The 236,543-nt window shown below is 41.2% G+C and overlaps 15 protein-coding genes and 1 non-coding gene across 26 annotated transcripts; 7 read left to right on the top strand and 9 right to left on the bottom strand.

Moving 5' to 3' along the window:
• Nucleotides 1-28,228: 28,228 nt before the first annotated feature.
• Nucleotides 28,229-35,166, bottom strand: LOC118775335 (aristaless-related homeobox protein-like). The gene is made up of 5 exons (XM_036525210.1): nt 34,904-35,166; nt 33,822-34,362; nt 32,409-32,454; nt 30,723-31,027; nt 28,229-28,580 (listed from the first exon to the last, which is right to left on the bottom strand). Exons 1-5 carry the CDS (start codon nt 35,085-35,087, stop codon nt 28,340-28,342), a joined length of 1,317 nt encoding a protein of 438 aa, XP_036381103.1. The 5' UTR covers nt 35,088-35,166; the 3' UTR covers nt 28,229-28,339.
• A 4,468-nt stretch (nt 35,167-39,634) lies between these two features.
• Nucleotides 39,635-44,428, top strand: ccdc82 (coiled-coil domain containing 82). The gene is made up of 7 exons (XM_036525194.1): nt 39,635-40,529; nt 40,999-41,224; nt 41,733-41,825; nt 42,412-42,536; nt 43,048-43,218; nt 43,484-43,684; nt 44,273-44,428. The coding sequence occupies exons 1-7, from the start codon at nt 39,969-39,971 to the stop codon at nt 44,336-44,338; spliced, it is 1,443 nt and encodes a 480-aa protein (XP_036381087.1). The 5' UTR covers nt 39,635-39,968; the 3' UTR covers nt 44,339-44,428.
• Nucleotides 44,429-45,860: 1,432 nt separating this feature from the next.
• Nucleotides 45,861-45,932, top strand: trnac-gca. Its single transcript has one exon. It is a non-coding gene; the product is annotated as a tRNA-Cys (tRNA).
• Nucleotides 45,933-48,648: 2,716 nt separating this feature from the next.
• poglut3 (protein O-glucosyltransferase 3) lies at nt 48,649-53,963 on the bottom strand. The gene is made up of 8 exons (XM_036525136.1): nt 53,653-53,963; nt 51,892-52,089; nt 51,399-51,682; nt 50,806-51,022; nt 50,198-50,394; nt 49,806-50,000; nt 49,585-49,689; nt 48,649-48,890 (listed from the first exon to the last, which is right to left on the bottom strand). Exons 1-8 carry the CDS (start codon nt 53,891-53,893, stop codon nt 48,747-48,749), a joined length of 1,581 nt encoding a protein of 526 aa, XP_036381029.1. The 5' UTR covers nt 53,894-53,963; the 3' UTR covers nt 48,649-48,746.
• Nucleotides 53,964-67,957: 13,994 nt separating this feature from the next.
• On the bottom strand, nt 67,958-82,450 carry tmprss15 (transmembrane serine protease 15). Its single transcript, XM_036523810.1, has 26 exons — nt 82,330-82,450; nt 81,802-81,926; nt 81,446-81,513; nt 80,981-81,132; nt 80,480-80,629; nt 80,082-80,201; nt 79,426-79,534; nt 78,854-78,963; nt 78,492-78,629; nt 78,083-78,232; nt 77,726-77,831; nt 77,434-77,581; nt 76,701-76,845; nt 75,986-76,075; nt 75,579-75,704; nt 75,202-75,345; nt 74,943-75,053; nt 73,779-73,911; nt 73,405-73,500; nt 73,167-73,216; nt 72,727-72,979; nt 72,126-72,307; nt 71,354-71,449; nt 71,000-71,139; nt 70,590-70,740; nt 67,958-67,989 (listed from the first exon to the last, which is right to left on the bottom strand). The coding sequence occupies exons 1-26, from the start codon at nt 82,448-82,450 to the stop codon at nt 67,958-67,960; spliced, it is 3,246 nt and encodes a 1,081-aa protein (XP_036379703.1).
• Nucleotides 82,451-83,863: 1,413 nt separating this feature from the next.
• On the bottom strand, nt 83,864-88,587 carry rbm11 (RNA binding motif protein 11). The gene is made up of 5 exons (XM_036525835.1): nt 88,432-88,587; nt 87,634-87,796; nt 86,761-86,818; nt 85,930-86,026; nt 83,864-84,704 (listed from the first exon to the last, which is right to left on the bottom strand). The coding sequence occupies exons 1-5, from the start codon at nt 88,540-88,542 to the stop codon at nt 84,288-84,290; spliced, it is 846 nt and encodes a 281-aa protein (XP_036381728.1). The 5' UTR covers nt 88,543-88,587; the 3' UTR covers nt 83,864-84,287.
• A 1,723-nt stretch (nt 88,588-90,310) lies between these two features.
• Nucleotides 90,311-101,091, top strand: lipia (lipase, member Ia). The gene is made up of 11 exons (XM_036523019.1): nt 90,311-90,461; nt 92,551-92,603; nt 93,017-93,393; nt 93,818-93,926; nt 94,554-94,655; nt 96,482-96,571; nt 97,096-97,263; nt 97,830-97,919; nt 98,958-99,066; nt 99,369-99,542; nt 100,090-101,091. The coding sequence occupies exons 2-11, from the start codon at nt 92,552-92,554 to the stop codon at nt 100,175-100,177; spliced, it is 1,359 nt and encodes a 452-aa protein (XP_036378912.1). The 5' UTR covers nt 90,311-90,461; nt 92,551; the 3' UTR covers nt 100,178-101,091.
• Nucleotides 101,092-103,575: 2,484 nt separating this feature from the next.
• LOC118775032 (MAP7 domain-containing protein 2-like) lies at nt 103,576-132,109 on the bottom strand. 4 transcript variants are annotated; one of them, XM_036524713.1, is made up of 19 exons: nt 131,670-132,109; nt 122,324-122,431; nt 120,862-120,969; nt 120,500-120,577; nt 119,707-119,870; nt 116,416-116,518; nt 115,431-115,520; nt 113,058-113,168; nt 110,699-110,832; nt 110,264-110,379; nt 109,473-109,960; nt 109,079-109,229; nt 108,766-108,946; nt 108,484-108,588; nt 107,687-107,737; nt 107,281-107,359; nt 105,839-106,064; nt 105,402-105,664; nt 103,576-105,303 (listed from the first exon to the last, which is right to left on the bottom strand). In XM_036524713.1, the coding sequence occupies exons 1-18, from the start codon at nt 131,710-131,712 to the stop codon at nt 105,406-105,408; spliced, it is 2,595 nt and encodes an 864-aa protein (XP_036380606.1). In that variant the 5' UTR covers nt 131,713-132,109; the 3' UTR covers nt 103,576-105,303; nt 105,402-105,405. The 4 variants fall into 4 exon arrangements, with proteins under 4 accessions (XP_036380606.1, XP_036380607.1, XP_036380608.1 ...); XM_036524714.1 differs by having other exon boundaries at nt 120,871-120,969; XM_036524715.1 differs by lacking the exon at nt 113,058-113,168.
• Nucleotides 132,110-133,042: 933 nt separating this feature from the next.
• On the bottom strand, nt 133,043-141,040 carry LOC118774971 (eukaryotic translation initiation factor 1A, X-chromosomal). Its single transcript, XM_036524617.1, has 7 exons — nt 140,891-141,040; nt 139,238-139,321; nt 138,822-138,925; nt 138,287-138,337; nt 137,425-137,506; nt 136,795-136,886; nt 133,043-135,098 (listed from the first exon to the last, which is right to left on the bottom strand). Exons 1-7 carry the CDS (start codon nt 140,904-140,906, stop codon nt 135,093-135,095), a joined length of 435 nt encoding a protein of 144 aa, XP_036380510.1. The 5' UTR covers nt 140,907-141,040; the 3' UTR covers nt 133,043-135,092.
• A 2,222-nt stretch (nt 141,041-143,262) lies between these two features.
• On the top strand, nt 143,263-149,741 carry LOC118775056 (zinc finger protein 850-like). Its single transcript, XM_036524757.1, has 4 exons — nt 143,263-143,652; nt 144,351-146,734; nt 147,121-148,200; nt 148,995-149,741. Exons 2-4 carry the CDS (start codon nt 144,407-144,409, stop codon nt 149,712-149,714), a joined length of 4,128 nt encoding a protein of 1,375 aa, XP_036380650.1. The 5' UTR covers nt 143,263-143,652; nt 144,351-144,406; the 3' UTR covers nt 149,715-149,741.
• Nucleotides 149,742-154,184: 4,443 nt separating this feature from the next.
• Nucleotides 154,185-179,263, bottom strand: LOC118774277 (ribosomal protein S6 kinase alpha-3). The gene is made up of 22 exons (XM_036523503.1): nt 178,907-179,263; nt 175,397-175,441; nt 168,136-168,252; nt 165,513-165,594; nt 164,990-165,070; nt 163,804-163,883; nt 163,572-163,678; nt 162,272-162,309; nt 161,840-161,982; nt 161,633-161,703; nt 160,766-160,854; nt 160,063-160,127; nt 159,769-159,871; nt 159,448-159,572; nt 158,415-158,540; nt 158,110-158,199; nt 157,826-157,984; nt 156,909-157,070; nt 156,005-156,081; nt 155,523-155,640; nt 155,020-155,160; nt 154,185-154,532 (listed from the first exon to the last, which is right to left on the bottom strand). The coding sequence occupies exons 1-22, from the start codon at nt 178,967-178,969 to the stop codon at nt 154,410-154,412; spliced, it is 2,205 nt and encodes a 734-aa protein (XP_036379396.1). The 5' UTR covers nt 178,970-179,263; the 3' UTR covers nt 154,185-154,409.
• A 2,185-nt stretch (nt 179,264-181,448) lies between these two features.
• Nucleotides 181,449-192,134, bottom strand: LOC118774656 (pyruvate dehydrogenase E1 component subunit alpha, mitochondrial-like). Of its 4 annotated transcripts, XM_036524045.1 has the most exons (13): nt 191,986-192,134; nt 190,682-190,702; nt 186,827-187,996; nt 186,176-186,244; nt 185,746-185,919; nt 185,527-185,653; nt 185,339-185,430; nt 185,118-185,210; nt 184,870-185,025; nt 184,596-184,667; nt 183,984-184,051; nt 183,461-183,569; nt 181,449-182,923 (listed from the first exon to the last, which is right to left on the bottom strand). In XM_036524045.1, exons 1-13 carry the CDS (start codon nt 192,040-192,042, stop codon nt 182,759-182,761), a joined length of 2,373 nt encoding a protein of 790 aa, XP_036379938.1. In that variant the 5' UTR covers nt 192,043-192,134; the 3' UTR covers nt 181,449-182,758. The 4 variants fall into 4 exon arrangements, with proteins under 4 accessions (XP_036379938.1, XP_036379940.1, XP_036379939.1 ...); XM_036524047.1 differs by lacking the exon at nt 186,827-187,996; XM_036524046.1 differs by lacking the exon at nt 190,682-190,702.
• Nucleotides 192,135-192,945: 811 nt separating this feature from the next.
• Nucleotides 192,946-198,254, top strand: LOC118774272 (peroxiredoxin-4-like). Its single transcript, XM_036523494.1, has 7 exons — nt 192,946-193,180; nt 194,681-194,798; nt 195,095-195,211; nt 195,766-195,888; nt 196,716-196,846; nt 197,952-197,986; nt 198,095-198,254. The coding sequence occupies exons 1-7, from the start codon at nt 192,976-192,978 to the stop codon at nt 198,143-198,145; spliced, it is 780 nt and encodes a 259-aa protein (XP_036379387.1). The 5' UTR covers nt 192,946-192,975; the 3' UTR covers nt 198,146-198,254.
• Nucleotides 198,255-202,024: 3,770 nt separating this feature from the next.
• Nucleotides 202,025-206,484, top strand: LOC118774766 (diamine acetyltransferase 1-like). 3 transcript variants are annotated; one of them, XM_036524246.1, is made up of 7 exons: nt 202,025-202,495; nt 202,938-202,989; nt 203,076-203,159; nt 204,409-204,510; nt 204,656-204,696; nt 204,949-205,153; nt 206,365-206,484. In XM_036524246.1, the coding sequence occupies exons 1-6, from the start codon at nt 202,430-202,432 to the stop codon at nt 205,117-205,119; spliced, it is 516 nt and encodes a 171-aa protein (XP_036380139.1). In that variant the 5' UTR covers nt 202,025-202,429; the 3' UTR covers nt 205,120-205,153; nt 206,365-206,484. The 3 variants fall into 3 exon arrangements, with proteins under 3 accessions (XP_036380139.1, XP_036380138.1, XP_036380137.1); XM_036524245.1 differs by having other exon boundaries at nt 206,362-206,484; XM_036524244.1 differs by lacking the exon at nt 206,365-206,484 and having other exon boundaries at nt 204,949-205,330.
• A 6,104-nt stretch (nt 206,485-212,588) lies between these two features.
• Nucleotides 212,589-215,276, top strand: LOC118775239 (diamine acetyltransferase 1-like). Its single transcript, XM_036525055.1, has 6 exons — nt 212,589-212,858; nt 213,162-213,213; nt 213,311-213,394; nt 214,389-214,490; nt 214,646-214,686; nt 214,955-215,276. The coding sequence occupies exons 1-6, from the start codon at nt 212,793-212,795 to the stop codon at nt 215,120-215,122; spliced, it is 513 nt and encodes a 170-aa protein (XP_036380948.1). The 5' UTR covers nt 212,589-212,792; the 3' UTR covers nt 215,123-215,276.
• Nucleotides 215,277-217,891: 2,615 nt separating this feature from the next.
• On the bottom strand, nt 217,892-229,550 carry apooa (apolipoprotein O, a). 3 transcript variants are annotated; one of them, XM_036524289.1, is made up of 10 exons: nt 229,480-229,550; nt 226,423-226,524; nt 226,171-226,290; nt 224,139-224,171; nt 222,463-222,517; nt 221,715-221,810; nt 220,673-220,764; nt 219,887-219,985; nt 219,508-219,585; nt 217,892-218,490 (listed from the first exon to the last, which is right to left on the bottom strand). In XM_036524289.1, exons 1-9 carry the CDS (start codon nt 229,486-229,488, stop codon nt 219,532-219,534), a joined length of 660 nt encoding a protein of 219 aa, XP_036380182.1. In that variant the 5' UTR covers nt 229,489-229,550; the 3' UTR covers nt 217,892-218,490; nt 219,508-219,531. The 3 variants fall into 3 exon arrangements, with proteins under 3 accessions (XP_036380182.1, XP_036380181.1, XP_036380183.1); XM_036524288.1 differs by having other exon boundaries at nt 219,516-219,585; XM_036524290.1 differs by lacking the exon at nt 224,139-224,171 and having other exon boundaries at nt 219,516-219,585.
• Nucleotides 229,551-236,543: the final 6,993 nt, after the last annotated feature.

Raw genomic sequence — 236,543 nt, 5'->3', positions numbered from 1 at the left:
TACAGATTTAATTACAGATTTACTTTTTAAACTGAAGGATTATGACAACTATACAAGAAATTAGATTTATATTTTTAATATTCTATCACTTCCCTCGGAGAGGAGGCTGATACGAGACTTGAACCATAAAGCTCACCCAACTCTATGTCAGACAATTTTGCCTCTGCACCCCATGGAGAATGTTTGCACAAACCTGCTATAATTTGTCCTGCACTGTACCAGTTACATTTCATACAAAAGACAAAGACAAAGATATTTCTCTGGAATGTCTCCATTGTGCACACAGCCTCCCAATACATTTTTTAACTTTAGATATTTGACAAAAAAATCACATGACTGTGCTGCATGAATTAAAACAACAAAATTAAGATATCAAAATAACATGGATATAGCAAATGTACTGGTGATTTCTGCCTAGTCCATGTTCTGCTGTTGGTTGTACATAGTGTGTGAGGGTTTGCAGGAGTGGATGATGAGGTGGCCAACTGAGTCTAAGACAAACTGAGGAAGTAAGGTGGTATTTTACTGCAAATTTGCTGCGGCCAGTATTCAGTGATATGTCAGCTTCTAAGATTAAAACTTGAACGCAGTGAGTTGTTTGATGATGAAAGGACTGGGGTAATTAGGTCGAAGCTTTGAGTAGATGTTCTGGTTGCCCTGCTTCTTTCATCACATTTCTTTGATAAGAAACTCTCTTTTTTAAGGTCAGACAAACCATTTTTCTTTTCCATGATCTAAGGAATGGGTGGCCAGTCTAACCCAAAGTAGGTGCTATAATTTAAGTGTCATCATCAATGGGCTATATAGTAAATATGTTCTGTTCATTTATTTTACTGAGAACTGTAAAATGTCCTTGTTAAATCCATGTGTTCATTTGTATTTGAACTGTTGTATTTTACAATGGAAAAGGGAATTTGTGCCCATTTATTCTGTAGAGCATTTATGAAGTCAGGCACTGATGTTGGACGAGAAGGCCTGGCTCGCAATCTCCGTTCCAGTTCATCCCAAAGGTGCTGGATGGGGTTGAGGTCAGGGCTCTGTGCGGGCCAGTCAAGTTCTTCCACACCCAACTCATCAAACCATGTCTTTATAGTCCTTGCTTTGTGCACTGGGGCACAGTCATGTTAGAATAGAAAAGGGCCTTCCCCAAACTGTTGCCACAAAGTTGGAAGCATAGCATTGTCCAAAATGCCTTGGTATGCTGAAGCATTAAGATTGCCCTTCACTGGAGATAAGGGGCCTAGCCCAAACCCTGAAAAACAGGTGTGGCCAAATACTTTTGTCCATATAGTGTATGTTTATGAATAAATGTAAAATGTAAATGTAATGTTTTCTTTTCCTTCACAATTACTTCAAGAGACACACATAAAACTCTACAGGGCTGCAATTTGCCCATCCCTGACCTATGGAATACAGTGCACATCATATCTTGGTCCAGGTAAGATGACATATTGTCAGCTGATCACATCTCTATGGTACAATGAATTCGATTTGTGTATGTACTGGCCAGTGCATAAATCTATGACAGACTGGAAATATACTGTTCAATGGTGACCAGAGACATTATATGAAGAATGTTCAATCCCAGCAGGCATTTGATGATCTAGTAACTTTGGTTTTAGTTTTGGCTATATTTTGGTTGTGACCAAAGAAGACTAGATGCCACATTATCTGAATGCCACATTCACATGTTCAGAATTCTTAGGATGACAGATTGAGAAGTCTTTGTCTCACCATGGGTATATCTGGTTGGTAACTAAAAGGCAACTAACATTTTGCAATCAGCATTAAATTGTTGACAACGTTGTATTTGACAACGTAACCAAAGCTTTTATATTATAATAATAATAATATAAATTATATTACCGACAGGGCAAGGCAAACTGTCATGTCACTTTCCATACAAGGTAATTATAATTCTCATTTCCTTCCTGGTATCAGTTGAATTATTCACCATGTTGTCTATTCATTCATTTAAATGCTTGATTTGATGCATTCTTTGAATCACCTTGGAGTCCCAATTAACCATAATATTCACATTTGAAAGAAACTTTTATCTAACGTGTTAACAGATAGTATAACAGTATTCTTAGTAATTATTTAACAATTTTCTTTGCGGTATATTTTGGATGCACAGTATCTTTGTTCCGATGCCTGTCCCGGAACGTCTTAGATGGAGTCTACACAGCAATGCATTTTCCATTCTTCATTCATTCTTGTTTGCATGTTTGAACAGCAATTTATGCAGATCTAGATGTTATGTTATGCTGTAAGTCAATATGAAAAAGTCATGTTTTTCAACCAATTTGTAAATTAGAAGAAATATGCAAATGTATCATTAATCATGATAATTTGAATATGATATGCAAATTGGCATAAATTATATGGCTTTATTCAAATTCCACACAAACACTAAATTCACAAGGAGTTACATTTCTGTCAGCATTATCTATCCTGTGGAGGTATCTGATTGAATTGAGCTATTTATGAATGGCTAAATTCTATTTTGATTTATACGTTTTAGCTTGCAGTCTGGATAAAAAGGTATTTTCATTGTTTATGAACTAATAGACAGTTCTTCCACATTGTGTAACTGTAGCTCTAAAATATTTGGCACAACATTTAATCATTGTAGACTATGTTATACTAATCTTGTGGCTGGATAAGTGGCTTTGGGCAGGGTGCAGTTTGTAGTTTTAGATTCTACCTAAAATATTCTGTTTGCCAAAGTCTGAAATTATTTTAATTACTTTGATTTAATTCAAAGTGTTTTTGATTCAGTGCTGGGGCAGAGGATGACATCATATGACTTTTCAACTGAAAGTAACACCACCCTCTTTTGCTGCAAGAGTGAAGACAGCATCACACATTAGCATTAATGTCTAGTTAGTTAACCTTTAACTTCACGGGTAAACTGAATTGAGCCTGCATGAAGTTGACTGGCCCCATGAAAAAACCCCTTAGCTTTGTTTTTCTAAGTTTAAAGTGGAAGGGGGGTTAGTATTACAGGCATTGTTGGGGGGGAGGGGGTTGATAGTCTATGTCTTTATTTTCATTGGTTTGTGTGGCAGACAGTGTTTGTAGAACTGTAGTTTTTGTAGCTGTCTCTTGTAGTGGTTTGAGTGAAGTTGTAACATCTTGTGGCCTGGAGCCACATTGGCTGAGACAATGGCAGCTCCTAACTTCTGGTCCCTCCCTGCCAGCTCTCCCTGTGTGTCCAGCTCTGTCACCCAGCCAGTGGACGGAGGGTAAAATTGAACCCATTATCTGCTCAGTAAATCAGTCCTGTGAGAAAATGACAGCAATGCCTGCACTCATAACTCACCCGGAACTTTTTGCAGGACAGCCTGGAGGGGTTGGGATGAAAGAGGAGCTGGGTAAATATTGTGTCACACTGCACTCCATCGCGCCCCCCACATTATCTGCTCACAGTTGTTCAAATCATGAAGGTCACTTCTAAATTTCCAGGAATAAGACATAACTGTCCCTCCATACCTTCTTTCCAGGAGGGGGAGGGTCATGTGCAGCATTGTGGCAAGAGCACACATCAGCATTTAGAGGAGGATTTGTTCCAGATATCATTTGACTTAATAAATAGCTGTAATGGATGTAATGGCATCTGTGCTGTTTCAGAGCAGCGCTGAATAGGAACACTCCTCACTGTTTTGCTTCAGTGTGTAGTCATAGGGGGGTTTCAAGGTGATTCACACTGGTGTGTTGACCAGGTAGGTCACTGTTCATTTTCAAGGATAAAAGTAGCTGTGTATTCCTTTATAAGTTCCAACTGAGGCTCTTTCTGACAGTCCACCCCAGCCCTTGACTCTTGACCCCTGACATCTTCTGTTGGTATTCACTTCAGTGCATAGATTCACAGGCTGCAGACTGCAGGCTGCTAAGTCTACTGACTTAGTCAAAAATGACTTGATAGGATTGATTAGTAAAGTAACAAAGCACACATGGCCATGGAAAAAACTGGATAGTGGCAATGCTGCAGATAGGAAAGAAGAAGGTGGAGTGTGTGTGTGTCTTTTTATGTAAATGTGTGTAGTATTTGTATGCATGTATATGAGCACTTAAATGTCTATCCCCCCCCCCCCCCCCCCCAACAATGAAGAAAATTCATAATGACAGCAATCATTTAGTCAGACAGGGATTGTTCATCAGAGATTATTACGTGGTGACTGGCAAACAGTTACAGGTGAAAAGTAATTGTGACTTTGTCTTTCATGTTATATATACTGTAGATAAAATAAGGAAAAAAACTTGTTTGTGAATATGTCAATTAATTCTAAGTTATCATGCCATTATCATTTCATATTTTATCATATATTCAGAATGCAGATTCACTTTGTAGGGCAGCACTGTTACAGTAATTGTAAGAAAGACAATAGTTGTCTAAGAAAGACAATACAGTAGCTGTCAGTGATTGTCAGTCTCTGGTAAGGTTAATGATTTTAGAGGCTGGCTGAACACCTCTGATATTTAGGCAATGTGGTGGCCTGGGTTCTTGCCTGCGATATGAGATGGGCAGATTAAGCGGGTGTCCTTCAGGGGGGCCCGCACATTGAGGGGGTGGGTGGAATGGGCGAGTGGGGCGAGCTGGCTAAACTTGTTTTATATTTATTTGCTTTGGACCCAGAGGGAATGCAAGTGTTATTGATACAGTGGGTGATGGGAGCGTAATGGGTAGGGGTGAGGGATAAAGCAGCGAGGGTATTGATTTAAGGGATCACCATGCCCAGAATGCCAGCCTCGCTGCCGAGATGATTTCAGGCGGTTATATTAAATAAGAGAGGGATTTATGGGGATTTTTTTTTACTCGGTTCCATGACTGCAGTGATATGGAATCCACCAGCCTGCTGGGTTTAATAGCTGCTGCTTAACATGACTCCTGTTTGAGACTGAGGATGGCGGAGATGCTGCTTTGAATGTTTTGTCATATATCACCCTGACAGTGTGGAGAAGCGCTCTGGCTATTCTGGGCAGAGGACTGTCATGTGTGAAACACTTTCAGCAGGGACACTTATAAACAATTGTCACCGGCCTCTTTCTTTTCTGCGTGGCGTCTGTAGGTTGGGAATGACTTGAATATTTGAGTGATCTCTCACAGAGAAATGGAAACCAGGGAATCTATCTCAAAGGCTTTGGATTCTCCAGAGGGTAACATTTCATTGAGGGAAGCAATGATCTCCTTGTTGCATTTAATAGAAGTCCATCAGTTGAGTGTGTACGTCAGCTATTGTTCATTTATAAAAACAACATGCTAATACAAGAAGGTTATGAGTTCAAAGTCATTCTGAAGCCTTTACAACTGGCACCTGCTTCTTACAGGGGGTGAGCGGTGTTTCAGTCACCCACCCCCAATAGTACTGAGCAATTAAAAGAAATAAACAAAGCAATGCCTACAGCTGCTTAGCCATTGGTCATTTATATCTGAGATAAGACAAAGGTGCTTCCACGGAAAATTGACAGTGTGAGATTTTGTTGGTCAACACTAAATACGATTGTAGGAGCCCAGGCCAGTCAAGTGGAAGCAGGCATGTTTATCCTGTAGGAAATATCATAGCTAGAGTCTTTTTCAGTGCTTATATATAGCTATCTTGTTTCACTTATCACCAGTTGTTAACATTAGAAACTTCAGAAAACTAGTAAGTTGTGAAATTTGTCAGTAGAAATGGAAGCCTCAGTGTTACTTAACATTAGAACAATGCATGTAACACTGTGTTTTTAATGCAGTAGCACTCACTAAGGTACTGATCCTTTACCATAAAACATTAGCTGTCACTAATGTACTGAGCACTGTCCTTAAAACAATAGCCTTCACTAATGTGCTCAGCACTGTTGTTAATGCAATAGCACTCACTAAGGTACAGACCATTTGCCATAATACTTCAGCTCTCACTACTTTTCTGAGCACTGTTCTGAATGCTGCAGCTTTCCTTATTGCACTGAGTACTATTCTTAATACTTTAGCTGTTACAAATATGCATAACCCTTACTAATGCACTACACAGTCATACATTGTACATGATGACATGACACAGGATATTAATTGTAGTGTTATGTAATGAGGGAGGGAGAGACATGGGTGATTTCTCTAGTTCTGTTTGTCAGTGACAATCTGCTACATCTACAGGAGCTAATTCAGCTGTGTCCAATAAAATTTAGTCAGAAAGTGTGATACAGTATGGAAGTATTGATGTTTTAAAGAATGTCTGCCAGAGTTGTCCATTTATATAGGTACCAGGGGAAGTGTTTTTCTGTAACACATAACCACATGACCTGTTTTCTTTTGTGCATCAGGTTGTGACAACTTGGTCTATATATGGTCAGGATCAACATCTGCCCTAACAGTTAAGAGATAATGTGCTAATCTGATGTTTTGTTTTAAGGTAGAGTAACAATTCTGCTTATTTCTAAGTTTTACTTTACTATTGCAAAGCTCCATAAACTTGTTTTTATTTGATTTATACCTTCTAAACCTTTATAGTGCTGGTTTAAAGCCAGGTGTGGTTAGTATCATTCCAGGATAGCCAGCTGATAAATTTCAGGACCAGCTGGTTGAGAAGACTTTAAACAGAGATATGAATGGGGAGTAAGCTACAGTATCTGGCTAGCTTTTGTGGAGGGTTGATAGTACATTCATCAAAGTGTCCATTAAATGCACCCACGCACCTGGCTGTTTTTGTACTTGCACCAAGAATGGCTACTATTCTATACAAAGTTCTGTGAAGGCCAATCATGTCAGAGATTTCCCTAACAGCTAAACTATACTGAAACATGGCAGGGGCCACATCGGCTCAGGCCTGGTATTGCTGGGTGTGCCTTTTCACCTGGTCTCAGCATGTCGTTTCAGTGTTGTCTCAGCTGCTTTGAGACCTTGCTGTGCAGCTACACCCTCTTGTCTCTTTGGTCCGTAAACTAGCAGGACACATGTATTTCTATAGATAGCACCCTCAGTACTTTAAACTCTAAACTTCAGAGTGCTATTTGTGCTGTGTCCTATACTTTGGATTTTTATGTTGGTGCTACAGTACATTAGATACACGTTGCTTCATAGATCTGGGTAGCATTCAGGTACAAGCTATAGCTAATCTGTTGGCTGGCAGGTTATGGGCTGAAGCCAATAATCTTACATACAGATTGTATCAGTAGCTTTCTTGATATAATTCTAGCAATAATGATTATAAATAAATATGCCATTGCTTATGATCTTATTGACAGTGTGGCCTGCTATAATAGACTATGCAAATTAGCCTGGGCAAAGCAAAATGAAGCCTGGGGATACCCACTACATACATGTGAATGCCTTACAGTGTATCATTTCATGCCATCTCTCCAAAGTCCCTTGCTGCTCAGCCTTGTTTTAAGAGCTGAAAGTAAAATGTTGACAGCTGGGGACTGTCCAAATCCATAAAAAGCTGGTAAAGTCTCATCAACCCTCCTGTCCTTGTTGTCGCTGTCTTAGATCAACATCGCAACATGGCAGACTCCCCCAGAAAAAGGCTTGATTCTGATATTCAAGAAGTCAAATTTGTGAAGCTAGCCAATGCCTCTCACATAATGAAAGAGGAGTAAAACTTACAAAAATCAAATAATTTGTTTGAAAACACAACAAACCAACAGAAAATCATCTTGCACCAAGCCATAGAAAACTACTGAAAAAAATCTCCCTAGCTCTCCAGCCACACCCCTGTATGCACTATACAAATGTATTTTGCTTTCTTGTTTTCTTTGGTTAGGTCATTTATTCCCTTTCTCCACAGCAAGTCGTGTTATGTTTGTTATTTTGGCCTTGCCCACCCCTGAAGTTTTGCGTTAATAAAAGAACCCTGGCTTTATTTGCGGTGTCTGTGTTCTGGACTGGAGACAGGAAAGCGGGTGTCCACACGTTTTATTTTATGTTGCACCTCACCCTAGACGGGGTCATTACACAGGGCCATTAACAGTTGCTGGTTCATACACACAATAACACAGACAATGACAAACCAGTTTTGCATTTTGAAGTTGATAACTACAGATGTCAGTTGATGAAATGGAAAATGCAGAACAGAGGAAACGCACTATTAAATGTAACAATTAGTACAACAAGCAATTAAGCAATTAAACATCAGACAATCAACAATTCTGGGGGACAGGTGAAGGCTGTCACGCACAAAACTGAAACTTTACCCTGTGTCCCAATCTGAGTTAACAAGGGAGACTGTATACTTTCTGCAACATGCCATTAGTATGTACTTGAGAAGGCAGGGGAAAGGAGTTATTTGTGAGCACATTTGGAACACACTCCGCCATCATTGTTCCAGCACCATACCATACCAACTACACAGCAACTGAATGCCACTGTCATAAAATTCACAAATATCCTGGTGTACCCTGGGGTCTGAGTTGAAAAGAATCCTGGGATATTCAACCAGCATGAAAGGTACACTCAGTCAAAGGACAAGAAAAAGTTGTTTTTCCAGATTGGTGCACATTCAACTATGTGACTGCACCATACTGAGTGGAAGTGCTTAGGACAAGAGAGCAAAAATGCAGATCAGGATGCAGTTGTGGTAAACTAGCAAAGACAGAAGAACACACACTATGCACCAAAACAGCAGGGGGCAGTGACATGGTTTTTCATTTCAGAGCTCAAATACTAAAGATGAAAGTTTCATGAGACATACAGACAATTATATGGCCACCAAATTGTCAGGAATTATTACAATTGTGCAATGTATTTCAATAGCTAGCCAAGGCCCAGTTAAAGAATAGATTGTAGCCAGATATTTTTTAAAAATAGTGTGACTCGTGAGTGAATAATGTGACTAGTGTGAATAGTGAGTCCACATTTAACCATGTGTTGGGATGTAAAATAATCTCAGTATAAATGCTGTAAATCTGTTATGGATACAGAACATACTATGGTTAGTCAGCTCAGTGAAAAATCATTTCTTCTGTAAGGCATACAATGATGTTGATGATACAACAGATGTTTTCGATATTTACCATGGAGAACAGTCAGCACAATATTTCAATCACTGCAGTCTTTCTTATGTCCCACAACTGTTGTTTAGGGAGTACGTGCACAGTTACAGTGTGGCTCATCCCACATGGCAATAGAAGTGGGCGGGACGCTCCAATGGAAGGGGATAGGACGAGATAGTCAGAGGATGACCTTCTGCTGTCCTTTGTTTTCATTGACTTGGAATGTGTCAATCAGAATGCATTTAAAGACAGGCTCCTGTCATACTGCAGCACTGCTGCCCAGTGCCCCCTCCCAACAGCATTCCTGGACCATGGTCAAACTGCTTGTCTTTCATCAGGGTTGTTCCCCAGCTGTCTGGCCTGTCAAAACTTTGTTCTACGCCTAGAGGTCAAAGGTTAATAAACATTGCGACCAACTTGACACCGATTGAGGTGAGAGAGATGGCCAGGAATCTAATTAGGCAAGCAGGACAATTAACTTGTTGCCCAATGCCCTCTCTTTGGGAAAAGTGTCCGCATTTCTGCCAATCCATCTTTATCTTCCTCTAAATCAAACTTGTCCTCTGACAGTCGAAAAGATTTCTGACTGTGTGGAGAGGTAGTAAATGGCTGCTGAATTAGTTGCAGTGGGAATTCCAATGGCTCGTATTGGATTGGCGCTCTGTATTTCCTGCAGGATCAAGGGGCTCTTTCATCAGGTGAGATTCATCAGGTTGCTCAGATTCATCTTTTTAAGTGGTTTATATCAAATGATTGCAATGTGTTCAAGGAATTTAAAACTCTCTGACACAGTTACACAGTGTGTGGAAATTTCTGAAAGTCCTCATAGTTATGAATCCTTAATAGCCAGGTTGTGACCTAAACTGTCTGTGTATACATACAACAGGACTAGTCCAGTGACTAAGCATATTGTACACTAACATTAAGTGAGGGGTGTTTTACACAGTGTTTGGTTACTATGCATACCAACAACAATGCCAAATGACTGGTAATTGGTCTAAATTACCCAAACAGGAACCTGCAGAGGTCCCAACACTCTAGTTGATCTGTCAAACTTATGCTGCAGCCCTTCTAATTAACAGGCAGGAAAAGAGGTTCACTCTCTCTCACACTTGTGGTTTTTATCGGATTTGTTAATCAACACCCCCAGAGCCCAACGTCAGAGCCTCAATCCCCCAGCCCTAACCTTGCCTTGCAATTCCTAGCTCTTGCAACCCCCCACCCCACCCCCAACCCCAACTCTCCCAACCATGTCTCCCTTATCCTCCATTCTTTATTGGGGTGGGATTTGGGGGGGGGGGTCTGACCTTGCCAGGGTTAGCTAATAGAGTGAGAGGGCTGGTCTGTAATTACTCAAATATGACCCCTTCCCCCAATGAGAAATGTGGCACCTCATAAAGAGGCTCTGTAAGTCATGCCTGAGTTTGTATGAGATGAGCCTGTGGTGCAGAAATAGCTCCAGTGTGTCCTTGTCCCTGGAGGTGGAGGAGGAGGAGGAGGTGGGGGAGCTCGGGTGGTTCAGTCAATTGCTGTTGACAAGACACTGCGCGGCTTGTCTCAGTTTGCAGAGGCCCCAGATTAACACCATTATTCCTGCCTGACATGGTCCACCTGTCCGTATCCCTCTCCTCCAGAGGTCAGCCGTGACCGTGCCCACACCCCGCTCAACAGGGCTCCAGGCTGCACACGTGCCACCCTGGGTGGGGTGGGGTGACAGACACTGGGACTGCCTTGATTTATTTAGCCAGGTTATAGCCACTACTGGCTTTCCTTATGTCTGACTGTCCACACAGCAGAACCGTGAAAACCAGAGAGATGGGCATCATGATAGACAGAAACAAGGCTGTCAGTCAATGCATCCTTAGAAACTAATGTTAAGTCAGTCCTGGCAAGATGAAATGAAACAGGATAGGCAGTGTCAGCCACTGGCCTCCAGTTGGCTTAGCGCAGTACCCAGATGACGAGGGCAGTTTGTCCTGATGTTTATTGGCAATCGCATTTTGCCAAATTTCCACAGCATAGAAATGCCCCTCCATGTAATGCATTCATAGCCTGGCTGAGAGCCCCTGATGCTCTGGTGAGGAGACCCTGGCTCACTGCTAGCTGGTATACTGCTACAGTACTATATTGACCAGAGTAAAGCAGGATCTGTTTATCTAAAATATCTCTCTCTTCTCCTTCTTCTATCCTCTCTCTCCCTCTTTTTCTCCATCTCTCTCTCTTTGCTTATAGCTGTGGCTCAAGCTCAGTAGGGTACAGGAGAATGTGCTGGGAGAGGAGGAGGGTTTGCGTCCACCACACAAACCCTCCTGATTAACACTCATTAGCTGTTATTATGACTCCGCCCCCGTGTGCAATTCAAGTTCCTTTTGAATGCAGTTAATAGCCCTCTTAGCCAATTATCCTTCATTTTAAAAGAAATAACAAAGCCTTTTTTCTGCACCTAAGTGTTGTATTACTGACTAGATTCAGTAATTAGTGTGTTTTTATGGTAAGAGGGAAGGCTATTGCAGCAGCTGTAGTGCCTGCTGAAGGTCCTGTTGGAACTGTGACATCTGCAAAACAGGCTTGGGGATCAGATGACATCTCTTCCCAAATCCATCTCCACCAGAAATCCTCCTTTAAACTGCCTTTTCCAGAAACTGTCTTCACTTGAAACAGTCACAACCTAAAACCATCTCTCTGGTTAATGCATATATTGAATTGTCAAAAATTAAATGGTGTGAAGGGAATCAGTACTGTCAATACATAGCACTGTTGATGTTACTTATGCTACAATAATACTATACTCCAGAAGAAAACAGTTACACATGCAGACACAAACACACACACAATTGGTTGTGATTTTGTGAAAGTGATTGGGAAGGGCATTTGAGGAGCTTGCACATCCTCACCCCACCCCAACCACCACTCACCACCTGTCAAATGGACCACCCCCACATAGGTGACCTTTGCCATGTCTTAATGAGCAATACACAGATACTTTGGGCTTCTGTTATCCAATTAAGGGAATGGTTTACAAAGCAGTGGAGATGAGAAATGTCAGGTTCTTCAGTCCTATTAGGCAATTGCCAACAACTTTTGAAAATGACCAAATCCCAGCCTTGACTCCACCCTGAGTTCTCCCTGATTTTTCTCTTTTGCCTCCAGTTTGTTGGTTAAATTAGAGGGCCTTATTACCTCACTGTCATATGGGTTACCATGGTAATATGGGAATTGACAAAGAGAGGCAAAAAAAAAAAATCCAGATTTTGAATTTAAGGTCAAATAGCTGAATAGAAAGCTTTGAGTAACTGGTGGATTTACAGGGTAGACATCTCTGAACCAATTCCTTACCAGTTGCAGCTTGGTGGGGGTGCAACTGTTCATGATGGTAAGCACAGAGAAGTGAGAGACTGCTGTCTGGGGCTTTCCTGTGAAATGTGATGGCTGCAGACACTTGAGGAGCAGCTGGCCCTGGGAGTGTTCTGTCCTCTAGTGGAATTTCTGTGTTGTGGTTTGAATAGATGGTTTGTTCAGAGTAACACTAGCCATAATCCCACCAAAACATTTATTCCAATAAATCATTTAATACTGTTTTGAAAAAAGGTTCCTTGTTTTCCTTTGATTGTGCACACACGCTATGAAGTTTTGCTCCTCTTACTTTGGGAGTTATGTTAACAACTAATTTCTCAACGAAGCTAGAGAAATGAACCTGTTGTCACAGTTAGCAGGATAACTACTCATACAGTTATGTGCATATAAATCAGTGCCTAAACCTCTCAACACAAAAGAAATGGCATGTTTCTCGGCCCAAGTCCTAAGGCAGGTTTGGAAAAAGAAACTTTCAAACTTATTGTATTCCCATTTTGAAATACAAGACAAGTAGAATGCAATTACACATTGCACAAACGTCACACGGACCCAGGCAGAAGTCACAAATACCTCTGCCTCATCTTGAATGTGTACACATAGAAGCAGTAAGTGGACAATAATGATGTAGCAGAATTGGATGCATGGGAACCTAGTGGAGTGTTTTAAGGAAAAGGCTGGTTAGCGCTAGGGTTAGGGTTCTATTGCATCACTGGGTTGTAATGGGTTATCCAGAGTAAATGTGAGAAAGGTCAAAAACATTACCACATATACAAGTAAAATAAATGGCATCAATGCCAAAGATTTACCTTTCATCTACCGATCAACAGTGTTTGTAAAACCAGCAATGATTTACAAAGAGAAAACCAATCCTTTAAATTGGTCCATAATGACAAGTCTGGCTAGATAACCCCATCAAAGAACTGCATCAAATGACACAGGGTTTCATTTCAGAAGCTTCTGTAATCATTTAGGTTTGGTGTAGCTAGGTAACTGTTCAGCCCATATTGTAGCTTTTTATTCCAGGTTTCCAAGACAGTGTTGCGTCTTTTTTTCAGTAAAGCATTTGACTGCTACATTATTAAATCTGAGTAATCATTGTATTTACCAGCAACAGTTTTTCATACTGTACCCCTTTATGTTGTTAGTTTGTATATTATCCTAGATGATTTATGCTATTTTATTTCACCATCAATGTGAACATATCACTGATTGGTATTTTCTCTTCCATGGCACAGTTCTATACATTGACAATATTTGTTGTATATGTGCAGTGTTTCATCCCAATGAAGCATTTTTTAAATCTGAGAAGAGAATTTTTCCAAAGGTGAAACATTGATGAAAGTATTCTTTTTTTCTTATTCTTCTTACTTTCAATCATCATTATTAAATAGTTCTGTAGATGGATTCACATGTCACCACAAATACTATGGTTGTACAAGTCGTACAAATACTGCTGAATCTTCTACTCGCTCTACTAGGGTGACAGGCAGTGTCATCTGAGACATCCCAGATACAAGGGCTTTATGGTGCCTCTGAAAGTCCTTTGAGGAGTATTAAAAATGTTTTTCAATATGCTTTATAATTAGTGGTTGTTAGTGGCTGGAAGTACTGTTTTGAGTAGGTGTGTATATCACAGTAGCTACAGTAATGAGCATGTTAGCATGTTGGGTGTTGGAGTCTATCCTTGTGCCATGTTCAGATATGCACAGAGTCTGAAACAAAACATTAACTTCTATATAAATAGACTCAGTGCTATTGGCATAATCCTATGGGTGTCAACAGTTGTCGTCATGCATGTTTACAATGTCTCTGTACCTATTTAAAATTCAGTAAATGTGTAGTGTGAGTGTGTACAGCAAATGTGAGTATGTGGAGATGTATCTGTCACCCTTGTGCCTGAGTTATACAAGCCACTTAATGGTGGAACTGAGTTAGTCTGGCTATTCTAATTGATTTATGGGTCACTAGCATAATCCTCTTCACCTGTTATTCAAAACAGAACATGGAGGAAAAAAACGAATCAATTTGTGTTACTTCTGGTGGTTAGGTGGAGAAAATTGCCCTGCATGTTTCAGTGGATCTGGCAGTCTTTCATTATTGCAGCAGTCAACCTACAGGAAACTGCTAAAGTAAAGGAAACACCAACGTAAAGTGTCTTAATAGGGTGTTGGGCTACCATGAGGCACCACAGCAACTTCAATGCACTTCGCCTGGAACTCTACTGGGCTGCAGGTGCCATTCTTTTACATAAAATTCCATCATTTGCTGTTTTGTTGATGATAGTGGAAAACACTGCGTAGACAAATGCATGGACATCACAATCATGGATGTGCTTTCAACCACAGCTGTTCTTATAGCTATGGTAGCCAAAATATTGTGCAGCTGAGCCAGCTTGGCATTTTTAGAAGTGACCCTAAGCATAATGTAATGTTAATCAATTAATTAACTCAGAAACCACACCTGTGATACACTTTGTATCCCTCATTTACTCAAGTATTTCCTTTATTTGGCAGCTGCCAGTAGCTTGTGCACAGCTAATATCTCTGTGGAAGCAAATAGGCCCCTTATACATCAAACAATACAGAGGTAGGTCCCTTATACATCAAATGAATGCCAGCTTATGATTTGCCAGCAGATTTGATGCTTTGTTGGATGGCAGTAGAAATCTAAGCCTTTCTGCTTCAGATGCTGCCTGCAGGTCCACATTAGAATGGATTTGTCCCAGACAGTCCTGGTGTGGTGTTCACTGGGAAACCCAGGATATGCTGTTGCACATTGGAGTGCATAAACAGCTGGTTTCATTCCTTGTTCTGTCTGAAATATGATAACGGTTATTATTCTTATTTACTTATATGATGCCCTGGTCCAGGGCAATTTGCAGTAATATTCTCTAATAATTAACACCCTCCCCCGATTAAATTGAGGTTTTTTCTCTCTCTATCCACTGTCCCCCATCCAGCCCTCCTCTGCCTATCTCTGCCAGGTTGAAGCGCAAATGACAATTTACCACTTGCTGTATGTAAGTCTACTTTCCCTCACGGGTCACCATTTTACTCTGCCTGTTCCTGCCTCATCCCAAGCTTCACTGACAGTGCTACATTCCCACATGTCCTCCATGAACAGAGAGGTATTGACCACTGTGAAATCCAGATTGTATGGAAAAATAATGCCACTCAATGTGATTGATTGGTCATTTGTATCAGCTATATTCAGATGCAAGCAATATTTTCAGTACATTTAATTTTATTCTCCCCTTTTCTGTCCCTTTTTTTCCTTTCTTTCAACTCCCCCCCCCCTAATTCTCTCTCTTTCTCATTCTCTCCTTGCTGTTATTGATGTATGGTCAGGCACCCATTAGGGCTTCCTTTTTCCCCTCCAATGGAAATTGCAGGACGTTCATTTTCACACAAATTACACCACTGGCAGGTATCTCTATTTACTGCATTATAACGGGAGCAATCAGGGATAATTGAGTGTCTTTCAGAGGGAGACCGATGCATTCACTTCAATTCAAAGCCGTTCCACTTATTGCCTAATCGCTTTTTAAACACTGAATTTCTGGAACAAAAATTCTTGCTATAATTTTGCTTAAGTGTATTTAGAAATCACAGTCCTTTGAGCAATGATAATTGAAATCAAATCCTTTTCATGGGAGGTGACATTTCTACATTTCCTCAATTGAAATTAATTTCAAAAATTGAGCATGAATAGTTTCAAATAGCACCAATTATACCTTTCAATGGAAAGATATTATGTGCACAAAAAAGTGAGGATAGCAGCTAGGGCTTCAGTTAAATGTCTTTGTTTCTTCCTGTGTTTGCCTTGTAAAGATTTACATATATTGACTCGTGATGTGACCTTGTGTTGCGGATAAGCTTCCTTTTTCATTTTAGCCTATTAAGATTAAATCAGATTGATACATTTTTGTTAACTGTCATAAAGAGTATTTACATTTTCTTTTTTCCTGCAGCTGTAGAGAGCACTGCAAATGATGGTGATGCTTTCCTCCACTGCAAAGCAGAACTGTTCCCACAGATTACAAATACCAGGTGATATATATACAGCCTCAGATAAACTGAATGTCTACAATGATATGTAGTTTTGTGTAGCCTTTGTTTTAATAAGCTGGAAATTCAACTCATTTATATAGGCAACACAATGTATACATTTACCATTGGAGTGGCTGAATGTCATGTTGGGCTGTAGTGATTGGTTGTAATGATGGGATGCAGTAATTGACTATGTTTACTGGCCATAGTGATGGGCTGTGGTAATGGGATGTAGTAATTGGATAAAATGGCTGGCTGTAGTGATTTGCTGTGTTCTAACTCATACGCTAGCATGTACTGTGGTGTAGTATGCACTCTCACTCTAAATCTTTTACCATGTATCAGTAAGTATACAACTGTACTCATTTAGTTACTTATTCCTCTTCCTCCCAATGGTTTCTGTAACATGATTTATTTATATGGAGTGGGGTTGTTATCACCACGCTCAACCCCTAACCTGGAGGGCCAAGTGTTGAATTTTGTCTGGTCTGTCACCTGCCAGGTATGGTTAGAGATATAGCTTAAAGAACCCCTTAAGCACACAAGCCTTTTCACCACGAACAAGGTAATATCACATGGGGAAGATGCAGGTATACTGTGTTAGGTTAAGCTCACTCCAAATACTGACACTGGTTGTTATATTTTTTTCTTTGATTTGGCAAGCACTGCGTCATTACCTACGCACAGCAGGGCAATCCCTCCCTCATCAGTAAGTTTAAAAGACCACCTGACAGGAAAGGGAGGAGATAGGAGGTGGTGGCAAAAGAAGAAAAGGTGGTAGAAGTTGGTTTGGCGTGGTGGCTGTTTTAGGGCAATTGTGTTCTTTCATTGGGAAAAAGCTTTCCTGCAGACAGGTTGTGTTTTGGTGTCATTTGGCACTTTTTGAATGGGGTTGCTCCTCGCAGTCTGGCTAAGTATATAGCCGCAAAATTGTATACCATCTTTTTGGGTGCATAAAGCAGGCTTTTGAAGGAACACCTGCCCTTCTTCTACCTGTGGATGTGTCACGTTTATTTTGCCTCATCATATGGCACATTGTGTGTGGGTTTTTTTTTCTCCTTTTTGTGTTTTTACAACATTAAAAATAATTGAACAAAGAAGACAGAGCAACGGTTCCGGCCAGGAGGCCTGGAAGCAGCACTGAACCACCCGTCATCAGTCATCTTCCTCCCAACCGGTAAGAGGGAGGACTGCCTTGACAGACGTGCCGTGTTTTGTTTTCTTTTCTTGACCCATCTTGTTCAGGTTAGACCTACACCTTACATGCACCCACAACACACACACTAGGTTAGGGCCCAAACCTTCAGATAAACGGTCTAGCTCCAATTTTTTCCCAGTCTAGGTTTGGGGTATAGCTAGACAGGGGGTACGCCAGGCATACACTGTGCCTGTGGGGTTTTTGGGCTTGTAACAACTGTGTGCATCAATTTTGTATGCACTTTTGCATCATAATCCTATGTTAAGAAACTTTGACCACAGCTACCTTAGCCAGGCTAGTTAACTAGTTACAATATAGTGCTCCTGTAATATATACTGCCAGTTAACTTACACATTAGTACATCAAATGATCTATGATTTATGATTTATGATCAAATGATCAATGTCAGTTACGAGTTGAAAACAAATATATTTAATAAATACTACTACCTTCTTATTTTTGTTTACTGACTTGGCACTACCCTTTAAATTATCCAATTTCTCATTTTAAAGCTCCAGCTTTAAACGCTCCAGCTCTTTTATTTTGCAATAAATACTGAGATAGGAAATGTGAAACACTTTCTGGATAGTGTGCAGCCTATGCGCCCTTATTTTTTGGCAATTGTAGTATGACATTCAGGTACTCTAAGGCATACTACACTGTCCGCACTATCATGTGTGTATGTACTTGAAGGGCACACAAATTATACATAACATTGTAATGTATGATCTGGGGCACAGCCATTGACTGTGCTGCTTGGCCCATAGTGATGGGCTGTAATGACAGGCTATAGTAACACACTGCAGAGATTGGCTGTAGTGATTGGTTATGGTCACTGACTGTAGTGACTGGCCATAATGATGAGTTGCAGTTATCGGCCACAGTGTTATAGTGGACCAAGGAAGGACTCGTTTAAAAATACCCCATTTGCTGTTTGACTCTTGCCATCCACTTCTCCTTTAGTCTCTCCTGCCGGATAAACAAGGTAACTACATGTCCAAGGCACAGCTAATATAAGAATCTAAGACGAGGACCCTCAGAAAGAACTGACTGAGGAGAGGCCATGTCAGTAGACAAGAATGTGATTAAGCTGTCGTGCAAACAAGGCAATTTTGGGTGTGACTCAGTCTTGCTCTCTGCCTCTGCCTTTTGCTCTTTCATTGTGTATGAGGAGAAATCACTGTGTTTTACACAAATGTTCTCACGATAGTCTGTGCCCCACTGCCGATGCCCATTGCAAAAATATTTTTCAAAGGTGCAATCGGTTGGCAGCAGGGGGATCATCTAGGCCACCACCACAGTGGTAGGGACTAGAGGGGTTGGTCCTCAGCATAAGTAATTTCACAGCTGGTTTACTTCAGAGTCACTCAGGCCAATAATGCTGCAAATGTTTTGCACAAAGTGAAATGGATGTCACTCTTGTGGCAAAGATGAGCACTGAATGCTGAAGAGGGAGAGTGCAAGCTAGCAGTGTGAGCTCCAGTACATCCAGCTCCAGGGAAGCCTTACTCCTCCAAGCAACCCCCACTCTCTTAATTTGTTTATCTGTTTGCTCCAGTGGAGCCACAAAGCTGCCAGGCATAGTGCGTGGGTCAGGCTAAGTCAGAGCAGGGAGCAATCCATCAGACAGATTCTTCATACTGTTCCTAGATCAGTCATAGGTCATAGGAGTTATATGTGTGTCCATGGTGTCCAATGTCTTTTTCTTTTACTGCTATCCCAAATTCTGAGATCTGTTTGCCTCATTTAATGACTGATATAGTTATGACAGTTACATTATTGCATTCTGAGCTAAAACATTTTAATAGAGAGATAGTGGGTAAACATCTACAACCCTTCTGCCCCACAGCAGTGTGAGTTTTGGACTGTGCAGTGTCACTCACCTGGCGTGAGCTTTCCCATTTATGCCAGGTCATTCACGCTTTATGCTCCAGCACCACCTGACCACCATACTTGAGCTTACACCACAGAGGGATGAGGTGAGGGGGAGAGGGCTAGGGATGTCAGGACATGGGGGGGTGTCCATTTTGTCTCAGTAATATCCAAAAGGAGCTACAGCCCTAGTAGCTTCAATAAACCCCCCCCCCCCCCCAAACCCTAACCCCCCTTGCTCTGAACGTTTAGTGCCATATCTGGCTGATTGCTTTGTCTGTCTCTGATGAGCAAGGAAAAGGTTTTAAAGGGGGTATTGTGATCACCCAGCAGCGCTGTTCAGAGCCATTCTTCTCCCACACAGCCTCTGATTCTGTTATTGTTGCCAGGAGAGGCACAGAGAGACTGAACAGGTGGGGCCACATAGGGGGTGGGAGGTGAGGGGGCACTGGAGAGGAACAGGTGGAGATCAGTTGATTTTGTGTTGTGGGGCTGAGGAGAGTATTATGTCCTGGTTAAATCCAAAAGAGTTCAAAATTTACTGTAAGGCCTGTTAGCTCATGGTCAAGCAAGTCACACCGCTCTCTCTCCAGCCCCCATATAAGCTCCCCACTCTGTCTCTCTTGCCAACACACCCTCACACACACAACACACACACACACACTGAAGGCAGGAGGGGGTGAAGAGATTAATAAAGGCTGGAAATCATGTTGTGTCTGCAGCTGTTTGAATGGAAGTGGAGAGGGAGGGAGAGGTGATTGATATGCAGAGAACAGAGCTCTCATCTACATGTGAACCACAGCCCCCTCTGTTTGATTGCTGGCTGCAGAGTTCAATGTGGACATCATTTCAAACACAGTGTGAGGCTCACAGAATGCAAAAAAAAGAAAATTACATTTCTTGTATGAACTGATGAATAGCTCCTTATGAGGATTTTTCTCATTCCCCCTATGCAATATTTTCTTGCTCTCTCTGTCTGTCTGATGTATATAATAAGTAGCGCAGGGCTGACCTGGTGGACTAATTGCTTGTAGATGGCTCTCAGACATTTGTGTGACGTAATCTGACAATCAGTCACAATGGGGGACAGCGCTCCCATCTCTTGTTTGTACGACCACAGCCTGAAAAAAACATTTCTGTAGCTACATTGGCTGCTAACTGGTCCACATAGTGAGACCCTAAATTCAAGGCCTCACTTTCACTGAGGATACTGATCTTTGCCAGGTGTGTGTGCTGTCATGCCAGTGAAAACACTCCTCCCTCTGCTTCCTGTCTTATATGGACTGTTTCTCTGCTCTTACTCTTGTCTTGTCTTGTCTCCTCTCTCTTCAGCCTTTTTCTGTCTCTACCACAGTTTATCTCACTTGGTGAGTGTGGGCACACTGTAAAGCAATTTTTCCAGATTGATGACATAAAGATTGTGTTTTATCTGCTCTATGAAACTAAGGGCTGGCTCTTCTGTGTCCTTTTCAGGATGAAGTGCAGCACCTTTCCCTTGCTCAAATACCCCAGTCACACCAACCCCCTCCCCCAGAGCCCTGGGCCAAAGGAACTTCATTGGTTCAATCACGAAATTACTTATTCATTCTCTGCAATTACACACACAAAGAGCATTTCTGAGCTCAGAGTGATGATTAAATTAACAGCTATTGCAGCTGCCTGATAACATCTAATAGAATATTCATAAGCCTCAGAGTGGAATGCAGAATCTCCATTAACTTCATCATGCTCACTTAATTACATGCTTGTTATTGTATTTACACCTTGTTAGTTTTCACTGGAGCTGATACACTGATCGGGCAAGGTATGTTTAACTGCTGCCTGAGGCCTGCGTAGCATCTGTCCGCGACTCTTTTCCTCATTCTCTTTCTTTCATTCATTTTCCTTCTGTTGTTATTCTGGCTGTCTTTAATCTTATTTCAGTCACTCTATTTCTCTATTTTGCTCTATTTCTTTGCTTTACTTTCCCCTCCACATCTCATCCATTGCTTTCATCCATCTCTCCTGATTTAAAGTGTGACCCCTGCTGGGGAGTGGGGGTTAACCCAATACAAATTTTAATGCTCCTTCACCACCCGGAACATGTTAAGTTGGGAACAGCTGGACTGGAAAAGAATGATTTCATTTCATCTTTCAGAAATGATGACATCACGTTTTTAGCCCTTGTTCTGCGGGCAACAGCACAATCAAGTTTTCCGCTCAGAGGTGAAAATGTAATTCTTTATAATGTAGAGTGAGACAGGCAGAGTTGGAGCCAAGTTGGAGTCCAGTCTCACTTCATGACCCTTAGTTACAGAAATCTCTTCTTGTCACCTCGGATGCTGTTCTAATTCTGTGTAAAAATAATGTGTACATTATTTTACTTGCATCATACATTTCACAGCCACAATCATTTTGTAAAATAAGGGCTCATGCCAAATCAAATAATATGTATTTTGGAAAGTTGTAAATAAAGAAAACCATTTTTATTATTTTTATGATTATTTTGGTTTATATACTTTTCTGGTATGATGTATATGTTTTGCTAACAGGTGAATCTGTGGGCTGTCTCTATTAGTCTTAAGCCCCTTTCGCAGTAACAAAAGTAGCAATTAGCCAACAATGAAATCAGAGCATTGCTGAAGAATCCCTGTTCACACTACTGTCAGATTCCAGCAGAAAAACAAATGTCATGTGTCACTTTGTTTTTGTATTGCAGATGTGACACCTTATGCTCTTGCTGTTGCTCTGCAAAAATATCTGACAAACACCAGAATGAATTTCTTATGCCAACAGAGTCTGTTTCAAATGTAAATCAAAATGATTGCATACTTACTGGCAGTAAAGCACACAGACAGTAGGGAAATAGATTCTTTGTTTGGAGCTTCTTGATTGGCTAATCAGAATGGTTGGCAAAATGCATTGCTTTTCTTGGATCTTTTCATTCCACATTGAAGACTGAATTTTAGCATTTTCATGATTATCACACACAGTGGAGGTCCACTTAAGTCAGTCCTCATGGTGAACAAAATTACTTTCCAAGTATTTGCTGCAACACTTTAGGCCTGCTCAACTCAGCCCATAACCACACAAACTTTGGTTGTTTCGGCCCATTATGCAGTCCAAATGTCTGCTCACTCTGGCCATTAGTGCAGATCTGCGGATCTTTACATTGTCAGACAAAACATCTGACAGATTAAAATCAGCCTTCTAAATTAAAGTTAGCCTCCTAAAGCCTTCTAAATTTGTTTCTTGTTGTCACTGTACTATGTAGTTAGGGAGTTAATCTGGAAAAAAATGGAAGCACACTTTTTAGGTCACGATCTTTCGGGCTATGTTTACTTTTCTCATCAGTTTTCAAATTGCCACAGACAAAATTACCATGCAAATTATACTGTTGATTAAACAGATTGCTGTATTATTGCTTAGTCATCGAGCATATCTAAATCTTAATTACACTGATATATTTATAAAGTGATAATTTCATGTTTCATTTCATGTGTATAGAGTGAGAGGTTTATGTTTAGAAGAACGACTGAAGGAAACAAAGAGTGGCTGTGATGTAGGGGTGTAGAGTGAAGAACAGTAGCTGTCGAGAGATCTTTGGTAGCTAACTAGAATGCTGTCTAGGATTTCTAGAAAGCTTAAGCCTAGCCTGCTAGCTAAGGAAAGAGAATTCAACATCTATAACAGTACAGTCCTAGCCAGTGATAGTTTAACTATTTTAACTAGTGATAGTTTAACTAACTAAACAGTTTTTTGTTTAGTTAGTTGTATCCCAGACACTTCATTAATGTGGGAAAAGTGTCAACTTATGTAAATGATCATTGATCATTGGACTGTTGTACACTTTTTAATAGAATTTAATAGAATATTTTAATTCAGACAATATATTTAAGTATATGAGAAGTGTTGCAATATGTTCATATATATTTCATCTTATCATATGAACTTTCCCGATCAATATTGATAATGGTAATGTAATATTCCAACTGTATTACTGTGTTTACTTTTGTTTCCAATGGACAGTGACTTTGACATTGACATGGATAAAACAACAAACAGAGGAGTGGAAGATGCAATAAAACTTTAGAGGAAGGAAACAAATCAATGAAGAAACTGGTAAATCACAGATTTGAAGAATTAATGTTAAGTGGTGTTCTTCTCAAGTAAGCAGGAACTCAATATGCAAATTATAGCACATGAGCTGAACAGTATCAATCTAGTTCAACAGGAATGGATGGTCTACAAGGTGTAGATTAATTCACTGACTTTGGGAATAAAATCTGTAAGGATACAGATAAATCCTAGGAAACAAGGGAAAGGTTAACAAAAAGACAAGTCTTTAGCACCCTGAAGAAGATACAGAGTTCAAAAGTATAACACAGAGAGAAAGTTTTCAAAGCTCATGTAAGAATTTCTTCCAGGGTTTAGGGCCTGAAGTAATATTCACCACCTGAGACTGTTTTCTACATGCTAATTGACATCTGGTCTGATGATTCTGCCTGGAATTCCTCAAACTCCAGGCAGCTCACACTGGCCAACAGAGGGTGTGTTAAAGCCGCAGTGTTCAACGGCAAACGGGTTTTGCATTAATTTAGCCACTAAGCTAATAAATAGGAATCGTTTTGTTATGCTAAGCTTTATTGCCTTTCTTTTCATTCAGAATGGTGGTGTTGAGCAAAGCAGGGGACAAGGCATTCTTTGATGGGAGAATTAGTGCCCTATTCTATCTCTATTATTCATTGCACAGTGGAAGATGTAAGCACCCGAGGGTGTCAAAGGAGACCCGGCCCTTTTATAAAGTGCCCCCCTTGTTTTTCTGAATGGCTAGCTATGGGATGATAAACCGCTTAATACACTGAACTAATTGGATGAGAGCAAAAGAACCGGGGAATTAAGGCCAGCCGAATGACTACAGCGCCAGAAGCCCGTTATTCAGCCTTTTTCACCGGACTTTTTACTCCAACGGCTCCGTGAAGAGGCTTACGATTTTTAGGCGTGTTGTAAAGCTGTTGCGTCCGGAGGAATGGTTAAAACTCGACACACCTATGACTGTCATGAATTTAAATTCAGGCATCTCTCCCTACTACTCTGTTAGAAAGGGAAAGTCTTGATTTAATATACTTTACCATCGAACGTACAATGCTATAATTATGACGAATACTATATGTTTATTATCTGTTGAGTATGAGCGGAAATTTTATTATTTTTTTAATCATTTTGAAAGTATGATGTTTTCTACAATTGTATGTGGACATTGGGCGTTATCTAAGTGAGTCTCGCTAACGTGTTAAATGCACCGCGACCGCGATGAATACAAAAGTAACTGAGCCCAAGTCTGCGGTGGCCTTTCAGTTCCAGCTCGCTTCCCACAAGAAAAAAGGCTTGTGTTTTGAGGTATGGAGACCCCTGCGCTGCCAGCCACCTGCCGTATTGTTGCAAGCACTCACAAATATTCGGAACAAATTGGGTTCCTATACACTAATACTTCCCGATATGATAAAACTATTGTGCAACCCACCTCCCACTAGGATAACAAATTTAGTTCATTTGCTTAATTTAGCGTTAAGATGACATTATGAGTTTGTCATGCGTACCGTGTCAGTGTTGTATGGATTTTAATGTTGGAGCCAATGCGTCCTTACGACATAGTATTCACGGTTAACAGTAAGTTGTATGGTGGGAAGAGGGAAGCCTCGTAACCCAAGTTGCTGGTTCGATCATTGGTGTTGTACCCTTGGGCAAGGCTGTAATCCAAATTTCTTCCGGAAAGATCCACCTGGTAAAATGGTAACATGGGAAAAAAGGTAAATTATGTGATTCGCTCTACTTAGCTTCTGCTAAGAAAAAACATAGCAGCCCTTTTCCAAATCGCTTTACTTTCCCCTCCGTTTGGTTTTGTTTGTTTGCAGCGGTAGCAGACTAACATGGGATTAGTGAGTAAAATCAGTGAGATGAAAGCTTTACACTAGAGCCAGGAATGAAGAGGAAAATTAATCCAAAGTAATTTCACGCGATCTGCTTCAGGACCATGGACGGGTCAAACCGGGGAAAACGACCTTGTTGAAAGGGACGCATTGATTGGGATAATGGCAGTGCCTTTCGTGCGAGATCCAGCGGGACGGATTTCGGAATTAAATCAGGAACCAAAGAGAAAGGGATAGTGACTAGTGTTCCTTCGTTAATGAGAAAAGACGAGCCTTACCCAAGTTGGCATCACAGATGTTAAAACCAATTTCTCATCGTTGAAAGCGTGTTTTGTTAGCAGTCGTATATAATGGCCATTATGATTTAAATCCCCCAGACCTTTCCTTTTTCCAGTTTAAACCGTGAAGGTTGTTTCCTAAAGATGGTGATTGAATGAAAGTGAAATTATAGTTGCGCTCCTGCTTCTCAGCGGAATTACGCAAACTTAAATGATATAATATTAAATTTCACGTGTATAACAAATGTAGACTCTCCAAAAGATTATTTTGCCGGTTAAGACCTTTTTATTTCATATTATTGATAACGTACTATCGAAATCTTGATCATCTCTGCTGACACTTCTTGCTCTCCGGAGAAAATACCTAACACTCAGCGAACGGGGCCACTAGATACGGACTTTAGCGCTCTTGTGAAGACAATAGCATTGTGGTAGGTGCGGATCGCTCTGAACTCCTTCTTATTCATTAGTAAAGCCAGGAACCTGAGCAATCCACTACAATTTCGACTAAATATTTAATTTAATGATTATTACTTTGTGCAAATATTGTGTGCTTAATTATAATTGTCTCTGTATACTCAGAGAATACATGATAATGACAATAAGCTACACACTCACCTCTTAGGTCATCCCAGCCACGCAGTATCGCCTGGCTCCGTATTTCCCCAAGCCTACCCCCTTATCGGGGTGCTGTTGACTTTATTGTCGTTGATATTGACCCCTCCTCTGTCAGCGCACTCGCCATCAAGCAAAAAACTGAACCGAAACCCAGCCCCTTAGACGAAAACTAATACATTGTCTTTATGAAAAGAAACCATACCAAGCACGTACGCACACACACACACGCATACCAGTAAACTGTACAACCTAAGCATGTAGATTATCTTAAAACAGTGTAAATGAATTCAATTCCAATTTGTTCAGTAGATGTCGATCCACTGATAATTGCTGTATTTGTGTTTTACTGTATTAGTACTGCTCTATTGTTAATAAAGCAGAATGGACTGAAAGAGAGAGAGATGACAAAAAAGCAAGAAAGAGCATGCAGGTAAGAAATGAGCCACAGGTGTTTGATTCAATTTCCGTGTGACTTACCAGCAGAATCTTTTCTTTTTCTCTTTTATCCTTGTTATTGAAAAGACTGGTATTGTTGTTATGGTTACTTTACACAGTCATCCCCATTTACACTCATGCCCCTTATTAAACAGGAACAAAATAAGTATACAAACTTCTTATTTCAGAAAAACTTAATGCAATACATACACATTTCTATTTAATTAGTGTATGAATAAAGGGTTTGAATAAATATGGAGAGCACTATATACAAAAGGAACCCACCCCCCCCCCCCCCCCCCCCCACAAATGTGCCAGAGCCTCATGAAAGACCACAAGAAGAGTCTTTTCAGAGTAATCCAAGACAGAGGAGGATTTACAAAATACTGATCACAGGGATGCAATCATTGTGTTTTCTGGAATAAAATCCATTATATGTAAACAATGACATTTCTGTGGGAAAACGCTTAAATGCTTAAGTAAAAAAATTAAGCAGAAAAAATGTAACATATATTTTTCTGTCATATCATGTTTCTGGTCATATTTAATCAGGGGTATGAATTTATATCAAGGACACTGTGTATACTACCAATATATGAATATTCATACCATTGCAATAAGTAGTAATCACCATAAATTTTCATTATTGTGAACTTTTCAGACATTACCCACATTATTATTTGTTCATGTTTAACTGTCATCTCTGCTTTAGTGATGTCACTCTTACATCTTAATAAAGTACCTTATTAATGAAATTGAATTCCAAGTAGCAAATGTTTCATGTAGTCTAAAGTAAACCACGTGTTCAAGAAGTTAATTTCTCATATTTATTTTTTGACCACTTTTCTATCTCCTGCAAGACCAGGAAATGAAATCCTCACATTTTCAAAAATATGATTTTCTGTGATTTTCAAACCCTCACTGTTTTTTTTTCCCCTCACTGACTCTGCTATTAAATAAAGGTGACACATAAATAATATTATATATTTTGAACATGAGAAACATCTATACTGTAAATCACAAAGAATCAATATGTGAAGTGCAACTTCTTAAAAACAGTTTCAAATAAGCAAGGCTCTATTTGGCAAATGCTTCCATTTTCTCAAATTTTACAGCACTATATACTAAAGTACTTTCCATGGTTCAAAGAGTAAAAGAACTAAAACAGAGTCAGTGGTGCTCTGTCTCTTTGGCATACTGACCATGATTATAGAATTATATTGATGTAGATGTATTCATTTAATACACACAGTTTACCCCCTTCAGCTTCTACCTGACTCATCCCACTTTTATCTATACATCCATTCAGCTGAACTGAGTAATCACACCTCCATTATGGTTTGCTTGGAAGGGCCAGTTTTGCAACAGTGGCAGGATGCCTGGCCTCAGAACCGAGTCTATGGCCATGGCAGGAGGTGGGGAATATTTGCATGTCAGAGGGACACAGAGGTGCAGAGGGAGAACACCAGAGAAGGAATACTTTGGGGACCAAGTGAGAAAATGGTGAGGCATGATGAGTGCTAGATGAAACTGCTCGGTGGAGGTGGGACTGGAGGAGAAATTTTTAAGGAACACTAGATTATGATTGACTCAAGCTTTTCAGTTGCCAGTCCTCTTCAGCTTTGGTCATGCTCATTGCCTCTGGGAGGGAAGGGGTTAGCACACCTCCTTCCCAGACCCATTGGGGGGTAGGATGTTGAGTTGGGTAATCTGGGCAGAATGTTCTTTCGCTTTGAGCCTCAGAGCCGCGATGCTTGAGGCCCGGCGATCAGCAGATGTGGAGGAGGGGTCCAGCAAGGCGGGTGCTTGGATTGGACCCTCCGCTAGAGGGGCAGACTGTCGCAGGAGCACGGCCGCTGTGGAAGCACTGGTTAGGGGTCCCATGCTGGAGAACAGTCTGAAGAGATGTAGAGAGAGATTGAAAGAGGGATGACAAAAGGAAAGGAGAACCAGGGGAAAGGGAAGAAGGGTGTAATGACAGAGAGTGAGGGAGGGAGGGGGGGAAGAGGGAGGATGAGACAGAAACAGGGGGAAGCATGAAAGAAGAAGGGAGAATCAATGAGCAGTTATTAAGACAGGACTGGACAGAGAGCAGTTGATAAATTGCCACTGATTGGCTATGCTGGAATTTTCTAAAATCCTGACCACAAACCAACCATCAACAACATATGGAAATGACTGACTACAAACAAATCGGTCACTGAACATAGAAAGTACTGGCCACAAGCAAACTAGTTACTACATCAACCAGTTACCCCATATACATCCTATACAATATTTTTGAAACATGCAATGGTCAACAAGGCATCAGGATACAAAGGGCAACAGCTGTTAACTGCTGTTTGGTGGCCCAGGCTATACAGTAACTTTTCTCTTTATGAAGCTCACTGTATTGACCATATAGATCATAATTTGTTTGCTTTGGAGATTGCTTGTGATTACAGCTGTAATCACAGAGCAAAGGAGTTCCACCACACCAGGGAAGCAACCACCATTCAAAGGCACTATTAAGAGCATACTGTAAAATTCATTTCATTGCAAAAGTGTAGTAGGCTGAACATATTTACTTCATAAATGCTTCAGTAAGTTGGAATGTCAGCCACTACATGCTCAGATGGTTCATTAACTCAGATGGGTGAAGAAACAGAGGAAACTGTGGCAAAGTCTGAAATGAGAGAGGAAATATGGCTGGTACTGGCAACCACAAATGGTACAAGCAATGAGTTTAAGATACCCACGCTCAGCTACACTAAATAATTAACTCTAGCAATCACAGGTCACAGGACCATTCATCTGTGCAGATAGGGAGAGACAGAAGTTGTGCAAATTAAGGTGCAGGTTTGAGCCATCTGCAAAAATTGGAGTGGAGTAGTGGAGGTCTAACAGAGATGGACAGCATGTTTGGAAAGGGCAGGGTGTTAAGTAGCAGCTGGGAAATGACTGGTGGTGGGGCATAAGCTTCTGCTCTCAGTCCTGAGTGGGAATGAAAAAATGTCAAGGGAAAGACTTAAGCTGAATTACTTAAGGATTTGATCAGTGTAGGCAGTAGTGTTTTCTTTCAGATATACGGCATGTCTGGGATGTGTCCATTGACCTCTTGGTGACAAAGTTGAGTTTGTGCACCTCTATATAATCTAGTCAGTCATAGACACCTGGGCAATGTCTGTCTCCTACATTGAGACCACAGATTTCATCGAGTGATACAGACACTGTAGATGACAACATTGGTAATGTCTTTTACTGTATATCACAGCATCAGCAGTGCTGCAAGGGCACAAGAGCAGTGTTCCACCCGGGAATCAACACTAACGTTCAGGTTACAAGCCCCATTCCTCATATTTGTGCCAAGACCACAATGATTACCAAAACCATAATGTTCATCAAGATCACAGCATTCGATCAATACTTCAGTCTTATCCGGGATCATAATATTCAGTGGGACATCAGCAGTCATAAACACAGGGACTGGTGAGATTACAAGGTTCGCAAAGACTGATTTACTCAAAAAGGCCACATTGAAACTTGCACACAGAGACAATCATATCCCGCCAGACCACAACATTCACTAAGACTGCAACATCCAAGGCAACTGCAGCATTTATATCACCATAACCAAAACACCAAGACCTCAATGTTGGGGTGGTCTCTGTTGACTGTTACAAACAGTGCACAATGGACACCCCTGACCCCATAACTACTGGACAGGTGTGCTGTTCCAAGTACACACTTATGAACACAGCTGTGCGTTTGACACTGAGGCATGTTCAAATGTGGTTAGTAGCATCCTGTTTGTAAGGCTTTTCATGCCACTTTATCAGATGCATTTTGTGCTCACACCTTATAAGTTGCCCTGGATAGGAGGGTCGACAAAATTATGAAATGTAAATGTTATACATAATGGGTATATTGAAGGCTTTGGCCAGGATGAGGTGACCAAACTTTCATCTAACTCCAGATAATTCTAAGATGTAATGTAGACAGTGATACAAAATCAGTAAATTGTGGACAGACCCTGTCAATACCTTGACTTCATCCTCACCTGCTGAAGTTGGGGCTCATGAAGGCAGGATGTCTGAACATGGCTGCACCCAGAAAGCTGCCAAGTCCAAGAGGGGTAGTGGAGCCAGGGGGGGACGATGGGAGAGCCTGGAGGGAGGCAGCAGCAGCAGTCCAGGCAGACTCCAGGGCAGGATGGGGGTGGGAGGGACATGGGCCACCTTCCAGATAGTGGTTTAGTGGGTGAGCTGCTATCAGAGGGCTGGGAAATGGCAGAACAGGGGGATGTGTCTGCACCCCTGCCTTCTCACGCTTCCTCCACTTAGCCCTTCGGTTCTGGAACCAGACCTGTGAGGCACAGATAGAAAAAGAGAGGGGGTCACACCAGGGATCCACAGATCAGCCGACACCACTGCAACGTGCTTGATTAAGCGGTGTACAATGCAGATAACTTCTGTGTCAAACTGAACATAAAACCTTTGACAAATTATTCAGCTGATCTGACTGTAGATAGGCCCTTTCACAGCCATTTAAATATAGCATACAGCTGTGTTTTTTCTTTTTTTCTTTGGATTTTTCAGATTTGTGCATGCATGGACATGCATGCATAAAATATGGCTTTCTATGCAAGGTAAATTATTTTATGCATGTGAACATTTAACACATGTAGATGTGTACAGGTGGAAAAAATTGCCTCAATTAGCAGTCTCCAGTTCACTTTAAATTAGTCCAAAAAAGGAGAAAATCAATGCTGCACTAACATAACCCTTTCCTTCATGGCCTGCTATTCTGTTTGCTAATTAAACACTGTTTGGTTCTGCCAAAAAACAGGGGGAGGAGAGCAATTAAGAATCAAGTTTAAAGAATGTTGGAACAGTGAATGGGAACAGCTCCCAAAAATAATTGCTAATAATTAATACACCAAGTCTCACAGTTTGTGGCTGTGATGTGTCAAATTAAACATGGAATTTATTAGGATTTACTGCCCTGTTGGTAGTGCCAGTTAAGTGATTTCCTCACCACCATCCCCAGACAAATGCTGGTAATAAGAATGCCCTGTTGGCTGTTGGATCTGGTGCTTCTTCCGGCTCGGGTTATGAGACTTGTTTGAAAATGCAAGCTGAATGTTGGGGAGGGCACAATGACCTTTAAGGGCTTGCTCAAAATGCAAGGCATCAGATCAATGCAGGGCACAATCAGAAAATGTGAAATCAAATACTATTATCTCAACCCCCCTTCTCCTGTGCACCTGTGATGAAAAATCAAAAACCATTTTACTCTGAAACCACTCTTTCTGTTCTCACGCTGGGAGCTTTTATGAATCACAAGAGCGTAATTACGGCATGACATACAGGCAAGCATGAAGTAATTTTCAATTAGTTTCAGATCATTTAAAAATGATAAAATATCACTTATACTTTGCCAAATGCTGAATTTTGTTCAATACCTGGTGATATGAGAAATAAATAAAACTAACTTAATTTCTGTGCTGTTTTTTGAATGGGTAATAGCAATATATTTCTAACACACAGGCCAATTGTCATTATTATTATTATTATTGTTATTATTATTATTATTATTAGTGTTATTATTTGTTTCTTTTTTTATAATCTACTGTTTTATATAATCTCCATTTATATTATATGCCTACGACTTAAATGACATAGCCTAAATGTTTAAGAATATCTAAACCAAATAAAAAGGAATAATTCACGTCTAGCACACTTACTTGTACTCGTGCTTCTGTGAGGTCTAATTGCATCGCCAGCTCTTCTCTAAAATGCAGAGATCAAGATAGAAACAAGCGTTAACATTAATAATGGAACGCCTGTTTACTGTTTCAATGCCTGAATAAATCACATTATAATAGATCACACTCAACACATTTTATTTCGAAGCAAATGTTCCCAGATTCCCAGGATGAAGGGCCTTTTGTTCAACGATCAAGCTTTAAACAGCTCTTAAATTGCTCTTGTTCCCAGTCTTCGTGTGATTACACAATAGGAAACATACACGCATATGAAACGATTAAACATATTTGGTAGGCCTAGGCAGAATTCGCAACAGGGAGTATAACAATACAAAATAATAAACATCTCATTCACCCGAATTTTCAAAAAAAATTCTGGCAAGTGTACAGTATACGACGTTTCATTTGTGGGCTATTTGCCGCGGCCACAGCCACCTGTCCGATTCAAACGGAAATGAAAGGTTGTCATATTAGTGAGAATACGACGAATTTATAGTTGACATTCCATCATCTTCAAGAGCCCTTAGGCGAATATACTTAAATATCAACCCAATTTACAATCTTAAAAATTCTGTTTTTGTATTAACATCATGGATTATTCGAGATCTCTTAAAGTCTACATATTCCAGATCATAGATTTAAAAGACATGGTATTTTGTGAGTATAAGATTCAAAATGAATTGTTAGAATTTTAAAAGCGCAGGACCATAAGCAGAGAAATCATGTCCGACCCTGAATTTTTCACGTGAGTAGCAACTCTTAATAATAGTGTGTCTGTTTTCAAAAAATGTCCTTGATGTCATGCACTACGACAACCAAAAAAAAAATAACCAAGGAAAATAGGTGTTTAAACATCGAACCCCTAAATTCTGTTATTATGCTGTTATTGCAGAGCCACGAGCTCCACCCGTACTCTTCCCATAAGATGAGCATGGACTTGCATCTGCGCATGATGCAGTGTGATGATTACAGAACTGCATTTGCAGGCGCATGGTTAAAGGGCCAATTTTCTGTTGGCCTCACTTTTGTACCATTGAGCAAGATATTTAACCCGAATTTGTTTATGTCTAATTCTGACAGTGATCTGGGATACATAGAATTTGTAGGCAAGCTTTTAGACGGCTAGCTTTCACGGAGTGTGAGTAAATTCTACGATAAACTGCATGATGTCGGTATGAGGGGATTATGATGACGTTTTAGGCCTACATTGTTAGAATTACTTACTAATTAATAGGGTGCTGGGTGCAATAGTGGGCCCACGGACCTGAAACACAATATTGCTTCTAAAGTAAACAATGTTGGAACTAGGAGCAGGGAGGCCCCCGATGCTTCAGGCTGACGTTCTCTGGGCTTTACTAGTTGCCTAATACCACACAGATGAGATCACTTTACCTGGTGAACACGTCTGGATAGTGTGTCTTCTGGAAAGCCCTTTCGAGCTCCTCCAGCTGGTAACTGGTGAAAGTAGTTCTGTATCTTCTCTGTTTGCGTTTTAGCATCCCCTCCTCCGAGTCACTGCACAAGCTGTCCTCTCCATCTTTTAAATCCCCATTGACATGTAGTCCTTCTTCAGTCTTCAGAGTCAGATCCGCTTCCCTACACACCTCCTTTTTCATTGCGTCGACCTCGACCTTCAGTTCGCCTAGTTCTATGCGTTTCTCTGATTCGCGCTCAGGGCTCTTGTCTCCCGCGTTCTGGGTGAAAGAGGCGTTCTCCCTATAGGATTTACTGCGGCTGATACTTACCTGTGGCGCCTGGGTAATTTTAATGCTTTCAGGGGTTTTGTCAGGTGGCCTCCTCCGATCTACTTTGCCACCAAACTCGTGAAAGCTCCTGTCGGCGTCCAAAAACTTCCCTTCGTGGCTGTACAGCCGGCGCAGTTTAGGTGGTAGGTGCATCTCCGAGCCAAAACAAAAGCTATCTTTAGCAGAGGCTGCCAACAGAAACCCAGGGAAACTTGTGTAATTGTTGTCATTATCCGAGACTTTTACAATGTTGATGAATCCGTATAGAAATATGTTGTTTTTCTATATATAGTTAGTATACAACCTTAATAAATCCAAAATATTTGCAGTATATATAAGTATTGTTAGTATTTTACTTTTTTTACATATTTTTTCCCTGATGTTTAACATACATTTGAAATTAAAAAAAAAATTGAATTAGCGGGATGGATGTTTGTGTGCAAATAGCACTGCCTGTGATTATTGTCTTAAAGATGACACCAATAAGTGAACTAACCCAGAGGAAATTAAATTAAATTATATATTTATATATATACTACATGGATTAAACGATAGATCGTTAAGATTTCTCTTCCCTCCTATAGCTTGAGCACTGTTGCACTATTACCTCTAAATGAATACAATTACGCATGGGGACATGGCATTGTTGTCCATGAAACCGTTACTCTTTTTAGACATTTGGCTGTCAAAGTTTTGGTTGTTTTATATCAAAAGATAAACGTTTCTTACCTTCAGAAGTTACGTTGTGCTCCGTTTTGCTGGGCAGTGTTGGAAAACTTTGTGTCCCTGACAACCTCTCTTTACACGGGTTCCTCCTTCCCAAAATACTGTCTATACAGTAAGAGGAGAGCAAAGTTGGCGTTTTACTTTTACATTCGGACCCGTCAGATGTGTTCACACATTGACTGCTCATTTTGATCCCTTTTCCGATTTTTCCGATGTGTGAATACGTTTCTCTTGATATTTCGACACTCCGCTTCCCACCTCTCTCATCTCGCAGCCGGACAATAACGGCATATGTACAGAGTAGGAATAGCTTCGGAATCCGCTGCATCCACGTGTTCCAACTCCTCTGATTGGTTCCCTGACGGGAGAATAGGTCCCTATCTTTCCTATTCCTTTAGTCCTCGGCCTGAAACCAGTGAAGCCTGGAGATGGACAATCAACACGAGCAAAACTTTGGAAAAATACTTTTTCCTCGCAAAATCTTCAAAATAAAATGTAATTCAACTGCCATATATGGAGTGTCAATAGACATCGTGCGTATAATTGAGAGAAAAGAACTTGGCTATACCTGCCTTCAGAATGTTCTTCAGTTTAACCGTAATTGTATAGAATGAAAAATATACAATAAAAATGTAAATTGGTGAAATCTTCAGTGCAAAATTGCTGCCATTACCGCAATGAATTAATGAAATATGTATTTGTATGTAAATATTTGAGCATATGTAATGCATTCGATGATATTAAAATAAATTATATTGTAATGATAAATAAAACAGTGCAGCCTTCTTTCAATCTTGGATTTGTGAAACATGGTTTTACCTCCAACGTGTAAAACGGTCAGGGGTCTGGTTCGCACAGGTCTGGTAGTATGGTCTCGTACCTAAAACTAAAATCCTAAAACGGATTAATTGAATTAAATTAGATTTAAAGGGTAGGATAATAATAAACAGCATTTGTCTTATTATGTGATATACTTCAATGGGTCCATAAGCCACGTGTTTTTGCCTGCCTCTCTGTCATTTTTTTTTTTTTGGGGGGGGGGGGGGGGGGGGTGATCCACTGTGGAAATTGAGAAAAGTTTAGATGTCTTAAGTGTTTTACAAACAGTTGGTGAGGTGATGGCGTGAGGTGAGATGTCGTTCGGAGCGGTCATTTTCCCTTGCAAATTGACAGAGGAGAAAGGAGACGAGGGGGAATATACTGCGACTGTCATTTTAAATACACTATTTGACCTGCAGTGAACAAAATCTAAAAAGTGGAAATTGCAACAATTTTATTTATCTCATATATTTAGGTAATCCCATCTGCTCCGCCATATAACTCAGCACACTGCACAGCACGTTGCTTTAAATATTACCGCCCTCTTCAGATCTTGAAGTGTTTTTTGAAACGAATCAGATATGAGGAAATGTCTTACTGAAGGTCGCGTAGCTTTCCCAAGTAACAGGACAAACACGTGTAAATTACATACATGAATAATAAGATATACATTTCTATATTTTACACCCTTTCTAAGAACCAAGTCTATTTTTTAAAAAAGCAACAATCGCTTGTTTCTGTGATCTCCCTTGAAATCAGAAATTGTGTAGGCTAGGTATATTGTGAGGGGTCATTTCATAAATTAGCTATAGGTTTGAAAACGTTAAGTTTTTACAGTTCCATACTCCAGATTCATTACAAACGTTTTTCATAAAATGTATCAACTTGCTTCGTGTTACCAAATTATTTCTCACCCATCAATTTAGCTTTCTGGAGTAAATGTCAGTTCGACAGAGCCACGCACATTTTCCAATCAGATGTACACAGAACGACCCTGGATTTCGCTAAACCTGGCTGCGCTTCGTGCTCAATTACTGCTAAATAACATTAATACCAACATGTCTAAAACATCTTCTGATGAAAGGCAACATTTGTAGCCTACCTAAAATATTTTAGTTTTAGTTTTCTTATCCCACATGTTGTCTTTTAGCTATGTAGCCCGTTGTTCTGTTTGTTTGGTTAATTAGAGAATTATGAATCTGACTGTTGATACATATTTCTCACGTTGGATTCAGTTGTAATTTTTTGTTATTAATGTTATTAAATGCATCTGTCAGAAGATGCACATTGTTTCTGTTATTTAGGCCTACATGCTTCTTTAAAAAGCCTACACATCAACCCAGCTGTTGCGTACTAATGGTAAATTAAAACAGGCTTCTCCGGTTTCAAGGAGTCAATTGTGTGGTTGAACACATCAGACACACCCGTTCACCACAGATTAACAAACACCCACTGAAATGACCATCACATTGTGTTGCATATGGATTTTTTCAGAGAAGAAGTGTATAACCAATTTGTCTATTGAACCGTTATTCGACAGTCCTTAAGGGTTGGTAGGCTATACGTTAAAGTTTGCGGTCGAGATATCCCGTCGTAATAGGTTTTCTGAAACTGTTCTGAAGCTAACTTGAGGACCAGATAGCCTAGTCATTTTATGTCATTAGCAGACCTGATGAGCACAGCTGGGGTCAATTCCATTTGAATTCAGTCAATTCAGGAAATGAATTTAAATTTAGTGAATTAATCGAAAATTTCCCATCATTTTCCATTAAGATTTTTCAGTTAATCGAATCTTCTGATATGGCTGAATCGAAATGATCCAAGTAGTGGATGATTTTTACGTAGTATTGACATTTCGGAAATATTTCTGCCATATTACGCTTAGATAGAAGGCTAATATTAATATTGATGGACTTTATGTCTACACATATCTCTTAATGTTTACGTGCACGTACTGTAGGCTATTTGTCAATGCACTGCAATTACATTGGCAAAATGTATGGATAAGAAAATTATTCAAAGGATAGGCTATATGTTTTTCAGAAAGGGAAATTCTTTTATTTTATTTCTCATTTCACTTGTTTTATTTCTTAATGATGAGGACACAATCCTCAATTACAGTTGTGGTGAGCTCTCACCGGGCTACTGCTTTTTCCACTTAGTTCCGGCTTGTCTCGATGATTGGATTCGTTTAGTCCGCCATCTACTGGCTTTGATGTGAAGGTACAGATCTGTGCATTTCAAAGTAATACTCTGAGAATGTCTAGCTATCGGACATACAGTTCACGAAGTTGAAAACACGAGAAATGTCTGCAATGATTTAAAGCGTCTCAGAGTAACATTAGGTGTGACATTTGTGACGCTGATTTTTTGAAAAACCCATATGATATTTCCTGATATCATTAATATTAGTAGCAAGAGCAGTTGTAGTGGTGTAGCGTCCTTGCATATGGACGGCGTAGTACAACAATAAAACAAGACATCATACGGACGGGAATTGTCACCATTTTAACTTTTTTCATTCCATGTGCAACACTATGGAGCCCCGGAGCACCCAACAATTGAAACTGGTCTGTAGACATCTTTTTGTCCCACCAACACAACAGTGTATTTAGGAAGTGAGGTTAATCCCTGAACAAGTGCATTCAGATCCTGCAGAGCAACACTCACACCAGTTCTATCCCCTCTTGTGGTCACCTCATGTCCTCCTAGGCTACGCCCTCATATTGGTTCTGTCAGTTATCTCCCTCATGCCTTTCTCCACCATGCTGCTAAGCTGAAGCTGGATGGCATGATAAATAGGTGGTTTTAAACCTATTGGCGACAGTCTTAGAAAGTGTAACAACCTGTTATTTTAATGACTCCATTGTATAGTATGACTCATTTCTGCAAGTAGCACTATAATATCATATAACTTTTAAACTCATACTACTGGAAAACAAATATTACATTATATTTTGCACTGCTGCCATCTAGTATTTCTCTTGGAGCGACGTAGGTTGGTTTGGTTGGATAATATGAAGATGGTATCTATCATCTATCAATTACTACATTTCAATCTGTAGCAGAACATGCGTAACCCATGCATTATGTTATGACATCTGAATTTCTCAGCACGCCGCTGAAAACCCCGTCTGAAACGAATGTGAAAGTTGTATTTTCCTATGTCTCCCCCGTGGTGGCACTGCAGTATCTATGCAGCACAGTTTTGAAACCCACGTGCTTTTTTGTGGGAGGCGGGGAAGACAGAAGACCCAAGAGGCGAAAGCTGCAGAGTAAGCGGACATCTCTGATGGTCTCATGTGATTACAGAAGAACGCAGAATCCGCAGTCTCTGGTGTGTAAGATGCCACATACACACACCAAACCAAACCAGTTATACTGGACTTTGACTTAAAATTATCATAAATAACGAACATGAAGTTACAGCATGACACAAATAAATATATCAGAGTTGTAGACTATGTGTGCAAATGAAGCTTTATCGTCACATTTTAAACTGCAGAGAATATGTATGTATATATTCAAATCATGTTACCCTGAGGTAAGGCGTACCAAGCAGATATCTTGAAATCATCATTGATTATTTACAGCAACGCATTGGTGAATCTCTGAGAAATGTCTACTGTATTTTTTTTTCTTGATTAATATTTATTTTATACCTCAATGAAAAAAACAGCAGCATGTATAAAATTAACAGTAAGCTTGTTCCACTGTCATCGTCTCATCGTCTTACACTTCATTCCATTCGATGAATATTACGCGCTACCTGGTGGTACATTATATTATATAGTATAGTAGTATAGTACATCATATTCGATTGTGACACCCCCGCCCCCCCCCCCCCCCCCCCCCCCCCGCACAATGACGCAATAATCGTGTCTCTAATTTGTTGCATGTCTCACTTTAGAAAAGCAGGAGAGAGTATACAATTGATTGCGATCGCAGTCTTCTGTACACGCTTGTAGATGCGCTGGTGTGATTCGAACGTCTCGGGAAGCTTACGTCATGTCGTCGGAAGTGTCCGCATAGTATCACATAAACAGAGCAGGGCGCGAAGTTGCTAGCCAGGTAAGAGCCAAGACGACCCAACGCTGTACTTTGCGATACTTTGGTTTACTGCTAACTGCAGTTTCCCGCACGCTTTCTTTTTTGAGTATTTACCTGGCGGATTTAAGTAAATTAAGTAGCTAGCTTATTTTAAAGGTTTAGGTTTAGGTTTATCAAGTGTGTGCAGTTAGCCTCTACAATGACAAGTGCAAGCACCAGTAGAATTTATGAGACGCGGCGACGTTCAAAAAATCAAACATCTCAAGGTTCCCGTGTCGACTGGAGGAGGACCCGAGCTAAGTCTCTTAACTATCTGGACGACAGTGAGGAGACGGACGCGAGCACCCCAAGCACAAGCTCCGAGAGTGATACGGGGGATGAGGCAGGGGAGGAAGCCACTCTCAACGATGCACATGAGCACACACCCACCAGAGAAGGCAGTGACGCCGAGGAGGCCTGTGCAGTGTCACGGACCAGGCGAAAGAGAAGTTCCACGACCATTCTCACTGAAAGCTCCAGCGACTCTGACAGCGACGTGGGGGGCCGACCAGCGAGGAAACTGTTGCCCAAAAAACGCCAAAACGTCCAACGCACATTGACCGACTCAGAGACAGAGGCCGCGGCAGAAAAGGTCGAGGAAGATGAAGCTGCTAAAGCGAAAGAAACTGCTGCGAAGAGGAGAGAGCGACGGAACAAGCTGTTAGAACTCTCAAAGAGGAGGCGATCCCGGACTTCCACCTCCAGACGCAGAACATTAGAGGTAATTAGTGGTTTGGAAGATCACTGATGGAACAGGTCTTCCTTGCGAGGTTAGGACATAAACAGGAGAAACCCTAGGTGGAGTGTTGTAACGTATGTACTTGATTAGCTGTTTAAACACCATTACGTTGCATTTGCCTAGCAGAAGCTTCACCCAAGCAAATTGTACAGCTTCCAAATGATTCTACGTTATCCATTTATATAGCTGAATATTTATTGAGATATGTCGGCTGACTTGCATTCTCCCAGGGTACAACAGCAGTATCCCACCTGAGAGTTGAACCAGCAACCTCTGTCTTATGAGCCGTGCTTATGTACCATTATGTAGTCTAGCCACATTCATTCACACTTTATTATTGACATTACATTGGTGTTAATGACATTACATTGATGAAGACAGTTGTTGATCATCATACAAAAATACATTGGCATTATTGACCTTGTCTTATTTTTGGCTTTTTGATTTGTAGGTTTCAGGCCAGGGGGAGAATAGCTGCGATGATGATGGCGGTGGTGATGATGATGACGATGATAGTGATTCTCCAGATCAGTTGGCACAGCACAGCAGTGAGGAGGAAGAGGAAGACAAAGACAGCCTCAAAGATTTTATTGTGGAGAGCGATGAGAATGAAGAAGAGGGTGACTCCTTGGACCAGAGCAAGAAGGGGTTGTTCCTCTCTCATCATCTTCCACAGTGTGAGTTTTGACATCCCCCAACACCTCCCAGGGAACACACATCTCCTCACACACATACACACACACACACACACACAGTACAACATAGGAAAACATACACACAAACACCTCCCACAGGAAAAAAAATCATCTTTCAGATTGACTGCACAACACGGAAAAAACAGTGTTCACACACTGTATAACCAGGCTTGCCACTTATTTTTTTGTCATCTAATCTGTAGTTATTCTGTGTAGAGGAAATAAAAGACAATTCTTATTTACATATCTTATCTGTCTTATCATGTCTTATCTGCCTGTTTACCTGGATCTAACTAATTTGTGTATTTATAGGAAAGTAATAATGTTCTTTAGGAAGGAGTATGATCTGAATAAATGGTGGGATTTTGGGTCAGTGTGAGAATCACAGCTGCTGTTTGTGTGTGTGCCTGTGTGTCTGTTTGTTCATGCATGCACTGCTGATTGTATAATGTATATCTGTGTACCCCTCTCTTCTTCCCTCTCTCCTCAGTTGTCACAGGGTCCCAGCTCCAACACTTCCAGGTGGTGGTAAAGGCCCTACTGATAAATACTCTGGATGAGAACTTTCTCAAGTCTTTGTATGGTGAGACCCATACACATTCACAACAGCAGCCAGGGGTGAGGTCAGAGTAAGTGACATGTTAAGGTCAGAGAAGCTAGGTTTCAGATAGAATTTTAGGTTTTTTCAAAGGGGTAAGTCTTGTGACAAAAATAAATCTCTGTACATTATAAGTAATTCAAAAAATTTGTAATGTAGGTTTTTAACTTGCAGTTGGCTACAAGGAATAGATGCAGCTATTGGATGAATATATGGGTGAGAAATGTTATCAGGAGTATCATCAGGTTGTAATGTGGCAGGAAATGAAGGAGCAGAAGCAGAAGATTATAAGAATGAGCATGCAAATTTTTATGGTTGTGTTCATTGTGACAGATGGCGTAACTGCTGCCCTATGATAGTAATGTTATTGCCAATAAATGAGAATTTTACACCCAAGAAAATTTAGTAAACAGTCCTCTCCTATTCAAACGTTTTTCCTTCAGCAAAGAGGACATTCACAGCATGGCTCCCTTACAGGAGCAAGAGTGTTAGGCACAGGTGAGTACTGAGCAGTGCCTTTAACAGTGACTTCTGTCCATCTCTCCTTTCAAACTTGCCTCTTCATGACCAGATGGCAGTCGGACAAAGAAGTATGCCCTGGAGATGAAGTCATCCCTGTACTACCTAGACCAGCGGTACATTCTTCCACGGTTGGAGAACCTGAAACAGAGGAGCCGCTGGAGTGACCGCTACAAGGTCAGGACGCCTCCACTTCAGAAAATGATTTGTTTTCCACAGCTCCATTGATCCTCTCTTGAGTAAAAACCAGGAAAAGTGTTTCTTAGATATATAATCATATATTGATCCACCTTGTAAGGGGCATTTACTTATTGTGTTCTTTTATATTTAATGGAATATTCACTTGGGTGTAATTGATAAATACTTGGCCCATTTTGCTTCTTCCAGGAAATTTAAAATTTGTGTCAGTCCCACACTCAGTACCCTTGTATATGTTGAATTATAACAGTGAAATAACACAAAATTAATCAGAAAGCAACACTACACATCCTTTTGTCAAATCAAGCATTCATTCTGTAATTTTAGAGAAAAGGGACCCTAGGTACACTTGTACCTCTTATTGGTGGTTTCTGAGTGTTGAGTGTAAGCTGGCAGATGTGTTAAGTGGTGTGTGGGCAGTAATAAAACTTGTTGAGACCTGGCGCTTGTGAGTTTATGTGTATTTATGTTTTTGCGGGGGTGGCTGCAGGAGCGTGTAGAGTGTTACCCTAAAGTGCGGATTGTGGCAACGGGGATTCGGGGACAATGCTGTCAGGCCTGCCAGCTTCAGAGACACAGTCGCTTCACCGTGCGTCTCTCTGGGCAGCTCTACGATGAAAAGACCCTGCAACAGGATGAGTTCATGCCTGACGACACACAGGTATGAAGGCGGGACACATAGGACTTATATGGGGCTGTATGCGAATAACATGAGTCTTCATTCTAATAATGTATTGTGATCAGTGTACATTTTCATGACACAAGTATTTGCAACAACATTTAAAAACATAAAGAAATTAGCTGATCTTACTGTGTGGCATCATTGTTCCTCCTTTTTTCTGGAGGATGGTGGTGTCAGTCATCCTGATTGGTCTGTGGAGATGGGTGGTATACATGGTCCTGATTGTTGTGCTCTGCCACTTCAGGCCTTTCTAGTTGGAACAGTCTGTGCCAATCGCACCGAGGTGTACCACCAGTTGAAGCACTTCAAGTACCACCTGCTCTGCCGCTGCAGGGCAGTAGTAAAGGAGGAAGAGGAGGGGCAAGATGAGAAAGGGGAGGAGCCAGTGAAGGACACCGTCAGTAGGGTGTTTACCAAACTGCAGGAGCGAGGCTGGATCACAAAGGTGTCTACTTCTACTCACAAACCCATTTCTTTCCACTTGCTGCCTTCCTACTGACTACAGTGCTATTCTGTTGAGAGGAGGGGAGCACATGACTTAAATTTCCCATGTCTTGAAACTTATTTTATCAAGTAGCCTGTTCTACCAAGGTTGTGCAGTTAGGTTTTTTTTAATTATTGTGTCCTTGTCCTTCCTTTGCCTGGGATGGTAGTTTGTTTTTTGCCTCTTTTTAACTTAAAAAAAAAATCCCCTGAAGTGGGAGACTGAATGCCATGTTTCAAGTGAAAGTGGTTGGAAGCCACACTACTGAAAATATTTGTTCAGAGTTCTGTACAGGGGACTATGGATCTTGCTAAAATGAAAGTTGTAGCAGTGGGCTTCAGATTGTAGAACTGTGACTGCTTGAAATCACTTTGGTACCTTGAAGTCACCGCCTGGCACGTGCTGATAACACAAGTCTTTACAAATGTGTGTTAAAGGATACCAATGTTAGCTGACCAGTTCAGATCTGTATATGCATTGTCTTATGTGGTCTCAACCTTTCAGATAAACTGGCTCCAGTAAATGCTGATTACTGTTCTCTTTCTTCAGGAATATGAAGCATTTCAGGACTATCTGAACGATGCAGATTATTTCCAGGAAGAAAAGCTGGACTGAATAGCACATCCCCTTACCTGTCAGAAGTAGGGGATACTGTTGGGTTCATTTTCATACCTTATGTTTCTGTTTTATGCAAGTTAGAAAGGAATCATGGCAAATGGTAATTAGATCATGTTCATTTTCAAACTGATGTATGAATAAGACCATTCACACATTTGTTTGCTAATTTATTTAGCACTTTTACTATTGAATTCGTAAGGTTAAGTACTGCTTTTCAGAATGTAAAAATACCATTCTGTCTGTTTTGTACAGCAAATTGCTTAATTTTATATGTCTTTATTACTTCAACTGATTTAAAATGGTTGATTTTTGTATTTTTGTCTCTATTACCCAAACAAGTGTTAATGTTGGGGTTGACTTTACTAGCTTTGAATCATTTTCAGACCTATAATTCTCAGATATCCATTCCACACCAATAGTCAATGTGTACCACATCTCCAGCAACTTTGTCCATAAGGAAAATAAACATCATTGACATCATTGGTGGTTTTTTTTTTTTTTTTTTTAGCTAGCCTATCACGGTTATCATAGTAAAGATGAAAACTTAAATAAATTCCTCATGTTAGCCAAAAACAAGTTGTCAGACGCTGAACATAGTAGCCTAGCCTAGCCAGCTGTTTGTTAAAACATTTTTGTGTCATTGTGCAGTACTGTGCACCGTAAGTAATCGAGGTAAAGTCACTGGACAAGTCAATGACGTCATATAAATTGCGCGCGCAATGGAAGCCCGCTGTTGGAGGGAATTTCAAAATGAAAACAGTACCATGACTTATGCGCAGTAGTAACTTGTTTTGCTTGGGAAATTAACACATCGTTCGATGACTTAATGTTATATGTAATAAGGTTTAGTTTCCACTTTAATATATTCTCACGTTATTTTTAAGGGACACCTTAAGGAATGTACTCTTGTCTCTCGTGTTTTAAAATCGAAGCAATTAAAAATTACTGTATAATGTCTCCAAAAGGTAGGTTCCCATATTTGATAAAAAAATATTTTTTGTAATTTTGCAAACATTTTGCAACAATTCACTGGAAGGGCCAGGTTTTGGATTGCGCTGCAGAATTCTCGCTAGCATATACCTTAGTGCGAGTCAGCAACATCAGGTAGGATACTCAAATGTTTTTTTTTCACGCCACACGACGACTAACACAAACAAACCCTAAAATGATATTAACCCGTACAGTATTTTACTATGGCTTGTTCAGCTAACGCTAGCTAGATTACTGAATGCTCACTAAATCCAAACTAAAAGCGACTCTCCTAGAAACTCTCCAAATATCTTTCGTAGATTTTCGAGAAGAGGGCCGATTTAGGTAACGGTGCGTAGCTACACTATCAACTACAACATTGCTGATACTAATCTTCATTTTTTCACACTGCATTCATCGAATCCCCGTGGTGTCACAAAGAAATCAGATTTATTTAATGAATACCCCCAGTCTCGCCCGACATTAAATTTGAAGCAAATCATCGTATAGTATAGTATATATAGTTGTCGTGTGTACTAGTGAACCAATTGGGGGTATAGCTCAGTGGTAGAGCATTTGACTGCAGATCAAGAGGTCCCCGGTTCAAATCCGGGTGCCCCCTCTTTTGATATGTTTCTTGTTTTAAGATTATATATATACATTTAAGTGTAGAAATAAACGACTGGAACGTGAAGGCTGACATTCCGATGGAAGTATCTGAAGCAGGAAACTTGAATGAAGGTAACTGGTTAGAACGGGTGGTATGGCAGGGACATGCATAAAATGAATGTAATATTATGTTTCGCCAGAAGAGGGGGCGATTAAACAGATCGTGACTGGATAGTTGGTTCTCAGTCGCACTGTATTAAAAGGAATTTATGTTCCACACGTACAATGAAAAAGATAACGTTGGCATTTACAGAAAATATGCAAGTTTTACCCCTTGACTCATTTTCAGTGAAATGGTTCATCATATCTTACCTTAGACTTGTAGACCACACATATTGCTTGCATGTTTGCTGTACATTGATTTTTTTTCTCTGAACTTTTTCAGGCCATTTAAACATTTGTAGTGGATGGGGGGCAGGGGGTTGGCAAGGACAATAAGTTTTTATGGTGTTTTTGTGTCAGCCACTATTTTGGATTTCTAGAAGATGCCTGACCATGTAGTGAAGCTGGTGTTTGATTTGAAACGGTTTCCCTGGACAACAGTATGAGCTTGTACCCAAAAGGTTGTCAGTACAATTCCCTGGAGGGACACTGTTGCTGTACCTTTGGGAGAGACATTGATAACTTTAAACCTGTAACCTATGTAAGCTGCTATGAATAAGAACGTCTGCTAAGCAACATTAATTTATTCTTCAGCCAGTTTATAGTTTCTGAACAGTGTTGTTTGCTCCTTGTTAAGCGGTGAGGATCTCACCGTGTCCCTGAGACTCATAGGTTCAAGGTGTTTGAGGCAAATGGGTGAGTGTAAGTGCAGTTTTCTGAAAACTGGATCCATCACACCGGAAAAACAGGTCTGCTCTTCCGCTTAATGAGTCATTTCTTAGTGATCTTCCAGAGCAGAATTGTGGCATAGCGTTGAGGGAAATGTTCTTGCAGTGATGGCATCTTTTGACACGTCTTTAAGCTCCTTTTCTAAGGTGCAGTGTCCCTTTCAGTATCACATTGACAGTATCACTTCCACACCATCAGTGTACATACAATGGTAAAAAAGACTTTATTTATCAGATACTTTTTGGGAAATAAATATTTCAAATACACACTTGGATTTATTAAGAAACTACAATACAACAGACATGTTTACACATTTAGATACTGTACCAAATACAAATGATATACATCCAGGTGTCTTGTAAACATTTAGAGTAAGACCTAATGTTTCAAAAAGTTGTTGCATAATATGTACCTGTGGAATACAGCACTGAAAATACAGCAAAAGTAACAAATTACATACAAGCATCAAGTGGCATAGTGGTCAGCTTAGCAAATAAATTTTCATTGTGTAATTTCGATCCAAATGGATACATCTGTGACCAAGTTTAAAATATACATACAACTAACATTTACTTTATATGGCAATTCATGCTGGTTTATGCAGTGAAATTAAAGTTTAAATATGCATATTTGTTCTCTCTGATCTGTCAAAAGACAAAAAGCTCACCAGCAAATCAAGAAAAAAAAAAAAAAATCAATCAAGTTGCTTATTTCCTAGAATGGCATAATGAGGGCTCCACTGTACTCGGCCAATATTCATCAAGGCAACACCAAATTTTTAGACTGCCAAAACAGAGAGATGAAAACAACCTTTTGATCTCAACATTGTGGTAATATTGTCTTCTACTGAAATTCAAATGATAGGGACTGTTCAGCTCTGCACTTGTGGTTATAGAGAACTTACTTCAAAAAGTGAAATGATACAATACCAACTTGTGTTATTTCTCTTTGGTCAAATAGGAAATTAACTGAATGAAACAACTGTACCGTAAATGCTGGCTCACAAAATAGAACATCTTAGAGTAACGATCAGTGTAGTTCTAGTCCTCAAATTCTTTAAAAAAAATAAATGCTGATTTCTATTGGTTTAACTGTTGGAAAATGTAAACGTTCAAAGTACACAACAAGAAAAGCCACAAACATATGAAATAAAACAGTACAAAAACATGTAAACCTTAAGAATTCAGTCACCCTTCCACGATTAGCCCACACAAGCCTCTATCTAACCAGTCACATGTTAGAGCAGAGCAAGCAGTACAGTCTCTTCAGAGATCACAAATGCAAGCACAGTCAACAAGGACCACTGCCTTAACTTCTAGATTTGAAGGCAATGCTATGTCTAATAAAGGCATAGATATCTCTCATTCTGTAGCTCTTTACTTCTCAAATCTCCTCTTATTCCTTTGCAGAGAAGCATGCTGGAGCTGCTTATTCAGGTTAGTTTTGCATTTTACAGTAATATTGCTTTTGTGAAGTTCACAAAAGAATTAAAGAAAACTCAACTATATGAACTCATCTGTCTGAATGGTTCCAGAAGACAGGAAATGTATGGTTTGGAGAAGAGAAAAACAAACCATCAGCCATTTTGGCTTCCATTCATCATCATACAGCCACTGTCTTAAGGTGGGTTGGATAGTTGCACTGGTAGCCTAACATGTTGCACCACTCCAGGGGAGTGATACATGCTCAAGCATACCTCTGCATCACGGACACTCAGAAAAACACACAGTGCAGTTCACACTAAGCACATGTCCTGCAGTTTGTGGGCGTTTTCACAAATGCTTAATTAGCAGTTACACTCAGCCCAAGTTATAACACAGCACACAACAGAGGGCAAAAACCCTGTGGAAGACAGTCAACAGAACTCCCCCCATGACAACCATGGTGGTCCCTTCAATCACAGTCAGTTTCCTAGAAACACGTTGCCAACTTTGTATCAGAGCTCATCCTTCTTCAGAGTGGGTCCATCCCTTTGCATCTCCCGCTCGCACTTGCAGAGGGCAGTGTGGTCAGAGGGCTGGGGCACTAGCTCCATATCCTTGTGCACTGTGGGCCGGCTGGTCTGACGCTCAGCATACATCTGCAGATGGACAGAGCAGCAAATAGGCTGTAACCGATGTTCATGTCCATGTTCATGACACCAGCCCCTCCCCACACACTGTTCATGACTCTCTTCATGCTTATCATTATGTTCTATGGAGTCGGATATACCTGGTGTGTGTCAATCTAAAGTTAATATCAGGTTCATTGAAAATGAATTCTGACCCAACGTAATTACAGCAGGATGCTAAGTATATTAAATATACACTATAATATATATATATATATATAAATATATTAAATATGTATTAAACAGCATAATCTCAACACTGACAAACCCTGTCAGGTTCTTCTCTAGTATGTGGAATCATTGGCGTTTTAGTCTATGTGTAAATATATGATATTTTGAATTATGTCTGTTTTTTTTTCCCTCTTTGTATTTGTTTGTTTTTTGTTTGTTTTATTGTTGTTTTTTGTGCTAGCTTTGATGATGATGATGATATTTTAAGTTAAGATAACACTTTATTGACCCCCAGGCGGGGAAAGAGGAAAGACCGAGTGTCAGTGAGGTGTCACCTTTGAAGTGTGGGCTTCAATGTGTCGTTACACAAGGAGCAGTCCATTTGTGTGGAAGTCATAGATGATGAATACAGCACAGCACAGCACCTGTAGCACTGTGCTGAAGTAATTGTACAGTGGTGTGGAGGTCGTAGGTGGTGAATATAGCACAGTACCTGCAGCACAGTGTAGTAGTAACAGTACAGTCTTGTGGGCTGAAGTAACTCTCTGGCCATTGCCTGTCCTTCTCTGGCTATCGCTTGTGCCTCAGCATCATTTTTCTGTGAACAACGAGACAAATAAATGCACTCATAAGCCGGTTAGCTACACTGATGGACAGACGACAAGTACTAAGATCTGTCGAAATGATTTAGACCAGCGTTAAGGTCTCTCTCACCTTGGCCCATTTGATCTTGTCTATGAGGTCAGACAGACTCCTCTTTACCGGTACGTAGTGTCTACCTGGCTGCAGGTGGGCATAGAAGTGCTCATAATAAGGGGAAACTTGCTTCAGAACCACGCTGTCTCCCAGCATCAGATAAGGAAACCTGTAAGCTGCCACAGTACCATCCACATTCACCTGGTACTTGTACTGGAAAAAGAAAGGGAAAGAGAAGAGGAGAGGCAGAAAGATGAATAAGCGTGTAAGTGTCAAAAGAATTTTGATGTGGTCTGGTGTCATGTCTTAAGTGTCATCAAAACAACTTCTATTAAGTCTTTGATCCACCATTCTGCAGAGGATTACTTGATTTGGAGTTAATGACAGAATCCAGTTTTGGGCTGCTGCACCTTGAAGAAATTGAAGAAGCCGACAAGGGGTGCCTTGCCCAGCTCCTTTTCCTTCTCTCGAAAGAAGAAGTATCCAGTGATCCCTGCGTCCAACAGCTCTGGGTTTTTTCTGGACAGGGTGACTAGATGCAGGCGTTCCTCACGGCTGTCCCGGCCTCGGAAAAAAGCCTGCTCTGTCTTGTTAACCCATGGGGGACCTGCGAAAGAGAGTGAGTGTCAGCAGGTAGTTGCAAGGCTTGTTCATCCACAGCTGCATTACATCAGAGTCCCAAGATTGACATACTGGTGTTGTTGTACTTCACCACAAAAAGCAAGCAACCGCTTTCTCAGGGCCTGACTCACCCTCAGAATCTGAATCTACCACAGCTATATTTGTTTAAAATATTTTAATATTTAAATATATATATATATATATATTTAAAATATTATAATATGCTGACAAGTCAGCAAATACAACAAAGTGGTGACTTTACTCAAGAACCTTGTACATAATGGCTCTACACCAGCCCTAACATATCCATAATGTCTTGGTAATACTGCATGAAAATAACAGACAAATCCCATGCAAAAGTGCAGTGCTGCTGTCTAGCACCGCCTGCTGATCACACCTGTATTTCCCTGGACTGACAGCAGGTCATTGGAGACGCCCCTCAGTGTCTCCAGTGTGGAGTGAGTGATGTCATAAGTGGGAAGGATGATGTCACGTGTGTCTGTAGAGCCACACCAGGAGATGATTGGAACAGGTCCAGGGGTGTCGTTCACCTTCCGTGTCTCCATTGGCCAGTCTCCAACATTGATGTAGAACTCAATATCAGGCAGTCTCACCTGATGGGGGAATGTGGGGGTTCAGAATCTGCAACACTGATCTGGCTATATGGAATTATTTCACTCATTTGTCCCCTACTGTTTTGTAATCTAAACTGGAAATTTTGCAAATTATAAAGCAAAGATAAAGAATGCACTCAAAATAGAGAAGCCCAAGCTTATGGACTAAACTGCACTGTAAAACCCCCACACTACAGGCACCCCGCCACCTCCATTTTATAGGCCAGCTTATTGAAAGTAAACGAAGTACTATTTTGTTTCAAGAAGGAAACTTCCTTTCTTAGAATTGTTTGCACAGGAAATCAGCTATCAGACTGCCAGCAGACTTTTTTCCTGTTAGTGCTAATCAGCGCTCTACCACATCCCTCAAACTCACCTTCCTGGCCAGAGAGAGCAGCATCTCGTCTGAGAACATTTTGAAGTCTGTGTACTTGCCAAGGGCACGGCGGTAGATCTGGTTATTGAGGATGGTGTAGTGAATGAGGCCTCCTCTCTGGGCAAAGCGCCGGGGGACTTCTTGTAGTAGGCGCTGCAGGTCAATGGATGGGAAGGAGCTAAAGTCCTTCAGGATCTGGGGTTCTTGGGTGGGACAAGCCATGGTGTTCAGCCAGGCGGATGGGTCGGCTTCTGGACAGTCACAGTACTCGTGGTAGACTGGGCCTATAGAGGCAAAGAAGACTACTTTTTTAATTTCTCATTTTATCACATCATCCCACTACTGTGGGTCACTCCTCTGGAGTTTTACTTTATATTTATTTAGTTTACTTGTTGTTCTGTAACATCCAAGTACACATTTTACCTTCCTGTAATTTCATTTTAGTTCTACTCCTAGATGTACTACCAAGCTGTCATGGGCCTTGCGGTGTTACCTTTGAGGATATAGGGAGACTGGCCAACAGGCTGATCCTTATGAAATACTTCCACCTTGAGCCCCTTGGGGGCGCTGCCATACAGGCGGTACCTCATGAGGAAGGAGCCATCAGCACGGTCCAGGGGTTGAGGGACATGGATGCGGATGTGTTCTCCTGGAGTCAGCGACGATATCCGCACCCGGAATGAGTCTTTACCTAGATGTTGACAATAGGAGAAGAAGAGTCTTTATCTGAATCACAACCCAAAGGTAATTAACACAAGATAACCACACACCTGTATGGCTCATCACAGCAGTAATAAAAACACGAATCAAATACAGAATAAAAATAGCCAAAAAAGATTTGCTTTAAGTAATTAGATCTCAGATACTGGAAAGCATCTGTTCCCTTTCTTCCAATGTTGTGATGGAACCAGGCTGACTCAATGTGTTTTTTTTCCCCATCATCTTTCTGGCCAAAATAAGAAGACCCAGAACTAACCAAGTCAACTGTCCTCCAATGTATATGGTAATGGTCTGGTTACAGGATGTTTTATGTCAATATTCTCTTGCATGTAGCAACCTAAGCAACTAAAAAAAATGTAATAACTTCCGATCTGCCCAGTAACACGAGTGTTTTTTCAAGCATGCATTCCTGTCTTCTCCAATTATATAGGTACGTGATCCACACAGCTAACTTAGAAATTATTGCAGACAATGATGGCAGATCTCTCTCTGATACTATCTCTCTCTCTCAACTATATATTTATAAACTACACCACTCTAACAATGACTAAAGGATGTTGACCAACTTCTACTTTTTAATGTTTGTGAAAAAGCAAAGTGAAAGTGACAGCTTGACTGCTGTGTCAATAAGAATTTCTACACAGTGCGGTTATATTTTGCGGAAATACACATTCATACATGTGCAACACAAAAGTGTGAGCACAAATGCACACGCAGTTACCCTGGCCATTTGGGACGTGACCCCATGAGGTCAATGTGCCTTGTGGGGTTATACCCAATCGGTTTGCGCCAAGAAACACACAGGCACAAAACCAGAATGGAGGACAGAAAGACACAGTGCACATGGCACCATTCCTAATAGGGATCCTAACATTAAAAACCATGAAGGATGTAGTTCTGCAACTGGAGAGTAACTCAGCCCTGCTGGGATGCAGTTAAAAATAATTAGGTCAAGTACTTGGAGTTGCTCACTGAAGCATAGTATGGGCACTTGTTGAGTGCTGTATGGCCTCCATGGTTGAGTGCTGCATGGCATTTTCCTCTGTTTTATATAGAGTGTGATGTCATTTCTGAACTCAACATGCCCAAACCCTTTGGCAAATAAAAAAGATTTGATAATTGGATCAAAATTACACCCTCCCAACCATAAACTAGACATGGACTCATTCATCTCATCATGAACGTAACTGCGTTGACTGCCAAGAAAGAATTTAGGCTTGCTAATGATTACGATTTATACAGAAATGAGTTAGGCAAGAATAACTTTATAGTATTTGTCATTTTGCTTAGAAAAAAACAATACATTGTCTATCCGCAGGGGGGCAGGTTGCATAACATTCAACAGTTGCTCAAGCAGACATTGCCTTTGTGTTACAACATTTTTAAGTTTTGCATTTTGGAAAAAAGGACATTTTACTATGTTCCAGCATTTGCTTCCAGTTCGTTAAGAATTTCACTTGTTTTCACTTTGCCATTATATCCTTTCTACCCCAATACTGAGGCGATGCCTACAAAAGACGTCAAAGGCACTTACCTGGAGAGTAGGTGAAGTTTTTTCCCGCTGAGTTCACAGCCTGTATGTAGAAGTATCGAACAGGCAAGACAACTTCGGGGTCGAGTCCCGAACCCCATACAAGGCATTGATCGGGATTCAGTTTATCAGACTCACAAAAAGTATAGTCTGTGCGGCAAAGTAAAATTAAAACAACACAGAGAACGGTACGCAAACTCTGCATCTGACTAAGTAAGTCAAGGCATTTGTTTTTAGGAATCATTTTCAAGTAGCACCAGTTTCACAGTATGTAATAAATTATTAACGCATGTTCGTTGATTTGCGTGTTCCAATTCTCATCTCGGTTTCACTGAAAATGTGCAGAGTTGGGGGGGGGGGGGGGTCATCTTTGATTTGTCCGAGTATGATTGGACGACGAACCAACCAATCTGCAAGAGACCCCTGTGGACGTTTACGTCTCAGATTAAATTTAGTTGATTAAAATAAAATAGTTACCAAAGCATATTGGTCAGCATACGACAGTTTTGCTATTAAAAAGACTTCTCAGTCTGTAATGCGGAATTTCAAATCACCGGGTGTATCGTGAAAATAATCCCGATATTATCCAGTGAGGGAGCGCTTTGGTTCCGCCTATGAAATCAAGTGGACGCTTTACACACACACATACTCTCTCTCTCTCTCTTTCTCTCTCGCTCTCTCTCTCTCTCTCTCTGTCCTCTGAAACTAGAAGTTTAATAGATTTATGCAACAAGGTGTTTGCTCTGATTAACAGTGAATAAATGATGGTCGTTTTTATTTTTATATACATATATTGTATACTTTATTGTAAAATTGCATTTGAACATCAGGTTAAGTAACATATTCATACAATTACATGCTCCCATCCTTTACTTGCTACATTTTGTTTTAGAAAATCTACAAATTTAGCTAGGATATTTGAGTGGGGTTCCAGTGGTCTATTTACAGCAACAGTAGATACTTCACACGGCCTCTTCCACAGCTGAAGACTCACATCATCCTCGTATTTATAGCAGTTAACATAAGGTTTCAACATATTGTTCAAACCTTTGAGCAATATACCAGCACTGTTGTGTCATTTTACTGAACATTCCACAGAGGGAGCAAGACGTTATTTTCCATCTGAGAGTGTGATTTTTAGATGTTAAGAGAAAAGACCCTATGTACAAAGCTATCCAAATAGTTCAATTGAATTGGGGTTTTACTTGTCTAGTAGCATCAGTAGTAGTATCAGTAGCAAAGATATTCACTGGAACCAATTCCAATAATTATCAACTGTTCAGCAGGACAGGGATCCTTTTTAGAGGGGGGAGGATGATGTTTCTGTGTGGAAGACAATCTGTCTTTGGATCCTACTGGTCAGACACCCACATATGGCAGTAACATTGCCTTTTTGGCACTGAAGGAGATGCCAGCTGACCATCCCTGACGCATGTGGTTCTGTTCAAATATCTTGGCACTGCAGATATCTCTGAAAAGCTGCTGCTGGGGGAGAATGAGGAGCAGCTATCCAGGAAGTGCAGGTGCCTGTCAGTGCGAACCAGTCTTGCGCTGGAGCTTCTCCTGTAAGTGTTGCATCTCCTGAGTGCCAGCAGCATGGCACTGGGCGTCGACCTAGAGCTCAGAAGAGAAAGCTCTCTTGGGTCAGTGAATGTAAAGTCTCTCTGTTGGTCAGTGATTGTAGTCTCCATCCGTGAGTCAGTCACTGTTGACTGATCCAGTTGGTGAGTGAACGAATGCTCTATTAGTGGATCACTGTCTGTGATTGTAGATTCTGTCAGTGACTCAGTGACTTTAACTACATTGGCAGCTGAGTCAGTGAATGAAGGCTCTCTCAGTGGCTCGGTGATTGTGGACTCCCTCAGTGGGTCAGTGACTGTGACCGTGGAGTCTCTAATTGGGTCGGTGCATGTGTTCCTAGATTTTCTCAGTGTCTCAACGATGGCAGATTCCCTCAGTGGATCAGTGACTGTAAATTGGTCCCTAAGTGTCCCTACAGAATCTGTGGGTGAGTCAGACATTGTAGACTCTTTCAGCTGGTCAGTGACCAAAACAAGTGGGGATTGGTCACTGTCTGTGATTATGGGTTCTTTCAGCTGGTCATTAGTTTTGATTGTACATTCCCTCAGTGGGTCAGTGACTGTGATTGTGGAGTCTTTCACAGGGTCAGTAACTGTGTCAACAGACCTTCTCAATAAATCAGTAAACATAGGCTTTCTGTGGAAGTCAGTGAACATACGTTCCCTCACTGAATCTATGACTGTAGATGCTCTCAGTGGGCCAGAGACTGCAGTCTCTTTCGATGAGTCAGTAACTATTGGTTGTCTCAGTGGGTCAGTGAAAGTAGACTTTTTAAGTGGATCATAGAGTTTGACTAAAGATTCTCTCAGTGAGTCAGATACTGTAGACACTTTCAGTTTGTCAATGACTGAAAATTCTGGGAGTGGTTCTGCAATTGTAGGTTCTCTCAGTGGGTTAATAGATTTAACTGTTGACTGTTTTATTGGGTCAGTGGCTATAAGCTGTCTTAATGAGTGAGTGAATGTAGAATCTCTCTGTGGGTCAGCAATGGTGGATGATCCCTGTAGGTCAATGATTGTAGACTTTCTTAGTGGGTCCAGTGGCTCAGCTACTGCAGATTCTCTCAGAGGTTCAGTGATTGTAGACTCCCTAAGTTGGTTAGTAACTGTGACTATAGAATCTTTCAGTGAGTCAATGACTGTAGACTCTCTCAGCTGGTCAATGACTTTGATTGTAAACTTTTTCAGTGGGTTGGTATCTGTAGACTGTGTCACTGAGTCAGAGACCGTACATACTGTCAGTGGGTCAGTGACTGTAGACTCTCTGAGTGAGTCTGAGACTATAGACTCTGTCAATGAGTTAGCAACTATAGACTGTCTCTGTAGGTCAGTGATTATGGTTTCTCTTAGTGACTCAGTGATCTCTATTTGTGGTTCAGTGACAATAGATTCTGTCAGTGAGTCAGTGGCTGTTGTCTCTTCCAAAGAGTCAATCACCGTAGACTCTCTCAATTGATCAGTGACTGTGACCATATCAGGATAATTGTCTGTGATTGTGGTCTCTCTGAGTTGATCAATGAATTTGACTGTAATTTTTGTCAGTGGGTCAATGACTGTGGACCGTCTCAGCAAGTCAGGGACAGTACATTCCTTCAGTGGGCCAGTAAATGTGTTTCCAGACTCTGTCAGTGAGTGAGTGAATGTAGACATCCTCACTGGGTCAGTAATTGCTGTTTTCCTCAATGAGCTAGTGACTGTAGTTTCTCTCAGTGGATCGGTGATAGTGTCTGTTGAGTCTCTAAGTGGGTCAGTAAATGTAAGTATAGACTCTTTAATTGAGTCGGTGACTGTAGACATCTTCAGTGGATCAGTGACTGGAGACTCTGTCAGGGATTCAGTTACTATAGAATGTCTCTGTGGATCATTGACTACAGATTTGTCAAGTTGGTCAGTAAGTGTGACAAGAGATTCTGTTAATGAGTCGTTAGCTATCAGTGCATCAGTGACTACAGATTCTGTCTGCAGATCAGCAACTGCAGACTCTCTGCATGAGTCACTGTCTGCAAAATTCTGTTTAAGATCAGTGACTGTAGTCTTTCTAAATTGGTCACTCTGTGTGACTAAAGATTCTGCCATTGTTTCAGTTACTGCTGGTTTTCTCAGTTGTTCAGTGACTGAAATCTGTGGCAGTGAGTCACTGTCTGTAATTGTAGACTCTCTTTGTTCATCAGTTATTTTGATCATAAGTTCTTTCAATGAGACTGAGACTGTGACTGTGGAGTCTCTCTGTGGGTCAGTAAATGTGATTCTAGATTCTGTCTGTGAGCCAGTGTCTGAAGACTCTCTGTGTAGGTGAGTGACTACAGACTCAGTTACAGTGTCAATTACTTTTGGCTCTCTCAGTTTATCAGTGACTGTAAGCTCTTTCACTGGGATGGTGATCAAAGACTTTCTCAGTGAGTCAGTGTCTGTAGCCTTTTTTAGTGAGTCAGTGACTGTAGAATCTGTCAGCGGGTCAGGGACTGTGAACTGTCTAAGTTGGTCAGTAAGGGTGACTACAGATTCTGTCAGTGCCTCAGTCCCTGTTGGCACTCTTGGTTGGTCACTGACTGAAAACTGTGGAAATGAGTCACTGTCTGTGATTGTAGACTCTCTCAGTTCGTCAGTTACTTTGACTATGAGTTCTTTTGGTGAGACAGAAACTATGACCTTGGAGTCTCTCAGTGGGTCTGTAAATGTGATTCTAGAGTCTGTCTGTGAGTCAGCGTCTGAAGATTCTTTGTGTGGGTGAGTGACTACAGATTCTGTAAGAGTGCCAGTTATTTTTGTCTTTTTCAGTTTGTCAATAACTGTAAACTCTCTTGGTGGGTCATCAGATTCGACTATATATTCCTTCTGGGGTTCAGTGACTGAAGACTCTTTCAGTAGGTCAGAGTTCAGTGAATCTCTTTGTGAGTCAGTGATTGTAGTCTCTCTCAAGGAGTCAGCAACTGTAGATTCTTTCTGTGAATGACTGACTATTGATTCTTCCAGAAATTCAGTGGCTGTAGACTCTGTCAGTGGATCAGTGGCTGTGGACTCCCTCATCTGGTCAGTAAGTGTGACTAAAGGTTCTGTCAGTGCATCAGTCACTGTTGGCACCCTCAGCTGGTCACTGACTGAAAACTGTGAGAATGAGTCGCTGTCTGTGATTGTAGAATCTCCTAGTTGGTCGGTTTCTTTGATTATACATTCTTTCAATGGTTCAGAAGCTGTGATTGTGGAGTCCCTCAGTGGGTCAGTAAATGCGAATCTAGATTCTGCCTGTGAATCAGTGACTGAAGAGTCTCTCACTGGGTCAGTGACTACAGGTTCTGTTAGTGTGTTGATTATTTTGGGCTCTCTCAGTTTGTTAGTGTCTGTAAAGTTTGTGAGTGGCTCGCTGTCAGTAACTGAAGAGTCTCTTGGTGAGTCAGTGATTGTAGTCTCTCTCAAGGAGTCAGCAACTGTAGATTCTTTCTGTGAATGACTGACTATTGATTCTTCCAGAAATTCAGTGGCTGTAGACTCTGTCAGTGGATCAGTGGCTGTGGACTCCCTCATCTGGTCAGTAAGTGTGACTAAAGGTTCTGTCAGTGCATCAGTCACTGTTGGCACCCTCAGCTGGTCACTGACTGAAAACTGTGAGAATGAGTCGCTGTCTGTGATTGTAGAATCTCCTAGTTGGTCGGTTTCTTTGATTATACATTCTTTCAATGGTTCAGAAGCTGTGATTGTGGAGTCCCTCAGTGGGTCAGTAAATGCGATTCTAGATTCTGCCTGTGAGTCGGTGACTGAAGAGTCTCTCACTGGGTCAGTGACTACAGGTTCTGTTAGTGTGTTGATTATTTTGGGCTCTCTCAGTTTGTCAGTGGCTGTAAAGTTTGTGAGTGGCTCGCTGTCAGTAACTGAAGACTCTCTTGGTGAGTCAGTGATTGTAGTCTCTCTCAAGGAGTCAGCAACTGTAGATTCTTTCTGTGAATGACTGACTATTGATTCTTCCAGAAATTCAGTGGCTGTAGACTCTGTCAGTGGATCAGTGGCTGTGGACTCCCTCATCTGGTCAGTAAGTGTGACTAAAGGTTCTGTCAGTGCATCAGTCACCGTTGGCACCCTCAGCTGGTCACTGACTGAAAACTGTGAGAATGAGTCGCTGTCTGTGATTGTAGAATCTCCTAGTTGGTCGGTTTCTTTGATTATACATTCTTTCAATGGTTCAGAAGCTGTGATTGTGGAGTCCCTCAGTGGGTCAGTAAATGCGATTCTAGATTCTGCCTGTGAGTCGGTGACTGGAGACTCTCTCACTGGGTCAGTGACTACAGGTTCTGTTAGTGTGTTGATTACTTTTGGCTCTCTCAGTTTGTAAGTGTCTGTAAAGTCTGTGAGTGGCTCACTGTCAGTAACTGTAGACTTTCTTGGTGATTCAGTTATTGTAGTCTCTCTCAAGGAGTCAGCAACTGTGGATTCTTTCTGTGAATGACTGACTATTGATTCTTCCAGAAATTCAGTGGCTGTAGACTCTGTCAGTGGATCAGTGACTGTGGACTCCCTCAGCTGGTCACTGACAGAAAACTTTGAGAATGAGTCACTGTCTATGATTGCAGTGTCAGTAACTGTAGCCTCTCTTGGTGAGTCAGTGATTGTATTATCTCTTGGTAACTCAGTACCTGGAGATTCTCCCTGGGGATGAATGAGAATTGATTCTGTCTGTAAGTCACTGACTGTAGACTCTGTCAGTAGGTCAGTGACTGTAGACTGTCTTGGTTGGTCAGTAACTGTAGATTCAGTTAGTGGGTCAGTGATTGCAGACTTTCTAAGCGGCTCTGCAGTGTACTGTGTTGAGTCCACATCTGTTTTTACGTCTGGCGTAGGTATAGAACACAAAATATTGGTTACCACTGGAAATGGGCCCCCTTTTTCACTAAAAGGAAGTGATGTACTCTCCTCTTCCTCCTTTGGAAGCGCTTCAGCTGACTTCGGTCCTGGTTCGGTCTCTGGAATGCCAGCCTCTCCATTGTTTTCCACGCTGGTGCATCTGCTATCTGGGACACCTAAAATTGAACGGGAGAAAGCTCAGCCTCAGCACAAAGTAATCCAGGTCTGATGAAGACACACACAGATGGTGCAGTCTACTACTATTAACTATTTTAAAACTTATTCAGTATGACTCTTTGTGTGAGTTGTGGTCCCAGTGCAAACTGAATTGAAAAAAGTTACATAAATCTGGACAGTGAGTATTTCTTAAAATGACAAGGATCTCCTTTAAGAAAGGAAACAAATAACACAAACTAGCACACTAGTATTTGCACTTGAATTTGTTGTCTTCAAAGAGTTGTGTGTGTGTGTGTGTGTGTGTGTGTGTGTGTGTGTGTGTGTGTGTGTGTGTGTGCGCGTATGTGTGTGTGTGTGTTGGGGGGGACTTGAATGGTAAATTCATATGTAAAGCAATGCAAATGTCCTGTCACAAAGAGATCACCTGTGCATTCTTTTTCCTCTGAATGAGTGCTGGATTGACTAGCTTCCTCTCTCAAGGGAGGCTGTGGAGGAACACACAGTCCTGTTCTTTCTTCGCTGAGGTTGGACTCACCATTCACCTGCTAAGGAAGAAACTGATTGATGAAGCAGATTCTGCTTTTGCTAAATACCTTACCAAATAGCAAAACTAAATACCTTAGCTAAGTGCATACAAATGAGACAATATGTGCTGTGTGCTGGTGTCATTCTGACACTTCACCATGCAAATAGTCTTGTTTTTATCCTACATTCAGGCAACATTAGTCAGGAGATGTGCATTTACAGACTATATCAGCTCACATAAAACCTCATGTATGCAAAACGTCATTTTGCATACATGAGTTACAGAGTTACAGAGAAAAAAAATCCAGCCAAACTGCTTTACTCTGAAAAAACAAAGACATAATTTGTGGGGTAGTAGAAGGTCAGTGATATTTATTAATCCATACAAAGACAGCATGGACCTGAAAATTGAAAGTCCTTCTGCTCAAATATCAAGTTCTACAGTGGCAGTGAGATTATCTTTCTGCGACGTGGGCTTGGTTCAAAATTTGCACTACCACATATTTCTGTGTATTGTAATGCAAATGGACCAATGTTTTGACAAACCAGGTCTCCATAACACTGCATGGCACCATCCACAAACAGGTGAAAAACTGAGAATATATGGGGCGATTTCTTGCACTGGTACATACAGTATGTGGTGCATCTTATAAAATTTCTATGGTCCATTTCTTATTTAGGTCAAATGAGTAGAGCACACATCAACAAACACTACACAGCGTATGGACAAATATTAACATTTTGAGGTACAGTATATTGACATTGAAAGAGTCAGGACAAATATGTACTGGACATCTGCCCTCTATTCAAAGTCACGCTAAGGTCTCAAGATGTTTGACATCAGACCCTTTCCTCTTTGCTTGCTAGTGACCTCATCAAAATACCTCACTCAATACATCTGATACTATGTTTGGCACTATGTTAGCCACTGATGCTTGTTCATATGTGTGTAGTGGTGTCCTGTTGGTGCAACTTTTCATGTTACCTCATCAGATGCCCTGTGTAGGTCACTCTGCTTAAGAGCATCTTATAAATGACAATATAATATAATTCTAGACACACACTGAAGTGATGAACTGGTTAGGGTGATGTCATTAAAACTGATGTTTTCCATATTTTCATCTGGCTTGCAGTGATATGGAGACTTGACAACGACTTGTTAGTTAGTTAGTTGGTGCAGTCCTGTTGTTGTGATTGCATTGCATTCTTATATTAGACCATTGTTGACCATTGGTTAGTTTCACGAGTGCTTTATAACTGCGAGTGTAATTAGTTGGTAGTTCAGGCTTCTGCCTTTCAGCAGACAGCATAAAACTATCAGCTGGGTGCATGTAATTTGAATGATGTGAACGTTGTTCTCTCAACAGGACTAAGCTAAGTATCACTTTTCTAAATTGTTGTTTTCGCATGTAATTGTGTTGTATTTTAATAGTGTGTTGATTAGCACTGCAGGCATTAATGCAGGACTGTATAGCGATGGCGTTATTGTTGGTCACTGTGTGGTCACTTGTTGGTCACCTTGGTTAGTTTTGCGAGTGCATTTTTACTGTTATTTTGTTCGATGGCTTTTGTGCTTGACCTCTGGAGTCACAACAATGTAAATGTGATGGTAGGTACTCACATCTAGTATACGTCGCATAAGAATGTCTGCTGGATGTCAAAAATGTAAACGTAGTGTTAAATGTACTCATCTTGTACAGCATTCTGGACAAGGGCGACTGCCAAGCCACAAATATAAATGTATTTTGAAACATTGTTTTTGCCATCACACTTTTGTATATGAGCATTACAACAGTGTACAGGTAACTGTCTTCTCATATGGACACATGGCCTGACAAATGACCACTGTGCTGTACTTTTGTTAGAGGCTCCAAAACATTTCCCAGCATGCCCCTGTGGAATAGTTTGAATTATTCTTATTACACTTGTTGTGTACTTTATGTCTAACACCTGAGGGGAGCCTAGCAGGTGCAAGTGGCAAGTGACCCCCTACTTCATTTGCACAAACAATCTGAAATTCAAACAAGGCAGGCAGGTAGCACACCTCACATGATACTCCTTCACAGTACCATACCTCAGAGAGATTCTCTGCCTCAGTCCCTGGAGAGGTGCTGCTGCTACTGCTAGGAGAGATAATAGGAGGGGCATATATTAGTGTCTCCAGGGTGCTTATAAATTTAATTTAAATAGCACATATCTACAGGAATAGGGTACTAAGTATTGGATGAGTAAGTCCACAGAAAGCTCGAAGGCATTCAGACCACATGCCAAGTAAATTGCTTTAAGAAGAAGATGAATAAATGTTTTTATCTCTAAAACTAATTGGGCACCCTCAGCACATAACGCGTGTTTATTTCTAAAAAATAGAAATAGAAATTATAATTAATAAATTGAATAGTCTCCATGGGCTTCCATGCACAAGCACAGTCAGGCCCCTTTGATGTTTAGAGTTGGTCAGAACACCCAGGAACTTCCAGCCCAACTGCATTCCTCTCTGTCCCTCTCCTTTCATTACAGAAGCAGACTAGGCCTTAGGATAACCACAGGGAATGGAATCCTCACTTCCAGATAGGAGGTACACCAATCTGGAGGACACGGCAACGCTGGTCCTATACAGTAACAGTTGTGCAGCACATGCGACAGGTCTGTAACTATGCAATATACAACAGTTCTACTGTTATGAAAAATGAAATTGTTCTACATTAAATAACGCATGCTATAGAACTATACATAAACATAAACAAACTACAATAGCTCTTACATTAGAATCAGTCTTGTTTTTTTACTTCATTTTCCTTCTCTCTTCTAGAATCTTTGGCCTATTAGGTGGCTATGTTCCAGTGAAGGTAGTCATTTCAAAATGGGTCAAATACATACATGAATTAACAATATGTGGATCATCCCATACAATAAGGAGGATTTACAGAATGCACTGTGCACTATGGTACATACACAGCAATAAATTGCCGTGTAAAGTCTGGGCATCTACTAATCATTGATTCCCCCTTTGCTCTGATAAGACATTATATCCAAACTGGGTCTTAAATAAAAATGATAAAATCTACATTACTTGCACACCACACACACACACACACACACACAGAAATTCTCCATGCATCTCCATGTAAACTAGATTGACTGTTGAGGAGGTACAGTCCCTTGAGGGGAAAAAACAAACTATACATGTGATCTCTGAGTCATCCGTGGAGCTTGGGGACATACAGACTAAAATGCATCTGGCTGTCCTGTTAGTGGAGGTTTCCCAGGCTTACCTGTGGTTATCACTGGCACCATGTTGTCGCTGTAGTGCAGCACCCTGTTTTGAACTGCCTTTTTGTGGGAACCTGAAGAAGGAGCTGATCCAAGTTCGGAAAGACTGACTGTTCCTGAGCTTTTGTGTGTCAGCATCTTCCTTCCCATCTTTCAGACTCCTGTCATTGCTTAAAGTTCTCTCTAGAGAAAGACGCACCGAAGCAGGGTGAAAATGAGGAAATGGATGACAGTGCATTCAGCATTTGGTTTACTTCATGTGCATAGTTTTTTGTTCTGTTGTTGACTTGTTCTCTAAGCTAAGCAGCTATATGATCACATCCACACAGATGGAGAAAAGATATCCAGATTAGACAGCATCAAAGCAGTGTACTGCAGTGCAGAGGGGGCCAGAGTTGCTTATGAACTGCAGAGTTGCAGTACATAAGAGGCAATCTGCCAGACATGTTCTCCTTTACACTGTACACCTGTGACTCAAATCCTTTTATGAACAGACACAACTCAATGAGTCAATGTAATTGCATCCAGGTAATCACAGTATGTAAAGAATAACAAAATGAGTCACCATAACGCACATCTAAACAATTCCTGACGTGAGGAGGAACTCATCCATTACTGTTAACAGGTAGTTCTCAGGGTGTCAATCCATAGATTGCTGAGTTTCATTTGGTGAAAGTTTGCTGGAAATTCAGCACATTTATTCTGTTATTTGTGTGTTCAGAGGTAAAAGGTCTGATAACACAAGGGACTGTGAAACGTTCCAGCTATGCTGCATCTTATCCCTCTGTGCACTCATGTAGAGAAAGGCATTCTCTGCATTATGCCACATGTATTAATGTTGGGCAACATTTTAAAATGGATCCATCCTCATGTGTCAGACCTAAACTCACTGTCCTTCACTGAACACTTGTATTCTCAGACAGCAAAGGGCTGTGTCTCTCCCATAAAAGCTGGTGATATTCTCTTACTGCTTTTGTTCACTGCTTCTTTGGCCCTGCCATTTGCTTTTGCATGGGATATTTAAACAAGTAGTTACAACTAGTGAGATGATCTTGTGACTTACCTGCCATTCAGATGGAAATCAAACACTGTACATCCTAAACTAGTCATTCTAAATGTAAATTTATACAAAGGTGAATTCACCATATCTGTATTACAGAATGGATATGCTGTTTATCCCTTTGCAAACAGCTACTCCTTAGTCCCCAGTCTGCCTCAAGGTCAGGGTTGCTCTGGAAGTTTAGGGGTATGGATGGACAGGAGCAGAGATATTTCATTGGTATGTGCTTCATTGTAGTATGATACTACTCCCATATGATATCACAGGGCCCATCTACAGCCAGACAGTGAGGATTACATCCTTCTGAATTACAAAAGTACTGATCCTAATTGATGTCCTGACCACAGATGTACTAATCTGATCTCATGTATTCTATGTACCATTCCTGAGACAGTGATTGACACTTAAACACATTAGAAAGCAAATGTCCTTCTGAAAAATCCAACATAGTAGGGCTGTGTGTATGTCCCCCCTCCTGTTCTCCCTGTACACCAGATCACTCAGTGCTGTTATTTATTCCCATGGTTTCATTTATTACTTTCATGCTGATGACAATTACTTTTTTGCTAAAACTGCTCCACATCCCATCTAAGTCATCTTACTTCTTCATCACCCTGGTTAGCACTAGACTGTCTGCTTCATAGAGGGCCAAGAGCTTCAAGTTGACACTTTACAAAAAACTGACATTCACAGAGCACATTTCAATGGTCAGCAGGGTCTGCAGATTCTTCCTCTTTAACATTTACGGAATCCATCCCTTACTCAACCCAGCTCATGGTTTACGCTGTGGTCCAATCAGACCCCTGTAGCTCATCCTAAGCACTGCTGTTTAGCTGGTCCACAACCTTCTCAAGTATTGCCGTGTCTTTCACCCCTCCAATGGCTGCTGGTTACACCTTCTATTCACTTCCAAATGCTAATGTTAATTTACTGGCCAGCAAGGGTAACAGCTCCTCCATACCTGAAAACATCATCACACCTTACATACCGGCCAGACCACCTCACTGCACAACCTCTCGACACCTGGCTGTCCCTCCCATACAAGATCACAAGCCTCAGTCACATCTGACTGTTTTTCTGTAACACCCTTGCTCTGTATATTGTGTAAATGTGTCTACTAAGTGACAATATGTAAATGTAATGAAAATGTATCTGTCAGTCACCAAGCCTGAGAAAGAGTGTATTTATGAGACAGAATTCAAAGTGTTGACATTCCTATCTGTATCTACATAACAATCACCTAATTACAGTATGGCTTATGTCAAGAAAAAACAGCAATCAATACTGAATGAGTTTCATGTGCAAACAGCTATTCCATCCTGAGAACAGGAATTCTATTCACAGTTATGTGAAAGTACACTCCAATTCCAGAATGACTGTACCTCACACCCTCAAAGCCAAAACCTGTATCCAGATTCATCTCCAGGAAGATATATCAACTGTTTCCCTGCTCTGCCCCATGAGGGCATTTCCGCAGGCTTCCTGTAAGAAGCCTGTTGGGGATAACACACTGTCCATTCTCCCTTATCTCAGATGTGTTTCTTATGTTTGAGGAGATCAGGTGTGTATCAGGTATCTTTCACAGGCATATATTTCTCAGGTCTCTTTCAGATACTTGTATGTCTCACATATGTCTCACCTGTACTCTTGGTATCTTTAATGCTGAGTGACGGCTCGGAAGGGCCACTGGCACTGGCTTCATTTCTGTACTTGGTCTGCTGGATATCCTGGAACCATTGTCCTGACATCTGCCGTTGCTGTTCCTCCGTCACATTCTGGAGCTTTCTGTATTACCAACGGAAATATGTGAATTTCTCACATGCACTTGGGTTCATTGTTTACATCTTTGCATGTGTAAGCTGAGATGTTCACTTACACACTGGCAGGGCATAACAGGGCATTTCTTGGTTGTGATTGAGAAATGTATTTGGAAGAATTTGATCTACTGTTTATATCTGATGCATACAACTTTTGCTGGATGAGATTATTTTTGTTTATTTACTAAATCTGTGTCATAGGCCTATACAATTATGTCTTCATGCTTTTAAAGTAATGCGCAAATGACAAAAGTGAATAAACTGAAGTGAATAAACTGAAGAAAATAATAGGTATGTACTGTATTTTGGAAAATTTATAAAAGGTTGTGCAGTAGTATTTTAAGGGATCACAACTTTATATTTGAGTTTTCCCACTTAATATTATCTACCAAACATGAGTAAAAGTGGTAAAATCATATGCCATGCTACCCCTGCTACTTCTGTAAAACCAGGAATAAGGAAGGGTATTTTGTCATAACAAGCCCATCTATGTCAGAACTGGACAAAAGTAATAAATTTCTGTCGTAAAACATAGGATTTACAATTTAAGCTACAATGCTGCATCCCAAATCTGAGAAAAGCCATACCTGTAAGTAAGGCATGTAAACAGCTGTTTGCTTTCCCTGGCAATTATTTAATCAAGTGAAGGGCTGTTTCGACTTACAGTAAACGCTGTTCTTCTATCTTCATCAGCTGATGGTTGCGTTCAAACACTCCTCGTATCACGTCTACCTCTTCTGCAGTCAAGAAAGTACAGTCGTTTCTGTCATACTTTGCCATTATGATCTTCAGGTGATCTCATATGTCATCTGAGACGGGTTTCTCGGTAACGACTATACGGATAACTCTTCACTGCAACGCGCGTATATATATGAGTACCTTCAAATGACCCGGGGCCGCATGTTGGAGGGGATTCGGTGCACCTAGTGGGGCGGGTCTTGGATGCGTCCTGTTTAGCAGTTGCACTTAATAAGCGCAGTATGCGCACCTGATCGACTTTAACCAAAACGCAGGCGTCAGTCAATATTGGCCGATAAAGCTGTGAATTAACTGGAAGCGCAAAACGCCGAGAAATTTCCTCATTTGCAACAGAAAAGCGAATGTCAGGAAATGGTTACTGTACACTACCCCCATTATGTTATGATCTCTGACGTAAGTATGGTTTATATGTTGAATGTACGGATTACATAAACGCATAAGCAGCCCCAAGGTTTGGTAAGTATTACGCTTATAGAATTCATTGAGTTAAAAAAGTCAAATTTGGGTGTTACCAGCAGCAGAAGAGACAGGCGAAGAGGTAAGGTAAGAGTATATTAAAAAAATATATACAATAGAATACAATAAAAGTACAGTACAATAAATATACAGTAATATACTATGATGTGTGATATATTAATATACAATAGATAGTAATGATCAATAAATAGGCAGACAACTTTACATGTGGTGCAAAAAAAAGGTGTAGTCAACAGTAAAAACAGTTGTGCAGAAACAGTTTCAAGGATTAATATGTAGTGCAAAAGTGGCATGACAGGTTGGGGGGGGGGGGGGTGGCAACTATGGAAGAGGCATTGGCTGGGGGTCACTGGTGCTGTTGTGCAGTCTGATTGCTGATATGAGGAGACAACTGGGGGGGCGCTGAGGTCCGTCTGGGGGTACAATGCATCCCTATTCACCCCCATAGCGCTGGGCCTGAGAAGACCATGATAGAAATGAGTGGAAATGTTACACCGTGCAGTATACGTAATGAGTATTTTTTTAAATTGCCATATAAAACCAGAGCATTGACAAGTAATTTTTCTGGAAAATATTACTGTGATGTGGCTTACCTTACATTTTAAAATATAAATATATCATAAACACTTCCTGGATCAGGAAGCTGGATCAACAAACTTTCTGCCACTGGACTTATGCATGATCTTTAATTGCGAAAGGAGAATAAAGTGTATGCCTAAAAGCAACCAGAGCCTTTCCTTAAACACCCTTCAGTATAAGATACTGGATTTAACATAGTGATAATGTAATTATGCCTCATATAAAAATGTTTTTGCAGTATTTTCATTTGACTGATTATACAAGAATTCCAACTAGCCCCATAAAACATTAAAGTCCATTATATTATATAATAGTTGACTGGCATTCAATTGCCCTGAGTCATAATCCACAGGCATTCATATTGGAATGTTCCATGTGGCAATATGTTTTAGAAATATACTTAACTTCAGTCACACAGCTCCAAATTATGTCAAGCTAAAATACATTATTTGCAATCACAGGCTTTATTTTCATTTCTATAATTCATGTATTAATTTTTATATTGACGTTTCATCTTATTTCATCTTATGCTTCCCATTTATTTTAAGTTTGTCTTTAAGAATAATAGTGCCGCTTGTTTCAGTGGTCAACACAGTGTGTCTCTTAAAACACTCCTGTGATCTTTATTCATATGCAAATGTTGACTGCAGCATTGCTTGGAGAGCCAAACTTTTTATACTGTAGTCATAACGTGAAAATGCTCTACTGAAGTCAGCTACAAAGACCATATTGTTTCAGCTGAACTACAAAAACAATGGCCTCATGGAGAGTTTATGAAACTATTCTCAGAGCTAATACTCGGTGCTCATACATTAGGAGTGAGTTGATTGGTTCAGATTATAATCGGATGATATGCATAGAATCATAGAGTGGCTATCACCAGTCCTAAAGTCTTCATGGCATGATAAGCCATAACAATGATAACATTTTATTGCAGTCCTTTCCTTAGCCCAGTGTCAGTGGTATCGATCAATGATGCTGATGACTTCATAGGTAAAAGAGCTGACATTAATGAGTAAAACAGTGGCTCATATGATCTGTTATATTATTGATATTACCTTTTGAGCCTTTGAGAATATTATTGATGTCACCTTTAAAAGTAACAAATTACTAAATTCTCACTTGAAAGCACTTGAAAAACAGCAAAATGCAAAAGGATTTCTTGTAACTTAATCTTCAAATATATATTTTTACATCACATATTAAGACAAAACACCATTTTTATTACAAACAAAACTGTTAATGAGGAAGTGAATAAATTTACATATTTTTCTTCTGACCAACCACATACATTCATTTTAAGATTTGAATGCAAAATTCAAGATGAGGTCCAAGCACAAATGGTGGGGAGGGGGGGGGGGGGGGGCAAGCATTGATCATGAGCTCAACACATTCAAGAATATTAGAGTTCAGATGAAGTGACATTGTTTCTTGTAAAGGAACCAGATACCAAATATATGTTTTGGTACTGATATTCTCACCTCTGCTTCTTCATGGAAATCTCCTGGTCCCAACATCACACAGGCTGATTTTTATACAGGATCACTTAAAGAGATTTATCAGGGGTCATTTGTATCTGCTCTACAATCTGAGGTAATTACTTTTTCTTTTTTAAAAAGTCAGCATTCTTCAATGGAGACATAATGAGTGAATGAATAGAGGACGGGATGGACAGATTGATGAGTGCATTTCAACCAGCTAACTTGTTATGTAGTTTATTTTTAATTGTGATCTGTTGACACTGAATTCATTTTTAATAAAAATATAATGTTTACATGTATCACAGAATGAAAGTATGTGTCCATTATCTTTGTCAAGATATTTAACATTAAGTGAGTTTTTAATCCCAGTATCGAGAGAAACGTCGGACCTCTGTCACCCAGTCAGTGAATTGTGATACCAGGGCATATACCCCAGGACGCTGTGGGCGGCCACAACCGACCCCAAATGAGGTCACCCCCACTAGCACCCAGTGTCCATCTTGCTGGCACATGAGAGGACCCCCAGAGTCTCCCTGAAACACAACGTGACAGCATCTGTCACACACAGGCATAAACACACACCGGGTGCACAAATACACACACAAAGGCAAAAAAAATCCTACTCACAAAAAACACATTCACATATACAATACACATGTACACTCACGAACACACATAACAGAATATGACACATATAACAGAAACGCACACACACACACACAGGTTTTCTCTGTTCCAGTTGTGGTCTGAAACTCTTGGAGACACTGGTGTGAGCAGAGAGGTCGACCTCACCTGGCAGGAGTCCACACCCCCCTCAGGGTATCCAGCGCACACCATTCTGGAAGTGATGTTATATTCAGGCAGTTGCCTCTGGCACAGATTCTGGTTCACCAGGGGCAGGGCTGCCTCCTGCAGCACATCTGCTACAGAACCTAAGCCCAGAACAGATGCTATTTAATTGGTCTGTGCTGTGTTACTGCTGTTTTTTTTATTGGTCTGCACCATTTCAAGCTGTTTGATTGGTTGATTGGTTTGTACTGTATTCAGCTTTTTAGTAAATCTGCTCTGTCTTAAGGCTGTTCTTATTTGAGTAATGTGGTTGGTGACCCTATCAGGAATGTATCAGGCAGACAGACTGATACTTGCCTTGCTCTGCTTCTTTTCCCCAGCCAGCGATGAAACATACCCTGCCTGGTTCAAACTGCTGATCACTGTCAGGGAGACAGATGGGCTGGACATAGTCTAGGAAGAACAGATACCATGAGAGAGATGGGTGAGTCTGTTTAACAGCCGTAATGAAAAACTCAATGCATTATTTGTGGAGTGAGCATTGAGAGAGATTGGATAGTTGGGCAGCAAGTCAGTAAGTAAGGTTGTGTAGTGTGAAAAAATATCTGTATCTGTGGAGCAAGAAACAATAAAATACCTCTTCTTCTAACAAGATCTGCTGCTTCCTTTTACCTCTGATTTTACTCTTGATATATCTTTCCAAAATGATTAAAAGAAAAATAGAGTCATTGTTGTTTAATGTTCTGTGGTTAAAGTATTTTGATATTACATTTCAAATACTTGTATTAAATATGTAACCTGCCCAATAGCCCCAAAGACTAAGCTGGTTGCAATTTCAATGGGGTTTAAAAATTATCCAATGGTGCCACCTCACGGAGGAACAAAGAACTTATATTTTAACCATGCTTACTCATACATTTTAGAGTTTAAGAATGCTAAATAAATTGCACTTTGTGCATGCATTATTCCTATTCTGTACTTGTTTTACAGTATGACTGTATTAAAAAACAGTAGTATACTGCATCCATACATGCTCAATGACAGACGCACACGCTACTTTCAAAAACACACCTAACTCATACATACACATGTAGTGCTCTCAGTGAGGTGTTGTATGATGTTTACGTACCTGTGAAGTTGACCTGTGTCTCTAGGTGCATCATGGCAATGTCACTATCCTTGGTCCTTTTGTTGTACCTCTTGTTGAAGATGATGCGGTCTACCTGGAGTCTCTGTGTGTGGGGGGACTCGGGGCCATATTGTGAGTGAAGGCCAATCAGGGCCTCCCAGTTAGAGATGTGAATGTTCCTCCTATAGGGTCAGGGAGGACAGGAGGTTGGAGAGTGTCATTGCTACAAGACCACATGAATTCTCCTTCACTATCAAAGCTGTCCTCAGAGCTGGTGATTTTTTTTTTTGCTTTATTACTTTTAATGGTGGTAAAATAAGTAAATGCAGTCCGATGAAACAGATATATACCAGCTACAGACTGGTAACATACCAAAGATGTGAGACAAATACAGCTTAAACAAATACATGTAGATAACACATAACTATAGACACCTGAAATACAGACATAGACAGTCGATACAGCTATAAAATGTTGAAACACAGATAGGTGATTATATACATAGAAAGGTGAGACTGGCAAAAATAAATTCCACCGTGAAAGATATTCTACACACAAAGACCGACAGTTGAGAGACAGGTGGGATCCAGGTAAACCTCACCCGTAGGCGCAGTGCGCAGCAGTTATCAGCCACTCCTTGTCAATCAATGAGGCCCCACAGGCATGGTGGCCCCTCCAGTGTAGAGACACCACCCACGGCCACGCCCCTTGCTGTGTGTCATTGCCTCCCACCACTCTGCTGTTCTCCTTACTGGTCCCTCCTCCTTCCATCCCTCTGACCTCCATTCCTTCATCCCCTGCCCCTTCAGATAGCCCATGGCCTGACTTGGGCCAGACCATTCGAGTGCCACAAGCTGTAACACAGAGAAGCCAGCTCAGTACCGATTCCCAGACAGAGTTATGACAAGAAGACAGGCTGTCACGGGTAACTGCAACTGCATGTGGTCTTTGGGAAAGTGAATGCCTGAGTGCTACAAAGACAGAGAGGTTGGGCTAAGGGGATCAGAGAGTAATTTACTGCACTGAATTTTTCATACGTACGCTTGTTGTCACAGAGTAGAGATATAACCTTCCCACCAGCACATTCATCACTGTGAAGACATGAAATAAAGTAGAGGCAATTACACTTACCATAGTTTTAATCACATCTATTATTAAAAGGTTATGGAGCATTACATGTTTGGATGATATATGACAGTATCAGGTACAATACTGTATGGCATGAATAGTGTTGTGAGGACCTTTTGCTGTGTTATGCCCCCTGTGTGTGTCACTCTACCTCAGTACAAGGTCCAGTGTTCCATTGGGCATCTGACTCAAAGTGATAAAGGAGTTGTCTCCCTCAGAGAGGGTTACCAGAGAAGCATTCCCTGCCCTGAAATATAAACACACACACACACAATAAACATTGAAGAATGAAAGATACAATGTAACATCACACAATCATTGCCAATGTGGAGTAGGGGGACACTCGACCATAATACTGCTAAGGCTCTCACAGGACCACAACTCAAATGTGACTCTCTCTGTGCAACAATACGATTATCACAGCCCATGGGACCACAGCTCATTGGCCCATGATGTAACTATGACTCTCGTGGGACTGCAACATACATATGGCTCTCCAGGCACCACGACATAACTGCAACTCACCGGAAACCCAGATAGCGGCACAGGAAGCTGGAGAGCTCTGAGGTCCAGTTCTCAGCGCACACAGAATACCAAGAGTTCTGAACCTGAAGATGCAACTTGTTGGCACTTGTTCCATTCTCTGACTGAAGCTGTACTGTTACACAGAAAGCCACAGTGTTAGTTCTTCCTGTTTTTCTACCCTAGCATGCAATCCATGCCTATAAGTGGGGTATTATATCCATAGATATAAAATTACTTTATGTATGACATATGGCATCTTGAATGGATGTGTACATAAGCATCCAATAGAGGTGGATAGAGAGGTTTACATTTCTAGAAAAAATACTGAGTGAATCACTCAAAAGTAATACTACTGCAGTGCTGGGCTACAGGCAGAATAAACTAACATGGACAGATAACGTGTATTGTAACTTAATGTCTTTCCTGTTCATAAACATACACACAGCTGTTCTCACAAATTGGTAGCTGTCTGGCTGAATATCAGTAGCTGAATATGGACAAAACAGGTAATGAATTTGATTTATATAGTCTCAACTGATTGTATTTCTTGTTCTTAAATGAAGACCATTACCTGTATGAATAACAATTTACCTAACTGACAAATTACCTCACCATCCCTCTTGTTGGCTAGCAAGCTAGTGTTCATTATCCATTGATTTAGTCAGCTCATGATAAGCTTTTTATCTCCTTTGTTATTGATTTCTTCACTGTATAGCCATCCAAATCAATTATAGATTAGCTTTTATCTTTTTCCCGTGACAAAGTTTAAAAAGATACATTCTTTCATGGTGTAAACACAGCTACTAGAAGTGTTTCATCACTACTTAGCACATTACTGCTGAAGAAGTGACTGATTACGTTCTCCCTGAAAATAGCCATTACAGTATCTACAGTATGACAGCAGTCCATGCAAATTATGGAGCGAATATATCATTTCTTTTTGAACTTGAAGATACTCCTCCTTTGTAGTGAACAGGGAAAGCCACATAGTGTACCATCCGATGCAGGGCTATCATGACTTTATCAGTATGGAACCCCATTATGTTGCCACCCATTTCGATGGTTTTTCATATGTTGAAATGACAACATATGTGACTGTACAGAGAGGTCCATATTGTGTTGTACCACTATTCCGTATGTGTCTGAGAGTTGATGTCCACTTACCACAGTGAGCTTCATCTGAGATATCAGGGCAGTCTGGGTGGCTATCACACACACTGGTGTTGGAGATACATGCTCCAGATTGGCACTGATACAGCCCAGAAGCACAAGGGTCTGGAGACATGGGTATTTAGTTAATAAGTGACTATTCTTCACTGAATACTAAGTGCACACAAACACATACCTACAGCACTATCAATGAATGCTTCATCTATGCTCCATCCCACCACTAGGAAGGGATGTAGTCAGTGCCGGTCCTTACCCGGCTGACCCAGCCCAAAGCCAGAGGTGAAATTGGCACGGAATCCCCTGCCATATCCTAAGCTGTCCGTGAAGAACACGACTGTCATCTGATTGGTTGTGGAGAACACGTCGGCAAATGTTGCATCACCGCCAGTGAAAACACCTGGCACAGAAACAGTCACTCAAGTCAAGGAGGGGAAAAGTAGGGGGTTGTGTGTTTGAGGAGTGTTCGAGGGTTGCAGCTGTACAATGGGGTAAGAGTGGGATGTATGGGTGAGCAGACGGCGTTGAGCGTAGCTAGTACAAGCCAGACGAATAGTTTGGAGTCCTGCGAAAGCGGATATATGTATCAGCTTTCATCAGAAAGGAGGGGGATATTGGAGGAGATTTACTCACCCAGCAGTTCTGACTCCCACTCCGGCCCATCTCGCACTTCCACTGTGTCAAACACCGCTTCTAAATCAAAATCCAGGAAGTGAAGCTGGATATTCCTCCCTGCCTCCGTGTGAAGAGTCCACACACCTGACCCACAGCATAGCACCCACAAAACACACAAAACAGGCAGAACACACAGGGCCTCAGATCATGGGTTCACAGGCCGCTCCTGCTGCTCTGCTGTATGGTGATATATTATATATTTCAGCACCACTATGCGTCCCAACTCACATGCGTGGTAACATACACACAAGACTGTTTTGGGAGTGTGACGATTATTTTTCTGCTGTTAATATTAAGTAAGGGGACACATTTCTAGGTTCATCTCTCAAACCCTGTGGAGGTGATCAGGGGTGGACAGCACTCACAGGTGGCTTTGCTGATGTAGGAGTTTGGGTAATGGGGAGAGCTGAAGGTAGAGTTTGGCTCCCAAAGGTGGAATGGTCCGCCACAGTCCGCTGCGAAGAGGGTGCAATTCAAATAAAATCACTGAACAGCAAGTATCCATGCACTGGGTGAGAAACGTGAGTACAGGGTGGGTGCTGCATGGCTTCTGGAGAGTGGGGTAGAGGGTAAGAGTGAGAGGATGACGGGGGGTCTTCTGTGAGGGGGTGGCCATGATTGGAATATATCATATTCATGTACTGTGCAGAGAGGCCAGTGGGTGTAACTTACTGGGATGGAAAGGGGAGTTGGAGATGTAACGTAAGGGGAATGGGAGAAAAGGGGTTGTGTAGATCTAATAAGATTTTGAGTGGGAGAACGGTCGAGGGTCTGGGAATGGGGGTGAGAAGGTGTTACAAGAGCAAGAAAGGGGAGTAGCTATTGGGGTGTTTCAAATGAGTGACCGTGAAAAGGATCATGTGGGTGTTATGCATGGTCAAGAGGGGAGAAGAAGACATTCTGTAGCAGCAATGCATGGGAAAGGTCAAGGGATTCAAAGGTTTGTGTCAATGAGTCATATATGGATCCAGGAAAGGGGTCCATATATGACAGAGGTGTAACTAGGTAACAGGAAAGGAGAGTACAGTTATATAGGTGTGCCAAAAATAAAGGCGGAGCGGTTGTGGAGTTGTAACATACAGGGGATTGGCGGAGGAGTAGTAGGGATGGGTACAGGGGTGGGTTCTGGGTAAACTCCCTCTACACAAGGACCATGGGTTAGGCCAATATCATCCAGGGCAATGTCGTTCCTTATGCCTCTCCTCTTCTTGGCTTCAAACACCACCTGGAGAAATTACACAGTATGAAGAACACACTCCACACATGGTCAAGGGGTGAGTCCAAATGGGTAAAAAAAACTTGTGTTTAGTGCTTAAATCAGGAATTGACAGATAACTAGTGCTAAATTGACTATACACAGATGGCTAATTTTGTTGGAAAGGTTTGGACATGCCTTTCTTTCTTTATGTTTACTATTTTCCACATTTTAGAATAATAGTAAAGACATCAAAACTATGAAATAACACAAATGGAATTATACAGTGGTGACAAAGTGTTAAACAAATGAAAACTATCTTGTATTTACATTCAAAGTAGCCAAAACATATTTTTAATTAAAATGTTTTTTGGAAAGAAATTTATAAATAGGCATCAATTTCACTGTTTATATTTGTCTAACAATTTCTCATTATCTTCATTAGGTGTGTCAAAACCTTACAGGTACAGTATGTCATGATTTATTGTGCACGTCCTAGTTTCCAGTTTGTATATCTTAATTTCGGCATAACTCAGCTACACATCATAACTTACTGAAACCTCATGCCTAATTCAAACCAAAGCCCATCCTCTCTAGCAGCATTCCGGTTGCACTAACCATCAGATCCATTGTGTCATTCAGAGTAGCTTGTCCATAATTCCAATGGTCTCCATAGTTCCCCTCCTTCTGGAAGATCAGCATGACTGCAGTTTCATTCTCCACAAATACCTTCAATGATTGCACATCCTCTCCATACATGTGGTACCTAAACCATCACATAACATGAGAATGATTGTGCAGTTCTGCACCTCAGCCCCAAGACTGATGTGATTCACATTACATCAATGAGACGAATACACATTATTCATGATGAAGAGGTTTCACTCACACAGTTAAGGATGTGACCTACCAGAAGCTTAGGCACAATGACTCATTTGTATGAGCCAATGGAAGGCTGTAAATACGGAAGTTCCTCTCCAATTGACCAGGGCCTCCAGGCGTAACAATGTAGTACCCTATAATATTATCACATGGCACCTTAGCTCCACCTTAGATCACACTGACATGAGCTCACAGCACAAAGACATCAGCTCCCAATATTCCATAAATATACTGTATATTACACCTACCACTGAAGGGCGATATGACCACTGTCTTTTGAAGCTCAAACTGTGGTATGAAAATTCCTCTACCAGCGGCCACTCCAATGTCACACCGGAATTCCTAATCGAAAAAACTCATTATGAAAAGCCTGATCCTTCCTTACCTGACTGGTTTCCCAGGGTGTGGTCAAAGCTGGGTCCAGTGAAAGGGGGGAAGGTGGGGCCATTGGCTCGCAGCCAGTCCCCCTCATCTGTGGTGTACTGCCTCCAGAAACACAAGCCATCCTCAAAAGAGCAATTCACCTTCTCTGCATCTAACAGGAGAGCACAGGAGCATACTATTACAGTGACAACAACAACTTCAGTCTTTCTATGTACAAACACAAACATTCCATTGGTCATACTTTTTTGAATTTGAATGTCTTTTCCTAGTTATAATTATATAAAGAGAGATGCGCAAGCATGCTAGATCAACACTAAATACCTCTATATCAACCAATAAGCCAGTATATAAACCACAGAATTCACTGAATAGGCTGACATCACTTCACAAATAAATTACATGTGACTCACTGGTGAGGTCACTAAGGCTTTCTCCTCTATAGGTGGCGTTGAACCCATTGAAGTTATTGATGAAGTCTGAGACAAACTCAGCAGTGGCCTCATGGGACATGATCCACACAGATCCAGGGGAAGAACCTGATAGGTTGTCTAAAACAAAAGCATACCAGATACTCTGTTCTGGTAGAGCCAGCTATTTCTACATCAATTTAACTGTGTAAATCACCATAATTGACACGCTGAGGTAGAAAATGTTGGGCAGTGATCACGCAGGCAGTTGGTGACAAAAGATAATTTGGCTATGTAAAAAGTGTTGTTTAACATCTGATTAGTTAGCTAATAATGGAAATTTCTGTGCAAGGTTTCCAACTTACAGGTCAGATTTTTGTTGGTGCCTGTGCCCTCATATAAATAGAGCACATCTATGTCCTCCTCGGTGTCAAATGACTGGAATTCTATTTGTATGGAAAGCCCCTTTTGAACTCTGGCGAAAGAACAACAGAAGTTCACATTCATTTTGCAAAACACATTATTGTCTCAGGCATTTCTCTGACACACCATGAGGAGCAGCGGTGTTGATTGTGAGTAAGAGGAGGATAGTGATTGTGTTAGGAAGCGTGTGAATTGTACTGTAGTTCTGAGCTGAGCGGCAGGAGGTCATGCTGTGAGCAGGGTGAGAACAGAACTAGTGTTGAGTCTGAATACCAGAAGGGTGGGCACAGTATTGCCAGTAATTAGCACATGAATGGCAGCAGTGTTGAATGTGAGTAGTGGGAGAATAGCAGCAAACAAGCAGCAGAAGTGTAAGTACAACACTGAGCATGCAGCAACAATGAGTGTGATTAATGCGTGAATAGTGACAGTGCTGACTGTGAGTAGTGAATGAGTAACGGTCGTGTTGAGCGTGAAAAGTGTGGGAGCTGCAGAAGTATTGAGTGTCCGCTACCGTATGACCCAGCGACAGACGGTGTCTTCGTCATAGGGGAGCGGGAAATTTTTTGAGTGGAAGGAACCTGTGGGGCCGAGCAGCAGGAATTGTCCATCACATGTAGTTGCTATGGAGATAAGAGACACGAGACACGGGTCACCCTAATGAGCTAAGAGCCATGCTAATATCTACACATATACACCTACACTGTTCATTAAAGGGGAACTTTAATGAACTTTGAGTCAAAGTCAATAAAAGTCAATAAAATTATGCTATACATATACATATAGCTGGCCACAAGTGCTTGTTACCACTATGCTACACTGCTGCTATATATACTATATAAATATACACCATATAAATATACAAGTATAAATACAAAATATAATTTTACAAATATATGTTAAATATGTATGTAACAGTACCTCGTTGGCTGAGAACAATGCTTCCAAAGGACTGTTAGGCTAGCGGCCTGATTACCCACTTCAGCCAACTGGTAAAAAACAGTAGCTATCATATTTTACAATTACAGGGGGGTTCAGCTCCGCTAAACTTGTTATGACGTTCTATCAGTCTTACTAATTCTGGTAATACTTCATGCACTTTGATCAAAAGTGCTTATAATGAAGATTCCTTTTGTGTATTACCTTTACGCTTCTACCATTTTGACTCACCACAGAGATCTTCATTTTCATCTGAGCCATCAGGACAGTCATGTATTCCGTCACAAAACCTCGTTATAGGGATGCACGTTTGGTCATTGTCACATCTCCTGTGGCCAGCTGAACACTCCACTGAAGACACACAGTCACAGACTGAGCAAAAAGATTCACTAAGGCTGATCACAACAATGCATGATGGGAAAGAGAGTGTCTGTTGTGTGACTCATCATGGAATAGACTGAGAGCATACGCTGGGTGACCAAGATGCGTTTATGTGACATAAAACGTGGCTGGTGATGCTAGTGCATCATGGGACAAATGCTGTCTGTCAGGTGATGCCTTTTTGGGATAAAGTACAGCTATCCATGCTTAATGGTTAATGATTTATCTATGTACCTGCAACAGCTTACCTGGAACCGAGGTGGGCTGCCCTGTGCTGGGGAGGTGAGTTGTATTGGTAGATGGAGTCATTGTTGAAGGATGAGTTGTATTGGGTGATGGAGTCATTGTTGAAGGATAAGTTGTACTGGGCGGTCGGGAGGTAGTGATGTCCTCCTCATCTATAAGGAAGTATTGATATATTCATCAGGAAATTTGTATGCAGCTGTGTTGATACCATACTACCATACTGATCCACTTATTAACATATAGAATATCTATTACCTCATACACCCAAGTAACATCATCAATTTAGCTAATAGCGTATTCCAACATTTGTTAACAACCAGTAACATCACTGATCCTTTCATAAACATATATTAATGCACATATTTTGTTTCCATGACATATATCATGAATGTTTGCATTTTCTCGTTAGTACTATAATTTATATACACAAAAATACATCCCCCCTAACAATTGACTCAAACCCATACAATAAGAGTGGACTATTTGGGGATGGGAACCCATACCTGTGATCTTGATGCTGTTAGCATCAATAACCAGAGGCCCTTGACTGCCTCCCCCACCAGCCTGCACCCCATCAACCAACTGTTGCTGTGCCTCATCAACACCCACTGGCTGAGCAAAGTTGAGACTAAAGGCCACCACCACACTCCCCTTACTGCAACAGATGAATGAACAGTACTGTATGTCAGCATTTCCTGATTAAGGTTTACGAAAGGAAAAATTCATTCACCTGCAAATGTATCCACACCATCCAGTGGGCAATACACATTAACTGATCAATCAACATTGGCTCATCAATTATTACTCTTAAATGCTGCATTTTTTATCAAAAATAAGCACGTAAAAATAATTTCACATGATTAAACAGAAACCATTTGTGATTACAGAAGGATTCAAGTTCCATGCATGACATGAGAGAGCAGAGTGTGACATTTCATCAGATATGACACCTACAAGCACATCCTTACCTGAAACCTAAAACCACACAGGACTTGTATTGGTCTCTTAGGGAGCTTCTGGTGTAAACCTCAGATATCTGAAGACAACAGAAGTGTGAGGAAAGAAGTCTTTTAACAAAATTCTGGGACAAGGGTGAGAGAAGAGGGGAGTGAGGGGGAGAGAGGGCAGGAAATGGGAAAATTGAGAAAGAGAAGAAAGTCATAAAATGAAAGACAAGTGGAAAGTTAAGAGAAGGAAGAACGCTTCTGGGCATATGGATTAAGTGAGGGGAAAGACAGGGGAAAGGCAGCAGAGAGAGGGAAGAGGGGGAAAAGGGGGTTAAAAGGTGAAGGGGATGAGGGGGGATTTGATCTCAAGTTCTCACCAGATGCTCCACGTCAAAGGCCAGGGCTTTATACTGTGGGGTCGACGAGTTGCGAAGCTCCTCTGTGAATACAGCACCCTTTGAAATGACCAGGCTGCCCCTCAGTGCCGCTCCGTTAGGTCCCTCTGCAGATCACAGGAGCACCACTGATGAGTGACCTGTAACACTAGGTGTAAGCTCAGAGCACACAGCCAGCATATGGCCATCCATGGCTGTCAGGTAGTTAGAGCTTCGTTGAAAATTGTTCCATAAATAATAACCTCTTCTGTAACCAGATTCATCACACTGACAGATGCAGGTTTACATGAGGGAAGGGTGGTTTGCTAGATATTTAGGTATTTGCAGGTGCATTAGACAGAAAGACAGAGAGATAAACAGTCATGATATAAAAAGTGATAAAGTGATAGGGATGATACTGAGATGGACTTACCGTTTTACTGTCAAGAGTTCTCAGGGAATTGAAGAGAGGAAGAGAGAGGGAGTAAGAGACTTTCCAAAACAGAGAGGAGGGCAGTTGCCCGGACTTACGGGAAGGATGCAGGGCAAGCCAAGTGGTGGTGATGAGACCCAGACACACAACCAGCAGGACAAGGAAAAGGGTGCTGAGCAGGGCCTCCGTTGAAGAAAATTGACACTTTCTTCTTGTCATCCTTACATAGGGCACGTTTCACCACGCTTCCTTCTGGCTCTTCTCACACTCAGCCTCCCACCTTCCAGAACTGCAAACTCACCCTATAGACTTATCTTACAGCCAGAATCTATCAGCCAGTCCTCTGCCACAAGAGAGAACTGCTCAAAAAGGGCAGCTATTTATGAGGGAATAATTCTAATGCCTGCAGCCATAAATCTTAATTACATTGTAAATGACAGAACACATCAATAGCTAATTGGTCAAGTGCTGATAACCACTAAAGATCTTTACTTCATAGAACCAATAACGATAATCATTACTGGTGCTTTGTGTTGGGTGCAACAGTAGACCTTGTACGCAGCCAGAGTGGTGCAATACAGAGAGATGTATTTTGTTTGCAACCCTAAACGCTCTAACAGAAGCTATTTTCCTTATACAGTTTACGAGTGTGTGATGTGAAATAATCCATAGAAACCACTGTCTTAGACGGCAGAGCTCACATACACAAGGAGTAACACAAATAGAATATACAGAAATTGTAGATAGACAGGCAAGCTCACATACACACTTATACAGAAGCAGACACACAGAGAGATAGTTTGAATTACACTCCAGTTCCATTAGACTTTGAACAGGTGCAAGTCCACTGATTTCTGAAGAAGCCAATAACACCTGCTTGTCAGTATGGTGCCTTCCAAGCCCCACCCATCCCCAGCGTAAAGCAGCTACCTCATTCAGTTGATTACACCCAAGCTTCTTTATCTACAAAATTCCTCTTTGACAATATTCAGTAGCTTAATTTTTGTATCCCAATAGGGCCATCTTAAATTGAATTGTCAGCTTCAGTACATGTTACTTTTTGTTACTAAGCTTGTTTTCTGATTATATGGTTCATTCACTACAAAAGGGTCTTACTCATGTGTGTGAGAGTTTTTGCCATGTCACTGTTCCGGTGTTCAAGCATTATTGATTATACACAGGATTTATCACACTATGATCATTTACATTATCAAAGGCAATAATTCAGCTTTAACTAAAAAGTTATGAATTAAAGCTGATACAGTCTTTAAGGATCAATTATTATATTAGCAAGCCATAAAACTAAATGTGCTCCAGCAATGTAACAAACTGGAATCCACTGAGGTCTGCATGTTGCCTTCTTGCACATATTTTCATTGGTAATGGCAATATTACCATTGTTCACCAAGACAAACCGTTCTGATGTAGACTCAATAAAAAATGAACACACACATGCAGATTCTACTCAGTTTATGGAATATCTGTTACAAACATCATAGTAGGCAGAATATCGGAGTTAATTGTTCTGTAGATGAACCACACTTTAATGTGCAAAAATACTGACAGCTTTCCTCTCAAGACTCCAATGCAATACAGCATAGGAAAGAACAGATTAGGATTTTTTGAGGGGCCAGATGAGATTGGAAAGGTCATGGCCAAGGGAAGACACAGTTCTCGAGAGGTCACACCCCCTAAATCTGCCCGTCGCTTTCTGTCTCTCGCAGCAATTATTCCAAATCTCCCTGAAAGTAAACAATGCTAACACTAGTCATTCCAGTGAGGTACACTGGGTCAGGGATGTGCACACCAGGCATGAGGGTCAGCTCTTGCATATTACCCCAAGCGCTCCCAATTTTTCCATTTTAAGATGCGTTTCCATGTGTAGGCATAAACAGAACAGAAAACATATGAATCGAATCGAAATGAATAGCACTTGTGAAAATGCTGCATACGCCGAACTCTTCAGTTCAGGAATGATTAGGTAAAGCCTTGCTGTTCTAAGCCACATGCTACTGAACTGATTGGTCCTTGGTTGGTGCTTAGGGTCGAGGCGTTTCTACTGAGCGAAATCCATCCCTTGTGTAGTTTTTCCGTCTTCAGCGCCACGCGTGTGAGCGTGTGCGTGCGTGTGCCCTCGGGCGTCGGCACTCTGCCTGCTCCTGTGCTTCTCCGGCCTGTGCCTGCGCTCGCGGCTCCTCCTGCGTTTGCGCGGCTTGCTGTGCTCCGCGTCGTCTGCGCAGCCTCCCTGCCCCTCTGGGGGGCTGGGGGGCAGGGGCAGCTGCATCTGACTTGAGCCGGGGGGCTGTGGATGCAGGGACTGCTGACCCGGTGGTAAGGGGGTCCAGGGAGGGAATCCCGAGGCAGGCCAGAACAGGGGAGGGGCGGAGGGGCAGAGAGCAGAGGGTTGGAGGTAATACTGAGGCTGGGGCGGGGGAATGTTCAGGGGACACTGCTGGGAGGGATATCCGCCCACCTACAACACAGTCACAAGCAGCAAATTATAATCCATTAGACTGCAGATGATATACTGTATATTTGGCCTCATGTATCACCATTAATCATAATCAACCAGATTGATAGTTCAGACAGATAAAGGTTTAACGGTGTGTGATGGACTTATTGAAATCGATACACATTTTTAAATTTGGACCCTCAAGCAGCTGTAATCACAAATGACATTACCTGGAGTCCATTCCAATGATGGTTCGATGTAAAACAAGGGCCTCTCTCTACACTTTATCTCAGCAGCTGTACCCTAATCTACAACATAACAACCTCTAGTAATATCACTGCTATCCACATGCAAAGCAAAGAAATTTCATCTGTGACAATGACACAACAGCATTTGCCCATTAGTGTTAACTCAATCTATTCATTATCATCATTGCTAAAATAATCTGGTAAATTGTGGCTATAAAAACATCAGATCATACAGCTAGGCATCTCTGCATTATTCAATGGTGCCCAGAAGTAACAAACTACTTAGGCCTCAAATTTAAAACCAATCTATCTTCCATGACGAACCTCAATCTTGAATCCCTTACACAACAAACAAACAGATGGTCAACCATCTCACCAACTTGATGAGGCAGAATCAACATTATGTTAATGGGGATTTGACATAATAGAATAAGCCTAATAACCTGTTCAATATTTCCCAGGAAATAATAAAACAGAGTTCACCACAAAGCAATACATAACCAAATATGTATCAAGATCCTCAACTCAAAAGGCATTCATTATTCCAAAAATCTGCACAATATGCTACCAATAAGAAAATCGTTGTTACTTAAACAAGAACTATGAGAAAATAACTAACATTTTAACACACCTCTTGACAAGGAAACCTGGAACATTAGTGGAACAAGTATTAGCAAGCTCAATGATTTGACTGTTATGTCCTTATCTGATCTTACTAAAAAATCTCACCCTGAAGACCTACATTATGGAAGACAAATAGTAGTGAAGAAATTTGCTCATGACGGCCATATTGTTTAACATTTGATATTGATAATGATATAATATTGATATTGTTAACTTTTTGAAAAGGTGTTCTCAAAGAAAGAATTCACACATGCCCCAAGAGTGTGGCAAAGTTCCGGTGCATGCCTTAAGTGTTTGGAATAGTTCAGGGGTATGCCTCATGCGTGTGTTTCAGATGTGTGCACTCCCACTGGGCAAAGGCCTGGTCCTCTCACCATGGTGTTCCAGTACAATGGGTCCTGCAATGGGCCTCGGCCCTCAGGGAGGCCAGAAAACTGGAACATTGAGGACTCGGGAAAAACCGTGCTGGTACTGTGCGGGGAAAAAAAGAGAGTTGTTATCTCTTCAACAGAACTAACACCTGAATTACTGTTGTTGGATTACAGAAAATCCACATGTAAATTATTGCACTGTAAACTACTGATGCTAAAATCAGCAGTCCAGACGCTGTACTGCAATGCATCTGCAAGCTGCCTATCTTTAATTAATAACACAGCTAGCACATTAATGGGGACTGTAGGCTCTGCTCAACCACAGACTGCATCAAACACAGGACTGAGAACGTGCAGCGTCAGCCATGCTTCACTTTATTCTGACCCAAATATTGCCTATGCATGATCTCCAAGGGGAATGTGCTGCTACTTTGTGTATGTCTACAAAGCTATAGCCTGCCCAAAGATGTCATAAAGTGTGGATTTTTACATAACTTTTTCTGCCATCTCGCACTCGTTGGAAGATAAAATATCATAATACACTAGGGGGCGCTACTACACAAACACTCCAAAATGCTGTGCAAACGGTAAGACAGGAAAACAGACCTGATGTTCATCTAATGCTACAAGCAAACAAATCTTTTTTTAGCTAACAAGCAAACACATCCTTCTGGAGCCAACAGCCCCTAAAGGTAATGTAAAAAGAACTGATAATTTTTTTCAACAGACCACGTGGGCCACCAGGCCAGAGTTAAGCACGGCTGATGGAAACAAGCCGTGCTTAAAACCTGAGACATAAGCTGTGTCTGTGGAGGGCAGGGCATGGGAACTCACCTGTGTGGCTCACATGGAGGGTCACTGGGTCCCGCCCCACCATCACTGTGAGAGCTACCTGCAAGGTGTGCACAGAGGGAGCCAGTAAGGGGACCCTTCAGGCCTGGATTCCACTGACACGGCTTAGTTGTCTGCATGCTATTTTAATGAAACCCCGATATACTGCTTTGCATTTCAACTGATGTCTCACTCTATGCTCACCATGGAATATATTTTAGAATTGAAAGATCCAGGTGCCACCCACACCCACACATATCAAGTCTGTTCTTAAACAAACAAGCAAGACCACTCAGCAAATGTGTGCACCTCCTCACTAGCTTATCATGAACAATCCTTACTCCTGTTTAAAAAGCCACATCAAAATGCAACAGCCAATGATTTTGGTTATTTGTATATGCAGCAAATAGCTTAAGAGGTGAAAGTTTACTTCCTAATTACTGATATGTAAAGATATTTACTAATATTTACTAATATTGCATTAGATAAGAATACGTACTTAAAAAAACTTTCTGCCCAAGGCATTTCACACAAGATAAATACACATATTTCTACTTGACTAAGCTGGGCTCTGGGCCAACATACCATCTAAGGTTGGCCAACATATTTGTGGCCCTTGTCACCTTGCTGTGGAACTACCTCACTCAACCAAAAGTGGCCGAGAGCTTAGACAAGTCAGTGAAAACACAGTTTCAGAAACAACCACTCTCCACTGTTTAACCTGAAAACACACAGGAAGAACCCAAAAGCACATGCATGTGTTCCTTCAGATGCATTATGTGAGTGGCATGCAATTCATTTATGTGCAATGCAATAAATCCAAAGTTTTTAACATCAGTTTCATTGACCACCATGAGCTTTACTATTGGGGCGCACCAGATCTGTACTGCAGCCTGATCGGGCGGCCGTACAGCCAGGTGCCGTTGAGAAGGGCAATGGCGTAGGGGACTGCCTCACGGTGTTTATAGCACACAAACCCATACGACCTTTGACGCCCCTCCCTGTCCCGGGCAATGGTAACCTTTTTCAGGGGGCCTGCCTGTTGAAACAGAACAATTAACAGAGCGGGCAGTGAGACAGGGAACCAGATGCCCCAGTGAAAAATAGTTACTGTATCTGAAATGCGCATGGCATCTTTCAGCATCTGCCCCCTCCAACCCATTAATAGATCTTTCCCATTGTCTCTGCTTCCAGGATACAAAAGAGTGGTTAATGTTAAGATTAATTATCAAAAATCAAGTGATGGTAAGAAGGATGTGCGTCTAATACAAATACGTTTCAGATGACAATACCTGATAATAACTGACTTTGTAAACAAAAATTATCGGCACAACATCCTTATCATCGTCGCTCATTTCAGAAATCTAGATTAGATATTTTCCCCGATCAGTGACTCGATTCTGTAGTTGTGATCACGTGACATTGTAGTTAACTCATAAACGTTGCCGGCGCTTAAAGTAAATATTCGCCCGGCTCATGCAAAGGTTTCAATACGAGGACACCTTTCCTACCCATCAGAAACGACTCCCACTTTCACGTTTTATCACTAATTTAACTTATCAAACGCTACCTGTGTACGTCAACGAATGCTCACAGGTAGCTTGCATGAACATTGTGGAAACCTAGCTAGCTAGCAGCTGACTGGCTAGTCTGCTAGCTAGCTAATACAGGTACCTGCAGAAACAGCTCGAAGAGAATCTCCTCTTTCACCGAACTGTCTAAATTTCCCACAAAGACAGTCTTGTCAGCCTCACTGCGCTTGTCCAACATTTCTGTTGAAGTCATTAGCTCATTATTAATGAATCTTTTAAAACCACGAGATGATAGGAGTCACCGTGGATTGCCGTAAAATAAAGTCGGAAATTGCGTTACGACGCTGAAGTACACGATTGGGTCAGCAGATGGCGTCATGTGACAATCAGCCAAGGGCTTAATCAATGGGCTGTTAATGGCTTTGAATTACAACCACCGGCAACGTTGGTATTAATGTAGCCTACGAGAACGTGAAGATTGGCATTACCTGAAAATATACCTCTGTGGAAAATGAAAACGAATGCCCTGGTTTGGGTTTTCTCTCTTTTTTCTTCTTCTAGCTCCTCTGGAGCGTTATGCTCTGTGTTAAGCGCTTTGTGACAATGCGCTGTAACAAATACAATTAAATTAATTGATTGACTGAATGCCATTTAATGAACTGGGCTATGACTTTAAACCTGACAACATGTTTGTTAATCATAAGCTAGTTCCAGTTATTCAGTATGCAGGCTGCAAGTATCCAGTGTTGGGTTTCCAATGTTGAGAATCATACTGTGTTTGATTTAGGAACGTGGGAGCGATGTCGTGTCTTTGCCGTAAATATAGATATTTTTACCATTTTACTGTATAAATAAGCTTACATCTGGTTACACTCTGGTTAAGGTTACACTTTGGTTAGCTTTGGTTATATTATCCATGGAGTCATCCCTTTCAAGGGAATGTACTAACTATATCAAGGATGTGATGATTTGTTTATTTGCTCTGTAAACACTGCAGGGTTATACTCCTTACATTTTACATATTAATCATGTATGAAGCTGGATGTCTTCTGAAGCAATTTAAGTAAGATTATGGAAGGCCTGCCTTGCTCAAGGGTAAAATATCTGATCTGTGAACTGAAGGCTATAACCTATAACCCTCTGGTTTTAAGTTATATTCCTAAACCACTACATCATACTGCCTCCCACTTACAACTGTGCACCACACATGAGCCAGAAGCTGGGGAATTACCATGAATTTCAGAACAATTCCTGGAAATTAATACTGGTGGGTAATTCTGGAAAGAGGCACTCCTTGTTCCCATTTTTACTTTGTTCCCACGTTTTTCGATAGCTCTCCTTTTATTTCTGCTTTATTTGACTCATGGTTTCAGCTATTGAGGTTTTAGGTCAGAATTGTAATCTATTAATTCATACAGTAACATTTAATTTTCAAGTGACTGTTTCCTCTACCTGTCTCTATAGTAAAATAGTTACATAATAAAGACTGAAGATGTTATAGCTGTTATAACTGCTTAGTTTTAAGCACAACATGAATATTGTTATGAAAACAGTCTGCATGAATCTGAAGGCTTTTAAAAAATTAATCAAACTGTTCTGAATCTGAAAGACCTCTTGACCAAAGTCATATACATCAATGATAACCCTGACAAGGGATCAACCAAACACAAGGCATCAACAAGACAAAACCTGTCATCTAGATCTCTTTCTGCACTGGTTTTCTAACAAAGATAAACCTGAAAAGATAGCTTATGGTCTTATGCAAACACAGATATGGTGCAGGCTGCAGAGTCAAACCCAAAGCATTCAGCTTAAGGAGGTGAGCCCTGATAAAATAATAATAAAAAAAAATACTTGTAGCTGTATCAGAGACCTTAGTGTAAGGTCACCACAGGAGTCAGGGGTGTGTTCTGGCAGAGTTGACAGCCGTGAGAAAATAAGGTAAGGCAGGCAAGAGGGCGGGGCCAGGACTCGCTCTGCGGTGTCTCTCACTTCCTGGTCTTAAAGTTACTCTAGAACAGCTGCTTAGACGTGCACTCTGCTGCTTTGGGATAGCAAACCTAACTCAGAAGAATATGTAACCGGAGCACGTAGTCAACCGCAACATTACCGCAAATTACTGGGAATCCTGTATCTGTGTCACTTTCAAAAGGTTTACCCTACATCTCCTAGGTAAGAACTTATGTAACTGTGTAAAAGTTTTTTCAGACATTGCTGTCTCCAACCTGTTTTTGATGACAATTTGGAACATTTCCATGGGTAAAGTTACAGAAGCTTGTTACTTGTATTTCTAATGCTAGTATGTCCTAAGTACATGAAGGATAGTGTGTTTTTGGGCAAGGAGTAAAGTTCAGAGAAGAGCTAAGCGCTGCAGATTGTGTTTGAGAGGGAAGCTAATTCGAGTAAGGTGAGCCCACTGTGAAACTGGTTTAACCTTCTTGAACACCTACACACATGTTTTGCATAGTGTCAGGAAATGTGGGGTCTATGTTGTAAACAACTGTCTATACCTGAAACTGAAAGCACTGATGGAGAGACCATTTGCGTGCTGCTGCAGTCTAACATTCCCCTTAGCCCCACAGAAACATATGTTGACTGTCAGTGTCAGCTTGTTAGTTGTTTGATTTATTTTTTGAATAATACCACATACATTACATTATTGGCATTTAGCAGATACTCTTATCCTGAGCAACTTACATCAGTTACAGTTTTTTTTTTTTTTGCAATGTTATCAATTTATACAGCTGGATGTTTACTGAGATAATTGTGGATTAAATACCTTGCCCAAGGGTACAGCAGCGGTGCCCCAGGGTGGAATTGAACTACCAACCTTTCGGTTACAAGTCCTGTTCCTCAGCCACTATGCTACACTGCCATCTCACACTGTAGATGAGAATGGTCAAGGTCTTATCGTATAGCTTTTTACCAGGTTCAGTTTTTTTTAATTTCAAAATAGCCTCAAAACTGAACTCATTGGTCTGTGTTGACATGAGTTTTCAATTTACAAAAAATTCCCATTGCCCACATTTTTAATATTTTCCTGCATCTGCATACCAGGCTAGGATCAAAAACAGTTTTTGATTGAAACAGTTTTATCGCGCAATGCATTTAGCCAAATACATGGATGCTTTGCATATCACAGAAAGGATGTGGGAAAGGATGTACTTGTTAACTGTTATCTGTCATGTAACTCTCCACATTCCATAATACCTGCAAAATGGTAACGCTCTGACTCTGATAGTTACTGGTCTTTGGATGTAATCGCCACAGGGCTTGAACCAAAAAAAATGAATGCTGTGATCCTGCTAGTGTGATCCCAGACACAACCAGTATTCTGTACAGTGAGAGACGATGGCGATGAAAAAAAGTAATTCTCAGTGTGGATGAATGATGACATCAGTAGGGAAACTTGAGCAGGAGCAATGAGAGGATCTGATGCCTCCAGACCGAGAGGATATGTCCTCCAACAGCCCATCCACCCCCACAGGTGTGAGAGAGATCTGCATCTGAACGGTACTCTGCATTTTGATCCATCTGGCAGGCCTATTAGGCCTCAAGCACACAGTAATATTTCCATGGTGACCTATATAGACAGGGAGAGTGAGTGAGGAGTCATATTAAAGAAGGGTCCAGCTACAGTTTGAGAAAAGGGATCCTCACGGTGACAAACTGCCCACATCTTCTCCTAAAGGCAATACCTCTCACTCTTTCCTCTCTCTTTGTTTTTTATTCTTCCCCTTTCTCTGCAAAACATTCCATCTTTTTCCCCTTCCCATATCTCTCCAGCCTTTCAGTCTCTCCATCTCCTGTCTGCCTTTTCCTTTGTTTTATAAAGGCAGAGACTGTCTGCAGTTGTGTACCCACTGGGGGTTAATATTTGACAAAAAATGATTCTGTTGTGGACAGTGGTGTACTATAATAGAGTCTAATCTACATCACAGACAGATTCACACTTAATGGCTAAATAACTCTGTCTAATTCACCAACTAATGACCACATTTCAGGCAATTTTGGCCTATTATTTGTGTTATGTTTTAGAATGGCTGCTAAACCCTGCTGCCAATAATAAATAATGATGCACCCTTACACACTGCTAAGCATGATGCTATACAGCAACAAGCCGTCACTCTACTCCCCTTGACAGAATGTCACTCCGATCTACACACTGTGATACATCTTGATATGCCTTTGCACCTCTTCGTGCTCAAGGTTTAGCTACTGTCACACCACAAAAGACATGCTGTCTCTGTCTCTGTTGTAGGATGATGTTCTGGAGGCACCTGGGTTTGGTGGTTGTATTCTTTCTCTGTGAAGGTAAGTGGTGTGTCTGGGGTGCATTCATCATCATTGTTACAACAAGTCCTCTCACAGTCAGAGTGACACGTTAGCTCAAGGTCTCTGAAAGTCCAGGGGGTGGGTAGGGTTGAATGGTTTTGCAGTTAGACTCAAGCCCTCCATCTTACTGAAGACACTGAAGGTGTTGATTCAAAAGCAGTAGATTCAGGCTTCCAACACTCAGGAAATGTAATAATCTTTGAATTGTTTTCTAGTTTCTAGTCTATGTCAGAAGTAGATATGTGTTCCTTGAAGATGGACTGTCCGGTATTAACTCAAGGACTTGCAAATCAATTGTTCAATCAGTTATTAGAAAACATCTATTTTCCGCTGTGTCCCACGCACATACACATGCACACACACACATACTAATAGTCCTTCATTTCTTACAGGCCTGGCACTGGACTGTGATGACTTCACAGACCTGGGGTTCCACGATTCTTTCATTGGAACTCAGCTGAATGTGAAGCTGCTGCTTTACACACGGGCCAATGTGGACTGTGGAAAGGAGGTCTTTCTGCACAACTTGACAGACACGCCCTTCTTAAACCTGACACTTCCCATCACCTTTGTGATCCACGGGTACCGACCCACTGGCAACCCACCGGTGTGGATAGGCGAAATCGTTGAGAAGCTGCTCACCGTGCAGGACATGAACGTGCTGGTGGTGGACTGGAACCGTGGTGCTGCAAACATCAACTACTTCAGTGCTGTGAAGAATACACGCAAAACAGCAGAGAAAATCACCGACTTCATCCAGAAGATGCAGGTGAGGGGTATGAATATGCTCTGTAGAATCTAGTGCAGAAGGGAATGCAGTGAATTCCACTAGCATTGTGATCCTCAAAAAAAGTTAAAGAGGGAAGAAGAAGAAAGAAGAAAAGGGAGCAGAACAATGGAAGAAGGAGGAAAGGGGTGAGATGTGATCTTATAAAGAGAGAAGATGTTGTGTGGCCCACAAGGGGTAAATATTGTTGGTGCATATACAGTAATTTATATTTCTACAGCTGGGTATTTACATAGCTAACTCAGTTTAATTACCTTGCTCTAGAATACAACTCCAATGTCCAGTCCTTCAACCTTCTGATCAGTGCCCATTTATCTGACTACTACTCTCTCTGGCTCTGCACCAAAATGGTGTGTGAGCTTTTGGGTTACTGTGTCCATGTTTCTGGTCTATGCTGTTATTCCAGGAGAACGGGGCCTCCCTAAGCTCCATTCACATGATTGGAGTCAGCCTAGGGGCACACATCTCTGGCTTTGTGGGGGAAAAGTTTGGAGGGAAGATTGGGAGGATCACAGGTGAGATACTGAAGAGACAATCATATCTTTTCCCCTTTCTAACTACCCAGCAATGGCGTAATGCAGTCTCAGGTTTGTAGCTAACTAGCTAATTAACAGTTATCCACATTTATATAATGTGGGAGCTAGCTAGATACTGATCAGAAATTGCATTACAGCGTTATTGGCTAGCTAATGCTCAAAATTGACCTGTCATCCTACAACTCTCTGCTTTTTGATTGGTTAGATATTACTTTGACAATATAGGCAATTATGTAGTTCACCCTGAGTCATTCCTACGTCTGTAGAAATAAATTAATTAATGACCTTAAATGTTTCTTCTTTTTTGAGTGTGACCCCATCTGCTGATGTTTATGGTTACGCACTGTAGTGGTTAGAGTACAGTGGTACAAAAACTATTACAGATTTTGTGCTTGTATTGAGTGTTGGGCTGTTGAAACAACATTCTATTTCATGAGTGTTGATTGGAAATTACAAACATAAACTATGCCATACAAGTACAAAATTTTGTTTTGGAGAACACTGTTAAGTGGCTGTTGTGGGAAACAGCACTATGAATCTGTTTCACTTTGTTCTTCCCTTTCCCATTATCTTTCTCTGCCCATTCTCTGTCCTCCATCCCCACAGCACTGGACCCAGCTGGACCCCAGTTTACAGGTGCCACTCCAGAGGACCGCTTGGACCCCACTGATGCCCAGTTTATAGATGTCCTGCACACTGACATGGACGGTAAGTAGTGTGCCTCAGTGCACGTTTGAAATAAGGGTCTTGTATGGAGATAGTTGCAGCGGTGTGATCACAGTCAACAACTTGACTCTGGTGACATAACGCTTCAACATGGGTTCACGTCACAAAGTCACCTATAACAACTGCATATGTTTAGGAAATTGTAAACATGAATCATATTCTAGGGTGATAAGAGAAATGAGTGTATAAAAAGGGATTATATGTCCTGTATAGGTAAGTCTCCCTGGAAAGGCAACTGCTAAGCAGTAAAGATTCACTGATATAGGAGTAATGATCAAAAACTGTGAGGAAAATGAACAAAGATCTATATAAAATGCTTTACCTTTACAAAGACTCATCGGAATAAGACCTGTATACTTATTTAAATATATTAATTTATTAATATATTAATTTAAACCTAAAGACTTTAGGTTTAAATTAATATGAAATGGACATAAGTGTCATGTAAGTACATAAAAACAGTGGGCAGCTGATGTATTTGTGAACAAGGAATTACAGCTTTTCTCAATAAAAAATTGCTCATGTTCTCAGAGCTGTTAACACAATGCTCAAAACAGTTGGTTGACTCAATAAAGCCTCACAAATCCTATGCAAAACAAAACACTGGCTTCAAATTAATGTTAATTAACATCTCTCACAATCAAATATTTACATCAAACTAATACATGCATATCATCATATGAATATGACTCATTGTCACAATGAGTGACACAAATTTTACACTGCAATGATGAATATAAAACTCATCTGTGAGGATTTATATGTTTTTGGCCTGACCATGTTGTTATGGATGATCTTCACACATTTTCAGTTGGAAAATGAATACATGCTGTTACAACATACCATGAAAATGTTTATTTCCTCAAATCATTTTTTAGGACACAAGAAAGTCCTGACCCAAAGTCAAAAACATTCTCATTCTGTTCCTTTTCAGAAGGTATTCAGTGTTAGAGATTCTAACATGGTATATACTAAGGAACATTTGAACTGCCATTAGTCTGCATATCAGTCTAATGCCATTGTTTGCCAACACCATGTCCACTGTTGTGGTTTTGTAATGCTCATCAAGATACTGCCACCAGCACAGAATTTTCTTTCAGCTCTGTACATAAATACAAATATGCTGACATGAGGCTAAAATTCCCATTTCATAATTGTCTACTTCACTTTTTGAATTCTCTTAAAACACTATACCTGTATACTGCATATAACCGTATGATAGATGTCACCGCAGAGCTCTGAATAATGTTAATTTACCTATTCTCACTTCTAAATGTCCAAATGCCACAGTGAAATTATTCAGATTGGGCTGCACCCACTGCACAGAGTCCTTCATGCTCTGTCTATGGTTGATGAAATGATCAACCAAGATTGAACAAATGCCATTGAAGTTTTACTTTCTTTTTGGTTGAACTCTTCCTCTCTGTTTTTTCACAGGTGAAGTCTGAATGAGGGCAGTTGGTAATTAGAGTTTAGTATTTAGAGCCATATGTTTCCCGTGTGAAAGCAGAAGATCTCATTATGAAATCTTTGCTGTAAGTTAGAGCTGTATGTGAAGTGTTTTGCAAAATAGTGAACTGGAATTGCAGTATGAGTGAAAGTAAAAAGTACTTGGAGATTTGCAGAAGTGGTTTAGGATTTTGATACACAAACTTCAACTTTTGATCTTTGTGTGTATGCTTGCAGTCACAGTGGTGTAAACAATGTGTGTGTATATATTAAGCATGTTGTCCTGCATCACATGTGATCATGTTGCATGTGCAGTGTATTGAGTCACCTGAGGTGGTTGTTTGCACATATTTTTGCAGCTCTAGGATTTAGATTACCCCTGGGGCACATTGACTTCTATGCCAATGGAGGAGCTGACCAGCCTGGCTGCCCCAAGACCATTTTCTCAGGTCAGTCAATAACGTGTGCATTCTCCAAGTCTAGCGATAGCTTCAGGGGTGACAAGACCACCATTTAAAAATGACCATTTCATGCAGAGAGCTCAAACCCAACTGAGAAGAGGGCTCTCCATCAGAGTATGTGTGAGAAGTCTGCATGATGTTAGAGTGCTATTATCATTGATGCAGAATTACATAAATCTGTCCTATACAATGTGGTGTACTGAATGAATGTACATACAGGGGAAATGGGCGACTGTCATCATTTTCTATACTTTCCAATGGAGAAAAACACTGACATTGAAAGCAAGATACTGCCCAGTATGAGCTCTCGCATACCTTCAGTCATTGCTTTTAGTAAACATTCTACGGATTACATTTTTAGAGTTCGTGCTCCTTTTGTATTCCTTTTTTCTACATGAAACTATCAAATCTGTTTGTGGTCATCAGTCTGTTTGATGTCATACTGACACTATCTTTTTGAGAAGCATTGAGACATAGAATCACAGAGCACCTCCCTTTCTTGTACTCCTCAGGGAAGGAGTACTTTGTGTGTGACCACCAGCGGTCTGTATTCCTCTTCCTCTACTCTTTAAATAAGACCTGCAACATCACAGCCTACCCCTGCCCCTCCTACAATGACTTTCTGGATGGGAAGTGCTTGCAGTGTGATGCCTTCAAGCCTGCTCCCTGCCCAGCACTTGGTGAGATGTATTCCCATCAACTAGTCCCCATTGGTTAAACAACCACAACTTCATCAGAGTTGGAACCAAAGTATTCTAATAAAAGAAAATGGTGTCATGCTAAAGGGGACCTATATGTGGGACTATAATCCTCTGTCCCACAATCCACTATTTCTGAAGCCATCTGTAAGCTCAGAGTAATGGTATGTACTACAACAGTGTTTCTCAACCCTCTCCTGGAGGACCCCATGCCCTGCATGTTTTAGATCTCTCCCTGCTCCAACACAGCTGATTCAAATGATCAGTTTTTTATTCAGCAGCTTCAGGAATTCATAACGAGTTGATCATTTGAATCACTGTGTTGGAGCAGGGAGAGATCTAAAACATGCAGGGCAGGGGGCCCTCCAGGAGAGGGTTGAGAAACACTGTACTACAAGATATTTCAGAACACAGCCTTTCCCCATTAAAAAACAGGAGATAAAGATACCTTCGTACCCAGTTTTATACAAACATTTTTCTTCCTGTTAAAGGTTGGTGTGTTTCCCATTACCTGCATCCTAATTAACAGTGATTTCCTCTGCCCCCAGGTTATTATGTTTATGAGTGGAGGGACAAACTTCTCAGCCTGCAGCAGACAAAGACGTACTTCTCCACTACAGCTGATCCACCTTTCTGCAGTGAGTGGACAAGAATAAACACACACAGATAAAAAAACATTTCATATGTGACAGAACTGGCCAATGCTCTACACATAAATTACTGGAAGGAGTAAAACTTACAAAAAAGACCAATACATTTTTAAAAAAAAAAAAAAAAAACCATACACAAACACAGGAGAACCAGTCTACAGCCACCAGTACCCAAAATGGCTTCCAGAAAAGTCTGAACGCCTCTGTGCGGCCACACACTTGTATATAACAAGCCTGATTAGGGCAGGTGTGACCAGTTAACTGGTTCACAGACAGACCAGACAATTAACTAAACAATTAAACAATTATTAATAATCAAGATAAACACAAAACCTGTCTCAGCTGTAGTTGATTGATTAAAGCACCTATGCCACAAGATAGAAAATGGACAACATGAGGATTCTCAATCTACATTCATTCCGTTGGGGTGGGGTGAAGGGCTGCTCCTTCACATCACAGCACTGTTACGAAGTCACTGCTGAGTGATTAGCATTGTGGTGTTGTGGTAAGCAGTAGTTGGTGTAATGGTAAAGAAAAAGGATTTGTTACCCAGCGGTTGCCAGTATGATCCACTTAACCCAAATTGTCTTGGGTAACCATCATCTGCATAAGTGTGTGATATAAAATTGTAAGCTATATAAGATAAGAGTGCTAAAGCAAATATAATGTAATGAGCACAGCACAAATACACCACCTCACAGCACCGTCACTCTGTAACCACAGTGATAGGTCCTTTCTCAAACACATGTTCACTCACACACACACACACACACACACACACACACACACACACACACACACACACTTTGACTCTGTTGTTTTCCCACACACATCAACCTTTTCTAGTTAGGACTTTGTTCCAATACAACCCTTATGTACAATCTTTTTTTGGAATGCTGTAGCATTTATCAGGCTGCTCTATCTTGTGGATTCTATGGCCCTACAGGACCATGGTTGTGAAATCTTAACTCAGCATATACATAAACTTAACATAAACAGAAGACTCCCCTCTTTCCTCTGTGACAGAGACAAACTATAGGGTGGATATTGTCACATGGAACAAGCCAACACGCTACGGGGTCATTATCATCAAGATGTACAGTGGGGGAGATGTGACAGAGGCCAGGATCGATCAGTGAGTGTGTCACAATTCTCCCTCTCTCTTTCTGTCTGCATTCTCTTTTATTTCACTATTTACTTCACTTTTATATCACTATTTACATCTACCAGTACCTGAAAAACAGGTTTGTACACAAACTAATCTCTGTATTCACTCATGGATATCTCTGTACATACAGTTCCAGGATTATTAGTCACTGTTGTTGCAGTGTTATTGTAATTACCATCATTGCATTTCAGAAATATTACTTTCTGATAATTCCTTTACCTGTTCCCCCCTCTTCTTCTTCCTCTTCTCCCTCTGGCCATCCCTCTCAGTAAAGCCACCAAGTTTGAGCAGTATAAGACTACCAAATTGCTGGCCCAGTTTGACAAGAACCTGCAGACCATCCAGAAGATCTCGCTCCAGTTCTCCACAGGGAACGTGGTAGGGCCTCGGTACAAGCTGCGCCTGCTCCGTATCCAACTCAGGCCCCTGGAACATGCTGACGGGTCAGTGACCCCTCTCTTCTCACCTGTCTCCCTTTACCCGTTTCATTGCACACCTGTGTCACATTACCTGTGTCAATTTCTGCTGACCAGTGTTCATTCACCTACAGTACCAGTCAAAAGTTTAGAAGGGGTTTTTCTTTATTTTTCCTATTTTCCACATTGTAGGATAATAGTAAAGACATCAGAACTATGAAATAACACAAATTATGCAGTGACCCACAAAGTGTTACACAAATCAGAACTATCTTATATTTTAGATTCTTCAAAGTAGCCAAAAATGTTTTTTTGTTTTTTTGAAAATAAATTCATACATATGCATCAACTTCACTATTTATATTTGTCTAAGAAACAAATTTCAAGCACTTAAGCATAAGTCTTTGGATCAAGATGTCTTCGAATAAATGTTTTCCATTATCTTAATCAGGTGTGTCCAAAGTTGTGACTGGTACTGTATGTCAATACACACTCACCTTGGTCCCATTACCCATTTTCCCCCTCTCCACTGGCTAGACAAAAACTCCGCATTTGATGTGCCTCTTTCATGCAGGCCAAAGCTGTGTCGATACGACCTCATCCTAGAAGAGAACGTGGATGTTTTCTTCAAACCCATACCCTGTGAAACATCTGACTTCTGAACCAGGAACTCCACAGAAGCCAGACACATGTTTTTATCTTCAGAACCAATACCATGGAGTCATGCTTTCTCAGGAGTCTTACCTCTGAATCAGTAGAGAGGAGCACTGCTGTGAATCCAGAACATTGATCTCTAATCAAGTACCAGTTTGTGGGTGGGCGTCTGTCATTAACACCAGAGCTCAATGTCTTTTAAAATGAAGAGTTACAAACTCAATAACCATGCAATAACAATGTGTCAAAATAACCATGTGCTAAAAATGACTTCAGCAACTCCCATAAGCTGAAGCTTCTCTCTTGTGCAGTTATGTAACATTGTCCTGGTACATTGCTTTAACATGTTTAATCACTTTAGCTCGTATTTCAACATTAATAGGCTGTGAGGCAGATGCAGTGGCTCAGCTAAAGACTACAAATCTCACACATAATTCCTGATTTGCCATTTTTATGGAAACGTAAATGTTATTTTACAGTTTTCAAAACTTGAATGTATAATATTTATAAAAATACATCATACAACAGACGAAAAGCTGAATTAGCTCTCAGTGTGAGCCTTAAAATGAAACAGTTTAACCTTCATGCAATATAGAGAAAGTAATACTGAATGGGAACTTGAGTCATTTATTGTATCATATGTAATTACTTATTGTAAGCTTTATCGCCCAGATTTTCTTCATGGTTTTGTTTTTCATAATGGTTCACCTTCTGGTTGATCCTTCTGAGCATTGTGAATTACAGTACGTAAGGACAGCAATGTTGGAGATAGCAAAAAGGAGAGTGTGACCTTTGGAATGGTATGTTGGGACAGGGTTTGACTCCTCCCGACTGTGCCGATGAACAGGATCCAGCCTGTTTATTTAAGCATTCTCATGGGCATTGTGTCAGGGTAAATGTATTATGAAAGGATAATTGTATGTACGTGATCCTTTTAACATTTCTTTCATGTTAAATCAAAATGAAATGTACTGTATTTGAATTATGCAGAAAATCTTTATTTTTTTGTAAAAAACTGTGAATATAATTAAATAGATTTTTATCAATAACATCAGAGCACAGTGGTGTACTCCGCTGATAGCTGTCTTAAATTTGCATTTGGTTGCTTGAATTCATTTGGAGGCCTTGTCATGATTAAACCACTATATTGCCAAGGCCTGTTCAGACAGTATAGACATGGGAAATGAATCTTTTGCACAAGAATAAGCATTACAGCGAACACTGAGTCTAAACCAGTTAGTCTGGTTTTACAAGTGAGGCTTGTAAAACTCTTCCACAAGTTCGTTTACATTGTTCTTTTTTCAGTTTACATTTGGTTTGTTTCCGGACAAGGGAAAGACACCCTGCATGCTCTAGGCCTGCTACTGCCTTTGCTGTGTGTTATTTGGGACAGCCGTCAGGTAACTGCAGTAGAAATGGAACACAGTGAGTGATTATTTTAAACTTTGGAAGACATTTTCCCTTTGGGAGCGATTCAGGAGTGACACATGAGACAGGCAGCTGAAGCACAGGTGGGACCACAGTTCACAGTTCTCCTTTGAAGTGGTTCACTCCCAGCTGACCCTCACTGCATTTTGTCTCATACTACATACTTTTCGGAGCCCCAAAATAACAAACACACTAAACACAGCTCCACACAGTCTGAGACCACCACTTCTGTGGGCTGTTTCATTGTGCAATTTCACATATTATTGTCAAGGCTGCACACTGAGCTCCAAACGACCTGAACTTTACTTTTTTCAAGTCAAGCAAACTAGGCCTGCACATGCCCTTTATATCAGTCCACAATGATTATTCCAAATTGTTATTTAAAAGGCCCCATTTGGCATTAGTCAGTTTACTTTGCCTTGATGATACCACCAAAATATAGTATCAATGTGTGCATGCTGATCCATCTATCCAGTAACATATTGAAGTGTCAGGTGACTTTGCTCAATTTTTTGCTTGAGAGAAGTGAGTGTTGCTTTGATAATTTGTTAGTGCTATGTTATCTTCCTACGCCTCATGCAAAATGTGAGGTTAAAAAGAAGTAAAAAGTTACCACATAAATGTGGAATATGTACGTGTGGTCTTTTTTGTCTCTCTGTGCAGATTCACTAGTCCTTACACCATGTGCATCAGCTATAACTAGAGCGAACATAGTAAATGGCATGCACAGCAGGTACACAAAACAATGGACACACCAGCCAATATATGAATATTTATAAAAATTATCTATTCACTGAATACACTGAAGTGGGACTGCCCTGTGCTTTCAGAACAGTTTAAGCACTTTTTGGAATGCTGCTACACAAGTTTTTAATTGTTTCTAGTGGGATATTGTTTAGATCTGGTGATCTAAGGAGGTCATGGTTGTTGTTTGATTTCATTCTGGTGTCTTTGAATCTGTTTAGCAGTTTGCATGGATTATTTATAAACTTGAAATATGGAAAAATTTTGAGGAAACAATGTATGCACTATAGGGTTCACCTGCTGACCTAAAATGTCTTGGTATTCCATGACCATAATTCTACCAAGCAGAGTAATAATCGGACCCAATGACTCCCACAAGATGGCTGCCTATACTATAACAGATCATTGCCACGTTTAAAAGCTGAGAACAGACAATGTGGGTCGAAGGCTCCTTTAGCTTTCACCAACCCATCTAGATGTTGGAAAAAGAGTAAAAGACCACCACTCATCTTTGATTGACAGAAGTACAGGTTTTGTGCTACTTGCACCAGTCTTTGCATTGTTGCACATCACCCTTGGTTACAAGCAGTTTCTGAATCACAGGCCTACCATAAATATCTGCACATCACATACAGTTTTTGTTGAGACTGGGTCATGTAGGTTTAGAAGTTCTGTGGATATTTTGGAGGCCGTTGTTTTGTGTCTGTATATCCCTGTCAGTGAGCTTTGACTTGTGACCACCGTTCCTCTTTCCTGATGCAAGTTTTTCTGTTTGGTGTATACGGTGTTTGGTGTTATGATTTTCATCACTGATCTCCTTGTCACATTAAATAGTTTTTCCATTTCTGTGACTGACACACCAGCAATTCTGGCACCTACTATAGTTTCAAAATCAATCAGATCTCTCATGTTGCTCATATTAAAGTATTGACTTTAAAATGCCTTTCATATTAGAATTCATAGTAGAATCATATCATTAGTATTAATATTAATATGAAGTAACTAAATCGCAATTAAAAAGGAGTACACATATTTCATTTTAATGTCAACACGTTATGGCAGGTTCTGAGTTCATGTTTCTCCTCTTGTGATCAGTAATGCTCAAGGAGGATGATTCCAGAAAAAAGAAATCTTGCAGAGTAGAACAATATTGAGATTTCTACAGATATATATATCTATTCCTGTTCACACAAAAACACATGGTTTTAAGTTTTATCATCTTTATTTTGTGCTCATGCTGAGGGACCATGCATCATGTCTACAATAATTACACTTTTACACTAACTACAATGTGCTCCTCTTGGTTTATTTAAAGATAAAAGATGAGACACAGGGTTTTTAACACTGCTTGATGACACATTTAACCTGATGTGGATGACACAAACAGCCTGCTGCATTTCCAGTATATGCTTGCGCCTTGAGCTGTTCATCAAAACATTTTTATACGCACAAAAAAAAGAGTGAAAAAGGAAAATGATGACACGCGCACACACGCACCAAAGGTCTCTTACTTCATCACAAGTATCTACGTACAGGGTTTGTTGATTTCTGACGCACGGTTATGATTCTTATGTGCATGTTACTCGATCCCCTAATGCCACAATATTCCGCTCATTAATTTGTTAACCTTTAACCACATATTACCCTCTGACTTCTATTTCTTCAGAGAGGCTGTTGAAAGCCTAAGAATCCCAAACTCTTTAGTGGAATTTAGATCGAAAGCAGAACCTCACATTCTGTGCTAAATATAACAGCCTGAAGGCCAGCTCAGAGCTGTGAGGTCTGGGTTTTTTCCGAGGTCCAGAGAGGCCAGGCCTTGCAGAGTAATACTTCTGAAAAGATGAGGGGGGTTTGACCTCAGGTGGAGAAAGCACAGAACACACAAAACACCTCAGAGATCTCCACCAAAACAGAGCTTGTGGTAATGTAAGATGGTAACACACACCAGAAATAAAACAGTTGACTTAAAACAGACTTGACTTGAAATACAGTGTATTGTACTCATGCGACACTTCTAAAGGTAAGCATGGTTACTGTTGTTGTTGCTGCATACGACAAGCTTTCGGTCATCTGTACAGGTTAAAGCCATAGGTATATCTGTCCCTTAGGTCCCTTTATGATCATATAATACACATCAGCAAGAGGCACCCAGACTCACTTAGGTAGCTAAGGGTTTTGCCCAAATAGTGTCTCAAGAAATAAATGGATGTTTAACTAAGGGATCGAACTACACTTCAATGGATTATGGTTAGTCCCAAGCATAAAGAAACATCATTCAGTACTTTCCCAATGCGTTGATCAACTGTTGTACATACCATTTCTGATATGCAGGAGCCATGTTCTTCAAAGAAGGTTATGTTTCTTCAGGTAAACTTACTGTAGTTTTGGGCACAATCACTGAAGCTTGTGTTCTGAGATGTAAAGCAACCACTAGGCTGTAATACTATCCAGTTATAGCATAGAAGCTTTTTGCTTTTTGACTTAACTGTACATTTTTTAAGGATTGCTGAGAAACCGCGGCAATATTTCATGACGATAAAACACGGGCATTTTGCTTTGGCCACCCATCTTTGCACACATACAATCACACACCCATTTACGCACAAATACTGCAACACGCACTAAAAAAGTTTCTGACACAGTATATACAGAAACTCACCACCATTGCATAATAAACACACTCCACTTCATTGTGCGGTTTTCTGAAAGCCACAATCAACATATCACCACATCCCGAAACCAGCGAGCTTATGCCTGCCTCGTGAGATGAAACTAAATCCTACAAAACGGCTGTCATTCCTGAGTCCCAGAAATCGTGGGCCTTAGGAAAATGGAGACTGCAGAGCGTTTTCTAGAAGGATCTTTAAAGAGGGACAGGAGACTACATTCAGCTCTCTTATCTCCAGTGGAGCAGGGGTGCAGCAGAGAGGTCTCTGCCCCACGGCTGGTCAGCTCTGGGGTCCTGCTGGGCAGAAAGCAAAGACAGGGTCATATATTGGGCGCTGAGCTGGGTTCACCTGTGTGTGTATGTGTGTGTGTGTACATGTGGGTATGCATCACCTGGTTACTGGACGTTGCGTTTGTCGGAGGAAGGGGCACAGGGCTGGATTAGCTTGGTGTCCGCCACAGGACTGCAGAAGCCATCGATCAGGTTCTTGTTGCAATCCCCCAGAGTGCTGCCGGGCGACAGTTTGGGGTAGGCCACATGGCCCGTCAGGTCCAGCAGATCCTCCAGGGCACGGGTGTTACTCATGCCATTGTGATGGACCTCATCAATTGGAGAGAACTCTGGGATGGAAATGAGCTCCTCCTTAGAGACTGGGCTGCAGGGGACAGTGAGGAAGAAAGAACAAAAGAAGGGAAATGGCTTCATTGATGGGCTGTTACAAGTCAATCTGCCCCCGTACATTGTAATGTGTCCTCCTTCGGGGCACCTCTTAATGACATACTGGGATTTCAGTTTTGTCGGCTTCCATTGATCTCTGCTGACCTCTCACCTGACCTCCATGGACTGGACCTCATCAGCTTCATCACTCTTCTTCACCTCGAGCGGCTCCAGATTGATAAGCGGGGGCACGGGCTGGGTTGCGGCTGGGGGCGCGGCCGCGGGGGGTGTGGCAGGCTTCGTGCCAGTGTCCTCTGATTCTCCCAGTTCCACCAGGGACTGCCCGTTAACTTGCCCGTTCACCTTTGCATTCAGCTGTGCATTGACCTGCACTGCCCCTGCAACACACAGCCACAAACAAAGAAGTCTTCAGACTGGGGGAGCAGGACCAGTTATTGACTGAATATAGACAGCACTAACGCCTATTTGCACTCTGCGTATTTTCTTCCATGCTAGTGAGCTCTTACAGTGTGCCTGTGTTTCAGGTCTAACCACACTGAGCCCACACAGTTTGAGGCATGGGCTGCTTTCAATCCAGTGATGTCTTCAACAGCAAAGTAAACAATATATTTAGAACAGCAACAGTTTCCACTTCTGGTCATTTGTGTCAAAACAGCTTAACAGCTCTGACCTCCAAATGAAGCAAAAGCAGATTATATTACAAATGTTCAGTGTCCTGCTCTGTGGGAAATGATCAACACTAACGTTATGAATGATCTTGAAAATAGTCTGAGCAGTGCTGTGAATTTGATCGTCCCCAGAGGTAAGCTATCGGAAAAACACTGCAATATCAGCATCACCCTAGTGTCAGCATCATTGAGCGATGGAAAAGTACTGTGCTCATGACTTTTCCAAATCCTGGTCACGTCCACTGCTGCCACCAAGTGGAGCAATTCTGCCAAGCCGTATCCCTCCTGCTCAATGTGTCTGCTGTGTGGTACAGAAGGAGGCCAGACCCATTGGCTACACTATACCCAGCCTCGTCCTCCTTCGTCTCATCCTCACTGAGGATGTATCCCCTCATTCCCTGAGGGTCATGGTCTGCACTGTATGTGAACGGGGGCTGGTACCACTGGAGGGAGAACCACAGATTGCGACACATTTCAAATCTGATGAATTTTACAGAAAAATAACACTGAGGCCATTAATGGCAGGATATGTGGTAATCACACTTAAAAGCTTCTCCAGGCCAAATGTTCCAATTTCCACGTTTGCGGGCTCTCATCCAAAATATGCACCAGATGGCAAAATGAACCTTAATGAATCACTGAATCATCACCAGCGTATGTAGGATTCTAAACCGTAAGAAACACTTTCAGCACAGACAGGAGCCATTCCTGAAAGGACCCCATGTAGAGGGAAATTTGCCCCTGGCTAACAGGACAGACGGCTGATGCTGTGCGAATCTGGTGTGCTTAAGGAGAGTGAGGATGAAGTGTGGGAAGAGTGGGCCAGAGGTGTAGGAAAAGTGGGGGAGAGATAGAGGAGTGTGGTGTGGAGAGTAGCAGGGCATGAACAGCGCGGAGAGGCGGCAGCATGTGGTGATGCTAGTACCTTGGGGCCCTGGCGGTAGAGACGGTACAGACTGCTGGGAGGAGGCAGATGACAGGGGCTCTGTGGGCATGTCTTCTTTCTGTTCCAACAAAGAACATGATTAGTAACAGAGAAAAGAGCACAATCACTGCACCAACACATTGAAACAGAGCCAGCGCCATCAGTAACACACTACAGATAAATAGAGCCAGCCTCATCAGTAACACAATACGGAGAAACAGAGCCAGCACAATGAATAATGTACACCAGAAAATATAACTCCCCCTATGCAAAGACTTAAGTTTTAATTAACAAAATAATAATGCAGAGAAATATTTTCAACCCCTAGCTTGATTACACCCTTAACGAATCTGTAATGAATGTTTTAGTTGACTAATCTACCTGAAGCAACACATTAGAGTCTTACCTTCATTTCAGCATCACCCTTTCTGGTTCTCTTCATGATCTCCTCAATCCTCTACAAAACATTTTTTTGTTTGTTTTTTAAGAGGATTTAATAAGTACATACAGTAGATTATGACCAATAAAATGCCAAGCTCTCACTTTCAAATGTTAAATAATACTGAGTGTGAAATACTGATACTGACTGTGAAATTCTTGAGGTTTTAATGAAGATTAATCATGCTGCAATGATTAAGACTCATCTTTCAGAATTCTGCAGCAATTAAACACAGAAGACTGAGGACAAGTGTTGGCAGTCAGCAATGCTCCACTGAAAGGTTTACAATTTACTCAATATTGTCTTACCTTGAACACAGATAGCATTGGACTTTTTTTCAATGTTCAGTTTTTGAACAAAGATATTTGTGTCTGTAATAAAAGTTACAGTTTCTCCTTTTCTGTTTGGACACTGCATGTGACTGATTACCTTTGGGGATCAAAAGATTCCAAGGAAGGGTCTCCTAATACATTCTTTCATGTAATAAAGAATTTGAATCAGTTAAGCTTATTTGCTATATTAATAAGTATAGAAAAAAACTTAACATGTATCTACTCATAAGGCAGGTTACAATAACAGAAAAAAGGATATATAGCGTTTGGGGACCTGTGCTTAGAAACAACATAGACAGCCAGCCAATCTCAGAACATGCCTGTTATTCTTAACTATATCCAAGACAAGAAACCATAATGAATTTTTGAATGAAATGTCTGAATTCGGAAACCAAGGCTACGGCTTTGAAGCCGGTGTTGAGTCCTGAGCACCTTCTTCCTCTGCTGTCTCTCCTGCTCTTCCTGCTGCTTCAGAAGCTCTCGTTCCTGACGCTGTCGCTCGGCCTCCTTCTGAGCCTGCAGCTCTCCCTCCTCCCTCTGCCAGAGCAGAGAAACGTCACAGAAACATTCAAACAGAAACACACACTCACACTCCACTCTTTAAAAAACTCTGTCAGGGACAGGTGTGTTTCAAACACGCGGGTTATATTCAGTCGACTGGCTGACCATGCTGTTGCACACGCGCAGCAGTGACATCACAGCGTCACCTCTGACCTCTCTTTCTAGCTGCTTCTGCAGCTCCTTCTCGTGGTTCTCCCTCTGCTGTCGCTCCTCCTCTTCTCTGAGTCTGCGCTCCTGCTCCTGCCTCTGCTTCTCCTTCTCCGCCCGCCGCATCTCCTCCTCCTGCCACGCCCGTGCCTCTGCCTGCCTCCTCCTCAGCATCTCCACCCTCATCCTATAGCAGAGAGTCAGAGTGAGGGCACGCCCACACACACAAACATGTGCATACACACGCGTGCACACAGACACACAGACACACACACACACACACACACAGACACACACACACACACACACACACACACACCTCTCCTCCTCCTCTTGCTCACGGCGCTGCTTGTCCTCCTGCTCCTTCTGCAGACGGGCCTGACGCCGGCGCTCTGCCAATAGTCGCGATGCCTCCTCTGCATCCGTCGTCCCAGCGATTGGCTTTCCAGTGGGTGTCATCGGGGAGGGCTCTGCCTCAGAGAGACACTGACATTGGCACACTGACACTAGAGTCAGCTAAATCATAAACAGAGAAGCTAATACTGCTGCACTTCTACTATAACTCTAATGCTGCAGTACAAACACTGATACAGTGACTTTGGTGTACTGACTCTGTTGAGGCTTATTTGCAGAGACCCCGAAAATGAGGTTATCAAGAAAAAATGCTGTTTACACACATAGAGAGGCATAGGTGCATACAGGTAGAGGCCCACCTGCACTCCTATCCCCACTCAGGTCACTATTGCTGGACTTTGGTGTCTTCTTCTCAGGCGTCTCTACTTTGGAGGTCTTCTTCTCAGGTGTCTCGGTTTTGGAAGTCTTCTTCTCAGGTGTCTCTACCTTGGAGCTCTTCTTCTCAGGTGTTTCCACTTTAGGGTTTTTATTCTCAGGTGTCTCTGCCTTGGAGCTCTTCTTCTCAGGTGTTTCCACTTTAGGGTTTTTATTCTCAGGTGTCTCCACCTTAGAGGTTTTTTCAGGGGTTTCCATTTTGGGCGTCTCATTAGGAGTTACGGTCTTTCTCTCTAGGGTGTTGTGACCTCTGGCCTCCTCTGCCCTGGTGTCCTGGTTCCCCACATTGCCCCTCTCCCCTTCACACTTCCTGTTGCCGTCCATGCTGGGGTTAGCGGCTCTGTGCTTCATGGGAGAGGAGGGGTTCTCCCGCAAGGTGCAGGGAGACTGGGCATGGCTCTTCGACATCATCCTGGACACAAAATACACAGACGCTGCAAAAGTTCTGCTAACATCCTAGTTACTTTGTACAACAACTGTACTGTCACATGCAGTGGGCACGATGGTTATGGCACTGACACTGGAATCCCATGATGCAACACAGGGTCAAACAAAACATCCACTCCTGAAAGGCCAAAATGCCACATAACACAGGTCTGAAACTAATTATTGGAATAATGTAATTAAAGCCTCGGGGATGAGAAAATCCCTCATGTTTCACAGTGACTGACGCATGCTATCCATAGTGCAATGCAAACAGGGTGGCAATGCTCACCTGGAGGCTGCAGGGGAGGCGGGACGCTTGCTGACTGTAGCAGGCGATTCTGGTCGTCTAAGTGGGGATCCGGTCACAGGGGAAGCCGTCCTTTTCTCCCTGAGCAGCTTATCTGTCTGAAAACACAGGAGGGAGAGCTGTGTGTGTGTGTCTAGGAGCCTTTTCTGTTCCTTCTAAATGCACTGTCATTTGAAGGTTTCCTAGTTATCAGACCCTTCCCTCACCTATTGCCTGCTCCCCTGTCATATCTCAGGCTTACGTTCACTCTGGGCCAGAGTCTGGGGGGAGGGGTGAATAAGACTAGTAACCCCCCCCTTTAAAGACTGATTAATTCCCTCTAAATTGATACAGTCCATCAAGCTTTCAGCCAGGTCTCTGTTGGACAGGTATAATGAGTCCATTTGTACAGTACGTCCAGGAAATGCTGGTACTGACCTTTTTTGGAGTTTCAGGGGACACCCCGGCCCCTCTATTGTCTTCGGACACTCCTGGGGATCCTGTGCTGGCCTTCCGGCGGGCTGCTCTGCTCGGAGAGCCCCTGTAGGGAGACCTGTGGGGACTGGGGGGTGCTACACAAGGACAGACATGAGACACTTCCAGGTCAATGGTCAGAGCGATATGCACGCTAAAGAGGGTAGGAACTGAGTGCAGAGAGATAAGGTGTCAAGTAAGTACCACTATAAAATCTGTAAAACAACGGCCAATTTTTATCTTCTGCGAGTTCCCCCATTACGTTGGCATTTTTTACCATAAACCCCTCCAACTCCCACCTCTTGCAGGACATTTATATATATTTGTTCTGATCAGAGTAATGGCCCCTTTCCTTAATTTCCATTGTTTTCAATTTGTTATTTCTTTTGCCTTTATTTCTTGGTTGACATTCCAAATTCTTTCTGTATTCCAAGTATTCCAGGTATTCCACATTGTAGCATTGTGATACCCTTTCCTAAGGTCTGAAAATGTTTGTTTTTGTACCATTGTCCTTACAATGAAACATGTTGTCCATTATGTTTTGGAATGCACAGGCAAGCATATTGAAACAATTACAGCAATTAAAATAAAAATGGTTCTCCACAAATTTCAACACAAGAAGTTTTCTGGATTGCAGCATTTACATGCTTTGCGTAACTTCTCCTTGTAAACTGATAGTTTGCACTTACTGCCACTGCCCTGGTATCCTTGGGTAGATTCCATCAAATGAGATGGATCAGGAAACCCCCCGTGAGAGAGAGTCAGAGAATACTACATCATACCATCTTCAGCACACACAGTCTTCAGCAAGGACATGTAAGCCCTTCTTCTATTTCCTCTTATACACACTGTTAGGAGACGGACTGTCCTGTTGTCACACTCATACACACGCACACACATACCACAGCTCTGGGGAATTCGAGAGATATGGAGAAATCGGCGGCCCTGATTTATTTCACAACATTACACTACCCTGCATAACAGAAATGAAAGCTGTGCCCTGCGCTGACAGGTGTGTTTCATATGTGAAGGTGTCAGATACGCTGTGTGCTTGGTGGGGGAGCAACTGAATCCTGACAACAGAGAGCAGGAGTCTTTGGAATCTTGCTGCTATAGCTTGCACCAGCTGGCTGCTCAGGAGAGTCAGGTGTTAGCAGTTAGCTGGAGAGGGAGTGGCAGGGTGGAGAGTGGATGCACAATGTAAGATATGATCATGAAGAAAGCAAGATGAAAAAGTAGCATTAAGTAGTCCTTCTGATCTCTCTGCAAATGTGGGGCACCGTTCACTAAAATATCAGTGTCTCTGTGAAACAGCCAGCACACAATGGCTGCAGCACCAAAAAGCAGAGGAAATGAAGTGAGAATAAAAGGCTAATTAAAGCTGAAGAAAAAGGAGGACAGGATGGAATGAAAATGAAGGGCTGAATGAGACAGGGAGGTTAATGGACCTGAGTGCTATAAAAGCAGGATTTTACTACCACTTGTGAAGAATGCATGGTCACATGACATGGGCAGGTCATGACTCCCTGACAAAGCCTTGTCCCAGGAACTCCATGCATAATCATACCACCAGAGGACAATGTCTCTGTGGTTCCTTTCTGAAGGTAAGCACAATAAAAGGGAATTTTCAATCTCCTTTCCCTCTCTGCCCTATATTCCCTATCTCTTTGTCCTTCTCTCTCTCTGTGTCTGGAAGATTAAGAGATTAATCTCTCCAAATATTCACCCTTCACCCTTTTCTACTTCAAAAATACATCTAAAATACATTACATTGCCTGTAACTGACTGTGCAATAGTATTTTCTGATTTGTACACAGAAGTAAAACAAGCTAGGGAGCAAAGAAGTAAGTTTCTGTCCAATTACCTTTCTAAAAGAACCCCTCTACAGAGCTGTGCAACTGCAGTAAAAAGTAATTAAATGTTCCACTGTTGGAACTGATAACACGCATATCCTCTTAAACACACACACACACAAACACACACACACACACACATTTCACTGTTAAGCAAACATACACACCCACACACTTGCAGGCCATTGAACTCCTTACACAAACATGTTCAATGATGGATACAATTCCTGACATAAAACTAACCACTTGAAGAGAAAATCAGGTTAACTTTGACCCATTCCCACACCAACAGAACCAAGAGCACAGCGATACACAGAAGGACAGACCCAACCACACACCACACATGGACATGCGAAGAGAAACACATGACGAAACAAATACAGAAAAAGTGATGGACACAGAGACACATACATGGACAGCGACACACAGACAGACACAGGAAGTGACAGACGCAGACAGCCATCACTTGCCTCTCTCTGGGGTATGGACTATAGTTGCGGAAGAAGATGAAAGGCGTTTGCTGAGGGACGGGTCCAAGGGCTGGGGCAGGGTCATGGTGGATGCTGACAGAGAGTCAGCTGCTGCAGAGAGATGCATGATGGGAAAGGTTACATTCGGGGGGTGGCCGCCAGACAAAATTGTGGGAGGCGTCAGACTTTATCTGACTTGTTCTGAGACCCAACACCCATTAGTACAGGAGGGCTCCATGAAGAAAATGGTGTGGGCCTCGTTCCAGTTATTTCCAAGAGTTACAGTGCAAAATGTGGAAATTCTCTGGTTTTGCATGCACACCTGACCACATAATGGCATATACGCCCTTGTGTGCACTCATCACCATACCTGATGCAACTGCTCGAATGCAAACTAACCATCTAAGTGTGTGACTAACTGGCACAGCTGTCACTTCTGATTTCTCCCCTGCACTGCCTACTGTCTGGGCTGAAAGCAGGATGAGGGAGTCATCTGGATTCCACACAGTGACTCGTTGCCTTAGTCCCAATGCCCCCAACTGCAACTGAGTAGTCAGCTGCACTGTGTTGCTCCTAGGGCAAGTTGATGGCTGGAAAAGCTCGGCTGGATGAATTATATGGTATGTGATTGCACACTGTGTCTGACATTCCAGTCAGTAATGAGACCTGGCAGCATACACCAGGGTTTATAATGAATCTGATGTTCACTGACTGCTGTTTTGCCCTAGGTTTTGACAGAAATTCTTCCTTTCCTCCTTCATGTACTTTATATACAAAAATGAATGGCTATATCTTACTCACTGCTGTTGAGGCCAACAATATGTAGACAGGAGGCTAATTCCCAGTTAGCGCACTGGAAATGAAATGTAAGTGACAGTCCTTGGTTTTACATGAAGGCTATGCCTTACATGTTTACAAAAATTCACATGTATAGGTAAAGAGGAGTCTGACTATTCACAAATTAAAATATAGTTGAATCTAAAACTTCAAAACTCCTCTTGTTTAATTAACTGTGACTGACTTGAATGAAACTTGTTTATTCATATACACATACAACTTTAATTAAACGTGCTTTCTTGTCATCGAGGTCCGACCCTTTTTTGCATACAGTAATGGTGTGAAAAAAGTGTGGAAAGCTGAACACAATGTTCATAGCTAAAATTGTAATGTTTTGAAATGTGCACATCAATTTGCCTCTGTCAGTAGTATTCTGTCTGATATCCATTCAATTAACAGCAAAACCACATGTTTTTGAAAGCTGTGAAGAGAACCTATCACTCTATGTTGACAGCCACTCCCCCCCCACCCCCCCCCATCCTCCCTCCGTCTCTGCAACCTCCCTCATCTCCCCATCTGTCTCCGTTTCCCCTCCTCTCTCTCTCCCACTCGCTCTTCCTCCTCACTGCCTCTGTTAAAGATCAGGATTCTCGCCTCACACTGTTACTGTGACAGAGCTACGGAAATTAACAGTCAATGTAGATACTACCCAATTCTGTGATTTAAAACTACATTAGCGACCTCAAATATTCCATAATCTGAGGCTTCATGTTGCCCAAGCACGCAACCGTGTTGGTCACACATTCATGTGGGCACACGTGTCGGTTGTTACTTCTATAGGTATGTGTTGGTCTAAGGTTTGATGTACGTTTGCAGACAATAGAAGGAACCCCATTAATTTTGTCTGGTCTGGAATGAAGTGAGTGAGGAAGGGACAGACGTTGGATGAAGTGGGTGATAAAGGAGTGGAGGAATGTTTCCATGTCTCTCCTGCTGCATTAGGATGGAGGGGGATATCAACCGAGAAAGAGCGTAAAGAGGGTAGATTTGAAGAGAGGACAAGCATGATGAAAGGGAGGTGAGTGAAGAGAGTGATGACAAAAAAGCAGACAGCAGACAAAGACAGGAATGATAAAGAAGAGTGAAAGGCGGTGATGAAGAAAAAGTAAAATCAAACAGTGGTGGAAGAGGAAGAAACCGAATGTGTCCATGTACCATGTGACACGTGTCTCAGTACTCACAGAGACACATAGACAATACACATGCAAACTCCACACACAGAACACAAAAACACCACTGTACATATGTACACACACCACACACACACACACACACACACGCGCACACACGCACGCACACACACACACAAACACAAACACACACAAGCACAGTACAATTTTCACATTTTTAGCTTGGACTACAGCCACTGTATTTACCTGACAGAGAAAATATTTGGCAAAAATTTTGACACAAATTTCTCCTAATGCTGTATGTCAAGCTAAAAACAGAAATTAGGCACTGTGGTCTATATGGCACAGCAAGGAATGGAAGATGGGGCACAGAAAATGGCAGGTGGTCAGTACAGGTGTTCAGTACCGTTGCTAATTTCGCTGGCAGCAGGAGGGGGGGCAGCGAGGTCATGAGGGAGGGCAGCAGAGCGAGGAGGCGGGGCATTCTCATATTCACCTGGGCAACGAGCGGGGTGGGGTGGGACAGAGCGGAGCAAAGAGAGCACAGCGTTATAACCACACCTTGCAATTCTGAGCAAGCACCCGTAAGGCAGGAGGCAAGGAGCAATGGCTAAGGAAAGACGTTGTCACTGCAAGCCCCAAAGCACTGATCCTGGATCAATATCCACCCTTTACACAGAGTGGCTGGGGTTAGGATTATGGGTGGGTAAGCTGATCAGGGATCAGTTGCTGGAGATAGAAAAAACATAACATGTTGCTGCATAGCAGACCCATTCACAGTCACACCTTTGCCAAAAATCCACTGCATTCCACACCCCTCAGCAAAAAACAGTTCTGTATCTCTCTCTCTTTCTCTCTCTCTCTCTCTCTCTCACACACACACCCACATACACAGACACACACATACACCCATTAAAGCATACATAAAAGTATTTACACTTACCTGCACATATAGTACAACTCCATATGATATACACTTTCAGTGTACATGCATAGTACAGTATAGAGCATTGTCATCTTTTAAGCCAATGACACAATATACATTTTCTCAAACAGCAGCCTCCCTTACCTGCCATACCAGGTTTTTGCTTCAAATACATATTCATCTTGTCTTGGAAGGAAAACTGATTTGAAAACAACAGCTTTAACAAATCGACATTCTGAGAATCTAACGGCAAATCAAACCGTATGTGATTCTGACACATCTATGTCATTGACACTAGGGCAACAGTGATGTTCTGTACTTGATAACGACAGCAGGAATAAACACAAGAAGACCACAGAGGATCTCGGTGGTGTTAACAGCTGATCTCCCAATGGGGGCACAACTGATTCTGAGATTTTCCATGGCCTCCTCCCCCGCCCTCCCGCGCCTCAGCACCCCGACTCACCCTCTCTGGTACCGCCGGGGCTGCCCCAGGTCCAGCGTTTGGACCGCTGCTCCAGCTGCAGGCTGCGCTCCAGGGATCGTCTCATCAAGGCCTCCAAGCGCTCCTGCCCATCACGTTTCCAGCACAGGGAAGAAAAGACACTCTTACCCAGCCATTACTACAGCACCCTGGGGAGGGAGGTAGGCTCTGCCCCTCATTTTTCCTTTCCCTTCCTCTCTGTTTCTCTTTCTTTCACTCACTTTCCAGCAGACTGGAGAAATAGCCAAGGGATCCTATCTGCCTCCTCCTGTTCCTCCGCCTCTCTTCTCTCTCTCACAGCCTCTTTCCTCATGCAGGTGTCAAAGTGCAGGCAGGCAGATGGCCCAGCGAAGCAACACTATATTACCCGCACCTCTCCTCTGCCATGATTGCAGTGATGTCAATCATTTCAGCAGACTGAGCCGCACTTAAGAGCCAAAAAGTCCATAAAAGAGAGGTGTGTAATCCGTTTCACATCTCCTGAATGTGACAAATGTCAGACCGGTGAAATTTGGTCTCACTCGCACTCACATTCCTTTAACAGGGGTGATTTCACACTATGCATTCTGAAATAAGAGTATTTTAACAGCCTACATGTATGTCAACAAACAACAGGCAACAATGCCATGGCTGGAAAAGATGAATCACTGACCTTTCCATTCAGCTCCATTCTCCCTGGTTACTGTTGCTAACTGTCAAGTTTTTTTTTTTTTCTGACAAGCAGTACCCCCCTACATATCAAATAGCATCAAACAAGACAGAGGTGAAAAGCTGGCTTTGCCCTCTGGTCACCTTTCGATCACTGAGGCTGACAGTTTGAAAAGTTTTCTGGTGTGCAATTGCATTATTACTACATTATTCAGACCGCACTAGGCTCACTAAGACTCACTTAATCCTCTTGTGTACAGTGTGCAACTTTGTGTACAGAATATTTAGCCTTTGTGTATCAGTAAGACCCTTGATATATTTTTGATAACTTCTTGTTTCTGTAGGGTTGTTGTTTATTCTGCTTACACAGGACTTTTCCTACTGCATGTTTCATCACTTTGACAATACAAGACAAAATACAATAGACACAAACACAATACAAAAGACTGATTTTTCACATTTTTTCCAATAATGCACATACGACAGGCCTAACCTAATGTGACACTGTGTATTGAAACAGAGAACAATAATGAGGATGGAGAATGTTTGCTGATACAAGTGTTTTTTTCCCATTTAGGGTTCTAATATGATAACGGTTAATACTTTGAAGGCAGAGAGATCTCTTGTAGTGAAATTCAGGAGTACAAAGCAGTGTAGATATACAAGATAATGAAAGCAGAGACAGGTGCAGCCAGACAGAGAATTTTTATGTATGCAGATTACTAAGCATGCTTCAGCTAAACTAAAAGTAAGCGTTGGTAGCTAAGGAAGTGTGGAAATTCTCTTCAGAGTTGTGCTGACTGGTGCTCCATTTTTTAATCAGCCCTCACACTGGAATACAGGTGTTGCAGGAAACTCCTTCCTGATGGAAATGTGAATTCTGTTTCAGGTAATAATTTTTGTGTATTCCTTTTAGCCAATGTTTTTATTTTTAACTTTAGTGGTGATTCTTGGATAACTTAACTCATTTTGTATGTTTAGATTTGAAATATTAACTCCCCAAATTAACCAAGGTGTAAGATACGTTTTTTGCCATATTTAAAAATTGTAATCAACGGTGTAATTGGTGTTGTCATTCATTGAGTCACTGGTGAAAATAGTTCACTTAAATTTGATGAGCAACTTGGAACTCTTTCACTAGTAATGGCAGACAACAGCAGATACCATGCATTTGCGTTTGCAGTTTCATTTTCATACCACACATTTGACACGAAAGAGAGCAAGAAGGCAAAACTACAGTATGAAAAAGTTACACACAACATTTATACAATTTGGAAAATATTTGAGTCTCAAAATTGTCTTAATTGGTTGATAAGTGTAACTAGATTGCTAAACGATTACTGTACAGCCCGTATTATTGAGTTATAACTTAGCCAGCTAACTAAAAAAAAAAAGATAAAAAAACTGTTAAAAATGATACTGAAAAAGCACTGTCATTAACACTGTAATTAATTCTTTACCTCAGTCCCACATTGCCTTTTCAGCTTCAAATGCATTAGCTAATTAACTACACAAGCAAGGCAAACTTCCATTTATTTTTCAGCATCCAGAAAGAACATAGTTATTGACAGCTCTTTCAGACTTAGGTTTGGCAGTGATAATACTGCTGAATAGCCGGATGTTAGTTTTGGTGGGGGCTGTGGCTGATTGATTATTGAAAAGAATATCCTCCTAGATGATGGGGTTGTGCATCCATGCCCACTGGTACAATTAAATGATAACATAAAAACAATCAGTTGGGTTGATAATGCTCGCTTCTGTTTGGCTCCAGTTGGAGTGACACTCTTGTGCAGACAGAATATCACAACCAATGCTTTAATGAAACAAGAGTGTGCATTGACAAATGCCGGACAATCTGAGGAAATCCTTTCCTTTCTGGAGGAAATGGCACTGATGAAACCAGCTTGTCACATGGACGGTAATGAGGAGACAGGGGGCTTTGGGACTCTCAGAAACCATTCTGTGATGTTGATCACAGCCCTGTGATCTCTTGTGGTCATGACTGAGAGAGTCAGTGACAGCATAAGCAGGGATGAGCTGCAAATTAAAAAGCAGATTTGCCTTGAAGGGAGAATGAAACAAGATCCTCAAGGAGCAGATGTTGTATCCTCTGACTAGTTGAGCTTTCACTAGCGCTTGGAGCATCTGTCTGCATTTCACCACTGCCCAGTCCACCTCTAACACAAACAACAGTCTGAAGCCACTGAGCTACAAAACTGTATCTTTCATCATAGACCAAAACTCCATACAGATATTGGCTGCATGCTGACAGCTTGGCACTTGCTTGAGGTTGTATTTATGTGTTCATAGTAGAGCTGAATTTGGTTCTGGGCTTGTTTTGCCAGGCATGTCAAGAGTGAAGCTCTTGAATGTCAAACCACACCATTCCACAACCCAGAAAGACGTTAAGAGTTATCTTAACGTATCTTATCTAACTGAAAACTGAACAACGTGCAAATAACTGAAGGGGTGAGACTGCAAAGGAAGACCGGGAGGGGTGTGAACATGGGAGAAGCAGCCGGCGTTGAAGGAGGACGCGGGCGTGACAGTCGAGTGTAGGGTGTAGTGTGTGAGCGTGGACAACTGGGCATGGGAGACCTGGCGCGCGAGGCGACCCCCCCTGACCTTCTCCTCCTCCAGCCGCTGCCTCCTCTTCTCTTCCACAGCGGCCCGCCGGAGCTCCTCCTTCTGCCGCTGCTCCTCCAGCCGCCGCCAGCGCTCCTCCACGGTGCGCTCGTACTGCAGCTGCGCCCGCCGCTCCTTCTCACGGATCGCCTGTTCCCGTGCCGCTGGGGCGGGGGGGGGGGGGGGGGGGGGGAGCAGATCACACACTCACTCACTCTATTCACTCATGATAACTTCCAGGCTGAGCATCACAGAGGTTCCTCTGCACGCATCAATCCCGCAAATACATTTATCTCAACAATTATTTCTAAGTAGCACCATATCAATACAGTATCATTTCAAATACTCACAACAGCAAAGCTGAATTTTCAATTTAAAAAATTAGTAAGAAGACGTCTTCAAAAGGTAAGCCATTTTGTAACTTCATTATCAATCTTTACACAAATAAAATTTGAAGCAAAAGCATCTAAGATCTGACCCTAAACAGTCCAGCTACAGTGGAATCTCTGCACATTTCCAAACTGAATACACAAAAATTGAAGTATTAAAATTAAAAATGTATCTCACATGAATTAAGAATTCATGTCTCCATTTTCTGATTGGAAACTTGTCATCTCTCCTTCAATGAAATCCCATCAAAAACACATACATCTTGGAAAAAATACAAAGTATATATACAGGAAACTTCTATGGTGTGTTTTTGGACCATGGGAGGAAATCCAGCAGCAGAGAAGAAATGTAGGCAAAGACTGGTAGAGCATGAACGCTCTACACAGACAGCCAACTGCCTTACCCAGGCTCTTCTCTCTCTCCTCTCGTCTCTCTTTGGCCAAACGCATCCTGTCATCTGTCTTAAGGTACCCCTCCACATCTTAAAGAAAGTAAGTGCACACTGTTTTCACATTCATTTTGCTAAACTCCTGGTAAGCCTCACATCGAGCGAGACAACCACAGCCCCCTGAGGCTTACTCTTCAATGACATTAGGACAGAAGACTTTCACTCAGACCCTGAAGACATGCATGTTAATTTGAGACCTGGTTGTCATGCAATATCAGAGGGAGAATTCAAAATGCACACTCTCCATTTTGGAATTCTAGGGAAAGGGACAGAGTGTGGGGACAGCCATACACACGTAATGTGGGAGTGGAACTTACATTGTTTACCTGAAGGGCTGCTGGAATTGGCCGGGAGGCGGACAGGGGAGGCATGACCGTTAGTCTGGGGTTTCTTCTCTGCCAGCAAGGTTGCAGTCACCATTTCAGCTGAGGGAAGAAAAATGAGAGATATATGTGACAAATTGGTGGTTACGGCAATGCACTGTGATCTGAAGTGACACCCTGTTTTAGCTGGCTCCTGCTGCTCAAGGCACGAGACAGTTCCATATATCACCTTTATGGCTACATGCCCTTTCCTTGGCCCTCAACTCTTTTCTACATTGGTGTAGTCTATCCCTGCTGAGGGCAGAAAGCACTGAACTAATCACTTCCTAGTCTGCTCCACTTCCTTGCCCTCTAATTCTGACCCTTATTTCTTCCTTCCCCACCCCTTTCTCTTTCTCTGTTATACCCCCTCATGTCATCTGAGCAACAAGTTGTATAAAAATAACAATATATATATCAATAGGATAGGAGGTCTGGAGCATTGTTGTATACTGTACATACATCCCTCCCCTCTCCCTTTCTGGACAGGAAGCCCCCACCTGTATTCTGGCAAGGGCAACATAAAGCCGTCTCTCCAGCCACCTGGAGCACCGGTACAACTTATTTATTCATTCATTCACAGAATTTTATTTTTTCTATTTCACTGACATGGATGCACTTCTGTTCCTCTTTTCAGGGAGTAATTTTCCCATTCTACACAATTTGCTGTGGGTTTTCTGGCCATCATCAAACCGTACATCCCTGCCAGAGCTCTATAGTCTGCGAGCTCTGGTGACCCGTGCGGGAACACTCCTCCCAGTCATGGCTCTTACAGATTTTTAGCCTGCCATGGTAGAGAGCACCACTGGCATTCTTCCAGCAGACTGAAAAGCCACTTTTCAGATTGCATCTTGGCTCCCTGACCCCAGTCTCCTCTCTGCCAGCAGTAAAATCCGTAACTCCATAGGTTCCTGATTACTGGTGCATTTTGTGATTGCTGTCATAGCACTTTTATTTCTGCTTTGTTTTATATCGTCTCCGGCACTATTGCATTTGTGTATGACCATGTTTATTACAGCACTGTTTCTTACAGTGACAGATTGTTTCAATGTTGTTATCTATAATGCTGTTTGTGCAGCCTTCTTACATGCATTAGTCTGTAAGTCTAATATTTCAGGCCTTTCTCAAATAATATTAATGCAACCCATAAAGATGTTACAGTCGTTACACATCACTCTAGTATGATGGCATTGAGAGTCACATAAAGCTTTATCCATTTCTCTTCCACTTGCTGTATGATTAAATAAGGATGTGTCTTGAGCCAAAGAACATTAATCATTAATCACTTATAGAGCTTGTCCTTTCTTTCATTTCTTTAGCAGAGCTGTGTCCCTTTCTCAGATTTTTGCTGCACAGCATGAATGGCTCATTCTATTTTGAGACTGCACATAGAAAGTCTCCATTGGCAGGTACTTACTTTGTTTACCTGCAGGGCTGCTCTGGTTGGCTGGGAGGCGGACAGGGGAGGCGTGGCCATTGGCATGTGGCCTTTTCTCAACAACTGCTGGTGGCGTCATCACTTCAACTGAAAGCGAGACAGATAGTGAGTGATGGATGTTGCAATTTGATTTTCACATTGATGAAAACCTGATTAATCTCTCTACACAAAAAATACAGCAACAGTAGAGGAAAGGGCAGAGAGGAGGAAAGAGGAGAGGGGAGGGGTGGAGAGACATACAAAGAAGAAGAAAGAAGAGGAAAGGACAGCAGGAAGGAGAGGAGGACATGACACATCCAGGTAATGTGAGTTCTCTCAGACTGTCTTACTAAAGACCATCAGCCTCTGACAGAAACCAAAGAGAGGCCAGATTTAGATACAGCCCCCTGTCTGTAGCAGATTTGCTCACTGGGTCAGTGCTGACCTCAGGGCTGATGGACGTTATATAAGGTAGAAAGCTATTGCCTTGAAGCTCTGCAAAAACTGCATTATTGTTTGAAACTGCACCAAAGATATTTGTTTAAGGCACAGTCCCTGACATTTCATCAACCCCACAAACTTTAACAAAGGTCTCTTGCCCTGACCCTACTGCAGTTTTCACTCTATAAATTAGTGTTTTAATACAGTAAATTAGCATCAGTTTTTGATACCCCTTTTGCTACTCCGGCTTCAGATATCCACAGTTACTAGTTGCAATGTAAATACAGAAATAAAAAACAAGATGGGACAATGTTTCATACCAGACTGCAACCATCAATCCAACAGGGACACCAACATAAGATGTTAAGCTTCTCAAAATTTGGGTCAATCTGTGCCATTGTGGAATAGTTGGAATAGTGCACTGGATTACTACTTTTTACAATAGTTTGTATGAACCTAAACATCTACTAGCAAACTGAATTACTTACTGATTAGAAATAATGAAATGTGCAGATTGTTAAATCTTATCATAAATTAAAAGCAAAAGCTGCAAAGTGAGCATAAACTCTTCTGCTGCATGTAGCTCTGTTTTCAAGCTCTGCAAGTCTGTTCTTTTACATGATCCAGCCAAACGCTTATGTGACTAGAGCCTAAGGTCATGCTTCTTCATTTGAAATCTTGACACTCAAATTATAGAATAACCGAGTTATACTTGTATTACCTTATGTGATCTTTTTTCTTGGGTGTGACTTCATTTTTTTTCATATTACTTTGTTTTTTGTGGCACCATTAACTATATATACCTAAATGTTGTAAAATGCTTTGCATTTAGGGTTTCACTTTTGTTCAGTGTACCCATTTTGCTGGAAATATGAACTTGCTTTTATACAAGTCTAAAAGTCTTTAAATATTTTCAATAGGACCAGAAACAGAAGACCACGCCCACTTTAGTGCAGATACTTGCGATCATGGATGATGTCTGATATCACAATGCTGTTGTCCTGCACTTCTTCACATACTAGCATAACACTAACATGGGTTACCGGAAATTTCATAGAAATGTACTTGTTCCCATCCACTAGGGGGGGGAAATGATACAATCTTTCTTCTTCCATTATTTCTTCTTCAAAAAAACTCATAAAAAAAACAGTATCAGATGTGAACTTGGTGTGGGTAGATGGATTATAGTATAGTACCACAACCCCTGCCAATGTTTAGCATCCACATGGATGATGTATGCAGCCCCTCTTGCCATTTGTCATTGAAAAGATGTAAGTAATGAAGCTTGACTCATTTGTCTCTATTCTCAGCAAATCAAAATAACATTCATTCATAGTTTTGATATTTTACAGGATTGATGAGTGATTTCACCTTTGTTAATTGCTTACAGCTTTGTATTTTTGTATTCTTTGTATATTTGCAACTTTGTATACATGTTTGTATGCCATTGCTGTCTTGCCCATGGAAATGGTCTAAGAAAACTGATCAATTCTACAAATCCTTTAATTCTTGACATTCTTCAAAGGCAGTTGCCACAGACCCTGCTCAAAGAGGACCGCTACTGCACACAGACTTATCTGGCATTATGTGAATTCAGCCAGCGTTACTCTCTTCTTTGTCTAAATTTTGCATTTCCATCCTCACTGTGGTTGCTAGGGCAGTGACATAATCACTGCAACAATGCATTCTTGAGAACGGAAATAACCAAAGGTAACATCACCTCAGTAGAAGTAATTTATCTTATGGCTCAGCTGCGAGGAAATGAAGTAGATCCCATTATGCCTTTCACTGACTGATGCCAAATCATTCACTGTCAGATGGCCCAGAAAGTGGCCTGCCACCAGGCTAAAGAATAAGGACTCACAAGTTCTCCAAGACTGAGCAGCTGTATAGTATTTTATTATTACATTTATACCTATACCTTCCTAGAAGCCCAGCTGGAGGTTACCATTTTTTTTTTTGTCTGACCACACCTTCAGGGCCTCTAGCCCCCACCAGATCCCTCCTTCCTTCCTTCCCCTCTTTGCTAGCACCTTCTTCTTTCACAAATTATTGATCAGGCTGAGTCCCACATAAATAAACAGACTGGATAGCCTGTCACCATACACTCCCTCTTGCAGTCTCTAATAAATTCACTCAAATGCCCTCAAAAACACTTGAACACACTCTGACCTTCTTGCACAATGCATTTCTGCTTCTGTCTCACTCACTCACTCACTCACTCACTCACTCACTCACTCACTCACTCACTCACTCACTCACTCACTCACTCACTCACTCACTCACTCTCACACCCACACACACACACACACACACACCCACACACACACACACACACACACACACACACACACACACACATACATATTCCCCACCTCTCTTTCTCTTTCACACTGACACACAGTCAGTCTGTCCTGGGACAACTGAGTGTAGTGCTCAAGTACAGGGATTATTTCATTTTATAGTCCTGAGATAAATGTAGTAAGCATACTCCAGGAAGCGCTAAATAAGACTAATAAACCGGTAATCTTGCACCAAACTAGAAAGCGCTAATCTTATAAAGCACTAGAAATGCCTAACGTCACGCCACACTGAAACTCTCACCTTGCAACACTCAGTTATTGCAACAATCCCAGACCCCCCTGTTCTTGTGTTCCTGACAGCTGGGGTTTGAGAGATCAGCTCAGCAGGTAATGCACTGTTTAAAATGTCAAAACTTTAAATACATCCAGGAAAACTGACACGACACTAAAAATGATTTTGTAGGATCTGGATGTCTTGCACACACTTTTCACCAGTATAGCCACTAGGGATTGGAGTTGATCAGAGACATGTTGCTGGGTTAGGGGTCACATGGTCATAAAAAAAAGCATACTTACAGGGCACTGTGGAAGCCACTATATTACAATTTGTCTTATTCACTGTAAATTGTAAGTTAACTATAATACAGAAAACATGAGGTGATGACAAGCATAGATTGCACTTTATTTTAAGTACATGTGACAGAAGCCTAATACACTATTTTGTGACATCAGTGCTGAATAGAGGGGACATTAGTCATTAGTCCAGACATAGTACAGACTGGTGTCTACATTTGACAAAGTAAGAAGCTCAGCATTCAGCACGGGGGCAACGCCCACAGGTCAATCCAGGCTTTGTGACAGCTTGAGGCAACAGTTTCCCTAACAAGAGCTTGTGTTTTGTTTATCATTTCGCCACCACAAATCCCACCACCCTCCTGTACCTGGCCATCGGGTCACTCGACTTCCTGTCTGCTGTGTGTTATCGTTCCTCTGTCTGCAGCGCTGCCCTCCGACCCACTCATCATTAATACGGGAGCATTCAGATCCACTGCCCCACCAGGAACGCAGACACAAACGTAGCCTCACACATGTGCACGCACACCCAAGCCGGACAGAACGCCAGACGACGCTGCATCCTGACCCGCCACTTAGTGAACCCATTAAATCAGCAGCGATCACAAGGATCAGGCCAGGACACGGCCATTGATTTATTCTGAACTGGATTAAAAAGTACAGCTATAATCTGGTTCTGTGTTATTTCCGCTTCATACAATTACCTCAACCTTAGGATCACAGAGAAGCATTTTCCTCTGTATCCTGCACCATGTGTTCTGCTCTCCCTCCTGCTTCCTCCCTCTTTCGTCTCATTCTCCCTTCACCCTGTCTACTCTCTTCCTCTTGCACTCTTCCTACCTCCTTATTCCCCTTATCTCATTCTCTCCCCTCCCCTTCTTTCCCTTATCTACCCAAACACTCCCCTCTTTCCTCCTCTCCTCACTTAATTGGATGATGAGGTTCTTAACTAAGCATTCTGCACCCCGAGCTCCTGTGAGAAACACCAGAGACACATACTCACCCAGAACCAGGACAAAAATACAGGAGCTGCATGTTACATTCCCGTTTCTTACTGCTGATGGTTAAATGGCAGTCTGTGGGAGGAGTGGTAGCTGGAATAAACCAGGAAGCTGGGAGGAGGAGAGTGAGACACAGACCCTGGCCAGCCTCATCAGCTGCAGCCTGTGGATCAATATGCACTAAGCAGATATAAGTGTGGGCTGCAATGTGAGTGATGGGGCCTTGGCTGTCTTCTTGTAAACCCTGTCCTGCAGGGCTGCAGTGCAGCAGAACCCAGTTGCCTGTTTTTAAATCATCCAGAGAAGCCAGCAGAGCCTAACCCTGAGATGAAATTAAAAGACTAAAGGCACTTGGGGTGGTCTCTCCACTCAAATCCCTCCACCACTGTCTGGGAACTGACACACACAACACCTGAAACAACGCCGCTTTCTCCGCTCAGAACTTGTTTCTCAGCATCATATTGTTCAAGGATGCTCTCTGCTTATTTCTCAAGCGCTTACCTTTCAGGTCTTATGCAATAATGGATAGTGGAAAAGTCTGGATGGATTTTTAAATGAACTCAAAGACAATCAATGGAGTGCTGGGTGGAGAGGCAGAAAGAAGACACTCATTGAGGTAAATGGTGCACAGCCCCTCCCCCATCCCCCTTACACCCCATGACTTACCATAGCCCCACCCATATCACACTGAGCCCCCCACACCTCTCACCCCAAGCACACAATGTTGTGGCGCTGGGGTTATTAATGCAGCTCTTACCAGAACCACCTCTGTAGTCAGACTCCACAATGAGCTGATGAGCCACTAAATGATCGTCTACCGTAAGCATTACATAATGCCACTGCATTTGGCCACAGTACATGCAGGCTGAAGTTCTGTTCTGCTTTACAAGATCTCAGCAGTTCAATAAAATAACTAACCACAGAAAGGTCACAGCCTCAGAAAGGTCTGTGCTGACTTCAATGGGTCATTCTGGGCAGGGATAGTCTTTTCTCTGCCCACTGATGGATCGCGTCAGGTCAGGTAACTTTCTCAGACCATAACGCAAGACACATAGGTTGCATGTGTAAAGCAGACAGAATGGGTAAGGGCAGAAAAACAAGGCAAGAGAGAGAAAGAAAGAGAGTGACAGAGTGGGAGAGACCACTTTTGGCTAGACACCCAAGTGCAGTGGTATCCAAGAAAACAAGTAGGTTTAATAGTATAGTTTCAATGGCAGTTCCTCTCATATATACATTCAGAGCAGGTCAGACTCAAATTCAAATTCATTCAGTTGGCATATCTTTAATCAATGGAAACTGGGAATCATGACATTAGCAAGCAATAAGGATAAACAGAATCTCTCTGAAAAAATAAACTCTGATCCTGCTTGTGAATTACTGTCAAGCCAGGGGCATTTACCGTGATCTGAACAAAGGATTATGGGTAACAGCCCTGAATGGACAGAAAGAACTAACCATGACCAACTTTGGTGAATACTGCTAAAGTCACTTATTGCCTAAAAAGCATTTTTTTCCCCAAAGTCCTTCTGTTAGTGCTTTTTGAGAAATTCAATCACCCAGGGCCTTGTACAGACCCTTTCAAAGCATTGTTCACTGAGGAAAAAAAAACACTGGGACCCTATTTTAAGAGATGATATTTTATAAGATGAAACATTTCATTGATGTTTAAGTTATTTTGTATTATTGAGATGAATGTATGAAATTTCAACTTTAAGCTGGCCTATGCAGATGCCCCTCTGTCATTACGAGACCCACACAGACCTACGGGCTACAGCATTACCTCTTAGCTGATAGTTTCCCCAGAAACAGCTAAATGCACATGGATTGAATCTTGCATTTTCAAATAGAACCTTATAGCATTCAGAAAAGAAGAAAAAAACTGACGCTGAGGTACCTGAAGAGGAAGAGGGCATGAGCTGTGTCACTGACTCCCATAGCGATCCCCCGTGGTGCTTGTGCATTCAATACAGTGTGACGCACTCACAATTAAAGAGTGTGTGCTGTAAAGAGCTCTGTGGTTACATCATCTGTAATTACTGGTACGACTATCTTTATCATGTTTATTTTGCTATGACTCTGGTTTGCAGTCTTGCAGTTATTGTGAGCTAAAGTTTGTCCAATTAGCTGTAACCTTAAACATGCAGCTAGTGAGCTTGCTAGAAAAAAAACAAGCGCAAAGTGTTCCTCATCAAGACATAAACATTTTAAATTTTATTAGAGTTGCATCACATTTTAATTTTAAAATTAAAAAAAGTTACATTTTGAGAAATTATCATATTAATATGCATTAGCTAACTAGGTTAGCAATTGTCATGAATTTCAATGGCTTGACAGCTAGTGATAAATCTTTTTAATGGAAGCTTACGTTACATTACATTACATCATTTAAGAGACGCTCTTACCCAGAGCCACTTGCAAATAAGTCCATCACTATATTAACAGTAGTTATCAAAGGGATATTGCTTACCTTGTTAACATTGCTTGAAAGAAAATGTGTGCATTTGAAGAACTTCATTGTTTGTACTGACAACTAACAGATATGTGAACAAACATGAGTGAATCATGGTCAGTGGATCAGTGGTATACATAGTGTGGGTGTTTGCATATGTCCAAAACAATACCCCTTAATGAAGTCTGAGACATCACCACTACAAACACCACTCCAGGAAAACTGAACATTGGATCGGTCATTCCATTTGTCATTACATTTTAAAACAATTTAGCATAATTAAAAAATGTATTCATTTTTTATTATAAAATGGTACTGGGAGTGATCTTCACAACAACTAATATTTCAGTACTCTTTTGTTCATTTTCACAAGCCAAAGCCAAAAGGCCAACCTGGCTAGCTTTCACCCTTAGCAAACTATAGGTTTTGTTCCAGCATATTCACACCAAGGAGCTAGTGGGCAAACATGGAATGTTGACTTGACACTCCCTTGGGGTGCAGCATATGATCCCATTACACAAGGTTTACAGACATAACATGTATTCCTCCTGTTCTGTAACTGTTTAAATAATTTGTTTAAAAAGATTCACAAGCTCAACAATGTGGAGTCACAAACACTTATTCAGCTCACCAGCCTGCTTGTTATTCATGATTGATTCACAAGAAACAGAGAGTTTCATGGTGTAGAGCTTCAGAGCTGAGTCACAGTCAATATACAGTGTTCTAGCATACAAACTAGCAGCCACCTTGGTAGCATAACCTGAGATATTCAGATATCCAGAGAGATGTAACTCCTTTGAGTGACATTTTCATAAAATGATAGTATTGATTGTACCACATGTGACTTGAATGTTCTTTAGTGTATTGCATGATGGTTCCATCAGAGACATATGACACAGGGGCTAGAACACTCGCCCACCCCCAAACCTGCCCAACCCTCCCACAACCACAAGTACATGTACTCATCACATCTTCCCTCTTATGGAGACCCACTTTGAAACATGCACACTGCTAGACTGACCTTGATGATGTAGTTGCCCTGTTTTTCCAGTTATTACATTCCACTATCAGAATTTTATTCCTTTATTTACATCCCTGTCTGTCCATACCTCCTCCCCCAACCCTCTGTTGTCTCAGCTCCCCTCTTCCTGATTCTATACTTAATCTCTCCCTTTTGTGACCGTCCACTGTTGGTTCCATTAACAGTGAATGTACAAGGGACTAGTCCAGGAACAAAGGGATACAAACAGAAGTGCCATCATCCCTTCAAAGATAGCTATCCTCTATTCATTTGACTAACCAGAGATAGTGACAAGGAGCAATTTGAGCAGAGCTCTGGATTGGGCAGACCCAGGGGGCTGTGGGTTCACATCCCTAAGAGGAAACAGCTAGTGTGCCCTTGAACAAGGATCACTAACTCCAGTGCTCCAGAAATAATGTGTATTGGGAGAATGTGCTCCAAAGAATGAGGGGTAAGGACTCCACCTGAGAGATGCTGGCACTCTGTAACAGGCTGCAGCCCACCTTTCCCCATCACATCAGCATGTCCTGCACTATCCAGCCTATTCAGTCACCCCTGCAGAGGTCTGCAGTCACACTCACATCCAAGCTCTGATGTGAACTATTCCATATCCACTAACATAGCCAGAGACAAGGAGGTGACGATGACCTACGGAGGCCCAATGGGATTGGCTTCAAGTCAAATTTAAGGAGGACTTTCACTAATCTGATCAAAATCTCATGTCCCTTAGGGTTCTTTTTTCACTTGCGGATTTTGGCAATGATTAATAGCTTACAGCATTATGATTTTGAGAGCATTCTGAGCTTTCCCAGAAGTCTCTGTCGATCATCTTTTGATGGGGTCAAAGGATCATTGTAGAACGTTTCCCCAACTGGTTTTGCATTTCTGATTGTTCGATTGCCAACAGCAGACACACTGTTCAGCACGGCAGCAAGCGATTGTAAAAATGCGACATGACAAATACATTTTGATTGTTTTATTGGTTCGTTTACTTGGCTGAACGCATATTACTCACAGGCAATTCAATCTACACCGACAATGCAACCTACAAATTTGACAGGTCTTGAGCCAAACGCAATTGAACCCCAGATTAGTTGACAGAACCCATATAGTTCGTTCACTGCCGTTTCCTTATTAGAGCCCATTTGAATCGGTATGTGTTTCTATAAAATTCGATTTTATCTCTTTTATTTGAACCTATTTCTATTACTCCTCTTAGGAGTGTCGAGTAAGCGTTTGGATATCTAAAAGAAAAAAAAACTATCATCAGTTACAGGATTAAAAATCAGGATCTACCGAATCGTATTACATGATGCGATGCGACAACCATATGCTTTCATCCTTAAAATCTAGCTATGTATGATATCAATAAAGCTTTCCGATTGTTGCATTTCGCGACCCGCTAAATGTCAGTCCCTTTCTGCGTTTGCAATCACCCATGAGCTGCTTAACATTTTTGAAAGCCCAGTATTGATATTGCTAGTTCATTTACCAAAAAATGACAAAGGGCTTTGTGAACTCATGGTCCTTGTCTTGTTTACCTCCACAATTCTCTTACCTGCCGGTGTCTTGGCTGCTTTCTCGACTGCGCACTCCGCCATCTTCGTGGTCACCAGCAATCCCCCAAACGCACAGGCGCAATGTCACCTCCAGCCGACGCCAAATCTCCAAAAAATTAAGCTCCGAGCAGCAGCATCGCCACCTTGTTCATCAGCAGCACCAGGAGGTTGCGCTGCACTCGGGGAAGTGTCGTTTTCCACCGTCTCAGCACAATGTCGCTCTCTCTCAGAATGCTAACGTAGCACGGGCTGTTCACAGAACACGCTTGCAAGGTGGATCAAAGTGATGGCGATTCGCTGGTGTATCCAGTGATTAAATAAATATTGCTTCTAACTAGCTAACGCCGACAGCCACTGTCTTTCTCTTTACAAGAAGAAAGCCACTCTGGTATCGGGCAAGCGGTGCTGCAAAAACTTGACAGCGCGCTCTTGTGCACCCGCGGGCGCTGCATTACATCATGGTAACACGACGATAAAATTATAAGTGTACGAAGGTTCGGGAAGTAATTTTTGTAGGACAGCAAAGGCAGTCCCCGACTTTGATTCATATGCTAAAGGACTATATTAAACACCATGTCTTGATCTGTTAACTTGGGTCAGTAGGCTGTATCAGGGAAGATGAGAAGATTGTTTATATCGACATCAAATTTTTTAGACGAATTCTGATTAGAGGAGGAATCAGGTGATTAATCATATAATATTAAAATGGAATTATGACACAGGTATTTTTGCTGCGAGGCAAAACAACCCTGTTATCTGTAGTCTTAAATGTTTTACAGAAGGGGTAGTCCAGTCCAGTCCATTCTTGGTATCACTGGCCTAAGCTCCCATGAATGGCATCCAGGCGACCGCGCCACACCTTTTTTTTTCCTTTAGTGGGGTAAATCATTATTCTGCAGGTATATACCCAGCAGTAAGCTTTGTACAATAATGGCAGTCGAATAAATCTGATTATTACCTCAAATCTATCACTGACTCATTAATGAAAAAAAAACAGTCGTCTTATTTGTCTCTTCTGAATCGGCGCAGACGTCATAAAATCATTTCAGCAGTTATTATTCTAACCGCACAATGCTGTTATTCAAAATGGATAATTGTACCTTCGGACAGAAAGAGCAAGAAACCGCTGGGTCAGTTTTATTGGCAGTATATGCCACCGTAAAGGGAACCCGAATAGAGCGCCTATCAACCGCCAGCTGTTAAAACAATTTCTGAATGTTTGTGAATACGATCATGTCAGCCTAACATTTCCTAGCTACCTGAAAAATACCATTAGTATTTATAATATTTTGCTTTGACGAATGCTTGGTGTTTAGTGATGAATGCAACAGACCAATTCCTAAAGGACACAATGCTCTCAGAAACCAAATTACAAAGGAGAGGTCATTTTATTTGTGGAAATTAATTTATGTAAATCATTTTGCATTGCTGTCAGATGGGGGAAAAAAAACTGGAAAAAAGACAAAAAAAAATTTAAGGATGGGTCTCATCAGAGGCTTTCCCACATTCTTGATTTCTCAACTATCTTAGTTTGTCAAGATTTGCTATATCATTGTAATTAACTTTAACAAAATTAAGCAAGTGCAGCATTTACATTACAAAAACCAAGTTTGTTGGTTACTGGAAGTAACAACAAATACAGTGCAACCAATGAAAAAAAAAAAAAAAAACACTACCATCATTTTGTCAAAGTTAAGAACATCCTGCAACTAGACTGAATGTAGGCAATTGTCACATGGACTTTACAATACAATTCGGCCTTCAACCCTCCCTTACATGAAGAGGAGAAAACAGCTTGATGTGTAAGTGTATGTATGGATTCAATAAGTAACAATGCAACAGGACAAACAGCACAAGCTAGCTGACCACATGGAACCTATTAAAGTCAATCATGTAGCAGCTCACCAAAGACAGGGCAACATATGGACATAACTTTGCTTTACAGGATTATTAAACGGCTTTTTTTAAGTTACATTTGCTTAGGCTTCTGCCAGTAAACCAATGCAGGACTGTACTGACACAGTTTAAGTTCATCAGAGACAGAGGATTTTATTCTACATTACAACAGGAACACAAGACAGATAAGGAGACTCCAACACGTTGGCAGCCTTTTGCTCATTCATTTACTGGAAGGTCAAAGCACATATGCTCCCAGACAAACCAAATTCTCCTTTCAGCAGGTTAGCAGCAGGGATCGCTGCAGTGAAACTGCCAACAAGCCTTTTCACTGGTCTAGATTATCACTGAGGGTGTTTTGAAGGCATCTGTATTACCTCCTGTTACAGAAAATCATAGTGGAAGAGGTTTTTGTAAGCACCTGAATGACTTCAGTTTGAGTGAAAGGAACAGCACTGCTCATCCAGTATTGACTGAATTTGAGCAGTGTCAGTAATACTGGCTTTTCACACAAACTGAAAATCAACACCACCACACTTTTTTGTGTCACACTTAATTGTTTCACCCTATTCATTCTGTACCTAAATAGTATTTTGTTTCCATTTATGTCAAAGCACTAATTTCAGATGCATACCTGGTTGGCAAGTTACAAAAAGACAAATTTCTTATTTGTTAAAGTGATATATTTCCATTCTCTTCTCAAGAGCTTACTGAACACACAAGATCTTCCTTTTTTTGTTTTTGCTTTATTTTTTACATTAAGAATATTTCCCCAACAGTCCCACCAAGTGAATACTGATGTACTTGCAGGTGGCCAGGGAAATAAAATATCAGTCAAGTATATCATTTATAGTATGGTGTAATATTTATTTGTACACCAATTACGATTTAAAAAGCACTGAGCATCACTTTGAATGTTACCATGTCTACAAACTGCAGCTTCAATTCAAAAACCCCTTGTCTTATTTGTGGTGTTGTACGGATCTTTCAACAATGAAAGGTTATTTGTTGCTCATTTGTACTCAAATGATAACATACATACAAGTGGGAGAATTTTAACCATTTTGTTAATCAATTATGACTCTAAAACTGCCTAATCCATCTTTAGTAATACTTCAAATATGTTGTTTTGTGATAGAAGAAAACAAAAGTAACAAAATATTCATACACAACCATAGTGACTTTTCTGAATAGTTTTCTAAGGAATTTATAATGACTAAGCAATCTGGGCAAATACAACAAACAAAATACCAGACCAAACATGTCATGGTTTAACTTTTTTTGTTTAAACTTAGGTATTTAGACATTGACCCTAACATAAAGTGTGAGAGATTATATACACATTAAAATGACAAAGTAAGTAAGGATGATGCTGTGTTACCAGTGACAAAAGTTTAATTTTGAACCACCTAGTATGGAGGGACAGAAGAGACTCCTGCTAGGGTCAGGTCACTGACCACAGTCCTGTCTCGTCTTGCCAAGAGGAGAAGAGTCCAAATTTCTCTTTGCAAATGACAGGGCCAAGTTTATATCTGAGGAGACATTGTTACACATAGTAAAACAACAACGAAGGGTATTCCTTACTAAAAACATACAATCACTCAGTCTACGGATAGATATCTAGATAGATAGTGGTATCTACCCAAAATGTACAATATTGCCATGTAGACAATAGTCCAGTGGTCTACTTATGGTCAAAAACTGAAGACAGATGCTGATCTGAGCCAGCTGTCTTCAGCTGATATATTTCATCATTGCAAAAAATGTTTTCAAAAACAAACCACATTCATTTTATTGTCAGTTGAGTCAATTTTTTAGAACTACCTGCACACATTTATGGAGGATGGTCTGTGCTAGTACTTGGTGCAAACACAATGTGCTTTCTTCTAGCTTTAACACATGGGGTGAAGTTTAATCTCATTCTGTCTGTCATTCTTGCAAAAAAGTGGACCGTTTAGGATTCCAAAAAGAATTATGGATAACCGTATATGTGTGTGTATATACGGAGGTACATGGGTGCAAAAATGTTAAAATGCTAACGGGTCAGCTGCAAAGGCCTCTTAGATATTTGGCTGTGGAGGAACAATGTAGTACTAACAACGTTTCCATATTTGATCACAATTGCAACAAACATCTGGCGTGTTCTGGTCATATGAAAACCTGTAAAAACCTGCCCTCTACAGGTGCCTAAAATACTTCAGGATTATCTTTAGGGGACCAGATAATTCCACTCACTTACAATAGTTAAAGAGAAAATCCCACACTTCAACTGTAAATTTATTACAATTCCCCACCAACTTCATCAAGTACCCCCAGGTTTGAGTGCACTCCACCTGCCTGAAATGTTGAAAATAATCTGGACACCTCAGCATGGATTATAATTACTGGCAGATATATAATTATGCATCACAAGTATGCATGTTTTCACATTATGTACTGCTAACTAGCTAGGTTTAATTAATGAACGCAAGTATGAAGCTCATTTTAGATAACTGCAATTGTATGACAGCCTTTTGGGATGACAGGTATGCAATGTTACAGGTTGGTGGAACATTATGGAATGAGATACCCCATATGCAAACACTGATATGATTACTCCTCCATTTTCTGCTGCTGGGAAAACTGAGGACTATTTCCTACTGCACAACTCTATCCTACGTGTACATACTTGTCCACAATTAATTTCAGTGAGTGCACATTTACTTGGCTTGTGTTTTACAAGTTCATCTTCATTTCATTTTAACACATAGGTAAAACAACAAAAAGACACAGATGTCTGACAAAACAAAGCATACAAAAAGGCCAAGATACTCAAAAGTGCATAAATCATTTATTCTCTCATATCAATAGATACGAACGTCCTGATATCACCATGATACCTACCTACAGCTCACATATCTGCCAACACTACCTTACTCTAAAGATGCATCATTTCAAACCACTGCAACCCAATCTTTCTACTGTGGATCAAGTTACTTAATCCACACCAGCACCCATAAAGGCTTGTTTTAAAGGGGCTCCTTGTGTTGAGAATGACAGCTGTGTCAGTGCTTGAGCTTGAGAGATATAGGCTGGCAAGTATCAGATTTATTTTTGTGTAGTTATCAAATATTCTAACACATTTTGTTCCATTTCTGCCCTAAGGTTTCTGCTGCTTCCTGCTGAAATGTGAATTACCCACTGGGCTAATAGTGGTGGACACCATAACAGAGCTGTAGTGGTACTTACATCATCAATGTCCTCATCATCGTCGCCAATGTCATCAAACTGAATTTCATCATCATCTCCAGGCCCGAACGTGTCCGTCTCATTAATTTTAGCTGAAAGAGGAGGCACGAGCAAAGGAAGGAAGGTTAGGAAATCAGAGACTGAGGGACACATGAACCCCTAATGAACCTGAATGTGTCTAATTATATACTAGAAGGCTAAAAACAAACATGGTTCTGTTTCTGGCTGTCAGTGAATCATGGAGTGGTATGGGGGCATTGTGGGCAAGGGAACACAAACTCTGTATTGGGGCAGAGGGGCACTGTTAATCACTAAACTTAATATCACAAACATTCTTTAAGTCATGTCTGCAATCTACAATGAATCTTTAAAATTGCATGAGCATAAAAAAGTAAGCCCAGATTTGGCACTTGGTTATATGACACCAAACAGCACTCTGTACAAATCTTTGGTATATTCTTGGAGCATTCAATACAAAGGTAAGCTTGGACATACTCCTCTAAAAAATCCACCTAGTTACTCGATTCTCTTGTGATTCTTCCTAGACCTGGTTCTGAACATGCTGCCATGTTGGCTTTACCCTACCACTCCATTGCAGCTCTACTGTGACTGTGCATGCTAGAAACTCACCATGCTCAGGAAGCTCTCCATAGGCCTTCAGACTCCTGGCCTCATCAGCATTGTACTTAAGTATGACATCAGCTTTGTTGTCCTCAGGAAGGAATGGAGCAGATACCTCATTAGAGACTAAACCAGGGCCAGACACCTGACTACTGAATTTAAAAAAAACCTTTGAGAAGATAAATATCATAACCATCTGTGCCACATTCTTAATGTAAACCAGCCCCCATTACAAATCCAAGGTTAAAACTCAGCAGATCAATGGTAAAATAATGTAGGGAAAAGAAATCAAACTTAAAAAGCAATCAAGGCAAAGATTAATACAATGTGCAGATTTTCATAGAGGCAAGAAAGGTGCATCTCCCAGGTGTCATCTGAGCAACTTGTGGGCAGCTGAACGAGTCACAGGCTGCCAACAGCAATACAAAAAGAAAACCCTGGCTGACATAGTGATGATTTTCTCAGTAGATACCCACACAGATTGAAAACAAGCACAAACAAACTGCTGAAAGGGTGCAGTCTATCCCAAAGGCAAAATGGTGATGAAAACTGCACTGATATCTTCTAAAAACAATGTGTTTACATTACAACAGTAGATCTGACATTACTAACAGCAGTTTTCTGCACCTTGCTAATGTCTGGAGTGAATTATATGTACCAGTTAAGTCACATATTGTAAATAACTGTTACTGCACATCTTATTTTTTGGTCACATTTAATGCAAAATTAATAGGTAACTGCACTCTTACTCAGAAAAGAGCATACTAAAAGCTGATGCAACAACCCTGATTTTAATTTCTACAAATCACACAACAAATCTTGGTGAGCAAATGACAACCCACAACATCATTGCCAGTGGAAACCCACATACCTGATAATCTCTCAGCCCCACCAAAATGATGTCTGATGTGTTTATCCAAACCTTGAGAAGGGGGGGAGACAACAGAGATTTAGTTAAAGGTACACAAGGCACATGTCACATTCTATAATACAAAGGAAACCACACTGGATGTGGGGTTTATTAATCAGTGCTGGAGTGTATATTTGTGTAAGTCAAACTTCAGTTGACTTTTGACCCAGTTAGACAAGCCTCTTCTCTGATCTCAATGTTTTCTGCAGTTAATTTGCTTTAAAACGTGGCCCAACCTACTGACTGAAAGAACACTGACACCAAGAACAGTACTTGCTTAGAATGCATCAACAATTGTTAGGGACATGTAGAGTCAGTGTATCATCTAGAATATTCAAGACAGGACTGTGTAAAGAGGCCCACTCTGGTTCTCTGTTCTTGAGGACAGCTGTACCAGGCCCAGCCAGAGATGGGACTGCAGGGGGGGTCTGTGTGAAGACAGCAAAGGGGAGCAGGCACAATATATGGGGTGCACGGGCGACTAAAAACCACATACCTTTTTCCTCAGCTTCCCCCGGATATGGCACAGACGTTTGACACCGTCAAAGCACATGGCCTCTAGACGGCCATTCCCCAACATCTTGATCACCTGGGCATACTCTACAGGTAATGCGTACATGTAAATCACTACGCATGGCACTTGACTACAAATACAAACACGTATGTGCGTGTTTATGATTATGTATGTACACATGAACAAACACACGAACACCTGTACATACAGTATGTGTGCGTATATGTACGTACACACACACACACACACACCATTAATACAACAAAAAACCAAATACAACACTCATCCAGACCTACAAGCAAAACTTGGCAGATCTCATTAAATGTAATGTATTAAAATTTCCCAATTAATAGTGCACCAATTAAATGCTCCTTCAGAACTGGAAGGGTTGCACTCACCCTGGCCATCCTCCTTGAACACCAGTTCTCTCTTCTCAGATTCGTTCTCGTTCTTACCACGTCTCCGGTTCTTACCTCCCTTACCTGAACAGGGGTGAAGGGAGAACCAAATATGAACCTTCTTTCAGACATCCTTGATCTTTCTTTTAAGCTTTATCTGTGAATATTTGCCAATACTCCATCTACACAGGACCATTTAACATAATATACTCATGGAGTGTTACATAGTGATTGGACAATGCAAAAATGCATGGAGTCAGTGCTTCTACAACCCCAAACCTGGACTACCATGTGGGCTCTCCTTTAAAAACACAAATCTAAATATTCATTTGGGCTGATTAATCTCCCACAGCAAAAGCATTTTAAGTTATGTTAATATAAACCTTTATCTTGCTCATAAACAAAGTGGAATTCTCTTCAGCTGTTTAACCGTTTTAGCTGTTTAAGTATTATTTACAACTGCACTACTACACATGACATACTTTATTAGGCAACTATGTGTGGACAGGCACATTCTCCTTTGCCGTATTCTTCAGTGGTTATGCCTTAGGTTGCACTTAGACAAGCTCTGCTTAATAGAGGTACCTGTACCAGGGCCTTCCGTTTTGTATGCCTCTGGAGAAATCGAAGTGTGACCGAATTTGTTTAACTATCCAAAGTGGCTATCTATTAATGAAGATTAACCTTTTACAATAACTCGTTCAGCCCCCAGTTCCAACTGAATGTCATCCACTGGCCGTTATAACTCTTCCCTTTATTTGGCTACCCACGTCACTCCCTGATGGTGCAACAGTTTTAAGTCCACTTTACACTAATGCAGCGCTATAAACAAATACGTCTGGTCAAAACAGTTCCAAATGTACAAATTAGCTGCACAAGACAAACTGAACTATTGGTGGACATGTGGATTTGGGGGCTACTGCTAAATCTGTCGCAATGATTTACTGTTCCAACACATATCTAGTCTCGTTCGGTTACTCGTCTCCGCCGGAATCGTTGCAAGGCGGCATGAACCCCGCAACGAACCCTATACGGACTTATTTATGTATTATTCTGATCAACTGCATTTTCAGTGAATGCCACACGGGTTCATTATACTAGGTGAGAAACCTTTACTGCATAAACTGACCCCGATAGACAAACAGACCGTTGGGAAAGTTGTTTTCAACAACACGTAACGTTGTTAGCAACAACTAACGTCTTTCTGGTTTACGTTCTAGTTTTTTGTTACAAATATACAAACACTGGGCTCCTTCTTTCTGTTGTGACGATATTTTAAGTGAACAGGTAAAGTGCAACACATTTCCACTGGGCCTGAGTGATCAGCGCACCTCAGTCTACTCAGTTTATCGAGTGGCCGTTAGCACTTTATCGAAGGAAAGTGCGTATGGTGTGCTATCCTCAGATAACCCAGGATCATCGACAACGAAACAAATGGATAGCTAGACATCGAGTAGGCACTAACCAAGTCGCTCCAGACAAACTGCGAAAGTGGTAACTAGCTCACTAACGCTAGTTAATTCAAGGCTGCGCAGTGCCGTTCATTAGTCACGTTTTCGGAATCTAGCTAGCAGACGGATAGTTGCGTCAATCCTCTACATTAGGCATATGTTTTAGAAAAGGAGGCCGTCTGTGAGTTGTCGTTCCTCATACCTTTATTCTTGGGCATATTCTCTGACGAACACAGCTAGCGAACCAGGTCCCGTGCTGTCCGTGTATGAAGGCTGTGATGTTCTGAGAATTTAAAGTAGGTAGTGTGAACTTGTCACGATGCGTACCCTTTCTTCCACAGGAAGCGTTTCCTCTTTCTGCGCCTGCGCAGATTCGTCCAGAAATGAAAAAAAAACTTTATTTATAAGATACTAAATTTAAGGAAACATGACAGTCGCGAAGACTGAAACAGCTGTATGTTGGGATTCAAATTAACGAACGAGTCGTGCGTATCAATTAGCTAAACGATCATGATTTGCAAAAGATTGTTGTGACTTTATAATATAGCTTAATGATGGTGCGAAATTAGCTAACGTAGCCAATTTTTGTGATATAAAATAAGCATCAGTTAACGCTAGCAAGTGTGGCTATTTATAGGTGTTAAAGTTAGACGTGAACTCAAATGATTCATAATGAGTTAACGTTAGACAGCCATTATATGATATAGATTTCTGTCATCTTAAATAAGATGTCAAATTAACAAGTTTCATTTATAAAGCATATTTTTCCTAGTCAGTACATAAACAGGCAAAATAAAAAGTCTGCCTTTGGAGCTATCAATTTCATATCAATCAACTAGGGGCAGTAGTATAGCATAGTGGTAAGTAGCAGGACTCATAACTGAAAGGCGGTCTGTTTGATTCCCCACAGGGGAACTGATGCTGCAAGGTAGTTAACTCAGAATTGCCTCAGTAAATATCCAGCTGTATAAATGGGTAACGTAAAAACATTGTAACCTCTATAAGTCTGGATAAAAGCATCTGCTACATGCCAATAATGTAATGTAATCAGTATGAAGTTACAACAAACAGTCTGGACCACATTACCTCACACAAACTGAACAACTGATATTTCAAAGTAGCGGTACCCAGTGTTTCCTAAACTAGGTCATGTAGCTTGGCCCTCGGGTTTATCATTGTAGCCTATGAGAAATCGGGCCTTTACCAATGTTACCATTCAATAAAATGGTATTTTAGCAGCAAGACTAGATTACAGGGAGTATTATTCTGTTGTGATTGTGTAAATGTGTACACATATGAGTCTGTGTAGAAAAAATGAGGAGCTGAATTTTAGAATGTGCCATGCAAGAAACTAATGTAGTGCAGCATGTCCCCTTTGCTTTCTCTCTGTGAGGTAATGCAGTCTTGTCTAACCTGTTGTTGCTTAGGTATTATGAAAAAAATGACGTATTTTGTTATATTTTGAAGCCAAAATTAATTTTACATGTGTGTATGGAAGCTCTGTGGTTCTTATCTCCATGGGGTAAATGGCCATCCTGTATCACAAACTGACCTTTGATCTTTTTTGTTTTCGAAGATGTAAGAACAAAGTTGTATAATAGAAGTAACTAATATGGATTTCACAGTGATATGGAAAAATAGTGACATGACATACAGCTTTTCCATGTCATTTTATAAATAGTACTATCTAATCATTTTTGAGAGTATGTTTCAGTTCTTTTAAAAAGCCAAACAGTGCATTTATTCTTTTCCTAGTTTTCCTGCATGTACAGTATGTGGCAATTCAAGATATATTGTTTGCAAGTCTTGCAATTTGTTTATAACAGTTTAATTTCTAACATGCTGCAATTAAATTTCCAGTAAGATTTGAAATAGGAGTTATTTTGAATATTTGAATTTATACAAAGAGAGATTGCAGTTGCCGGTTAAGTTAGAAGCTGACGTGTCACAACTGGTGGCATATAGTTGATGAGGTAGTACCTAATGCAATCTGGATTCCAAGTAGGACCATACTGTTTTTTCATTGGGTCGGAAACAATGTCAGTTGTTAAGTTAGATCAGTGGAAAAATGAAGGATGTCTGCGTTAAAGCAAGTAAGACATTTAGTAGGGCAACAATACTATATTTATTTTAAAAGCCCCTGGTATTCAAAGACAAAATAAATATACATTTAAAAACAAGAAATCTTTTGATACTTGTAACTACCATTATGTCAAAAGATTTAAAATATGTATCGATAACGCAAGACTGATCGATGGTTTTTAAATGCATAACTGCCTTTGCAGATATGACGAATCTCTAACGATCATAATGATACAACTGATTTTGCGATGATACGCTACAGTGGAAATGTATATTAATAGTGTATTTCATTTAATTTAGTTTAGGTTTACATTTGCTGTTAGTCTACCAAGTTTTGACTAATGTTTTAAATTTTGCGCCCAGTGGCCACCGGAAGTACTTTCCTTATTGTGGCCAGCCGCGTCGAATGTTGCGTTTTTTTGACCTGTGTTGTTTTCCCTGACAACGAAAATACAGTAATATCAGCAAGTGCTTCCTTTTATCAGTCACATACATAACAAGCGGGTTGAATCCAACGCTAGCTGTAAAGGATAGCCCTCCTTCTGCAAATAGAATAGAAGAATATGTGGTTAGATATTTCGTGACCAAAAAAACAAAGGATATCACCGGTATAACTAGCTAGCTAATCCTGATTAGAGAAACTATGGATGCATCGTTTGTGCAAATGAAACAGATGTGACGTCTTCCCACGAGATTCCGACAGACCCCATTCGGTTTGAGTACTGCACACGGTTACTCTGCACACAAAAAAACAACATTTAATTTAAAATTCGGTCACTAGCCACTTTTGCAGCGCTCAGTTTACAGAAGCCAGTTTTTGTTGTTCGCCATCTGGAGTGGAAAACAGTGGAAACAGCAATCACCGCAACAAAGCGGCTACTGGTCAGTGCCGTCGTTTCACTTATTTTCGAGTACTTAAATCTAAATCTTAAAGCATTGCATGCGCCTCGGCTCTTAGGCACTTCGGGGTTCTGAAATTATGTTAGCAAGCCAGTATGCAGACTGGACGAGCGGTTTGTTTTGTTTGGTTTTGAAGGCTGAGCACTTCTCTGCAGGGTATTTTGCTTCGCACGACCTGGCAACATCTCAAACGCAAATGCATAAATACGCAGATAATTTTACTAATGTGCTTGGAGAGTGCTTTTCTGGGCTTTACATAATTGTCAAGCCAAGGACGATATCATTTCAGTTACTGAATTTCAGATTACTTAAAATAACTTGAAGTAGTAAATCATTTTATTATTTATGCTGTAAAGTCGCGTGTTTGCTTGTTAACTCAAACTGGTCACAAAGCGCATCAGTTTGCAGAAATAGCTGTAATTATCAGGCATACACCATCAGACTGCTTGCTTAGGTTCATGTTCCATGAAAGAGGATTTTTTTTTTTTTTTGTATTGAAAAAAACAAACAAACAAACATTAGTTTTCTAGCTACATGAGAATCTTACAAATTGTAAAACAAGACTTTAAGATTTGATATCGTGGTGACTTAAAAACAGTTGAAGATACTTAAGATATAATAAATTAGTACTATGCATTGTTTACATGCTCTCAGTACTTTTAACCTTTCCTGTCTTGCAGACAGAGCACTGAAGATAATCTTGGGAGTGGATCTGAGATCTGAGAACATTGAGAAGATGGCTTTGCTCTTATGCAAAGAAGAGTCACAGGAATGTGATTTGAACCCACCTCTGACATATCAAGACAGATGTGAATCAGAATCAACAGATAAAATAAAACAGGAGGACAATGAACATCTGAAAGACAGTGATATGGAAAAAGATCTGGAGATAATCACTGTGCAGGAAGTTAAAAAGGAGGAGGAAGAAGGTGAATGGGAGGCAGACCTTTTAGACTCTCCTGTGGAATTACATACAAACAATAATCATGTGAATGAAGGACTTCATTCAGGTGGGAGGGTAAGTGACTCCTTTGACAGTGGCCTAGGATCCACAGAGGAAAATCTAATGCAGTCATTAATTCACGCAGGAGCAAAATCATATCAGTGCGCACAGTGTGGCAAAAACTTCTTAAGTGAGGATGACCTGGAAACACACACAAGAAAGAAACACTGTTTCAAGAAAACCCCTGCTAGAAAGGAATATTGTTGCTCACACTGTGGGAAGACCTTTGTTACGTTAATACATTTCATTGTGCACCAGCAAATTCACAGAGGAGATGGGAAACGAGAGAGACCATTCTGTTGCTCTGTGTGTGGCAAAAGTTTCTATAGAGAGAAGGGGCTGAAGACTCATCAGCAAAGTCACAAAGGAGAGAGACTGCACTGCTGCTCTAAATGCGGGAAATCATTTCCTGCAAAGTCCTTTCTAATGAGTCACCAACGTAGTCACGTAAGAGAGAGACTTTACCACTGCTCCAAGTGTGGAAGGAGTTTTGCTTCTAAAACGAATTTTGAAAGACACAAAGAAATGCTATACAATTGCTCACAGACTGGGAATAACTGCCCCACAGAGTTTTGTTTAAACAGGCACAGACAAGCAGCTACCAAAAAGAAACTTGCTAGTGGTTTTCAGGGACTAACTACAAAAAAGAAATTATATAGTTGTTCCCATTGTGAGAGGACCTTTACAGTATTGTCAAATTTCATTGTTCACCAGCAAATTCACAGAAGAGACGGTAGAGAAGAGAGACCATTTAAGTGCGCTCAATGTGGGAAAAGTTTCTACAAGGAGGATGGTCTGAAAACACATCAGCAGTCTCACGTAGGAGAGAGGCCACACTGTTGCTCTCAGTGTGGGAAGACATTTAGATCAAAGACAGTTATGATGAGTCACAAAAGAACTCACATGAAAGAGAAATTGTACCACTGCTACAGGTGTGCTAAAAGTTTTACACTGAAAAGTTATTTTGAAAAACATATGCAGATACACACAGGGGAGGGTCACTACAATGGCCCCCAGTGTGGGAAAGCCTTCCCTTCAGAATACTGTCTCAAGAGAAACAAGAAAAACAACACTGGAAAAGACCCCATGGTCAGTTTGCAACAAATGCCTTCAAAAAAGAAATCATATGGTTGTTCACATTGTGGAAGGACCTTTACAGACTTAACTAATTTCATTGTTCACCAGCAAATTCACAGAGGAGAGGGTAAGGAGGAGAGGCCATTTTGCTGTTCTCAGTGTGGTAAAAGCTTCTACAGAGAAGATGGACTGAAAAAGCACGAGCAAATGCACACCAGAGAGAAAGAACACCGTTGCTGTCAGTGTGGAAAGTCATTTAGAACAAAATCACTTCTTCTGAGTCATCACAATGTACATGCAAAAGAGAGACTGTACCACTGCCTAAAGCATGCTGGGAGTTTTGCCTCAAAAGGTAATTCTGAAGAAGATATCCAAATGTACTCAAGAGAGAAATTACACCGTTGCTCCCAATGTGGTAAAAATTTCTCCAGAGAATATTGTCTCAAAAGACACAAGCAAACCCACGCACAAATGAGATCTTATGGCGGCTTAAAACAGATATCTACAAAAAAATATTGTTGTTCCAACTGTGGCAAGATATTTACTACGTTAACAAATTTTATCGTGCACCAGCAAATTCACAGAGAACAGGGGAGAAGCAGTGACACCCGCTTGCAAGACACTCATCCTGTCGGAACAAAAAATGTAGGCAGGGAGAACGAGGAATTAGAGAAAGATTGTGAAGGGATGATGAAAAGAGAGCGGCAGAGACGCAACAACAGCCATTTTAAAACTGTACCTGAACTGGGCAAAGGCAACCACAGCATTACGCAGCCTGAATATTTGCAGGGGCTCAATCATTTAGAAAACTTAAACATGCATGTGGACACAGTAAAGAGACCTCTGATACCATGTGATAAAGTATTTCAATTTTATCCAAAAATGATTGGCAGTACAGCTGACTGTACAAGTGCTGGATCCACCGCAGCTGTAAGAGACATAACTGTCGAGGATGGAGCCGTCAGGAACAGAGCGGTGTTGAATGTAAGTAATTGCTCTCCTCCTGTAATGACTGCCATTTGTATTCAATATATCACATCTTCAGAATTCAAATGAAATGTGGGCTGTACAAAATTTGGCTCTTAATATCTTCTTTTTCAGCAGTTGAAATACCATGGCCTACCATTTAACAAAAACATTATCATACAGTTGTGTCATTCAAGAAATAACTCATTTGACTGATGTAACCTGGATAGCCGTTTACAGTGTATCACACGTTTTGTCAAGTTTGAACTTTTGTTTTGCTAGTACTGTGAGCAAATGTTCTTCCTGTGGGTTCACATTTGTACAGTTTTTCAACTGACCTACTCAACCTTATTGTTTCACTTACTAATCACTGTCTTTATATCTCACTCTTTCTCTTATGACAGGCTTACAACACAGTGAGCAGGTCTGAGAGTGCAGAGAGACCTAAGAACTCTGGGAAGATAGGTTTGCTCCCGAGTGAAGATGAATTACGTGAATATGATTTGAAACCAGAACTGAAATACAGTTGTGAACAGGAATTAGAATCACAGAATGAAATGAACGAGAACAGTGAACATATGCTCCTGAGAGATGTGGAAGAGGATCACCAGCCACAGAAGAATGTGTTGGAGGAAATGAAAAAGGAAGAAGTGGAGGAGACTGATTGTGACGTTTCTGTTAACACCATAAAATTAAACAATAACATTCTGCAATTTAACCAAGAAATCTTCTTAATGGAGAGACAAAATCTTTCTTCCTGCATGAAGGATTTCAACATAGAAGGACATTCAGTGATACCTCAGCAAAATCCAGTAGGAGAAAGACCATACCCCAGCTCTCAGGTTGTGGAATCCTTCTTTATGGAGAAGGACCTGGATACACACATGCAAAGACCTACAAGGGAAAATCTGTATTTTCAGCAAATGCCAACTGAAGATAAAACATATTGTTGTTCCCACTGTGGAAGAAGATTTAATACATTGACAAAGTACATTGTGCACCTACAAATTCATCGAAGGGATGGGAAAGAGGAAAGGCCATTTAGCTGCTCCCAGTGTGGCAAAAGTTTCTACAGAGAGGAAGGTCTGAAGACACACCTGCAAGCACACATAGGAGAAAGACCAGGCTATAGCCCTCAACAAAGGAAGTCTGTAAGAATATCAGATCTGACGGGTCACCGGCAAAAGCACACAGCTGAGCAACGGTACCATTGCCTTCAGTGTGACAAAAGCTTTGTTAGGCAGAGATCTTTGTTAGAACACCAAGAAAGTCATGCCAAATTAAGATCCAGCTCCATTTGTGGGGAGGTGATTGTGACAGACCGGATTGTGAAACAGTACCTGACAGTGCACACAGGCACAGCAACTGGATTTGCCCCCAGTGCAAATGGACATGTCACTGAGGAGACCCCTGTAGGGCACAGCCACTCAAACAGTTTTAGTCCTGGACCCAAGCCCATAATGGTTGATGCGGATGTGCAAATGGTGAGTCATCTAACCCCTTTTCCCTTAATATAATAAAATTGTTAGTGTAAGTACCTTAAATTGTCCCACTCCATATCAAGGTCTGTAACAACAATGCAACCCTAGTGCTGGCATGACAGTTTTTTAAAAACTTAAACAAGTGTACTGTCAGTGAACCTGACACATTCTGTCACTGGACAGTCGGGCTGGCAACCCACAAGATTTGAAATCAGGGAGTCGGAGTATGTCACCACCTCAGGACACTCTTGTGATTTCCAAACCATATGGTGCCACCCATTGGTCAGAGTTCCCACCCTAAAATAAGTTCTTTACATAATTGGCACGCACACCACAATCCCTGACCATTTTAACCAAACCACCTTCCTATTGGTGCAATTGCAATGATTCATTCTTCCTCCTTTTGATGTGGCTTAGAATGGGATCCACAGTTTGTGTTACCAAGGATTGATCCAAATGGTAACAAACAAATGTTTTACTTGTATTTGTCACTTTAAGTCATCTGAACCTGTATTAATTTTGCAGATAAAGATGTTCTCTTAGTCTCTATTTCAGTGCTCCAAAAGGGTATCTTCAGGCTCTGGGTACACACACATCCAGCTTGACAGCCATGTTATGTCACACTGCTTCTCACTTTCCTCAGAAATTGTGTTATTTGTTGGAAGAAATGGATTGCCATTTTTGTTAATATGCTATAGCAGTATTTATAGGTAAAATTGTACAATGATATTTGTACCACTTTGAGCCACTGTTATCTCACCTGTTTTTTTTTTTTTGTTTTTTTTTTAATCCAACAGACATGCAACACAGAGAATATGTTTGGGAGCAAAGATATGCTCAGGAGATTCGGGAAAATTCCTTTCATCCTCAGAAAAGAGCAGTCGCAAGAATGTGTCTTGGAACCAATGGCAGAACACCATCACGATAAAGACTTAAAATCATTGGAGCAAATAAAACAAGAGGATAATGAACAGATGCTGACAGGAGATGATTGTATGGAAGAAGATCTCCAGCTGAAAATAATCACAGTGGAGGAAGTGAAAATGGAGGAGGGGCTGGCTGAAAGGGACAGTCTTGAAACTACCCCAGAATTAAATAAAAGTAGTCAGTATGTCACCAACAGAATCCCTGTAGCTGAGAAACAGATTGGTTCCTCCACTTGTGGGACAAGTTTCGCCACTGAGGGAAATATTGATACACTTTCATTCCATAACACAGAGGAAACAACATACCAATACCCACATTGTGGGAAAAGCTTCATTAGAGAGGATGACCTAAACAAACACCAGGTAACTCACACAAGAGAGAGTGCCTATTGTCAGCAGATCCCTTCAGTCACAAAATTATATTCTTGTACTCGCTGTGAGAAGAGCTTTGCTACCATAACAAATTATTTTGTACACCTGCAAATTCACAGAGGAGAGAGACCGTTTAGTTGCTCCCAGTGTGGCAAAAGCTACTACAAGGAGGAGGGTCTGAAAACACACCAGCTAAGTCATACAGGAGAGAAACATTGAGATGGAAAACTGGAGAAATTTATGCTATTCAGGACTGTGTGTGTAGAGTTTTTGATTTACAGTTTACTTTTGTATGACATTGTACATGGGAAATTGTTTTAAAAATGTTTGAAATTTAAACATTAACTGTTAATCATTAACTGGAATAATATGAATATCTTTATAACAAAATGGGTGGACTGCCACTGGCTGTTTTATCTTGTGTAGTGTGTAATTGTTTTTTGGTCTGATACTGTGATGGGGCTTGATGTATCATAGGTGAGGTTGGGCAAATATGTTTGGTTGATTTGCAGATTTTGGAGAACTTCCTCAACATTAAAGTACTAATACATTGTGCATTGCTGTCCTGAATCTGTTATTGCAGTTGTCACTATATACCAGATGGAATTTAATGGTATGGATTCCTGTGAATGGAAATGCGTTGATGTACTTACCCTCCTCAGTAGTTAGCTGTGTACATAAAAATGGTGCAGTGAAAGTACTCTTCTGAAATGTTACAGCTTAATGGCCCTTAAGCCAGCTATTGTGTTCAGTAAAACTGACCTCGTCAATTATTGTACACAGTAAACCTGTGAGGGCGTATGATGTTTTAAAAGACCCGAAACACCCAATGACCCCAGGATACATCACTGAGGATGCATCCCAGCGCATCCACTGGATGTATGTTATGAGCTGACAGTATTGTCTGATTAATTTGTTGGAAATGGATGACCAAAAACTGCTACATATGTCGCAGAACTCCTTCTGTTGGGTAAAGATTGTATTACATTTCTATTCCCTCTCCTTTTCAGGAACATCCATAAGAAGTGCATGCCCCAGAAGTACTAAATATCTCCTTTCATGTTCCCACTGGATGCATTTTCTTGATCCAACCCAAAGAAAATTAAGTCTCTATCTTTTTTTTTTTGCATTAACTATGTTAGCTGGATGGGTGCACAGTTCACATAACAGGAGGCTGTCAAATGTTATTTCACCCATCCTTCTTTTGTGATGATGAACACATTTGTAGGGTCAAATGCTACTTCTTCACTCTTACGGTATGTGTAATGAAGCAGGTGTTTATTTATCCATGCCTTTGCTCATGTAATGCATATAGGTAGAGCTCTAGCAAATTAAGTATGTCATTAATAAAAAACATTTCCATTGGTAAAAAATGGAAATTGAAACATACTATTCTAGAGAGACTTAGTATGAAGTAACTAAAGTGAATGCCATTTAAAATAAAGCATTCCAAAAACATGGCATAAGTACAGAAAAAAAAAACATGTTGATTTGGGTATAGCCAAATTGGAACCTTGGCATCTAGTTACTGGTAATCCATTCTAACACAAACAATAATTCCTGTGCATGTTAAAGGTATCCCATGAAACCATAAAAATGTAATTGGGAAAAGACACTTTAGAGGGCACATGAAAAACAAGTAACTTATACATAGCATTCTTTAATAGTTCATAGAAATTAGAATTTCTTTCACTAAGATTACAAAATGATGGCTGCAACAGCTTGCCTAGACATCATAAATACATAACCAGAAACATTTCCAGTGCTCTTTAAATCTGAAGATGTAGAGGAATACATGGAGAGATTAATACAGGTCACTAGAGTATAACTGTATTTGTTACCCGGCTTCCACATAACATTATCACTCCAGCACCTGAGTCTCATTTTGCCACCAAACACTTGACACAAATTAAAAGAAGAGTCAAAGAAATTCAAATCCTACCCCTGGCCATAGACATCATCCATACAAGGCATGCGCAAGGAAGTAAAAAAATCTTATTCCATTCACATATATAAAAAATACATCTGAGATTTTAATAATTTTGTAAAAACTGCATTGAAAGTGTTTTTACTTTCAATGATTACATCCCTCATGTTCCAAAGAATCCCTTTACATTTGTAAACAGAAAGGAAAAACCAGAGAGAAATAGAGAGCAGGAGACCTTGGACTGACCCTACAGATTCCAAATCCAATAGTCCACTGTGAACTGAAGCAGAGGATCATGGAAGAGGAGGAGGCATGATCAGACAGATTCTGTAAGCAAGTATGATCACAAGCTGAACCAAGCAGGAAAAAACACATCAGTTAGATTTACCCCTTGTTGAATAGTTTTTACAGTGGTTGACAGGTGTTTATGCAATACAATAAATAAAAAGGTAGAATTTTTTCAAGCTGTGGTGCAGAGATTTGGTGACCACCGAATGGGTAGCTATATACCAGAGTCAACGCACACACACAATGTCATGAGACTAGTTCCTCTGATCTAGTCTGATTTTGCAGAAATAATTAAAGAAGCAAACAGAAAGGTTTTCTTCCCTGGAATCACTTGTTCAAGCAATTCTGTCCATTTTTTTTAATATTCCTTGACAGACTTGGTTGTCATTCTAAATGCCATGTTTGATGTGGTTTTGACAACCATAATACTATATCATGTTTTGCCATGTACACCTGGAATCTGTGACTATACATGAGAAATAGTGTCCCCTCCTTTGTAATTTCAACCACCACACCCATACAGGCATCCAGCATCCCTACTGTTCTTTATTTGTTCCCCCAATACCCATTTTTAGAATTTTTATATAATTTTATAATTTTGATAACATAATATCAAAAGCTGTGGTGGAACAAAAAGAAATGGGCCATTGCATAACTATGGATATTGATATACTATTCAAAGATTTAAAAAATGTAAAGCAAAGTTATTACTAAACACTATTGATCTACAGTTCCACCCAAACAAATAATAGGGCAGACAGATTCACATCATTCCCACATTACAGAACTGTACTTGTCTGAGACAAGCAGTTCATTGAAGGCAGATCAATTACACTGTACAAAAAAGGGATTCCCTCTTTATGGTCTTTGTCCAGTCTCTAGTAACAGCTTTTCCAAGTAAGATGTAGTCTTCCATTTACCATGTGTATCAGTGCAATACTGGCTATTTGCAGAGTTAAATAGGCTAACATGCTGTGTCTCTGGGTACAATAGCAGTGCCCCATTCAGGGAATCAAACTGGCAACCATTGGGTTACAAGCCCTGTTCCTTACCACCATACCATACTGCTGCCTCTGCAACATCATCTCTTATTTGCACAGGAAGTGCAATGGTTCAGTACACTAGTAAAGAGACACCAGCTGTTTTTCCAACTACAAGTCCCACAGTGCACCACAGCAGAGAAAACACAGAATTGAGGATAAGCTCCAGCAACTCCACCAAAAAATTTGCAGGTGCCTGAGTGATGAGCTAATGAGTGGTGACATGAGGGGACCGCAGCCAATGTAACCTAGCCTGCCCCCGATGAAACAAAGCCAAATGTGACTTCCTGTCATTGTCGTCTAAAGACACAACACAGCTTCCATCCCAAAAATCTTAGGCACTAACAGCTCAGCCTGTGCTTGGAATGAGCACCTCAGCAACTGAGCTACTTTGGATATAAAACAACAGTGAGTTATAAACATTACAGTATCATTTTCAGTAACTGGTGACTACCACATCAGTATCATATAAGTATCAAATTCAAGCAATAACCATGTTTTTTTTGTTTCATCACAGCCTTTTGTATTATACTTCCACTGATAAAAATCATACAATATGTTTGGGAAATGAGAGCAAAAAGGAAGGGACACTGGCCCTGCAAAGGTGTGATCTAGCATTGTTCAGAACATTAAGTCGCACGTCAACGTATTTCCTCTGTACTGTTTAAGTCATGAAGATACCAACAGTTCCTGGTGGCAGGGACACAGGCCACTCTGAGCCTTGGGGGGTGACCGTTAGCACGACGACTGGCAACGGAGCTAAAGCAGCACCATGCTAAGCTAACAGCATGCTATCTAAACTCTCCTAAACACACCTCTGCAGCCATACACCAAAAATGTGCCCTTGCTCTACAGGATCCATGTATGTGCTGCACATACCACACCATCACCCACTGTAAATCATGGCTGTTGGGGGATTTTTTTGGCTATCCTAAATTTGCAGAACAAAGTATCTGATTGTAAATTATGGTTCAAAATGTGAGCAATGATTTGGATGGAGAGAAGTCAACGATTTGGACGGATGAGAAAAAGCTGCAGTATTGCAAGAAACGGGAAGGAGAAAAGCAGGAAATGAGTCCTGATCCAATACTAGATTCTATGGGCTAGATCTTGTGAGGCCCACTGATACAGCATTGGATGAACAGAACAGGATTGTTATTGATCGTTAGAAGCTTATCTGTGTAGGGTGGATGCCCACATGGTGCAATGCGGTCTCACTACCTGACGCAATCGCCACCATCTTTGGACAGCACATCCCCAGACGTTCAGCACAATTTTTTTACAGGCTAAAAACCTTTTTAAATACCAGATTATATAAACCCTTTATTTTTTCCATTATATTCAGAATCTTGCAAGTAAATATCTCTATTATTACAAAAATATATACAGTAGTAAAATTTCCAATGAAAAAGTAAGACTTAGATGTTGCTCTTGGACTGGAGGCAGCAATGATTGTACATGCAACAATTTTGTCAATTCTCTCAGCTAGAGGGAAATTGCATTTCTCGAATTCCTGTGCATCTATTTGGTGTTTAGGCCCCCGCTAAAGCAGGGAAGGAGCCTATGGGGGGGTTCCATGTGCAGCTCCTGGGGCATGCCCTGGCCCCACGCCGACATGTTCATGTCAGGGGGAATGTTCCAGCAGCGTGAGGTCAAGGGTCACAGGGCGGTGGAGGTCAGCTTTTTCATGCCCCTGCGCTGAGCGAGCGTGGAGCAGCCCACGGGTTCCAGTATCGGAGAGACGTTCCTATTCAGTGCCGAGTACGTGGCCGCCATCGCGCCCTATAACGCGAGACAGCTTTCAGTCAGCACAGCACTGGCAGTGCGGAGAGACCTTCCTGTTGTACTGAGTCAGCGCCATGGCAACAGAGACTAAGAACAGGCTTTGTACATTGTGACACATAATATAAAGGCGTCAGACACGGTTCCATCAATCAATGACCAGCTCATTACTCATTCATATTCCAGTAGGAGTATAGGAGGAAGAATATTCTAAATTCATTAGCAGAACTGAGGGAATAGAGATTGCAGAAAATGTAGTTTAGCATGTTAGTTTATGTGTGAAATTCAAATAATCACTCCTCCTGGGGGATTTACATTATGCACACCCCAGGGAATGTGGCCTGAGACTATGCCAGCACTGTACTTAATCATAGTACTTCAAATAAATGCCTAAGAAGTATACCAATGGAAGAGGTTTATATCCAAAATGGAAGCTACAATGTAGAGCTGCCCACAGCAATAAAATGTTATAGCATTATGGAGGTACCTTGACCAAGTGGGGAGCTTCCTGTCTGTTAAGCTGAAACTTTGGAAGCTGGTCCTTGTGGATGATCCATGGGTGTCTGAGGACTTGGGCAGCAGTCAGTCTCTGGTGAGGGTCCACGTGTAGCATCTTGGACACCAGGTCCTTAGATTAGAAGTCAGAGAGCAGAGGTCACAATGCATCAAAGATCACCCACATTCATATTCATGATCAGCATCAATCTCATTACCCCATATCCCTAATCCAGGTTTCAAATGACCAGCACAGAGAAGATACTTCTAAACTAATAATTATAGGAACAAGTACAGTACAAGGGCAAATAGTACAATAACAGTATTACGCTACAAATGCCTGACTTTCAATGTTGCAGTTACATTACCAGGGGTTTAGACAACTACAATACATTGTTCCCAAATGTCCATTCCATGACTTTCAACATCTAATGAGTTTGGCGGTGTTTTGGAGAGATGACAGTATCATCACTTGACTGTGACACTGAAGTGCACCTTGGCTTCAGCTGAGACAGAGTTCCAATAACCGCCGGTCAGGGCGAATTTTCCACTGCCGATCCGGGCCAGGATCTCCTCCGGGGTGTCGTCCGGCCCGTTGGCAAAAGGAGTGAACCTGCGGGGCAAGCCAACATCATGAGTCCATCCACTGCGGAGACAGCCCACCTACTCCCAGGATGTCTACCCTCTCAGAATACTGTAACAGCAACCTAGCATGTGTTCTATATTATAACTCACATCAGCAATACAGCATAGTGGTGCAGGACTCGTAAACAAAAGATTGCCGGTTCAATTCCCCATTGGGGTACTGGTGTTGTACCCTTGGGCGAGGTATCTAACCCAGAATATCCTCAGTACATATCCAGCTGTATAAATGGGTAAAAAATTGCAACCTATGTATGTTGCTCTGGATAACAGCCTCTGCTAAATGTTAATGATGTAATGTAAGGAAAACTCCTCCACCACACTGGGACACTTACCCTGTCAGCATGGTGTACAGTAGTACCCCGAGGCTCCAGATGTCACAGGCCGCATCATAGCCCTGCTTCTTCAACACCTACAGGCAACAGCAGACACAGAGGTACATCACATGTCCTGCCCCAGGGGGACAGGGAGACACTGGCAACAAATATCATGGATTTCCTTACAGTTCAACATGTACATGCTTGCAGTGTGTCCTGATAATGCCATGTCTTTGGCAGTTACCAAATCACTTTACACATAGTGTTTGTGCCTTACTTGAAACCCTTTAAAAAACAGGACTTTTCCTAGGCAAAATACAAAGTCAAAAATTCAAAATCATATTGAGTGACCAGCACTACCCAGGGCTAAGTAAGGACCCCCTGGAGTATGTTACAGAACCAAACTAAATTGAGACTAATAACCCTTGAGGAAAAAGCAACTGAAACTGGCTTCCTTCAAAAAATATCACTAGAAACGGGAAAAACTCAATTTGCATAACAAACATGAGCTACTGAGCCTTAAAGAAAGTGGCACAGTTCCAAGCTAGCAGATATCCAAAATGCAAACAAAACAAATAAACTGAAAAGATTTTTTTCAACTAATTACAGATTCAGTCACCAGGGCCAAGCTGTTGAAAAGGGCAACTAGGAGAGGAAGAGTTGAATGCATGTCAGCGGGTACATATCCTTGGACAAGACTGATCAGTATTTGTGTTTCTGAGGAAACAGCGAGGCTTCATATTCTCACTGCCAATTTGTAACCTTTCTGTGGTGACACTGCACCTTGTGTAGCTATGCTAATTAGGCATTATTTGAATTAATTTTCAACGTAGAACAGAGAGGAAGAATGTGAATAGGAGAGGGGACTGACAGGGAAAGAGAGAAAGACCGAAGGATAGCATGGTATACGGCAGGGCGGCACCTCTGGAGCAACAAAGTTAGCTGTGTAGCAGGGGGTCATAAGTAGACCGTTCTCAGCCCGAAGTTGCTTGGCGAAGCCAAAGTCACAAATTCGGATGGACTCTGGGTTCCCAGACTCATCAACGTAGAGGATGTTACTAGGCTTCAGGTCCCTGTGTACCACCTGACCAGAGGAAGGAGGACATATCAGATATCAGAACCTACCTGCTGCCAGGCTCATACTACTGCAGCTAATCATTGTCATAACAAGAACAGTAGGAGTAGCTGTGATAAAAGTATAACCATACAACAAATGCATACCTGTTTCAGGTTAAGATAAAGCTCTGTCTGTGATACAAAAATGATTTTGTGCTTTTGATCCCTGTCTGTAATATAATAGAGTAATGGTATTTATCCTGTCCATGGTATAACATGGGGTACTCATACCCCAAATATGTGGTCTAATACAGTGACAGTGCTTCTCTCATGTATATAGTATGATACAGTATATGTGATGGTGTATAGTATAAAGATATTATATTCTATCTGCAGTAGTGTGTCAAACCCTCTGTGGACCCAACTGCGTCTACCAATGCGTTGTTTTGAAACACTGCAGTTTTGTTACATGTTTACGTGAGTATAAATCTCTGATAAAACTTTAGTTAAGGTTCTTTCATATACAGCAGTTCATCATTGCAGCATGAAGTTTTCCCTTGGCCTGTTTTTTTAATTAATTCTTGAAATCAGGGGTGACCTTAAATCTATTAAATATGGCAATACATTGATGATCCACTGTTGCCCCCACATGCCCCGAATAATGCTGTAATGTACCCTTGCTTCATATGTGGCATGACACAGCTGTGGTGCGCCCTTGTCCCATACGTTGTATAACAGTGAAAGCACACTTGAATTCATGAGGAATAAAACAGTGACTCTTACTCCCTGTACATGCAGGTACTCCACAGTCTTAGTGATGGTGTGGAGGACTGCGCTGGCCTCCCTCTCAGAAAAGAACTTCTGCCGCAGAATCTTGTCCAGCAGCTCCCCCCCTTTCATCAGCTCTGTCACAAGGTAGACAGAGCGCCCGTCATCGTACACCTGGAAACAAGGTCACACAGGGGAGAGAGAGATGTTTAGAAGGTCGCTCTGAGTGAGAGCATCTGATAAAAGACTGAATTGTAAATGCAGAGAGAGGGGAGAGACACAGAAAGTATGTGACTCACATCCTTTAGCGTGATGACGTTGGGGTGCTGTCCGTAGCGTAGCAGAATCTCCACCTCCTCAGTCGGGTCCCTCTTGGCCTTGTTGATGATCTGTCAGTAAAGGGCATCGACGAGCACACGGTCAGTAGCTCTGGATATTCTATCAATGGCGCTCAGCATGATCGGTGTGCAGTGTACGTTCAGTGTGTGTCTTTAGTGTTGGCATTATGTGTGTCTGCTTAACTGCAGTACTTACTCCGTGTTCAGCGTCAGTGCTTATAGTGCGTTCAGTGTTAGTGCTCGTGATGCGTGTCTGAAAGACTCACTTTCACAGCGTACTCCATGTTGGTGCTCTTTTGGATGCAGCGCTTGCAGATGGAGTAGGAGCCGACGCCGATGTCCTCCTTAACGTCGTACGCATCGCTGAACTGCACAGTGTTCCTGTGCAGCTGCTACATACACAGCAGACAAAGAGGAGAGGCATTAACACAGCCACACACACACACACACAGACCAGGGTTTCCGTTATCCAGTAATTACTGGTTTTTGCCTGGTAAAATTTATAAAAAACTGATAAATTAAAAACTTGCCAGTCAAAATATCCGGTAATAAGGCTCATACGAAATATAGCTATAACAAAGGCTACCCCTAAACAGGACATTTGTGTTTTGACAGGGAAACAGCCTATTAACAGCCTACAGTACTTTTTTCCCCCAAAAGGGTGCGCTCTTTTATTGTGCGATACTTGCTACTAGAAAGGGGCTTCTCTCTGCAGAATCAAATTAAAACGACGCTGCAAAGTCATCTGGAGGAGGAAAGAGTGACGCAGCTTATGCGCATTGCAAGCTGCAAAGACACATTGGACAAGTTTGATTTCTAGTCGGCAGCAGAAGACTTTGCCGCAATGAAAAAAAGGAGAAAATAAAAATGTTACCTGGTAGCATACAGGCTACATTTGATGCCATGTAGGCCTAGCCTTTTTTTAAACAGGTTACAGATGTTACAGGTTACAGATGTTTTGTAATAGCCTACATTTTATCTGATAATGTTGAGGTTTTGCTCAGTTGTTACTGTTCATTTTGCTTAATCGTTACTGTTCATTAAATAGTTAAACTGATTTGAGGTCGTTGTCATTCTTTTGTCAACCTAGGTGTACATTATATTTGCATTTGTAACACAGACTGTTATTGAAACGTGACCAGTAAGTTTCAAATTTGTCCGGTAAAATAAATTCTTTCCGGACACCGGACTGGCAAGAAAAAATCCTAGCAGAAACCCTGACACAGACACACACAGACAGTGGTGTCCCTGTGTCAGAGTGGGTCTGTTTGCTTGCAGAAGCTGTGTATGTGTCTGCACCTGTACGATGGAGTTCATGTTTGAGCTCTGCAAGGGCTGAGCCTCCTCCTCTGAGCTGATGGCCACAAAGCTGAACCCCCTGAAGAGCTGGTGAGCGTTGGCACTGGGTGGCACACCAGGCGAGTCTGGGAAGGGTCAGAGACACATCAGAATCGCCACAGGCCAGAGATCTGGTGAGTATGCCCACGTACCTCGGTCCTCTCCAGACAGATATCTGACTAAGTCTCTTAAAAGAAAGCAATGAATTATTGTGCTGTGCTGTTATTTGGAGGGATTCAATGATTGCACTGACATTATGGAAAAACAGGACAACATGTGTACCTTTGGGCGTTTTTGCCGTGAATTCTGAGTCAAAGTAGAATGTGTCGTCAGGTCTTCCGCTTGCAGGTTTAAAGGGAGGATGGATTTCTCTCCTGAATAATTTCTAAAGGGAAAGAAACACACACAACTGAGGCCTTTCGAATGTGTGCTAATGAAAGGTCACGGCCACTAATTACAATTGTTAATACTGCTCGAACGGCAGCACACAGCTGAAGCTGGCCAACATTCTTTGTCATAGTCTCTCTCACTCACTCACTCACACATACGCATACACACGGACACACACACACTTACATTCCAGTCTATGGTGGAGTAGAACTGATGTCTCTTGATCTCTTCCACTCCATCTGGGCCAGCCCCTGTGAATAACACCAGTTGTTTTTTACACATTTTATCACTAGAGGTCTCTCTTAGTGTATATCCCAGCATGGGTAATCTCTTATAAAGCATATCACATCAGCAGTCTCTTTATACTGTGTATCATAATACCAGTAGTCTCTTCTATTGTACATCAAAACACCAGCAGACTCTTCTGTTGTATATCACAATGTCAGCAGAGGTACAAGGGTACAACAGTTGTGTTCCACTGGGAACTGAACCAGCAACCTTTGGATTGCAAGCCCTGCTTCTTACCACTAAACCCCACAATTTGTCATATTTTAACAACATCAGTCTCTTCTGCTGTATGTAACAACACCAGTAGACTCACATATTGTATGTCAAGATGCAGGTGGCTCATTATACACTACATCACAACACCAGCAGTCTCTTCAGGCCACTACAAACTAACTATAGGAAAGCAGATGGTCGGATCAGAAAATCCACCCAATCTGCCATGCCAGGTGAACAGATGTAGCCCAGAGCTGTCTTGCCGATTCTATATGTAGAATCTTGGTCGGCTCTCAGAACCACTGAGCCAATCAGACAGCAGGAGTACAACTTCAGTTCCACTTGAGCTTCTGTGAGAAGTCAGCATCGGGTGGATTAATCTTCCTACCTAGTCTGTTGGCAGGATTGCGTTTGAACAGGTTCCGTAGGAGACTCTGTGCCTCTGGACTCAGAAATTGTGGCATTCCCAGTTTAGCCCTGCCAGGACGACAAGGAGGACAGACAACACAAAAATAACATAAGTGTTCTTCCAACAGGCGTTCGCCTCCATTGTTACATTGCCATTATAGGGGGTAACCAAAGACATCAACATCCTAAGTTTCCCAACAATGAACCAAACTCATAGTCTGCCAAACATTAAACACAAACCTTTATATTGACAAAAAACGCTATCTGAAGTACAGATAACCATTAGGTGGCTCTGAACATTAACTAACAATCACTGAGGTATTTAACAAAACCAGAATTTAAGTCATTACATTTTTTAGAAATAAATTCGGCTTTAGGAATATTAGCTGCCAGCCTCTGTAACCACAGCCAACATACCTATCAGAGCATCTCATTAAATCCAAGTGTTTGCAGCTGGATGCAATGCATGTCTATTGCACCTATTTCTATTCCATATGGACAGTTTGCCAAATCTTAAAAACATCCATCAAGAATTAATTATTGACAGCATTTTTGTCACTGAAGTGAGAGATTTCATCCATTTACGTGATGCCTTTACACATACAAGCATAAAATGAGAGAGGGAAGTCTAAACTGCTTGATTCATGTCACTTACTAAAAACCTGTTGAGAAATTAGGCTTTCTCTTGTTAAGAAGGACTTTACTGCACATTATTGGCCTGCACTTGATTGTTTAGCTCATAGGGCACCTATGCAGTGTTTCACTAAGCATCTGTAGATTCCTCTCCAGACAGTGATAAACTCAGTAGATGTCTGCATGGCCATGGAGGAAAACTCTGAAGACTCACTTAAGGATCATGGTCATGGTCTCTTTGCGGTCTTTTCCTTGGAAAGGTAGTGTTCCGGTCAACATCTCAAACTGTTAGAGAAAACACAGAAGATTCCAGCACTCAGTGGGCATATTTTAATTCAGTAATTTAAGTCATTACGTCAACATTTTTTTTAAGCACTAAGGAACCTTAGTCGAGTTACACGATAAGGTCTGCCCCTCTCACCATAAGCACACCGTAGGACCACCAATCAGCACTGTGGGTGTGGCCTCTGCGGTTCACAACCTCCGGTGCCATGTACTCCACCGTACCACAGAAGGAGTAGGCCTTATTCTCGTGATCAATAGACTCCTTACTCAGCCCAAAGTCTGCAGCACATAAAAACAGTCATTTACCATGAGCCACGAACAGCAACAGCTCAAAGTTGGAGGGCAGTGAAATCTTGAATATCTATGGATATTTACGTATGGATATAGTATGTATATAATACTCCCACATTTATACACACCAAGAAACACATGCATACATTTATGTATACATATTACATATATTTATATATCATTAAAATGTGTACTCTTTATTATTCATATTATTGTACTACATTGTATTGTATTATATTATTGCATTTATTATGTATGCCACATGCAACAAATATACCTGTCAGCTTGATATGCCCTTCTTCATCCAGCAGAATGCTGAAAAGACAGGAATTCACCCCATTAAAAACATGTGACCCCAGAGCTTGTACACCTTCGCTGATCCTGTGGATGCCGACATACTTGAATAATACTAGGACACCGTGTGGCTGCCGATTAGAAGTTAATGCATTAAAACCATTACAGAATACTGCGAAACGTTTTACACCATTTGCAAGGTAAAATAACTAATCCAATGTGATGTAAAGCTCAGTGGCTCCTGTAGTTCTCAAACACCAAAAAGAGAGATAGGGAATTGAGCAGGGAGAGAAAATGCTGACAAAAGAACAAGCTGTGAACCTTCATGCATTTCATCAGCAAATAATCTGACTCAGGGACTCAAAAAATTTAATTACCTCTTTTGACAAGTTAGCGTTAGTGACCTACCCACAGCAGAGTCTAGCTTTGTATGGTTCTATATAGAGGAGCGGACTCTGTATATATGACCAGTCACTTTTGTGATGCACCAATAGTGTCTCTTCCATTAGCACCAAGACTTATGAACCAAGTAAAGAGGCCAGGAAACTGGAAGCCTAGGAAGCCTTTCTGAAACAAAAAAATCTGGCCCCTGATGTCACTCTTGATTCTGTTTGGGAACCAGCAATGGAAGATTGTTATAATAACACGGGCAGGCTTGCACTATGTGATTGTTTTCGTTTCTCAAAAGCTGACTCATATTAGTCATACAAAAACAGATTACTCATCACCTATAGTCGGTAACATCTATGAAACACAGAGACTAAAATGCTTTAACTTTCTGGAAGGTTCATGACTTCAACTTCACTCATGTTCAACAAACTGATTATTTCTTGTTAATGGAAGAGAACATGACATAGCTCACAAGGAAGACAGGCAAGCAGCAGTCATTACATCCTGCAGGCAAGAAGGCAGGTATCAGAGCAATATCAATAATGCTAATGTCATAACACTAGTTATAGTGTTAAGACCCACCACCTCCTACTATCCCCTCTGAAAAGAAGAAACAAGTTTATAAAAAGAAAAAATTCCAACATATAGACAGCGTTTTTGCAGATGTAGCTAGCTAGGTATGTTACTGAGCTGTCAAACTGAACAAATAATTTTGTTGCATTTGTGTCTAATGCAGATCATTAACCTCTGTATCTTTGCTTTTGGTGGTTTGGGCATCTATTTCTCACAACTTTACCAGCTAGCTCTGGTTTGATGTCCCTGTAGATGGCTGGGGCAGTCATAATGCACATAGTTACTTCTCTATAAGTTAGATTAATAGTAATATTAGTTACTTTTCAGGTTTGAGGTCTCTGTAGATGATACCCAGGCTGTGCAGGTGGTCCAGGGCCAGGGCCAGCTCTGCCAGGTAGAACTTCACATCCTCCTCTGTAAACATCACCTGGAGACAAGAAGAGGGAATGAAAGGGGGCTGTTGTGGAGTCCATGTACACATTGTCCTCGCTTTTCCTCTCTCTCTCTCCCTCTCTTTCCTCTCTCTCTAACAGCCCACATATACGCACATACCTCTTTAGACAGGCGAGTGAAAAGGTCTCCTCCACGCAGGAAGTCCAGGATCAGGTAGAGTTTCCCTTCTGTCTGAAATGCTGTAATGGAGCCAAGGAGAAAGAGCAACTCTGAATGGATCACAGAACAGCATTATAACACATCGCCCAAAAGCTCTCTCTACACCCCTTAGTACCATCTCTATGACTCAGCCAAAAAATAGGCAAGCAACTAAGGTAGATCAGGATTGGAGCGCAATGTGGATCTTGTACCCTTTGGTCAATGTCATGCTAGAACCCGGATTGCAAGGCCTGGTTCTGTTTGGTCTACTGTCCTCTGCATTTCATCCTTTAGAGCCAACAGAGAACCAACCATCTGGATTCTTGACCTTTCTCATGCTAGCCTGATTACAAGCAGGGCAGCGGTGGATTAACAATCTGCGTCGTGACACTGTGCTGGTCAGAGCCAAATCTGCTGTAAAGAACAGAATGTCCATCTGACACACATCCTCCATGCCTCTGCTGCATTTCCCTGAACTATCCTAGGATCACCAATTATCTGACAGCAAGAAGGACCTGGGGCTGAAGGCTTGTGCAGCCGAGGGGATGCAAGAGCACAGGTTACATTCCAATACCAACAACAATGCTAGTTTATCATTTAAATAAGATCGATCATTTCTGACATACTTTTTAGGCACAAATGTAAAAAAACTGAGGTTGAAGGGAGACACCGAGGCCCATTCAGAAAAGCTGTGTGAGCAAGCCAGTGTAGCGATGCCCTCTTCCCTATCCTGACCAGATTCACTAAGAATATCTCTTCAAAGGCAGCCTCTCAGTGGCCTTTGTGATCATTTTTAGCGTGAGCGTTAGAAATCTGAGGGTGCTTCGGCACTGCCGTAATTGACTTCTAGAGGTCCATGTTCACAGAGTACCTGCTCTGCTCACCCACACTCGCTGTACTGTTTTAGCAGGCAGGGGAGGGGAGAGGAAGATAATTATGTGATAAAGGAGGTTAAAGGTGGGCTGGGGCTGGGGTTTTAACCGAAGGGGATGCGACCGCTGAATCTGTCTGAATTAACCACTCTCATCCATTTCAGCGACAAAATGAATAGATGTGCTGGGAATAGACAGAAGTAGAGCACTGCATATGGAGCCTGTATTTGCAAACCTGTTTTTATTCATGTATAGAAGTACGGCTGGAGACTCACCATAGTGCAGCTTGACAATGAAAGGGTGATTCACCTCCACCAGGATGTCCCGCTCCATTTTGGTCCGAACCCGATCTCGAACTGGAATAGATTGAGATACCCTCTCAATGAGGCACCCACTTTCCGTTTACAACACTGAACTTGCCACAGGACTATGCAGGGAACTCTCAGTTACCCTTCCTTCCTGCACCACCAGTCCTGTTTTCTGTGTAAGCCAAATAATATCAAAGTAATCTCTGGGGCTATGCCTAGAGAGATAGTCATTCAAATTATCAATCAGATGCTATGGCAGTTTCATCATTACTTGCCCATTGTCTAATTCTTTTAAAATGAAAACAGTTATCTCCTGGACCATATTCACTTTAGGTTAAGGATATAGCATCACAGACACACACACTGACACAGACAAACACACACACATTCACAGACACTCAGATGCACAAACTGAACTCCCCCAACAGGCAAACAGGTATGCAGGTGTGCACACATCCTTCCCTCCCCCCACTCACACTAAGACCTTTACCTTTCAGGGTAGCCTTCTTTAGCACCTTCATAGCATAAAGCTGCCCAGCATCTGGTCCTGTTATCTTCTTGACCAGGAACACCTGCAGAGGAGGGAAAGGTTAGAGCTCAGCTATCCCTTAACCAGCTTAATGGCAGGGCAGATAAACTATCTATAAATAACATCTATAAACAGCAAGAAAGTAAATTGAATGCCTTAAAATAAATTATGCATCATCCTAATCAATAAAAATCTCATTCCTCTCTCAAAAAAATGAAATGTATTAATTCCTCAGATACTGACAGTTTGACTTGTGACCTAATAACACACTCTGCATAAGACAATAATTCTATGCTATCAAAAGAAGCACTGGCAACACTCATCTGAATGTTTTATTACTTTTTAAAACATGTCTGACTGGTATCAGTTAAAGAATAATATAGATTTGTAAAGTAATTCTATTTGGTTTAATCTTTAATGTATACAAAGGACAAGGAACAACTTCCTGACCAAGTTCAGCACAAGCTGGCTCAGTACTGAACCCTCTGTGGCTGCCTGCAGCTGTCTGGTGTCCACTTGTCCCTAACTTTTGATGTTTCTGGTGGAACTGTAAAACAATTTTCCTTCCCAAGTGATCACAGGAACTTAAATGATGACAGATCATTGTTTAAAGTAAGTAACAATAATACTTGTATTCAATGATTATCATTTGAACTCGCACAATACAAGGCAATCCGCAAACTGGAAAAAATGTCATTTGTGTCAAACAAGGTTTACTCAAGACAAGGTTTATTTTGATGTGCACCCAGATGAACACCTATAGCGATGCAGGAGAGAAGCAGATGTAACCTCAAGCAATTCTTGGATAACTAGAACGGCTAGAGTTGAGCTGCTGTCACTATATTCCCTGAGAGTAGAGGGGGGCGAACTTTTGGGGTGCATTATGTTTCCTGGCACAACCCAAAACTCACTCAGTTTTCAGAGCATTAAGAGTTAAATGAAAAGAAAGACTTGAAATTTTTTCACGATTCAAAAAAGCTCTGACTATTCATGTGAATATTCATTGTGTGAGCAAACATGACAACAACTGTAGAAAAGAGGGAAGTGTAATTAAAAGGGAAATTGCCAACAGAACAACTGGGTGTCGTGCTAATATTTGATGAAAAAGCACTGCAATGCAAATTAACATTTAATGCTGAAATCACAGCGTGGTCAGAACAGCGGAGAGCTCCCCAGAAGTGCACTGATTAAGCAGAGAGTTGCAGGAGAAGTACCTCTTAACGTAGGTGCAGAGATTTACAATCATTGCAACCCAAAAAAACAAAGACCTCCCCCCCTTTATTAAACATAGTGACAACACCCTCCACTAACACAGTAACAGCCCTTCCTCCTCATTCAACGCAATGACAGCCTGCTCCTATCACCCTTAAAGCTGACAGCCCTCCATCCTTTACACCCTAGCACACTGACACGTCTCAATTACAGCTCCCCTCCTTTAACCCTTAATACAGTCACAGCTCCCCTCCTTTAATCCTAAACACAGTGAAGGCCCTCCCTCTATCTCAACAAACTGACATTAGTAATGCATAATTTGTGGCAATGGAATGCGTCATATGAAGCATTTATGACAAAAATCAGAAAGCATAGTTATCAGTGAATATTAACAAGAAACACTTTCAGCGGAGAGCAATGTCAAAAATAGACAAAGATGTGCATTCATTTCTTAACTGTAAATGTTACTCATTGTTGACACAAACTAAGCCAGTCAAGTCATGACGAAGATGATTTACCACTAAGATTCTCCTGTCACCAGGTGCTGTTCTCACCCCACAACTTTGAAACAACTGAAAATTTATATTCCTCTAAATTCATGTTTCAGATGTCCATTTCTTTCCAATGAACTGAGAAGCCGAGCCACACTCATTATGCATGCTATTAAAAGCATTACACACCAAACCAAAGTTCTAAAGTTGGCTTGCGACAATCCATTTTCAGCCAGTCCCGTCCCACCGTGTTTCCATGCCAGAGTGGAGCATCTCACAGCTGTTTAGTGTCTGTACTTATCACTGAGCTCGGCTGTGTGCAATTTGCATTTAAATATCACTTTGAGTACTCCATCTACATATGCATTTGGAGTGGAGCCAGCTTGCCAAAACAGGGTCCTCCTTTCTGTTTCAGGTAAATATAACTCATCCTGAATTGTCTCAAAATAAAGTAGACTATACACAGCACATTCATATTGCACACCATAGCACAAACTAATATGTCTGTGAACTTTTTATGCTCAATTAACAAACATGACTTAACACATGGTACAATAAGGTCTATGCTCAGTATAAAGAGCTATTTATGTATTTAGTATCCAAGTATAGGGCAATTTTCATGATTCACATTTGATCAATGTAAACAGTACAATGTTTCCAGAGCAATTTAGGTTCAGACAGTTTATGAAGGGTAAGCTAGCAGCTCCACCTTCATAACCACTGTGCTACACACTGCTGCTCCACACACACAAACACACAGAAACACAACCCTCCAAACTTTACACACACTATGGAGAATAATACCACTCAAATACAAACAGACCTCTTCCTTCTTGAAGTCTGTATCCCCGTTTTGTTCCTCTAGCCATTATGAAACCCACCTTCCCAAATGAGCCCTGTCCCAGGACCTTACGGAGCTCAAACTGCCGTGGATCAGCCCTCTCAGAGCCCTCCTTTACATGGTGTGTGATGCTGATCTCCTTCACTGATCCTTCATCCTAAGGGGAGAGATGAGACAAACAGTCAAAACAACAGAAAGAGAGAGAGACTAAGTTAGGACATCTCATAGAAACAGAGATACAGAATCCTGTACAGTAAAGGACACAGTCAGGGTCTACGGTAAAAGACAGTTGGGCTCCTGTATTGGTCTCCTACAGAGAGAGGCATGGTCATGGACACATAGGGAAAAAGACACGGTCAGGGCCGAGTTCAAAGAGTGGAATATAAACAGTACAAAACAGCAGCACTTTAAACGGAGATGCACACAATGAGGACCTAATCATATCACGTATGGAAACACACAGACACCCACAAAAACGTATACATGTGCGTAATTGTGCGCGTAATGCACTAAAAACCATAAAAATAGTCCTATCGGCTCAGTAACAGCAGGACTGCAATCGTAGAGCAGGAACACATGAGCAAGACAGCAACTGTGGGAGGACGAGCAGAAAAGGAAAGAAAAAAAACCCAGTCGATGACTGTCCTCTTCCCCCATCCCCTTGCTTCCACGTACGTGACAGGAGCCCTCCGCGCTCTCCAGCTTGGGCCTGGGCTTGGCCCAGGCGGCCGCCCCATCCTCCATGTCTCCCGAGATGGGCAGGCCTTTCGTCAGGCGCTCGGAGTGGGGCTGCGGGGCCCGGCGGAGCCTCCCATGCTGCGTGTCGGCGGATCGGCTGAGGAGAGCGACTGCGCTTCACTCCACACAGCAGGGGGAGGGAGCCCCTGACTGACAGCTTCCACGCGGTTGCCATGCAGCCCCCCTCCCCTCCCCTCACCTCACCCCCACACTCGCATCACAGAGTGGGTGTGGGAGAGGATGAGTAAAGACACAGCTCTCTCGCTCTCACTCTCTCTCTCTGGCTCTGCTCCGCTTCGCTTCGCTTCCCTTATCCCTCTCTTCTTCTCTCTTCTCCTTCTCCCTGACTCCCTTCCCTCTCTTTGTCTCTGTACCCTTTCTCTCCCTGCTCACTCTGCGAATGCTGCATCAGTGAAATATGTACCTTTCCCCAGAGACAGATATATTTAAATGGTCTGAAACAGCAACACGCATCACGTACAAGTGCACACACGTGCCTGTATGCACACATGCACGCTCACAAGCACACTCACACTTAAAACCAGAGGCACAGAGAGGTGGAGTGTCACCAGGGATGTCTGAAACTTTCTTACTCTCTACCACCACACAGAGGCAGATTTTCAGTAAGGATACTTTTATACCCCTGAGGACGAAAGTACATGGTTTATAAACAAATCAGTTTAACACTTGCAGCTTAAAGTGAAAATCGCTTAGAGCTTTGATTACATGAATATTGACAAAAGATAAGCCACACAGCAGTATGTTAACAAGTATTTTGATTCTCTTGGAAATTTTATGGACCACATCCCTGCAAGGCCAGTAAATCTGAAGGCATCTGCATTTTCCTATGTCGCTGATTCACAGGATAGGACGGGAGAGGGAGGGAAGGAGACCGTCATGTGCTAGCACTCCTACAAGATAGGGGTGCTCAGTCCTTGGATATAATACTTAACAACATGAAAGAAAGGTTCTAGATGGCATCTTCCCTTCAATAGTTTCAATGCTGTTGCGTTCCGGAGAAAGGACTTTTGTCAGTGCGACAAGGAGGAGACTGACCTTTATATCGACTTTACAAATTTGTAAACAAAAGGTCTCAATATGAATAAGAAACTGGCTAAAAAATACATACATAAAAAAAATTTAAAAACTTTTCCTTCCCAAGAATTCACATATTCAACACACTCAGTTTTCAAAAATGTGGCTCTCCAAAAATTTTCTCCATCCACCCAACACACACGCAGCTGCCTAACATTGGCAAAGCTCTTCACATCCCCCTTGAGTGTGTAACAGCAAAATTCTACCTTGGGCTGCAGGAAGATGAACCGCATATTAACCTTTTCAAGGGCTATTGACCCACTTTGCTGGATTTTATTTCTGTGACTCAAGAGACAGAGAGACAGAGAGATGCATCTTCTGACTGGAGTATCATGTGTCTTTTTTAAAGGTTTGCCAAAGTCAGCAGAAAGCATCAATCACTTTGAAGCACCCATGCTGAATGCACACAAATTAAATTATATAGCACTATCTGTTCTGAACTGAAAGTGGGTTATTATTGGAGTTCTGAGCTAAAGGAAGGTTATCATTGTGCTGCTCGAGACTAAAAACAGGTTGTTTTATAGCAGTTCTGGACTAAAGGTAGGTCATTATCTTAATTCTTGAGTGAAAGCAGGACATTACTGTAGTTCCAAGATAAATACAGGTTATTATTTTAAGTTCTGGAGCAAAGGCAGGTTATAGTTGTAGTTCTGGGCTGATGGCAGGCTATCATTGAGCCGTTCATCTATATTCATTTTTTCACCTTGTTTTTTTCAATATTCATGCATCAGGTCATGTTGATATGGAATAATTTATAACATTAAAAACATTTAACCTATCTCAGCTATATCTCAACCACAAAAGACAAATCTCACATCTGTTCATGGCATCATCTTCTAACATATGCCCTACTGAAATATTTACCATTTGCCACCATTTGCTCAATGTTTAATCTGTTCTTGTACGTGCGTAATTAGCGTCGCATAAAAGCCAGCGACATGCCCTATAATATAAGGAGTGTTTCTAACAGCTCACAAACAAAGCAAGAAAAGAAAGCAACACTACAGGAATAAAATACAGAAACAATTCTATAAGAGCAAGAAGTTTTGTAACAGCAAGAAATTCTGTAAGTATTGTGATTACCTGTTTCAGTGATGATAACTGTTGCCATGGTGGCCACATGGAAACAGAAGTTCTTTTACACCAGAAGCATAATGTTTTCTTTGTAACTCGGCCTCTTCATTTGTCACACCCTTTATGATAAGGAAGTTAAGGCTGTGTGACCTGCAACAGAGGACCTAGCATTATGTCACCAGTGTCACTGGAGTAAAAACTTCCCATGCTCCTGCCGTCTGGCAGGCGGTACAGGAGCATGCGGACCCGAAACCAGCAGGTTCAGAGACAGCTTTTACCCACAAGCCATCAGGCTTCTGAACTGCTGACACTAACACTAGCACACTCACCATACACTCACCACAGTGCATGGACCCCTACCTCACACATTGGCCACTTTAAGGAGACAATGTTTACACCGTTTAGATTATTCACCACTAGACACTTTAATCATATCAACAATGTTTTTACACTGCCGCTGCTACATTATTACTTGTTACTTGTTACTATCCTACTTATTTCATTTTTTTACTTATTCTATTTTTTTATCTTCCTTTACTTACTTATTTTACTTATCTTATTTTACTTTATTTATTTACTATGTAAAGGTGAGTTGGCTCTCAGGCTAAGAATTTCAGTACTGGTAATGATGTTGTATTGTTACCAAGTATATGACAATAAACTTGAAACCTGAAACTTCAACTTGAGGTGATTGTCAGTTCAGCCATATGACCTGACCAATGGTTGCAGGTACCCACCATTTCTAAAGCTGTTGCGCAAAATTGCAACTGAGAGTAGAACAGCGATGCAGTGAGGAGTGCTGCCTTGGAAGTCAACACACTCCAGTGTTCATTCAGTGTTACACCTATGCAGAGTAACAACTGAGCTCACACAAATCCATAGTTATTTACACATGGCGCTTTCAGAAGTGGGGCACTAGAGCTAGAATGACAGGTAACATTTGGAGAGGTGGCTAAACACCTGTCAGCAACACAGGTGATGTGCCGATCCCTCTCCGCCCAGATTCATCCTTTCAGACCTTTACAGACACAGGAGGATCGACTCTACAGTAAAACTCCACTATCAGTGCACAAAAATCTTAATGAAATACGAGCCATAACAGTCTCTTTGCTTCTAATTTTGGCTTCGCTCTTAAATGTTTTATAGGTTTCTAAGCCTACCCTGCTTGACTTTTAAATACAGAGAACGGAGGATACTTGTTTTATTCATGTAGCGTAATATACTGTGTAAAGTAAATTGAATTGGATAGGTGATTAGAACCACCTGGTTTGGCTTTTTTTCCCTCATCTCTCTGACCACCCATCACTATATTGTGGCATCTTCACAGGAGAACTGTGGTGGGAATAGTATCCCCTTTGCCAGGGGAGCAGAGGAAAGCTCGCTGGACCTCAGTCTCACTGACTAATGCAGCAGCCTCTGAGTGATCCCGCTCGCTGACGGACAAAAGCCCTAATGAGCTTCAGCTCACACACTAAGCCCATTGTACCGCCTGCCTCATTACTCTAATTGCGTCCACGATCTGTTGTGCATCAACACGGTTCTCTCTCACCCTTCCCTCCCTCTCTCCCTCTCTCTCTCTCTCTCTCTCTCGTTTAGAGAGAGAGTTTAGTGTCAAACAAACCATGAAAATAGCTCCACTCTGTCTGGTGTGTTATGACAGAGAGTAATTACAGAACACAGCCAGATGGGTCAATCTCCCCGCACACTGACAGTACCAAGAAAAAGCCTCGGGTGAAAAGCCCGGGGCTTGCCTTGTTGGGGATCTAATTTGGAAGAAATTCTACTGAAAACGAAAAAAAATAAAAAAACAGAGCTTTGATCTGCTTCCCACAAGTGGGCCAGAGCCATTTCAACAGCCACTCACAAGCTCCTGAATTCAGAGTTCAGCTGTGCCGTGTTAAAGTGACTGAGGGACAGCTTTACAGCCCCATACAGCATCCTTCAAACCAGTGCTGGTAGACAGGCATAAAAAAAAAAGCTGTCTTGCCATAAACTACTCGGTGAATAAACATGTTTGATTGTTTCCATGTCGGATTTCCATGTCTCTGGATGCCATCAAGGAGAGACCTCCCACTATAATCTGATAAGATACAACTAAATCTCCAACTGGATATTACCCAAATAACTGATAAAATGAGCAGTATCACTGAGCTGATCCAGTGACCAGATGGCAAAGCTCATCTAACATGTTTTTTTTGTTCTCCCACAGAAAACAGGCACTTGGGGTTTGCTGGAACTTATGTTTCTTGGTTCTTTCGAGCTAGGGGAAAGAAAAGCCCAGCTGCATGATGAAAACTGCAGCAAATACAACATACCATGTGGAGGGATGCCTGTGTCCCTGGCCACATCTGCACTGAAAGCAGGGACACAGAGGACACAGGGACACAGACATATAAACACAAGTACGCGCATGCGCTTTCAAATGCACACAAACACACTCAAATCCCACACTGACACCCTGCTGCCCTGTTCTACACTCTCTTGTGTTCCTTTGTGTTGTCATCAACATGAGACATGGTGAAAGCAAGGAAAGATGTAAGTAAACAAAATCCACCAATTATAAGAAGGAAATATTGTGACTTTATGGCTTGGCTTTATTAAGATTAGGTTCTGTGTTGGTGAATGGCATGTTTTGAACTGGCGCTTCAGTCAGACAGCAAACACAATTAAAACCTGTATTCCTTTTTCAAAGGGGAACCTGTCAGCATTGCAGAAACATGTGTTCATCATTTGCATTTCAAACAGAGTAAATAAGTTCTGCCCACAAGCACTGACCCTCTGTCAGTTCCTGTGTCAGTTTGCTTTTTTCCCCTAAGTGTAAGGATATGAGTTAGGGTTGATTCTGGATCCTGGAGGCAGAACGTGACTACATACAACACATTCAGACATGCAGTCCTGCCAGCATTTCCTTGAGATGTGAAGTCTCCAAGACCAGGGATGGACTGAACAAATCCTTTTTACCACACAACAAGCCAAAACACTACCCTCCAAATCACAATCACAATTCAACTAAAGAACCATTCAGCTGCACCTCAACAGTGTTTTGATCCCAACAGACCTATCTTCATCAGGACAATGAACGATGATAACACACGTTTCCATCTCTCAAAAGCCTCTGCCACTTTTTCACCTATTTTCCCCTTCCTCTTAGTCGCAGCTTCTCACGGCAAAGGCATGATTCAGGCATCACATGAATGAAGCCATTTGCAGTATTACGGAAACACAGAATCAGAATCGATGCAAGTATGACTTTCTCTTGGTCATCATTCACTCAACAACTATATATGGTTAAGTTCCCCTTTCTGCTATTAACACTACACACTTCACATTCCAGCTGCATTTGTCAGTCCTGCTAGCAGCAGGTTGTCAACCCTGTAGTAATTACTGTTTGTGTGCGAACAGGGAATGTAGCTGGCTAACAGTCGTAGCTGCACTGTGGCTAACTGTGCAAGTGACATGTATCACCTCCGTCATATTCCATCCAATTAGCAACACGTCAAGTGGCAAAGACACTAAATGTGGTCTCCAGTGCTTTGTAACATCTAAAAATCACTGGAGTTCCTGTTTTCAACCAGTGTTCCTCTCATCAATGAGAGCACAGCATGTGTCCACAATACAACACCCTGCATGTCTTATTCTGTAAAGGATGGAAATTAATCCCCATTCTTAGCTCACTGGTGTGCATGGGGCTTAGTTATGGAATCAATGTTTGTGTGCAGTGTGGCAGCACAGAAAAGAAAATTCTCTCTACTGTAAATCATCTGTACTGATTAGATAAGAACTCCTTGGCCCTATGACACATAGATGTCCATACATTAAGGAAACTCTGGTAAAAGTGTGAATAACAAACACAGTAAGATGGAGAGGTCTTAAACATTTTGCATGTGGATTCTTGTCTCACATGTGTTCCGTGCAAGAAGTGCATTTGATTTCACCTTGGTTAGAGAATGTCCTTTTGTTGCCCGAGAGATTAATGTTCATTCTAAATCATTCAAACCTTCTTTCTGTGATGCATCTTGTCAATAACACATGGAGACACTTACTAACTAGTCTTAACACATGCACATGCACTGAAATCCACTCATACCTACCACTTTACCACTTTCAGTGAAGACAATGACAATTGTCTTAGTGAAGACAATGTTTTTGCTGTGTAATTTATACATCTGTTTTAAATCTGTCTGTGATTCCTTCACTGACTCAAACAGTATGTGACTTGTACAATCATCAGCCTAATAGTACTCGCTGCAACCCCCCTGTGGAATTGAGCCCTGATCCTCCAGCAATGAACACATATACCCCAACTACCACAATGCAGATCAAGAGGAATACAGTTAAGCCCTGACACAAGACAGAACATTGAGAAGGAGGGAGAGACATTGGTTTGGACTTACGCTGCACGCCAGCATCTCATCTTCTCCCATGGACTCATCCAAGACCTGCAGAGCAGACAACACAGGTTGATGTTAAGACCCCTTGTTGTGATCTTGGAATTAGTCATAGAATCACAGAATCTACCCCTGGGAACAAACTTTTTTCCAATAATAGAACCAGACATTTAAAATCAGAATTAGACTGCTTTACATAACATCATATCTTGTAATATCATTAGAATTTCTTAAGGAACCCTATTCACTGGATTTGTCCATAAATCCAGCATCTACCCCTCTACACATACTGATCAGCTCAAAAACACTTCATATATTGCTGTATGTAGTTTGTAAAATATGTATAATTTTAACAAATTATTTAACAAAGTTCTTATTTGCGTTACACTGATTTAGTGTCCCCTCTGAACAGCCCATGTATCTCACTTGTACTTTCACTGCGCATGTGCTGGGTAAGAAACCCATCAGAAACAAACTATACTGAGACTGGGTTTGTGGTGTGCAAGGGAATACAGAGTGGCAGATGAGGATTGTTTGTTAGAAAACAAAAATACAATCACTGATATTTAAGGCATGCCTGTCAGGCTCACCCTAGTAAGTTAACTCTACTCATACTTGATCATTCAAAAGCAATACGATGCATGCCAGAGATCAGAATATACACAATGTGTAATAACTGACATGTTTATTTTGTTGCTGAAAAACTGTAGGTTTTTATAACCCATTTTCATATCCTCATATACCTATAATCTTACATATGTCTGTAGGGTAATCATATCTTACATAATGCAGCTTTAGGGTACAGCTCCTGCAGTTACCTAAATTATCAGGGTTATGATGAGACACTTCCTTCACCTCAGCATGCTAGAAATGTGTCAATTTTCAAATTGCTCTGAGAGGCTCTGAGAGGGTCATTCAACACACACAGACATGCAAGACACCAACTGACTGACTGACTGACGCACTAATACCAAGAGCAGAAGAAACAGATTCGACAAATGTTTCCCTCACCATGTAAGACTTCAATACTGTACAACAGTCAACACTAGAGGAGCCTCATCATTGTCTCTAACACAGAATATGCACTTGTGCAAAACACTGAAGGGCAAGCACACAAAGCCACACAAAGACAGTGGGTGGTCTTCTGTTAAGCTATAGGCTATGCCAAGTCGATCTGGCCAAGGGCAACCTATGGATGCATGTTTGAACTGGGCAATTTCAAAACAAATCAAAGACAAACACTACACAATATTATCAACAAAGAGCTGGGATTTTTCCAAGAATAACAAGTTACTATTCACCAGTATAGTAACTAGAATAGCCAGATTTCTAGTTTATATGTGACTTCATGGTATGTACTGCATTGAGACAGGCTGTGCACATTCAAGTACATCAGCACCAAGTACAAGGGTTTTTCCCATCCAACTTGATTTTATGGAATTTATTGAATTGTATTTACTGTATTGCTTAAACTTAAATAAAGTTCTGATTCTGAAGTTCTGATTTTAAGAAAATATGAGTGATAAAGACAGAATTACCATGGATTCTATGGACAACCACTTTAACAGGGTATTAAACTTATTTTTGAGTATTTTAAAGAGGTTTTTTCTATGAAATCTTATTTTACTTATCTGGAACATGCATAGTATCTGTATTTAATTAAAATCTTAAAAGTGTTTATTATACTCAAGAATTAGAGATAGTTAATTAGTTTACATATGGCAAGTCTCTGTGTGTGTCAAATAAACTGTACGTTCGTTTCTGATGTTTCAAGCTCCTTAACATAATTACATTATTTCGTTACTTAGCAAACGTCGTTATTCAGCGCAAATTACACATGATACATACATATTCTATACAGCAGGACATTTAACGAAGCAACAGCAATTTCATCCTGCCAATCATACCAGAAACGTTTGGGTCAGCGGATATGCATCAATACTACTATGATCCGTATTTTATGTAGAATGCCTTAACAAAACACGAGGCAAAGAATCAGTTAATTCAGCAATTTAACCAATTAAACGCTATTTTGGAGAAAGGTCAAGGCTATTACAACATGAAATGTATATGTAACGGGGGATCGGGGGACTCGGCATTTAATATGTTCGAATGTAATTTTTTGCCCAGATGACCCCAAAATTTATCTGCCGTTCTACGCACGATAAATGGATGTAGCCTTATAATGCCCTTATAAGGCTACATCCATTTATCGTGCGTAGAACGGCACGATAAATGACTAAACTTTAATGGTTTATGATATGCGCCTCTCCCTTGTCCGCTCTCATTTTTGTTCTTTTGTTTCCTACAGTGACCTACAACTGTCAAAGGTTTGACAGCTTCCTTCCACAACCCCATCCCCCCACTGCAACTTCTGCTAAATGAACAATACAACTGCGTTTCATACACAACCAAGACCTACTATTAGCGACAGCGTGTGTATGAAATCTCTATGAAAATTTGCCTCTGCGTAAAGATATGCACTAATAAGACGCTGGAACAAAATAAACACCCCGAGCCACACAGGCTAATGTGTTAGTTATTTTCTTGTCATATGGTAAAGCAGTATGAATCACAACTGACTCATATGTCAAGGCAACGTTTTATAGCGAGTACTTAATACTTTTGATAAACGCGTCTTCACAAGCTTAAGCCACATCAGTCATTTATACTCATGGAACTGTAGGATGTGTTCCGTCCGCATGGAGACACAGTGGACCCGCCGTAACGTTATAGCGGCTGTAAAAGTTACAAAGCAAAATCGGAATCGTGTAATCACCGTTGTGTTATGTGTCTGTGTGCTCCGTGTATTGCCTAGTAAAGCATTTAACTGGTTGCAGTAAATACTAGGAAATCTCACTATTAGCGCCTGAATTTAAAACAATTCACTTCTTATAGGCAATACATTATGCATGAACTCGGCAGCTAGTCTACAATATTGCAGCAGAGTGCAAATAATCGTAAGGCGACGAAAAAAATTATGACTGGGCTATTCAAATTTTAAAGGTTATTCATTTTCGCTAACTAGCTAGTCATAAAAGACACACTTCCGACTTTAGTTAAAATATCAATCAACGTCACTTTTTGTTTCATTTTCTCATGCATAAGCTCTATTACAGAATATACATTCTCTTTGCCGTTTAGGTACAACAAAGTTATCTGAATCTAAAAATACCGTGAACAAAGTCAGCAGGCTTGCTGACACAACTAGACACTCCATGGACTATTTCAGACTAAACACGTCTAGAATATTCGACTTTCCCATCGAATACGTTACAGTGGAACAAGAAATATGTGCTCTCTCACTTTCTCTAACTTCTGTCTCATTAGTCAATTAAATTAACCATGTACTTTTGGGGGAAAAAAGTGAGTTTGTTGCATCCTGTCGCACTGTGCGGTAGCAACTTTATGCAGCTAGCTTGCGACCGTTAGCATCAGCTAGACTGCTGTGCGCTAGCTACAGTCCCCTGACAGCTAACTGCACAAGCCACAGACAGCTCATCTGTCTGAATGTACCTCACTCTCCGCATTCCCCAAGGCCATCTTCTGCCATGGGTCCGCCAGCTGTGCCAGAGGCATCTTCGCCTCAAGGTCTTTAAATCTGATGCTGCAAGTTAGGTACTTAGCTAGCCAGCTAGCGAGCTAGCTACAATCCAACGTGACGTTTCCAAAATGAGTGTAAAACTGCGCAAAATGCAAATCCTACAATGGGCGAGTGGGGAAGAGTTCCCTGCGGGAAAAAAATGTCCAAGTATGTTTCAATGCGTCGTTAAAACACTTTTCCTCTTCTTTTGCTCCTCTGTATGTAGCGTATCCCCTCCAATGCCCTCTCAGTCCCATCAGTTAACTCACTGCCAAACACTACTATCAGGGACTTCCGTTTTCCTCAATATGGCGCCGTGTACCTGTCTATCAGACCGAGGCTGAGTTTAACGTCAGCCTGACATCATAAATTCAGGGAGGAGCTCCACAACTAGCGTGCCGGGACAGGTAAGAGCACAACAGAGCCAGCGCCCTTGGAGCTGGGTACGGGTCACTCCGTATTAATCTAGGTAACTCTTAAACAGCGTCAGACCCAGTCGGCTAAGCGAGACGCCCTTTAGTTCTACTCAAGTTCTATGTAAGATTAAAACTTTCACTACCCTTATGTGCATTAGTATTGTAATCACAGTGTGATTGTCTTGACATCGATGGAGACCTTTGGGAGTTAGAACTGCCTCCCTTGAAACAGGTACAACAGTAGTACATATGCAGTATGATGGATATGCATCCAAACTTTTTAACTTCAAAGACAAGATATTACAGGGTGGTTTACTATCATTTACACGTCATTGCTACTCATATGACATTATATTTATGCCATTACACCTGGCACCATTTTTCATGCAACCTACATAGCTTAGACATTGCTTGTGTTTTTGGTCCTTAATTCAATCCTGTTTTTGAATCACCAATTGTACATTTGGCTTGTCTCACAGCAACTGCCTCTGCAGTTGTGCAGAAGTGCTAAAGCAAAAAAAATAAAATAAAAAATACAATCCTCTGATACATCCACACATAGACGATGGTTATTTTTTTCACAACAGAAGTGAAGTGGGCACCAACTGGAGGATAGGCACTCCTCCATCTGAGCACCTTGCAGTGAACTCTGTCCCTGTCCCTGCCAGATTAAAGCCAACCAATGTCATGGCCACTCAGGAGTCTCCTGTATTCACAGTGTGTTTCTATGTACATATATAAGTGAAGTCCTGTGTGAAACCCTACATTTTGATTTTCCTGTGATTTGTGGTGATGTGCTGTGTAACATGTTTAACTAAGACTAAATGAAGAATCCTACATAAGGACAGTATAAAGCCTTCATAATAAAGACACAAACATTCGTAAAAAATTATCCCAACATATATGGTGCTATTACCCCCTCATGCAAGGAGTGACAAATGAAAATGTAATTCTGTTACTGGATGCCGAAAAGGCCCCCGACAGGATATATAGTTCTGATGCCCTTTGTAGATTTGGAGTCAGTGAAGTCTATCAGAAATGGAGTCAAATCTCATACACAAGTCCAACAGCTATGATCTTAACAATGGTTTACAGTCCTTTTAAACTTCATACCGCTATGTGACAGGGGTGTCCTCTCTCTTCATTACTATTCACTCTTGCCATTGAACCAATTGTAATAGCTGTCCAGATACACTGGTATTTTGAGTATTTAAAATGAGAACTCAGACTGCCACATGATTATATGTAAATGATATAATTTTCTCAAACTTGAGGAACTCTATTCTCTTACCCTCCCAGAAGGCTTTTCTGCCAATGCTGTCTGTCCATTCTCAGCCTTCACCCCAGTGTCCCCCCACCAATGACCATCTGCCTGACCTTCAGACGAGTGCCCATTCACTCCCATCGTTTGGGCCCCAAGCAATGAAATAAACTTCTCATCCCATCAGAACGGTAGACCCACCTCTTCAGATTGTGTCAAGGCTCACCAAATTTGAACTTGACTTATTAAATTTGAAGGTATTCCATTTTAAAAACTACATCTGACAGAGTCAAGCCAAGTGGTCTCCAGTTTTTGACACTATTCACACGATCCCAACTAGCCTTTTCCTCACGCTTTCCTGCAGTGTTTAAATAACAAGAGATTCACAAACTACACCCTCTAGTGGATATTCAGGAGACTACATTTCTAGTTAACACAGTAGCAAATGTAAATTTGTCACATTCTGCAATGAGCACAAAACTATACAATGACATAGCTGAAGTGAAAGGTGTCCCAACATCATGTGACACTGTGGGTGGGGCTGGCTGTGACATGCATTTCTACATAAATGATGTTATGACATGTCAAATGTATCAGGCACAATGTACTATGAATGATTAATGTAGCCATTATGCGTTATGCAGGCTTTATGTAGTTGCACTTAATATAAAATATGACCTACACTTCCAATCTTCCAAGTGGCTTTACCTTTATTTCCAACGAAACAGTGGGCACTATTGTTTGTGGAGAGGAAACTCTCTCACAGCTCTATAGTTACACAACTCAAAGACACAAGTCTTTAAACATTTCAATGCATTTATTTCCTTTATCAGAAAGCACAAGGACAGCATCAGGTAGCACCCTTTTTCAGGATTAATTCAGATTGACAGAGACCACACTGGAACCTACTTCCATCTATCTACCCTAATCAATATGTCAAGATAAAACACACTTAACCTCATCCACCAAATACACATTTTTACCCAGTGAAACTTCAATGTTATCCACCCTCCACTTGCCTGGTTAATTACTCTGCTATAAAGACTAGCAGAAAGACAGAGGTAGATTTGAGCTGTCCTGTCCTTGATGATCCACAGATGTTTTTATTTTAAGGGTTAGTGTTAACTGTGTGTAATTGACAAACAATTCCTTGATACAAAAACCTGCTGACTGATATTGCTTGCAGACTTTAAGGGTGTTACAGTCAGTTGGCATACAACCACCTCGGGGATGGAGATAAGGTAGTTTCGCATAGGATTCTATTTTCTCCAGCTGAGGTCAGTTTGACCTTCAGACTTAATTTGTCTATAATCAACTTGATCTAAGTACAGTATCACCACCAGCAACTGTTTTAAAGTCTTAAGGTACATCCATGCAAGGTTTTTGAGTGACACCAGTATGCACATTGCTGAAGTTTAGCTCCATTACCACCGCATCCCAACCCAAAACAAGTTTCATTCTTGGAGTGATTTCCTTGGCTGGTGTGTGTTTCTAGCAGCAGTGACGCATGGAATGACGACTCGAGACAAACCTGGTGCCTATTTAACAAGTCAAAACAAAGCAATGGTTGGCTTAGCAATAGTACATGCTCTGTGTTTTAATGGATGGCTCTCGCTGAAAAACAATTACTTCCAGCATAACTGATGTTTCTGAAAGCTAACTGTGTGCATACCTTTTCTTTTAGGACTAAAGGTAAAATCTGCTTTGTCAAAAATTAAACTGACCCATCTTGCACCCCTTTAAACATTAAACCTCCTTTTATTTAGAACACCAAAGTACAATAAAATAACATTAACATGAATAGTAAGGCTAGTATATGCATTCCAGACTTTTTTTTAACTGTCAAAATGACTTTATGAGAATGGCACACCTCGGACCCTTTACAGAAGTGCTGATTGACCTGTAAGGTAGGACACAAACTCTTCCCTCCCAAGCTGGTGGATTGCAGAGGCTGTGGCCTAGCTGGAAAGAGAGAGAGGGTTGGCAAACGGCTGCGGTGCTGGGGTTGTGCGTTGATAGGGTCTCCCTTTTACCCAGCTGCGGGGATGGGAAGGTAGGGGCGGAGAGAGGGGGCTGGTGGGGGCAGGGGGACTGTGGGGAATAGCCTCTCAGCTGATGGACTTGAGCTTCATCCAGGGGTTGGTGCCGCGCACCTCCATCGGCGGCTCGTTATAGAAGATGTGGTTGCAGAGCTCCTCCAGCGGAGGCTCGGGGTCGGTAGTGGCGAACTGGGCGGCGTCCTCGATCTCCTTCCGCACCTCCACATCGATTTCCTGTTCACAGATTTAGGGTACATTAGGGGCATCAAGTTATTATTATCCAATCTCAGTTTTCTCTGTTTAAAATAAACAAATAAATGGTAACATACTGTATAACGGTGTAAATTGTCCTTCCCTCATCATTATGGCCACTGATGATGTCCGGAAGATGACTACTTAATTTTTTTACATTAATAGTTTTTAATAATTTTCAAAAAGGCCATTTACAGTCTCTGTTTTTATCTTTTCCTTTATATTTCAAAGTGTTGTTAAACGCTTTATTCATCTACTGGCATTACAACACAACAGTAGTCCGCCACAAAAACACTCATTTGCAAATTCATTAATTTATCATTGCTCTCTTCTGGAAACATAAGTGGTGGAAGTGCCATCAGTCATGATTACCCAGCTGCTGCTTTCAGAAAAAACATTCAGAAAAATTAATCAAGCACCATTTTTGTAGAATTTTTAGAAGACAGACATTCTACTTGCTAGGGACCCTACAACAACTGATAAGAGCCGAGCCCTGGAGAGGCAGATGCGTGGTCTCACCTTGAGCTCTTCCACACTGGCCATGTTGTTGCTGAGCATACGGTCCTTCAGCATAGAGATGGGGTCACTCTTGCTGCGAACCTCTTGGATCTCCTCACGCGTACGGTAACTGAGAGGGCAGACAGAAGGGGTCAGGGGTATCTGGACTCACGGGGCGTACAGGGGAAAATAACAAGGCAAAAGCAGGGCACAGTAGAGCAAGGAGTAGAAGTTAGAACATTGAAATCTGGTTAATGCAGTTGCATTTTGGGTAGGACACTGTTACTGCACCCTTCAGTGATCTTAATGCTCCTCTATTGCTCAAGTAAAGGTCAATTTGTATAACAAGAAGCAGAATATGTAAGGCTGCAAAACTACAAGCATTTAAATTGGCTCCTGATAAAATAAATATTAAGAATATGAAGCCAAAGATGATAAATTACAACAAATAAAAATCACAAAAACACTTAAACAGAGTGACTACTGGGGGTTTAATACATTGTTATCACTACTCTTTCCTGACACCCAAGCACAAAGACCTCACCTGATACCAGGGTCGCTCATGCTGTGTCCATGGTAACGGTAGGTCTGGAGCTCCATGAGAATAGGACCCTGAAACAATGACAGGAGCATTTGTGGGCGTCACTTCTCCTCCATCCCATTATTGCTGTTCCCGCACAGAGGAACATTGTTCCTGTATGGACTTTCTCACCCATATTCACATCAAAGACTTTCTACACGTCTCTCCTGAAATTGCACTGGCAGGAATTGCACTGCATTTTCACAATTCCCCTTCTTGTATTTATTATGATACATATGGAGAGGTGCATACACCAAATAAATCTGACTCATATTTATACTAAAAAAAAAAACAAAAAGAGACATTTTCTGGGAGAAAAAAATGCCCTTCACATAAATACAAGCCCTTCAAAGGAGTCCATTTTTTCCCTAATGAACAAATATGTGTCCTGTATTTGCAGCTACCAATGATCACATGTGATTTGGCATCAACATTACATATGTGTTTTATTTCTCTCTGGGAAATCATACTTCCATCATATTTCAACCATCTACCCTGTGTCCTCTAACACGCTGCCCAATTTTTGTGTTAACCTGACACTTCCTGTGCAGATAGTGAAAAACGCTGAACCCGCACCTTCCCAGATCTGCAGTAGTCTGCAGCGAACTTGGTGGCTTCCTTCACACACAGAATGTCCATCCCATCCACCTGCAGAGACACACAGGAAGAAGTGTGAGATGCACAGAGACAGAATGAGACACACAGCTGTACGTTCATAAGCCGTTTTCATTAAGGTTCCTGCTTTGAGGGGTGCAGCAGTTATGCCTGTGCAAGTGTGAGACTATATCAGTTTCCACTGGGCTTCAGATAGGGTCCCCTCTGTGTATGAAGCAGTATAGCGCAGTCCTACCCTCAGGCCAGGTATGAAGTCCCCTCTCTTGTAATAGTCAGTGCTGGCAGCTGCGCGCTCCACAGACGTGCCCATGCCATACTTGTTGTTCTCACAGATGAAGATGCACGGTAGTTTCCAAAGAGAAGCCATGTTGTAGGTCTCAAAGATTTGACCCTGAGAAAGGAGTGCATAGGCATTTGTCATTCAGCCTTTCTATGGCGTTTCTGTCGCATCTCAGCAGCAGAATAAAAGTACAGTGGTCTCACCTGGTTGGCTGCTCCATCTCCGTATAATGTAACACATAGCTCATTCCTGCCCTGATACTTGCATGCCAGAGCCACGCCAGCTCCCAGGGGTACCTGGGAGACAACTGCACATCAGCACAGAGAGAAAACCAACACACGAGCATATCCAATATGTACAGGGTTCAGAGTTCTTTTCTTTTTTTCCACATCCCAGAGAGAGGCGAGAGAGAGGCGAGTGTTACCTGAGCTCCCACAATGCCGTTCCCTCCATAGAAGTTCTTGGTGTACATGTGCATGGAGCCACCCTTTCCCTTGGCAATGCCACCTCTTCTCCCTGAAAGGAGGAAGGAGGAGAGCGAGAAGATTCAAGCCTATGATTCACAACATGTTTTTTTAGCCCCCCCCCCAACAAACAAACCAGCAGGCCCACCTGTGAGCTCAGCCATGATCTCTTTGACAGTGCCCCCTCGGGTGAGAGTGTAGCCATGAGCACGGTACGCCGTGATCAGGTGGTCTGTGAGATTGATGCCAGCCTCGATCCCCACAGCACATGCTTCCTGTCATGTGACACACAGGGGCGAGAGGTAAGAACATGGAAGAAACACAACAGCGCATCAGCACACGACAGTATGTCTGTGTGCGCGCTCACCTGGCCATCGTAAAGGTGACAGAAGCCCCGGATGATCTTCTGCTTGTAGAGCTGGTCAGCCTTCAGCTCCATGCGCCTCATGGTCTGCATGGTGCGATAGTACTTAAGCCCATCCTCTCGAGTCAGAACCGACTGTGTCGGCGGGCCTTCCTCCAGGCGGTGCACGTCACACTTCTGAAGAGGGGATCGGCAAGGAACAGACAAGTCAGATCTCATCAATGTAGGCCCATGCAGAGCACCACAACATACTCATACTCCCTCCTACCAGGGCTGTATTTGCCCTCATGATTGCAAAAGAAGTGCCTCTGGCTGGACCACATCAGGCTGGGCTTTTTGCAGTAACACCACAACCCCTCCCCTCTACAAACACAAGGAGGCACATACGCACATGCAAACACACATGTACACAGTCAAGCGTGCACACATGTACCTTGATATCGAAGGTAGCCTGTGGTGTGAAGTCAGTGTAGTTGCGTGCTGACACTACCACTCTCGTTCCCTGGGAAGAGAAAGATGCAAAAGTTTAGCAGGAAAAGAGAGACATACAATCTTCAGACATTGATTGCAAAGGAAAACTAGCAAACCAAAGAATCACAGGAGCTGTGCATAGCCTGAACGCTTTCGCCAACACATAACCACCTGCAACTCGGGCATAGTAGCCAATAGCCTGTGAGAGCTTCAGAGAAATCTATATCCAGTTATAAAATCCGCACTCTCCCTTGCTGCTGATAAACACCTCCCTACATCTACAGAACGCCTGTCTTCCTCTCAGCATCACACTGTGTGCTTTTGTTAAAATATGTGCATAAGACAATTAAATATTTGGCCCACCGATGATACATTTAACACTGGCAGAGAAGGAGAAAGGGAGAGAAGAAAGGCTAAAAAGAGGAGAGAGAGAGGGAAGGAGTTAACAGTTTAGTGGACATATTCACAGCCAATGAGCCAGAAGCATTCTGGGAAATCCATGGTTTATGCAGGCCCCCTGACATTAGGAATGGCACGGCAAAACGGAGCATGCAAAAATATACAGGGATGGGGGGGGGGGGTGAAAAAGATGGAGATATCTGCCAGTACTCACAGCAAGCTGTGGCTCTGGTAAGGGTAACTCTTCAGTCAGCGGGCGTTGGGGGAATGCTATATCTGTAGCAGGGGCCTCATTGCACACTGCAGGCTGTGGTGCAGGCAAAGCGGTGTCTGCGGCAGCTTGGCTGGCACAGGCTGTAGGATCTGCTGATGTTAACTCTGGGCCATGTTGGTCTGCATTTAATGGGGGCTCTGATGAGATTAGTTCTGGGCTGAGCTGGTTTGAATTCTCAGAGAGTTCTGATGAGGCTAATTCAGGACTGAGTTGGTCTGGACTCATTGAGGGTTCTGATGAGGTCACTTCTAGGTTAAGTTGGTCTGAATTCTCAGAGGGTTCTGGTGAGGTTAATTCTGGGCTGAGGTGGTCTGTATTCATCACAAGTTCTGATGAGGTTGATTCAGGACTGAGTTGGTCTGGACTCATTACAGGTTCTGATGAGGTCATTTCTCGGCTGAGTTGGTCTGTACTGACTGTGGGTTCTGGTGAGGTTAATTCTGGTCTGAGTTGGTCTGTACTCATTACAGGTTCTGATGGGGTTAGCTCTAGGCTGAGTTGGTCTGGACTTGCTACAGGCTCTGACAGAGTTAATTCTGGGCTGAATTGGTCTGTGTTGACTGTGGTATCTGGTAAGGCTGATTCTGGGCTGAGTTGGTCTGCATTGACCGTGGGTTGTGATATGGGTAATTCAGGACTGAGCTGGTCTGTATTGAATTTGGTTTCTGATGGGGTTGATTCGGGGCTGAGTTGGTTTTGACTCATTACGGGCTCTGACAGTGTTAATTCTGGGCTGAATTGGTCAGTGTTGACTGTGGTATCTGGTGAGGTTGATTCTTGGCTGAGTTGGTCCGTTTTCATTGCTGGTTCTAGTAAAGCTGGGTCTACGATGACTGTATGCTTTGGCTTTCCTGGTATAGAAAGCTCAACAGGTATGTTGGTCACAGCTGGCTCTGTGGAGGGCAAGGCTGCGAAGCGTCCATTGGTACCGACTCCTAGGTGAGGTAAAGGCGGGACTGTCTCAGGTACACTGGTGCAGACTCCCAGATGAGGTGATTCTATATCTAATTTGGGTCGTTCATCTGGTGGTGCTGTATCTGGCGGCGAGGTTAAGTCAACGTACTCAGACTGGGCCGCCAGTAGCTGGAGAATAGCTCTCCGTGTGGAAGACTGGAGAGAGAAGAGCCAGTCAGTCAGAACACAATCTGGGTCAAAATCAAACAACGGGACCCATTTCCAAGGCAGAGTTCAATTGCGGAACTTCTCTAGTTTAGAGTCCAGCTCAAAATACAGGACCAACCAAGGGTTCAACAAGGGACAGAGATGCCACAATCTTTTGTCCTTCATTTCCCTATCTCCTGCTCTTCTCCTCTCTTCTGCCATAACACAACCTGAATCAAGTCCAAAAAAATCAGCGCTTTCCCTTTCCTCCACACCCAACAAAGGAATCCAAGCCACAGAAATGTTGGTAAGCACAGTGATTACCATGAGAAGTGTATGACAGAGAAAGTTGACAGAGGGAATGTGTCAGAAAGAGACAGGGGAAAGGAAAGAGAACAGACAGAGACTGAAAGCTTGTGGAAGAGTGGGAATTTGAGTTGGAGAGGGTTACTGTAACAACACATCACAATGAAGGCCAGAGTGGTCCCACTACACCACTACTCCCATCTAACTAGAATATCTATCTATCACTATCTATCATGGTGATATACCATTGAAAAGAAGGAGGTAGCTGGAGAGTTGCTGAGTGTTGACTAGATGAGATAAAATGTTTCTGTGTGGGAGAGAACAGCAGTTAAATTGGTGACAGCAGCAGATGGCCATTACAGAACACATGCCTCAACACAGAGCCTTCAAAGTGATCCACGTAAGACTAACAGCAAAGCAGGTAATGAGGGTGAGGAAGAAAATCTAAACCAAAAGGATGCAAAGCTGATTCATGTGTAAAATCTTAGGCCGTTGGAGATGGGAAGAAGTCAGCGCTACAGGTGCCAAACACACACCTTCCACACACATTCTGTGCCCACAACACACATACATCTTACACACACTGTGACTGCTACAATACACATACACAAACGGTACATCCTATATTCACATGTTCCCCATAGAAATGGATCAGGCTGTCGGAGAAGAAACGTTCAAACTGACTTGACATTTCATCCTCCACCTCAAATGTACTCTGTTGTGCAATATTCATTTCCATCCTTTACCAGAACAGCAATTGCTGGCAAACTTTCTGTCATAGATAATCACTTTAGTATCATAACTGGCCACTTTTTCTTCCAGTCACAAATAAGATGACTCAATCAGAGAAAAACTTAAACAGCCCTTAAAAATCATCAGGTGGGCTTCAGATATGAAAGATACTGCTCTTTCACAGCACCTGAACACCGAGACAGGCTTGCAAAAGTAAGTCTGGAGGTACCACTACAGACTTCAGCATTGAACAGGTTCTAATGACATTCTCCTAAATCAACTGATGACACAAAACCTTCACAGACAACCAATACAAGGGTGCCACTGGAGTCAGTACTCAAACCAGAACTTTATAATATCTGCAAAGCAGACATACTGTACCCTACACAAATTTGCAGCTATGCTGAATACATTACATTACATTGTCATTTAGCTGACGTTCTTATCCAGAGCGATTTATAATATTATCCATTTGTACAGCTGGATGTTTACTGAGGCAGTTGTGGCTTAAGTTGCCCAAGGGTACAGCAGCAGTGCCCCAGCGGGAAACTGAACAAGCAACCTTTCATTTACAAGCCCTGCTCCTTATCACCATGCCACACAGCTGCTCAGCTGCCCACTGAATAGTCCAACTGCCAACTCTGACCCTGGAAGAAGCATGTGGCATACTCACAGAATACATGACAGCCCACCCATAACCCCAAGACGACAATGGTGTCAACTTGACTGATGTCATGTCTGAGGTGTGCATGCATCATAGCTTGTAAGTTCATTTAGCTGCAAAGTGTTGCCTGCTACCTGGAATGTGATCACATACACTAATAAAACTACTCTGTATAATTGCAGCACCAGACTTTTACTTGCTATTCCAAAAGAAAAGAATTCACATGCAGCAATCTTAAGGGCGACACAAGAAAATGAACAGAAGCAGTTCTGTTATTTGCCTTCTAACCTTAATATAAATTGAATTTATTTAGTATGAAAATGCTGTATAACCAAAGTTTGCATTTAGCTGGTTTTAACATCACTTTAAATGCATGCTGTGATTTATGGCACATTTTAAAACTGGACGTTTTATGTGTTGTCATTTTTCACTCTTCATTATCTGATGTCCAGTCAGACCACACTGCACAGTACTGGTTGACAGCAGTCACTGCACTAAAACATTTTTCTTTTCCATACCGCACTGACCTGCCAGAAGACTGGAAGTAAAATACTGACCTCAGGAATAAGAAAACAGTGAACAAACAACAACTGAAACGAACTGGAAGATTGACATTTAGATGGAAAACCGCTGACAAAACCAAAAAGGGCTTTTCTTTTTGTTGTAAAATATTATGTCCATACTGTTTTGACTTATAGGCTAATGGGGATTACTGCTACCACTGGTAAGAGTAATCACTCATATTACTCATTTACAAAGGCTAAATGTATATTTATCCAATAATTAATCAGGTTAATGTTCAGTTGCGTGTTGAATGACTTTTATCATCAAACACATACATACATCTCAACCACATTTACATCTCACATTCTGAACAAATACCCCACTCACACACATACACACATAACCACCGCGTCTGTGGCAGTTAGAGCTTGAGCAGCACTATAACAGCGGTAGCTAGAGCTGCGCGGAAAAGCCCTACTATCTCTTACCTCTGAGACAGCTTGGGCTCCCTACAGGGCAGCCAGAGAGAAAGAGAGGCATCATTATTCATCTAATACAATGAAACTATGTTTTAAGAATATACTGTTAGTGGTCGGTCCCATCTCTGTTCAAAGAAAGATGATGGTAAGAAAAAGAGAGCAAGACACCCATTAATTGCACAAGACTCAGATGAAATCAGGAGATCTTGCATTAGAACCTGATTGGTCAGGACTGGGAATGGACTCCTCATGATAAGAACAAAGAGCATGAACAGGGATGCATTCGACCACAACGAGACCACTAGTTATGGTCATACTTTCACCCGTGTGCAATCACGTAGTTCCTATTCCTTTACTCTCCAACCACATTAAACAAACGCCTGTTTATTAATCTGCCGTAAAATAATCTTTCATTTCATGTATTCAGTCTGACCTGGAACTGTCAATACGGCTGATTAATAGTTTGCAACTAAATCACTGTTATTTTAATCAGGATATGCTTTGAAAGGAATGTGTCTTTCACGGTTTGAGATTATAAGAAAAAAAAATACTTACGACCGAATTCCCGGACAAACTCGCACAAGAACCTTTGCAAACTTAGGTTTTACCGGAGCACGCAGTAGTAATCATAAAAGGACAACTTGACCTTCACTTCAGTAATAAAATATTTGCTCGTTTACTGTAACTTCTGATAAACGTTACACCAATATAAAAACAGCTAGCTACCTAAATATACACAAGTTTAAAGCAGGCAGGCTGACTAACCAGCCATTAACTGTACATCATGCTTTAAGTATCAATGAATTAATTATGCAAGTATACCTAACTAATGCAGACTATCATATGTATATATAGATAGCAAGATAGTCAGCCAACTACTTTACAAAAGAGCTATGAACTTGTAAGTGTGGTCAGACACTGGCAGTAAAATGACAATGACAGCCAACATGTACCAAATCGGCTAGTCTATTTAGCCACCTAATGTTAAGTAGCTGGCGCCGCGTTTACCTCGCTAGTTAGCTACGTAGTAGCTAGTGTTGCAAAACATGTATCATTTCCAAAATAATTTCCAAATAACTACATCGCTACTGTAGACACGTCAAGGTAGCTCGTATGAGTCGCTGGTTAGCGACAACAATATCTGAATTCTCAGATTTGTCAAGAAATCGGGCCTAGCTGACGTTCCCTAGCTGCCTTGACTGCTACCAGTTACAAGGTCAGCGCCACTGACATTTAATTTAACGCCCAAAGAAATTGTCGCGACTGCTTCTAATTGCAAAACTGAGGACAGATAATCAGAATGAAATACGTACATTTTTGCTGGCGCTACCTCTCAACACGTTGGAGATTACAGTAAGCATCTTTTGCATGCTACTGAAGGCCGCAGTTATATTTCTGGTTCGTTGTTTCTCCCTTCCGTCCTTCCCCACTGAAACCCGCACACCCAACTACATTCGGCCAACAAGAGCTACACACGGAGTTCACAGCGTCATGGCGAAACACGCATACGAGAAACTAGACTGGACACATTTAATTTGAGCGCACATGGCCGCTTGTTTAGCCTGGCGCTATTTCAGACAGGCTAAATCAAATGAAAATATTTTTTATTTCATTCTAGAGGGTGATGTACTATAAGAAGGGTGAGGCCTAGTAAATTATGAGTATCCGAAAAAAACTGTCAGCAGTTCACGAGAATTCAGTAATTCTCAAGAAGAATTTTAAAATGAAATGACATTGAAAAACAGTTCAAAATCTGTACGTCATTGGCCACAGTATATTATCATTGACAAAACGCAGACTGCCTAATGCCCCTTTGAAAGCCAGGGTGTATTAATCACTGTATCAAGAATATGAACATTATTTTCATGAAACTGATATGTATGCTTAATCGTCAATAGCACTGAGCTGTGACAGGTAACACATAATATAGTTAGAAGTAGTTATATTTGAATTAGATGGTGAACTCAATTATTATTGCATTTATTTAATACAATGCGGAGTTTATGATTAAAGGCAAACTCCTTACTTTTTTCTAAAAGGTGTACACAAAATTACAGAATCAGCAACCATTGTCCTGAAAAATAATATATATATATATACTACAGTAAATGGAAAATATAAGCTGGTGTTTTATAAGCAGAAATATCTTAACCCGTCCTAAAATGGCTTCGTGAACTTGGGGTGTTTCGATCACTGATGGGAGGGATTATTTGACCTCCATCTGGCAACCCTACGTTGCATTTTTTTTTTTTTTTTTTTTTCCATTAGTTTGTAGGGAGACGTGCAGACTGCAAGACGAAGAAATGGACGGCCGACAGGTATTAACAGGCATCTTCGGTGCGTTTTTTGTAATTTCTCATCTAATTTATTTCGTGGCAGGGGCGCAAGACGGCCCAAAAGGAAATAGGGACCAAGAATGCTACAACTACGCGGGAGGACATGTGTACCCGGGGGAGGCTTTCCGTGTTCCCGTGTCTGATCATTCCCTACACCTCAGCAAGGCAAAGAGTGAGTTAATTCCTACAATTTGATTTATACACACATGGCTCTTAATAAACGTATAGTTCGTACATTCTGAGTTTTTGGTTAGCTGTTTAATATGTGAGAACTAACGATAAAATGCTGGCTATCTGGTTAAGAGGCTACTTGCAAGCTAACATTTCCTCGCCTGGTCTTTGCAGCGTCGTCGAGCGGTTGTAACGTGTTGCATGCTAACAGCATGCATTTGAGCATACCTCTTGTTTACATGTTTTGACATATGTAAACGTTTTGTGAAACTTGCATCATTTCTGGGACTTTCAGTGGGTTGGATAACGTTAGCAGTCAGACAGTAAGCTACCTGGGTAGTTTTTCTTGCAAGAACTTTAGCTGATTCGCAGCAAGCTATACAATCGACATTAGCCCGTAGCTGCATTTCCCCAAGTTTACAAATGTGTATCACTGCAGACAGTCTTCCATATTTTCCATAAATGGTTTTAGAATATTTATCTTTTCCGCTAAGTTGTTGTGTTGCTATTAGCAATACATTTGTTTGCTTCCTAGCTATTGTTGCAATTGCATCTATTTGTCCTGGGATAATTGACAAAATTTGCGTTAGTTTGGTAACACTTTATGACATGTGTGCTGATGTATAATGTAGACATAACCAGTCCAGAATATTAACTGCTGTGTGTATTGCTGTCTGACCACATTTCAAATATGTAGGTCTCATTTATTTTGGGACACGTCACTATAAAAATTGCACTACTGTGAGCGTCCACATTGGTAGGCGCATCCTGTTGGTAACGTGTGTACGTCACTAACCGGGAAATCGCAAACGTTAGAAATGTAGCACGGCACAGCGGGGAGCTTGTTGTAAGAGCTTTCCTCATGTGCACCAAAAATTTAGCATTAATGATGTAGGTTATTTTCTGCGGTTTCAAATAAACAACCTTTCATGAAAGTAATTTGCAAGGGATTATGTGTCAAAACTGTTAGATGGCTCCCAGTTAAAATAATCTGCAGTTTTGCCTGTTTTGTTAAGTGATTATTAACTAAATTGACAATTTGGGGTGTGGTTATAAATATTTAGCGTGCAGACATATTTTGGCCACAATGCAATAGGTGTGCAGGCATTGCGTTTACTGTGCAGTGCCTAACCCGAACATTTGATGTGGTGTTTAATAGTAACAGTAAAAGGGCAACTGAGTGGCCCAGTTGATCAGGGGACTGTCCTGAGTGCAGGCTGAGCCCTACAGCCAGGGGTTGATCCCACACGTCGCCAGCCCACAGTGATCATGACCCCCAGCATTGGAACAGATTGGCTTCATTCTGCCAGTGTAGGGTTTGGTATGTTAGCAGGGTGTCTCTGTCATGTGCCCTCCAAATCATCAGATCTTCCTGAGTTCAGTAGACCACATCTCCAATGACAGTGAAATAAATATGCCCGTCCACTGTGTAGTGGTGTGATTGAAATGTCGGTGTGCGTGGGCTGGAAGCCATATTACAGTGCTGTGTTTGTTTGCGCAGTCTCAAAGGCCGCGCCACACTGGGAGGGCACTGCTGTCATTGATGGCGAGTTCAAGGAGCTGAAACTGTCTGACTACCGAGGAAAATACTTGGTATTCTTCTTCTACCCCTTGGACTTGTGAGTATCAGCATCAATGTAATTGTCCTGCTTATAATACTAGCGTGCAAATGCAGGTGCTCACACAAGTTTAACCAGTAGCCATCGTGGCACAATAGCAGAGACGCTGGACTCATGACAAGGTTTTGGATGCAAATTTCAGGCTGGTCATGTGGTTGTATGTATGAATAAAGGGATTTTTCCTTCAGTGGTCCAAAATTTGCAGGGGGGTCACAAGAGCTGAATTTTGTCGCAAATGAATGTCTTTAATGTAACTATTGTCCTCCCTTTTTAATGGTGTTTTCTGTTTGTTGCAGCACCTTTGTTTGCCCCACTGAGATCATAGCGTTTAGCGACCGCGTACAGGAGTTCCGCGCCATCAATGCAGAGGTTGTCGCATGCTCAGTGGACTCACAGTTCACCCACTTGGCCTGGTAAGACCCTGCCTCCTTCTGGTAGGAGCCTGTCTTCAACCTGGTCTGTTGAGACTACACAAGTCCTGCTCTTATGTATAGAGGCACACTTTTTTGCAGTCTGTCAAGAGCTTAATGGTAAGTTACTATAACTATATACAGCCATAGGATGAGTCTTAAGCCTTAAATAGCTTTGTATGAAAATTTACTCTCTCTCCCTGAGAATTGCAGGGTAGTGAGAACAGAGAGGCCGAACTGTGCAGCACCTAATAACTAAGCAGATGTAAATTACACTTTTGTTCACTGATGCAGAGCAGTGTCCTATTTTTGGTGTTTGAAAACTAGGACATGGGCTGTTTTAGCCTGACTTAATGAAATGACTGGAGACATTTCAGAATTTTACATAGTTACAGCGTCTCTGGCTTCTTCATTGTATAAGTGAAAGGAACTCCCCCCAGCGCTGGCTCCTGTCCATGGAGCACTTGTCCCCTTCACTCCAGTGCAGCAGTTCAGAGATGAATATTTATAACTAGGTTTAAAAAGGCTAAACCCAGTGCCCTATACTGTCATTTCAGGATCAACACGCCAAGAAAACAGGGTGGACTTGGGCCCATGAAGATCCCCCTGCTGTCTGACCTCACTCATCAAATTTCCAAGGACTATGGTGTTTACCTGGAGGACCAAGGCCACACACTCAGGTATGGTGCTGCCCTGCAGTGCCTGTATCTGAAATAACCTAGTGCTGACATCCTGCACATGATTTCTGTTAATGGACAATTACCTGTTGTTTACTGAATATTGCAATCTTTGTGGAGAACATTTTTAAACCTATCAGTCATTTTAATGGACAAAATCCAGACTTTCCAGATCATTAGTGTATCTTTTTAATACCATGTTAATATTCAGTTATTGATGTTCAAAATAAATTCTGTATTTAAAATCAAATATTTTAATTAATTTATTATTCCTGAATATTATCTTCAAGTCAGGGCCATAGTGCACAGTATCGCTGGTTGAACTTGCAGTGAATGTTATGGGAATAGCATTCATTATATAGCATGTGAATTATGAGCAATAACCAAGGATTTGTAAAATATGTCTACACTGTGCTGTCTTTCTCTGATACTAATGAAACAGTAATTTTTTATCTATAATGGACAAAATTTCACATAAGAGAAAATTTTCAACCCTGTCTGTCATTCTAACAGGAAAATTTATTTTAGCACAGACCTTGTTACAGAAGATAAACTGCATGTTTTGGGGAATAAATGGAGCATAAGGAGTCTGTTTTAAGAAGGGAGACAGCATGACATTTGAGCTAGCAGTATCTGCACAGGAGTTGGTTTGAGTTCTTTTGCTAACTGAGCTACTCAGTAGCCCTTAGTTGCCCTTAGATGCTTTTAAAGTAGTTGTAGAAAGTTGAGGTCGCCTTCGATTTTGAAATTTTGGAAACTCTGTCTCCATAGTCTCTGGAAGGACTTGGTTTCCTAGACCTTGCACTTTTTGATATTTCCCTCTCCCTCAGGGGTCTCTTCATCATTGATGACAAGGGCGTCCTGCGGCAGATCACAATGAATGACCTTCCCGTGGGTCGGTCCGTGGATGAGACTCTGCGGCTTGTCCAGGCCTTCCAGTACACTGACAAACACGGAGAAGGTATAGTCCAAATCTGACACACAGCTTCAATTACTGTGGCCTGAATATAGAAGAGAAAAGAGTATTGAAAAGGTCACATAGCCATTAATTAGTGTAATAGGACCAGAACTTCCAGAACTACATCTTCAGTGTTGCCAGCATGGGTTGATGTCCAGCCCTTGTCACGTTTAAAAATCCTGGTCCAGGATGAAAATGTATATATTCAATTAAATTTTATGAAATTACTGACAAATAAAGGTAAATGATCTTAATTGCAAATATTTACCTTCTCTTCAAAATTAGTCCCACTGTTTTTTCCATTGAACACAGACTTTTGTACAAACATTTGCTACTCACCACAAGGGGGTGTTAATGATAGATTTTTGATGTGGTACCTACTAGAAAACCTAGTTTGTAATATGTTATGACATAATACACAGTCTCTGTATTATTAAATGTAAGCACAGTGACCTTAATGTCTATTTAAATTAATGTGTATTTGTAAGGAAGCTTACTTCACCTGAAAATGTTTTTACAATTGTTATATATATATATATATATATATGTATATAGTAATTCTTATAAAAACAATGAATGAGGGACCCTCTGTGCTTTTATATTTTTGCAGCAATAGAGCATGAACCTAAATATACCCTATCTCAGTGTTTCTCAACCCTCTCCTGGAGGACCCCCTGCCCTGCATGTTTTAGATCTCTCCCTGCTCCAACACAGGTGATTCAAATGATCAATTCGTTATGAACTCCTGAAGCTGCTTAATAACAAACTGATCATTTGAATCAGCTGTGTTGGAGCAGGGAGAGATCTAAGGCATGCAGGGCAGGGGGTCCTCCAGGAGAGGGTTGAGAAACATTGCTCTATCTGTACACTGGTGTCATAGGGAATCTGTGAAATCATATATATATATATATATATATATATATATATATATATATATATATATATATATATATCATTTCCTCAGTGAAGCAGTTGTGGAGCAATTTTATTTGTTTACCAAGATGTTGCTTCAGGTAGCCTAGTCTGTTTTTACTATTTAAAGACACACAATTATTTGTAGGTTGTAGCACTTGTGTTAATGACTCTCACTCTCTCTCTCTGGTTGCAGTGTGTCCAGCAGGCTGGAAACCAGGGAGTGACACAGTGAGTTCTCACTTTTGATTCTGATATTTTACAGCTATGAAGTAAATTATTGTTTTTTTATTCATTTGAAATGTCATGCTTTGTCTAATTTAATTTATCTCTCCACAGATAATCCCTGACCCCTCGGGCAAACTTAAGTACTTTGATAAACTGAATTGAACTCTGAATGTCACCAGTCTTGTTTCAATGTCTCAACATACCTGTTCTCAATACCTGTTCTCACCCAAGGATTTACTAACATCTAAAAATAAAAACACCATTTTGTTAATTTGGTGTCCAAATTTTTTGAATACTGCAGCTCATCACCATTGGCTGAATCTGATGGGGTTAAATGAAAAACTGATGGTTTGTGCACTTTCAAGGATCTTTACATTGTTTTATATTGTTTAAAAGAGGTTTATATTTTTCTTCATTTGTGGTTTATTTTATTTGTAAAAAATAACTATAGACTGATTGTATGTCAGGTGTAATGAAGTTACAGTATCTGACCGAGTGAAACAGTTACACATCATATCTCAGCCTGCTGTTACAATAGACGTTGTGGAATAGAAAGGTGTTTAACATTTAACAGTTGTTTAATGTTTAATAGTCCGAATTAAAAAATTCTAATACAGGCCCATATTGCCATAGTATACAGTTGTTACATTTTTGATACCAATGGTATACATAATTACAGGTGTCTATGGAAATACAAGCTATATGAAGTCACTATATAAAGTCAACAGGGAAAACATAAAGCACATCAAAGAAATATCTCCATGCAGTTCTAGCAAGCTAGCTATAAGTTATGAAATATCAGTGCCCACCAACAGACCTGGTCTCTGAAAGGAGGAGCTGCTACACCCAGCATCCTCATTGCTGTCTATAGTGAAACTACACTATATGGACAAAAGTATTCAGACACCTGACCATTACATTGTAATGACATTGTATTCCGATACATATACTTTAATATGGAGTTGGTCCCCCTTTTGCAGCTATAACAGCTTCCACTCTTCTTGGAAGGCTTTCCACAAGAGTTTGGAGTGTTTCTGTGGGAATTTTGCCCATTCATTCTGTAGAGCATTCATGAGGTCAGGCACTGATGTTGGACGAGAAGGCCTGGCTCGCAATCTCCGTTCCAGTCCATTCCAAAGGTGCTGGATGGGGTTGAGGTCAGGGCTCTGTGCAGGCCAGTCAAGTTCTTCCACACCCAGCTCATCAAACCATGTCTTTATAGTCCTTGCTTTGTGCACTGGGGCACAGTCATGTTGGAATAGAAAAGGGCCTTCCCCAAACTGTTGCCACAAAGCTGGAAGCATAGCATTGTTCAAAATGTCTTGGTATGCGGAGATAAGGGGCCTAGCTCAAACCCTGAAAAACAGGCGAGGCCAAATACTTTTGTCCATATAGTGTATCTGTGCCGATCCATCTATTGTCTTTGCTTAAAATCAGTGATTATTCACTAAATATTAAAATGGCGTGAAGCAGCTATCTAATTTATGGGCACCCTTATCCACAGATCCTCAGAGATCATTAGAAGAGACAAGTACAGAATACAGGCAGCAAATAAGTCCAATACAACTGATTGCATGCAAGAAATACAACTTGTTACCTAAATATCTAAAGGCAATACAGAACAGTAAATGCAATGTTGCTTATACTTGTCATTATGGCAAAAATCATAATCACGATTATTTTGGTCAATATTGAGATCACGATTATTTAACACAATTACTCATTGACTTTGGAAACATCATGCAATTATTGAACTTTTTAAAAAAACTTGTCTTTTTAACAGTGGATTTTCTTGAACTTTAAATGTAATTCAGCTGAATCTATATATGAATAAATAGTGCGGCGCACTAGTCATTTTATCTCAATTATCTTGTTTTCATAATCGTTGGAAGCCATAATCGTAATTGAAAATAAAATTTGATTAATTGCCCAGCCCTAACACTATTGCATATTACTAGCTTCCAACTGTCTGTGATAACCATTAACTAAAATGGCAGATGATGAGTGCATTGGCAGAGATAGATTCAGGGCAGAAGCAAGGGTGGACGGAGGTATTTTAATTTAGAGGACGTTGGAGTGAGTGCTATTCTGACAGTGGTAAGTAGCTCATTTGGGGACCAAGACTGAGAATTAGCAAGGTGTAGCAAAAGCATACAGAGAAATGGTGAAGGAGCCCAGAATACAAGCTGGCATGTAAGGTGGCCATTGTGGTTAAGGATCCGACATTCCAGCATTGGGGTTTTGAGGTTTTGAATGACTTGGAGAGGTTGCAGTGTTTACAGGAACATTGGCGTGAAAGGATTTGCACCAGCCTAACCAATGGATTGTGTTTCTAAACTGACATGTAATTTACCCAAAGGGAACTAATCTATATAAATGTAATAGCTCGTGTGGTGGGATGATCCCACCTAAGAAATTCAAGTTCATTTTCACAAATGTTATATATCCTGACAATTTAATGCAAACATTATGAGTATATAGGAAATAAGACATTCCAAAGGTAACATCAGTAACATGTCATCTGTGGGTCAAGAGTCATTAGGTCAAGTAAGAGTAGGTCACACTAGGTTGGAAAATAGACAAAATCATTGTGAAATGATTTATAATATATGTATCTTATGGTTTATCAATGAAGTAAACAAATTCATGTGTGTTTAAAGAAAACAGAACCTCACGATCATCGCTGTGTTTTTGGTTACCGCCTTCACTGTCTTGTTGGTTACAGTGTGCAATAGCCTTGTTTTTGATCACTTTGTTTCAGATGGGCAGGTTGTTGTTGGTCCTCCCATATTTGTATTATCCAGTTACCATGTGAATGTCAACTGTATGCTGAGACCAAAGCCTAACAAAGAGTAGTTTTGACAACTTACCTTGTGTTTCAAAAAGAAACGTTTAATAAGTAACAATTAGTAAACAAATCATTTTATTCAATTTAAACCAAATCATGGTAATGCAAGAGGTTTAGTTTGCTGGCAACAAGGTCATATTAAATCATAAGACAGTTTAGATTCTGCTCAAGGTCACCTAGAGCTACCTAATTTAATCAAGTAGAATTATGGGATATAATGCAGTTCAATTAGCAGTTTAATAAGTTATTTGCTGTTATTGCAAGGACATTGGCTAATAGGATATGAACATGGTATCTTTTATGTAGTTTACCACAGGGTTTTTATTGAGAGTGAATTCTAGCAGATCTGACAGAATAGTTAAGTAATTGTGCTGTTACTGCCATATATATTCTCTGAGACAACACTACCAACTTTCCAGTGAAACAGTGGAGAAAGGGTTTTGGCTATAAGTCCTAGCTCCTGCCAGTTCTAGCAGCAATACAGAGGAAGGGGCTATAATTTATCATCATTACAGTTGAGAGGAGAGACTAGAAGGCAATTTACATTGGCATAACACAGAGACACAAAATTAGACTTGTTCTCCTTTCTTGTTTTTGTGAAACAGAACAATTCGTGTGAGCAAGTCAACAGAGCATGATGCAATATGATGATCCAACTTAAATTCCTTTTGAACACATCACTTTCACATTGCTAGAATGTTGGTGCATATTTCAAAGGATGGGCATGTATACAACTTGTCATAGTATCTGCTTCAAATGAAATATTACTCAGGCTTAAATTAAACCTGGTTAAGTAAATAAAACAATCAAAGATAAGTTCAATTAGTCACAATTCCAAGGTGTTTTAAGATATAAATGTGAAATATCAGCAGAGTAGATAGGCCACCTCAAAAGCTGATATTTGCCCCAGCATTCAAGAAAATCAGAGACAGAACTATCTCATTTTAGAGTCACATTAAAATGAGTCTGATTTCAAACTGAATTACTGGATAACATGATATTATTGTTATTCATTCTGTTCATGACCCTGACTGGGTACGCTATTCCTTTGTTCATTGCAGATGACAACAAACGCTTGTTTGCAGGTTTACCTTGGATTTGATACATTACTTTGATCATTGAAAATGAATAACCTTTTTTCATTTGCTTAAATAGAAATTTTGGTACAACATCGTCATGAAACTCTCACAACTGTATGCAGTGATTACGTACTGTCTTAATGAAAGAAACCACTTTGGTAAACTTTTGATAGTCCGTGTACAGTGTTTTGACCGAACATTTTCTCGACTGATAATAATAAACTAATTCATGATTCGCGGAACTCACTGACCTGCTTGTCTTTGTTTCGATTGGACAGCGGTCCGTACTGAATTCCCAGCCCCCACCACCCCATACATTAAGCAAGACAGCAACCACACACTTCAGTACAGTGGATGCGTGGAGCAACTACAATTTGAATGTGATCTCTTCATTGAACGGTCGGCATCCCAGACTGACTGCGGAGGGGAAACTCCTGGGAACCGAATGAAGAAACAAGTATTGCTTCTTTTCACATACAGAGGATTTGCAAGGAAAGGGAAAAGGAGTAAAAGAAGAAAATGGCCAATTTTATATTACGGAAGGCTGAACCAAAGGATGTGTCTGACATACTACGACTCATAAAGGTAAAGGGCAAATTCGATAGTGAATGAAGCCGTTTTCGTTTAGACGGCCAAGTGGAGATTCTGGCACTGATGTAGAAGCACAGAGTGCAGAGCTAGCTCGTGCTAGAACAACATACAGTTGTGGACCTGAGTATCCTGCAGCACCTTTGTGCAATTTGTTACCAAAGAGCCTACCCTTGCCGTATGCGTGCCGGTAACCGTGGCCTCGAAACAAATCTACCAAAAACAAGCACCTCATACGTAAACTACAACATACAATGTACTAACCCCTAATAAAGTCACTGACTCCTGCATCAAAGGTACAACAGTTTCCTCTCTCTCTCTTTGTTTACTGCGCTGATTTGAGTGCTTTATTCGAGTGTTTCGGGTACAATAACATAAGGCAATAGTCAAAGCTTGTATGATGCAAAATAATGTTTGTTTCATTACTGCCATTTTCCAGGAACTCGCGAAGTATGAAGAAATGGAAGATCAAGTTCTGCTGACAGAGAAAGGTAGAGTAGGCTATGCTTTCCCTTGGATGCGTGCAGATCTTTTCTCTGCCGGTACTGACACACTCTCTCGCCCCTGCTTATTTCAGATCTTCTTGAGGATGGTTTTGGAGATCACCCGTTCTACCACTGCATTATCGCAGAAGTTCCCTGGGACCAGCGGAGCACAGGGGGTACGCATCCTCTGGAAAGTTAGAAACATTTCCACTTCCGGTTGTCGCAGTGTTTATAAACAGTATTTCGATTGTCATCAATAAATCAAGTCTCTGCCTGTATGCTACACAGGTCTTTGACCAGTGTGGCATACGTTTTTGCTTGCCTTCAGACTCGAGTGAACTGCATGAACCTTGGTTTCCTGTTATATTGCATTAGTACATACCGCCCTGGTTGCAAAACTGTGCGAACAGTTGCTATATTAACTTAAACTGGGTTGTAAAAAGTATGTCTCATTATAATGGGAATTTCTACGGTAAACCTTAACCTGCTCCTACTACTAGACTTTGTAAATTGAAGATATATATGTTGAAGACTGTATTCTTGTCTTAAACTCTTCAGCTATTCTGTTTAATATTGTTAGGTATTACAGGTACTGGGATATATCAGATTTAGACTGTTGTACCTTCATCAGAGCTTTTGTCTGTTATTCTATTCTATTTATAATCTTGGCATCTCTTCTGTTGAAATATGGCATTTCTCTCTCTAATTCCCACCTTCAGGGTACAGTCTCTAGCTTGGCCGTGTACATGGCCCTTGGCGTGTACATGGGTGAGCAGAGAGGTAACTGAAAGATCCATAATACTGTAACACAAATGATCGTGATCATGGCAGGTAAGGCCCACAGATCAGGGGGTGCAAAAATAATAAATTTTTAAAAAGTACACGCGGTTGTAAATCATATTGCCATCCCTAAGGGCCACACCTAGCAGTGGTTAGTACACAGGTTCCACTGTGTCACCGATATAGTAAAGCCCACATAATTTAGCAGAAGATGTTATACTTTTCAGATGAATTTATTTTCATATATTCCCAGCTAATGTGTAGTCATGTAGTTTCTACAACGTTGTTTTTCTGTGATCCTAAGTTCCGTGGAAGAGAAAGGTACATGGCTGTTAGGTGAGAGCTGTCCTGTATATGAGTGCCTGTGCATGAATGTGATGGTAACGCGTATGAGAGTTGGGTGGGGGACGTAGTGATAGGGGTGTGTTTAAGGCTTGTGAAGGCAAGCCATGACAAAATCATATATCTCACCTCCTGTTGCTTCATTAGGTTCAACCATCTCACCACCCAGTCTAGGGATTTCTAAATTCACATCCCTAGTGACTTATTAATTTTTTACTTTGCCAGATTTTGGCAAAGTAAATCATGCCAGATCATGCCAGATTGGCTTGGTCTCTGATTTGGACTGTGGCCCTGTTTTCTTAGGCCATACTGTGATTGGCTTCGCCATGTACTACTTCACATATGACCCCTGGATTGGAAAACTGCTCTACCTGGAGGACTTCTATGTGATGAAGGAGTACAGAGGTATGTATAAAACATGTTGCACCTGCAAGAAACTCATTCAACCATTGCTTGAAAAAATATCAAAGTACTGCAGCATAACATATATATTTACATATGTGTGTTATACAGATTGTTAAATTGAGGGATTTTACTTTTTTCTTTTTAGGGTTTGGAATTGGGTCTGAAATCCTGAAGAACCTTAGTCACGTAAGCACAAATATTTTAGCGCTGCACCAGTGCATCCTGGTGCATCTCCCCCCACCAAAGCACATGTCATGTATTTGGTTGTCTCTGGGGATGCCTTTGGTACCATAGTGACACCCCAATTGCTCACTAGTTACTTATCGTGATTTCATTTACTATACAGGTCTATGAGTTGCACTTAGTTTATATCACTAGTGTCTAGCTAAAGGAGTCCAGGTGTTGTTCAGTCACCTTGTTCCTTGACTTGCCCCCCAGACGGCAGTGAGGACACGCTGCAGCAGCATGCACTTCATTGTGGCCGAGTGGAACACACCGTCCATCGAGTTCTACAAGCGCCGCGGTGCCTCAGACCTCTCACTCAAGGAGGGCTGGCGGCTCTTTAAGATAGACAAGGAGCACCTGCTTAAGATGTCTGCTGAAGAGTGAGCTTCCTCCGAGTGTGGCGTCACCTCTGGAGGGGGTAGGAGAGTGCACTTAGCTCATATCTTATAATCCTGTGGGCTTTTATTGTGATTTGTCGTAATATGGGCATTGATTTTCATCTAGTTGTTAATACACTATGATTTGACTACTGCATACTTTTCAATGCTGAAAATGCAGTCTTTAAGCTTTTCTAAATATTATTCATGTACCTATAACTGCCCTTGTACTGTTCTGAATTTTTTCTTTGTTTTTGTATTTTTTAGAAGTAAAACATTTATGTCATTATTTGTTCTGTGCGATGTCTTGATTTTCTTAAATTTCTGTTGAGTTGGTATCAGAGTGATGCATTATACATTCACAGAGGTAGGCAGGTAGGATTAGAGTGGCAATAAACTCTTTGACTCCTCTGTCTGAGATTGAGGACAGGGGAGCACTGCAGAAGGACCTGATTGCATAGCACCATCCTCCATGTAGAGACATTACATCACATTACATTCATTTAGCAGATGCGCTCATCGAGAGCAACTTTCAGCGCAACAGAACATAAGTGTATCCATTCAGGTTAAATGAGCAACAGGGATTACTACAATGGGATGTGGAACGTGTGGTGTTCAGATACAGTATGTTTCCTCTCCTACCCAGTTCCACTTTGACTGGAATTGTTAAAATTATCTTTATGGAATCGGAGTACAATCATGCTTGTAAAGAGGAAAGAAGAGAATAAGGGCTGGAAAATTAAACTTTCAAAAGAGAAAGAAGAAAGCAGACAAAAGACTCCTTACAGTTTATTTGTCAACAATACTATTACATTTCAGTTTGACAGACTAATCAAACAGGAGTGTATTGAGAAACGTGTTTGAAGTTATCCATAGCTGAGTGACTATTCATATTCAAAACAATGCATCCACCTTAACTGTCATCATTAGACCAAAGCTGAGACACTCAGCACATTGCAAAGCTGAAAAGATCAATGGGCAAAAAGATACCCATACAGTAATTGAGTCATAACCCTGAAGCTCTACACAGACTTTATTACATTTGCAAAACAGAAGTTGAAAAATCCCCGATAGTTCACTCTAACCACATTAAATCTTGGCACAGTACCGTACTTAAATACTACTGTAGAAAAGGGCCACATTCCCTAGTCTTTGTGTGCACCACCCCCACCTCTCACAGGCACTTGTTTACAACTCAGTTGAAACCGGCCAAACTGGTCCTAACTGGTCCTGCTGCTCCTCTTATCAGCAGGACCCCTGCAGGTAACCCAAGGCACAGGTGCACCCCCAAGGATGGCCCCCACGTCATCATTTTCCCTCTGACCTGTCCGTCAGGTTCAACAGGTCAGCCCCTGCCTACCTCCAAGAACTCATCCAGCCCTACACACCAGCCCAACCCCTGCGCTCAGCAGCAACTGGACGCCTCGCTCCCTGCATGGTCAAGGCAGGAGGTGCTCGTTCTGCCTGACATCGGCGTTTCACCTACATCGCTCCCCAGTGGTGGAACGAACTCCCGGTCTCGCTACGGACAGCTTCTTCACCCCAGTCCTTCAGACGGGGCCTGAAGACGCACCTCTTCAGACTCTACCTGGACTGACCCAGCACACACAATTGCTGCCCCCCCCCAGTGCTGTCGTAAATTGCTGTGCTTTTTAAATTGTGCTTTTAAATTGTCTCTTGTTGCCGCCTTTACCCTGACGCTCATTGCGCCGTTTGAAGTTGTCGAAGTCCGCCGTTTGAAAGTGTATCGTATTAGTATCCTTTGGCCACCAATAAGAACCTCAATAGGACCAAGGATACGGGACAATATAAAGTAGTGGTGACCTCCCCCACCTCAGTACTGCACCAATACCTGTGGGGTGAATCACTGAGGAGACCAAGCCCTGGACACCAAGTATTGTGTTGTTGTGTGCATCTGTGCCAAAGTAAGTAGAATACCTCAGTTCAACGGGTTGCATTACAATTGTCTGTAGAGAGAGAGAGGTGATGTGCATTGTCATTCAATGTATGCTATGTGTGCATGTTATTAAAGATTGTGTTTGTCTGTTATGTGTAAATGCTCTTATTACCATAACCACCAATTCTGATTGTTCTGCCTGAATCTTGCAGGAAACCACACATCCACACATTCCACACCCACTCCACGAAAATCCTCAATAAACTTCTGAACCCGGAACCTGACTCCTGTGTCCTGACCGACACCCCACTGTGACAGCAAATTAGCCTGAACCTAGTTTATGGGTGGAACTGACCCTTCAGTTTCAACTACCCATCCATTGAAAGAGAGACTGAAAAGGAAGTCAAGTTAGTGTTGTTACATTGTAAATGTTGCCACATTCCAAAAGTTGTTGGCTCAGAATAAATTGTTAATTTGTCCAGGGCATGACACAATACCATGGTACTTTATAGTACTATATTGCATTTCGGACACATATGCCCACAAAATTAAATGTAATTAGCACATTCTAGTGTATTGCAAATTGGGCAGAGTATGGTCTCAGTTCATAATCATTATCAGTGGAAACTATATGATTTTAATAACTGACTCCCAAATAAGAAACTTGAAATCACAATAATAATGTTGATGTAAAGATCCGTCTTTGATCCAATAAAAAGCATTATCGAAGCACGCAAAAAGCATTGACTTCGGGTTCAGCGGTGTCGGAGTGAACCCTGAACATTCAAACCCATTTCAGTATATACAGTTTAGGCTACGTTCTTAATGTAAATAAACCAGACCAGTCGCCTGTATGATAATGAAATCAGAATACCGTTTGTTTAAGTCAGGATACCAATTGTTTGAGATGGTTCTTGATTGCCCACTCCCGGTCCCATTCCATAATTGATTGCCGTCGTGCTTATCCCAATTATTAGGATGTCTCCAGAGGTGTGGACCATCCTGTCAGTGTCTCTATGATAATCCAGCCGTTTGGGGTGAGGCGGCTATTCAAATTATATCATGTCTGATGGAATACACATTCTGGGGCAGAATGCTGTAACTGTTTACAGTGGGATAGTCATGTGGTTGCCCTTTACTATAGTTCTCTGAGCATCCTATTTACATTTGCATCTGGGGTGTTGCCAGTTTGGCAAGGCAAGAAGCCTCTCTCTATGTTAGATGAAAATAAGACCCTTTGAATTGCACCCTACTATACACAGGTAGCCAAAAGAATGAAACAAGCTCATTCTTTGTGGGTGACCTCAATGCATTCCCATCCATTTGCATCCATTTCAGAAATCTGTAAATATCATCAACACAAAAGAGTGTTAGTTTTCTTTCACTGCTAAACTGTGCTAGCATTCTAGAGAGAAGCATATACTCTTGTCATTATTCATATAGTTAGTTCATATAGGTGTTTCTGACACTGGTCAATGAAACACTTAACACAGATACTGAGGTACTACTTTTTGATCCATTGGGGACATACAATGTGAAATCATACCGGTATGTCTTTTAAAATAAGTGCCATACATTTGAACTTATAGAATGTTAAAGACTAAAATGAGCATGCTCCATGGTGTAACAGATATAGCTATGGCATTTATAACTGATACTTATGCCTGAACTATAACTGGCACTATCCCAGCAGCAACAATTTATTTGCCAGTGGATTTATAACATAGATGAGACTCAGTAATTCTGGCAAGGCAGTCTGCCATGTAGCAGCAGTTATATATGCATTACAAAAGTGAACTAGGTCAATACTGAACCGTTCTTATCTGTGACATAGAATAATGTTGCAGGTTGTGATCAAAATCCTTTAACTACCAATAAAGTCATCACATGGATCATATAACTTATATAAGTCAAGGTGATATCAACCTGAAATCTGAAAGCACCTTCATGTGGTCAACTCCAGTATATTATACATATAAACCTACTTGGTTAATAAAACCTTCTTGACCATAATCTAATACATCTTGATACGTGATACGCGATTTACTTAGCTTTAGTGATAACATTTACGTAATCTTTTATAGTCACTACAGTGATGAAAGATTCATACTTTTTTAAATACATGTTTTATATAATGATTTTTATAAGATGACCAATCAGCTGTACTTGGAAACACTTGCAAACTTTTCATAACGCATGGAGAGCAGGTTCGATTTCCTCTGAAGTAGAAAGCATAAAAGTCAGAATAGAAAGGTTAAAACCAGGAAAAAGGGCAAATGTGAGCATTGGTGACTATAAATACACTGAACTTGAACAGTGCAGCTAATAAACTGGCAAAAAAATATATGGATTAATATAAAGATATGTGTCATGGGTGGACTGCATAAAGATACACAGCCTTTTTTGTTAACTTGTGTATTTCATAAACACATAGGTGCAAATGCATTGAATGTACATTCATTGAATGCATGTGTGTGTATGCCTACGTGTTTATCTGTGTGCATAAAGTTTAAACATTTGTCTGTACATGTATGTGTGTATGTATATGAGTGTGTGTAAATGAACATGCATGTTTGCACGTTTATGTTTGTAATAAATTGAATGTATAAATATACTATGGTAAAAGCTAAAACTAAGCTGAAGGATAAGATTGTTTTGGAACCACACTGTGCACATCAGTTCCCTGCTCCATGCCACCCACCAGCATGGCTTCTATTCAGAGCCACAACCCCTGTTGGGGTAGACAGCACACCAAACATCAGAGTTATTCGCTGCTCTGCTGTGATGATATGATAATACTGTGCCCTCTGAACCTCTATTAGCTGGGGGAGAGGGGGAGGCCAGCGCTGCGTTGGAGGGTTGCATAGAGAGTCTCTGTTGAACATTAACAAGGGCAAGGCTGTAATCTTCCTTGGAAAACAACTGCAAACAGAGGCACACAACGCAGCAACACCACGCAGTGCACAGAACCTCTGTAGATTACCAGCTGAGACACAGTCTGCACACAGTCCCCCACAAGATCTCAGCTGCACCCCCAGAACACCCTAATTAAATCTCCATAATGTCCCCACATCATCCCAGGAGTGTCTGCTTAATCAGGCAACATAATATCCTGATAATGTCTCTCTAATGTCCCCCTCAAATTTCATGATGTACCCATCTTCATATCTCCATAATGTCCCTACAAAATCTGAGTGATGCCTTCAGAGTATCACACTAACAATTGGATTATGGTGTACGTGAACAACAACCTTGAACTGGAGGTTTATGTCGTACAATGCAGAAATGTATTTTATGTAAAAATGTAGTTTGATCACAATTGCATTAACCTTCTTGTTAGGAGACAGTTTTGTGGAATGGCATGGGGTTTGATCCGGAGACACGAGATGTGCTTTCGAATACAAAGCAATGTCGCTACATCCGACCGGAGCCAAACAGCGCCTCTTGTGAACCCTATGGAGCCAATTAGGTTACAGGGCTCAGGAAATAGCCAATTAGAGAGGGAGCTGTTTAGCTATGCACAGCTCCACAAAACCAATCAGAAACAGCACCCCGCTGGTCATCATAACTCATGTGTAAATGTGCCTGCTATTAACTGTAGAAAAATGAACTAAATGCTATACCTATTGAACTTCTGCTCAATGCTGATGTTCCCACGGCCGGCTGTGCAAATAAACCTTCTTGTCTTTTTTTATGGACATCGAATCTGCTTCTTTGTCGTAACGAAACATGTTTTGGTGTTCGGGACTTTTACTAACACTCCTTGAAAGTGACAGCTCTATCAGAAACTCATGCATACATGTGCTCATAAGCTAGCAATTTTCAATGGTTTCTCCTTGTTGAATGAGGACAGGCTCAGATTGAATAATAGTGTGGTCACACCTTTGCTACTAATGCAGCTACCTTTTGTTGACATTCATGAGTTTCTCAAAGGAAAATGAAATAGATACAGCTGCAAGAGGCTGAAAAACATACAAAAGTACAGCAATAACAAAGGCCCTGGGATATGACTTTCTGCAATGAGCCTAGCCTCAGAGCGAAACTATGGTATTACATTTTAATGAATTCATAAAGAGGTTAAGGAATAAGGTTTAAACTAAAGTTTTAAGCTATTTGTTGATGTTGCTCAAGATCCAGCCAGCAAACTACATCTGGCACCCATGATCCTGGGTTGGTTGTCAATGGCAAGTAAGACTAGGTACGTACCTCAGCAGAGGCCCCCTTTTTTCCTTTAAAAATGTTAAATAATGTTAAATGTAAATAAAAATGTTAACTGAACTCTGTGGCACTCTCAGTTGTCATAATGTCCTTAATGACATGACCGGAACTAGAAAATGCCTGCATACCCACCTTAACCTAAAAAATTTAAATTGGCAAATGTGTTAAGATGGAAGCATTTTAAAAGGTTTTTGGATCTATAATGTTAAAAGACACAAGTGCTTGTTTAATTCACACAGAGAACCTTCATTAATGAGTCATGGGTCTCTAATACTTGCCCTCTCTGATATGAGTAGGCAGGCCACTAATCTCACAAAAAAAACGTTGAACAATACATGCAACAAACAGCAGAACATTTCAGCTTGCTTACTTGAAAGTCCCATCTAAAGAAATGCTTGTCAAAATATTATTATAAAAAGTGCTGTTGATCCAATGTAGGACACCACCATAGCAGCAGCTAGTAGCAACAGTAAAATTTGCTTTTACAAACTAAGCCTTGCACAGTGACAGTGATGATGGTCAGCACTGACTGGCAGCCCAAGCCCAGGTAGTCAGGTCAGTGACACTCCTGCATCGTGGTGACTTCTAAGGGGTGTATGGAAGGAAAAGACAGGCAAACAGATATAGCAGGGAAAGAGAGAGATCATCACTGGTATTCAAGAGTGCTATATATACAGGACCACTGGTGATGTAGTAGCAGACTCCAAAGGGGTGGTTACAGGCAGACCAATGATAAGAAGAGGAGAGGAGAGAAGCAGGAAGGAAGAGAGAGGGAGAGAGAGAGAGAGAGAGACAGACAGACAGACAGACAGACAGAGAGAGAGAGAGAGAGAGAGAGAGAGAGAAGCAGGAAGGAAGAGAGAGAGAGAGAGAGAGAGAGAGAGATGGTGGAGTACTGAGACAGGACTGAAAATCTCTTGGAATCCTATTTGCTTTCAGATGAACTGAACTGTTACAAATTATTACTGTAATCCTAGGAAAACACCTTCATATGCTGATGCGGAAGCTGATGTAATGGGAATGGCATGTTGACTAAATAAAACAGACCAAGTGCTTTGCGAATAGTGTCAAAGGGGACTTCATCAAAACAATCACAGAAAACAGCAGTATATGTATGCTGAGCAGTGACATTCTTTAAAAAATCTATTTAAGAAAACTCTTAAGAAGAGCTCTTCGTGAGAGGTTCTTACGGGACTCAGCACATGATTCCGTGATTTTTTTCCCCCCATGTATTCAGCCAGTTTCGTGGGACTGGCCAGAACAATGACCTCTGAGTCACAAGATACAGTAGCTAGGAAACGATGACGTTGTTGATTTGCCTGCCTTCCGGTACGGTGTTGCGACGTACAAAGGAACCAGCTTATATAAAGCGGAGGAGCGCAAGCAGCAGTCGTCTTCCAGCTCTCCGAGCGACGCAAGCCTGCATGTAATCTCTTCTCCAGAGGGTCAGGATCCCAGACTGACTACGGAGGGTAAACTCCTGGGAACCGAATGAAGAAACAAGTCTTGCTTCTTTTCACATACAGAGGACTCGTGAGGAAGGGAAAAAAGAATAAAAGAAGAAAATGGCCAATTTTATATTACGGAAAGCCGAACCCAAGGATGTGTCTGACATACTGCGACTCATAAAGGTTAGACTAACGTTGGTCTACGTGACTAAAACAGTTTGCCCACTGTTACCGCTGTAGCTGTAGAAATTACCCTTAGGCTATATCATGATAAACACTTGTTGGAAATGTAAGGGGTTTTCAACATACGTCATTAACTATCGCAACAGAACAAACATCAGTCAGCTCGACGACCTATGTCTGAATGTTACTGATTAACAAATGATACTGGTTAAGTTGATTCTAAATAGCTAATCTACCTAGAGTTGCTTTGAAATGAAAGAAACAATGCCAACAATATAAATTTTGCCTGTATGTGTTTTTCAGGAACTTGCCAAATTTGAAGAAATGGAGGAACAAGTCATTTTGACTGAGAAAGGTACGTATTTAACCATACCAAAAACAAACAGGTGATGTCCTTTCAGTTGGAGCAAACGTGACCTGTCAGACTATGCTAATCCCATCGTTGTTTACAGAACTGCTGGAGGACGGCTTTGGAGAGACTCCGTTCTACCACTGTATCGTCGCAGAAGTGCCCAAGGAGCAGCAGAGTGTTGAGGGTATTGTAGCTAGTCAAGCTAGCAATCGTCATAATAATTACAAATGTATTAACCATGTTTTAACAATATTAGTTCTTTTAGGTGGCGCTTTACATTTATTCTAACATGTACAATTGAAATACTGTGTCATTCTCATTGGTTTAATTCACTTCAAATTCTTTTTTGAAAGTGTACCTCACAGAAATAGTTTACTTACATTTTTTTTCTACTTAAATTTTGTACAGTACAGTGGCATCCAAGCTTGGTTGAATCCTTTTGCATGGGATATGGCTTTCCCCCTAAAAGTCAATTTAAACAAACCTACCTTCTCCTATTGGAACACTCTCTTATGTATCCCCATCTTCAGGTTACAGTCTCTAGCTTTGCCATGTACACTGCTCTTGGCTTGTACAGCGGTGGGCGGGGAGGTAACTGAAAGATTCATTACACTGTATGATCATGATCATGATCATGGCAGGTAAGGAGAACCATATGTAGCCAAGTGGTAAATGTTTCTTAACAGAGGTCATTGTTATCCTCAAAATTTAGCAGACAAATGTTTGACGGCTAAACTTTACTTGTTTCTGTTGGCTTAACTCCAAAAGCAGCCTCTTTTAGGTAATGACTCACAACAGTCAGTGTATGAGCAACTGTTCAGTCTCCAGCTGACATATCTGGCCTCAGTGCTTAAAAGCCAGCAGGCAACTTCCAAAGCTGTTGTGGATAATTGGATGTTGAGGCCATGACGGTCAAGGACTGTGTCCTGTTACTACATGAGCACACAAGCCAGACTTGAGGCAAGAACTGAAGGGCTGTTGAATAAACAGTACACAATTCCCCACTGAAATCACGTATATGCTTCAGAGTCGTGTTTTCATCATAAGGAAGGAATATTATTTCCTTTACTGTTTGGCCTTAAAAGAACACAGACATGCTCAGGACTGCAGCACCATTAGAATATTACAAGATGACGCTGAATTATTTTCTGTATATTTTTTGTTTGCTTGCTTTTTAGGGCATACTGTTGTAGGATTTGCTATGTACTACTTCACCTATGACCCCTGGATCGGAAAACTGCTGTATTTGGAGGACTTCTACGTGATGAAGGAGTACAGAGGTAGCTAAAAACTTTTGTTCAGAAACATTATATGCCAGAACCCCTGTGGTGAACTTTGACATGTATATCATTGACAGCTTGTTCCCGTTCTTAAATACTCATTGATGATCTCCAGCTGTAAATGCTTAGTTGCTCTGTTCCTCTTTGTATTTCAGGGTACGGAATTGGGTCAGAGATCCTGAAGAAGCTCAGTGAGGTATGTTTTTCAGCATGTTTTCATTTCACCATTGGCTGGGCTTGAACACACATACAGATATTGAGTAAATAATGCTAATGTATTGTATGTGATTTCAGAAGACAAATATTTAAAAAATATGTAAACCTGAGGTTTTAGCTGTAACTGTCCATTTTAAAATAAGACCAATCAAATGTATCGACTGACACGATTTATTTTTGATCACTAGTGTCTAGCTAAAGGAGTCCAGGTGTTTTTCACTCACCTTGTTCCTTGACTTGCCCCCCAGACGGCAGTGAGGACACGCTGCAGCAGCATGCACTTCATTGTGGCCGAGTGGAACACGCCGTCCATCGAGTTCTACAAGCGCCGCGGTGCCTCAGACCTCTCGCTGGAAGAAGGCTGGCGGCTCTTCAGCATCGACAAGAAGTACCTGCTCAAGATGTCCACCAAGTAGACATAGGAGTGGTGTGGGTGTGTGACAACCCCCAGGCCCCAAAAATCCCTTTTTGGGGCGTTTTGTTGCTTTTTCTTTGTTTTTGAAGAGCAACTTGTGTAGTGGATAGTTTGCTTGTTTTATTCGTACAATTAAAAAATGAATATAATCATGATTGTTTTCTCCTGTTTGTCTGTTGTTATTCTGTGTTTTAATTGGTTTGTATTTTTTTCTCAGATACACTGTACATCTTATCTTACTGAAAGGCAAAAACACATTTTGTCTTTATGTATTAGAGCATAATTTACACCACATTTATTTTTCCTGTGGGAAAGACTAAAAGTTCTGAGGAAAAAACAGTGATTGTTACAATGACACACTCTTGGATATTTTGGCAGAGAAAACACACAACTGAAAGCCTGTTCTGTGTTACTCCAGCATCCTCTATTTTGAGTGACAGTACCAAAACACAATGTCAAAACGGAACTTGACAGATTCAGATGATACTAGTTTTGTCCGGTTCAGATGGGTTATCTCAGCTGAGACATGAGTCATTTGCACTCTCCACTTCCTGTCTGATGGACAATACCCACAAGGGTTTTAAACTGAGATTTGAAAAGCCCATGTCTTGTGACAATGTTTCGGAACATTTCTGAGGAACTTTTCTCAGATTGAAACTTTTTTGAGGTCTAAAGGGAAACATGACTTCCCAAATTAAGAATCTAAATTTGCATTGCTCATGGTTTTGGCATGAAGTGGGGGTAATCTCACCCTGAGATTATTGCAAATTCACACTCATAACATTTTTGCTTTTACTGTCGATATCAAGTCTTGCCTTATAAAAGTCTCTTTGTTTCTTTTTTCTGAACCTGGCTATATCAGGACAAAGCCAGTTACTACAGCCCCACTCATCATCCATTGTATTCCTGGGTGTAGCAGAGAGAGATGATACATCGCTCTTAGAACTTGGAAAATGCTATCAGGGCTGCTTCCTCAGCAGGCCAGTATAATAGGCCTTCAGTATACAGCACATTTGCATTGTAAATGTTATTGTCATTATGTAAAAGGATGAGTATAAGGATGAGAATACATCTTTCTAAGTCACCTTGAAATGACTTTTTTTTATCACTATGCAGTCTGCAACATTTGGTCTTAAAAAGGTTACACAGTCTATAAATCCACTGGCAATGCCAACAACTTTTTCCATGCATGAGTCAATATAAAACATACTCTTTTCCACCTTTGCCCACCAGCTCCTTAGAAGCGCAGGTAACAGAACTAAACAACAGTTGACCTCATTAATTACTTTTCAAAATTTAAAGGGTTCAATCAAATTAGCCCTCACCTTCCTTTCAAGGTCTCTACATATTAACCCCATGAGCCAGGACAGACATATTTGGGGAATAACTGTCATTCCAGTTCAATGCAAAATGCAACAATGCACACTGATGTGTCCTTATCTGAACCCAACACATTAATTCTGTGCAGGGAGAACAAAACCTAATCTCAACAATCCAGTGGAAATAGGTCAAAGTTCATCCACACTGAAACATACACACATACTGTAATTAGTTCAGCAGGGAAAGTGCAGTGATACTAGAGGTATACCTGAATCCACTTTGACTAGAAATAGCTTCGCTTCTTTCACCCATTTCAATTAAAACACAAGTCTAACCAAGAACTCATAAGAGTGTTCTTATATGTAACAGTCTGCATGTTTATTTATACCTATGATTAAACAGGAACAAAAAAATGACGTAACAGAGAAAATTTTCATATTGGATAACATTTTTCAGGGGTTTGAATAAATGCGACGTGGTTTGTGCTTGTGTATGTGTGTAGCCAAGTTATCTTTGGTTGTTACAACTTTTAGAATATTTTATATATTATATTTTTCATGTAGAAAATCGGGCAGTCCTCAAGTTTCACTCTCCCAAGACTGGGCATGCAGCATTGGAGGATGATGCTTCAGACTATGTCTGTTCAACTCACTTGGTGCTCAGAAGAGATTTTCTGCACCAACCATCTGCTCTTCTATAGTCAGTCCAGTCTATAGTTGCCTTTACAGCAGCTGAAGAGATTACATGATTTAAGTCTCTCTTCTACTGTCAACTGTTTCAGACCTGTAACTAATCTGTGGTCCTTCTCTACATATTTCGATGAAATTTCTAGATAATGAAATTTCTCTTCTTTCTTTCTTCATTAGGTTCCCCCATAAAATGTTCATGTTTTAAATTGCTTAATGCCAATACGCAGAACTGTATATTTCATAGCGTTGAATTTCACTTGCCAGTTGTCTCTCCACTTCTGAATATTACTCAGGTATTCCTGTATTATTGAGTCAATTTGCTCCTCTCCCACATTTAGTATGATCAACATATACAATTCTTTTAATTCTAATATCCCTCTAATTTAATCCCGCTAATTTAATAAAAAGCATTTGTCACAGCAATAACTTGTAGGACTCCTCTTCCTATGACACTGTTCATATACAATTTTTTTATTGTTATTCCTTAAATCGTGTGATGATGCCAATGTTATTAATAAAATTTTACAGCTTAAAGAAAGTTACAACTGTAAATAGTATGTTTGTTGTTACAGTAACAGTGTAACATTCTAAATCATTATGCAAATCTGTATGAGACTCAGTCACACACAAACTTAAGTAACAGAACACATTAGATTGGACAGATAAAGGACAAAGATTTTATATCAATTGTTTTTTCTCAAGCCTTATTCTATCAAATGAATAGTTTATATACATTGGTAATTGCATAGTTGTAGCTGGTAGCTGAGAAAAAAAATACATTCACACACATATTGCTTTAAGCACACCAGCATTTTTTAAAGAGTCTGAAGGGGTTTCATTTCTGTCACAATAAAAGCTGGCCCCAGAGAACATGCTGGGCACTACCTTTGAGGTTAGACACTCGATTGCTGTGGTCTCTGTGTGATGAGGAGAAAGAGACCGTGATTTGTGCACCTAATCAGGCTTATTCACATTGTTTACTGTTCATGCTGATAGCGCTAAAAGGTCACAGGAGAGCCCAGTCCCAGCTAGTGTGTAGATGGAAAATGTAACCAACCTGCTTGGTCAGTTCAGTCTTGACAGGAAGAAATATCACTGGAGAAAAAAATGGCTTGGTTGAACAGCTTTTTGTTTTACTTCTTTACACAATTACATTCAATTAAAAGGGGAACCAGAAAGCAGTAGTATGTTATTTCAAGTTTCACGCATCTGTGACAGGCCCCATCCCCATTGGTACAGTGACAGACAGGGAGGGAGGGGCTAGTGCAAGAGCAGAGAGAATGCTTGTGTAACAATGGCAGATGGAACTCCGTTAGCAACCTATCACACGAGCTCCTGGGGACGTCTGGAAGTGCTGAACCTGAGAATAAAAAAATCAGTGGTGTATTACCAAGTGGCAATGCTAAGTTGTTGTAGCTAATGATGCACAGGCTGCATGTGACAAGACTATATAATAGTCTTGTCACAATATATTTAAAAATACAGTGGCAACAGTGTGGAACAGATGTGTCCTAGATGAGTGATGAACAGGTGTGCTGTAAATGTGGGATGGACATGTGTTAAGTCCTGTACACATCAACCCAACAGCCCCCGTATAGCCAGGGCAGGTAATTCCTAGGGTGTATTCTGTTACAAAACAAGAGCACCAAACTATGGAGGGCAGTAAAGCAGGTTATTCACTCTCGTCTTCACAATCCAGGATAAACAAACACGTTCAGGTCAAATTCTGTGTGTATGGCACTGTCTGAACACAACAGATGTAAAATGGCAACGGCAAGCAAGGCCAAGCAGTGCTTTCTGAATTTAGATTGAACAGAGATTCATTTAACAGTATAATATAAAACAGTGTAACAATGTCTTTGTGTTTGTACTTGACCTATGTATGAGACCTCCAGATTTACTTTGAATGATTGCTGGTAGTTTTGCTTCCCCTTTTTAGACTGTGAATGCTAAAAGCCGTGCCTGTTCCTTTACTACTACAATGTTCATTTCATACTTGAGGTGACTGTCCTCAAGCTGTACTTATGCCCTCTGAATGGATCAGTCCTTCAAAGCCGATGGCCAATCTAGGCTCTATGTGTAGAATCAGCGGACATGGTATGGCATAGCAGACCAAGCGGATATTCTGAGATGGCTATCTGGCTATCCACAGATAGTTCAGTCTGCAGTGCAGTGGTCTTTACACTAGTGTGATGGACAGATGTATTACATAGGTGTACAATGTCCATTCAGCACACTTACATGAAGGCCACTATCCCACTAACTAAAAGAAAAGATGTGTTAAACAATCTTAGCAGACAGGAGACAGGTGCGTGGCACAGGGGGGGCTGGACTGGCTTGCCGTACCAGTGTGATGGATACACATTCAGTGCTGCACCTGTATACCTGCTACACTCAGCATCTAGCCTCTGTTCGCGTCGCTGCTGTCCTGAGGCTTTTCCTCTGCTTTCTCAGACTGGGGGAGGAAACACATGTAAATGAATCATCCACAGAACTAAAACAGGTAAACTCACTGTGAGAGACAATATCCAGCATGTCTTCACAGAACTCCTAAACCCTGGTCCTTAAAAACCACCAGCTTTCTTAAAACTGGGAGTGATGTGTTCAGTGGTGTCGAATCAGTTGCTTTGGTGAACTGAAAATCTGGAGACAGTAGTACTGGCTCTATTGAGTTTGTTTTCAGGCAGGTCGAGAATGCTGAGGTAATGACAGTCACAGCCATGTGTCTACCGCATAGTAACGTTCCGGTGCCCCACCTTCTCTTTCAGCTGCTTAGTAGTGGGTTTGCCCTTCCACAGAGACTCCATGGTAACATAACCCTGCAGGCTCCACTCGTACAGTGTATCTCCTGTCACCTGGAACACAAAAAGAGAAAGGGTCACCCTAAGAGCATACCGCAGCTCATAGATAAATACACATTCATAGGGAAAACTTTTCCCCAGAAAATAAAAATGGATCTGTCCAAACTTTGCACCAGAGTAGGGCTATTCTACACTCACTGTGAAATACCCAGAATGTAGAACAAGGTGAGCTGTGTTACACTCACTGTGAGAAAGAGAGCAGAAACCAGTGGAAGCAGTTCTGACTAGAAGTCATATAAATCAGTGGAACAAACAGCTTTTCAATATATAGGCCATAACACTCAGATGTTTAGGCTGCATTTCTTAATTATGATATATTTGTGTTCTTCAACATAGATCAGTTTAATCTCTAGCTTGCTTCCCTCCAAAGAGCCAAACAGCCAGGCAGGCGTGGCATGTCCTGACGCTTATAGGACGTACTGGAATATTCCAGCTTATTCCGCCTCTGTTCTGGGCCTCCCCGTGTACGAACAATACTTCTGGCAGGGCTTGTGCTGCCCCAAGCTCACTGCTTCCACTCCTTTGTACAAATAGTTCCCTTACTCAGGAGGCCAGTCAACTGGGTGATGGGCATCAACAGGCTGAAGCTGAAGGCCTGTGCAAATGAATACATACTCACAGGTGTACACACACACGCACACACACACTCACACTCACACTAACCAGGAATGAACTAATCACCTTGGCAATCGAGGCAGCCTGCTGGGGGTAGTACATGGAGGCTGCCAGAGCCATCAGGCCTGTGGGGTAGATCAGCTTCTTAATCCTGGAGCCTGTAGATCAAAGAAGTGCAGAGAGCACAGGCTGGTCACCACATGCCTTGTTTCTACTCAAAGGCATCCAGATGTACTTAAATATGGCATGCTAAACATGCCATTTCAAATTACAGACAGGTATAGTCAAGGTGTGGCTGAAAGCGGATCTCTCCAGGTACAGTTGGCTGCATAGCCCTGGATATGGCCAAAGAATGTTTACATGTTTGGCAAAAGTACATGAGTTCATGGAACTGACAATGGAGAAAATAGCCTAACACAATGCCAAGTGAATGGTGCAGTCTCCGACAAATAGTTTTGATAGTTTTTAACATAAACACTGGACAGGTCCAGCAAAATGGAAACATTGTTTGCTGTTTGGGAAAAGACTGGTCCACTGGAGCCATTCACAAGCAAATCAATGTGAGTCATGGAAGTGACTAAAAGAGACTCAATGAATACAGAGCAGTCACCACAGAGACATTGGGAGCACAGAGCAAAGAGTAACCATAAAGACTCACTGAACACTGCATGGAATTACGGAGACTCAGATAACAGTCTTACAGACTGAGAGCACAAGGCTGAGAGGTCTGCACAAGATTAACTACAGCGAGTTTCTCAAAACAACTGATGCCTGTGCATTTTTCACAGCAATGTATGGCACTCTGTAGTGGAGCATTCCTGTGAAACACTAGTGTAGGGGTGCCATAAAAATTTACAACCCTGCTTCTATTACATACTGAACACCTCTCAGTACAGCCAAGCATGTTATACAGCCAAGCAATAACTTCACTGTATCAGCAGTCAGTTCTGCCTGGCCTCCTCTCTTTGAATAATTTTACAATGTATACCGGGATATGCAAAAAAAAAAAAAATGGGAGGGGGAGGAACCAAGGCAATGAGGGGTGGGGGTGACAAATGAGGGATGGTTGTGAAGGAATTTAAGTAGGGGAAGGGCAGAGCTATGTTACCTCTGGCAAAAAAGAGTCCAAGGATGCCTGCAAAACCAATGACACCAACCCGGGGGTAGAATCCAGAGGGAGGGTCTCTCAGGTAGTCATAGCTCTCTGAAGTGGCAATTGAAAAGAAATATTCTGTACATAAGAGCACATTTCATCCGAGCGCAATATACAAATCCTCATTTGTAAAGCTCCTCTGTCCACTGTTAAATCTTATCATCTCGGTTCCACCATATTAACACCGGTACACACTGTATAAACCCTCAGCTGATCTTGCATGAGTCCACTCTATAAAACGGGGGTGCCAAACTCAATTCCAAAATTATCTATGTGAAAGTTAATTTCTACTCCAATCGCTTCTCTTCATTTCTTAATCAACTCTATCTATCACTTACTCAGTTTACAGTGTCTTTATATAAAATGACACATTATAGCTAATTAAAGCACACGTGTCCCCTGTACTCATATATGTTTTATTGCATTTAAAATGTGTATTTTGGGAAATGCATGGGGTGTAAATTTGTCACTTAAGTTTGTCACCTAGTTAACTGATTGGAACAACACTAATGTACATACCTGCTATACAGAAATTAAGTTTTACAAAACTGCTATCAACTGTCACCTTTCAGTAAATGCAAATTTTGTGTGAGAAGATTTCTGTATGTTGTAAAAAGAGTATCTTCCTCTGCTTTGTGGTCCTACATGTATCCTGCAAGATCAATATCTTGCCATCATCTTCCCTGAATCAAGCCTTGCTCACCTTTCCCAAACTGGATGGTGCTCTCCACCTTGGGCTTCAGCTCTCCGTAGACACCCTGAGGTCAAAAGGAAGTAAAAAAACAGAGGAGAACTGCTGAATACACAGGAGCACAGTGCATTTGCATACGGGCGCAATCTCATGATGGTCACAAAAGAGATTTGTCAGCAAGTCAGCTAGTTACATAACACTAATACTGCTGCAAAGATAACTGTCTCGCTAACAAGCTACTGACTCATGACTTTGATTTGCACAGTAGCTGCGTACATTCAGAGTGCTGCAAAACAGTGATTCTCATTAACCTTTTTTGGTTCCTCATAATGCTATTCAACACGTAGCATTAAATGTTAAAAAGTTTTCATTAAACATTAATAATGTACACGGGGTGTGTTATGATACATGACAATGAAGATGAAGGATCAGAGTTTACACCAGTGACAATTATCTTTACAATGATTTGTTTATTCTATCTCATCAGACGTTCAACATGGGCACTTGAATTATATTCACTATTGCGCTTATTTATCCTGACTAAGGGAAAAACTGTGAAAAAAATAATAAATGACCTCAGATGCTTCTGAAAATAATCTGCTTGGTTTGAGCAACAACAGAAAAGGTAGTGGAAGCCCAGAGACCTTTGTTATGCTGTTAAGGTAAGTTTACAGCATACCATATAAACTGTTTACAACATTAACATAGATAACAAGATGGGGTTAAAGATCCACAATACTGGCACAATATCTTTGACTCATGAAAGCACCCTTGACAGCAGAGTGGTGGAGAAGGTGGGGGAGAAGAGAGTGATTAAGCTGCATTATGAAAGAGAGCCAAACACAGGAGACCAGAACCAGCCCAACATGTGGAACTGAGACCAGCTATTCACAGTTAAGAATGGATGGTGTGAAGGTGCCTTGGCATGAGGAAATTCACTCTGAAACAGGGAAATGGTTGTACCCTGGACCAGGAGGGCCAGAGATCTGCTTTCAGTAAAATAACCAAAAGTGACACCTATCTACCACTTGGCTGACTTTGTCACACATGCCAATTCCTCCTTTCTATAAATGGTATTGAAAAGCTGTTACTTCACAACATATTATTAATTGAAATGTCAACCATGCCCTCCTATGGGAAGGGCTATAATCAAACTGCATGATTAGCTGAAGCTCTATAATGTCAATATCAATAGCTAAAGACAGCACATGCTAGCATGTTAGTCTACTTGAATACTTCAGTCACCATACAGCTGTATAAATGGACTATAGTAAAAATGTACAATAAGGGAATCTACTATGTAAATAAGTAATGGAAATGATGCTATCCACAATGGAAAAAAATGGGTTTAGACCAAATAAATTTACCCTGCACTGCTCTGTGGAGCAGAACCTGTTGGCTGCTTGATCCTCAAAAATTCCTCTGATGCAATGGTAAGTGAAAAGTATGTGTCTGATGCAAAGCGCATTTCAGTTTATGACATGCATCTGACCCATACAAAAGACACATAACTTTTCAATTTTCTAATGTGAACATTTATGGCTTCAGAACAGAATTTGTGGAAAAGGGAAATTGGCAATGCTAAAAAAGGAAAATGTTATCAGTATCTCCTATGAACAGCTGTCAGGGGCCTGGTACAGTAGGAATTTACAGTGAAATGTGATCTCGCCTCTGAAGGTTTGAAATACCTGAACTTTTTCTGCAACAGCAAGGCCAGTTTGCTGAAAGGGAACCAGAAGAGTGGCATCAAACAGGAAAAGCAGAGACGAGCAAAGAGCAAATTAAATACATGGAATTAAATCACTCTGACAAGCAGACCAACATTTACTGTTCAGTTTAGAAACACTCTGTACCAACTATTCACAGTTTAGACGCATATTGTAATAACTATTCACAGTATAGAAACACTCTGTACCAAATATTCATAGTTTAGGAAGAGTCCAAACCAACTGTCCACAGTATAAACAGCCCATATCAACAACCGACAGTATAGGAACAGTCTGTACCAACTGTCCACAATGTATAAACTGTACTGATCATTCACTATGTAGAAACAGTATGTGCTAACAAGTTGCAGTAATACCACAGTAAATGTTTTACAATGCAGTGAATATTTACTGTTCACTAAAAAACAGTAAATATTTACCATTTGGCAGAACAGCAAAGTACATGATGCGGTAATACTGGTGGCATGCAGAGCTGAAAGGCACTACATCTTCATGAGACAGTGAGTGATTGGTGCACTCTGAGCACAATCAGTGACAGTGAGGACAGGTGATCAGAGGTTCCAGTCAGGAAGCAGGATCAAGACATATTGGAGTGATACATTTCTATGCAACTAGTTGCCCCATCAAAGCCAAAGTGTGTGTTTGCCAGGGTTTTCAGAGGAATACAGCTACACCAGGACATGTGTTTACCAACATTCTGTGAAAATGATCTTAAACCACACTAAAAAATGGGAGCTTCACTCAGGAACATACTTATGAGGGTACCTAGAGTAACTTTAAGAGAGAGTTTGTGTTAGATGAGTTTCACTGGACACATTGCCAAAATGAGTGCTAGTCCCATTATGTCACTCTTCCATTCTTCTGTGCAAGTCCAGGGATATATTTTTATAAATCACTCATGAATAACATGACGGCAAATTTACACAACAATTTACACAGCAAACTATCAGGCAGTTTTACATACATACCCCAGGGTATCGACAGCCTGGTGCAGAGTCACCATATCTGTCACCAGACATATAGAAGTAGTGTATCTACCACCAGATATACATGGATATCTTAACTGACAACAGAGGTGTAAAGATGGTTTATTGGATTCCATGTGTGCAAACAGAGCATACCTGTTACCAGGTGTGAAACAACAGTGTATCTAACAACTACTGCAAAGCAGCAGCCCATGTCAGCAGACGTAGATGTAACACCAGGCAGATAGATTGTGTAATTGACATAGGTGTATAGAGACAGCTTACCAGAAAAAAGCTGTATAGAGACACTGTATTACATGCTAAGTATGTGATGACAGCATACCTCACACAAGATGTATAGACACAGCATACCTCAGATAAGGTGTGTTTTGATAGTGTGCCTAACACCAGCTATGTATACACAGTGTCCCCTATGAGAGGTGGGTGTATGTAATAATATGGACATCATGTGCAACGCAGACTACGTTATGTGCAATGTAAGGTGCAATAATATAGACATCATGTCCACTACACTTTAATGCAATGCAATTTAATGCAATAATATCTGCATGTGCAACAGAGATTTTTGAGTAACAGTTGTGGAGTATATTACAATTTCACATGTATCGCATGGACATTTCTACATATACTTGCTGATTGTTCTTGTCAATGCAATCACAGACAATTTTCTATGTACACTACACGGACATTCCCCATTTTATACACTCCTCATATTTTTTAACATTTTATATTCTATACATTTTGTATATATTCTTGTTGATTTTAAATTTGTGTTGTATGTTGTTCTGGCACTGACATGGAGCAGTAACTACAATTTCATTGTCCTGGACAATAACAATAAAGCTCACTTATCGTATACCTGATCCCAGCTATGTAGCAACGTCAGGTCATTAAAGACGGAAGATCAGATGTGTGGAGAAGGTCTATACAATGCCAGCTATACAATTCCCAGTCTGTTAAAGCAGTGCACCTAACGGCATGATTCTGAGGCTCGAGAATCGCCGTACCTGACACCAGGTTGTGTACGGCTCGGCGGCTTTCCGCAACTGCGACACACCCTGCTCCAGCTGCCCCGCCTCGGGCTCCACGTACCGGAACTTCTGCTGCGGCGTGGTGTAGAGGGACAGCTGCGGCACACACACCACACGGTCAGACCACAGTGACGCAGGCACAATCCCTGCTGCCAAAACCAGGACAGTGCTGACGCTGTCAGGTGCTTAATGATGTCGGCGTGTGCGAACGGCCGAGCTGTCGGGTACCTCATCAGTCCTCAAGGTGGGATCATTCTTGTCCTCGGTGGCAGCAAACACTGTCACTGACAACAGCCCCAGAGCCCCAGGCGTGGCTGCCAGCCCTGCCACCTGAAGGTGCACAGGAAGACAGTGAACAAACACAGCGCAGGATCAAACTCTTCACTGCTGCGTGCAATTTCACAGTATAAATTCTTCAGGTATTATTTTTATAATTTGGAATGAAACTCGTGACATCAGTACTATTGGGCAGCAGTGTAGCATAGCGGGAAGGCACAGGACTCGTAACCAAAAGGTTGCTGGGTCAATTCCCCTTTGGAGCACCGCTGCTGTACCCTTGGGAAAGGTATTTAACCCAATATTGCCTCAGTAAATATCCAGCTGTAAAAATGAGGAATGTAAAAATTGTAACCTATGTAAGCCGCTCTGGATATGAGCGTCTGCTACATGCCAGTATGGTAATATAATGTAATATTGAGAGATGTCTCCACCTACTGTTCCCATGATACACATGTGCTGTGTCTACAGGGACAAGATCCCAGGACTGTCAACTGAGGGCAGAACAGTTTCTGGGCCTTTTCTGAGAGGCCTTTTCAGTTCTTGGAACAGAACCCTGGACAGCACACTCTTTCTCATCTTATATCCTGCACATACTTGCTCAGTTTCATTATGCAACTCATTTTTAGATGTAAACATCCTTGCCACTGGTTCTAAGCAGTTCCTTAACTGGTTGCAAGCAGAAGAATCAAGCTATTGAGCAACCTGTTGAGCAATCAGACACACTGTACCAACATATGCTGTGGATCCAGTGATTAACATATTGGTTATTGACAATTTATTTTCATTAAGTATGTGGCCAAGAGAAAACTAAAAATCTGATAGGTGCAACATTTTAGTAAAATGGTGTCTAGGAAACCTATATGAGGCAACATTATGGTGTTTAGATATCAAAAAAGAAACATAAGCAAACAAAACATACTATATAAACAACAACATTTTAAATATTTAAATAGCACAAATTGGATTTATATGACAATGTAAATATGATCAACATAATGCCCAGCAGAGGATAATAGTCTAATCAGAGAAAAAGCAGTGGCTTTCAAAATTAGTCTTGTCAATTGAAAATCACATGGATACATGTGATTCTTGTAATTCCTTACGAGGGTACAATGTCACAACATGCAATTATTCTGTGTTTTTGGAAGGTAACTGAATTGTGTAACCAGTAAATAATGTGTATTTATCTTTTGTGATGGTTTAATGTAATAAATGTTTAAATTGTCTGAAATAGGAACAATATTTTGTTACTATTTTCATTGTATGCTTTCCTTGTTTCCAAAGAAAAGGTACCATACTGAGTCATTATTCACAGATCTCCAATATATTCTAGCTCTAAAGTGCACTTTCAGTTTTGAAATGTATAGACATTTTATTGTTGTGCTACATGCTAACTGGCTGGCGCACGTTAGCTTTCCACAATCTGTTTAAGCACTGAATTTAAGAATGCAGTCAGGAAGGCAGGAAGGCACTCTGTTTAATAAAGAACTTACACACTGAAGGCAAGGCTATGAGGCATAGATCTCTATCGACTTTCTTCACAGATTTTTGTAAATGAGTACACCATTGACACGACTGATTGTGATACACACACCCTTAAAGTTTAAGATAAGCATTTTCATTTCACTTCCCGTCTCAAAAACTTTTAAACTCTCCGTGCATAGCATTCACGGCCACTCTCTTACCCAGTAGAGTCACACTGGATTGTACACATCACACCTCTTTCTTTGGTTCATTTGCTCCGGAATGAGGACCGGGAAACTGAGGCCACCATTGACTCACCCTTCCTGTCCTGCCTGGATTAGCACACACAGTCTGTAATAAGATCTCCCCTGTGTGACAGCAATACTAGACAGCGCAACACTTTTTGTTTTTAGTCATGACTATGTTACTCTGTCCTTTGGGATGAAGCTGTTGTACTTCACAGAGCAATGCTTCAGTCTTTGTGAGCCCATCTTTGCAGGTTCATTCAATGTGAAATAAACCCATTTCTGGCATTGTGCCATCAGATTTTCATAAAATATTTCAGACTAATTCTTCAATGAATAAACATGATTAAAATTTTATTTTCATCAGTCATCGATTTACTTCACTTTTATTTTTGTTTCTTGATCAGTTGCCTTACTCATGTATTTAATTGTTTCAGTATTGGTCAATATATAGTGCTGCTCACGTGGTAACATGATTACGATCTAACTTCAGCTCGCCTTCTTGACTTGACCACTGCTAGCTATAACCGTGATGTAGCGGCGGAATGCACTTGATCACAAAGACGATATTTTGCTGTCAACCGAAAAAGGAAAGGTTTCCAGCAAGCTTTTTCATATGACTGTCGTAGTCTACGTGAAACTAAAATCAGCGTCTCCATCTGGCGACAAAACGATGTATTGTTAATAGAGAGAGATTTAGGGTAGCTATGTCATGTCCTGTCACATGGACAGCCTAAGCTACTAAGGATAACATTTCGATACAACTTTAACAAAAATTACATTTGAAAAATCACAGTATGACACATAAATCATTGTAACCTCCAATCTATTTTTGTTCAATAGGTAATGTAGGCTACAGTAGGGCGCATCATGGTAAAGTGAGGTAAACCTCTGGCTGTCGTTGCGTCAAACATTCTGCGACATTCAATGTCTGCCGGTTGAATGTCTGCACACTATTCTTACAGAATTTATCACTGTTCTGTGACCTTTAATGACAGATAGCGACGGCAACAGCGACCTTCTATAGAATCGAAGAAAATCTGGTGAACAACTAGTCTAGTGCCATCGACCACGCCGCTACTTATCAACACTTGTCCTTAAAAGACCTCTGCCGAGTCCGGGAATATCCCCTGTCTGTCTGTCTTACTAAAGAACCAATGCATCTCAGTCTCCCATTCAGTAAACTGAAGAAGCATAAATCGGAGAAATATCACACTACTACATGCTCATATGTATTATGTAATTAACATGCATATACAACAGACAAAGCATTTGTGGGTAAAGTTTTACTTCTTACCTTGTACATGATCCTTTTTAGAGGTGCCTTACACCGTTTTGTACGGCATCTGAGAGAGGACACACTCCATCTACTGCCTCCGCTAATCTACGGAGGCGGGCTCAGTCGATGGCCTTGGTCCCCATTAGGGTGTACAGTAACACTATTTTTAGTAAGGCCTTTATTATAAAGTAGCAGATATTACGATGCTCATACACTAAGATATGCCAACGCCAATGTCCCATTTTAAATCATAATATGGGTTTAGCAAACATTTTTATCCTTCTATAACATATATCACCACTGTTCCTCAAGTCCTTTTTATTTAGGCTTAGCTAAGTAGCCATCTAAGACATTTCATAATATTTCTGGGTTGTTCTAGGCTAGTACAACTAATTCCTTAATATTTGTAACAATATAATATAATATAATATAATATAATCAGATACCTGACAACTGTGACCACCTATCATGTTTAGGTGGTTTCACTAAATGCAAATGCAAATGCAAATGCAAATGCAAATCCTAAGTTAAATGGGGACTACATTGTGAAATATAATAACTTATGCTGAGTATGTGTGTCTTTCTGGGCATCGGTTCAGAACACACAGTGCTGCACCACTGACCTTTATAATTTATGGATGGATTAACAGCATTAGATTAATACAGCCACATACTATATCTTGAAATTAAATGGCTCTGAAGAATTCTTTTTTAACAGCAAGAGTAGACCTACTCTTTCTGTAGTTGATGGGTGAATCTTTCTGAAGTCCTGATATTGAGCCTTTCAGAGTAGAGATCAGATATCGAAGTCTTCAGCCTTTTCCCTTAACATCTGTGCGGCCATCTGTTTTCTTTAAACTCCATCTCAGTCATTTCTGACCCTCTTCTTAACTCTCTCAGCATCTCTCACAGTTCTCAGTTTGTAGTGGCATCCTGAATTTACGCATCGTGAGGAGCCTGTGTCAGTTCTAAAGGCATTTATTTGTAAATAAACATCTGTAATTTTCTTGCTGAGCTTAGTTAGGTAGCTAACCCCCTAAAGACCTGCAAATTATGAACAATGTTTCAGGGCTTTGAATTTTACAATAAATATATTGGGTTTGTTTTATTTATTTTGTGAAGTCAAAACACAACCCCCTTGCTGGCTTTTTGTCCTTGCTCTGGTCCAGGTAAGACCAGGCAGAAGTTAATTTGGTCACTAGGTTGTCAAGAGAGAAGATTGTTAAAACACTGATGTTCTTCAGACAAAGCAAAGGTGAAATTTACTTTGCTTGTTACCCTAAATAGGCTATTTTCTTTGAGTGCAACATAGATTTGATTTGGCTGTCCTTGAGCTGAGCTGAAGACTTTAAACTAAGGAAAGGAACTGATCACATAGACATGGTGACCTCAGTTGCTAACTTCTCCAATGCATTAATATCAAGCTAGTACCCTACTTTTGCCACCAATTTTCTTATTATAGATGTCACCTCAAGCAGAGAGGTTGTCTGATTTAGTGTTGGTGTTCCTCAGCAACCCTTTCACAAACAAAGCTGTAAACCAGGACATTAGCAACATTACCATTGCAAGTGAATGTACCTGAGCCGGACACATGTCAAAAATGAAGTGAAGACCGAAAACACTCTAGCGCATCCTGCACAACATATTTCTTGGACAACATGGAATACGGGTAAGGAACTTTGAGTACCCACTCACCCACTACGTGGTGGTTCATAGTGTAGCTACAGTGGCTATCCACTAACGAAATTAACAGCTGTACATATATCTTCCAAAACATGACCTTGTTTGTTAAATGTCCAACAAAGGAATACTACGTACATTGCATTTATGAAAATGACATTTTGATTGATTGTTCAATGTAAATTTGATTAGAGTTAAGACACTAAGCCAGAATCTTTGTAGTCTTGATGAGGCACAGCGACTGACTGCTGCCAGAAGAATTCAGGCTTACTGGCGTTCCCACCAGGATCGGCAGAAATTCCACGTTCTTTTGCGCACTGCTCGTGCCGTAGTGAGTATGAAAACCCTCAGTAGAACAATTGTAATGCAACTTAATTTTGTTTTAAATCAATATTGCTCATAGAATTGTCACACATGCTTTTGTGTTCTTATTTTATTTGGATCAAGTGTCTTGAGAAAGAGAGGCAATGCTAAAACATGAACTTCATGCACTATTCCAAAGAATGCATCTTCAATATAGTTTTCATCATTTAGACAAAATTCTCCATAACAGTATTAATTTTTATTTTTATATGCAGCGAGCGACTCTCTAATAACACATAACACATAGTTTATGCTTAGAAATGCACCCAGTTCTATATCAATATAAATCTGAGTACTGAACACATGAATAATTAAATAAGAGTACTGTAGATATCAGTGAAACATACTGGTGTAATATTGTTCAGTATTTTAAACTGGGCAATGTGTCTTCCTCTAAGCTGTCCCACACTGTCCACTGTCTGACCCCTCACACCCACATCCGCACCCTGAAATTAGCCACTTACGATAGTCTACAGTGCTACAAAGAGCTGTCTTTCCACAGGGTCATCTTAAGCAAAACTGACACAATGGACACTTTTTAAAGTGGCTTTATGTGCCCTGTTGTGTCCAAGTGAAAAGCCTCTGTCACTCTGCTGTGCTGTGCTGCAGGAGCACTGTGTGGCACCCACTGTACTCCGGCAGCTTAGCCCCAAAGAGGCCCAGCTTCTGAAAGATCCCAGCATGCACTGCAAGGTCAGAATCAGGTACCAGTTCTGAATACAATTCAGTTTAGCATCACTGTGAAAATAGCTCTGCAAATGTGTATGATGGCTAGTCCCTGATTGAGAAAGTAATATGGAACAGTAATAATGGAATAGCAATTTTGTTCACCATCTGTGCTGATGGATTCAGAGACTCATCTGTGGAGTGTGTGACTGATTATTTCCCCCCATCACAGCCCTGGTATTGTGATTCATTTGTTTGATTTATAGGTTCTCTGGTTTCCAGTTTCCTCCTGTAATAGTCTTCAAAATTTTCCATCAGAAAGGAGGGAAGTACCTCTCTGGCAAGACACTGTTCTCCCCCTCAAATCAGGTGAGACATCACTCACACAATCTTCCAACAAAGCAAGGCTTTGCTCACACTAAGCTCCTACCAGGTGACACATTTTCCCTGGTTTCTTTCTCAGAATGAGGTAAGAAGATGGTATACCCTGTATGTCCTCTTCATTATACCTTCCCTCTCTGTGAGGACTCTGACAGTATGGTTTTATGGAGGTAGTTTTGATATGCAAGCACATTCTTTACCGAATCTCAACATGACACCCAGTCACACAGTCTATTGTCTTAACTCAACACCAAATCACTTTCAGTATAAAGCGAAGGATGGATGTGATTTTCAATTGGATTTGCTATATGGTTTGAGTATCTACTGCTCACCTATAGAATTAAAGAACAAATCAGGGAAATATGTTAGCCTCTTGAGCTATTGCAGAGAATAAGCCTGCTAACTTTGGGTAAATTGTGAATAGTTCATTACCAAAAGAAGGTCTATACTTTTGATTTACTCACTGATTTTACTTACCTGAATTTGATGTACTCATTGATTTACATCAACATTTTATACTGTTAAAACCAAAGTTATGCAGTGTGAATCAGCTGATGTAAAAAGACTTTGGCCCCCTTTGGACTGGAGGCCAGACTGTCACAAGGCCAAGTTCTACTGGTCCATTTCTTTTAACACCAATGTCTACACGGGGGCAGGGTGGGGGCCAGCTGAGTCTTTGGTGTGACTCAAATGGGGAATGAAACCCTAAGGTTTTGGGGTGAGGCTACTAAACCACCACAGAGCCATTTCTTGATCGCTGGAACATTTCTGTCCACTCTCCCTACAGGCCACAGCAGAAACATGTAGGATAATAGGGAAGAGAAAGTTCTTTGATCTCATAATGGCTGATGAGGTACAGAGCCAGGCAGGGAAGATTCTGGACCTGACTGAAGTTACCTGTGTGAGGGACTACATGCAGGTGAGGAAATTCTTCCGACATATCCAGTATGAAGGATTACACGGAAGTGAGCACAACATACACTAAGAGTTGAAGTAAGAACTTGTTGCTCCCCTTGTATCTGTTCCTAAATGTTATCAAAGCCCTGCAAGCCTGTTTTTCTCAAAGATGATGTTGCACCATCTGGGGTCTGCACAACAGAATAGGACCACAGATATGTGCTTTGACTGGAGGGTGTGGGATGAACACAGCACCAAAGCTGATTTTTTGTAAGAACTAGATTGCTGGACAACTGTATAATGCTTCACTGCAATGCAGCTTTAAGGACAACCCCTTGACACAAAATATGTTTCAGTGGCAGTTTTGCCCTTTCTAGTGTTCATATTGGAAACAGTTCAGATGCTCAGAACTACACACTGGGTCTTGTATAAAACCCTATGACAGGGCTCCTCAACTACATGGGTTTTACAGTTGTGTTTAATTACACCATGTGCTAAAAACCATTTTAACTGATTTTAATTATTGGATTTCAATTAATGGTTAGATGTCTGTGATGGAAGTAAGGCTGATGGCACTATTTTAGGAGAGAAATGGGTGGAATTCCCTCTTCCAGCTAATTTGTATTTTGTTTGCCCCCCAGTACAACAGCCATCTGGACGAGTTGCCCGCCTACCTAGGTGGAAGGGATAATGGCTGGAGGACCCTCTCTCTTCAAAGATTGTGGCGGGACATCCTCATACATGAGAGGCGGGACGGGGGTGGGAAAAGCACTATGTTGGACATAGTGAAGTGCCAGGTGCTGTCAGGAACTCCACGGGGCAAGCCTGTGTCGGAAAGAAGGTTCTCTCGGCCTCTCAGGTAAGACCCAGGACCTGCCTGCTATGTTGTGGATAACCTTGTGTTCACTGCACCAAACAAAAGCGTGTGTCAAAGCGCAAGCCACTGGTGCTAGACCTACACTTGTGTCGTCTGGGTCAGGAGTCCAATAAACAAATCACTATGACCCACACCTGCCTCGTCTTTGTGCGTACCTATAACAACAAACTCAAACCCAACATCCCCCAGTATCCACAGGACTTTTGCTAGGGCGGTTTCCACACCCCGTCACCCCACAACTCCCCTTCTCTCTGCCCGCCACTCCTCAAGGGCCCGCAGCACCGCCGCCCGGATGAGACAGCTTTATGCCTCAAACAGAGCGAGCAAGGTGAGCTAAGGCCTGAGATTTGTCCCCCTCTCTAGATATGACCATCCTGTCCCATGCCACACACACCCCCAGCCCCAACCCTCTAGTGTTGGTGATTCTAAAAGGAGGTTGGCCCTACAAAGGTGTGGGTGTTTTGTGCTGCAGCTGCTCTCTGTTTGCTTCCAGGAGGGAAAGGAGGAGCAGAAGAGAGAGAGAGAGGAGATCATTGACAAGGGGGGTGAGGAGGAGGAAAAAGAAAGTGGAGGAAAGATCACGGTGCCCATCATGCTGGAGGAAGACTCCACGGAGGATAAGATCTTGTCAGACACAGAGTGGGAAGAAGAGGTGGAGAGTCTCTACTCCTGGACTAAACAGCTGTCTATAAACGACATAGACATTGCTCCTCCACCTGCTGATGAAGCATCAACACAGGATTATGGCACAAAGTAGCTGGCTACAGTGTAGTATAGCTGTTAGAGGACTGCACTTAGAACCAGCAGTTTGAAGGTCATTGTTATTGTACAGACCTGATTAAGATAATGGGGAAACATGAATTCAAAGACATTTTGATCTAAAGACATGCGTAAATGCTTGAAATGTGTTTCTTAGACAAATATAAATCATGATGCCTACGTATGAATTTCTTTCCAAAAAATTTCATTTAAAAACTACTTTGAAGAATCTACAATAAGAGAGTTTTGATTTGTTAAACAATTTTTGGTCAATGCATAACGCCATTTGTGTTATTTCATAGTTTTGACATCTTTACTATTATTCTAAAATGTGGAAAATAGTAAAAATAAAGAAAAAATCCTTCTAAGAATAGGTGTGTCCAAACCTTTGACTGCTACTATATACAAAAGATATATATGTAGATATACAAATGGATATGTAAAAGTGTAAGCTCTGCTTACAACATGTCACCCATACACAAGTGGTTGGTCTTTCCAGGGGCATACATAGAGCAGATGGTTTAGTTTACCATTTGGTGCTTATGAACAGTACAATAACACAATTTATTTCCACTAAGAAAAACAAGTTCTCAAAATGGAGGATTCAATCGGCTTATGGTAAATATTCAGCAAACTAATTTTATTTTCTTAAACATGGTGAAACTTGTTTTCGCTTTCTTTTGAAGATGGACAGAATGGTAGTAATGCTGTTCTAGTGTAGAATTGGCAGTGCAGAAATTGTTGTACCTTGTCGTACAAGGTATGAAATGAATAGCCTACTCTTCATGGAGGCCCCAGTAATCTGACAAAACAGCCAACCTTTCTTTGCACTCTGGATCTCTGGATCCTTAGATCCCTGGTAACCACACTTACACTGTGCTCTTGATAACTTGTGTATAATGTACCATATCTCCTTTAATGTCTCATAGTGCGGTGTAAGTTTTCTGTAAGCCTCTGTTACATTCACTGATATGTATAAACTGTAACGTGATTGGCTATATATCCAGCCAGGCCAGACCGATGGTGAGAGGTATTGCTAGAGCTACTGGAGGATGTAACAGGCAAGGCAACTGAGATGGGGAAAGCAGCCGCAGCGGAGAGTAGAATAACAAGATAAAGAAGAAAGTGCAAACTGATCCAACTTTGGGCATTTATTGTGTGGCCAAATAAAGCTGTACTGGAATTCTGTGTGTTTAAATAAGATTAGATAGTACATAGCTAGTTAGTACAGAAGTAAATGTTTGTAAAGATACAGATCTAAGAGTCAATGTGTCAATAATTTCTGCAAGAAACCCAGAAAAGGGGTTAACCCTCAGTTGCTGACAGGTATAACAGTATGCCATTTGCCAACCACTAACTTGACTGGATGGCAAACCTCACATCCCAATATTTTACATAAACTATTTTTTTTTCCCTATTTCAGAAAAGTGAAATACACAGCTGAATAATCACTGAATAA

Source organism: Megalops cyprinoides, chromosome 3 (assembly GCF_013368585.1).
Source record: "Megalops cyprinoides isolate fMegCyp1 chromosome 3, fMegCyp1.pri, whole genome shotgun sequence".
NCBI lineage: Eukaryota > Metazoa > Chordata > Actinopteri > Elopiformes > Megalopidae > Megalops > Megalops cyprinoides.
The sequence above is the reverse complement of the archived record's forward strand: the minus strand, read 5'-3'. Positions and strand labels throughout refer to the sequence as shown.

What these genes read in the sequence shown, in the direction of transcription:
- LOC118775335 (XM_036525210.1), bottom strand. Translation starts at nt 35,087, where the DNA reads ATGAGCAGTCAATGTGTGAACACATCTGACGGGTCCGAATGTAAAAGT. An exon ending in GCACAACGTAACTTCTGAAG is followed by an intron (nt 34,363 to 34,903) that starts GTAAGAAACGTT and finishes TTCTGTTGGCAG; the next exon opens with CCTCTGCTAAAGATAGCTTT. An exon ending in TATCCAGACGTGTTCACCAG is followed by an intron (nt 32,455 to 33,821) that starts GTAAAGTGATCT and finishes TCTGCATTTTAG; the next exon opens with AGAAGAGCTGGCGATGCAAT.
- ccdc82 (XM_036525194.1), top strand. Translation starts at nt 39,969, where the DNA reads ATGACAAGTGCAAGCACCAGTAGAATTTATGAGACGCGGCGACGTTCA. An exon ending in CTCTCATCATCTTCCACAGT is followed by an intron (nt 41,225 to 41,732) that starts GTGAGTTTTGAC and finishes CTCTCTCCTCAG; the next exon opens with TTGTCACAGGGTCCCAGCTC. An exon ending in TCATGCCTGACGACACACAG is followed by an intron (nt 43,219 to 43,483) that starts GTATGAAGGCGG and finishes CTGCCACTTCAG; the next exon opens with GCCTTTCTAGTTGGAACAGT.
- poglut3 (XM_036525136.1), bottom strand. Translation starts at nt 53,893, where the DNA reads ATGATTCCTAAAAACAAATGCCTTGACTTACTTAGTCAGATGCAGAGT. An exon ending in GTCTCCCTATATCCTCAAAG is followed by an intron (nt 51,683 to 51,891) that starts GTAACACCGCAA and finishes TTGCCTCTATAG; the next exon opens with GCCCAGTCTACCACGAGTAC. An exon ending in ACTACTACACTGTGCTGCAG is followed by an intron (nt 48,891 to 49,584) that starts GTACTGTGCTAT and finishes GTCCATCTGCAG; the next exon opens with ATGTATGCTGAGCGTCAGAC.
- tmprss15 (XM_036523810.1), bottom strand. Translation starts at nt 82,450, where the DNA reads ATGACAAGAAGAAAGTGTCAATTTTCTTCAACGGAGGCCCTGCTCAGC. An exon ending in CTACATCAGCAAAGCCACCT is followed by an intron (nt 75,705 to 75,985) that starts GTGAGTGCTGTC and finishes GCTGTGGGTCAG; the next exon opens with GTGTGTGGACTCTTCACACG. An exon ending in GGGGTGTGGACTCCTGCCAG is followed by an intron (nt 70,741 to 70,999) that starts GTGAGGTCGACC and finishes GTTGTGTTTCAG; the next exon opens with GGAGACTCTGGGGGTCCTCT.
- rbm11 (XM_036525835.1), bottom strand. Translation starts at nt 88,542, where the DNA reads ATGACTTCAACAGAAATGTTGGACAAGCGCAGTGAGGCTGACAAGACT. An exon ending in CAGGCTGCAGTACAGATCTG is followed by an intron (nt 86,819 to 87,633) that starts GTGCGCCCCAAT and finishes CACACCTTGCAG; the next exon opens with GTAGCTCTCACAGTGATGGT. An exon ending in CCTCCATGTGAGCCACACAG is followed by an intron (nt 86,027 to 86,760) that starts GTGAGTTCCCAT and finishes TTCCCCGCACAG; the next exon opens with TACCAGCACGGTTTTTCCCG.
- lipia (XM_036523019.1), top strand. Translation starts at nt 92,552, where the DNA reads ATGATGTTCTGGAGGCACCTGGGTTTGGTGGTTGTATTCTTTCTCTGT. An exon ending in CCCCAAGACCATTTTCTCAG is followed by an intron (nt 96,572 to 97,095) that starts GTCAGTCAATAA and finishes TGTACTCCTCAG; the next exon opens with GGAAGGAGTACTTTGTGTGT. An exon ending in CCCCTGGAACATGCTGACGG is followed by an intron (nt 99,543 to 100,089) that starts GTCAGTGACCCC and finishes TCTTTCATGCAG; the next exon opens with GCCAAAGCTGTGTCGATACG.
- LOC118775032 (XM_036524713.1), bottom strand. Translation starts at nt 131,712, where the DNA reads ATGGCGGAGTGCGCAGTCGAGAAAGCAGCCAAGACACCGGCAG. An exon ending in GCCTCCCCTGCAGCCTCCAG is followed by an intron (nt 109,961 to 110,263) that starts GTGAGCATTGCC and finishes TTTTGTGTCCAG; the next exon opens with GATGATGTCGAAGAGCCATG. An exon ending in GTCCAGTCCATGGAGGTCAG is followed by an intron (nt 105,665 to 105,838) that starts GTGAGAGGTCAG and finishes TGTCCCCTGCAG; the next exon opens with CCCAGTCTCTAAGGAGGAGC.
- LOC118774971 (XM_036524617.1), bottom strand. An exon ending in GGGGGAAGCTGAGGAAAAAG is followed by an intron (nt 138,338 to 138,821) that starts GTATGTGGTTTT and finishes CCCCTTCTCAAG; the next exon opens with GTTTGGATAAACACATCAGA. An exon ending in TGGGGCTGAGAGATTATCAG is followed by an intron (nt 137,507 to 138,286) that starts GTATGTGGGTTT and finishes TTCCTTCCTGAG; the next exon opens with GACAACAAAGCTGATGTCAT.
- LOC118775056 (XM_036524757.1), top strand. Translation starts at nt 144,407, where the DNA reads ATGGCTTTGCTCTTATGCAAAGAAGAGTCACAGGAATGTGATTTGAAC. An exon ending in GGAACAGAGCGGTGTTGAAT is followed by an intron (nt 146,735 to 147,120) that starts GTAAGTAATTGC and finishes CTCTTATGACAG; the next exon opens with GCTTACAACACAGTGAGCAG. An exon ending in TTGATGCGGATGTGCAAATG is followed by an intron (nt 148,201 to 148,994) that starts GTGAGTCATCTA and finishes TTAATCCAACAG; the next exon opens with ACATGCAACACAGAGAATAT.
- LOC118774277 (XM_036523503.1), bottom strand. Translation starts at nt 178,969, where the DNA reads ATGCCTCTGGCACAGCTGGCGGACCCATGGCAGAAGATGGCCTTGGGG. An exon ending in TCACTCGCCTGTCTAAAGAG is followed by an intron (nt 163,679 to 163,803) that starts GTATGTGCGTAT and finishes TCTTGTCTCCAG; the next exon opens with GTGATGTTTACAGAGGAGGA. An exon ending in GGTCCTACGGTGTGCTTATG is followed by an intron (nt 161,704 to 161,839) that starts GTGAGAGGGGCA and finishes TTTCTCTAACAG; the next exon opens with TTTGAGATGTTGACCGGAAC.
- LOC118774656 (XM_036524045.1), bottom strand. Translation starts at nt 192,042, where the DNA reads ATGCAAAAGATGCTTACTGTAATCTCCAACGTGTTGAGAGGTAGCGCC. An exon ending in ACGGCATTGTGGGAGCTCAG is followed by an intron (nt 185,211 to 185,338) that starts GTAACACTCGCC and finishes GTTGTCTCCCAG; the next exon opens with GTACCCCTGGGAGCTGGCGT. An exon ending in ATGAGCGACCCTGGTATCAG is followed by an intron (nt 183,570 to 183,983) that starts GTGAGGTCTTTG and finishes CTGCCCTCTCAG; the next exon opens with TTACCGTACGCGTGAGGAGA.
- LOC118774272 (XM_036523494.1), top strand. Translation starts at nt 192,976, where the DNA reads ATGGACGGCCGACAGGTATTAACAGGCATCTTCGGTGCGTTTTTTGTA. An exon ending in GACCAAGGCCACACACTCAG is followed by an intron (nt 195,889 to 196,715) that starts GTATGGTGCTGC and finishes CCTCTCCCTCAG; the next exon opens with GGGTCTCTTCATCATTGATG. An exon ending in GGAAACCAGGGAGTGACACA is followed by an intron (nt 197,987 to 198,094) that starts GTGAGTTCTCAC and finishes ATCTCTCCACAG; the next exon opens with ATAATCCCTGACCCCTCGGG.
- LOC118774766 (XM_036524246.1), top strand. Translation starts at nt 202,430, where the DNA reads ATGGCCAATTTTATATTACGGAAGGCTGAACCAAAGGATGTGTCTGAC. An exon ending in AGTTCTGCTGACAGAGAAAG is followed by an intron (nt 202,990 to 203,075) that starts GTAGAGTAGGCT and finishes TGCTTATTTCAG; the next exon opens with ATCTTCTTGAGGATGGTTTT. An exon ending in TGTGATGAAGGAGTACAGAG is followed by an intron (nt 204,511 to 204,655) that starts GTATGTATAAAA and finishes TTTTCTTTTTAG; the next exon opens with GGTTTGGAATTGGGTCTGAA.
- LOC118775239 (XM_036525055.1), top strand. Translation starts at nt 212,793, where the DNA reads ATGGCCAATTTTATATTACGGAAAGCCGAACCCAAGGATGTGTCTGAC. An exon ending in AGTCATTTTGACTGAGAAAG is followed by an intron (nt 213,214 to 213,310) that starts GTACGTATTTAA and finishes CGTTGTTTACAG; the next exon opens with AACTGCTGGAGGACGGCTTT. An exon ending in GGAGCAGCAGAGTGTTGAGG is followed by an intron (nt 213,395 to 214,388) that starts GTATTGTAGCTA and finishes CTTGCTTTTTAG; the next exon opens with GGCATACTGTTGTAGGATTT.
- apooa (XM_036524289.1), bottom strand. An exon ending in CCACCTTGAGGACTGATGAG is followed by an intron (nt 226,291 to 226,422) that starts GTACCCGACAGC and finishes TGTGTGCCGCAG; the next exon opens with CTGTCCCTCTACACCACGCC. An exon ending in AGGCTGCCTCGATTGCCAAG is followed by an intron (nt 219,986 to 220,672) that starts GTGATTAGTTCA and finishes TTTGTGTTCCAG; the next exon opens with GTGACAGGAGATACACTGTA.